At 42.9% G+C, this 224,366-nt stretch overlaps 4 protein-coding genes and 1 pseudogene across 10 annotated transcripts; 2 read left to right on the top strand and 3 right to left on the bottom strand.

Moving 5' to 3' along the window:
* Positions 1-22,057: 22,057 nt before the first annotated feature.
* Positions 22,058-94,297, bottom strand: Acad11 (acyl-CoA dehydrogenase family member 11). Its single transcript, XM_036191985.1, has 20 exons — positions 94,019-94,297; positions 84,787-84,886; positions 82,277-82,402; positions 81,561-81,722; positions 79,565-79,729; positions 72,174-72,315; positions 71,709-71,830; positions 70,141-70,247; positions 68,868-68,994; positions 62,307-62,384; positions 61,072-61,210; positions 57,218-57,325; positions 55,260-55,358; positions 37,953-38,019; positions 36,821-36,906; positions 33,595-33,666; positions 32,641-32,795; positions 26,659-26,775; positions 25,704-25,813; positions 22,058-22,262 (listed from the first exon to the last, which is right to left on the bottom strand). Exons 1-20 carry the CDS (start codon positions 94,153-94,155, stop codon positions 22,148-22,150), a joined length of 2,334 nt encoding a protein of 777 aa, XP_036047878.1. The 5' UTR covers positions 94,156-94,297; the 3' UTR covers positions 22,058-22,147.
* Positions 49,377-53,886, top strand: Ackr4 (atypical chemokine receptor 4). Of its 2 annotated transcripts, XM_036191990.1 has the most exons (3): positions 49,377-49,927; positions 50,955-51,020; positions 52,781-53,886. In XM_036191990.1, the coding sequence occupies exon 3, from the start codon at positions 52,790-52,792 to the stop codon at positions 53,840-53,842; it is 1,053 nt and encodes a 350-aa protein (XP_036047883.1). In that variant the 5' UTR covers positions 49,377-49,927; positions 50,955-51,020; positions 52,781-52,789; the 3' UTR covers positions 53,843-53,886. The 2 variants fall into 2 exon arrangements, with proteins under 2 accessions (XP_036047883.1, XP_036047882.1); XM_036191989.1 differs by lacking the exon at positions 50,955-51,020.
* Positions 94,298-94,301: 4 nt separating the features above from the next.
* Positions 94,302-110,911, top strand: Uba5 (ubiquitin like modifier activating enzyme 5). Of its 3 annotated transcripts, none has more exons than XM_036191986.1 (12): positions 94,302-95,047; positions 97,478-97,523; positions 97,639-97,728; positions 100,681-100,790; positions 101,420-101,506; positions 102,567-102,651; positions 103,675-103,779; positions 103,906-104,033; positions 108,033-108,168; positions 108,418-108,496; positions 108,683-108,789; positions 110,289-110,911. In XM_036191986.1, the coding sequence occupies exons 1-12, from the start codon at positions 94,905-94,907 to the stop codon at positions 110,370-110,372; spliced, it is 1,200 nt and encodes a 399-aa protein (XP_036047879.1). In that variant the 5' UTR covers positions 94,302-94,904; the 3' UTR covers positions 110,373-110,911. The 3 variants fall into 3 exon arrangements, with proteins under 3 accessions (XP_036047879.1, XP_036047880.1, XP_036047881.1); XM_036191987.1 differs by having other exon boundaries at positions 94,961-95,024; XM_036191988.1 differs by lacking the exons at positions 94,302-95,047; positions 97,478-97,523 and having other exon boundaries at positions 97,666-97,723.
* Nphp3 (nephrocystin 3) lies at positions 108,547-152,686 on the bottom strand. Of its 4 annotated transcripts, XM_036191980.1 has the most exons (28): positions 152,262-152,686; positions 150,609-150,734; positions 149,575-149,725; positions 146,891-147,043; positions 146,024-146,157; positions 143,307-143,467; positions 138,860-139,016; positions 138,157-138,231; positions 135,889-136,062; positions 133,769-133,872; positions 133,239-133,353; positions 131,908-132,051; positions 131,367-131,464; positions 130,210-130,312; positions 129,326-129,408; positions 128,263-128,401; positions 126,577-126,741; positions 124,255-124,349; positions 123,389-123,511; positions 122,033-122,219; positions 121,630-121,871; positions 120,486-120,561; positions 119,347-119,474; positions 118,305-118,545; positions 116,798-116,923; positions 116,154-116,269; positions 115,048-115,224; positions 108,547-109,190 (listed from the first exon to the last, which is right to left on the bottom strand). In XM_036191980.1, exons 1-28 carry the CDS (start codon positions 152,640-152,642, stop codon positions 109,124-109,126), a joined length of 4,041 nt encoding a protein of 1,346 aa, XP_036047873.1. In that variant the 5' UTR covers positions 152,643-152,686; the 3' UTR covers positions 108,547-109,123. The 4 variants fall into 4 exon arrangements, with proteins under 4 accessions (XP_036047873.1, XP_036047874.1, XP_036047875.1 ...); XM_036191981.1 differs by lacking the exon at positions 108,547-109,190 and having other exon boundaries at positions 113,544-115,224; XM_036191982.1 differs by lacking the exons at positions 108,547-109,190; positions 115,048-115,224; positions 116,154-116,269; ... (9 more) ...; positions 128,263-128,401; positions 129,326-129,408 and adding an exon at positions 129,420-129,570.
* Positions 152,687-214,033: 61,347 nt separating this feature from the next.
* Positions 214,034-217,408, bottom strand: LOC118587647 (annotated as a pseudogene).
* Between the last annotated feature and the right edge of the window lie 6,958 nt (positions 217,409-224,366).

Raw genomic sequence — 224,366 nt, 5'->3', positions numbered from 1 at the left:
AATGGCTAAAGGGACCCCATAAAAAACTCCAAACATGACAGGCTGTTGGTTGTTCTCCACAACCTGATAGGGCCCAACACTGAAGACAACACTTATGTCATCGAACATAGAGAAGGTGCGTTGGTGGCAAACTAGAAGCTTTACCCTCACTGACTAACGTTCATGGTGCTATAGGAGAACCTGCACACTACTGGAGGAGAAAGGTAATCATCAGTATTACCCAGCTACAAACCCTGGAACCTACAACTGAGACCTGCCTACAGGCTATATCCGTAGAGTAATGGCACAAATATTACAAGAGTAACCAACCAATTCAGCTTGGGTTAAAAGCCTACCCCATGATATGGAACCCATGTCTGACACCCCTAAAGTGGCCAGGAACCTGAGACTATATAGGTCATGGTCTCTAGGGAAAACCTAATATAATATTATTATTCTCCTAAAGGAACATAGCAATAAAATGACTCCTAATGGCATACTTCTGTACTATAAATCAGTACCTCTCTCAGCCCTCATCAGAGAAGCTGCCTCTTACAGTAGATGGGAATTAACACAGAGACCCATAACTAGCCAATTTGCAGAGAGTGGGAGACTTTGGAGAAATCAGTCCTAAATGTATGTCCTTATCAAACTCTTCCCATCAAGGCTCAGGGATCTATGTGGAAGAGGAAAGAAAAGATTCTAAGAGCTAGAGGGGATGGATGACTCCAAGGAAATGGTGTCTTTAGACAGCAGGACTGATGCACATATGAACTCACAATTTTTCACAGACCTGTAAAGAATAATTCTCAACTTCATTTGGAAAAACAACCTAGGATAGCTGAAAGAATCCTGAACAGCAAAGCCACCTCTGGAGGCATCACCATCCCTGACATCAAGCTCTACTATAGAGCTATAGTAATAAAAAAATAGCTTGGTGTTGGCACAAAAAACACACATGTAGACCAATTGAATCAAATTGAAGATCTTGACATTAACCCACATACCTATGAACACCTGATTTTTGACAAAGAAGCCAAACTATACAATGGAAAAAAGAAAGCATCTTCAACAAATGGTGCTGGAATAACGACATCAACATGTAGATGATTGCAAATAGATCCATATCTATTGCCATGCACAAAACTCAAGTCCAAGTGGATCAAAGACCTCAATATAAAACCAGTTACACTGAATCTGATAGAAGAGAAGGCACAGGAGACCACTTCCTAAATATAACACCAGTAGCACAGACACTGAGAGCAACAATTAATAAATGGGACCTCCTGAAACTGAGAAGCTTCTGAAAGGCAAAGGACACAGTAAATAAGACAAAATGACAGCCTATAGAATGGGAAAAGATTTTCACCGACTCCATCTAACAGAGGGCTGATCTCTAAAATATGTAAAGAACTCAAGAATCTAGACATCAAAATACCAAAGAATCCAATTAAAAGATGGGCTATAGAGCTAAACAGAATTCTCAAGGAAAGAATTTCAAATGGCTGAAAGACATTTAAGGAATTGCTCCGCATCCTTAGTCATCAAGGAGATGCAATTCAAAATGACTCTGAGATACCATCTTATACCTGTCAGAATGGCTAAGATCAAAAGCACTGCAGACAGCTTATGTTGGAGAGGATGTGGAGCAAGGGGAACACTCCTCCACTGTTGGTGGGAGTGCAAACTTGTAAGCCACTTTGGAAATCAGTATGGCAGTTTCTCAGAAAATAGGTAATCAATCTTCCTCAAGACCCAGCTATACCACTCCTGGGCATATACCCAAGGAATGCTCAATCATACCACAGGGACACTTGTTCAACTATGTTCATAGCTGCATTATTTGTAATAGCCAGAACCTGGAAACAACCTAGATGCCCCTCAACTGAGGAATGGATTAAGAAAATGTGGTACATATACACAATGGAGTACTACTCAGCAGAGAAAAACTATGACGACATAAAATTTGCAGGCAAATGGATAGAACTGGGAAATATCCTGAGTGAGGAAATCCAGACTCAGGAAAAACATGGTATGTACTCACTAATAAATGGATACTAGAAGTAAAGTAAAGGATAACCAGAAAACAACCCACAACTCCAGAGAAGCTAGCTAACAAGGAAGACCCAAAGAGGGGTGCATGGATCACCCTGGGAAGGGGAAATAGATGAGATCTCCACAAGTGAACTGGGGGTGAGGGGTGGGCAATGGAGAGTAGGGGATAGGGGATAAGAACATATGGGAATAGGATGATCAAGCTGGAACAGGGATGGAGTGGGAAAGCAATGAGAGAGATACCATGACTGAGAGAGACATCATGGAGATAGAGAGAAACCTGTTCCTAGGGAAGCTGTCAGGAATCCCCAAGGATGACCCCAGCTTGGACTACTAGAAAGAGTGGAGAGGGTGCCTGAAATGAACTGGCTTGCTCCAGTGATCAGATGGGTGAATACCCTAACTGTCATCACAGAACTTTTCTCCAATGACTGATGGAGGCAGATGCAGAGATCCACAGCCAGTCACCAGACAACTCCACAAGTCCAGTCAGAGAGAGGGGGGATTCTATGAGCAAGTGCATCTGGATTATGATGGGGAAACCTGCAGAGATGACCAAACCAAACTAGTGGAAACTAATGAAAGTTGGATGGATGGCTGTGGAGCCTGCATGAGACTGGACTAGGCCCTCTGCATGGTGAGACAATTGTGTAGCTTTATCTGCTTTGGGGCCCCCCTGGCGATAGAGTCAGAATCCATCCCTGGTGCATGAAGGGGCCTTTTGGAGCCCACTACCTATGATTGAACACCTCGTGCAGCCTTGAGGCAGGGGGAAGGGCTTGGACTTGCCTCTACTGGATGTGCCTCCCCATGGAGGCCTTGCCTTCTTTTGAGGATGATTGGGGGATGTGTTGGGGGGGCAGGAGGAGGGAAAAGGGGGATCTTCGGTGGGTAAAATGAATGAAAATTTTTTCTTAATTAAAAAAAAAGAAAGTAGTCAGTCCCACCATATCTGTGATTTCAATCACTTGGAATCAGCTGTGACTCAGAAATATTAAATGGAAGATTATAGAAATAAACACATCAGTTTTGAATTACATGCCTTACAGAGCTACATGATGTATTATAGTATTTGCTTTTCTTGTCTCTGTGACAAAATATTTCACCAAAGCATTTATGGCAGGGTTTGTCTTGGCTGAGCATTCCAGGGCACAAGTTACATTGTGTCCAAAACTGGGAAGCAGAGAGCAACACATGCAGATGCTCACTTTCATCTTTTTTGTCTGGTCTAGAATCCCAGTCTGTGGGCTGATGCCTCCCACAATTCCATCAGGCCTTTCCATTTCCATTAACCTAAACTTGAAACCTTCCTCATGCGGCAACCATTAAACTCTTCCATTGCTACTTCATGACTGTACTTGTGCTACTGCTATGAATCGTAATGTAAATATCTGATATGCAGGATATCTGATATGCGACCCCTGTGAAAGGATCTCTCAACCCAAAGGGTTGAGAACCACTTCTCTAAGTGAAAAGATACAATATTTTGTGAGTGACCACGTTCACAACATTTATCACAGCATATTATAACTATTAATCTTACTGTGCCTAATTTGTAAACTCCCCCAGGTGTGTTTATACAATTCAGGACCCCTCTGCCTAAAGGATGATGCTCCCACAGTGGGCTGGCTCTTCCCACATCGTTTGACTTAATAAAGACAATCTCCAGGCATATTCACAGGTCAACCTGATTTAGACAATCTCACACTGAAACTCCCAAGGTGATTCTAATGTGTCAAGTAGACAATTAAACCATTACACCAGGGAACACAGTCTCTCCCTCACTAGCAGAAACATCTGAGACTTCTCCAATTCCTTCCCCGCTCTGCTTCCTAGCTGTGTTGTTTAATAACTATTCAAGATAGAAAACAACTTCACATTTTCATTAGTAGATGCCCACTAACTTTTTTGATTTTTTTTTTTTCCGAGACAGTGTTTCTCTGTGTAACAGCCCTGGCTGTCCTGGAACTCACTCTGTAGACCAGGCTGGCCTTGAACTCACAGAGATCCACCTGCCTCTGCCTCCCCAGGGATGAGATTAAGGCATATACCACCACCATCCTACTGCCCACTGACTTTTTAATTCAGGTCTGGAGAGGAAGGTCAAGGCACTATGGAGGCAGTGGGGGTGAGCAGTTAAAAACATTATTTTTACTATTGAACTTACAAAAGAGGATACATACATTGCCATTGTTTGTGTAATAGAAAAGGAAGGCCCCAGAACTACTCATGGAAAGCCTGGTTACAAACACAACAATGTTGACATATTTTGAACATAGCAAAGGCACTCAGTTTCTACCACAGAGTTATGTGGTTATCAGTAATTCAGGGTAGTGTACATAAAGCATAGTCCTGGCAAAAAAACATTGCCTCACTCCATGGCTGCTGAACAAAGGAAAAAGGGAGTGGTGTACCCTCTGGGTTTTTTTATTTGTATGTATGTGTGGGATTTTTTTGTTGTTTCAGAGAACAGTTTATGAAGACATGGTTTGAGTCAGTTGGTGGGGGAGTAAGTCATTTGCCTTTAAAAGGAAAGGTCAGATAGAAGTAATTCTATAAATATTTAGTTTTTCCTTAATTCAGGAAAGTCTCTTCCATTAGAATTTTTGCTCAAACACCAATTATATGTTATCTTACATGACCCACAAGCCCCCTACATATGCATCTCTCAGGTTTCACAACATCCCAAGGCAGGAAGTGGAGTGAGCTCCAGGCAGTGTCAAAGTTACGACTGAGCTTGAACCTGTCTTGGGATCCCAGGGAGGATCAAGGCGAGGTCAGAGTTCCGAGCAGTGGAGCTGGGAGCAGAAGCCATTATCAGTAGAGAACTCAGTGATAACCACACCCTTCCTGCAGCAGGGACTTTCCTAGGCAGGATGGAACATCTTTGCAGCAAGCCCCTGGTGTAAGTGCTGACAGGTGTATTCTTCCAGCGTGAGAGCATGAACATGACTGGGGCCAAACAGGAAGGGACTGCTGGAGGAGCAGAGGGGCAGACAGTGGAGGAAGAGAGCACGTAGAACATGAAATCCATCATTCGGAGGAAAACATTTTTATCCTCCCAACAACAGGATGCCGCTTTGGGAAGCAGGATTCTTTTGTTCTGAAAGTTAAATCAGGGTTTATATTTTTTAATTTTTTTATTATTTATTTATTTATTTATGTGTTATTATGCACAAGTATGTGTGCCATGGCACTCAAGTGGAGATCTTAGGACAGCCTTCACTTGATTCTTTCCTTCTACCACGTGAGTCCCAGGGATCAAATGCAGACAATCAGGCTTTGTGGCAGTCACCTTTACCTGCTGAGCCATCTTGCTGGCCCAGGGCATATAAATTTTAAAGAGCAAGAAATATAGCAGCTGTGAAAATACACTCTATTGAAAGATAAGTTGAGGGAAGCTTGCCCAGAAGTGGAGCGAAGCTACCACATGAGCCAGGCGTGACAGCATACATACCCTGTAACCCAGGACTCGGGAGGCTGGGCCAGGAGGAGGGGGCTCATGAGTTTCAGGCTAGTGTGTGCTCTAGGGAGAAGCTATCTCAAAACAAAACAGGCTGGGGAGATGGCTCAGTAGGTAAAGTACCCTCTGCTCCAGCACAAGGATCTGAGTTCAGCTCTCTAGAACCTACAGAAAATGCCAGAGTACATGAGCAGTACAGATTGAACTCAGGTGAGTTTTTTTTACATTTTTTAAACTTGGGAGGGAACATAAGGGGCTCCAGAAGGAGGTGAGGGGTGAACATGCTTAAATATATTTAGGCATGAATGCATGAAATTCTCAAGGAACAAATAAAAATGCTACATTTAAACAAACAAACACAAGAGTGGCAGGTGGCTCCTGGAACCCTAGCATGGGGGAACAGAGATGGACAGATCCTTGAAGTTCATTGGCCAGTTAGTGTAACCAAACTGATGAGCTTCCAGGTTAGTAAGAGACTCTGTCTCAAGAACTAAAAGTGAAGAGCAATCGAAAGACAGCAGCCACTGGTCAGTGGTGGTAATGCCTTTAATCCCAGCAACTGGGAGGCACATACCTGTGAGTTCAAGGCCAGCCTGGTCTACAGAGCAAGTCCCAGGACAGGCTCTAATGCTACACAGAGAAACCCTATCTTGAAAAACCAAAAACCCGAAGACACATCTGCACACACAAAACCACATACACACACACACACACACACACACACACACACACACACACACCCCTGGTTATGGAGCAAAACCAAAAAGAGACAGATATCAAAATTAAAGACAAGTTAAACAGAAGCCCAGCCTAGGATGCCCTCAAACCAAAAAAAAGAAAAAAAAAATTCGATTGTGAAAAATACACTGGTTTTGACTAAAAGACTAAACATCAAACACTTTCCCATAAGGAAGGACCCAGCCTAGTGAAGCATCTTGCATCTTCAGAAATGCACATCACTGTGGAATTTTAGTTTGAAAACAAAAAAGTGCTAGAAGATATAGAGAGCTCTAGGCACATAGGAGACCTGGAGACCTTTTTTTTTTTTTTTTTTTTTTTTTAGAAAGGAGAGAACATCAGGTGAGCACTGTACGCTCAATGAAGGTGTAAGCTAGGAGACTAGGAGGGGTCATAGGAGATGAGGGGTCATAGGAAATGAAGGGGTCATAGTAGATGTGGGGGTCATAGGCGATAAGATCATAGAAGATAAAGGGATCAGAGATGTGGGGGTAATAGGAGATAAGGGGGTCATAGGAGATGAGGAGTCATAGAAGATGAGGGGTCATAGGAGATGAGGGGTCATAGGAGATGAGGGGTCATAGGATATGAGGGGTCATAGGAGATGATGAGGGGTCATAGGAGATGAGGGGTCATAAGAGATGAGGGGGATCATAAGAGTCGAGTTGGGGGGGGTCATAGGAGACAAGGGGAAAGATACCTTCAGAGTTCCATGGCCAGGACTCTGTTCAGACTGGGTAGTTCTGATTCCTCTCACTTGAGAACCCAGAAGGATATGGACTGCCTAAATGTGAGGTTCTGCGTGGATATATCTGCAACTTGAGAGATACTTGAGACAGGGGAAGACAGGGCTCATGTTGGTCACCCAAACTGCTTCACCCGAGTAGCTGTTGGAGATTTAGGCTTCAGTTTGACTATGGTCCCTCTATTGCCTCTTGGTGAACACTTTAGAGCTTCTAATTTTGTCAACATCTTGTGCTAGTTAAGTAAATTTGGTCCTAATACATAAATATTGCTCCAAAGATTCTAGATCAAGAGGAACACTGTCCACAAGGCTATTCCCATCCTCAATATCTCTGACCACCCAGATGGCCATTGAGTGGGCAATGGTTAAGTGTGTTTCATGACATTGATTTCTCTGATGGCCTTCTGGAGAGTGGCATACCCACCTGGGTGCTTCTCTCCGTAGACTTCAGATGATGTATTAGTGATATCTACAGAGCAGAGGATGGAAGTTACTGAGAAACCCCTGGGAAGGAAAGGAAATAAGTTAATGAGGGAAGGGTTGGTGCTCTGTCCTTTAGAATGACAACTAGTTGTGACTGAAGCTGAGGGAGCCATGAATGTGAACAATGGGACCCAATGAGCAACAGAAGACTTTAGTTCAACTGAAAGGAATCCTAGATGAGGCACATCCACCCTCTTCATGGCATTGAACCTTGGTCAGAATGTCCCTAAGAAGAAGGGAATGGGGACTGTTCAGGATCTTCAACCATGTCCTGTAATCCCAAGGGCTGATTAATGAGGACCGGCAGATCACAGATTTCAGGGGAAGTCACTCCTTCTATGGCTTACCCTGGGCACTTTGATCTGGATCTGACATTCTACACCTAACTGTGGCCCCAGCTTTCATGTTAGGGTCCTTGAGGTAGGTAAGAGCCAGATGGGCTATATGGCAGGGGTGTTTGTATCTGTTGTAGTATAGGCCCTCTTACATGATTGACTGTTTTCCCAGATCTGTGAGACCCAGAGAGTACCTTTCCCAGGTCCCAAGGGACAAATGCAAGTGACTCATGAGCATTGGCACCTTTCAAGTCTGGACTGGGTAGGCGTTTCTCTAGGCATGCACAACCACACCCAGCTGTTTCTTCGCTTTATGGGGGGCTCTGGGGGTTGGAACTCAAGTCCTCATGCTGGCAGGGCAAATGCTGTTACCCACTGCACTATCCCCCCAGCTCTGTCTGTGCATCTTTTATCTGTCCCCTTAGAACTGGAGAAGTGCTCCACTACACCCTACATCTCTAGAAGGCCAAGCATTACGTGTACTTGTATGACTCCTTACCTGGGCGGCCAACAATAATGAGCATAGTCAGGTGAATCCTGAGTGTGCCTTGTCCTGACAGCCCTTCTAAGATAGCTAGTTCAGGGGTCCATAAGAAACTCTGTCTCAAAGCAGCCAGGCCGAGACAACAGACACCAGGAGTTCTTGCCTCTGTGTGTGTTAGCATGCCCCGGCCAGTGGGGTCTTCAACAGGGACCTGAAGGGAGGGTGGGTGAATGAGAGGGACAAGAGACACAAAGAATGAGAGCAAGACAGGATGTCTGATCTAGCTCCCAAATTTTATTTTCCTCTTAAGGCATATATAGGTGGGGGAAAGGGGAGGTGCAAGCAGGGAGGGGACTTCAATCATGGGTTGTTCAGCCAGCAGGGAATATTCCTGTGTGGATTATCTATCTACTCTTGCCTAACTGCCTAACTGCAGCATGGTCACCTGATATCTGAGAAGAGGTCTGGTATTTGTGAGAAGAGGTTCTGGTGCTATGGAGACTTAAGCAAGGCCTAGATCTAGGAAAAGAGAAGAGAAGCCCAAATATGGCAGCATGTGTGCCAAGGGTCACTTAGGCTTATGGCTCCCATCACTAGCACCCACACATTCAACACTCAATGGAACACACACACACACACACACACACACACACACACACACACACACACACTTTTTTCTTAATTACAGGGAGAAAATAAAAATAAATCTATATGGGAGGAGCTTTGCTGCACAGGAAGGAGCTGCCTCTCTCTGCTGGGCTTTAATGCCCAGTGTAAACAAGCCCGGCCAACCCACCTTCCTACTGGTGGCCTAATCTTCTATCCTAGTGAGAGGCATTCAGAACACTTCCTCCTCTCTTTACCTACCACCATTTCCCACTTGCAAAACTGCTGTGATAACAGGAACACAGGAGGTCAGACCAAATGAAAATCTCAAGCCTGAAGGTAGAGAGTCACTCTTAGCTCTGCAAATCCTTCAAAGGACATGTCACTGAACAAAGAACCTTTCTGAGCCTGGGGATCAAGTTTACAAATGCAAGAATCTTCCAGCCACCACCCACAAAAGCCCCAGAGACTATTTCCAACTTAGAAATGGGGAATGACTTTTCGTGAGGTATGTTATCTGTGTCCCATTTCCCAACCCTACACCCTACCAGTCTCTGTCTCCCTTTGTTTCAGTAGAGGCAGTAAATAACAGGACCTCCAGGCCCCTGTGGCATGGGTCCCACAGTTTGAACAGGAGTGGCCTTGGAGCTTTTAGCTTTGTTATCTGAAGTCCTTGAGTCATGAATAGGAACATCCTTGGGACATGAAGGCAACCACTGGTTTATGGTGTTGGTAGCCTTGCTGGTCAGCTCTTGGGGCATGGATGAGACCTTTACATGGGTAATCCTGAGAATTCTGTGTGGTAAGGACAGGTGGTGTTAAGTTTTCTGGAAGCTGCTAGCTTGGAGCTCTTTGTGGGATGGGCGTTTTGGGTACCAGCAAGCATAATTCCCATGACTTCCATTCAATGAGAGACCTTTCCTACATCCTGCTGTAGGCATAGATCTGAGTTAGAATGTCACCTGTGAGGGAGCTTTGCGGGTTCTTCTATCCCAAAACAAAGAACTAGCTCAGAGACACGTGGTGAGAACTAGAGATGGTGTATTTTGAAAAGGAAGGCACTCCAGTGAAGAGCCAGAAGGCACTAGTCTGGGATCCACAAACCTTTAAAGGTGATTTACAAAGCAGCCACCTCTCCTTCGTTTGTGTACCACAGGCTTTTCTTCTGCAGGCTCTGAGCCTTGTCTGCAGACCTGGTGGGGAAGAGTTGTCAGTCTCAATGTTAACTGGCTTATTTTACGCTAACCTTTTCTGCATTTTATTTATTCATATGCATGTGTGCTCCTGTGCCACACTGTGCATGTGGAGGTCAGAGGATAATTAGTGGGAGTCAGTTCTCTCCTTCCACCATGTGGATCCTGGGAACTGAACTTAGGTTTTCAAGCATGGCAGCAAGGGCCTTCACCTGCTGAGCCATTTTGCGGGGGCCCCCTTATGTTCTTTTGTAAATATCTCCATTCTCAACTCTCTTGCCACACCATGGGATGAGTAGTAATGGTGCTGGGCACTGGTAGCCATGTCTGAAGAGACAGACATGGTTGAGACCTTTCTCAGCTCCCAGTGGATAGGTGTTAATGAAGCCAGGACGCTGTACAAGCAGTCATAGCCCCAAGGCCATCGACTAGGAGAGAGACCTCCCTAGTTCCCGAAGGGTCAAGCATGGGTGGCGCTCGAGCAGCTTCCTTCCCATTTTGTGGTGTCTTTGTTGCCTCGTGAATTGGTATTGAAAGTCTGGTCTAATGAATACATTTCTGATTCTAGCTGAAGTCACACAATACAGGCAGCCTGGCACAGACAGGGAGTGGTTTGCATGAGCATGCAATTTAACAGAAGGTAAAATAAGCAGTTAGCTGGAAGAGGGAGATTTTCACAATCAGGCCATTTAATAGATGCTAAGTTAGCTGGGGCATCTTGACCTCTGGTTCCTAGAATAGATTTGGGCAATTTTCCATGGGATTCTCTATCAAGGAGATCAAATTCTACTTAAACCTGAATGGTCTCATCAAGAATATAAAATGGAGAAATTGCTGCACTGTCTTCCCTTGTCACAAAGGAAAGCAAATAGATTGTAACTTCAATCCTGACTAGGGGTAGGGGGTGGGGAGCAGCATACACTCCACACCACTAGTGGTAAAGGAAACTGCCACCATGCCCAGATACCATCAGTTCTGACTACAGCATTCCACAGTGTTCACAGGCTTTATATCCAATTTGGTGACTGCCGTACTCCAAAGACTGCACTCACACTGGGTCCTCCCATATCCCCAGAACCCACAAATCTACAACAGCTACTGTTAACATGCCATCTTGTCCTAGGGGCTATCAGCCATCGCCTTGACTCTGCCAGAAGTCTAGGGCCTGCGTGCCTCACAAGTCAGATGACAGCCCCCTCTCTACCCTGTGTCCTAGCAGAATATTCATGCTAAGACCAACACATCTCCCTTCATCCAGCCTGGGACTCAGAAGCCAGGCCACAGTGAGGGCAGGCTGTGAAGGAAGCTTATTTGAATCTCACTCCTGAGAAATGGTTTGCTCTTCTGTGGGGGCTCACATGGCTAAAGAGCAACCTTGGGTTACAGTTTAGTCATACTAGAAAGTTCACTTGGTGTCTTGGAGGCAGAGATGAGAAGTAGTGTGGTTTACACTAACTGGAATGACACACAGAAAGTAAGCCTTCTGGAGGCCAATTCCCTCAAGCCAAAAATGTCATTTTAAGCCATTTCCACAGGGTGGACTCAGAATAATGATTACAGTTCTGACTTTTATAAAAATGTTTTCTCTATTCTCATGACAAGATCATCACTAACTCTCATGGAGCTGGGAGGACTCTGGCTCCTAAGTCAACCATGTCATCATAGACACAGACTCGACAGGCTTCCATTCTAGACATCAGAGCCAAGGTGCTTTTTCGTGTAGCTGGAGCTGCTGATCATCATGAACAAGTTTTACTGTGCCCTTAGATGACCTCCACGAGGCTTTTGGCCATAGATGGGTCTTTGATAAACTAGACCTGCTTAGCAACTTCCTGTCAAACTGAGTTTTTGCTTCCTTAAATGCAAGATATGGGCTCTAGTTAGAATGTATCCTTTTCCAAACAAAAGTGACAGGGCTACAACGCACTCTCCACTCTTAGTGACTAGCATGGGCTGTTGCTTTTGGCTGACCACTTTCCCATGCTAATAATACCACAAGTCCTTTGAGTGATTTCAGCACGAGCTGGCCATTACTGCGACCTCTCAGGCTGTGCAAACCAAAGGCAAAGGCATTTGCACATGGCTGGCCACATGTCACTCATGCACATTTGAACATGCCTGAGGAAATAAATTTCTAATTTAATTTTAACTAATGTGTATAAAATTTTAAACCAGCAGCTGAAGTTTTAGGAAACTTTTAAGAATATCCAGAACAACTTGGATATGCGGACCTATTTTTATTATAAATTTTATGAAATCTGCGGTTAATTTTTTGCCAAACAAGTATTTCCATTGAATAATTTAGATGAGAAGGAACTTAAGTGTATACTGAATTTGGAGAAAAATATAAAATATTTATATATTTTCAAATTAATTATATGTTGAATAATATGTGGACACACTGGTTCATAAGATTGAAATTAATTTTTACATTTTAATGTAGTATGAGTATCAATTATTAATTTATAAACTGCACGTTAATATAATATTTTCATAGATGTCTATGTTGTTAACTGATCAAATCCAACCATCCTTTCCCTACTTTGACTCCTGCCCTCTTTCCATTCCTTATTAACCACTGTTCTATATTCAGGTAGACTTTAGGCTTTCAAATATGAGAGTAGACACGTAGTACTTCCTGTCTTTTGTCTAGCTTATTTCACTAACCACCTGTCCTCTACTTCTATCCATTTTGCTGCAAATGATGTCATTTCCTTTTCCTTTGTGGCTGAATACTGTTTATACATGTTTCCTATACCCATGCATTTAGTGACGCATGTCTAGGCTGAATCCATGCCTTAGCTGTTATGAATAGTACCCCAGTAAACATGAGCATGCTCTCTGTGGTATGATGGTTTTTCATGCACATACACCCTGGAAGTGGTATTGCTGGCCCATGTGGTACATCATTTTTAGTTTTTGGAGGAACCCCCATGCTGTCTTCTATAATGCTGTACTCACCTGCATTTCTATCAATATTGCATAAAAATTCCTTTCTCTGCACATCATCACTAGTATTTCAGTTTTTTGTTTTGTTTCTGAAAGTATCTCAATATCTTGTCTCAATATCAGCTACCTTGCTAGCCTGATACTCACTACCTAGCTCAGGGTGACCTCAAATTTTCAGCAATCCTCCTGTCTCAGCCTCTGAAGGGCTGGAATTACAGGTCTGTTCCACCATGATCAATTGATCTTTTTATCTCTTGAAAATTGCCATTCTAATGAGAGTGAGTTGACAATCTTGCTGTATTTAAAATTTTTTTATTACATGTATGTATATGTGTGTGACTTTGTGTGTGCATATGTGCCCATGAGCGTAGGTGACGATGGAGTCCAGAAAAGGGTGCTGGATGCCCTGGGTCTGGAGTTCCAGGCTGTTGTAAGGTACTGGTGTGGATGATGGGAATTCAACTTCAGAAACTACAAAAGCAGAATGTGCTCTTTGCCAAGGCAACTCCCCAGCTGCTCTGTGTGATTTTGATTTGTATTTCCCTGACAGACAAAGATAGTGAGCTTGTTTATGTATTTGTCAGCTGTCTGTATTTCTCTTTTCTATAGGTCATTTCTCCATTGACTTTTTTGTTAATTGTTTCAAGTCCTTAAACCCTCTGTAGGAACCCTCTGCCTGTTGAACACTCTGCAGATATTTCCTCCACTTCGCAGGCTGTCTTCACTCCATTGACTGTTTTCTTGGTTGCCAAGTTTCTAGCTTGTCATTCAGTCTGGCAGTTGTGGGTCTTGCTTCTCGGCCTTGTGGTTCTAGCCAGATTCTTCATGTGTTTGCTGTGTCCTCCTCCCCTCCCCCCACAGTTCCAGGTCTACCTGATCCATTTTGAACTAAGTTTTTATTACTAATAAGAATAAAGAATCAGTCTTCTGCATGTATCTAGTTTTCTCAGCACTATGTGCTGAATTCCTTCAGATTGTGTGTGTGTGTGTGTGTGTGTGTGTGTGTGTGTGTGTGTGTGTGTTTGTGCATGTGCGTGCACGCACCCCATGAACCATTGTCAACAATCAGTGGGCTGTAGATGTGTGAGTTTATCCAGCCGGTTCCCACCTGCCCTTTGTTCCACCTGCCTGTTGTTCTATAGTCAGTCTGAAGATCAGAATTGTGACAACCCCAGCTTTGCTCTTTTTACACAGATTGCTTTAACGACTGGTATCTCTTGTGCTTCCATATGAATTGCAGAGTTATTTTCTGCAAGTTCTGTGAAGAACATATTTGGTATTTCAATGCAAATTTCATCACATCTGTAGATTGCTTGAGTAGTATCAGCATTTTGACAATATTAATTCTTTTAATCCATAAACACAGAGTCTTTCCATCTTTGTTGTCTTCAATATCTCTTATCAATGTTTGTAATTTTCATCATAGAAATCTTTCACTTTCTTTCTTAATTTTATCCATAGGTTATAATTATATCCATAGGGACTGCTTTCACAATTTCTTTCTCAGCAAATTATTTATTTATAAGGGTCTCAGTATGTAGCCATGGCTGGCCTGGAACTTGGTATATAGATCAAATGGGCCTAGACTCATGGAGATCCATCTACCTCTGCCTCTGCCTCCCAAGTGTTGGGTTTCAAGAAATGCTCCATCATGCCCCACCCTACTCATCGATTTTCTTATTATGTAAAAAGCACCTGTATTTTGTATACAGATTTTTAAAAGTCTTATAGTAGAAACTTTACACTGTGTGAAGATGTGTCACTGTAACTGGTTTAATAAAGAGGTGAATGGCCATTAGCTAGGCAGGAAGAGGTTAAGGTGGGACTTTGGGGACAGAGAGCTCTGGAAAGAAGAAAGAAGGTGTCACCAGCCAGATGTTGAGGAAGCAGGATGGGCGGTATAGAGTAAAGGTAACTGAGTCACATAAAAGAATGTAGATTAAAAGACATGGGTTAATTTAAATTATAAGAGCTAATGGGACAAGCCTAAGCTAAAGCTAAGGGTTTGTAATTAATAATACGTCTCCTTGTCGTTGTTTATTTGTTTGTTTGTTTTTGAGCTGGCAGCCCAAAGAGAACTCTGCCTACAACTTTAGATTTTTCTACATATTAGAAGTATATCATGTACAAACAGGTATTTCATTTCTCCCTTCCTGTTTGTATGCCATTTCTTTTTCTTGCTTAATTGTTTTAGCTAAAACTTGCAGTATGATACTGTATAAAAGGAAAATAAGTACTTTTCCTTGTTAATCTTTAAAAAAAAAATTATTTAGCTTTTCCCTGGTTAATTTGTGTAGAGATATGACCTGCTATACTTAACTTGAAGTGTATTGAAAATTTTTTTTTTTTTTTTTTTGAGACAGTGTATCATGTAGGCCAGTTTGGCCTCAAGTTCAAAGTCAAGAATGACCTTGAACTTCTAGTCTTCCTTCCTCTATCCCCAGTGCTAATACTGTCATGCACCAACACATCTGGGCTTCTTTCCACTATCCCCCAGTGCTAGGATGACTGTCATGCACCATCACATCTGGGCTTCCTTCCTCTATCCCCCACTGTTAATACTGTCAAGCACTGTCACATCTGGTTCAAGCAGTGCTGGGGATTGAACCAAGGGTTTTGTGCATGTTAGGCTGGACTCTACCAACTGAGCCACAGCCCAAGGGCACTGAATTTTATCAACTGCTTTTTTGTTTGTTTGTTTTTTGAGACAGGGTTTCTCTGTGTAGCTTTGTGCCTTTCCTGGAACTCACTGTGTAGCCCAGGAGGGCCTTGAACTCACAGAGATCTGCCTGCCCCTGCCTCCCGAGTGCTGGGATTAAAGCCATGCGCCGCCACCACCACCCGGCTGTTAACTCTTATCTTTTTTTTTCTTCTTCAATATTTTATGTCTTGAGTGCTCTATGTGTATACCTGCATGCCAGAAGAGGGCATCAGGTCCTGTTATAAATGGTTGTGAGCCACACTTGCTGCTCTTGCAGAGGATCCAAGTTTGAATTTCAGCACTCATATCTAATGACTCAGAACCATGTGGAACACCAGCTCTGGAAGGCCTGATACCACTGTCCTCCTAAGGCTCCCACACTTATGTACACACACCCACACACACTCATACACACTCACACACTAGGCACACAATGAGAAAAGAATCTAAACAAGTTTTAAAACAAACATTTCAAAAGTAACTGTATTTTGCAATTATCTACTTAAAAATAGTTCCCCAAGCTAGGGATGTCGCTCAGTGATAGATTGCCTAACATGTACCATGCCTTGGGTTCAGTCTGTCGCAGGGGAAAAAATAATAACCCAAATATCTTGGATTCCTTACACTCTCAAAGTTATAAGTTAAATTAATTTGTTACTGGCCATCTAATCACTGGACATCAGTTTAAACAGATCTACCCTTGTCTTTGGAAGACCTCAGAGCACTTACATTGACATATTTACTACCTTGAACTAGAGCCATTAGAAAAAAGCAAATAAAAGAAAAAACTAAACATGGCCTTTGCTTCTTGTTTTTGTTTTTTTTTTTCTAAAGAAGATAAAAATTCCACATGAAAGATTTCCTACCCCAGAGGAAAATAACACTTATCATCAAGGGTGGAAAGTTGAGACTAATGGAAAATTTTTTAATGTAATTTTGAGGCCTGGATGAAAGGTTTGTGAGGGAAGAATAAAATTCTGGGGCACCCCTTCCCATGACCATGTCACCTAAATTTTTAAATCAGATGTGCAGTGTGATTTATATTCCTATTGTAGTACCAGACAAGCTATTTTCTTAGACAGTCTGGTGGGGACTGTCACCCATGCGGCTGAGCACTGTGCTTGGATCTCAGCAAGGCACACAAGGACAGACAGTTCAGGAGGATTGGGCAGATAGAGGTTACCACCTCAGAGGTGGTTCCCACTGGTCTACTGTGGATGCTCTGGTCCCACCTGCAAGCACCTGGCTCCTGCCTGTCCCAGCCTTACCTTCCTGTCTGTCCCATAGCCACCCCACTAATTCCTTTAGCTCATATTATGCAGTCTCTGCCTAGTCAAATACCCTCCCAGATGCGATGGAGATTCAGGATTTAAGTCTCTGCCTCAACCCTGGCTTCAGCGGACTCCCATTGTAGTCATCAAGGCTGGAAGGGCTTTGTGTAGGTCAAATGCCTCATGCAACTCTGATGCTCAGCTCTGGGGGCTGGAAGAAGGCTTGGTGGGGTGAGTTCCTGCCACTAAACCCCCCAACCTAGTTGGATCCCTGGGACCCACATGATAGGAGAGAACCAACTCTGGTAAGGCGTTCTCTGACTTCTACATTTGTGCTATGGGGTGCAGAAGTATTCTCTCTCTCCTTTCCCTCTCTCTAAAAACATAATAAAAAAGAACATTCTAGTGTCTAGATGGCCAGTGAAAAACATGAGCTTGCTGACACCAGCCCTGTCCTGCAGAGGCTAATGACACACCCCAGGTTCTCTTCTTTTTGAAGCTGGTGTGCCCTTGTGTATTCATGACATACACACTGACTGGGGACCCACTACTCAGTGTCCCAGGCACTTTTTCAGATCCCAGGGAACAGACAGGCAAAGGACTTTATCCACTCGGGAGCAGAGGCAGGTGGATCTCTATGAGTTCGAGGCCAGCCTGGTCTACAAAACAAGTTCCAGGACAGCCTGTTACACAGAGAAACTCTGTCTCAAAAAGACAAAAAAAAAACAAAACAAAAGGAACATGCAAAGGCCATCATGAGGAAGATACACTGGAGAAGAATATGATAGGATCATAAATTGGCAATAGATCACAAGAGATGACTTTCCTCAGAATCCTGCTTATTTGGGAAACTGGAAAATTCTAGCAATTACTAGAACTGGTTTTGTTTCTCTTTGTTTTCTCCTCTGGCTGATTAGATATTAAGAGAAAAGCTAAATGCATATCCCCTTGGGTGTTAATTCTCACTGAACATCTGTTTCATCGGTTACTTGCCCAGACTCCTGGCCATCCCTTGTGCTGGCCACTGGTATTTTGCTGTTTCTTAGGATTAGTTTTTCTTCACCTCCTCAAGCCATCCATCAGCTGCCCGAGTTCACGCCTGGCCTGGGGCTTGGACTGTAGCAACTCTTCAGGGCCTCAGAATGTTCTGAGTGACCTTCCTGTCTTATCTTCACCCCAAAATCTGAACATAAATAAGTGGTAGTAATGCCAGATACACACAAGCATGCACACACACACACACACACACACACACACACACACACACACACGCTCACTCATGTGCATGCATACACACTTGTGGGGAAACAGACTGTAAGTAGATATGAAAGGCATGAGCCAACACCGTGAGGAGAAAAGAACTAATGAGCTGAGGGGTGATAAAGCCAGTTCAGGACAATGACCAAGAGAGGACATTTGGCTTTTGAACAGGTCTCTGGAAAATCTCAGTAAATCTTTCCCAACATAGAAAGCAGCAGGAGCCAGGGCTCTAGGGCCTGGGTATGCAAGTGTGCTGGAACGGAGGCCCGGAGAACATGCTAGAATGGTTCAGGCAGTGGAGATCAGGAGGTCTCAGGCTTGGACGAGCTCTGTTGAAACCCAGACAGCTGAAGTGAGGACTCTGGGTGAGTTCTCGGTCAGGGGGAAGCCGGCCACACATTCGAGAGGGTTGCAGCAGCCAGCTGTTGGGCTGTGACTGCATGTGTGGTTAGGAGGCAACGGTAGAAACCCAGGCCAAGAGAAGGTGAAAAGACTTGCCAAGGACAACAAGCCAGAGGCCCACAGCATTGCAGAGGACCGTCTCCTTCCACTTGAAAAATGGAGAAGCTATGCAAGGCGACTTGGCTCGATGCAATGGTATGGTATCCTTCATAGCAGACATTTTCATGGCTGTCTTTCATTTGATGACATCCTTTATTTAAGATTGTCACAAGTTCAAACCCCTTATGTAGCCTGGGTAATGTCTGTCTTTTTTAGCTTTCTCGAGAATACCATATGGGGTTTATGAAGAAAAGTGGTTGTTGGCATGTCTTGTACCCATTAGAATAGCAAAACTAGGGGGTTGGGGTGATGGATCAGTCAGTAAAGTGCCTGTTGTGTAAGCATGAGGACATGTAAGAAGCCAGGCATGGCGGTGTATTATTGCATTTATCTAATCATTCTTTATCAATAAAAGGTCGGGAGTCAGATACCAGGGTAAGAACCTGAATGATCAGGGAAGCGGCGGCGAAGCAACCAGTGACCTACCTCCTATCTCTTCCATTCTTCCATCCAAAAGGACTCAGATCCTCTCTAAGCCCTGCCCTAATTCTTCCTGTCTCTCTATCTGTCCTTAGACCTCCAAAACCTCTATGGTTAATTTTGGTCGGCTAGTAGCTAGCTCTGCCCTCGGATTCAAAGCAAACTTTATTGTCAGAATATGATTGAAATATACATAACAGTGTATGACTATAACCTCTGGTGATGGATCCCTAACGCTCTCTGATCAGTCATAGGTTCAGTGAGAGACCCTGTCTCAAATAAGGTAGAGGGTGATAAACAAAGACACATGTGAGAACAGTCTCACACTGGACTTGCCTGCTTGTCAGCCACTTCAGTTCTCACTGGTAAAACGTAGGCGTGCCTGTGGCAGGTGAAGTACGGCCCAACTGGGGACCAACTGGGCTGGTGTGGACTTACCTTGGGAGAGCCTTCTCAAACAGCTACAGCTTGGTGAGGAATCAGATTGTCCGTAGCTGTTACATGCAGTCATCGTGGCGGAGGAAGGTAACAGGCTACGTCCTGAGGAGCATACCGCAGTCCTCCGTGTCCTGTTGTGAGAATGGCTGTGTCTGCTTTCTGCATGGAGCTCATGGCTTCCCCTCAGAGGCACTTTCTCTTCTGCTACCAACCACATGGAAAAATCTTGGAGGGCCATGATGACTTTTGGTGACTGCCTTGGGCGTCTGTGTGTGGGTGCAATACCCTAGAAATGGCTTGAAGTGCACAAGCTTATCATTAGTCCGTTCTCCCACCATGTCTGGGGTCCCTCGCTCTTGTTTTATAATGGGGCTTTTTCACTTAAAAAAAAAATCTTTTGTTTCTGTTTGAAATTTTCTTTTTCATTTATTTGTGCCCCTCCTCTGTGTGTGCTATGTATGGAATTCCCTCCTTCCACCACATGGGTCCCAGTGCTGAATTCAGGTCACCAGGCTTGGCTGCCTTTACCCATCTTACTGGCCTTGCTCCTCTGTTCATTTCAGTGTGGTTTTCTCTGAGTAAATTAAGGAGCTGCGGGTCACACGGAGTGACCTGCCTGGGGACAGCAACAAGAAGACAATAGATGAACCGAAATGAACTGCAGTCTACGAAGCCAGGTTTCCTCAGAGACAGAGAATGTGCTCACAAGATTTTAGATATATGAACCTTAATTCAGACTGCTAAAAAACAAAACAAAACCAAGAGAAGACAACCCCAAGGTCAGACATGGTGGTATAAACTCAGTATCCCAGGAGGCAGAGGCAGGAGGATTAGGAGTTCAAGGCCGGGTGTCCAAACAAATGAGTAATCCTGGTATCTTCTAAACCAAAACTTTAAAGAATTAATAATAAGGTATATTGGGTTCTAAGATTCGATGTACTTCAAACAAGGAAACTGCACAAAGCACTTTACTGAGTTTCCCAAATTTGAAGTTGCTCCTACATGGCTCCCATGATTCTCACAGCAGCTCACAACAGGGAACTCCCCTGGATTAAAAAGGTGATCCCACTGTATCTGCAAGGAAAGGAGCTGGAGGGAGTTGAGGGCCCAGAGACATGAGCTGCAAAGGTCCACAGGACACATCTCCGAGCCCAGGCCCATGGCAGACCCCCTGCTTCCCGTACACAGCCCCCACCCAAGAAGAAACTCAATCACAACAGACAGCAGCTTTGGCCATCCACAATCGAATGCCATGAACATACTTTCTGATGAAAAAGGTGAAAGATTTTTAGGACTAAAAATACTTTGGTTTGAAAATTCAAAAAATATCCCAGCTATTTTTCCAATGGTATTCATACCATCAAATGGCAATGAGAAACAGGGAAGATTTGGGCATATTTTATTCAACTCAGTATTTCCAAAATATAATTCAATGTATGATCAATATAAAGGTATTATCTATGAGATTTTAAAAATTATTTTCAGTTAAGTTTTCAAAATCTAGTATGTATTTTACACTTACTGTGTTTATTTGGATGCCAAATTTTGATTTAAAATTTGTGTTGAGATTTCAAAACATTCATACTTGAAAAAGTAGATCCACCCACCCAAGCCTTTCAGCTATACTTAACAGTTTTCCCAGCAACTGAACAGAAAATACATATTTAAAATAAAAAATTGGTTTATCTGCTGCACCAGTGGCATTTCAATGTGGAGGACCATGGTGGCATGGAGAGCTCTGATGTAGCACCAACTGTTGACCATTCTCGTTGGCATTTTCTAAGTAACTTAAGTGGCCTTGCTGCTACGTTCTCCTAAATTTCACCAGAACTGATTCCTGCTGGGTCAGGAAGAGGCTTTTCATGGGAACACTGAAAACCTCCATTAAGTCTTTCTTGGAAGTGCTAAACTAAGCCCCAGAACACTATTAGGGCACAACTGCATATGTTTCAGGACAAGATGAAATGGGCCTGGGGTGTCTATTCGCATGGTCTAACTCCTGAAAGCCAAGGCAAAGAGCTCTTCATGCTGATGATCCAGAATTAGCACTACCATTCCCAATGTGACCTCGTCATGGGTCACATGTGCATAAAGCAAATGCTAAACCATTAGACACTAGACCCAACGATGAATGGAATTTCCTATTTACCCCACATCTGTGTGATCCTGAACATTTTAAAACCCAATAATCAAAATAGATGCTAAAATCTTTGCCACCAGTGAAATAATTAGCCTACTCAAATCACAGCAGAAATGGAAGACAGGTGTTAGAGCTGATTATGAGAATCCCAGCACTTGGGAGGCAGAGGCAGGAGGATCTCTGTGAGTTCAAGGCCAGCCTGGTCTACAGAGTGAGTTCCAGGACAGGCACCAAAACTACACAGAGAATCCTTGTCTCGGAAAAAAAAGAAAAGAAAAAAAGTATTCCAGCCTCTCCAGCCGTGGGATGGGGCAGGGCTGCTGCCCTCACATCCTGGCTGTCAAGCGTCTGGCTTGGTCCTGAAGCTCCATTTTGGCGATTGCAGAGAGGTGGACTTCATCAGGTCCATCTGCTAAGCGCAGGGTGCGGATTACGGCATACCTAAAAGGGTGAAAGAATGAGGGTCACTGAGCTACCGAAGAACACGATACTATCATGTCATGTTCATCCCAAACCAAGAAAGAGTACAAGGACGTGAAGAGAAGAAAGCCAAGGGCTTCTGAAATCACCATTTTAAGGTCCCCAGCTCAGGAAGATTCAAGACAGCTGCTAGAGGCGCAGATAACTGGTCTACGGTAACTGATGCTAACGAGGGAGCTTCTTTACTGTGACTAAGGACTTTGGTGGCAGAATCCGAGCAACCCACTGTCTCTACAGACCATGGAAGAGTGGGAACACTGTGGCAGTTCCAACAGAGGTGTGGACTGAAGTGGGTGTGGGTCCTTTCTGTGTGGCTAGCCCAACAGTGGGATCAGTAACCCTCAGAGATTACTGGGTGCAGTAATCCCAAATGGGTGATAGGAGCTTCTTCAGGAAGGCTGCTGCTAGTTCTGGTCCCTGTCCTCAGCAGTGAGGGGCCAGGTGTGTGTGTACCCTGACCAGTCAGTGGTCCCTGTCCTAAGCAGTGAGGGGCCAGGTGTGTGTATACCAGTCAGTGGTCCCTGTCCTCAGCAGTGAGGGGCCAGGTGTGTGTGTACCCTGACCAGTCAGTGGTCCCTGTCCTAAGCAGTGAGGGGCCAGGTGTGTGTATACCAGTCAGTGGTCCCTGTCCTCAGCAGTGAGGGGCCAGGTGTGTGTGTACCCTGACCAGTCAGTGGTCCCTGTCCTCAGCAGTGAGGGGCCAGGTGTGTGTACCCTGAGCAGTCAGTGGTCCCTGGCCAGATGCTGCATGTGGGCGGGCAGGAACACTGACACTCCTTTTCACTCTCGCATCTGTTACTGACAATAGTGTGGGGAGCATAAGGCACAGGGCTGGGGCTGAGCAGAAACCACAGAGGTGTGGTGATGGGATTGGACTAGACAGCAGAGCTGTGACTCTTGCATGCCTAGGGAGGAACGGAACCCAGGGAAAGCTCCTCCCAACTCTTTTGAATTGCTCCATCAAAGAGAGGACACACAATGGAAGGAGTGAGTTCAGGGCTCTGGGGACGCCACTGAATGCAGTTTTAGAATGCCTGAGGTAAGGGGGAAAAGTCCAGAGGGTATAAAATCTATTCAGTGAAACGGTAAAGAGACACAGGACCTCAAATAGACATGATCAGAAAGAAGCTTCAACATTGCAGATTGTACTTAACTGCTAATGGTATAAGACAAATCAGGAACTGTATCTGTGAGAGAAAAGTACCCAGCCACATGCAGGGTGTCCTTTTTAGACTAACTGCAGATTTCTCAGCAGGAAACCTATAGGCCAGGAAGGAACATATTCCAGACGTGAAAGGAGGTAACTGCCAAACAAGATTACAATGCCGGGGGCTGGAGAGATGGCTTAGAGGTTAAGAGCACCGACTAATCTACCAGAGGTCCTGAGTTCAATTCCCAGCACCCACATGGTGGCTCACAACCATTTGTAATGAGACTTGGCACCCTTTTCTGTGTACATAATAAATAAATCTTAAAAAAAAAAAAAAAAAAGACTACAATGCCCAGCAAAGCTAGCCTTCAGGAAGGAAAGAGAGATGCTTTCCAACACAGGCAAGATCTGGGGATCTTGACTGTCAGACAGCCTTACAAAAAGTGTGAGGGAGTCTTCATCCAGAAGTGAAAGAAAGCACTTCCGTAGGTTAGAGGCAGCTTTTCCGGCACAGTGCTAACCTAGCATACCAGGGCCCCGAGTTTAACCCACAGCACCACATAAAAGCCAGGCGTGACGTCACAGCACACGATCCTAGCACATGGGAGTTGGAGACAAGAGAATCATCAGAAGTTCAAGGTCTTTCTTTGCTACAGAGCAAGCTGAGATTGAGGCTGGCCTGGTCTACAGGAAAGTCTATCCCAAATAAATAAATAAATGTTTGAAAAAGAACTCCCATCCATCACTGTAGGCTGCACACATATGTGGAAATGCCACAGCAAACTCCATTATCTACTGTATATATAGTTAACACATGTGACCAGATAATATATTGCTAAATGAAAGCCCCAACTCAGAAAAGCGGAACGTTCTGTTTGGTTTTGAAGCAGGGTCTCTCTACGTGGCTAAGGCTAACCTGTCACTAGCCCAGGTGGAACTCACTCTTAGTCTTCCTGTCACTACCCCACCCCCAAGTGCTGTAATTACAGTCAGGCACTGCCACCGTGCACCGCCATGCTGGCAAAAAGGCCGGACTTTACAAGGCGCCAGCCGCGGCTCTCACTCTATGGGTTTGGTGCGTCTCTGAACTGACTGGAACCTAGAGCTCTGATGAAGGTCACGGCAGCCGACGGGATGGCGGTGCATATTTAGCTTCTTTTAAGGTTAAAAATGGATGTGTGTAAGAGGGCACCTCCAGTGAGACAGGAGCATGGCACAGTGCCTGTGTGGAGAAGGGCCACCGGGGAACAGAGAACTTTCCGTCATGTCCCCCGTAACCAGAGTCCAGCACTGGACAGTCGTTGCTACCAACGCTGCTCATTCAGCTGCTGCCTCCTCACCGTGAACACAGGGCCTGGCTCTGGGCCCCTCCACGTCTCTGGGCCCTCCCCTCCTCCCTGCTCTGGGTGGAACTCCATGCTGGAGCCCAGAAGCCCTCCGTGTACTCCTCAGGCAGAGGCTAACAAAGCCGAGTTAAGAGCGGCTGTTTCTTAGAGCTGACCGCCACACTAACTCCCCACGTCCCTTCACATTCAGTTACACACAGGAAGTGCCTTTTTTCTTTTCCTAAACAATTACCATCAAAGCATCTGTAGACTAAAAAACCGATTTTATCTTTTGATTGACGCTTATTTCAATCTTTGTATTTTTAATGCCAATCCTTTTAAATATATTATTTTGAAAATTTTTGTGTATGGTGTGTGTGTGTGTGTGTGTGTGTGTGTGTGTGTATAAGAGTGTGCTCACACACAACCATAGTGTTGGGGGATAATCGATCAGACTGTGAACTCCAAGTTAACATTTGTGTTAATTAAATAAAATTAACCTTGTGCTAGTAACTAGTTGACAGAAAGTAATCAAAGAGCATCAGAGGGCATCTGGAAGAGATGGAGAGGTGCACCAGAAGTAGCAGGGAAGGATTTTGAGTGGTGGACATGCTTTTTGGGAGATGCCATCAAGGAGAGAAAGTTAGCTAGTTGTTATTGAACCTCCCTGAGCTAACACGTTTTCACCTGTTTGCTGTTTTGTAAGCCAGGCTAACTGGCCTGCAGCCTTCTATGGCTCCCCTTACCTCTGCCTCCCAGCTTGAAGTAGAAGCACCGTAGAAACTACAGACAGGTGCTACTGCACCCACCTTTACCTGGGTTCTTGAAATTCAAACTCAGGCTACCACACCTGCGTGGAGAGCATTTTATCTACCAAATCATCTCCCCGGAGCTCAGTGTAAATATCCTTAAACGACGTGTACTCACATGTTAGCCAGAGGGTAATCCTGGCAAACACCTGCCCCTCCGTGCACCTGGATGGCCCGGTCAGCTATTTTGCAGACGGCTTTTGGGGCGGCCACTTTGATCATTGCAATCTACATAAGCAAGATAGGAAAAGAATGTGCTCCTCTCAGACCATGCAAAGTGTGCCAGGGTTTGATAGAATTGGGAATTCTCTGTGAAGAAAAAAACCAGGAAACTTTCCCACACCCAAGCCATCACTGAACAGGATCTGTGGTGGAGGCCAACAGAAGGGCGAAGCAATACAGTGAGCGGTTATATTTCAGTTAGCAGCCGCCTTCTGGAAAGAGATCTTGCTTCCAGATCACATTTGTTTCTAAGTTGCCTTGTTCCAAAAGGATTTCAGGCAGCTTGTAAATCATACTCAGAATGTTCCTGCTCACACAAAGTCCATGGTCTTTGTTCTGTTGATCAGGTTTTTCGACTTAGAAATTGTATGGGCTTTTAGAATAAAATGAGTATGTCTTATTTCAGAGAAGCTGGATACATGAGAAGGCCGGGGGCAATAGATGCCTTTAATGGAACATTTACAATGTGGGGGAATCGTCCCATACAGTCCATACCCATCATCTAGCCCAACGCCAAAGGCAGAGAGATAGTAGACACTTTGGACACAAGGCTAGAGTGAATGGCGGGCACCATCAATTCCAGGTATGTAGAAAGCCTAGAACTCCCCCACCCCTTGTCCCATTTTAACAGTCCTTAAGGCATTCTGCATCCTGAAAGTCTTCTCTTAGGCAGCCCGGTGAGAGGAAAGCCAGCAATGACAAATAATCACAGTCTGTAACCAAAAGCACACGGAAACTTCCTATAATCTGAGTGTTTGCAGGGGGCACAGACCCTGCAACAGCCAGTGGGTGAGAGAGGCCGAGAAGACTGCAGTTGGTGGTTCAGGGGTCGGAGAGGGCGGACAACTCACCTCCTTCCTGGCTGCCGCACTGCCCACAGTATCTATGCTGTGCGCTGCTTTCAAGGTCAGCAGGCGGATCTCCTCGATGGCTACTCGGCTTTTAGCAATCCAGTGAGCCACGACCTCCTGGAGGGGAGCGAGGGAAGGATCAGTGGAGCCTTGTATTTGATAAAACTTTCTAGGCCAGTGGTAGTCCACAAGCCTTGCTGTATATAGTTCTGAGTTAAAGGCTTGATTCTCTTGCTATACACCAGCCTAGCTACAAACCAGTGGAATACCATAGTTGAAATGAGGAGATTGTAGCAGTGTTACTTGCTCAGAAAAATAATTTATTTTGGGTTAAAATGTGTGTGTGTGTGTGTGTGTGTGTGTGTATCTTGTGTCGTGATCTTCAAATTCAGGCTGTCATGCATGGTGGCAGGTGCCTATTTTGGATATCTTAATGTCTGATGTCAAGATGGCTGAACTGAGAGACTGTCTTATTGCCATACTACTCTTTGTGGCCCTTGTGAATACTAATTACAGGTCCTCATTGACATCTCGAATAAGTACAATGGAGGAGCTGGTTCTAATCAGAATACATCATTTTCAGCACAATTTCAGGATGACCCAGGAGCCCTTTATTAGGATGTTATTTATGTAATAAAAAATGACCTTTCCCATGCTTGGAGAAGTGCCTTGTGCTTATAACCCCAGCACTTGGGAAGGAGAGGCAGAAGAATCTAGAATTCAAGGCCAGCCTGGGCTACATGAGACTCTGTCTCAACAAAACCAGGGCTTCAAAGAGGGCTTGGTGGTTAAGAGCACTGGCTGGCTGCTTTGCCAGAGGACCCAGGTTCAGTTCCCAGCATCCATATGGCAGCTTACAGCCATCTCTAGCTCCAGTTCCAGGGGATCAGATGCCCTCTTCCGGGACACATGCAGGCAAAACATCCATACACATAAGGAACAAACAGAACCCTCCCCCAAACAAGCAGGAAGGCCTTGTGGGGACAGCTCTGAGAGTTTCATCCCCCAAACGTCCCCAGTGCTGCAGCCTGCTGCTCTTACAACCCCACATCCCTAAACCCACCCACCATGACAGGTCATCCCTATAGTTTTGCTGTTTCCAGGGTGTGGAATGCTGTGTAATGAGATCATCTAGCACGGACTTGAATTGCTGCTTTCACCCGGTGTAATGCTTTGAATTTCACCCAATCCTTCTGTTTATTAACTGGCAGTGATGCTTGTTGCTGAGGATGACTCCATCTAGGGATGAGCACAGTCTGTTTACCCATTCATCTGCTGGGGGACATCGGGGCCGTACCTACTTCTGACTGATGGAGCTTCCGTAAACATTTCTAATTGATTTATTTTTATTTTCTGTGCATTGGTGTTTTGCCATGGGTGTCAGGTCCCCTGGAACTGGAATTACAGAACATTGTGACCTGCCATGTGAGTGCTGAGACTTGAACCCAGGTCCTCTGGAAGAGGAGTCAGTCCTCTTAACCACTGAGCCATTTGTCCAGCCCCTGTAGACATTTCTATACAAGCTTTGGGATGAGTATATGTTCTTCTTCTTCTTCTTCTTCTTCTTCTTCTTCTTCTTCTTCTTCTTCTTCTTCTTCTTCTTCTTCTTTTTTAAAGCAAACACCAGAAGTGGAATTGTTTGTCACTGGCTAACATTTACAAGAAATAGTTGGCTTAAGTGGTTGTACTAGGTAGTGGTTATCGCAGCTGACTATGACAATTCTGGATGTTTCTCAAGCACCAGGCAGGGTTAGCAATCTTTCAGTCAGAGACATTTCACTGTGGTTCCAGCCTGCATTCTCCTAATTCTTGTCACTTCTGATCTTCCTTTGATGTATTTATTTGCTATTGGTAAGTCTATTCCTGTCTTGAAGAAATGTTCTTGAAATATGACACAGCAAAAAAGGCAAAAACAAAAGGGAAAAAGATGTCGTGCAAACATAATCAGATGGCAGGTAAAGCGAACTTCAGAGAAAAACTATGTGGGAAAGCAGCAAAGTGATAGAGTTGCTGGAACATTTACAGAGGAGAGGAAAGTGAGGGGATTCAGTCTAGTGTATTTGAGATGAGTTGTATAAAAATGTGCAGTGTTGGTAGAGAAATACTCACAGAGAGCTCAGACCTAACGAAAACAGGAACTAAAACACCACCAACATGCCCGACTGACTTCTGCAGAGGCACAAGAACACTTAGATGGAGGAGAGACACTTCTCCAAGTGTGGGAACAAACGAACAGAGGAACAGGACTCTGAAGGCCCGTGCCTCACATCACAACTGAACTGCTCTGTGCTCCAGTACAAAGTGCCAGCCCTTGGGAAAACCATCGGATCAAACCTCCAGTACAGAGGGGAAAGCAAAGGCCCTCAGACTGACGCCCAGACATGGGCCACAAAGACAACAGGACAAGTGAGTCAGAAAACTCCTGCTCCGTGGAAGACCCTGTTAGAGGATGGAAAAAAACACCAAGAGGGGCGGGGAATACTTGAAAACCGCAGGGTGATTAAGTACAAGGCCCAGAATGTAAAACCAACTCCGGAGAAGACACCAAACTATCCAGGTAGACAATGGGCATCAGACACAAGCCCAAAGGAAGAATATGGCAAACGATGACAAGATGTCTCTCTCTGTAGGGGTGACATAAATGAAAGCGGTTTGACATATCATTACAAACCAGTCAGGATGCCTAAATAAAGAAAACTGTGACTCCATCACATGCTGGTGGGGATGCACAGAAACTGGACCACCTACATACATGGGCCGAACATACAATGGCCATATTGCCCAGGAACTGTTCTCTCGGCATGGGTCTCACCTAATACCAGCTTCATAGCAACCAAAAACAAAACCATGAAACCACAGGTATCCCTCAGCTCACCCGCAGTGGGCTATACAAAGCGATGCAGCTCAGCAGCACAACTGAGTCACAGTTTTGTGATTCTCCCAAGAACAATGACGGAGGAAAACAGCCAGTCCCCCAAAGGCTTACATGTTATATAATCCCATGTCTGGAATGAAAACATTACTTAAAATGGAGCAGATTACGGTTGCTAGGAGTCAATGAAGACATGGTGGTAAGAGTGAGATGATGCCAGGCAGTGGCGGCGCACGCCTGTAATCCCAGCACTCGGGAGGCAGAGGCAGGCGGATCTTTGTGAGTTCAAGGCCAGCCTGGTCTACAAAGTGAGTTCCAGGAGAGCCTCCAAAGCTACAGAGAAACCCTGTCTCGAAAAACCAAGAAAAAAAGAGTGAAATGAGTTTGCCTCATACAAGGACAGCCTAAATGAGCCTGTGGTGATGGAGACTTTGTAGCCTAATGGTATCCATGACAACATCAACATCCTCCTGATATGGTCCTATAGCATTGCAAGCTGTTAAAACTGAAAAGAACTGGGTAGAAGAAGGAGTCTTTTGGCATTATTTCTTAAATCTGAATGTGTGGCTCTAATTATCTCAGTAAAATTAAATTAAACAGTAAAATTAAAACAGTAAAAATGCGTACTTGGTTCTCACTTAGTGAAAATTCTGAGTTTTCTTCATTTGTTAGAACTTAGAACTGATGAGGTATATGAATATATATATGAGTATATGAATATGGGTTCATAAGTACCATATGGATGTACCACATGAATATACTATATGATATACCACATGAGTGTAGCATGTGGATGTACCACATGGATGTACTACATGAATATACTACATGAATATACTATATGATGTACCACATGGGTGTACCATGTGGATGCACCAGAAATCCCAGAAGCAATCAAACATTCATGATTCAGCATGGAAGCCCAGGGGACATAGTAAATGATCCCAGATGATCAAAACAGAATTTTTTGAGTTCCCCATTCTAAACACAGAACTATTGTTTATGATGATTGCTAAGCCTGATCAGCATGTTACAGAGCTTTAATTCAAGCCGTGTGAATCTCCCACAGTCATCTTAAGGTCAGTTATCTTTTTCAGCCACATGTGGCTTCTAAAATTTGAAGTATGTCTAATCTGAATGTAAATGTAATATAAAGTGTAAAATATGCATTCAATTTTAAAATGCAAACTACCTTATTAATCCCATTTTTATATTGCTTTCATATATCACATATATTGGGTAAAGTAAAAACAAAACAAAAAACTTTTTTTCTTTTCTGAGAGAAGGTTTCTCTCTAACAGCCCTGGCATCCTGGAACTCACTCTGTAGACCAGGCTGGCCTTGAGCTCACAGAGATCCACCTGCCTCCGTCTCCTGAGTGCTGGGATTAAAGGCATGTGCCACCAAACCTGACTAAAAATATGTTTTGAATGAACTTTCTCTGCTTCTTCTTACTTTTAAACATACAGCCACAGAATCAGCATGGTGGCGGCCTGTGGTCCCCGGACTCGGGTCAGGACTGGCCTAATAGGTAAAAACAGGCTAAGAATGAATTTCAAGCAAGCTGCCATAGTTGATGAATTTTGTGATGGATGAAGAACAGGGAAATCACAACTTCAGGAACAGATTTAAATGCACTCCCTTCTTAGTTAGAACGAAGTCAAGTTCCCAGCTGGGTCGCCTTAGACCCCAGATTTGCTGAAAAGCACTGAAGGGTAGAAATTGAAAGCTCCAGGAAACAGCCAAATGTACTGACTAAGGTGAAGTTCTGCTTTACAGCTGGAATAATTTAGAGGCAGCTGGAAGGAGTCTCCACATTCAGGGAAACAAAATGTCATTTTTACAAATCGAAAACAAGAACTGGAGCAGATTCTTGTTTGTGACAAGCCTACACGTTCTCTTTCTGCCTCTGCCAGCACATTAATTCAGGCCAGATGGGAGGGTTCCAGTAGAAGGAGACACATGTTTTTAAAGTCCTCTCTGGCATAGCAGGATATATTAAAAGACAGCGAGAAGCCCTCCCTGGTGCCACTTTAAAACACCACCCAGGTCACATGTGGTGGTGCATGTCTTTAATCCCAGCACCAGGAGGCGGAGGCAGAGGCAAGCATATCGCTGAGTTGAAGGCCAGCCTGGTCTACAAAGTGAGTTCCAGGACAGCCAGGGCTACAGAGAAACTCTGTCTTGAAAAAACAAACAAACAAAACAAAAACAACCAAGCAAAAGCTGCTGTGAAGCATTCTGAGAAGGCCACAACTGTACAAGGGACTCACACAATAAGATACACTTGTGCAGCAAACACAATACTTCTGTCAACACAAGCCAGACCTAATATAAACATGTGAGCAACAGGAAGGTGAAACACCTAATACTAAGTTTTCTTGCTTTCTTAAAAATGAGGAGGGCCTTGGGGGTAGTGACTTGGCTCTCTCTCTTGTAGAAGGTTCTCCAGAGTCTACAGCTATACCTCTTCCCTCTGTTGACACATATGACTTAATTTTACTGTCAATTTTAACTATATTTACAGCAGGTGGTAAATAACAGACTTGATAGCATATAGTTTATAGATGAAAATTAAAAAAAAAAAATGTACCTCCAATCAAATGCTGGCCCCATTTCTGTGTTTCTCCATAAGTAGTAAACTGGCTTCCTCCAGAATCAGCCCATTCCATTTTTTAAATCTATTATAGAATGTTCTGTCTTTCTCTGAGTTATGTGCTGTTTTCCTCTGCATTTACTTATCTGTTACACTTAAATGTTCTAATTCCTTCTAGAAACCCAAAGGACAAGGCAAGTTCTTTTTCTATGACAATCCCCCCAAGTCCTCAGTGAGCTGTGATGTCCACAGCTGTGATGTCCAGGCTCTCTAGAGTCGGAGGAGGCTGAAGCCATCCTCACACTCTGTGTGCCGGGTGTTGAAGCCTCAAGGACTTGTTCACCTTTCACAAGGGGAAATGCAGCTTCCCATGCAGGACGTGGCCACGCCCACAGCAGAGGATCCTGTGCTCACACAGAGGAAACCTCTCCAGCACAGATGCTCTCTCTTCTCACTAAGGACAGAGTAGCATAGCAGGGGACAGCAAGTCCAAGGACATTCCAGATCCTCTTACGTGTTCGTACAGCTTCTTCTTGAAGGCTACCCTCTGCACTGCCCGTTCACACATGATCTCCAGAATGCGCTCGGCCAAACCCACGGTTCTCATACAGTGGTGGATTCTTCCGGGTCCAAGGCGGCCTTGGGAAATTTCAAACCCCCTGCCTTCACCTGTGAGAAAGTAAACAGAACATGAAGATGGCCCAGCCAGTTTCTTTTAGCTACATGAATTCTAGGAGAGCTGAGCTGCCCTTAATATAAACAGCTTTCTGGTGAGGAAAGAGACAATTTTGAAATAACGTTCATTATGATGTAGGGGAGTTTGTCCCCTGAGTAAAGTGTCAGCTGCTTTATTAGTGCCACAATGGCTACAAAGTTGGCTGAAGCACCGTCCCCGCCTTAGGAATCTAGTCTAGAGAAGAAAGGAGCTGGCTAAGAGTGGTACAGCAAGACAGGGAAGGCCAAGGAGGGACAGACTGTCCTCCACTCTAATCCGGGGCCTGTCAGGGGAAACGAGAGGGAAACCCACTCTTTGACGGTTGGGGAGGTTTCCAGTGAATGGAAGGATGGAGTCATCTCAGGCATGAAGTGAAGATTTAAACTTGTATTCTATTTATTCTCTCTTGGCTCTGAATGCAAAGAAAGTATTGACATTTTCTTAAAACTAGTAGGGGGCCCCGACCATGCCTTTAGAAAAAGCATGTTGCTCTGAATTGGATACTGTTTGTATTCAGCTACGTTTCCTGCTGTTATAAATATAAAGTATAATTTTTACATAAAATATAAAATTATCATTTAACATTCAGACAAAACTGTATTATTCTAGATAGTAAAAATATACAAAAGGAACATTTTCCTCTATAATTGGAATAAGATGGGAAGTATCTAAATTAAAGTTGTGTATCTTTCCTAGCTCCAAACCTGGGATTAGGAATACATATTACTGGAGGGGGGTATGCTAAATACTCACCAAGTATTAAATTGGTAGCAGGAACTCGCACATGATTAAAATGGATCTCCCAGTGCCCACCATGTACATTATCTACAAAACAGAAATAATTTAAAATACAAGATGAGTTGAGCAAAGGAGTCATAGATAGTGATTCTGCTATAAAGTATAAGTATTCAGTGAAAGGAGCATTTCAAAGATGATTATATTGTGGGTATTCCAGGGTAGAACTCAACCCTCAGTCTACAGCACACTCAACTGTTGAGTTAGAAGAGGTCTCAGGAACTATTTGATAGATGTGTTTTAATCTGTCATCTGAAGTCACAAAGCTATGGAAATGGAGGACCAGGTTCCACAGCATACATGTACATACATGTGACCCAAAGATTTGGCAGAAAAGATTTTTAAAAAAATCTAAAAATTCAAAGCTGGGGAGACAGCTCAGCTGGTAAAGGGCCTGCCCAGTGCCATGAAGACCTGAGTTCAAATCCCCAGCACCCATATAAATCCCAGGGACACTTACAGACATCTGCAACCCTAGCAGAGGTACAGCAGAGACAGGCAGAGCCAGAGCTCTCAGGTTGTCATAAAGCAGTGAGTTTGGGTTCAGTGAGAGAGCCTGTCTTCAAAGACAAGGTTGACAGCAACAGTGGAAGACGTTAACGTTAACACTGTCCTCCACATGCATGACCACACATGGGCAGATACTTATGCACACCAGCACAGCGCACTCCACACACAAGAACTAAATAAAAAAATTAAACCCTTGCCGGGCAGTGGTGGCACACTCCTTTAATTCCAGCACTTGAGAGGCAGAGCCAGGTGGATCTATGTGAATTTGAGGCCAACCCTGGTCTACAGAGTGAGATCCAGGACAGGAACCAAAACTACACAGAGAAACCCTGTCTCAAACACCCTCCCTGCCCCCCCAAAAAAAATCTTCTTGGCTCTGCCTCAGGAGTGCTGGGACTAAATGTGCCACCACTGCCTGGCTGTTGTGTGGTTTTTAATGGTTAACTCTAATGAAGATTTATAATGAAATGGAACAAGCTGAGCAGGGTAAATTACAAAATGAAAAATTTGAGGAGAAAATTAGCACTTTGAATTGGAATAGAGCTAAATCCTAGCTATCTCCTAAAGGAGATAAATGGATTAAGAAATGGAGTAAAGGGCATGGTGACCTCAGGGCAAGATCTTAACCAGCTATAAGCTTCCAACTTGTGAAAAGGAACTAAAGAAAAGCTTAGGGTTGGGGATTTAGCTCAGTGGTAGAGCACCTGCCTAGCAAACTCAAGGCCCTGGGTTCAATCCTCAAAAAGAAAAGAAAAGAAAAGCTTAGAATCAGGTGTGGTGGGGCACACCTTTAATACCAGCACTGGGAAGGTAGAGGCTGGTGGATATCTGAGTTTGAGGCCAGCCTGGTCTATATAGAGCAAGGTTCAGGACAGCAAAGCTTAGGCAGTGAAAGACAGAAAGTTGGTGAAGATGTAATTGAATAAGGGGTCCTTGTTCCAGCCCCAGCAAGCAGCAGAACTTGGCAGCTTTGGCCATGTGGTTCTAGATAGAGTTCTGTGGTTCTGTAGATAAGGATTTATGGAATAAAGCCACTGAGGCCAAGCATGTGGGGGGGAGAAGGGGTCTCTGAATGGAGGCCTAATAGAGAGGCCATTATGTGAAGCTGTAAAGTTGAAGCCTGGATTGCCTTGGAGACCCCAAAATGTTAAAGATGGCAGAGTCATGGGATATCTGCCAAGGAGAGCTGCTAACTGGGAGTGGAACCAGCCCAAGAGAAAGAAACATGTTGCAGTTAACAAAGCTGAATGGAGTTGGAGATCTGAAGAGCATTTTGACATCAGACATGGAGATGCAGAGTTTGGAGTTTGCCCAGCTGATTTTTGGTCTTGCTTTGGTCCAGTATTTTCTTCCCATGCTCCCTTCCTTGCATTTTGGAATGGTAATGTATGTCCTGTGCCATTATATGTTGGAACTATGGGATCTGCTTTTTTATTTTGATTTTTACAGAGTGAATACAGTTAGTAGATTGCATGAATCTCAGAAGAGACTTTGAACTTTAAAACATTTGAGACTGTGACAGACTATGAGGACTTCTGAAGTTGGACTGAATGTATTTTTTACATTATGATATGGCTATAAGCCTTTGGGGACCAGGGAGGGGAATGTGGTGGTTTGAAAGAAAATGGTCCCCAAAGGCAGTGGCACTATTAGGAGGTTTTTTTGTTTGTTTGTTTGTTTGAGACAGGGTTTCTCTGTAGCTTTGGAGCCTGTCCTGGACTAACTCTGTAGACCAGGCTGGCCTCGGACTCACAGAGATCTGCCTGCCTCTGCCTCCCAAGTGCTGGGATTACAGGCGTGCACCACCACCGCCTGGCAGTATTAGTTTTATTAGAGTACCACAAAATATCACCACATTCACCAGTCAAACTCAACACAAAGCCTGAAGTCTGGTCTACATGTTCATAGCATGTACCACTAATAACATCCTAATTAACAAGCCAGGATGCTTCTCACATCCCCCCAGTATGTAAGCTCCCAAGTGGAAGGACCTTCATCTACTACATCACAAAACCTCTCAATGAGTGGATGACCTCAGTGGCTTGGACACAGCAGGCATGCGCCCAGGATGGGTGGCAGGGAACAAGAAGCCTTACTTCTTAGAAATTCTTCTACCCAAGAATAGGAGGAAATGTTTTGTATTCAAATAAACTAAAACTCATCTCATTGCTTACTAACAGCTCTTACTGGTTAAGAGAACTAAACACAGATAAAATAAAATAAAATAAAAATTTAGTGGATTATGTCCAATTGATTTATCCATCTGTTTCATTCTTTCCCTTGATCAGACGTGCTGTATCCTTAGGCATTAATTTCCAGAATAAGAAAATAAGAAACTCCCACTGCGTACTCACTTTCAATGTTTTAAATGTTGGCTCTTCTTTTCCCCACAATTGAAGCTTCCTTTCTAAGTACACAAACACACATAGAGAGAAGGCTGCCAGTCAGTACTGTTTCCCGAGGACAACTTGCTCTTTCCACAGCGTAAGCAACGAGGCAGGAAGCTGTGCTGCCCAGCCCACTTCTTATCTGCTCTGTCCGGACCTTCCCTAGCACACTGAAGAGCTGGTGGGGTCTGAGGGACTCTCCTAGCAGCACTGCTGATTCCCTTTAGTGTTTCCACAGGCGCCATCTTCCTGCACGTGTTGCACAGACTTGTTTACAGAGTACTTACCCATAAAGCCAAACACTGGCAGAGGCCTTATTAGTTCTACTCCAGGTGTGTCCATTGGAACGAGAATCATGCTGTGTTGTTTGTGTCTGCACAAAAGAAAAGCAGCATTAGGGACACAATGCTAGGCGATGATATGAGTCAGGAGCTCACTCACATAACTCACATATGCAAGGATGATTGGAACGCTAAGCTCATGACTGACATGCTTAGCCCTGGCTGTCACAGGCTGTGATCTGGAACAGAAACAATGACTCAGAAATGAAGGAGACCTGAGGCTCCTCACTACTCAACCATGGTAAATGACAACTGCCATCCAAAATTAAACATTTTAAGACAATTGCCTTTAACATGCACATTCAAAGGCTTCCACATTTCAGACAACTTGGAACAGTTAGTTTTATTTCCCTCTCTCTCTCTCCCCTCTCTCTCTCTCTCTTCTATAGGACCAATGATTGAACCAAGGCCTTGGACATGACAGGCAAAATCTCTACCACTGAACAAGGAAAATTTCAATTTCTCATCACTTTATCTAAATATCTTTCAAGATTCATGAACACTTTATCCTCATTCCACCCCCATTCCCCCAATTTGTTTGGGTCTCACTGTGTAACACTATGTAAGTTCTGGCCTGGAACGTGCTGTGTGGAGCATGCTGGACTTGACTGAGCCTCCTGCCTCCATTGCCTCCTGAGTGTTGAGGTCACTGGCCTGCACTACTAATGACCTCAGCCACTCTTGCTAAGGGCACAGCTTTACTCCCTAAACTGTGTCCCAGATAGATTTTGAAAGCAAAACGCTTGAGATGCAGATACATAACATTAATCACTAGCATATCTTACACTATGGTAGGACGCCCACGTGGCACATTTTAAGTGAATAAATGGACATAAAGGACACCTGGCTGCAAAGCTGGGCGGTGGTGGCGCACTCATTTAATCCCAGCACTCGGGAGGCAGAGGCAGGTGGATCTCTGTGAGTTCAAGGCCAGCCTGGGCTACAGAGTGAGTTCCAGGAAAGGTTCAAAGCTACACAGAGACACCCTGTTTTGAAAAACCAAAAAAAAAAAAAAAAAAAAAAAAAGAACACAGGCTCCACTCTTCCACGGCCCTCTCCACCAGAACCAAGTTATTACCTGGATACAGAAGCAGCTTCTGTTCTTCCCAAAACCACTGCAATTTTACACTTGGGATTCCCAGCTCCTAAGACCAGGAGAAAATGTACAGTGAACAAAGAGAAAGCAATCATTTTACATTTCACTCTGAAGGTTCAACTCTCTTCAAGTTTGTTTCTGGCCAAAAAAGGGAAAACAATTGTTTGATTCATTACAATGATAACACTTTGTACATGCCGTCCATCATTTAAGAAGAAGGATTAGGCAAGGACAAGATTGGACTCCATCAATGAGAACTTCTGTGCCAAAGTAAACAGATGTGGAAGCAACATGAAACAGCTGTGATGCTCGAGGCAAAAGTGGCCTTGCTCTCGTTCACACCACTTGAAGCACTAGCACACTGGAAAGGCCGTGAAATGTTCTTAGTCTGGTGTAATATCTTATAGGCTCCAACCCCATCTTCAGATGTGGGGTTATTTATTGATTTACTAAGGGTGAAAACCAGATAACATAAAGTTGTTTGAATTTGAATATAAAATCTTATTTTATCACACTTTAGGCTTTGTGAGAATTCCTCCTTAGGACTTTGCAAAAGCACGCTGAAGGGCCAATGAGATGAGGCAGAGGTGCAGCCGAGACTGGCAACCTGAGTTAACATAGTCCTGCAAGTTGTCTTCTGACCTCCATGCATGTACTACGATACCACGCACACACGCACACATGCACTCACACACATGCACATGCACACATTCACACACACTTATCTGCATGCATTTGCAAAATAAGTGTAATTCTTAAAAAAGTAGACTTTGTAATTCCATGTACCTGGTCTTTTGAGGAAGCTACCAATTGACTGGCCTTCCAGACACATAGCAAAAAAGAACTGTGTCAGAGGACTGACCACATCTATACCAAGTCTCAAATGATCAGATTCTCTTTTCTGATTTTTTTTTTGTACAAACAGAGTTCAATAGATTTGAAATAAAATAAATATTAGTGAGACATGTAAGAAATTACATGAAATAGTTGAAAAAATTCATAAAATTCCAGGAGATGGAGAGGTAGCTTGTATATTTAGAAGGGATTTAAAAGGCATATCAGCCAACAATGACTTTTGGACTTCACAGGGATCCCAGCTTGATGCATTAAAACAAAGAGTATTAGTGGCCATTGTTAAACAATTGGACATTTGTACTCACTGGATCTGTTACAGCCTTTAGTAGCTTAGGTGTGCTAATGGTATTGTGGTCATATTTATGAAGGGCCCTTGTTGAGACACATACTAAAACATCTGTGAAGGAAATGATGTGGCACCTGGGATTTATTTCAGAATGATATGGAGAAAGGGAGGGATGGGAGTGGAGACAAAGCAAGACTGGCTGTGAACCGGAAATTATTAAGTTTCAACACTTTCAAAACCAGTCCCTAGAGAACTGCCATGTGTGGCAGGGTCACAAAGGAGAAGCGTGATGCTGCCGTGGAGGGCCTCAGAACAGCAAGGGGAGACTGTCCCAGGAAACAGCTGCTCTATCTCTTCAGACGGGGGAAAGACTGGGAGAGGATGCAGAAAAGAAGCTAAATGGGAAAAAGATGAGCAGGCAAGAAACAGACCAAGGCAGGCAGAGGGAACAGAAGAAAAGGTTTGGAAGGTGAGGGTGCCTGGGTGGTGGGGTCTTGGGAAGGTGAGGGTGCCATTAGAGGGGGGAGGCTTGAGAAGTTGAGGATGTCATCAGAGACACACACACACACACACACACACACACACATGGGGGGGGGATTGGAGATAGTCTGCTTTCACACCAGCACTTTCGTCTGAAATGCCTCATACTCGTTCTGTGGCTCTGGAGAAGCAACAGGATGATGTGGGTACAGCCCTGTAGCTCTTGCAGGTTTTCAATCTAACTGAGGAGACACCAGGAAAATAGGACACTATACCCCAGAAACAACCCACAAATGAAAACTGAGCTGACAGCTTTCCTAAAAATAGTCAGGAAGGATTCAAAATGGCAGAACGGTGGGTGTCTGCCTCCCCGCACTGTTGAGCTTCCCACAGAAATAAAGATGTAAAAATACAATGAAGGCAAAACTGTACAGAAGAGGGAACAGAGGAAGTGAAGCAGCCTTGGGGTATTGGTGGTCACAGAGAGGAGAGATTCCAATGATACCTGGGAAACAGGAGACAGCAAGAACACCAGGGAACTAGAGACACCAGTGTCCTGCAGAGGGACAGGACAAGGAGGACGTGAAGATGGTCAAAGACTTAACTAGGGAAATGGAGCGATCTGTATTTTCATAAGAATGACAGGCTGGAGGAGGGAAGTACTGAACCCACTACTCAGAAATCAAATGAAGTCATTCTGACACTGGGCGGCTGGAGTCAAAAGCCAGCATCCTATGAGCCAACCCTAAAAGGGATCTCAGAGCTGATCCAAGAGCTTTGTTATGGAGTCCTACACAGAAAAGAAATGTGCCTGGGAAATAATAGAAGAAACACAACCAGTTGCCTCCTTTTCTCATATGAATAAATGTAACACTTCAAAATATCAGTAATAAAATGTGGAAATCCTAAATGGTTTCAGAGAGAATAAAACAAGGCACCCGAGAGAAAGGAGGGCGGATCCTTCAAGTCCTTTTTACAAACTGCAAGGGATGCTGGATGAAAAGAAGATGGTGACCAGAATTCTATACCTATCTAAACTATCAGTTTTTATGAGTGTACACATCAACAAGTAAGATTTGACAATTTGTCTAGCATATATAATATATATGTTATATATAATCCTTTTGTACACTGTGAAGGTGTATCTTTGCCAAGGCACCTTCTGATTGGTTTAATAAAAGAACTACTGGCCTATAGCTGAGCAGGAAGAGATTGGGCAGGAGAGCCACACTTGGAGGATGCTGGGAAGAAGAAGAAGGGCAGAGTCTGAGAAGTCTTGGGCCAGACGCAAAAGAAGCAACATAGGAAGTTCATAGATGAGGTAAATGTGCCTTGAGGCAGTACACAGATTAATAGAAACAGGTTAATTTAAGTTGTAAGAGCTAGTTAGCAATAAGCCTGAGCTATAGTTAAGCATTTATAATTAATAATAAGTCTCTGAGTGGTTATTTGGGGAACTGGCTGACAGGAAAGAAAACTTTGCCTACAAAAGTCAGTCTACAGAATTAAAGGAGTATGTGCACAAGTCGGTGCTTGATAACAACAAATGATTTGATTAGAAAACAGCAGTTAGAAACTCTGAAAAATATCTGGTGTACACATGAACCATGGCCCAATTACAGGAGAAACTATAATGCAGAATGAATTTGTGTTAGGAAAGTTTCACTAATGGACTGCAAATGGTAGGAAAGCTCCTTGGAACAGCCAGGTGGTTTACACTGCATCACCACAGAGGCGTGGAATAGCAGGGCACTCACACCAACACTGAATAGTCCTCACTGCAGTGAGTGCTCTGTACTGGATTTCAAAGTTCAGGGTCACCCTGGGTCAACTGTGAGTGTGGTCATGGAGGGGTAGGGGGTTAGTGACTTTGGCCATGCACAGGAAAAAGCTGTAGCTAACATGGGGGCAATGGAAGGAAGGGATAAAGGGTAGAAAAGAGGTAGAAGAACTCATAATCTTGCATTACAAAGTAGAACTCAAGGAGATGCTGTTACATGGGATTCAGAGCCCTAAAGCTCATGTATAGCTAGACACTTTAAAACTGGAATAATACTAAAATGCAATGTGTTACAACACAAGCAGCCAAATTGCCACTGTTCCAATTGGAGGGTCAATGATGCTGTCTGGTTGTGTAGATGGGTTTAGCAGGTCTTTCTTTGGACTGTCAGCTCCCAAATAATAACACAGAGACTTTTTGTTAAGTATGAAATCTTGGCCTTCTCTTAGGCTTGTTCCCAACTAACTCTTAAAACTTTATATTAATCTACATTCTTCCACATACTGTACATCATCTGACTTCCTCTGCATCTTGCTGGCCAATCCCCACCTCTCAGAATTTTCCCCAGGTTCCTCTCTCTCTCCCCAGAAGTCCTGCCTATCCTCTCCTGACTAGCTATTGGACATTCAGCTTTTTATTAAACCAATCAGAAGATGCCTTAGGCAGTGAGGAAGGATGCATCTTCACACAGTGTGATCAAGTACCTTGCAATAGATGGGGAATGAGGGAAAAGCTTGAATCAGAATGGGAATCAGAAAGCTTCCATTGCTGTCCCCAGGGTATGGTACTGCCATGTGCTGGGGTGGGGATGAGTGGGTTGGGAAATCTTCTCTTGTTTGTTACCATTTCAACTAGACAACAGGAACTTTAAAAAACAAAAAACTATTAACAAAACCAAGCTGGGTGTGGTGCCACATGCCTGCAATCCCAGTGCTTGGTGGGGGTGGGGTGGGAGCTGAGATGGGAGGATCCTGAGTTCCTAACTAGAGTGGGCTACGTGGTGAGATTCTCTTCAATATTCCCCCACAAAAAAAGATGAAAGCAAATACAAGCCTACCATCTTCTAAACAAATTATAGATTCCAACCAGGAGAGGGAGACTAGATGTGGTTTCCAGTTTTCTCTTTCAATTTTCCTTTAATCTGAACATAAAAGCCACAAACAGTGTGTGTGGGGGGATCATTTCCTGTTACAGAGGGGCACTTCCTCACTTACATGTAATTTTGTGTAAATCCTATGTGTACACTCTGCCCAGGGAAATATTTAAATGGATTTTAAAAACGCAAAATACCTATCCTCCTTGAACGGGAAGGCTTGGGGAAGAAGGCTGAGGCATACAGTGAGTGACTCCTCATTCTCAGGCTGGCATCAACTCAAGGGCACACCTCAACTGCACATGACTCATAGCTCCATGTTTCCAGAATCACAGTCACCAGAACTGTCTGAACGTGCAGTCACAGATGTGCACACGTGACTTCTATGGGTGACTAGAAAGGGAGGTGTCTTCTAACTGGAACAGGAAATTTAAAAAGCAAAACTGGCCAAACAGATGTCACACTATTATGTGGAAACAAATAGGTTAAGCAAAGATTTCTCTCCCATTTTTCTCCAAACATGTGACTTACTGTCTACATTTTGTGTGCAATAAAATGTAGAATTATTTTTCCACCCTTCTGGGCATTTGCAACATAATCTTACTACTAAATCCAATTGTTTCCAATAGAGTGAAATGGAAACTATTATGTTAAAACAGGATGCGTGTTTTTCATTAAAAGAAAAAGCCAAGCATTTACACAAGTATAAATAAGAAAAATGTGAGGTTCCTGAAATAAAACACGGTTGCTCTGCCTCAATAGCCTGCTGTATTAGTGCTGGCAGGACACAGCAGCACTGACCACACTTACTCTGTGTCAACCAATGTCATGGTCTAAACAGTAAGCGTCCTCTCATGGCCCCTGTTTTAATAAATGGACTGTTGTGGGGCAGCACTAACTGGAGGCAGTGGAGCCATGGGAGGTGGGCTTTAGACACCAAGTCATGTGGGATGTGCCTGGAAAGGGGACCACGGGGCTCCAGTCTTGTCTTCTTCCTTGTTCACCTCACGGTTATGGCTAAGTGTTTTGCTTTGCTATCTCCCTGCCCCACTCCTGCACCCCTGCACCCCTCCCCATTGCCATTCAGTATCTGCTTCAGGGGTCTAGAGCAACAGGGCCATTTGGTCATGGAGCAGAGTCTCTAAAGCCACGAGCAGAAACAAACCTTTCTTCATTGTTTATCAGCTCTGGCCTCAGCTTAGTGATAGACAGCTGACCAGCAGAACCAACAGGAAAGAGGAGTTTGAATATTTCTGGGCTTTGTTATAAATGGCAGTCTCAGCTGGGCGGTGGTGGCACATGCCTTTAATCCCAGCACTTGGGAGGCAGAGCCAGGCAGATCTCTGTGAGTTCGAGGCCAGCCTGGTCTACCAAGTGGGTTCCAGGAAAAGTGCAAAGCTACACAGAGAAACCCTGTCTCGAAATAAGTAAGTAAGTAAGTAAGTAAGTAAGTAAATAAATAAATAAATAAATAAATAAATAAATAAATAAATAAATGGCAGTCTCTCTCTTTCTTTGTGGATCTTAGCTAAAATTCCTTATCTGAAACTATTCAGCTGAGAGACTTTCCCCCTTTGTTTGCCCAGACTCTGGCATCACATGAAGTCATGCTTTTATTTTAAAAACTATGTTGAAGTGTGTGTGTGTGTGTGTGTGTGTGTGTGTGTGTGTGTGTGTTGCACATGACTGCAGTGCAGGTGCCCACAGAGTTCAGAGGAGTCGGATCCTCCTGAAACAGGTGGTTGTAAGCTGCCCAATGTGGATGATGGGAATTGAATGCCAGTTCTCTGGAAAAGCAGTTTGTGTTCTTAACCACTGAGCAATCTCTCCAGGCCCCATGTGGCCATGCTTTCACTCTTAGAAATTACAGAGTAAAACCTGTTAATATAATGGCTCACTCTTAAATTCTTTAATAATATTTTCTAGTTAGAGCCACTACCTTGAGGCCCACAAGCTGCAAGGCTGAGTCTCCATGCCCCACACAACACACTACCTCCTCGGTGAGCACGCTGCTGAAGATTGGATTGGGACATGCTAACATTATTTTCATTACAAATCTTTTTTTTTTTTAAGATTTATTTATTATGTACACAGTATTCTGTCTGCATATATCCCTGCAGACCAGAACCACCATGAGGTTGCTGGGAATTGAACTCAGGACCTTTGGAAGAGCAGTCAGTGCTCTTAACCTCTGAGCCATCTCTCCAGCCCTCATTACAAATCTTATCAGAAGCTGAAGCCTTCAAAAGTGCAACCTGTGTTGGAGATGTGGCTGGGGCGGGGGGAAGGGGGGCGGTGGCAAGGCGGGCGGTGGCAAGGGGGCAGGCAGAGTGCTAGGGTTCAACTCCCAACACTGCATTAAAATAAATACATAGAACAAAACTGGGAGTGGCAGTACAGGCCGGTAATCATAGCACTTAGGAAGTAGAGACAGAAGGATTGTAAATTCAAGGTCATCCTAAGCTTCATACTGAATTCAAGGCTAGCCTGGGCTACATGAGACCATGTATCAGAGAAATAACCAAGCACAATCTTCTCTAGCACCCCTGGAGCTCACAACCCTCTTTCCTTACTATTTAGAATCTCATTCCCCACTCCATGTTTCCTAAAACCACGCTTTTCAGAATGAAAAAGATGTAAGTACTTCCTCATCTAAACCCTCAATAGATCACAGATCAATTTTATATTTTTGGTTGTTAATCTAGCCTTTAATGGCTGAGCCATCTCTCCAGCCCCACAGATCAATTTTAAAGAAACTCGAAACATTAGTCAAACCATTCTTTAATCTTGTCTCATCCATTAACACATGGAAAATAATTCGGATTCTAAAATACAAAACATCTAACTTGGCTCTTTTGCTGATGTTAAAGTAGAGGAAGTCAGGGGGAACATACAATTGTCAAAACTTTAAATATTTTGCAATTAACCTGGATGATTCAGAAGAATGAGATGCAAATCCTCATAAATATATCATCTTCCCCAAGCTCCAGGCAGAACTTGGCAGGGGCAGCAGCTGGAACACCCTTCTAGAAAAGAGAATCCCTCTCTTTATGTGTTTTAGTTATTGAACAGGATACAGAAGGTCAGAAATGAGACAGGCAAGAGGAAATGCAGAGACCAGAGAACACCCCAGCATATCTGGGGTCACAGGCCTTGTGAATGAAAACAGATGCCCCAGATAAGGATGTTTGTTCTCAGCACACTGTATTGCAAGACTGTTGAAGTGCCAGCATCCAGTCAGACTACAGATTCTATCCCCTCCTTCATGTTTGCTCACAAGCTTAAGTTCATAGGCTCTCATTTCACACCGTTATCAATCAAAGCTCAGTTTCCTACAGAAGGAAAGATGACGGCTAGGATTTTCATGACAGTTGTGTATGTGACCTGAGCAATCCAGAGAGGGATGTAAATGCATGCTACCACACAGAGCATAGCCAGCCACCAGGGAGGTCTTGAGGCCATTTCTTCTACCAAGATGGACTTGCTAGAGTGAAAGCACTTACACTGACTTTGGCTTCAGCTCTAATATTAATGATTCAAATTAGGATAAAAACATTATGAGTGAAGAACATTCTTACAATAAAATTCCCACTCCGAAAAGCTTATCATCCAATACCATGATTAAGGGGGAAATTGTCCAATGTGTTTTCTCAGAACTCACACCATTTCTAATGGGAAAGCAGACCTCAACACATGCTAAACCATCCTTAGAAAGACTGATGCTTAATAAGTGTTAAATGCTGCTGTAAATGGATCAAAATGAACTCCAAATAGGTTAGGGTTGAGGTTTTTCAAAAACTTTAAAGAATCAACCTACAAACAGCAGTGAAAAATAATATTCATAGATCTTTGGATAAGAATTTTAAAATTTAAAACTATAAATGAGGCTGAGTGTGCTGGTGTGTACCGGTGATCCCAGCACTTGGTTGATGGACGCAGAGGATCATGAATTCAGTTCCATCCTTGGCTACATACTGAGTTCAAGGATAGCCTGGGCTACCTGAGAACCTGCCTCAAAATAAAAACAAAACCAACCAAACAAAAAGACCAACTCAACCCAAACCAAACAAAAAACAGGCATGATGGCACATGCCTTTAATTCCAGCACTTGGTAGGCAGAAGCAGAATTGAAGGCCAGCCCGGTCTACAGAATGAGTTCCAGGACAGCTAGGACTATACAGAGAAACCTTGTCTTAAAAAAAAAGAAAGAAAGAAAAAAGAAAACCAAGAAAGATAGAACAAACAAAAAAGCCAACAACAAAGAAAATCCCACAAAACTATAAATGAAAGTAAAAGATCAAATTATTAGCCAATATAAAGTTATTTTATATTAAGAAATAAAGGAAAATACCAAAAAAATTGAAAAAATATTTTAACATTTTGAACAAAATATTTAATATCTCTTAGAGTGTTAAAGATATCTGAGAATCAGTGTAAAGATGAGCAAAGGACAAGTTTGCAGAAAGAATAGATAAGAATTAAAGAGACTTTTCCAGCATTTATCTTTATCAGTCCCCCAAATCAAAGAAGAATAAAGCAACGATGGAATACCAGTTTGCAGTTAAACGGCAAAGCAGTATTTAGAGCAGCTTAGGGTTCAGAACGTCACATGGGGCTGGTGAGGCATGGGGGAAAGTAAAGTGTTACTACCCTAGTCTGTTGTCAGGCTGTAAGGAAACAGGCACTTCCACATATTGCTGGTGGAAGAACAAAGCAAAGCCATTGCTAAGGAACACAACTTGGCAATGCCCACCAAGACTACAGACTCATTCAGTCTCTGACCCTCCCACCCAGCTGCTGTAATTATGGCTGTCCCTCTACGCAATGGCAGGGGCATGAGACTATTCGCTGCAGAAGTATCAGTGTGAAGTGTTCAATGTGCAACAGACTATTGAAATGTGCTGTGCTATGGCCACAATCTAGGCCTCTAAGGGGCTATGGAAGCTTTCTCTGCACCAACATGGAAGGACTCAAGATTACGAGCTCAAGCAAATCATACCAACACTATCTTTGGCATAGAAGACAAAGAGATAATGTCTATACACGTCATTATAGTCTTCAAAGTTCTATCTATCTATCTATCTATCTATCTATCTATCTATCTATCTATCTATCTACCGTCTCTGTCTGTCTGTCTATCTCTCTATCTATCTCTCTATCTCTCTATCTCTCTATCTATCTATCTATCTATCTATCTATCTATCTATCTATCTATCTATCTACCATCTATCTATCTGTCTGTCTATCTACCATCTATCTGTCTATCTATCTACTATCTATCTATCTATCTATCTATCTATCTATCTATCTATCTATCTATTATTTGCTGTTCCGTTTGAGTCAGGCTGTCGCTGTGTAGTCTAGGTGGGTGTTGAACTTGTGATCCTCTGTTTCAGCATCCAGGGAGCTGGGATTACAAGCCTGAGCTACCACACCCAGCTACTTTTCATATCTTGTCAAATATCCTGTTACCACCAAGTCTGGTTGTGTCTGGACAAATGAAAGCACACATAGCCAAGGTTCTATTCACCATGACTCACACACGGTGGAACTCAGCGTACCAGGCCAGAAGCACCAGCTCAGTCCTGGTACCCTTTAAGGTATAAGGCTTGAAGAAAATGATTATTTTAATTCAAAAGCTATAAAGATTATTGTAAAATTACAACTGGCTCACAAGATAGGAATCCAATTCATAAGAAAATATGTAGTTTCTTAGGGTAGGGTAAACAAGAAAACAGAGAAGATATATTTAAGCACACATAAAGCAATATTAAGACTGCATAACAGGTAGCATTGTGGAATACCAGAAATGTATTTGTTCTTCATGGCAGAACTGAAGTCTACTGTGTATATATGTATACATATCATATATTTTTCTCCTATCCTCTTTCCCTCCCCAACTCCCCCTCTCTCTCTTTAGACAAGGGCTCATATAGCCCAGGCCAGTATGGGCTCAAGCTCATGTGATGGGATTACAGATGTGAGTCAGTATACCTTGTTTACATGGGACTGAGAATTGAACCCAGGACTTTCTGCCATGTTAGGCCTGTACTTACCAGCTGAGCTACATCTACATCCCTAAGCCTACATTTGCCTTTACCTATTCATGGATGTACTTGTGTCTCCCTAGTAAAACTGTACTAGCTTGGGGCTGGGAAGATGGCTCAGCAGTTGGGAACACTAGCTGCTCTTCTAGAGGTCCCGAGTTCAATTCCCCGAACCCAACACCCACATGGCAGTTCACAATTGTAACTCCAGTTCCAGCAGATCTGACTGCAGGTATAGCACACACACACACCAAATACCCACAAACATAAACAAAGACAACAAAGGGCACCAGCACCTGTGCAGAAGCACGGCTTACGTGCCTCTGATAGTAATTTCTCATTCAGTAACTTCAGTTCTTAAAACTGGCTATGGTTGAATACATAGGCCACAGAAAGTGGCAAATGGCACGAATCTTGTGGTAAGCTGGTTTAGCTGCATGCAAAATGATGCTTCCTCAAAGAGAGGTGGTAAGGTAGAAGGAGAGGCTTCCTCCTTTGACCTCCAGACATACACTGGGGGAAATAAAGATGAAGGCAGATATGACTGAATCTCTTTTTGCATGAATCAATATGGAGGCTGTAACAATCACTGAGAGCACAAAAGAGCTTTGTTCTAAAATAAATTCTGCAGGTGGGCACCTGGCTAGCTTTGCATGAGAAAATGAGGCGATACTACGCAAATGTGAGGTAAGTTCAACTAGATCAGGAAGACCAATTCTGCATCCATTGCTTCCTTCTCTAAGCTCATTTGTTGGGCAGCCTGGGAAAACAGCCTCTCCACACAGAGGATTTTTGGAGGTTTGTATTTGGCCCTTGATGAAAAGGTTCTAAGAAAAACAAGAGAAAGCCACAGAAAAAGCCACACTTTGAATCCCAGAGAGAGAAGACAACAGTGAGCCAGGACTCTGCTTAAGTCAAATATGAAATTGTGCTGTACCAAGTACGGAAACTGTTAAGTTGTGCCTGTCAGGACTTTGGAGCTTCAGCTTACATCCTTCGGTTTTCAAAAGGATAGCTTTCTGGTAAAATTGTTTTAGTTTTCTCTCTTAGTAACTTTCGCAAGTACTTCTGCAGCCCTGCCGCCGGTGCCCTCAGTGTCCCCTCTCCCTGCTTGGCTGAGCAGGTTGTCCAGGCTCTCTCTTCTCCCCCTCAGCTGAGTGGAAGCTGACAATCCTGCAGTTTGGGAGCCAAACTGGAACTCCTTCCATCTGTATCCAGACATTTAAGAACTTGGACGGACTCCACAGGAAGGCTTTACAGAGCACTTAATCAAGTGCTCCGGAGGTTACATTTCAGGAAAGCTCTCTTGGATCCAAGATAAAGGCGGGGTGTAAAAGGCGCAAACAAGGGCTGCCTGAGTCAGAGGGCCTTTGGAATCCTCCCCACTCAAGACTGCGCCTTCCCCAGCTGAAACAGGTTGGTTCCTTCTTTTTATTTTCTCCTTTTGACCTGAATATGTGCTTTTGATTTTTTTAAGCCCAAAGATTTTGCATTTTTATCTTAGTGGGGGATGAGGGACTTGATGCATGAGAACTTAGACATTTACATGTGCCAAAAAAGCTTTTTAAGAATATCTCTATATTTTTAACCTCAAGTGAAAATATGCATATACCAAGAAGAAAATATTATTTTCAGTACCATTGCTAATTTGTCAGGGAGCCAATAGGGTTTACTATATCATTTCTTTCTGATCTTTACAATAAATATTTTTTTTTTGTCTTGAAAACAACTTAAAAGTCTCTGCAGATACTCTCTATTCCTATTCTGATTTTCTTATACTGTTGGGAAGTCAACTTTCAAATACTTGTCCTTATATTTTATCTGGCTCTGTTGCTCTTTATCATCAAGTTCAAGATTTCTGTGATAACAGAGAAAAGAACAAAGTCACATTGTGTTAATAATTAATGCAGAAGCCATGGAGGCTACTGGAGGCTTCCACTGCAGATTTTACACCACCTTTAATGACAAAGAAGTCACTGCAGACTGCCACTGCTGCTTGCTTTCTGCATGATAGGAAAACCCCCTGGGGAGTACCTTCCCTAAGGGCACCTTCCCCAGGGGGCACCTTCCCTCAGGAGCATTTTCCCTGAGGGAGCACCTTCCCTGAGCTGCACCTTCACGTTATTCATTCAGACAAGAGCTAGCAAGTTAAAGACCTCTTTTGAAACTGAATGTTCTTTCCTGTACTGTTTTGAAAATACAGTTTTAATGATTCATTCTGTAAGACTAGAGATTCTTTGAAGGACAAAAATGGCCAACTAAGATAGAGAAGCTAGAAAGGAAAAGGTAATAAAACATTGAAAGCCATTATAATATTCACATTAATATTTGTGAATTTGGTGTGAGCTTGTCTTGGTACACTGCAGTGTTATTAGCCAGTGTGTGCTTCCTGAGTTGAGACAGGAGACCCCTAACATATCCTCCATCCATCCTGCAATAACAGCTTTCTATGTGTCGACAAAACCTCCAGAACCTGACAAATACTTCATGAACAGCTAGAGCGCACCTGGTATGCTAACAAAAACTTCAGACACAACCAGAAATCAAACTGCTTGGACTTCAGAGAACTTAGAGCTGGAAAATACATTTTCTCCACAGCATGGAGTCATATCCTTGATTGAGGGTGAATCTTCTGGGGAGGAAAATCCCAAACTAACTCTTAAGGGGAGGGCAGAAAATAGTGCTGGAAAAGGGGACAGGGGCAATAGTGGAACTGCACATCAGAGCACAGAGTGTGTTGACCAACAGCTGGCAACTCAGCATACTCCTGACTCCTGTGTGGGGATGGGAGGGCAGAGGTGGCAGGAGGGAGCCTTGGACACCACTCTGAGGACCCTGTGAGGACTTCTCGGGAAGTGAAGAGCTTCCGGTGCAGAGCTAAGTGAGGCAGCAGTACATTGGCAAGTCAGAGGTACACTACCGATGGCAATAAGGATGGTTTTCCCTACAAGTTGGTGAGCAGGATGAATAGCAGTCAGATTCCAGCCAGGAAGACAGTGCAGAGTGTGTATGTGTGTGTGTGTACACCAGCACACACACGCGCAAACAGGAGGATCACAGTTTGCATAAGACTACAGACTGAAAGAACAAGAAAATTCCAGACCCATTTTCTGAATATGCAAACCAGGTGTGGGGGCTCACAACTATAATCCCAATACTGGGGAGGCTGAGGCAGGAGGATTACTAACTTGAGCTACAGAATAAGATTCTGTCTCAGAAAACAAAAACAAATAAAAATAAAGCAAGCAAGCAGGAATGAACAAACTTATAGACTAACTGGAAACCAGGGATCTGGATAGGTGAGAGGTCAAAGACAGTGCCAGTTTTCAGCTTTGAGGGACCAGAGGACACAAGTAGTAACAGCTGGGGAGGCAAGCTGACTGAATGAGGCTTTCCCGTAGAAAAGTAAACCAGTAATTCTCTATGCAAATGCCAAGCTAATTTATTTAAATTAAAATTACAGTAGCACTCGAATAAAAAAATTAAAACATTTCTTGTTAAAGCAAAACAACTTATTTTAACTTATTGTAGATATATTCCATAAGACTTAAGTTATTTATAAAAGTTACAACATTTCTTCTTCTCTTTGATTAAATTGTATATTGTAAAAGCCAGGCTAGGTAGATGGCCTGTGGTTAAAGTGCTTGCTGTGAAAGTGTGAGGATCAGAGTTCGGGTCCCCAGCATGCATGTAAATGAGGGGTGGGCACTGCAGCCCACCTACAGCTCCAACACTCCAAAGTAAAAGAAAGGATGTGTGGACCACGCTGGCTAGTCAGAATAGCTCTACTGGTGAGCTCTAGGTTCAACTGAGACCTCACCTCAACAAATAAGGTAGAGAGTAATCTAATGACTCCTAATGCCAACTCCAACCTGTAGCTACATGCACACGCATGTGCCCTCACACCCACACACATGAAAACACACACACACACATGCATGCAGACTACACACACAAATACAAACAAACAAAAAACCCACAAAACAAAACAACTCATATTTACTTAAAAGTGTTCACCTTTATCTAGGATTTAGTAATTAAGGGGATCCCTCAGGATATTGTCTGTTGGCCATGGACAAATGCCAGTTCCTGTCTTCAGACTTGTAAGAACAAAGGATGGAGGAATTGACTCAGTGTGGCTCCCATTAAAGTTTCCAGAGTGAGCTCTATAAGCTGTTCTCTAGAGAAAACACAAGCCACATGCTGGGCAAAGCTGCTTCCTTTTAAGCAATGCTGAAGTGAGTGTCTTATGTTCTTCTTACCACCCAGCTTGGTGCCATGGCTCTGGAGCAGAACCAGTCAATGGAATACTACTATGAGGAAAACATAATGAATGGTACTTATGACTACAGCCTGTATGAATCGGTCTGCATCAAAGAAGAGGTCAGGCAGTTTGCAAAAGTCTTCCTCCCTGCCTTCTTCACGATAACCTTTATTATTGGACTGGCAGGGAACTCCATCATTGTGGCAATTTATGCCTATTACAAGAAACAGAGGACTAAGACAGATGTGTACATCCTGAATCTGGCTGTGGCAGACTTACTGCTTCTGATCACGTTGCCTTTCTGGGCAGTTAATGCAGTTCATGGGTGGATTCTAGGGAAAACAATGTGCAAAGTAACTTCGGCCCTGTACACAGTAAACTTTGTCTCTGGGATGCAGTTCCTGGCCTGTATCAGCATTGACAGATACTGGGCAATCACTAGGGCCCCCAGCCAATCAGGAGCGGGGAGACCCTGCTGGATCATCTGTTGCTGTGTGTGGATGGCTGCTATCTTGCTGAGCATACCCCAGCTGGTTTTTTATACTGTGAATCAGAACGCCAAGTGCACTCCCATTTTTCCCCACCACCTAGGAACATCCCTGAAAGCATCCATTCAGATGCTGGAAATCTGCATTGGCTTCGTGGTCCCCTTCCTTATTATGGGGGTGTGCTATGCCATCACTGCCAGGACGCTCATCAAGATGCCCAACATTAAAAAGTCTCGGCCCCTCAAGGTTCTGCTCACAGTGGTAGTGGTTTTCATTGTCACCCAGCTGCCTTACAACATCGTCAAGTTCTGCCAAGCCATAGATGCCATCTACTTGCTGATCACCGACTGCGACATGAGCAAGCGCATGGATGTTGCCATCCAGGTCACAGGGAGCATCGCGCTCTTCCACAGCTGCCTTAACCCCATCCTGTATGTCTTCATGGGGGCCTCTTTCAAAAGCTATATCACAAAAGTGGCCAAGAAATATGGACCGTGGAGAAGACAGAGACAGAACGTGGAGGAATTTCCTTTTGACTCTGAGGGTCCTACAGAGCCAACCAGTTCCTTTACCATTTAAATATAAAATTGCTCTCTGCTTTTTGCTTGGAGACACACACACACACACACACACACACACACACACACACACACACACACACACGGGATGCTTCTTCCTCAGATAAACTATTTGTGTTACACTGAGACTCAGATGTCAAACACTAGACTGTTGTGGCGATGTATAACAAAGAGGGAGCAAGGGGTGTGGGTATGAGGAACACAGATGCCAGAGAGTAAACAACAAATGGGCCAAATGCGGAAATTCAAGTTAATGACAGGAAAAGAGCATGGCAGAAAAGCATTGTGCTACACACAGGAAGCCTTTGTGGTGGTGGGCTGTTTCGCATCTTGACTGCAGTGGTGGCTACTCAAATCTAGATGTGCCACATGTGACTTTCATCTCCCTGATTTTGATAGCAACTGTAATTATGTAATATAAAACATTGGCTAATGAGCACCCGAGAATTCTATGTGATAAGTCACGGGGTAAGGAGCACCCAGGACCATCCTGTACTATCTTTGTAACTTTCTGTGAGTAGACAGCAACTTCAAAATAAAAAGTTAAAAAAAAACCTGTCATGCTGTGAGTCAAGCGATCTAGAAACAATTAATAAATGTATGCTAAGAAAAATTTATAATTATTTGTAATTATCTAAATTTTAATAAGAATATTTTTCCTGCAAAATTCCAATGCTTAAATAATCACAATAAAATTTACTCTATTTTTTTTCTATTTCTTAATGTATAAGTTGTTTTATAAGACATATATAGTGGTATTTGCTCCACCCATAACCTTGGGTTATAGGGCCTGAAGGGGGCGGTGCTTCTTGCCTCCCTACCTCTTAAAGATCACTACAGACATAGCAAGAATGGCAATTATTCCAACCCTTAAGAAAAGGCCAAACCCATAAACTTTCCTGAGATGTTTACACATTCCGGTAAGTGCCTACACATGCAATTTGCTTTGATGATACCACCAAAGAAAACCATCCAAATACATGCTGTGCTCATTATGCATATTCTGGAAGCATGCCTTAAAAATCATAGTTATCTAGAATTTAATTTTATAACTTTCTAAAGAACTTCCCAAGGTATGTTGGCCTGCTACTGAGAACTGATTAGTATAAAGCTTATTTTTCATTTAAACATGCATATTTTAGGCGATAAAATAAATACCACATTTACTGTCTTGCTGACACATGCTAAGCCTGTGTTCTACCACCACTGACCTACACCCCAGACTTATGAAATTATCTTTTCTCTGGGAACTGTTTCTAAGTCTGACAGTGTTCCAGAGGCCGAGTTTACAGCTGTGACTGTGAAGCCAAGACTGGGAACTGTGGCCCTGCCCCGGCCACGGGGTGACAGAAGCACAGAGACTGGACACTGTGGCCCTGCCCCGGCCACGGAGTGACAGAAGCACAGAGTACACTCACCGCTGCTCCACCACTTCTTGCCGTTAACTACATAGCCATCTCCATCTCGCTGGATGCTACATTCAATGTTTGTGGCATCACTTGATGAGACATCGGGCTCTGTAAAGGAACACGGCTTGATTAACTGACAGAAATCAGCTTTAAAAGGCCTAGACAAGAAAGGGCAAGCTTTGAGACAGACGCACGCTGGCTTTTTATTTTATTTTTTCAATCTTTCCCTTTCTCCTTGGTCCTTTCCTAACATACACACCATAAGCACTCAATAGATATGAATTGGAGGATAGAGGGATAAATTGTAGGATTAGTACTGACCAGTGTGTCCTTGGAGCCTTTGCTGATGTCTGAGTCAGGATACGACTCACGCATCATTTTCCCAATCACCAAAAATTGATAAAAACACTGCCTTTGACTTTCCACAGTGGGAAATGTGCTTTAACTGCGGGCAGGCTGGATTCCTCTACTATCACTAACAACTTCTACCTGCACCCTGTAAGTGCTACTGAGAGTGTGTCTGCCAGGCCACAGCTTGCAACACTCAGATCTTCTTAACACTTAGGTCTCCAGACCTTTCTGTGCAATACCCGTAAGTCTTAAACACAGTTTCCTGCATGGCATTTTGGGACCAATCAGTGTTTACCTTCTTCCTGAATTATTCTTACTTGTATTTTGTATGTTTATGTGTGTGCGCTCACATGCTGGGACATGTGTGTATGGAGACCAGACAACTTCAGTGGTCATTCTGCCTCCGACCTTTTTTTTTTTTTGAGACAGGGTCCTGCATTGGCCTGGTACTCGGTGACTGGCTAGCCTGGCCAGCCAGTGAGCCTCATGGATCTTTCTGTAATCACCCCCCGTGCTGTGATTACAATTATGTGTCACAGCATCGGGCTTTGGGGCTGGAACTCAGACTCACATACTTGTGTGGCAAACACTTTGGAGACTGAGTTGTGGCCCCGGCCCCTCTTCTGTTCTTCTAAGAGAGTCCTGGGTACTTTAGGGATTCCTTCTAAAGCTCCAGAAGCTGTTTTCAGAAAAGGGGACGGCAAGCTTATCTTGTGACCTCAGGTTGGTGCTGTGTAAACACTATGTCATTATACCATTCTGTAGGTGTTCCACAAACACCTCTTGATGATTTGAGTAGAAAGAACTTTTGTTATATATATATATTTATACATACAATTATATATGCATATATAATATAAGTATATTACATAAAAATAATAATAAAATCTAGCCGGGTGGTAGTGGCACACATTTTTAATCCCAGCACTCAGGAGGCAGAGGCAGGCAGATCTCTGAGTTTGAGCCAGCCTGGTCTACAGAGTGAGTTCCAGGACAGCCAGGGCTACACAGAGAAACCCTGTCTGGAAAACCCCAAACGAAAATATAAAATAAAATTTGGTCGTGAGTGAAAGGTCAATATGAACTTCACATTTTGACCAAATCAAACTGAATTGAATTCTAAACTCAAGTTGAGATGCAATTTTTGTCTTTAAAGTAATTTTTAAACGACTGTTTCCAATGTACAAATGGACCAACAGCATTCTCGTCACCGCACCCTGGCTTTCTTCTCTACAAGGTGGTTTCAGCAGTGTCTCCACTGGTTTAAGATCCAGTTTTCTAGGATTATGGGAGAGTTGAGTAGTTTATAGTCACATAAATACCACCAAGAAGAAAATCAACGAGCAGCAACTGCAGAAACAACACAGTTGAAAAGACGCCGCCCACTGCTGATGTTGAAGCAGACTGCCAGAATGCATCTGGAGCAAGCAAAGGACAGGAGTGTTTATCCTCAGCATTTAAGGATGACAGCAGTTCAAACCAGGCTCAAAACAAACACATTTCTGGCCGTGGCAAAGTTGGCTGCAGCCGACCTACACCCCATACTGCTGCAGTTCTTCCATCCACAATGGCCCCAGGATGAGGGTCCCAGGAGACAGGGCTGGGACTCCTCCTACCTGTCATACAGAATACAGAGGTGATATCTCCACGAAGGAGCGGTTCCAGCCACTGCTGCTTCTGTTGCTCACTGCCGTACAGGTGCAACACCTCCATGTTGCCTGTATCTACATGGGAGAAGAAAGTGTTGGACATTTAAAACTAGCAGTACTAAGTCCACATTTATGAAGATAATACAGACTATACATTTTTCTCTTCCTTTATTTTCTTTCTTCTTTTTCTTCTTCTTCTTCTTTTTTTTTTTTTTTCTGAGACAAGTTTTCTCTATGTAACCCTGGCTGTCCTAGAATTCACTCTGTAGACCAGGCTAGCCTCATATTCACAGACATCTGCCTCTGCCTCCCAAGTGCTGGGATTAAAGGCATGTGCTACTCCCACCGGGCTCAGACTATATATTTTTTTAAAGTAAAATGTTTGTTGATGCAAACATTCTGAAATGTACATTAAATTTAACGTGTAATGATGACATGCTGTATCATTATAAGTGCATGGCATTCAGCTCACTATTTAACTTTTTCTGAATCTTGGGTGCTCCCCCAGATCATGGCATAGCTTTAAGGAGGTCTAACTCCATTAGGACCAAGGAGGTCTAACTCCATTAGGACCGAAGCAGCCATTTCTGGTTTTTTGTTTTGTTTTTGTTTTTTTCGAGACAAAGTTTCTCTGTGTAGCTTTGCACCTTTCCTGGAACTCACTTGGTAGCCCAGGCTGGCCTGGAACTCACAGAGATCTGCCTGCCTCTGCCTCCCAAGTGCTGGGATTAAAGGCGTGTGCCACCACCACTGGGTGCCATTTCTGTTTTAAACCAGCCTGCTGTGCTTGTATGCTGGGTCAGGAGTGACTTCTGTGTTCCTGGAGAGGAACTGATACTCCAGATTGAGCCCCCAGCTCCCAAGTGTCTATGCTGTTCCTCAGGCTCACAAGTTGGTTTGGGCTGGGCTTCTTGAAAGTCTGCTGGTTGTGGGTAAGTAAACTGCTCATGAGCTACGCTCTCCACACGAACCTCTACCTGCCCACTCTGAAAGACCTCCTTGCTCTGAGCTACAGCAACTCCTGTTGACCTTTCGTAGCTTGTTTCTGCTGTTTATTCAGTTGGTTTCTGAGACAGGTTTTCGCTGCATAGCCCTGGCTGCCATCAAACTCCTGCTCTGCCTCCTTAGTGCTGGGCTTACAGGAATATGCTCCAAGATAGATCTTAATTTGTGTATGGGCATTCCTCTGTGAAAATCGGAATCCCTGCCCTGTAAGGGATCCACTCCAGTCTTGAGGGTGCTGCCTAGTACACCACACACTCTACCTTCTACAGCTGAAAAAGCACACTCTGTTTATTGTGAGCAAAATGTTCTAGATGCTTTTCTCTGATTTCTATTCCTGTAAATTTTTTTTAAAATTTGAATCCTTTCAAGATTTGAAGGAAGATTTTCAGTCACCTCCTATGACTTGGAGGATGCTTGCTCAAATGCTGCAGAACACTGACAATGTTGAACCAAGTAAGATACATTGTTAAGTGCTGGAGAGATGCCCAGGGTTAGGAGCACTTCCTGCTCTTGCAGAGGGCACAGTTCAGTGCCCACTACTCACAACAGCTTGTAAATCCAGGGGATTCTACATCCTCTTCAGGAGACTTGCACACGCAGAAATAAAAATGCTTTTAAATCACAAAATCATCCTTAAAAAATATACCTTTGCACTCTGTTCAGATACGAACACCGAATCAAGAGGTACAAACTTCCTAGCAGATCCACACAAACCTAACATTGTTGTTGAGCGACGGAGAAAGGAAGTCCTCGATTATAATTAACAGTGTGAATTATTCGCTTTCTTTGCTTGTTTGAAATTCAGTAATACTTGTTATAAACAAAATAAAGAATTAAAACATTTTAAAATTAAGCTGGGAACAATGGCATACACCTGTAATCTTAGCATTTGTTTGTGGGGGTAGGGTAGAGACGGAAGGATCAGGAGTTCAAGATCATCCTTAACTACATAAGTATGAGGACATCCTGGGCTACACAAGCTCTTTCTTAAAAGAGAAAGGAAGAATCTAAAATTATCAGTATTACTCTGAGAAACGGACCAATTTTTTATTTATAGTTTAGGGAAAAACCTATAAAAAATCAGCCCAAGCTCCTAAATTATTTTAGTGACAGGTTTGGAAATTAAAAATAGTTATTTTCAGCACTCTAATATACAACACTGTGTGACTTTTTGAAGGCAGAAGACAAAGACAAACTGGGAGGCTAGATATGTTTTCTGAGCTTTGGTAAGAGCAGTTACTTGGAAAGCCTAGGTAGAAATTAATCATTCAGACTTAAGAAGCCTCCCAAAGAATGTCATTAGCACCAGTTACAACTCCCTGTTTGTCTGCCTGGAAAATGCTCCAGCCCACAAGGTCCCAGGCCTTTGTAACAGATCTACCACAAAAGGGAGACGATGGGCTTCTTGAGTTTCCTTGTCTTTCTGCTTGAGAGAGTAGCTTAGTCATTCCTTAGTAAAAAACTAATTAAAAATTCAACCATCTTGTGGTATTATTTAAACAGAACAACTAACAGACTTGTGAAATTTCAATCTTAGGAAATCCTCTTTGAGTATGTGGTGACAGGGGACTCTGCAAATGAAATGGAACGTCCACAGCTCTGCTACAAGCAAGCTTCCCACAGCCTAACTTGGCACACTGTGAATGACCCATTACTGTGCCACAAATCCACTTAACAGAATATGGCTAACACGCTCTGAAAACATAATGTTGGGAACAGGCTTTTTAAAAAAGCACCTTGTCCTAAGTTCTGCCATCCTGACTTCAGACTCCATTTCTAGGGAGAAACAAAGTTCAGGTTCCCAAGCCCTAGGGGAGCTGTGAACCTTTCAATAGCTGACCAGCCTCCTCTTAAACCACAGCAATACAGGGGAATATTTGTCCATCTACCTACAAATCCATGTGTGCAACTATATATGCTACACATCAGGTTGCAATATAAATGATGTCTTATTAGGAAGAGTAGGGAGGAAAGCTTTGAACTTCAGGATTAGCCGTTCACTTCCTTTTCTATAGAACCACGCAGCATGTGCAGTGTTTCATAACAGCGTCGTAGGTTTGGGATAAACTCTTCAGAAACAAGGACATGTTTCTCTTACAATAGCCTCTTGACAGGATTACAATGAAGGACAGCAGTGACTTGATAAACTGGTGTAGACAGAGGGAAACTATGCCAGGGACCAGCATTATTATCAGAAGCCTGAAAACTAGATTGATTTTTACAGACAAGCGAGTCAAAGTCTAGCATGGAGCCACATTTCTGGACTCTTCTCTCACAAACCCACTACAATTGTGTAGCCTGCTGCTCAAGCTGGCATTAGCCCTTCTGGGAGAGCCTCAGCATGGGGGTCACACAATGAAAGGCAGCAACCAGGACCCTGGAGCAGGGGCACTATAAGATATCCTGCCAGGTAAGTGTACAGTGTGCTGGCAGTGATGGCTGCAAGGCCCTGGCAGAAACCAAGCCAGCCTTTCAGAGAAAGAGCTTTGCACAATGGAGAGCCTGGGGGTTAACAAAGAACTCTGGAATTTCTATCCCTTCCAGCTAGCCACAGAAATACCCAAGCCCAGTCGGGAAGTGGGGTGTTTATATAACCAGTCCTCTTGGTGGCTACTTTTGTCTGCTGGCGCTCTTAATGTAACCATGCTGATTAAAAGGGCAACCCACTAAGAACCTCAAATCCACTTTTACATTGCGTTCAGAGTAGCTGTAAAATTACGGCAAAATCTGTAAATGAATCACTTTGCATAGGAAAATTTCCTTATAATAAAGAGATTTTTAAACACCGTTCAAAAAGAGAAAATTGCTGTAGTAACCTGGTGCTTGGCAGTTAAAAACGTCTGGAGCAAAAAAACATTTTCCTGTCTCTTCAGCAATCAAGGCATAGTCCAGCTGGCTGAGGCCGCTCACAGCTGGCAAGAACAAGTTCCATAGGCCCTCGGCTTTGGCCATTTCCTGTCAAGGGATGGACAAGGGATCAAAAAGTGCCAAACAAAGTAGCTGATTTTAAACAAATATTGGCGTTAATTTTTCTGAAATTTAAAATCATTTATGGAATTATTTCATTGTATTCTACATAGTGTTAAGTCAAGGCTTACTGACTCGTTAGTCAGTAGTTTCTTAATAATTAAGGAAATGTCTTGCTTTCCAGGATTCCTTAGATTTGGCTCTAAACTAAATTTGCATACTTTGGTGCTTCTCATTCAATCAGAATGATTACAATCGCCCACACACATTTAAGTGTAATTCTGCCAAATGTGTTATACGCCGCAGTTCCTTACATGCATGGCTGGTAAGATCTGAAAACATGAAGTATGACTTGAAAGCACATGGGACACAGCCTGCTTTGTCCTTGTCTCTTGCTGGACAAACCCAGGGCCTTGCACACACATGAGGAGAGCTCTTCCATTCAGTTCCAGCCTCCAATCCCACTGCCCTGCTCGGGCTTTATTTCCCCTTCCCTTCTCTTCCTTCTTTCTTCCTCCCTCCCTCCCTCCCTTCCTCCCTCCCTCCCTCCCTTCCTTCTTCTTTCTATCCTTCCTCCCCATCCCCTCCTTTCTATCTAAAAAGGGACCCATACTGTAGCTCTGGCTCACTGCGTAGCCCAGGCTAGCCTCAAATTTGCAGCAATCCTCCACCTTCAGCCTCAACCTCTCTCTCTAGTGCTGGGATTACAGATGTGAGCCACCATACCCAACCAAGATTTTTTTAAACCCAGATTTGTAAAATCTTTATTTTAAGGAAGTTATCCCTATACCAGGACAGCTAGGACTACATAGAGAGACCCTGTCTCGAAACCACTCCCCTGAAAAAAAAGTTATCCTTGGAGCATGAGTTATCATGCTTCTCATTCAGGTACTGGTGAGGCAGAGGCAGGAGGATTGCCACAAGCTGAGGCCAGCCTGATCAACAACATATCAAGACCATAAAGAAAAGGACAAAAAGTTATTATCATTGTAGTTATTCTTTACTTACACTACAACAATAATTAAGATCCCCCAACACTTGCATATGTATTTCCTGATGCTCAGTGTGTTCTTGTCTCTCTTACCTTTAGTTTTTCAATCACTAAGGGGTGTCCCCACTTTTCCTCTGCATTTCCATTTCGAGCATAGTATTCTGCTACTTCCTTAAAACAATGAAAGGGAAATGATTAGGCCAAGTCAATACAAAATAAACAATGTCTTATGTGTGTGTGTGTGTGTGTGTGTGTGTGTGTGTGTGTGTGTGTGTCTAGTTTTCTGAGACAGGGTCATGCTATGTAGCCCAGGCTGGGCCGGAACTAGTATTCTGCACCAGTTGCCTAAGCACTAGGATTACAGGCATGTGTCACTATCCCGGTTAGTAATGTTTCTTTTTTAATAGTAAATGCAGAAGAATAAAAATTCTAAATGTTTGCTCCTCAAAACTTATGCTGCCTCAATATTAGACAGTAATAATCTTTTAAAAAATATTTATTTATTTGTTTGTTTGTTTGTTTGTTTGTTTGTTTATTTATTTATTATGTGTACAGTGTTCTGCCTGCATGTATCCCTACAGGTCAGAAGAGGGCACCAGAGCTCATCACAGATGGTTGTGAGCCACCATGTGGTTGCTGGGAATTGAACTCAGGACCTCAGGAAGAACAGCCAGTGCTCTTAACTGCTGAGCCATCTCTCTCTAGCCACATGACAGCAATAATCTTATATCCAAGATTTAAGTGTTCTACTTCCAGCAACATGGTACACCAGTGGGCACAGGAACCCTTCAAGTAAAAAGGCTGGGTGAGATGTTACCAATTAAAGATAGAGTAAGAAATGCACAGTTGTCCTGGAAAGAACTAACAAAACAGCTTCACCCTTCAGATGAGCGACGGGATAGGTGCTAAGCTTGCTGATGTAGGCCTTGGCTTTCAATGGGCCACATCAGCCGGACACAGGTGATAAGGTCAGGGGCTGCAAACAGCAAAAGGGAGCGTGGAGATCCTCCATTCCGCCAAAGCCAGGAGGGCTGAGAAGCAAAACCTCAGTAAGGAACCAATAGAACAGAGAAGCACACAGAAACCTGTACCCTTGGAGGTAGAGCATGAGGAGAAAGCCCCCACCCCCCAGCTCTCAGTTTGCAGTGAAATAGAAAAAAGAAATGTCGTGCCCCCAGACCTGCCTTCACCCAAGCATGGGATGCAGATGCCAGGCCTGTGCCACCCCCAAACCTCAAGCCCAAATTAAGTTTACAATGCTCGGGCACCAGCAGCTGCCAGCACCTGGCAGAAACAGAGCCAGCCCTCTAGAGAGACAAGCTTTGTACAAAAGCTCATGTAACTCCTTAGAAAAAAGTTTCAGCCCGCAGTCTACCCTGAAAAATCACTAATCACTCCGGGAAACCAGCCATCACAGGCAAGAATCCGCCAAAACAGCAGGTCAACAAAAACAATCATGCTTCCTTAAAACAACGATAATGCTCACGGAATTCACAGCACAAAATATCTGTGGTCAGTAGATTCCAAGAACAAAGGAAGGAATTACAAGTATGACCATAGGCTAGTAAAACTGACAAAGTAAACTTGAACTGCAACCCAGAGAAACAAAAACCTTAGCAACCAAGCTTGAAAATGTTACCATGGCTTCTCAAAGGTTGGTGGGAGCAGAAGCCCCTGGGGACCCGGGGCTGATGGAGCAGATGTGCAGTTTGTAGATGACTTTGGTGAGTCTTGGCTTCTATTCTTTAAGAGCTCCCCAGGTAGTTCTCACATTCTCCAAAGTTAGATAAAGTCAGTCTATGGAAAGCTGAAAAAACACTTAAAAAAAAGAAAAAACAAAACAAAACAAAACCACTGGAAGGAAGATCTAAAGAAATCACTCAGCATAGAAATTCAAGAGAAGAAAAAGGATATATCAGATTCACGGAGGTTGAGCGCTGACTTCCATGGTAACAGTGAAGTAAGAAGTCAATGGGAGAGGACAGTGAGAGGGCTCCGAGGGTAAGGGTGCTTATTGCCAAGTCTAATGACCAGAGTTCGATCCCTAGGACCTGACTTCTCTATGTGTATACCCCCAAGCAAGCAAACAAATGTAAGAATAACGTTAAAAAGAAAGTAAAGGCTGAATATCTTCAACTACCGAGAGAAAGTAATTAACAACCTAGAATTCATATCCCAAACTGTTTTTTGGTTGAGGGCGGTGGTGTTATATATATATATAATCCCAGCCCTCGAGAAGCTGAGGCAGGGGGATCATGAGTTTGAGGCCAGACTGAGATAATTAGGGAGGCCGTCTCAAAATATAATGCCAAATTTCAAAGAATTAGGATAGAATAAAAGTATCATAGGCAAGGTACTACTTATCCCCTCAAAACACAAACAGGCAAACAGACAAACAAACAGATAGACAAACAGACAGATAAACAGACAGATAAACAAACAGACAAACAGACAGATAAACAGACAAACAAACAGATAAACAGACAGACAGACAAACAGCTACACAGACAAACAGCTACACAGACAGACAAACAGACAGACAAACAGCAGCAGCAGCAGCAGAAGCCCCGGCAGAGTCTTAGTAAAGGCACACGGCTCCAGGAGAAACATCTGAGTTGCAAGATCGGGTGAAAAGGTGTAACAACATGGGTAATTCTAAATAACACTGTTCCGGCCGAACAGGCACCTCTCATTTGTACAACCAAACAGTACAATGCAAATACAATAATAACTATCTGATATTCCAGAGATGTGCTTGTAAGTACTTATAGCATCTTGGTATCACTACTTTCTTTACATTTTGGCTAAGAAATTACAGGGTTAAAGGCCATGGGCATTGCGAAACTTTTCACATGTATCACCAGGTCATTGTAGACTATTCTTCCAAAATGCACTGCTCCCGGCCATACCATGTTCCTCTTGGGGAGGCAGGGCTAGTCCGGAGTGCAGTGCTGTATGAGGCAGAGGCCTGTGCTTTCAAAGGCTCCAGGATGGAGAGTGCTTCCCACGTGTGTCATGAAGTCAGTTAAATCGGAAGGTTTCCTGTTTGGGGTTGCATATTATTTCTATTCCTAGAGTTGCCATAAAAGGTCAATGCTATTGTGTTTGGTAATAAATATATTATGAAAGATGTTTATGATGTTCTCATTCTGACTACCTCTTTGTGATACACAGTTCTGAGAAATCAAATTATGCCTGTGTTTACATGCCCCAGGAGGGTGGGTTCATCTTAAGCCATCCATGCTGAATAGATAGGAGGAATAATTAATTACTCCTTTAATGAGCTACTATATTTTTACTTCCCAGAATTAACTGCCCTTAGCCCAAATCCCCATGAGCTGCACCACCTTGAGGTTCAGTTGGGTCTGCTCATCTTTCCGAGTCAACTTTTCCCATTCCTTCTCTTCAGATGCTGGCCTGAAACTAAGCATGCTTTTTTCTGGTATGTTGTATTTCCTTACTCTGCTCTCTCATCTCCCTCTGTGCCATGGGGCTGTCTGATCACATGGCTGACTTCTATGCTGGCATAAATGTCATGGCATGATTTTTCTTCTCTCTGAGCAGCTGCTGAGATTTACAATGGGACTGCCCTGGGGTGTTTTCCTTTTTAAGTCTAATAAAACTGCCCCCAAGCTTCCATGAGTCCATCTTAGAAGTCTTTTAATAATGAGACTCTGAAGCCCACAGGGGCCTCCATTTACCCATAGCATCTGGTGACCATGAAAGGACTCCATCAAGCTCCGGGAACATTATCACTATGACCCATGTGCGCTCCTTAAACATCGTGTGCTCCTTACACCGTGTGCTCCTTACACCACACTGTTTCTTCCTGTCCTGCACGTGAGTTTCAGTATTCTCCATTTTCAAGAGGAAGAACTGATTTGGCATATTTTTTCCAGAGATCTGGGTTATGTGTTCACTTTAGACTATCCAAGGAGTTTCCCAAAGTTGCAGAAACAGCCCTGCCAAAGCCATTTTTTCTCAGTTTGGAAAATACATAGAAATATGGAGAAAAAGTCATCAAGAACTTTAATAGCCAAAGATACATGATAGTGAAATGCTGCTGCAGTTTATGAGACAATCTTATTTTCTAGACATGACCATTTTGGTTTGGCAACTCAGTTGAAATAACATTGAATAGAAATTAATGTTTTCTCCCTTTTGTTTTAAGAAAACCTATTTACTTTTCTACAAATCATTCCAGAATTGTATGCCCCACATCTGGGGGTTAGCACTGCTCAGTTCACCCTACAGGATAAGTATACACACGCTGGTACAAGTGTTTGAATGAAGAAATAGCACACATTATCAGATGCGGGAATGCAGATTTGAAAGCCTGCCAACACCAAATTTACCACAAGCTTGGGCAACCTTCTCTTTCTACAGTCGGTTGGGTTTTGTTTTTGCTCTTACTGTGAATTCTTTACACATAGTCTAGCAGCTGAATGACACTGACTTTAGAGGCACTATGACCTTCCTCTGACCCCTCTCTTCCCTGATGCAGTGTCCCTGGAACACCTGCTCACGTTTACGGGGGACAGTGAAAACCCCTTTGCCTCCCTCTGCCCATCTTGGTTTGTCTTTAGGATCATGGGCTGGTTGGGTTGCAGGCACAGGCACGTTGCAGACAGGCTTTGTTTTAGTGTGAGCATGTAGGATTAGTTCAACTGACAGGTGAGCTGGGATCTCCTTCCAAACCCCACAAAACAAACAAAAAGCCAAACCATAGAGGGTGTTGCTCTAGCCCATTCACCTGCTGGTTGAAGCTCTGGCTTCCATGGAACATAACATGTTTTGTTGTTGTTTTCAAGTAGTGCTCTAGCCTTCTGTTTGGGACAAAAATCACTGTTATGTGAGGTTGAGTGGATCAGCGCTAGAAACTGGGTAAGTCTTCAAGCACCTTGATTTCTCTCTTCCCTTTGCTCTCCTCACCAGCAGTCACCTGTTTCACCATTATGGAAAAAGCCCACTTTCATTTCAAATTCTTTCAAGATGCATCTTCCTGCTGTAGAATAACCCTTGTGTACACTGTGTGAATACGTCTCACGATGATTGGTTTAATAAACAAGCTGACTGGCCAATAACTGAACAGGATAAAGTTAGGCGGGAAAGCCAAACAGAGAATGATGGGATGAGGAAGGGTGTAGTCAGAAGAGTCACCAGCCAGATAGAGAATGAGTTGGACACACAGAATGGGATAGAGGTAAAAGCCACAAGCCTTGGGGTAGCACATAGATTAATAAAAATGAGTTAAGTTATAAGAGCTAGTTAGTAACAAGCCTGAGCTATCAACTGAGCATTTATAATTTATATTAAGTCTCCAAGTCAGTTCTTTGGGAAGAGGCTGCCAGTTATTTGGGAGCAGGTGGTTGGGACAGGGACACTCTGCTTACATCTTCCTCTATGATGATCTACTATTCAGCAGCATGATCTACTGTCTAATTTGCATTCGCTTTTCTGGTGTACCCCTTTTCTGCTTTCACTGATTTATTCCATTGTCCTAACATTTAATTGTCCTAAAAGTTTCTTTGGATTTTATTTGAGGAAGGGTAATGGTGAATTCAGACTACCATCTTGAATGAAAAGAGTTGTTTTCTCCTTTTGATACACAAAAGTTTAATTTTAAGTCTCAAAATTGGACAAACATTAGCTACAATACAAACTATTCAATGTCACCAGATGCGAGAGGTGACAATTTTAGAATTAATACTTCAGTATTTTTGAAGAAACGATATCCCACTCTATGCTAAATGTTCACCTCCATATATTTACCAATACAACTATTCACATAACTCATAACACTAACATCCCTATAAACACATCTTACTTCTGAACATTACTGAGAGAATCTTGTTCTTTCGAGTTCTCCATTTGACTCTGCTAGGGCAGCTGTAGACCCTCAGAAACACAGGCAGTTACAATGAGATTGGCTGTTATTTTTAGGCAGACCTACGCATGTTGAAAAAGAAAAAACTGAGGTCACACAAACTAAGCAGTGCAGTGCCACCAACCCACACCGGGCACGGACCAAGCCCTTACCCCCTCCTCACATACACACAGCCATGTCTCTCATATGCTGTCAAAAGTGCTTCTGCTTTCCCCCATTCTTCCATCATCTTTCCTCTCTTTATCACCTTCTCTCTCTGCAGGGGCACAAACCCCGTCTGTCTTCTTATTTTCAGCTGCTCCCCGGTGTCCAGCCTGTCATAGGTGCCCAGGACACACTTCTTTACTGAATGGATATTGCTTCACTATAACCCATGAACTTCTTCAATGTTACCCCTTATAGCAATAGGGGAAAAGAAAGGGTAGTATTTATGTGGCTTGAAATGACAGACCAAAGATCATAACCATGTCTATTTGGGAAGACTGCCATTCTCAAATTCTCAAAGCATCCACATTCAAAATAACAAAAGTTGAAGGTCTCCGCCTTAGCAAAAGGCACCAGATGTAATTTGGCAGATTACTCCATATCTCCAGGCCGTTACTGCCTGTGCCCTCTGGCCTCATTTTACTCCTGTAGATGTATGTGCATACCCTCGGGCATATTTTAGCTCTAGATGTCTATGAGGTTCGGCTCTAAGGGCAGTGAGAGGGTGGAGGAGAGTCCGACCACCAGGAGACAGGACTTGCTGATGTCCTTTCATACTCCACCTTTTCAGCAGGAAAGACGTGCTGTTTCATGAACTGCTTCACTTTGGTAAGAACTTCCTGGCCTCTCCTGGTCTGCGCAAACAACTGGTTTTTAGGGTCAGCCCGTGGCAGCACAGTACTGAAAGTTCTTGGCAAAAGAGAAAAAAAAAGGAGGTTAAAAAGATGTCCAAAGTCATTATTATATAATTCTTAAAACTAGGCAAAGTCTCCCCAGCTAACCAAAACTGTCCTTAGGAGGAGCTGTCATATCTGGGAGGTTTGGGCTTATTGTTGTTGAATTCTGCTTCTTTAGCTAGCTGCAGCTCGAGGGAGCAAACCCAGGGCCTTGTAAATGCCAGGCAATTGCTATACTGTTGGACTACAACCTTAGCCCCATGGGCTTTTTTTGTTTTGCTTGTAGTATGGAGTAAATGTAGAGTTGCTTTATTCTGAACTCTAAGCATGAATGCTACTCGGGAAAACACAAGCCTCGCATGGCCTCCATCAGTGCCAGCTTTAGTGACATCAGCTGTCACAACCACAAAGGAACAAGGAGGGTGTGCACAAATCTGACCATTATCCTCCACACTTGTTTCACAGATACCACTGCAGGGTATTTTAAAGATGACCTTAAAAGCAAATAAATAAATAAATACAATGGGCCCTTGTTCTGTTGGAAAAATTGCACAGAGCAGTCTAGAAATGAGTTGTGAAAAACAACTGTCCCAACCTTGTGTCAGAGGGAGGTAGGGCTTAGGAAATGGTCCTGGGGACAGCATTCTACACACATTATAGAGAGACAGCGGTGAGATTGGAAAATGTTAGACTCCTCAGAAATGCTGTCCAGATGGAGACAGAGTTTCAAAGACACTTGTCAAATGTTAAAGAAAAGGCAGTATTGCTAAGTTAATAAATAATCTAATATTTAAATAGGTACGTGTAAGTAACAAATATTATAAGGAAATATGTTCATCTATATACTTAGAAGGTTATAGATTCAAGTTGGCAAAGAATACATTTAATTATAAATATGAGAATTTTCTTTGTATTTTAGGTCAACTTATTTTTAGGGATACAGTGATTTATAGGAAGACTATCCTGAATGGCAATTAGCATCTCTAGTCTGGGCAGTAATATAATTTTCCATTTTCTTAGAGTTTTAACCTTACCATGTCCAATAATTATTTAAGTAAAAAGTGAAGACTCCAGGCTGTCTCCTGGGTTTCTGGGAACTTATGAGACCTAGCTAAGACAGGCTGTAAACTGAGTTACCCAAAGACTTTGCTCTCCTTACCTTTTTGAGAGTTGTAATCCAGTTTCTGCCAGGGGCTGCACAGTATTGGCGGTCAGAAAGCTATCCTCAGATGAATTATTTCCCAAGAGGTATCTTCTGTAGACCCCCTACAAGTAAATTAACATGGGACAATTAAAAATCTATTGTCTTTCCAGATTGTCATCCATGTGGGGAACTAAATTCACTGAGGCCAAAGATGTCAATCAGACCATTGAGGCTGGAAACTTATACGCAGAGGTAACCATGTGCCTCTGAGTTAGAGTCACACTCATATCACGTAGTTGTGACACTCTAATCTAGGCAGAGGCGTAACTGATAACTCAAACCAAACTTGAAAATGACCCCAGCCACTGCCAAAACAGCCAACCTGTAAGCCATGCTAACTGTAACGATCACTATTTTCTCTTCAGAGCAATCAAAAAGAATCAAACGCTAAAATCCAGGAGAAGGCAATGAGATGTTTAGTATCATTTTTGATCCCCAGTTTGGGTAAAACTGTCTCCTTTGAGCAGTGTTAGCTGAATGTCAATCAGCTTTTTCACAATTCTCCATTTCTGTACTTCTGACATAATACACCCCCTTCTCCCATGTGACAGCTCATCTTCATTGTCAGTTTGCCTGGGTTTAGAGTTGCCGTGAGAACACATTCTCTGGGCGTGTTTGTGAGTACATTTTTAGAAGAGGTGAGTACCATGGGTGCTTTCCAGACTACATAAGGGGAGAAGACTTTTCAGCCTTCAGCACAGAAGGACTTTAGCTTGCTTTTACACCAGGCACTCACAATGGTCCTTTCTCCCACATGCCTCTCCCTACTTTGCCATTATGTGTCTTCTCTCACTCTCCTTGTTTGTTATACAAAAAAAATCATAACACATGTGATCCTCCAATTTTCTTCCCATTGAAGTCTTTTTTTGCAAATTCTAAATTTACATGTTACTCATATCTGACTCTTGTCTTTTGGAAGACAAGAACCCAAAGAACCCAAACAAAAAGGTTTGAACCAGGAAACACTGTGTTGTGTTTGGTTTTGCTCTTTTGGCTCTTTGGGGGGCCCACCATCCAGCTCTCAAATAAATATACGGATACTTATTCTTACTTATAAATGCCTGGCCTTGGCTTGTTTCTTGTCAGTTTTCCTTAACTTACCTTATCCTAACTATCTTTTGCCTCTGGGCTTTTCCTTTTCTATTCCTGTATACCTTTCTTTGTTTCTTACTCCATGGCTTGCTGTGTAGCTGGGCCCTGAGTCCTCTCTCCCTCTCCTCTCTCTCCCTCCCTTTCCCCCCTCCCTCTCTCTCTTTCCCTCTCCCCCTCCCCTCTCAGATTTCTCCTACTTTTTTTAGTCTCTCTGCCTGCCAGTCCCGCTTATCCTTCCTCCTGCCTTGCCACTGACCATTCAGTTCTTTATTAGATCATCAGGTGTTTCACACAGGCACAGTAACACAGCTTCACAGAGTTAAACAAATGCAACATAAACAAAAGTAACACATCTTAAAATGATATTCTACAATAACATTGTTCATAGTACATCAGTAAGAAATGATGAAGCACTTGCTTAAAACAATTACCTGTGCTATTCCAGCCAATTTAAAAAAAGAAAGGGCCATAAAGAAATTCCAGTTAGGAAGATTAGGATCCATTTCCCTGCGACGGCAATATATTGAAATCAGTTCCTCCATCAATGGTATTCCTATAAAAACAGCACACAGCATAAACTTCAATAAAAATGCCACAGTGAACATTTCAGAATGGCATAATAGAGCACAGAAGATACAACATGGCATGCAATGCAAACACAGTCATCATTAAGCCTGTTCTAACTATTGATTCCCTAAATAATATATGCAAAAATTGTGTATTGCCAAAGATTATAAACAGTGAAATGCTAAGTTCAGGAAACCAGTGAGATGAATTATAAACATTTTTAAGGAACAAAATCCTCATAAAACTGCCAGAAACTTATGTTCTTCAGCTCCAACAGTAATAAAGAGGAGTTTATATGAAAGGCAGTTTAGGTAGCTGCTCCTCTGTACCTGTGTTCTCTTGAATGTGAGAGCCTCGGTTTAACATGGGCAGTGTCCTGGGCCAAAAGTAAAACAAGGACAGATGGGCTAAGTCCAACAAAGGGTGGCCGAAGGTTGAAAGCTCCCAGTCCAGCACTGCTATAACCCGACTCTGCAACAAGACACACACAAGCCTTTGACACACTGAAATGAAAACAAATGGAAAAAGGAAGCAGAGGACACAGTGCATCCAACAATCATATTTCCATCAAAATGCAACAGGAGGCCATAGTTGGTAGTCCTTTCCCACAGTGGCACATCTCATGAAAACCAACCAGCCTCAATTTGTCTAGAGTCAAGGTTTCTGGTTCTACTGAGGCTGCCAATCCTTCTGCACTCTGCTCTGACATCTCTGCTAACAGACAGACGCAAACACAACTCATAATTCTCAACCAGAGGAACTGTGGTAAAGAAGAAATTCTAATGATTAATTATATTTTAAGAATTAATGTATAAGCAAGCATTTGCTCTGGTGATGAATCTAACTATGTAATAAGTATACCATTACAGCAATAATATTTTAAAGTAAGTTATATAAACTTATCAAGAGAGAGCTGACTCCCTCAAATTGTCTACACACCACATGGCATGTGTGTGCCCTGAGTTCACCACACACAAGATAAGCAAATACATATATTGGTTTTTCGAGACAGGGTTTCTCTGTGTGCCTTTCCTGAATCTCACTCTGTAGACCAGGTTGGCCTCGAACTCACAAAGATCCACCTGCCTTTGCCTCCCAAGTGCTGGGATTAAAGGTGTGTGCCACCACCGCCTGGCGCAAATATATTTTTTAAAAAATTTTAAACAATCTTCAGAGTTGAAATGATATGCACCAAGATAACAGCAATGGTTTACTTAAAGGGACTAAGGTTGGCAGGACAGTGGTGGTGTGCACATTTAATCCCAGCACTTAAGAGGTAGAGGAAGGTGGGATCTCTGTGAGTTCAAGGCCAGCCTGGGCTACAGATCAAGTTCCAGGACAGTTAGAGCTGTTAGATAGAGAAATCCTGTCGATAGATAGATAGATAGATAGATAGATAGATAGATACATACATACATACATACATACATACATACATAAATGAGGAGGAACTGATGTTAGGGGTGAAGTGTGGGAGCCCACAAATATTCCAACTTGTGGTTTGACTCAAGGTCAGAGAGTCAGAGTTTATGTTGCTCTCTAAGGCTGCACAATAGGGTGCAAAGGCATGGTTACCAGGTGTTTTATATTTCAAGGCCTAGTCACAAGATGCTTTGTTATCAGGTGTTTTGAAAGGTCTACATTTGGTTGTATGTTGCATTGAAAGGGGGAGGTCTTTTGCCTCACCCTTTGCTAGTGTATAAAAAGCCCATTAGCAATAAACTCCAGGGTGCTGGGTACTGACCCAGGGCACTCCCAAAGCTATCCTTCATCTCTGTCTTTCTCTCTGTCTATATTTCTTCCTATTATTTCTCAATTCCTCACTGTCCCCTTCAAGGGGTCAGGGCTGAACCCCAGTACTGAACCCCGACAGTGAAGTGCAGAGAGTGACATCTCAATTAAGAGAATTCTATACAGTAGCATGACATCATGGAGCTTGTATTCTGAAAAGTCACTCCACACACTATGCTATGACTGACTGAGGGGATTGTAACAATGACTTAGGCAAATGATCCATTGCCTACAAGAGAAGAAGGAAGAGAGAATGAGGGACACCCCCGGGGGCAAGAAGCCAGCCATTCAGACATAGAGAAGCAATGAAAAGAAGATAGACAGGAGTCAGAAAGGTAATAAGCATGGAGGCAAAAGGCAGATAAAGAATAACAGTTAATTTAAGCTAAAAGAGCTCGCCAGAAATGTGCTTAAGCTAGGTCAGGCTTTCAAAATTAATAGTAAGTCTCTGTGTCATGATTTGGAGAGCTGGTTGGTGGTTCAAAAGAAAAAGCCTGGTATAGACATATGTTCAGGTAAAACACTTAGACATATAAAAAAAAGAAAGAGGGGAGACGGGTGGTAGTGGTGCACACCTTTAATCCCAGCGTTTGGGAGGAAGAAACAGGTGGATGTCTATGAGTTTGAGGCCAGCCTGGTCTACAGAGTGAGTTCCAGGGCAGCCATGGCTACCCAGTGAAATTTGTCTCAACAACAACAACAAAACAAACAAAAAGTAAATAAAATAAAAATAAAAGTCTGGTGGTTTGGAAGAAAATGGCCCCTAAAGGGAGGAGCACTGTGGCCTTGTTGGAGGAAGTGTGTCACTGTGGGGGTAGACTCTGAGGTCTCTTTTGCTCAAGCTTCCCTTAGTGTAACTTTGAGTCAACTTCCTATTGCCTGCAAGATGTAACAGTCTCAGCTCCAACACTACGTCTGTATGCACACCACCATGTTCCCTGTCATGATGAAATAAAAAAAGCTGTGTGGAATTATAATCCCAGTACTCAGGAGGATGGTGAGTTTTGTTATGGGATAATCTTTTTGTACACTATGAAGATGTCTCTGCCAAAGCACATTCTGATTGGTTTAATAAAGAGTGGAAGGTCAATAGCTGGGAGAGGATAGGCAAGACTTCCAGGTAGAGAGAGGAACTTGGGGGAAGACTCTGAGAGGCAGGAAATTCACCATGGAGACACAGAGGGAGTCAGATATACAGTATAAAGGAGAGGTAATGAGCCACATGGCAGAACATAGATTAATAGAAATGGGTTAAGTTAAGTTATAAGAGATAGTTGGGAACAAGCCTAAGCTAAGGCTAAGCTTTCATAATTAATAAAAAAATAACCATTATGGTGATATTTTATTTGTACTGAAATGTGATTTTATTTGTATGTTAATAAAGTTGCCTTGGGGTCAGAGCAAGCCATAGCGGAAGCTGGGCGGTGGTGGTGCACGCCTTTAACCCCAGCACTTGGGAGGCAGAGCTAGGCCGATCTCTGTGTGTTCAAGGATACAGCCAGCATGGCGACACACATCTTTAATCTCAATACCAACCATAGAAGACCTGGAGGTCTGTACAGACAGGCAGTGATGAGGAGGTCATGTGGTTGGGTTTACAACCAATGAGAAGGCAGAACAGAAAGTCTATAAAAAGGGAAAACACACAGAAGTAGGTCTCTTGCTGAGGGAAAGACAGAGCAGCAGTGAAGGGTAAGGTTTATAGCTCTTAACTATTGCTCCGACCTCTTGACTTCTAACTCTGCAATTGGCTCTGTGTTTCTTATTTAACAAGATGGTTACATCTACACTCCATGTCATTATTTGGGAGCTGGCAGTCCAAAGAAAGTCGGCTATAGAGTTTGAGGCTAGCCTGGGCTACATTTTAATGCCCTGTCTCTAACAAACAAGAAATAAAAGAGTAGAGTATGGTATGCATGATAACAGATAGGGTGTTTCGGTTGTGGAAGACCAACTGATTGGTTACATGAGAAGCTGCAGGGGGCAGTGTGTGTTGGGGGGGGTGATAGGGGGGCAATGCAGCATTGAAGTTTGACAGTCTAAAGTGGAAATTAAGTTTCTCCTCTGTCACAAACTGACAGCATGTCTGTGAGCCCTCAGAGCCACAGGTTTACCCCCAGTGCTGGCATGACTAGAGTCACAAGCCTTCCTGATGGGATCAGCCATCATAGAAGAAAAGGAAGTCCTCTTGATCATCCCCACCCACCCCTGTGCAATGTGAGGACTGGGAAGAAGGCCAAGTGCAAACCCAGGGGATGCGCGTTGTAATCTTGGGCTCCTCAGCCCAGAACTGTGAAAAATGCTTGTTTGCTGTGATATAATGGCCCAAATGGTTTCTCTTTCTCTCTGCTCTGGATTTTCTTAATTGCCTCTGGATGTTTCCTCTCTCATTCACACAGAAACCCTTCCCTATGAATGGAGAAGTCCAGGTGGCAGTTTCTTTACTGTGCCTCCTTGCACAAAGTAACTGGAGTGCATGGCCGAGGAATGTGCTTTTTCTGACCTACCCCACACATTCCTGAAAGGTTTGTCACCAAAAATGTTTCTGTTTTATGTCCTGACCATCATATTCTAATGACCAAAACAAAATATTATTATTTTTTTTAACCTCAACCTTATAGAACAATTACAGTGCAATTAAAGATCTTTTCCAATTCCCTCCCCAATTCCAAAATTTTTAGTGCATGTGCTGGGTTGTCTGGGAAGACAGAACCTCAACTGAGAAACTGTCTCCATCAGACTGGCTTGGAAGGGGGGGAGGCTCTTGATTAATGCTTGATGCTGCGGGCCCAGCCCTCTGTAAGCAGTGCCGTCCGGGGCAGGTGGTCCTGGGTTGTGTATGAAAGCAGGTCTAGCGAGCCAGTAAGCAGCTTCAGTCCTGACTTCCCTCAGTGATGGACACGGATCAGAAGGTGTGAGCCGAATAACCCTTTCCTCCCCGTGTTGCGTTTGGTCAGTATTTATCATCCTATTACAAAACAAACCAGGACATGCATATTATAAGATGCAAATGTTCCTTAGGTTTCGATGAAGAATAGGACTTGGCCGGCACTCACAGAAAGGTAAGATGGAATCGGAGAAGGAGAAAGTGGGAGGGGAAGGGAGGGGTGTGGGGGCTGAAGTAAGCAGGCATCAGCTGTGGATCAGGCCCAGTGAGTTGAGGCCTATTTTATGGAATGTGGAGGACAGGCGCTCTGGACCTCTCTCTATTACCCTTCTGTTTCCTTCCATTTTAAAACTCCCCCGACCCATCCCCAGACAGGGTTTCTCTGTCTAACAGCCCTGGCCGTCCTGGAACATGCTTTGTAGACCAGGCTGGCCTCGAACCCACGGAGATCCGCCTGCCTCTTCCTCCTGAGTGCTGGGATTAAAGGCGTGTGTCAACACACCTGGCTTTAAAATTCTTTTTAAAAAATATTTATTTTATTTTATTTATATGTGTGTGTTACCTGCGTTTAAATGCCATCACATACAGGAAGTACCTGAAGAAGCCAGACGGGAGCGCTGGAGAGCAGACAGTGCTGTTAACTGCGGAACTCTCTTTCCAATCCCCAGGTTTTCATTTTTACCTCTGTGCTAGTCCACGGAGGATCGCTCCTTCTGTGCCTAGTCGTATAGTTCGCTTGACTAATGTATCGGCATGTGGGTCTAGATTGTTCTCTTGCTTTCTCTCAATTATTTTTTCTGTCTATCTGTGTTTCATGCTCATTAGGGGATGTATCTCCTTCCTGATGAATGTTTCGGAGCACAGAGTGGGTAACAAGTGTATGCTTGTTGACTTGAATTCTGCTGCCACGTTACTTCCACGAATTAGTAATAATATTTAGTAGTGACAGAAGTTGATTAAATTCAACATAACCATTAATTATTAGATAGAAAATATTTTTACTACTATATAACCTGACAACATTAAAGATAATAATACATGTAACAAATTAGGATTGCAGCTGAATAGGTAAAAATCTGTATTTACTGCTTTCTTTTTTAAAAAACAAGATTTATTTTTTATTTTTATTTATTTAAGTGTGTGTGTGTGTGTGTGTGTGTGTGTGTGTGTGTCTGTGTGTGTCTCCTGGTGTAGGGCCCACAGACACCAGAAGGTGTTGGCTTCCTTGGAACTGGAATTATAGATGGTTGGTGGCTTCCCTAGGTGGGTGGCGGGAACTGAACTCAGGTCCACTTGGGGAGCAATGAACTCAGGAATCCCGGAACCATCCCTCCAGATCTCCCTTGTTTTCCTTTTAAAAACAATCGTTTCCCAGACACTTTGATACATTGCTTGGCTGAAGACAGATGATGCCAGTTTTAGTGATTTCATTGGGTTTAAAATCAGAGATTAACTACACAAGTATGAAAACAATGCAGTATTTCTATAGTTTACTATCAGATTTAGTATGTTAGGACTAACTCTAAAATTTAAATATCTTAGTCAACAACATATAGCCTATTAGGATCAAGGTTTAGACGTCTTCCTTTTTCTTACTTGACTTAAATGAAAACTAAAAGTACCCAGAGTTACAGAACACAGAAGACTCTGGAATACTGAAATACAGGCCCTAAAATATCAATAAATCAAATCATATTAAAGACAGACCAGATTCTGCTGTTTTAAGGTATAAGCTGTTATAGTTTTCCAGGGCATAAATTAGAATTGCTGTTTCCTAAGCTTAAAGTGGGAAGCTGGCAAAGCTAAATTCAGAAATTAGTGCCATTGACAAAAAGTTACGCACGCACGCACGCATGCATGCACGCACGCACTGTACTTCTGATGGTTAGACAATGGTTTTCTGACTTTAAAGTGGAACAGGAAGACCATTTATACTCAGTATGAACCACACTTTGAATTTTCCTGCTAGCAATCTGGGGCATGGCACTCTCTGGCCATGCTGGGCAGTCGGGCAGACACACCATCACCCAGGTAAGCAATTCACATTCATGAGTGGACTGTGCTGCTAAACTTAATGCCCAGTAGATTAGGTATCCTAAATGTATTTTCAAATTAGGCTACTTCAGCTTATACCAGCTATCAGGCTATAACCCTACTGTAAGATGAGGGCTATGCAACCACACCCAAGCTGGCTTTGCTAGGAAAACTTTACTGACCTGCAGGTAAATGTGCTTATGAGTGTTTATAAAATTCAGCTGATGTAGTTGTATTTTTAAGTATGCCCATTGTGCTATATATAGTATTTTCTATTTCTGTATTTCCATATATATAGCATTTTCTATTTCTATATACACTATTTATATAGTAGTTTCTCCCCACACTCTTTCTAAAGGGGAGAGATAGGAAGGAAGAAGCCCCAGCACATGAGCAATGTAAGTCCTACAAACACTTAACACCAAGAGAATTAGTCAGCTAAGAAAATCCTCCTCTAGGAAGTAAGACTCAGGGAACTGTAAATCTTCATTTGTTTGGGTTCTATCCAAGGAAGCACTCTGTATATTTACACAGGGAAAGGTTAGGTTAATCTCATGTAACTCTTGGATAGAAGCCTCAAGGGGGCTTCTGGGATTCCTCCCTGAGCTTATACTAAACAAATGACAGATTCTCATGACATGGGACAGAAGAACTCAGAGGGATGTAAGGGAACTAGAAGAGCGAGCTAGAATATGGGCAAGCTAAGCATTTTAGGTAGTAGACTGAAATCTTTGTCAAGAGGGACACATGGCAACTTCCAAGGCCTGTGTGAGTGATGACTGTGATACTGTTAAAGATTAGGACCAGCCCCCAAGGCACCCAGGCTCCTATGCTGTAACATCTGCAGGACTCATCTCCAGAGGCTTTGAGTCGGAGACAGTATGAGCTGTGGGGAGGAACAGACTGATCTAGGCTCCTTGATCACTCTGGGGGTGGGGGGCGGGGGATATCTGTTTCCTTCCAGAGTTTCAGGTCAGATCTATACAACACATCGCAAACACGGCTCACCTCTTTGGGGTGGAAAACTATGTTATCCAGCTTGAAGTCTCCATGAATCAGTCTCTCCTCATTGTCATCATGTGGCAAGTTCTTCATTAGCCACTTGGAGAGCTGGTCCATGGCAGGGATGTCCTGATGGGCTGCAGCCTGGTACTGCTTTGTCCAGGTGATTACCTGATGGTATAAATGAGAAAGCAGTAGACGGGAAAATAGAATGTGGGAGTCGGTGATTCTAAGACAAATCCATCTGTGCCAAAGTCCATTTGACTCCTAAATGCCTAACAGAACATTCCCCAAAGTGAAACTCCCGGGAGCCTGAAATACTCCCAGCCTAAAACCCTGAACATTGAAGTTCCTTTCCAGCTAGCTCCATTTTTCCTACCCAGGCTTCCATCAGACAAGAGAATACATCCTGGTGGAGATGTCAAGAATGGTCTTCACACAGTGACTACTTCCTGGAAGAAAGAAATGCACACACAGACACACAGACACACAGACACACACACACAGACACACACACACACAGACACACACACACACACACACACACACACACACACACACACACACACACACAATTTCTCCCCGAAAAGCAGATGATGAAGGCTAGACAGAGCTTTTCCCATTTAACATCCTTTCCTAAACCCACAGAGTATTTTCAATGTACCGGTAGAGGAGATCAGACTTTGTATTGCTCAGAGAATGAAAAGCAAACAAAACCCTTCTATTCTCAGAGTCCTCTAATGAATGAAACCACATTATTCAGCTGTTCATCTCTCTCCACTGTCCAACGCATGTCTGCTCAGTTTAGTACAACAGAGCAAAGGTCTTCAACTTTGGGGTCTCACTGACTGAGGCTTGTCTAAGTACCTGTGTATTATTGGTTCAGTAAAAATTTCAGATTCCTCATCTGCAAAATGAGGATAATCCCTATGTCTTGTGGGGTTTGCAGAAATGTAAAAAAGAGAATGTCTACCACTCACTTAGCACCCAACACAGCACACAGTGAATATTTTCTCCGATTCTTCCCACCCCCCTCAAAGGATATACATAATGGAATGCAACCGACACATGCCAGCTCTCACTTATATTTGATTGCAAGAGGCATCATCTTTCCATCTTTTCCTAACACTCTATATTATTTTTTTTCCAATAAGTTTTCCCATCCAGGCAGAGGCATGCCAATCCCCATCCCCTGGATATACGGCTCTTGTGACAAACAATGAACAATTTACTAATAGGTAATATACTCAGAGAAACAGACCATTTCTCAGCTTCATGTATATGAGACTCATAAGTGGGTTTCTCAAAAATGACCATAAGTTTCTTTAGGGCAAGAATCTATTTCTTCTTTCTTGATATTCAAAAAGAAGTATTCCACAAGTATTAAACGCATGAAAGCTCAATAGATATTTGCTTTGCACAACTCAGAGAGGCAAAACCGAGTAGAAAATCCATTGGCAAACCAGGTGAAGAGCTGAAACAGAAGGTTTTACTGAACAGAAGTTATCTAAAAAATAAAATCAGGGCTGGGGAGACAGCTCAGCCAGTAGAGGGCTTCCTGGGCAAGCAGAAGGACCTAAGCATGATCACCAGAATCTACATGAAGAGAAAATAAAGGAAGGTGGGGAGACAAAGCCAACCAGGTGTGGTGGACATGCCTGGAACTTGGCACTGAGGAGGAGACAGGAGGCCCCCTGAAGCTCACTGGCCAGCCAGACTAACCAGAAGCGGCAGGTCAGCCAATGAGAGGCCTTGTTTCAAAACATAAGTATGACACTCCCCATCCATGCGCACATACCTACATGTATATCTGCACACACGTGCACCCACTCACCACACACACACACACACACACACACACACACACACACACACACATCCAAGGATGATGTTAAAATGGCAAAGCTTCCCAGAGCCACACAAGAACAGGTGTGCTTCGACTTGTCACTGCTGGTGCATTGTTTCTGGGAGCCTAAAGCATGCTTTAATGTAGACCGCTTACCTGTCTTTTGCAGTAGCCCACTCCAGTACCAAAGCCGTCCAGCTGCAGCGACTTGACATTCAGTGAATGTAGCCACGCCAAGGTTTCTATCACAGACACATATATGGCTGCACGTTCTGCTGGGCTGACTCCGGGAAGTGAAAAATCACGGAAGATGCGACCCTACCAAAGCGATCCCAATGGTCGGTTTAAATAGCTGACACACAGAACGTACACTTTATAGAGTATGTTAGGCACAGCTTACTTGTGAAACGTGTGAGAGGCTACATACAAAGGCAAAATACGAGGACATGCCAGGATGAACCTGAAGGCTTTAAACTGCTTATAATCCACATCTCTAAATTACAAACAATCTGAATTTGCTCTCAATGGTTTGCTCTTTCTATGTGGACTAGCCTCCCCCGCCCCACATACCTACACGTCCCCACCTTCCTGTTTGGTTATTGACATTGTAGGTAGCTCTTTACTGACACCTAGCGGAGTGTTTAAGAACAAGTGTTTGAGACCTACTTAACTAAAATTGCTCCTTGTCCATTTTAGTCCTTCCTCATTGTGTGTACTTGAAACAAAAATTGTAAGCCCTTAGAAAGGAACCGTACTAAAACGTTGAATAAACAACATTGGCTAAGACTATAATAACATTCATCTACTATAAGTTGAATAAATAACTCCATAATTAAAAAAAAAAAAAGCAATAACTGAGTAAGACAACTTACCCGCACATGTTCCATCACGTAAAATTCCGTCCCGATGACAGAGGCATCGCTGCAGTACAGCAGGGGCTTGGGAACGGGGAATCCAATGGAGAACAAGGCTTTCTGGACTTTGAATTCTCTATCAATCTAGATAGGATTATTAAAAAAACAGAAACATAGAAATTTCATAACTGCATGTGAGCTAATCTCAACTAAGGCTATCGGTTACAAAACTGTGTCAATAAATAACCCAGAGCTGACAGTAACCATTCCCTTAGTAGGAGGCTTGTTCAATCATTACAATTACAAAGTAGGGCAGCTCTAAAGCATGCAAATTTATTTGGGTGAAAGGATAGGCATTTGCATGGGGCTTCGCTGGCTCTTGTAGCATGAGGGCAGCAGCCTGGCTATACTGCACAGGTTTTGTAAAAGAGCATCCCCTCTGTTCTCAGCATTCCTCTGCCTGCTGGTGTGACAGTTCCCTTCCACTTCTCAAGGGGCTCAGGAGGGATTTCCTCTAGTCAGATACAGGAGCTGGGTGAAGTGGGTGGTGGTTGTGGGAAGGAAAAGCCAACCATCTCTGTTGGATATCAAAGGAGAAGTATGCTTCTAAGGGGGGGCGGGCATGATGACCCTTACAGGTACAGTCTGTTGTGGAGATCCAGATAACTATGTGGGAACCAGGCAGCCAGAGCAAATTGGTATTAAAGCTGGAGCCCATGGAAGACAAGAGGAAAAATGATATCCTTGGCCAGAACACACATGCAGGCCCAGAAAGGACCCAAGAGTGTGGCTTATAGCAGAGTTGTGACACACGGGAGCAAAGAGGATTCATGTGCATGGACAGTGCCTTGCTCCAGAGGCGAGGGTGACTGACCAGTTCTGAGGAGGGAAAACCATGTAGCTCACCTTGATATCAAGAGTAATGCAGCTAGACAGCAGGAGATAACTAAACCCAAGGTGAGAACAGCCAACAGTACCAATGGCTATTGAAAGAGATGTGTGTAACCGCCCTGGTGCCAGGAAATGGGGGAGGGGTAAGGAGCTGGGGACAAAAGAGGTAGGGAATTACAACCTGGACAGCAAAGCAGGAGCATTGCTTTTGAAAACACAGACAGACATAGGGAATGCTGAGGAAGTTAAGATGAGGTACTCTACATCAGTGGAGCTGTGCTTAGGCTGAGAGAATGCTGTGTTCTGCTATGTTCAGGTAGCATAGAGTCAAGAAGAGAATCAGAGAGGACTGCTACCAAGGTATAAACTGCTAGTCAGGGGTGAGGTCTTCCTTCAGGCATGCCATGTTGACATTAACAAAAGTTACCCAACATTTTTTTTTTTTAAAGCATCCAAGTTACTTCATGTTTTCAGGAATATGGTGGAGCTAAGAAAGTCAGAATCTGTGTTCACTTATTACTATGATGTTAAATCCACCCCACAATGACCTTTCCCCAGTGAATGACTAGAAAGCACAGGATGGCCTGGCGGTGGTGGTGCATGCCTTTAATCCCAGCACTTGGGAGGCAAAGGCAGGGGAATCTCTGTGAGTTCAAGGCCAGCCTGGTCTACAGAGAGAGTTCCAGGACAGCCAGGGCTACATAGAGAAACCCTGTCTCAAAAAACAAACAAACAAACAAAAACCAAACTAACAAAAGCACATGACTACAGTAACATCCACACACGCAGAGTACTTAGTTACTACAGTAACGTCTACACACGCAGAGTACTTAGTTACTACGGTAACATCCACACACGCAGAGTACTTAGTTACTACGGTAACATCCACACATGCAGAGTACTTAGAACATTCTCTAGCACTTGGGTCTATGTCCATTTCTGTTCTCTATCTATCTCAAGATAATCCCTGTTTTTGCAAACAGGAAAATTTAGTTTAGAAACTGACAAATCATGTTTGTATGTATTTATAAGGCACAACTTGATAACTTGGTTTATGTATATATTAGGTAGTGAACAACTCAGAATAATTAGAAAACTTAATTTGTCAGAAACATTTTTTTTTAATAATTCTCCCTGATTAGTCCAAATCTTATATTTTTGGTTGTGAGCCTACCCTTTAACGGCTGAGCTATCTCTCCAGCCCATTTGTCTAAAACTTAAAGCCTACTATACAATGATTATTCATGTCTTTTTTTTTTAAACCACTGAATGATTAGAAGATGTCCAAAGCAAATAGATTAAAATAACTCAGCAGGTAGAGATCGTCATTGCAGATACCCTGAGTATGTAGGGAAAAGATCATTAGAAGTGAGTAGCGATGAACACACCCACAGGGAAGGATGAATCCCATCAGGAGACCTGGTGCTGTTCAGAATGACAGTTTAAACACAGCTCTAGATTTCACCCCTTTTCAAACAAAAGGGGTGCAGCTGAAGCCAATATTTAATTAAAAGAGAGGTGCATTTCCACTGGTCAGTAATGGTGAGAAGACTTCCAAATGCAGTTTGAATGGTCTTTGTGTTTTTCAGAGGCAGTTACTTGTGCAGGAAGAAGCGCTCGCTGTGTGCTGTGCATACCTTATGTGCTTTGGGAAGAAGGGAGCCCGGAGGTTTCTTCCTGAGAACATAGGCTTGAGATCCTTTCTGGAGGAAAAAGGTTGGGTTCGACTGTCCTGATCTAGAGAAAAAGGTTTTTAAAAGGTCAGTTATAAACATATCTCCTTCTTCCTGAAATCCCACTGAAATGTTAGAAGAGACGAGAAACAAAAATAAATGGATCTCAGAGCTGGGCTAGCCACAGGGGTGCCCCCAGCAGCTCATGGAGGACACCGTGGTGATTACTAAATAGAGGGCAGCCTGTTGCAGCTGAGACCCTACAAACACAACAGAAGAAATGCCTCTCCAGTTCTAACAGAGACGAAAGTCAGTAAACAAATGCAGAAGCCCCCTGCACGGGGGGACCAGATAACTCAACCCAGCACTGGCTAAATCTCCCCCACTCCACCCAGCGGTGGGAAAACACCAATGACCTCAGCATACAAACCACTGAGCTAATAGCAATGACCATTAAGAACTTGAACACGGGGCTGGAGAGATGGCTCGGAGGTTAAGAGCACTGACTGCTCTTCCAGAGGTCCTGAGTTCAATTCCCAGCAACCACATGATGGCTCACAACCATCTGTAATAAGATCTGGCTCCCTCTTCTGGCCTGCAGGCAAAGCATGCTGTATACATAATAAATAAATAAATCTTAAAAACAACAACAACAACAACAACAAAAAACACGAAAAAAAAAAAGAACTTGAACACAATATCTGGTTTTGGTGGGGCAGCTAGGGATGGGTTATTTTGATACGATCCTGGCTGTCCATTAATACCACAAGACCCTAATATGCTTCCCTTAGCCTCTTTGAAGCAATTAAAAATAAGTAGTACATATAGACAGGAGAGAATCGTGAACTTCTTCAGAGTCCTTGCAGTAACCCATCAGAAAATGAGGGTTTGTTCTGTCTCCTGTACCCTTGCAGGGACAGGTTAGATGCAAGGGGGGAATGTATGGGTCCCACCCTGGTTGAGAAGCCTGTCACACTCCACACATGCCAATAAAACAAAACACCACAGACTAGGTAGTTTAGAAACTGCCAACACTCACTTCTCATGGTTCTACAGTCTGAGAGGCCCAAGACCAAAGGGCCAGCCCTTGGTGTGGAGCGATGACTTGCTCCCTTATTAATGGTGCCTCCCATTATATCCCCACATAGAAAGGGGCAAGGCAGATCTTGGGGAGTGGAGGAAGCCAGGCAAGGGCATGGTGCTAGACCAAGTTACTTAGTGGGTGGCTTCACCCTGACCCATGGATGCAGTGTGGGGGCTGGACATGAACTCTGTAGAGTTCTCCACCCGAGAGTCATCTTCTCTCTCAAGCAAGTAAGGTGCAGATGTTATCCTCCTGAAACTGGCTAAGTGCCACCTTGGATGCAACACCATTCAGGCCAAAGGAGGGTCTGACAGTCCGGGGACAGTTCCTCAAAAGAGTGACAAGAGGCCGGTGATGATTCAGTGGGTAAGGGTGTAGGGTAAAAGGGCCAGGCAAAGAAACACCCCTGACCTTGAAACCAGAACCAGAGAAAGAAATATGACCTGGCCCTGAAACCAGAGCCCCAAGGTTAAAAAGGGCCAGTGAAATAAACACACTCCGCCCCTGAGCAACTGAGTATGAAACCAACCAATCTCTGAGCACAAAACTAATCCTTGAGCATGAAATCCAGCCAATCTCCGAGCTTGTCAAAGTTGGGGGTGGGGACTGAAATCCAACCAATTCCCACCCTGAAAATCTTCACCCTGGGAAAACGCCGCCCCTAAGAAGCCCTATATAAGCCCTGTGCCTGTTCAGTTGGCAGCTGCCCGTTTTCCACCCTGGCAGAGGCAGCCACTCTCCTGGATTCCTCCCTCCCAATACATCTGTCGAATAAGTTTTGGGTGAAGTCCTTCTTTAGCCGGAGGGGCAGAGAAGTAACGACTTTGATTGTAGGAGGGGAAAACTGCTATATTTCTGCAGGATTTCCCCCTTAGTAGAGTGAAGCAGAGAAGTAACAACTTTTGCCAGAGTAGAAAAGCAATGGCCATCTCTGCTGGGAAACTCCCTTAGTGGAGTGGAGCAGAGAAGCAATGGACATCTTTGAGGGGGAACTCTCCTAGCAGAGTGGAGCAGAGTTGAGCTGTAACAGCAGCTCTCTCAGAGAGAAGTAGGATTGATTGCTACATTCCTTAGGGGAAACCATCCCCCACTGGAACACAGCTATAGGTGTAGCTTGGTTTCTGACAGCCAGGACACCTTTCCCTTTACAGCTACAGGTTCTAGAGTTCCATTCCTGGGATCCACATAGTAAGAGAACAGAACCAACTCTGCAAGTTGGTTTTTGATTTCTGACCTCTATGTTTGCACAGTATCATATTGTATGCATGCACACACAATAAAAAGTAATAATTTTAAGAGTGGTAAGTGCTGGTCACTGGAGACCCGGCAAAGCTGGGTGTGTCTAGAAACAAGTACACCACTGAAATAAGTCCACTCCTCAAATTCATGATCACAGACCTGGACATGAACCCCACATGGCAGTCATATTTCCTTGTAGCAGACTGTTAGAAGTTCTTATTAATAAAATACACTCAAAGCCAAGTACTGGGGTGAATGCTGGAAGATCAGAGACACAGAACAAGCCACAACTTCCTCACCTCACCAGTTCCTCAGCTGGTCTTGTTTCCTCAGACTGCAAGCTTGAGTCCTCATCCAAATGAATCTCAGCTGAACTGTGCTGCTCAAAGCCTAAAAGCTTAACCAGCCAAATGCTTCTAGTTTCTGGTCTTCATGCCTTATATATCTTTCCGTTTGTGCCATCACTCCCTGGGATTAAAGGCGTGAGTCATGCTTGGATGTATCCTTGAACTCACAGAGATCCAGGTAAATCTCTGCCTCTGGAATGCTAGGATTAAAGGCGTCAGTGCCACCATTTTCTAGCCTCTGTATCTAGTGACTGTCTGTTCTCTGACCCCAGATAAACTTATTAGGGTGCACAATATTTTGGGGAACACAGTACCACCACATTTCCTCAGCTCACCAACTTCATTTCTCTTCTGTGAAACCCCTGAACACTCTCTTCCATGTTCTTTTGTCACAATCACCCCGTGTCACATTTAAACAAGAAAATTGCCAGGCGGTGGTGGCGCACACCTTTAATCCCAGCACTCGGGAGGCAGAGGCAGGTGGATCTCTGTGAGTTCGAGGCCAGCCTGGTCTACCAAGCGAGATCCAGGGAAGGTGCAAAGCTACACAGGGAAACCCTGTCTCGAAAAACCAAAAAAAAAAAAAAAAAAAAAAAAAAAAAAAAAAAAAAAAAAAACAAAAGAAAAAAAACCAAAAAAAAAAGAAAGAAAGAAAGAAAGAAAGAAAGAAAGAAAGAAAATTGAAGGTTATCCCTGAAGTCTTTTCCTGGCTCTCCTTTAATCCCCTCCACTGCAACTGTCTTCGTCAGTCTGTCTCGAACACACTCAATCAAGCTTTCGTCCCCATCTTTCCACTAATGCAGCCTTTCCAAGGTCACAAACCATGACACTCTTCTACCTTCTGGCCACTCCTTCTCAAACTCCTTCATAGCCTCCTTTTTACCTCGTCAGCTTCTTACTACTGGGGTGCTGTGGCTGGATCGGCAAACTTCCATTTTACTTAGACTCTGTCTAGGTAAGCCTTTCTACCTCGTGGCTTCCAGTGCCTTCTCTGTCAACTGCTATGTCTAGACCAGGTCTCTGCCCTGAAACCATATCCAGCTGGTTACTCTTAACACATTCACTCAAATGTCTAAGAACCATCCTGAAATTCACAGAACTTCCATAGTCCTTCTGTATTAGTACCATTTCTCATCACTACGCCAAAATGACTGCCAGAAGCAATTTAGGGGAGATAGGAAACCACTTTTTCTGGGTTCCTGGTTTCAGGGTATGATGTAGTGGGTAGCCATCCCAGCATTGGCCTGGAAATTCCAACCCCCATTGAGGCTTCGGTAATGGTCATGCCCACAAGGCAGGGCTGAGGGAGGAAGCGGAAGACCCAGGATCGAGAGGAGAGGTCTCTCTCTTGGTTCTGGGACCCTGGACACTGGAGGTAGACAGAGCAGAGTTCTCCAGAGAACACTGCCAGACTGCGCCATACCTTTGCCAGACCCTGCAACCTATCCCTTCATTTGGAAGTTACCCCACAAAATAAACCTCCCTTTTAACTACGTGGAGTGGCCTTAATAATTTCACCAATATCATATGGTCTGTCTCATGGGGAAGCATGTCACAGTGGCTCAGTCTATGGTGACAAGAGATTTCAGCAGTTGCTTCAGCGAATCAGGAAGCAGAGAGCTCCAGCTGGCATCAGAAGCACACATGACCTTCAAGGCCTGTCCGTTGCCCCCTCCCCCACCCCCCACCCCCTAACCCTGCAACCCATTTCTGTGAGCTAAGCCACATGTCCCAAAGGTTCTGTTGTCAGCAATCTGGGTGTTTCCAGGTTTGGGATGTCTTATCTAAAGAACTGAAAAAGCAACAACAGTGTCAAGGCACACGATTTTTATATAAAGAGATGGTGTAGGGTCTAATCCAAGGGAACATCAGGATACTTGAGCAAGGATGCCCTAAAGCAGTGGTTATTGTTTGGGACTTGCTTTTGTAGGGTCCAGGAGGAGAAAGAGTTGGTTGCTAAGGAGCATACTGTGGATGGCTCTCTGCTTTGATTGACAGGCTGTTGATTGTGAATGTCCTTTCCCAGGATGTACTTGATTTTGCTCAAATGCATGCCTAATCAGGCAGAGGCATAAGATGGTAAATACAAGTTTTCCCTAAAAGTTTACTCAGAGGACATGATTTGCCTTACTGTTTTTACTCACCCCCCAAACTAATCCAGACCAGGTTGGTCTTTTGCATCTAGTTCCAGAATATTTTCCATCTGTTCCAAGACACACATGAATAGACACCAAGCAAAAAATGCCAGTCACCCAAGGGTTACCAAGGCAGGAGTGACCGACTGCACTGTTTGGAGCAGAATGTACATGCAGCTTGATTCAGGTAGGGCAGCTGCTAAGTGTTTTATTGGAAAGGTGGCAGTCCCAGAGGAGTGCCAAGTGGTTAAGCTTTGCCTACATTTGCCTGCCTTCTGCCCCACCAACTACTGAAGAAGCTCTGGCAGGCAGGGGCCGAGAGCTCAAAGGCATAAGCCTGCAGGGACATCCCCATCAAACCACGACACCCTCTACGGTCCCCTCTATTTTAGTTCATGATAACCCCACGCTTAGGTGCCATGGCAAAATCAGAACAGCGCCATCTCTCCCTTTCCTCGCCCGCGTCTAATCAATCAATCGTTCTCTCAAGTCTACCCAGCCTGACATCTCCTCTTACCTATTTTGCCCCACCACACTGGTCTGTGCCACAATGTCTCTGCTGGAAGTCTGTGACATCCTGGTTTTGTTCTCACCTTGGCCCTCTTCAGCCGACTCTCAACACAGCAGAGTTTCTGTTAAGAACATCAGCGATGACAAACTATTTCCTCCTCTACTCGGAAATCTCCAATCTTTCCCACCTCAACTCAAAGCAAAGGGCAAAATCCTTATGACTGTCGGCAGGGCTCCTGTTGCCCCACTTAGGGTACTTAGCCCACACTGCTCAGTACTTCTCAACCTAGGACACACACTCCTCATCCCTGGCCTTTGCTTCAGTGGTCCACAGTGTCTGGAAAGCTTCCATGGTCTCATCCTCAACCCTTTCTAGTCTTTGTTGACTGCTACTTTCTCAATGCAGCCTGCCTGCCTTGTTCTCAACATTTTCTACCCGCCAGAACACACATACACCTGCAAATGATACTTAGAAATCATGTTTGTTATTGTCCATCTGCTTCATGTGGAGTGGAGAATGCAGAAGACCAACCCCAGTGCTGGGCACATGTTAGGCATGAGGCTACAAGGCAGAAGTTTTATTGTATCAAGCTACATTTACATTGTTGTTTAATTATATTCTATATTCCCAAAGTGACTTAATATCTGAAAGTTAAAATTTTTGCATAACTAAAAAGAATATTTACAAAGTCTAGAAGGCACAGAACAACTATAGCAAACAAAAGCCATATTATTTTGTTGTTGTTGTTTTGAGACAGGGTTTCTCTGTGTAGCTTTGGAGCCTGTCCTGGAACTCGTTCTGTAGACCAGGCTGGCTTTGAACTCACAGAGATCTGCCTGGCATTAAAGGCATGTGCCACCACTACCTGGAGACAAATGCCATATTCTATCTTGAAGAAATTGCCATATCTTTGAATAACTGTTTTGCATTTCATACTTATTGTTCTCTTGAGGTTTATCTCCTTAAGCAACATGCTCTATATCTGTCCATTGTTTTATATGTGTTATGTACAGTTGTGGTTGAATCTTTTTCACTGATGTATAGTAGTCCACTATGTAAATGAGTAATTTATTCTTTCATTTTACTACTAATAAATATTACTGTGCTTTAAAGTTTTTCTACTATAAGCAACACAATGAATGTTCTGAGATTTATTTCCTTATATTCTGGCATAAAGTTTTCTTGACATTACAGGATAATGTCAAAGGTTGTTCAACAGTAGTTATAGTGACTCATACTTTAATGAGTCTTTAATGTCTCATATCCTAACCAATGCTGGATATATACATATGTACACACACACACATATCATGCATATACATGATGTATGTGAACATGTATGCCACCATATGCATAAGGAGGTCAGAGGACAATTTTGTGAAGTTGTTTAAAGGTGACTTTGAACCTCTAATCTTATCATCTCTGTCTCCAAGTGCTAGGACTACAGGTGTGCACCACAGACTATTGCTGGTTTATGTGGCACTGGGGATTGACCTGTAGCTTCATGTATACTAGGGGGCACTCTATTTACTGAGGGAGACCCACAGCCTGAGTGGTCCTTTCCTTACACACAATAACATTTCATAGGGATAATAATTATTCCACCACAAGTTCGTGAAAGGTCTTTTTCCCATGCTCTTCCCACTTCTCCCAAGCTGATGCTAAATGTCAGCCTTGTTGTATAAGTTCTATAAACATGTGGGTCTTCTCCGAACTCTAGCTCACTGACATATTTAATTACCTGTGTGCTAATAATATGCCACCTTAATTCAAATTCCCCACTCTGTTTTTTCTCTAGGAATGTTTCTGTTAACCCTTTGGTCTTTCACAGAAAACTTAGAAGTGTTTTTCTCAAATTAGAGAAAAAAACTGGATTTTGATTGACACTGCTTTGAATCTATAGATCAGTTGGGACAAAAACCAAAAGTTTACAGTACTGACTTTTCCTGTTCATGTATGTTATTTCTAAATTTCTAACATTCTTTAAAAATTCCTAATAAGGTTTTGTTATGTCCTATACAAAGGTCTTGCACACCTATTATACTGGTGTTTAGGCAATTGGGTTTTAAAAAAATGTTAACAGAGCTTTTTGAATGTCTTATTTTGATGGTTGCTAAAGATATAGAAATTTATACTTACCTTTAAAAAAAATTTTTTTTCAAGATAGGGTTTCTCTGTGTAGCTTTGCACCTTTCCTGGAACTCATTCTGTAGCCCAGGCTGGCCTTGAACTCACAGAGATCCGCTTGCCTCTGCCTCCTGAGTGCTGGGATTAAAGGGGTGTGCCACCACCACCTGGTGTGTATACTTATCCTAACAAACTATTACCATGTAGCTCATTGGCTTGCCAACACACGAACCGGTTAGTTTGTACATGGTATTTGTTGGCTGTTTTTGTCCTGTTAAAAAAGTTTGCACTTATATTGTGAAAACATGTGTTTTTTCTTTTATATTTATTTATGGGGGGGGGCATGTGTGGAGGTCAGAGGACAACTTTCAGGAACCGGTTCTCTCCTTCTACAAGAAGTGGTTTCCAGGGACTGACCCCAGGGCGTTAGGCTTGGCAGCAGGTGCCTTTATCAGAAAGCCATCCCACTGGCCCAAAGTTTAAAAAGAGTTTTTGATATTTTTGTGGCCTAGTGTGTTTTAAATTTTTATAATGTTTTCATCTGTCTAGGAAATGAATGTGTCTTCTCTGTTGAGTCCATACTTCCATACATACACACTAAACCAAACTTATATAACATTTCTGGGAAAATAGTTTTTGAGACCAGAGATTGCTACATAGGCCATGCTGGCCTCAAACTCACAATCATCCTTCCTTGGCCTCCAAGTGTTGGGATTAAAGCTATGTAGCACCAGGCTTGGTTTCAGAAGTAATTTTTGTATCACAACTAATTTCATTAATTGAGCATGATTTTGGTGAACATCAACTTAATTCAGAATTATTTTTATATAACACAGGACCACAGTAGCCTGAAGATACATAACCTTTACCCGAAAGCAGGATAGGATGTTCAAATGAGAATCTGGCCAAATTCCACATGATGTGGACTAACCATTGAACTTTGACCTGTTTTAGTCTGTTTATAGCACAAAGCATTAATTTTAGAAGTGTCAACTGTTCTTTATTTCACCTCTACACAGATATTTCAATGTTTAAGCCCTTTCACCTACTTTACTTTATTTTCTTATCAAGACTAATGAGAACAGGCAAATGTTACAAGAAAGATACTTTGGCCTCAGGATTATGTCACAGTTAAATCCCTAGATTGAAAGACACAATTTAATGGAACCATATAAAATGGTTTGTACTGGGACCATATAAAAATGAAAAACTATTGCAAAACATCAGCTTAAAGTCAGATTCACCTGTCAGTGGGGACAGGAACTCCCAGGGTCATCTCACCCAGTCTAATTCCCTTGTTTCAAGAACTTAGGCCTGATGTGGTGCTGAATACGGCTAAGTGGAAAGCTGAGTCTAAACCTGTGGACTTCAGGTGGTGTCATTAATCTAGACTCAGGCGACTAAGGTCAGTTAAACAAAATAGCACCAGCCCTTCAGAAAATGATCTTTAGATTGTAGCAGAAAAGGTCACAGAAGGTATCTATTTCTCCCAAAGCGTCCAGCTTCATCCGTCTCAGTGAGTTAGGCATACGATTTTAATCCTTAACAAGACTGCATTGCATAATGGACACTGTGCCTCTACTACTGCCCTCTAATTCAGACTAGCCTGGAATTGTAGGACAAGCCACACAGGAAGCATTCTTGCAGGGAAAGAAATAGCGACTGGGCAAATGAGAAACCCACCCAGGGCCAAAGGCAGAAAAGCACCAAGCACAGACTTGCTCCAGGTGGAGGCGAAGGCTATGATAGATACCTGTATTGGCTAACAGTCAGCACAGCCCGGGGATCTGCCCCAAAGCCAGGCAAGTGCTGATTCAGGTAGGCCTCCAGGCACCTGATGTCCAACTTGTGCTGGGGTAGCACTTCCACGGTATCATCGGTGACATCCATCTCCAAGATTGCCACTGCTGTCACAGGACACAGAGAAGAAGAATCCAGACAGTGTAGCGGGAGGGGAAAAACTAGAGTTTGGAGGCGTGGCCAGGGCGGGGCTTAGCGGAGGCCAATCACGTGAATTCTGGGCGCCGTAGCTAAGCAGTGTGGGCAGCTGAGTCTAGTGACTTGGGGTCTGGCAGAGAAATGAGGGAAGCGCTTGCTGTGGGCCCCAACTTAGAATTTCTTATCAGCGTCAGAGCTGGAGGCCTCGATTTTATTAAAAAAAGAAATCACAAACATCACTCGCACGAGTGAAGACGCAGAGCGGAAGGCCCGTTTAGTCCGGTTAAGAAGAGGGTCCGCCAGGACCTTGGGTCCCGGAGTAAAAGACTTCGGTGTTCCTCATGGCCTTCTAGAGTAGAAAGACAGAATCGCTGTCGCCATGATCTGGACACATATGACGCTGGCCTTGCTGAGGCCTGGCTTAGCGAGTCTAGAGAAGAATCTCAACCGTTTGGAGGAGTGTTTTTGCCGAGGGGAGCCATGGCGGCTGCGCACCGGAAGCGGCGCGCCGGAAGAGCGGAGGGCGTGGCGGAGAGCCTGGCGGAGACGTGTCTAACTGGGATACCTGGAGGCTCTTCCCCGGGTGTCGGGAACCGGACGGCTGTGCCCAGTCCACCTGCACTTCGTGGGCCCAGCAAAGCAGCGTGGGGCGGCGGCGGCGGAGGCTCAGGCTGGGAGCGGAGGCCGCCGGGGGACCAGCCATGGCCGAGTCGGTGGAGCGGCTGCGGCAGCGGGTTGAGGAACTGGAACAAGAACTCGCCCGGGAGAGGAGCCGGCAGGTCTTGGGCGGCCGGACCCGCATCGAGAAGATGAGCTCCGAGGTGGTGGACTCCAATCCCTACAGGTGATCCCTAGCGGGGCGGGCAGGACCACGCTCCCCTTGCGGGGTTCAGCCGGCCTCCTGCGGCGCCTTTCTTGCTGTGGAGGTCATGTTCCTAGATGGGCAAGGCCACGTCTTAGTGCTAGTCAGAAGATAACCCTTGCCGAGCGTGGTGGCTCACGATTCATCCCCGCATTCCGGAGGGTGAGGTGGTAGTGGGTGTCGTGAGTTCCAGGCCAGCCTGGGCTACATAATGAGTTCTAGACCAGCGTACTCTGTATAGTGAATATTCTTTTTCCCTGCACAGAGGAAAAATAACATTTTATTTTAAAAAATATCTAAGCCAGGCATCCATATGGTGCAGCTCTTGTGCCCGCTGTCCTGTGCCCAGTTTCCGGTCACCCTTGACTCTTTATTAGTCTACCTCGCTCTGCGTAAGGCTGATTGCTAGTAAGGTCTGTCAGAACATAACATCTCATGTAAAGCTGCCATTGATAGGCCAGTTTCTGAAAGGCCTGTCAGTGTAACTTACAGGAGGCAGGGCGAGGGAGAGTTAGTTACTAGGCTCAGGAACATCTGATGATCAGCTTTACGAGGTCTGCTTACTCCTGTCCTTTGCTCGCCCTAAAGGACCTACTAATTTACGAGGGAGAATGCAGAGCAGTGGTTAAGGGGAAGGCCTCTGCGTCAAGTCTTTTCTCAGCTTAACGAATAGCCAGTAACTGCTAACAGCTGCTAAGCTGCTTCAGATTACTGCCTGTAAAGTGGGACGTTCGTTTCTGTCATAGTTATGAGGACTGAAACAGTCCGTTTATGTGAAGTTCTTAAAACAGAGGTGGCACATTGCAAGCCTCCTACAAGATTGCATTCAGTAGCCTGCGGTTAGACTTTTCAGTTGCATATGTTTTTCTTCTCACCACAGCCCTGGGATTGCTTTTATTTCCATCTCAGTCTGTAGGTGAGAAAAGTGAGTGTTGTAGAGCTACTTCAAATAGATTGTAGTAAACAAAGGAATCTGGGTGGCGTTAGGTTTCTCCCCAGTAAGTCAGTAAGCCTGTAATTAGTGTGGCTAAACACTGGGTGGTTTTGACATAGATGAAATTCCAAAGACAGCAGTGTGTGTGTGTGTGTGTGGGGGGGGGGTCCAGAGACACTCTGAGATGATGGAGTTGGAAACTCATGAGTGTGAATGTCTCTAGAGGAGTTTTAGAGAACTACTGGAGTTAGGTTGAGTAAGTGAAAGCATGCAGGAGATTAGGCGTAAGGAAGGCATGGTTGCTGCCTTGAGGAAAGGAGGTCATGGAGGAAATGGAAGTTCTAAAGCACACACCCAGCAGTGAACAGTTAGGATCTAACCAAAAAATGGCCGAGGCTCCTGAGGCAGGAATGTTTGTGCAGCAGTGATGGACAGTTCCGAGTAAAATCTTCAGAAGACTGAAAAGCAAGAGGTGAAAATACTATAATAGTATGCATTTATAGATGTGATCACATAGAGTTGGAAGTGGGAAGAAAGGAGTGAGCCCAGAGGGCTGCTGACTTCCCTAACAACCCAATATATATCCACATGTGCCATAAAGAACAAACAAATAAAAACTTAATATACCCACATTTTAAGTACATTATGTATATAATATATTATATATAATATATTATATATATAATAAATAATACACACACACACACACACGCACACACACGCACACACACATACACACTCAGGTAATAGAGCAGAGGAACAGTAGCTGAAGTACTTGGGATACAACAGATGCTTCCAAAACTAGACATTATCCATTATGGACAGAGAGCATGAGATTGTTTCATTTTCTTTATATACTAACACAGCATGGGAAAATAACATTTCACTTTGACCCTTAACATTTAAACCATTAGGTGTAGATCTTGGCTACACGTTAGGATAAAGAAGGTTCTCTGGAAGAAAATGCTGTTTCACAGGCTACATCCAGGAAAGTCCATGTTTTTAAACCTACCCAATGATTTATTCTTACCTAGTAAAAGTTAGCTTTTATGCTCAGTAGGTCATCATATTTGCTTCTTGCCCCAGGCTGGTCTTGAACCCCTAATCCCCCTGCCTCAGCCTCTAGAGTGCTAGGGTTACAGATGCCTGCCACCATGTCCAGCTAGATTCCTCCTCTTTTGAATTAGTAATAATTGAATTTTGGTGATTGTTTTCTTTGATGGTGCATGTCTATAAATATCACTGTTAACTAAAAGATTACAAGCTTGGAGCTGGAGAGATTAGTGGTAAAAACCACTAGCTGTTCTTTCATGGGACCCAGGTATGATCCCCAGCACCCATGTGGGACTAGAACTCTAGTCCCAGGGGATCTGACACCCTCTTCTGGCCTCTGCAGGCATTGCATGTACCTTCAGTTCTACACATTTACAAAATAAGACAAGACTGCAAAAGCTCTGACACTTTTTTTTTCCTTTAAGCCGTCTGATGGCCTTGAAACGGATGGGAATTGTCAGTGACTATGAGGTATGATGAACCCTCCCAAGCTTCTGAACTCGATTTCAGTAAACGAGAATAATTTCCGGTGACAAATCAAATGGAACGTAGTAACCAGCATGCGTATCCTTTCTTTGTTTTGCAGAAAATCCGTACTTACGCTGTAGCCATAGTAGGTGTTGGTGGAGTTGGTAGTGTGACTGCTGAAATGCTGACAAGATGTGGCATTGGTAAGGTAAAAAGATTTCTCTTTGCCTGTCCAGTAGGGAACTGTTCACTCCTGGAGCGAATCAGGTACAAATTAGCACTCTTCTGCTCAGCCAATCAGTCATTGGTTTATGATTTCTGTTATTTATGGAAATTGCTCTTCTCAAGGCTGAGTCATATCCCTCTCCAGACAGAGGCTCGCGTTATTGCTAATTAAACAAAGGGTATTTAATTGTGTTCGGGACTTTTTGTTTAGCGTAGTATAATGTGTAAGTAATTTGGAATTATTTTAGATACAGAACCTGTTAGAAATGGTTCTGGGGTGCCCTACCCCCAAGACCACATAGATCTATAGTATTTTCGCAAGGCAGAAATTTTACTTCTACAGGAGGGTGCATAGCGGCCAAGTCAAGTAGGCAAGCCCACAAAGTGGGGTTCTGCTGAGTTTGCATTCCTAATGTAAGGGCTCCTGGGCCCCACTCTGAGTGGTCAGTCAGCCCCACATTCTTACATTGTTGCCTGATTTCAGATAGCACAGCTGATAGCTGAGTACCACTTTTAGGAACAGGCTACAACCTTGAGCGTATGTATTGATCTCAAGAAGTGCTGGCTCTGGAGGAACTCAAGTTTCTGCCAAGTGGCTACTGTATTTTTTTAAGTTATTATAATTATTTATTTTTCTCTCATACAATACATCCTAACTGCAGCCTCCCCTCCCTCCACTCCTCCAAGTTCCCCACAATAGTTTTTTAAAAAACAGAGTTTTGTCTTTTTTTTTTTAAGCTGAGGATCGAACCTAGGGCCTTGTGCTTGCTAGGCAAGCACTCTACCACTGAGCCAAATCCCCAACCCTCAGAGTTTTGTCTTATTTAACCATTTGATACAACAACATTTAAATGGATAAAGTGTGCAAATGAAGCACTCAGATCTTGAAAATCTTATTAAGTGCTCAATTAAACACACACAGAGGATGGAAAGCATTGAATTTGATCTAGGGGATGTTTTAGATTTTTTTTTATTTAATCCATTTTTTTTAAATGGATTAGAATTGTAAAAAAGAAGTAACTTACCTTCTGCCAGAATTTAATATTTCAATCTTATAAAGCCAAGGACTATTGTTGTTACTTAATGGTTGAATAGATAAGTTTTCCACAATTATCTGCCCTGCTATTTTCATAAAACATCATTCTTCAATATTGTTTGTCAATAAGTTAATATTAAAAGATAACGGTTGCAAAATTGGCCCTCATTTATTAATATAAAAATGATGCCAACAAAATACTTAAAATGCTTATTATAATTTTAATATCTTTGAAGTGATTTACAGAAGCAGGCCAAAATGTTGCTTGCTGATGACTTGAGTACCCGGTTGATTGACAGGGTATTGGAGATGCTTGAGGTCAGTACTTAAAAGTTGAATATGTGGCCATATTAAAACAGACTGCCAGACCTCAGTTGTGTGGCTTTAATCCTGTAGTGTCAGGTAAACCTGAAAATTGTCATAACTGGTTTCTGGGTAATCCTGCCAGTGCAGAAACCAAACACTGAGAACCACTGAGCCTTGCCTGGGCATTTGCTAGGAGGGAAGACTTAAGGTGCAGCACAGACAACTGTGAGTCAGAATCTGTCTATTCATAGACTGCAGATTAATGTTGGGGAAGTGCTTTTTGCCCATTAACAATTTCCAGTGATGCAGATGCTGCTAGATGAGCAGTCATTCTTGAGGACCGCTGCAATTAGAACCTCTTATGTCTGGTTACACCCATAGTAGGTAATAGGAATTCTGGCAGTGAGATGTAATTTTCAGTAACTGCCAGGGATCCTACTGTATGCCCAGGTAAACTAAGACTAAACAGATAAGGTTCAGAAAGTCTTTCTTCTAGCTGTAAAACATAAGCAAGAAGCTAATGATTAGGTTTAGTGGGGAAGTGGTGCCTACAAGACCCAGAGCCCATTTCTTATTTCTGCAAGTATCTGCAGCTCCCTGGATCACCAAGTCTGCATCAGCTGCTTTGCTTTCCAGATGGGCAGCAGGCCAGAAGGTCATTGTCATTTCCTGTGACCTAAGCCAAGTAGTGGCAGTTACAATGTCCACTTCTTTTAAAAAAGCCAACTAGGAGTCACAAACTCAGATTTAATGTTCTGTCTCATGTAGTAAATATTATTGAATGAGCCTTGGTTCAGGGTCTTGGAGTTATAAAGGCCTTGCTGTCATCTTTGTCAGCAAGATATTAAAGGTTCTCTGGGTGTTGTCATAGGCTTTTTTTTTTTTTTTAAGTTTCTGTATTGAGAAGAATAAAATCAGGTCTGGGGATGTAGCTTTGTGGTAGAGCAGTGACCTAGCATGGATTAGGTCCCAGGTTCAGTCCCCAGCACTGCAAAAAAAGAAAGAGAGAATAAGATCTCACTGTTATAGATTCATAGACTCTAACCTATTCTTACTGATAAGAAATGTGATGTGCTCATTTTAAGTGAGGAGTGTACATTGGCAAACACTGAAGCAGACCTAAGGAGAAAGCAGGGAAGACAATTAACTGGTTGATAACTGTCTTTGGAGTAATGATGTTTAGCCTCAGCGTGGTTGTATATCTGTCATATGAAGGGAGTCAAGGAAAGAAAAAGGAATGCAGTCAGATCCTGGCACAATCTGACAACACTCAGTGAGGTGGAGCAGGCTTCCCTCTCTCACTGAGCCCGTCTGTAGAAGCGGCACAGCCCTGGGTTGGGGAGAGTTGCTGCACCTGAGTCCTGCACTAGCTGAGTGCCCTTCTGCAAGGCCCTCAATGCCTTGTCAGTGCTGAGGATAAGAGGAGCCGGGCCTTTACCTCCCAGGACATTTGGTGAATCATATAAGACACCAAGTGCCTTAGAATTAACTAATGTTACTACACCGCTACCGTTAAGCCTACCAAATGGGAAACCCACTAGTTTAATGTCAGTTTTCACTGAAATACCACTGTTACCACTGTTTTCATTTCAGTTACTGCTCTTTGACTATGACAAGGTGGAACTGGCCAACATGAATCGACTTTTCTTCCAGCCTCATCAAGCAGGACTGAGCAAAGTGCAAGCAGCCGAGAACACCCTGAGGTAACTGCAGCGTAGGAAAGGGGTCTTGTTTACTGCAGTGTGGCAGAGGGCCACACGCACTGGGGTCTTGTTTACTGCAGTGTGGCAGAGGGCCACACGCACTGGGGTCTTGTTTTGTGAGCTAAGTGTAAATGGACTTGGATTTTTCTCTATGAAACACATATTTCACTTATGCAAAGAATTCTCTTACTTTTTCGTCCTGGGTTGTGTGTAGGGCTAGAGCGTGCTTATTTCGTCTTTGCTGCCCTGCTTAACTGTGAAGCACAGTGTGAGACTAGCCATAGACAACACCAAAATGATGGCACATACATGCCTTGTTCCAACAAAACTTGAGTTTTAGACTCTGAAATCTGAATTTTATTTTCATATCGTGAAATATTCTGAGAAAGATTTTTCCCCAACCATTTAAGAATTGTTCTTAGTGGTGTGTGCTGGCACATGCTGCAAATCCCAGCACACAGGAAGTTGAGGCACGTGTGAGGAGTGGCCCAAGTTTAAGGTCAGCCTGTACTGCATAGCAAGTAATGGGCAAAGCAGGACTGCATGGCAAGTCATAGACTCCAAACCAGGCAGTTCTTACCTTAAAGGCCTTATCAAAACGGTGTGCAACATTTGCTTTCCCCTCTCAGGAGCATTAACCCTGATGTTCTGTTTGAAGTTCACAACTACAACATCACCACAGTGGAACACTTCGAACATTTCATGAGTAGAATCAGGTAAAGTTTATGAATATTTTGTGCAGTGTCCTGGTGTCCAGCTCAGTTCAGCAAGTGTTAGAAAATCTACTGATAGATTTTTCATCTTTTAGGAAAAGTAATTTTTGTGTAATGCTTATGTATTAGGATGTAGTCTATCTACAAACATGTGTATGTTTCAAAAAATTGGAAAAATAAATCCCTCTGGAAATTACAATGATTCAGCAAGAGGCCCTCAGTTTTACGTCCAGTCTCTAGACTGTATTTTATCCCAGAAAATCGTTTTCTGCAGATAGCCAGGACCCCTGAAGTAATTTTATTCAGTTAGCTTTGTTACATGTAGCTTTGTAGAGAAGCGTAAACAAGGCAGTGAAATTTGCTGAGTTCAGTGGTACAAGCCTGTAATTCCATCATAAGTTCAAGGCTAACCCGGGCAACTTAGACCCTTTTTCAAAACAATGAAAAAAAAAATAGGGCTGTGTGTATCTCACAGTTAGAACACTTACTTGGCATGCCTGAGTCCCTGGCTTCTGTCCCCCCAGGACTAATGAACCAAACCAAAATAAATATCTATGAGATATCAGAGCCCATAGGGAGATGACCACTCTGTGAACAGACTCCATTCCTTTATTAGTATGGAATCATTAATTCTCTATTCAGAAAGTGGCTTAACACTATGTATGAGGTCATCAACATCAAACACTGTGTTATAATTGTGTTCAAACATTTAATGAGAGAAAACTGACTGCACATATACAATTCAGTTACAGTGTGTTTTGGGTCCCACTGGTGTGGTGGTGAACACCTGTGAATCTAACACTTGGGAGGTTGAAGCAGGAGGATCACAAGTTTGAGGTCTTGTTCAAGAAACAGTGGGGGATTTGCATGGGCGTGGGATTTGGGTTTGCTTCTGGTTGTTTTTTGAGGTGGGATCTCATACTGTTTGGATGGTGGAAGTGGTGGCAGTCCTGCCTCAGCCTCAGGTGCTTGGGCTACAGGTGCCAGCCACCAAGCCACAGTATGAAAGAAATTTATTTTGTGCCCTCCTTGTTTTCAAACACGGGTTACTTTCCGTCTCTAGCAATGGTGGACTAGAAGAAGGGAAGCCCGTTGACCTGGTTCTTAGCTGTGTGGACAACTTCGAAGCTCGAATGGCAATAAACACAGTGAGTTTTGGGTAAGGGTTGCAGCCCTGGGCTTAACTGAGTGTTCCAGCTAAAAACAGTTCCGAGTTTAAACTGTCTTCACAGCCTGCTTTTCAAATGTGTGATGAGAGCTTCTGGCCTTGCCTCTGACATGTTACAGTGTCTCACTCCCTTATGTGTAAAGTAGTAGGTGTTTCTGTGTGGTTTTAAAGTAAATGAGTATTTTTATGATACTTATTCTGGTTACCATTGGGTTTTCATTACATTCATTTAGAGTGTGTGTGTGTGTGTGTGTGTGTGTGTGTGTGTGTGTGTGTATGTGTGTGTGTGTGTGTGTGTCTGTGTGTGTGTGTATGCCACCATATCCCTGTGGGCAACTTGAGGAGTTGGTTCTCTCAGTGGGATGAGATCATGTGGGACCTACGGATTGAATTCAGGTCATCAGGCTTGGTGGCAAGCACCTTTACCCACTGAGCCATCTTGCCAGCTCACCATTGGTTTTAACTTTTTGTCTTACTAGGATTAAATGTATAAATTGTAAACATTTCCTAAAGATAAAATATTTTTCTTTTGAATCACTTGTAAATGATTCTCATGATTTTTGTAATCCTGAAGTTTTAGAAAAATAAGTTTTGGGGCTGGAGAGATGGCTCAGAGGTTAAGAGCACTGACTGCTCTTACAGAGGTCCTGAGTTCAATTCCCAGCAACCACATGGTGGCTCATAACCATCTGTAATGAGATCTGGTGCCCTCTTCTGGCCTGCAGGCAGAACACTGTATACATAATAAATAAATAAATCTTAAAAAAAAAAAAAAAGAAAAAGAAAAAGAAGTTTTTACATTAGTCTGAAGAAATAGAGGAAGCAGTGGTTCGATGTAAGGAATGGGTGCATACTGCTTCTGGAAAACCAACACTTGGACTCAACTGTTGCAGAAATTCTCTCTGACCCCGAAACCCTCAGGATCCGTTTACTAACACCTGCTTTCCTCAGAGGAGGTTGCCAGTGATTGTGATGTTTTGTGTTTTTGCCTTTTCCTGTTAAGGCTTGTAATGAACTTGGTCAGACGTGGATGGAGTCTGGGGTCAGTGAAAATGCAGTTTCTGGGCACATCCAGCTCATGATCCCTGGCGAGTCGGCTTGTTTTGCGGTAGGCATTGTCTTGGCTCACTTTGACTGTCAGCATCAGTGATCTCGTAATCGAGGTCTACAGCTGAAAGGAGCAGGCATGGCTGGGATACCACTGTTTGAAATTGGTGCGTTCTTTGTCACGTAGTGTGCGCCACCGCTCGTAGTCGCTTCAAACATCGATGAGAAGACCCTGAAACGAGAAGGTGTCTGCGCAGCCAGTCTTCCCACCACCATGGGAGTCGTTGCAGGGATCTTAGTACAAAACGTATTAAAGTAAGTGAGGGCTGGTATTTCTCAATAGTTTTGTATGCTTTTGATGAAATGTGTTTCATGAAGTACTCCAAGAATTGATATTGTCAACTAAGTAGCTATCTTAAACTTAAATTTTCTTTTATGTTTATTATACATACATGGACTTTTATTAGCGTTATGTGTGTGCGTGTGTGCTCATGTATGTATGTGAGTGCGTGCACACATACATATATATTTAAATGTCAGTTACACCCTGCATTTGGAATAACTTGTTAAATGATACAGCATTGTTTTGTATACCCAGTCCTACATCACCAGACAAGAGGGCTATATTATGAGAATGCATCACTAGGCATTTTCAACATAGTGCAAATCTGATGCACTTCAGAGATAGCAGACCACATAACCCTGAGGGACCACTGTAGCGTGGGTGGTCTTTGGCTGATTGAAATGTGTGACACGTGACTCTCGGAAGCATGGCGCTAATGAGGTAAAGCTGTACTGACGTAGACAGTGGGTGGAGACCAAGGTACAAACATACTTGCTTCTACTCATCCGCTCTCCCTAAAAGTCATTCAGATGTGGTCAAACCAGAAAACACTCTGTTATCCAGAACGAGACTCTGCCAATACGTGTTTTAACTATAGCTACAGATGAGGGAAACAGGTTTTGTCTAGCTAATGTTTTTTGTCAGCTTATGAACCAATTCTCTCTAAAAGCAGAGTCCTTTAGAATTCCCTAACTTTGGCTAATTTTTGTCCCACTTGAGGCTTAGTACCCTAGTTATGTCTCCTCTGTCTCTAGTATGATCACAGACTTCAGTGTGGTAAATGAGGCACCCTAGTATCAGAAGTGTAGCTCCAGCAGAGGTCATAAAAAAATGTACAAGAACTCGGAAATATGAACTAGAGCTGTGGTATAAGAGAAGTGGCCTGTCTAAACACCAGCAGCTACTAAGAACACTTTATAATATTGTACAAAAAGGGAAAGCAGTCCTGGCCACAGAAACATTCCCCTCCGGGTTCCTCTATTAATGTACAGTTAGGCCGTGCACTTTTATTATGGCTATTACCAGTGCTGCGAACAGCATCTTACATACGCACTTGAATACTGAATGTATGTATGGTGTGGGTTTCTGCAGTTTTTTCAACAAATGTCACTTGGTTTTCTTGGAAAGGGATTCTACTGTCCATCAAAGACTCGGGGTACTTGGCTTACACATGCTGTCAGAAACATTAGTATCATCAAACTCGTAAAGCTTTGCCAGTCAGGATAGCTCCAGTCTGAAGAATAGCTATTCCAATTTCCACTTACTTGTAAAAAAGGATTAGGGACTTAGGGTTTTTTTCTATGAATGATCATTGTGCTTTCATCTGCTGGTTTTTTTCATTCCTTGTTATATATTTAGAACATGTATTTTCAAAAAGTTTTTTCCTTGTCATTTGTTATGTTAATGTATGTATATGTTATATGGTTGTGTGTGCATACATTCGTGTTTGTGTGTGTGTACAGGCATGCACCTCTACTGCTCGTGAGGAAGTCGGTGGATAGCCTGTTAGTCCTCACCTTGTACATTGTTTGCGATAGGATCTCTTATTGCTCACCTCTGCACGCACCAGGAGAGCTGGTCTCGGAGTTTGCAGGGACTCTCCTGTTCTGCCTCCCATCTTGCTGTAGGAGCACTGGAGTTACAGTCATGCACAGCTGTCAAGTTTCTACATGGAGTCTGGGGATTTGAACTCGGGTCCTCATGTTTGCATGGCAAGCACTTGGCCCACTGAGCCATCTCCCCTACTGTCACTGAGTTTTCTGTACAGAAGCTGTCAGAGTTAGGGTTTCCATTGCTGTGATAAAACACCATTGCCCAAAGCAACTCATGAAGGAAAGAATTTATTAGACTTACACTTCCAAATCTTAGTCCATTATTACGGAAGTTAGGGCAGGAATTCAAGGAACCTGGAACAGGAACTGAAGCAGAGGCCGTGGAGAAATGCTGCTGACTGGCTTGCTCCCCATGGCTTACTTAGTCTATTTTTAATACATTCCAGGACCACCTGTCCAGGGTTGTCACCACCCATAGTGAGCCGGACACACCCACATTAATCATTAATCACAAAACTGTCCCCATGGACTTGTCCACAGACTCATGTGATGGGGGCGTTTCTCTTCACAGATGATTCAGCTTGTGCTGAGTTGTCAAAAGCCGACAGACAGCAACTTTTCAATAGAGTGGCCTTTGCCAGGGAGGGTCACGATGAAGCTTTATGGGTGTTGGAAGTGTTCTTTGACTGTACCTGACACTGCTCACATCATGACTTAGTATAGTTTTAGTTTCCTTAGTTTACATAGTTTGTAGTAGGTTCTATCAGTTTTTAAAATAAGGTTTAATATCACATCTCAGATTTTTGTCTGTGTGTGGGGGTATGCATGTTTGCACATGTGTATGAAGTATGCTTTTCTGTGCATCCATGTATGAAGGGCAGAGGGCAATGCTATGTCTCTTCCTGTATTTTTTTTACATTTAAGATGACTTCTCCTGAATTCATTATTGACAGTTTCATGCATTTATGATGTACATTCTGATTAATGTAACCTCTTCCCCACTTTCTCTACTCTCTTTCTCCCCCATTACCCCTATAAATCTCCTCCTCACATTCATGACTTTGTTGTTGTTTCAAGACCGTCTAAGTTTAGCCTTGATCATCTGTATGACTATGGGTTTGGAATGTCCACTGGTGCCTGGTGGGCACTCAGTGGGTACACAGCTGAAGATAATGACTTCCCTTCCCTCAGAATCCACCAGTAGACAGAGGTTCAGCAGGGACGAGGGGTAGGGCCCCATAAGCCCCTCCTGACCTCTGATTGACTGTTGATAGGTCCAGAGTTGTGTAGGCCCATTGCAAACAGCCATAGCTGCTGTGGGGTCGTAACTGCAGTGGTGGTGCCCTGCCCAGTAGACAGTAGTTTTAGCCCTTTTCCTGTCCTCTGCAGTGTTCCCTGAGCAGTGTGGAGTGGTGTAAATGTCCTGCTTAGGGCTGAGCACTCAGCCATCGCTTATCCTCAGCACCTGGAGCAACTATATGTCTGTGTGTTCATTGCTGTTCATTGCAGAGAGACTTCTCTCAGTAAGGCTGGGGAGCATCTGTCTATGGGTATAAGTTAAATACTCAGAAGATAGTCTGCTGCTGTAGACTACCGAAACAGCAGTACTAATTGGCCCCTCGGCCTAAGACTTTAACCACGGGTTTCTGACTGCATTTACGGCACTAGTTTGCATTCCCTCTTTTGGAGCAGGCCTCAACTCCAGTCAGAGTGGCAGGTTCTCACCCTACACCTCTGCCAACAGTAGTGTTGTCACTCCACCCCTAGGCACATCTTGCCTGGCAGGCCGGTATTATTGAATGTAGGGTTTTCAACCAGATAAGGCTATTGGTGCCTTTCCTCTCAGTTCTGGGATTATAAGCTTATGATGCCAAGGCTGCCTTTTTATGTGGGTGCTGGGGATCCAGACTCAGGCTCACACCCTTCCACAGCAAGTACTTTAACCACTGAACCAAGCCCCTAGCTCAGGTTTTAAAAACACATCTCTCATACTGCTGGTTCTCTAATGTCAGTATGCTTCTTTGAAGTTTAGCATGCCATACTTTACTTGCCAGCAGCTTATCTTTATTAGAGGATCAAAAATAATAGCTCATTACACAGTGATGAAAGGTAGTGTACTTTCCTTCCTTCCTTCATTCAACAAATATTTAAGCAGCTACTGTGAGCCAAGTTTTATAAATAAGGTAGAGAAAGTTGCTGTTTTCTAGGTTATTCATTATAAAATTCATTACCCACTGCAAAATCTTTTTTAGAAATTCACTTCTAATCCTTTTTTTCTTTTTCTTTATTAAGAATAACTTGACTTTCTTTTTTCTTTTGAGATGGGGGTGTCACAGAGATCCACCTGCTCCTGCCTCCCAAATGCTGGGATTAAAGGTGTGTGTCACTATGCCTGGCTAATTTAATTTTCGTTTTCAGGTTTCTGTTACGTTTTGGCACCGTCAGTTTCTACCTTGGGTACAATGCAATGCAGGACTTTTTCCCTACCATGTCCATGAAGCCAAACCCTCAGTGTGATGACAGAAACTGCAGGAAACAACAAGAAGAACACAAGGTACAAGCAATCGGTGCATCGATCGGTCGGTTGGTCAGGAAGTTGAGGGTCATGTTGCCTAGAACAGTATATTTGAAAAGAAACAGATTTGGAATCGAATATAATGGGTTCTGGGTTTTCATAGTGTTAGTTCATTTAGCATACTTCAAAACAAAAACCCATTCTTGCTTTTGGTAATGTGCATTTTGTGGAGTGCTGCAGAGAACGGAGAAGCAGTAACGATGTTTTGGTACTGTTTGCTTTATACAGAAGAAGGCCGCGACACTGCCCACACCGGAGGCTGCGCCAACAGAGGAGGAAGAGATCGTACATGAGGACAACGAGTGGGGTAAGGGCCTTCCTGCGCCGGACTCACATCGGAAGCACTCTGTTCTGGGAGGGAATGTAAGATGACACAGCACTTGAGAGAATTCTCACAGTGTTTTCTGGGAGGAGAATGTAAGAGTGCACACAGATATAAGTGATGCTTACAGTCTTCTTGAGAATGAACACAGGGTCACATTTACTCCTGCAGGTATTGAGCTGGTGTCTGAAGTTTCAGAAGAGGAACTGAAGAACTCTTCAGGTCCCATTCCCGTCTTACCCGAAGGAATTACAGTGGCATACACAGTCCCAAAGAAGGTATTTGTGAAATCTGATTCCCCATATATAAATATCAGATAAGAGAAAATATGTATTTCTCTTCTTTCAGCTTCATCTTACGTCGGAAGGCTAGTGAGGTGTTTCCTGCCTAGATATCTGTGCTGTCGGCCTTGAGGTGCTGAGAAGTATTCAGTGTCAGCATGGAGACAGGCACAGCTCATTGGAAACTGAGAAAGTAGAGACTTCTAAAAATCCATGGATGTATCAAGTATAATAGATAGTGGTTAAAGTATTACTTCCATATATTGATAATTCTAGCCACAAACCCATTTACAAATACTTCTGGAAAGGGTGATGGTATTTGCCTGTGATCCTAGCACATAGGAATCTGAAGCAGGAGATACGCGAATTTGACATGAACCTGGATACATAATAAGAACCTGGAAGCAGAGGTCATAGGTGGGAGGTTAGGGTTGGTGAGAGAGAAAGAGAGAGCATGCACATGAATAAACCTACAGAAATACAGACTTTCTCAAGTGAAGACATACAGAGCAGGGTTGGGACCACCAGACAAAAAGATACACAGATAAGACAGTAGGTATTGAAAAGTTGCTGAACATTATTAATCACCAGGGGCATGCAGATCTACACCAGTGAGGAACATCGCACTCCATGTGAAAAGGTAAAAGAATGTGCAGAAAGGGAGCCTGGAGTGTAATAATGCACTGCTACCAGGAATGTAAAGTAGCACATCTATTCTGAAAAGAGAATGGAGGCTCCTCAGAAACTACAAGGTCACATATGTGACATGTGATCCAGCAGTCTCATGGGGAGGGGTATATGTCTAAAGTATTACACACACACACACACACACACACACACACACACACACAGAACACTATTGAGCCATATGAGGATAACCTGTCATTTGTGGCAAGACAGGGGGTTGGGAGGAATTAAGTAAAATAAGATGGCACAGATGGACAAGCACCACATGATCTCACTCATGTGGACTCTGAAAGGTTTGATGTGATAGAAGTTGAGAGTCGAGCTGTGCTCCCAAGGGGTGGGGGGGGGGGGAGGCTGGCCAGTAGCTTGTAAGTTACAGCTAGCTAGGAACACTGAGCTCTGGTGACTGTCATAGAAGGGTGGCTGTAGGTAGTCACATGTTCAGAAAGATAGAAGGAGTGATTTTTGAATGTTCTAATTATAAAGAAATGGTTTGAGGAGATAGGCTTATCCTGGCATGAATATCACACAATATATACATATATCATAACTTCATGATCTGCTATAAATAAGTGTAGTTTTACATTAAAAATACACTCAGTAGAAATGTCAAGAATATTGAAGTTGCTGCCTCCTGAACAAAATTTTGGTGGGGAATATAAAGAACTTTATTTTCTCTAATTACTTCAAAGTGTACTTAGCAGAGAAAATCAGCTTTTTAAGCATGCTGAGCATGGGTAAAGCAAACTGTTAAGGACAAGTGGTTTTGTACGGCTCTGCTTTCATTGCTTTCCCCCTTTGGTTGACAGCAGGAGGATTCTGTTTCTGAAGTAACAGTGGAAGATTCTGGTGAAAGCTTGGAAGATCTCATGGCCAAGATGAAGAACATGTAGACAGTGGGCTGGCATTTGCTTTATTTTCTGTGCTCATTCTATTCCCTTGCAGTTAAAACAAAAAACAAAAAACAAAAAAACTAATAAACCTAGGGCCGCCTTAACTGGCATGTGAGTCTTCACCGAGTGTCATGCTATATGGAACACTAGTGGTTGCTTCTGGCTTCCCTGTACAACGGAATCAGTAGTGCTCCTACAGAAAGGAGAGGGAGGCCAATCCCATTCCATAGTTTCCTTGACAGTAATCCCCTGTCTATGGACTGAGGTCCTGGACTGTACAGATGGAGGATGAGATCTTTAGCCTGGCAGCTGTGGCTAGCAAGTGTCTGAGCATCCGAATGGCTTCCTACCAGTTACCCACTAGTACTAATCTGACCAGGAGTGACTGTTGACAGTCAGCCTATAGAATAAACATCCCTTCAGATGTTTCTCGTGAGATACAAGTAGAATATCTTCATTGGCATGTCTAAGTGAGTTAAAGATTTAAGACGGGCTGGAGAGATGGCTTAGTGGTTAAGAGCACTGACTGCTCTTCCAGAGGACCTGGGTTCAATTCCCAGCACCCACATGGCAGCTCACAACTGTCTGTAACTCCAGTTTCAGGAGACCTGACACCCATGGCAAAACACCAATGCACATTAAATAAATAAAAAAGTAAAAAATAAAAAAATAAAAGATTTAAGACAAAGCACAGATAATTGCAAGCTGTCTTCATGGGCAGACAAGTACGTTCAAGAAAAGCCATCATTGTATTCTAATTGTCATCGACCAAGGAAAAGGCATTGCCTTCTGTTACAGAAGTGCCTGGAGTCACCATGTGACTCCAAAACAGGCATGAGTACAGTGCATCATATAGACTGTACATTATATAGACCGTGTACACCGTGTAGACTGTACATCGTGTAGACCGTGTACACCGTGTAGACTGTACATCGTGTAGACCGTGTACATCGTGTAGACCGTGTACATCATATAGACTGCTCCTGAATACTTCATTTCACCTTGATTCCCCAAACAGAGAGATGTTAGCAAGGTTTGTCCTGAGTAGTGGGCAAAATGAAGAACTGGAAATTACCTCTGCAATGACTGATGAGTATTTATTCCCTACAAAGGCTTCCATGTCCCAACTATGACCACTTAAATTGTAAACTGATAAATGACGTAAATTATTGATGATTTTTATCTTGAGGATATGAAATGAATCTTTATGAATGTCTAAATTGTGTGTATTGGGAAATGCTACCTAAAGTTCAAAGTGTCATTCCTTACTTGTAAAATAAAGTTGTAAAGACCAACTCCAGGCATAAGTTTAATGTACTAGCTTTGAGATTCTAGGATTATATGTGACTTTTTCATGTTTATAGAAGTCAAGAAGGGTGTGTGCCTAACTTTCAAACTTACATTTAGTTTCCTCGGTAAATTTTTATAACTATGTTTACAGAACTTAGCATATTAGATTAGAGAATAACTTTTCAAATCACTAGACATGTTTTGAATTTTTAAAATGAATTTTTTTAAGAATAATTCGTTAGAAATACTGGTCCATGAATTTTCTAAGATTTACTTGAAATTGTTGAACTTTCAGTTTGATTAAGGTGTAATACATAGAATCCACTGACTTTTAAAGATCTGTTCTTTCTGGTATCTTAGGCTTTCCTGGATTCTAATGTATCTCACTCTTACCCAATATCTTTCATTAGAAACTACTGGATTATCATCTCAGAAATAACTAACTAAATACAGTCTGGTGGCAGGCACCTGCAGTGGGTAGCCGTAGCTCTCCCCATAGCCTGTAGCCACAGAGATTAAGGAGCAGTAGCAGTGGCTGAGAATTAACACACTGCGTCATGAATTACCACACAGAGGTTTGGCAGGATGTGTTAGATACTGTGACTCCTAGTGAGAAAGGCCAGCAGCCCCAGTACCGTTCTAGCGGTGATTCTAGAATCCAGAGTCTAGATGGCAGTAAAACCATTCATCACTTTGCTTCTTTTGTTAACAGAAAGGCAGTCTGTGCTTCTGGTCAGGATTTTGTATTTTTCTTCTCATGAAAATACTCCTTGACACCCACAAATGTGAGCCAATAGGAAAAGGCAATAACTTTAAGAATATGTCACAGAAGCTTTGACTGCCTCAGATCACATTTTTGTTTTTCCAAGTTTCCTTTCTGTAAAGTGCTGAGGACAAGTTATAGCAAAATTTGGTTCTTACCATTTGTTTATGAGGGACTTGTCTGAAAATTACCATTTTGCTGTGGAGGTGTATGTTAATGTGAACATAATTAACTAAGAATCACATCTATGTTAGCATGAATGTAACTTGAAAACCTTATAACTATGTTAACATGAACATAATCTGAGAATCACATCTATGTTAACATGACCATAATTTGACTGTTTGAATTACAGATCTACACACAAATGTTTGTTAGAGTTGCTTTGATCTTAGGCATTCTCATGAAGGCAAAGAATATATTGTTAGTACAGTAAATAATGAGATAAAAATAATAGATAAAATAATTGTACTATATACTTAATTTGAAATATATAATTTAGAGTGACCATCTCATTTGCTTACTTCAGTTTTAAAAATATTTTTGTATAGTTCTCAAATCTAAATTTTAGAAGAAAGAATAAATATGCTTTTTTGAAGATTCTTTTAGAGTACTGATCACAAAGTTTTTTAAGGTGTTAAACTTAATACTATAATTTCAGTGTATTAAATAATGAAATAGTCAGATTTTGAGCTCTGATAAATGAGTTGTAAAATCAATATTTAATATATTCATGAATTCAGTTATTTGTACCTTTCACGGGGCAAACCCCAAAAGATAGGTTACAGTCATACTTTAGCTTTTTCCTCCTGAACCTTGACCCTCCCCAAAGGGCGGAAGGGGCTGCTGCTTTTGCGCTTTCCTGTCTAATTTAAGCCACTGCCACAGTGCCCGGTTGTAGTAGTGCTTCTCAAGCTCACAAGCTCGGGTTGCCTGGCCACCCAGCTCGGCTGCTGCCGAGCGCCTCAGGTGAGGCCTTGCACACTGGCTGTAAGGAAGTTCTGGATGGCAATGACCCTGGCTGCTGCATCCCCTGGGAAGTTGCATGACACTGGGCACAGCCTGCGGTCACCAGGGTTCTTCAGCTTCATCAAACTACTGAGTAAACCTGGCCAATATTCAAGTCTGCTAAAACACGGTCATGTTTATTTTAAAATAATTATGCAAAGTGTAGCCCCCAATACAGAGTGCAAAAGAGAACTCGGCAATTGCACTTTTAAGACAGTGGAATACAATTTCTATATCATCTTTATAATAATACATATTGAGATCTTACAAGATTTAAAATTGATGAGAAATTTACTATAAATATACAAATAAAAACTAATGTGGCAATATTATAAAATCTATAAAAATATTTAATTCTCAGTATAAAAATGGCAACTAGTTGAGGTAAAGCAAGATTGATTTAGACCATTTAGGAGAGAAATGGGATTGTCACTGCTTTTTTTGTGTGCTGAGGACTAAACCCAGGGTCTGATGCATACTACCACTGTGTCCCCAGCTCTACTTTTTAATTTTGTGACAAGGTCTCACTAAGTTGCCCAGGCTGGCCTTGACCTTGAGAACCTCCTGCCTCAGCTTGTGAGTAGCTAGGAGCCAGACCTGTACCACAATAAGATCAGAATGGTACAGAGCCTGACACCTGTGGCTGCCATCCGACACTGCAATACAGCACAGTGATAAACTTTGTGGAGACAGCACAAAAAGCAGGCTGACTAAATCAGCTAGGGAGGGAAAAGGAAGACTCAAAAGCAAAGCCGGATGTGGTGGCACGCACCTGTGATCCCAGCCCCCAGGAGGCCAAGGAGGGATGATCATGAGTTCGTGGTCAGCCTGAGCTCTCACACAGTAAGGGGCTGGGAGATAGCTCAGCTGGTCAAGCGTTAGCCATGAAAGCATACGGACCCAAGGTCCATCTCCAAAACCCCCTTTAGAAAGCTGGGCATAGGATTGGAGGCTTGTAATCCTGTCTTGAGAGGTGGAGACAGGTGGATAGGGTACCAGGATGCTGAAAGACCAGTCAGCCTAGCTAAATGAGCACCAGGTCACTGAGACCCTGTCTCAAAAGAAAAATCAAGGTGGACAGCAACTGAGGAGTGATACCCAAGGCTGACCTCTGACCTCCACAAGTACATGCCTATGTGTATGCATGTCCTCACACACAAACCCAGAAAAAAACAAGAATTCCTGTCTGGTTTGTTCCACTGAAGACTGTTCAGACCATTCGTAAACATTTCTTTGAGGTAGAGAACTGGGTCAAACCTCTGCTGAAAACAAGACCAGTGAATGGCAGGTCTAAGGCTGCTTTCAAGGGAGCAAAAGAATCATGGAATTTTTAAACCACGGGCTCCTGCCAGCTCTGTTGCAGAGACCAACCCACTCCTCATGTATTAGAGTGCTGATGTCTACACCCTGGATCTCATCCCATAGGAAATGGGTTATTTAATCAATTTAAACTGGACACAACAATTAAGTGTGATCCAATACAACTTCATGCAAATACCAGTTAAATAACACTAAGTAGGAAAATGATTTTCTTTAAAAACATTGTTTTGAATTCAAATGTTCCAGATATTTGTTTTATCCTGAGGTATTCTTGCAAAAAAATGGCACTGTTACCTTTGTCCTTGGGGAAGGAAAATATTAGGAGAATGAGTTGTTTTAAAGATAAACGTGTCTCCACTTGATGATTGCCTTGAAGGAGCTTTTCCACCCAAAAGTGATGTCTCTGCTTCTTTTATTTCCATTGCCCTTTTGTACAGTTCAGCAGCCTTTTCAAAATTCCCTTCTTCGTAGCTTTGAGAGGAAAGGGTAGGAGATACACTGTTATTATCAAGAAGCAGCTCTCCCTTCTAAATATCTGTCCAATGTAGGCTAAGTTTTCCCATACTGGCAGCTGCTTACAAATTACCATACAGAGACTTTTATTAATGGTAAATGCTGGGCTGATAGCTCAGGCATGTTACTAGCTAACTCTTACATTTAAATTAACCCATATTTCTTATCTGTGCTCTGTCACATGGTTTGGTACCTTTTCTCATTATGGCATGTCCATCTTGCTTCTCCCTGTGTCTCCTGGCAACTTCTCTGACTCTGCCCTTCCCCATCTCAACATTCTCAGGATGACTTTCCCACCTCATTCTGTTCAGCTCCTGGCCAGTCAGCTTGTTTATTAAACCAGTCATAGTGACATATGTTCACACAGTGTACAGAAGGATTCTTCCCCAGCAATTCGAGATACAGAAAAACAAGTTGCAAATAATTCCCATTCCCATTGCACTTTGTTTCTCCTCAGGTAGACCAGTTAGCCAGGGCTCCCAAACTCGTCTATCTACACTCTGGAATTGTATGTCTCTTGCACCATTGAGACCATGTTGTAATAGGTTCAGTAAAAAATGCTAACAAGTGTTGTTATCATCTGTATCCCAAGATGAACACACAGGAGTGAGCAAAACTCAACACACACTTAATTCATCAGCTCTGAGGTCAATGAGTGGCCCTATCACCCCAAAGGCAGTTAGCAGTTTAAGCCACAAAACACACCTCCGAAAAGTAAGCCGTCCTCATCCTGCTTCTGAGTAGCACTTGAGTATCTAAAGCTACATGAGACCAAAGCAACTACTCCCCCTCCAAGAAAGACTACTTTCAGCAATAAATATTTCATGCTGTTCTGTGATGAGTCAAAACTATTACAGAATGGGATAGAAAACAGGGAAAGTTCTCACCTGAGCACAGCTAAATTTTTTAATGTTTCTCCAACTCGAGGATGCATCCGCCCCAAGCTATCTTCATAAATCTTTAATGCTCTTTCATAAAGTGGCAGGGCTTCACTGTGCTTTTTCTTATTAAAAAAAGTAATAGTGCTCACTTAAATACACTGTTTATGAAATTTCTATTAATGTACTCTATACTGAGCTGACCTACTTTGGTCAGCTCTTTAAAAAATCTTAATATCCTCCTAAGAAATGCAAGTAAACATTATTTTATGGACAATTATAACAGAAAAGAAGTAAAAACTCCCGTAACTTTTAGACTTATCCTCGAACTAATATGACCCAAATCCATAATATAAACCCAATTCTGCTCACGGCCTGGTGGGTACTTAGGCAGATGCCCCAAGACTGTCCTGCGGGTGACAGGGGTCTCCAGAAGGTGAAAAGTAAACCTGAACTCAGCAGTCAGCTGGTGCTCTAACTCAGACAGGAACTAGCTTACAAATCTAATGGCAGCAGTGTTTGAGGTATTTCAAAAGGAATCATTAACTGATAAATAGCCTTATATTTCCTTTGCTGTGCCATTAACCCATATTTATCCATGTTTTTTACCTTCAGATCATTCATTTGTAAACAGTTGAAATGTAGATGCTTACCATTTGGCTATGAAGGACTGCCAAGTTCACCAAGGCAGTAGCTACGCTGGGGTGCTTTGGGCCAAAGGATTTCTGCCGAATTTCAACAGCCAATTCATACAAAGGTACAGCTTTGTCAACTCTTCCCTAAAAAAGCAAAAGTGGAATCTAACAAAAATGTGAAGGCAATAGAGACTGTCTGGTCAGAGTTTCCCCAAAAATAAAATGTATTAAATAAAGTTGCAGAAGCATTTTTCTACAGCTGCTCACACCTGTTTGTTTGTTTTTTTTTTTTTTTCTTCAGGACAGGGTTTCTCTGTGTAGCTTTGGAGCCTTTCCTGGAACTCATTCTGTAGCCCAGGTTGGCCTCGAACTCACAGAGATCCACCTGCCTCTGCCTCCCGAGTGCTGGGATCAAAGGCATGTGCCACCACTGCCCAGCGGTCATGCCTATTTTCAAGCAACTGAAAATCCAATAGACTATCCAAATGAAGCTGTTGGGACACAACCATTGTCTGAAAGTTTGGAAAGTGCTTTATTTACTCTCCAGTGTTACCGGTGAAAGAAAAGCCCACTGGTGTAGATCTGCAGCTGTACTTAACTCACGGAGGCATCAAAATAAAATACTTCCCACCAACTGCCAAGTCCCCTCTGGAGCTTCCTGGTGATTTAACCCAGAAGCTGGCCTGAAAGAAGAGTGCATCCCCTTCTTACTCAGGAGCTTCTTTCCGTGCTGGGACCACCAGCATGGAAGCCACACAATTTCCTGGGCCAGCCGACAGCTCTGCCACTGCATTGCTCAAAACAGACTGTGGCCTGCTTTGCTACAAAAACCCAAACTTGACTCCCACGGCAAAGAGCTGATACATATTTTTTTAAGATTTATTTATTTATTATGTATACAGTGTTCTACCTGCATGTATGCCTGCAGGCCAGAAGAGGGCACCAGATCTCATTATAGATGGTTGTGAGCCACCATGTGGTTGCTGGGAATTGAACTCAGGACCTCCGGAAGGGCAGTCAGTGCTCTTAACCTCTGAGCCATCTCTCCAGCCCCCAAGAGCTGATATGTAAGTGTAGATAAAGTCAGAGAAGAGGGAAACAAAATGGCAATTTTGTAAAAAAAATAAGGGGCACTGTCTGCAGCCCTACCACTGAGTGATTTGGTGTGTTTTGGTTAATATCCAGTACAGTAAGGGGATTTGAAACTATGTAACATAAAAAAGATCTCATTCATAATTGTTGATAAAACGGTTTGTATTTGAAAGGAACTTATTCACAATGTTGTTGGATTTGCAATGCAATATATTTTCAGTAAACCAAGTCAGTATCTTAACTGAATTAAATCTGAAACTATATATATATATATATATATATATCTTCATGTTCTCATTTCTTTAGAAATCAAATGATGTTGTTTAAAAAGCTCACCCGAAATAACCTCCTCTCAGACGATAACCTCACTAGCTGGCAGTCATGGCACCTCCGGTAAGCTATCAAGCACGCAGGTCTGATGGGGCAGACTTACTGTTTTCTTGTACAGGATTGCGAGGTGCTTTGCTGTGTAGGCCAGGGAAGGGTGGTCAGGCGCCAAGGCTCGTCTCCGGATGTCCAGGGCTCGCTCGTACAGCTCTTCCGCTTTGTCATACTGCTTCTTTTCATTGCAAAGAGCTGCCAAGTTATTCAGGGACTGGGCACAGTCTGGGTGATCTGGCCCCAGAACCCGCTCCCTCATTTCCAAGGAACGCTTCAGAAACTGCTCTGCCGTTCTAGGAACAAGACCCCCCCAATGCCTTAAACAGCGTGTTCTCTAGAGGCCAGAGTCCCAAGCCCTAGTGATGATGTGGAGAATAAAACATTTTTATTCCTAGACACACTGAAGTGAAGGATTCACTCTCCACCTTCCTCCACTCTTTGCTTCTTCCCACGAGGCCTCAGTTCCCTACTCCGTTTCTCCTAAAAGAAAACCCCGCAGAGATTTTTGGAAAGAGCCTCCTACGACCTTTACAGTGCTCAAACCTGTGCCAAATGAAAGATGTTGGCATGTGTTCCTTTTTTCTTAGGAGTTACTACCAAAAAACTGTGAGTAAATGGAACTTAAGTGAAGTGGATGAAAAAAAAAATACGTTGTATTTTTCTGAAGTCTCAAATTTACAAGCTGTTTCTGACATCTAAGGAAACCTAGACACACTTGCTTTTCAGACAGTGGAGTGAAGGTGTGTGAAATCTTTCCTGTCCAAGTAAACTACAGGGTAGAGCAGCGGCTGGCCACTGTTTCTACTGGCCCCTTGCTGGTTTGAAATTGTCTCTGAGGTCTCATGTACAATGTCCACACACACTCACTTTTCATAAGCACAAAGGCCACACTAGGAAAGCTGCAAGAAACCCATAGGTTCGGAAGCTATGTGCGGAGGAAAAGGAAACAGCACATAACATCAAACAGGAAACTGGCAAAGTTCTTTTTTCAGTCGTTTCCCCCCTAACTTTGGGCTTGACAGACATGTAAAACAACGTCGTACCGCAGAGGCATGGTGGACACTTAATCTTAGTATGAATGCCACGGTACTCACTCCAGGTTGTTTTGAAGGTAGTAGAGGACACCCAGTTCATTGAGGGTGCGGGCGTTCTCAGGCTTGTCCTTGCCTAAGGTGAGTTCTTCTAACTGCAGAGCCCGTCTGCGTAGCAGGGCAAACCCGTACTGCAGGAACACAAAAACACAACCACTGAGCACCAGTCTCGATTCTGGAAGCATCTACTGGTGTCCTATCAAAAGCCCTTCTCCTTAGCCTAGATGGCAGTTATTTTAAGTAGCACACTGAATATAATATTTATGAGGAGCATGTGTATTTATTTCTACATGGAATCATGCTTACAAATTCATTAAATACTGTGTCTGTGAAAATGATTATGAGGTATTTTAGTACAGTATATGTCAAAGCGCTTCAAAAAAGACTAGAAACAATTTACTGATCTTTACCAACTCCATGGCTGCACATGTAAGCATCAGGTCCTTTTCAGTTGTTTATAATCGTGCATGTGTGCACTCATGTGCAGGTGAAAGCCAGGTGTCAACGACAGGTGTTGATCCTCAGTCAATGCTCACCTTACTTTTAGAAATGGGGTCATTCACTGGCACCTGGGGATCACCAACTAGGCTGGGAAAGCGACAGTGATCCCCCTGTGTCTGCCTCCCCAGTGCTGGGATTACAAGTGTGTCAGTCTTGTTTTTTATTAATGTGGGGCTGGGGATCAAGCTCAGGTCCTCACGTCTATGCAGCAAGCCCTCCACTCGCTGACCATCTCCTCCATCCCACATACAGAAAATTTTAAGCTAAACATGCTAATTTGGGTTTTTATCCAAAACCTAGAAACATTTAAAGCCTTCTGTTTGCTGAAGGGAAATAATTCGTTTCCATCTGAATTTCACAAATGTTAACTAAACTTCCTTTCCTTCCCTAAGTCTTCACAGAAAAGAATCAAAGTAACCTCAAGTAGCATCCTCCAGATGTTGGAACTTGAAAGCCCTCTGGGTTGGGCTGTCCAACACTACCACTCTCAAACCATGGTTATAAATAAAAGCAAAATGCCAGTCAGTGCTTTTCTAGAAGTCACTTAAAATCTGACCCTCTCCAATGCGAGGTTTATGCACTCATGATATTCAGATCTTGTCTTCCCCTCAAGTTCAAAGGACAATAGGGAGTTTCATTACCAGGCTGCCTTTCCTCCTTGTGGCTTGCTGACGGATTATAATGGATTTTTTCCTAAAATGTTCAGCTTGTTCATATCTTTAAAAAAAGGAGAGAAGGGTAGGGGAGTGGGGAGGGAAAATGGTGAGTCAGAGCAAAGAGCATATTCCACGAGTCGTCACGATTTGGGGAGGTGCAAACACTCTTGGCACAGCGCAGAGCGGTTCCAAGAGTTAAGTACAGCAGGAGTCTCGGGCAGGTCAAGGCAGTTCCAAGTCGCTAAGGAGTTCCACACAGTCCTCTATGAAGCTCACGTTTCACTGTTTTAAACTCACTTAATGCAGTCTCAATGAAAATCCCAAAGTTCAGTTTGCAGTAAGCACCTTTTACCTGGACAGGCTAAGTTTTGATTAGCTATCAATGCAAGAATCCAGGCAAAGTTAATGTAAAACAATACTTACAGAAGTTAAAAAGAAAAATTTCCAGGAAGCCTCTCTAATGGTGGAGGAAGAGAAAGCATTTCTGAGAGAGGAAGAGAAGCCACTCAGTGGATGCCCAGTAGGCAGAAAAGCCTTTAAAAAAGTGTGTTGTCTTACTCAAATGGCATCAGGGATCACACTGAGGGTCATACACAAGCTCAGCAAGTGTTCTCTATTGCCGAGATAAACCCTTCCTTTGAAAGCCTTTCTATTACAGTACAGCCAATGTTTCCCATTAAGGGTGTGTAGTTGATATTTTAGGCTTTGTGAACATGTGGCCTCTGTCAAAACTAAGAAAACCTTCCAGAGAAGCACAGAGGCAACCACAGATAATATGTAAATAAAAACCATGGCTGGGAGCCAACAAAACCTTCTTGCCAAACTAGACTTGGCCATGAGGCAATGGAGTAGTGATGTGCTCAGCATTGTAATGATGGCCGTGGAAGAGCCAGAGCCCAGACCTCAAACTACATTGTGTCCAAGTGCATCCTCTACCCTTCATGCATCTTTGATGAAAACCAAATACCTGGGAATTCTAATTTCCTTTGTGTACTCCCTGAAGACCAGGAAATACCACCTAACACGATGCATAGGATAAGGAAAAGAAAGAGCCCCAAAGCAAGCCTACCACCTACATACATTAGAAACACTCTCTTCACGAAGCCAGACTGTGTCCTTGAGGACTTACTTATTCTGTTTATGGTACAAAGTTGCGAGGGCCTCAAGTTCACGAGCAGCATGTGGATGGTCCGCACCATAAGCGTTTTCCGAGATCTCCAAGGCCTGTTTATACAGCTGCTCTGCATCCCCAAACTTCTTCCACAACACGTACACACTGGCCAGTTGGTGCAGGGACTGGGCTACTCTCGGGTGGTCTGGATCTAAGGCTGTCTCCCGAATTTCTAGGGACCTCTGTAAAGGCACCACGGCCTGGGAACAAAGATGAGAGGCTAATCAATGTGGCAATTAAACTGCTGATAAACACCACAGATCTCAGCACCACAGAGAAAACAGATCCCCTCCTGGGAAGGAGAGACATGTAAACATGTAAACATGGAGAGCCACCCTGCCTTTGAATCCATTGGAGTTACCTGACTGAGAAGGCCGAGGTCCTTCAGAAAGCGGCCGAGGGTTTCATACAGGTCGGCTAGGCATAGCATGTTCTCCTCACCTTCGCAGTTCCCATACTGCTTCAGCGACTCAAAGTACTCGGTGGCCATGGCACCTTTGTCTTTGCCAAGAAACTGCCAGTAACTCAGCAACTCGGCGAAGTGTCCTCTGTTCCAACAGACAGGGTTAACACAGTGGAAACCACACTTAGAAATCCACTGCAAATGAAAACACCTGAATTCCTTCCTATGGAGCTACTGAAGTTTATGCAGAGATCGTCAGCAGAGTGACAGTGAGGCCAGTCTTGCAGGATCACCTATCCCACTGCTCCCAGATCCCCACCCCTCACCATAGTCTGTACAGAAAGGGATGTCAGCATCCTGCTGTGTGAGTGCACAGGAAGGCCTTTGCAATGCGGCCAGCTGTCCTTAAGATCTTGTTAGTCTCTGGGTAGATTCACTGGGATCCCTGGTAGCCACTTCATGCTAAGGTTAACCCAGCTCATTCCCAAATCATTTCAAATGATGGCAGTTAGAATAGCAGAATCTAGCAAAACAGGTCGGCCCCCATAGCATATCCACTTTGTGACTGCCTGTGTGTGTGTGTGTGTGTGTGTGTGTGTGTGTGTGTGTGTGTGTGAGGTAACTGTGTTCCTCTGCAGGTAATACTGAAGAAAATGAGAGAGATGCTAAGCCAAAGGCAAATCTGACTTCACAGGAATCACAAATAGCTGGCATGGAGCTCAACAGGTCAAAGAATGATTTGTGAACATTTGCTCAGAAGCAAATCAAATTATACATCTATTTCTAAATTTCTAAGTGAGGCAGAAAACAAACCAAAAATCCTTCCTGAAGCTTAGTAGGTCAGAAGTAGGGCTAATAAAAGGGACAGTTACACCACCAGAAAATTCAGACATATCAAAAGAGGCAACAGGATGTGCTGAGGAGCCAGAGCAATATTTACATTAACACCATTCAGATTTACTGGCAGCCCAGAATCAGGTTTGAAGTATTACTTGTGAAGGACCTGCCCCCCCCCCCCCCCCCCAAGCTCACTTTAGGAATGATTTCTCTGCATGGCTTAAAAGCTGCTTAAATGCAAGAATAAGACATAAAATTGTCCTGGGATCATTGCAGCTGATTGTTGAGCAGAACATACTTTCCCTAGACGAACAAGATCTCATGACAATTTATATACTGTCATGGAGTCCCCGCCCCCACCCCACTGTATTTCAGGTGCTACTGAAACGACTCTGATTTGAAATTTAAAAGCAATTCCATTTTGTCAGAACAGAGAACTGTTTGTATCTGTCCCTCTGCAGAGAGGATCTAGTGGACCTTTTGTAAAGGTTTTGAGACACGAAGAGATTGAGGAGGCAGTCATGCAGCTTCTGCTTGCTTCCCTGCTGCTGGAAAAGCCACGGGAGCTCATCTGCACTTCTCCAGGTCACTCGGGCCTGACTGTGGGAGAGAGGAGACCACACTGTGAGACCTTCAGCAACAGAGGCTTCGGGAGACCCCTGGAGAGAACACGGTTAACCACTACTTCTGACTCTAGTATAATCCAAAGCCAAGAAAGCTAGGCCAGTACCAGAAACTGTTACCATTCCCACTTCGAGATAAATCCCTGATATTCTGGACCAGACTCTTCCCCAGGAAGAAGATAAAACATTAAATGAAGGCAAAAACAACCTTCAAAGAACATGAATATACAAACACAGAGGTACATGTACGTGTGAGTGTGTGTGTATGTCTGTATGTGCGTGAGTTTGCGAGAGCATGCACATGTGTGACGCATATTTTTAATTATTTAAACAGAATAAAAATAAAGACAATAGATCGATCTTGTATCAATGTCATCCAAGGTCTTATCTTTATCATAACATGATTTCCATAAAATGGTATTTTTTTTTCCTTGATATTAGGTAGACCCTGGGCTACCTTCCCAGCCTTTATTTATTTATTTTTTTTCTAATTTTGAGATAGGGAAGGTCTCACTAAATTTTTAGGCTAGTCTTGAACTCACTGAGTAGCCCAGACCGACTTTAAACTTGCAATCCTCCTGCCTCAGTTTCCCTAGTAACTAGCACTAAGGCCTGTGCCACCTGACCTGGCTGAACTTTACACCTGAACTTATAAGCTAAGAGAGGGAAACAAGATACAAAGATGGGTGTTTCAGAAGAACAGGGAGTGCATTCTGATACCTGAGCTGTGAGGTAAAATAGTTGATTAGCTTTTGCCTGTATGAAGAAACAAGGGTGGGGTCCTCCATGTACTCCAGTCTCACCGTTTCCCAGGCCTGGAGAGAGGAAGAAAAGATGCTGGTCTGTTTTAAGTCATTATATATCTGACAGTGGATTTGCAAAATGCAATTTATAATTCTTTCATTATAGTTACATAGTAGAAATAGCTCTACAGTGTTTTTAAGTCGAGGATATGCTAATGTGATAAACTCAGTTTAGTATTAAAATTCAGAATTCAAACACAATTTAATTTAAATAATTACTATATGTATGTTTGTGTATGTGTGTGTGTGTGTGTGTGTGTGTGTGTGTGTGTGTGTGTGCTTGTGTGTTTGTGTGTTTTAAATCCCAGGAAATTAGACGTGGTACTGTATCCATCACACAAATGTAAAAAAGCAGGAAGAGCATTTGCTTAGCCTAACCTGGGCTATACAATTAAGTCTGAGGTCTCCTGACTGAATAGTGAGTTCTAGGCCAGCCTGGTCTACACAAAGAGATATGGTGTAAAAAGTATGAAATTAAATTAAAAAATTTTTAAGTGGATTGAAAAAGTAACTCAAAAGAGTAAATTATTCCCAAGTCATATGGCACTGTGGTGGTCTGAATGAAAATGGCCCCCACAGACTTGTAGGGAGTGGTATTATTGCAGGTGTGGCCTTGTTGGAGTCGGTGTGGCCTTGTTGGAGTCGGTGTGGCCTTGTTGGAGGAGGTATGTCACTGGGGGATGGGCTTTGAGGTTGCAGAAAGTCAAGCCAGGCCTAGTGGCTCACTGTCTCTTCCTGCTGCCTGTGGATCCAGATATAGAACTCTTAGCCACCTCTCAATCACCATGTCTGTCTGCATACCGCCATGCTTCCTGCCATGATGACAATGGACTAAACCTCTGAACTGTAAGCCAGCCCCATTTAAATGCTTTTCTCTGTAAGAGTTGCTGTGGTCATGGTGTCTCTTCACAGCAATAGAAACTCTAAGATAAAAGTTGGTATCAGGAATCGGGTATTGTTGTGATAGGCCTGACCATGCTTTTGTTTGGAGGAATGTAGACTCTGGGACTTTGGACTAGAAAGCAGTTGAATGCTTTAAGTAAGGTTTAATGGGCCATACTTGTAGAGCATGGAATATAGTGGTACTGAGGGTGATTTGATCTCTGGGGGGCTGGCTCAAGAGGTCTCAGAGGAGAATAATATTAATATGTGGCCTAGAGATCGTTCTTGTGATATTTTGGTGAAGAATGTGGCTGCTTTCTGCCCTTGTCTAAAAAAATATGCCCGAGGCTAAATTGTGTGTGTGTGTGGTGTGTGGTGTGGTGTGGTGTGGTATGTGTGTGTGTGTGTGTGTGTGTGTGTGTGTGTGTGTGATAGTCATGGTGTCTCTTCACAGTAATAAAACCCTCACTAAGGCAGTGACCAAAGAGTAAAGCCGTGAAATGACATTCACAGCCATGAGCCACACAGCAAGTCTGACGCCATCAGGGACCATCTCCAGCCTCTCCACAGCCCTGTGAGAACCTGGAAAGTCTGCCCAGCTTAATGCTCGCCCAGGCTGGATAGCTCCTGAGCCAGGGAGAAGAGGGCTGTAAAAGGCCGACTTGCCTCATGTTTGTATTCCTAGAAAGAAACTCCCTTTTTGTTTCTGCTTCATGTGTTTATGACTGGAATCTTGCTCCTTTTTATTTTCTTCCATTTTATGTTTAACTTGTAACATGAGAGATACCTTTTTTTTGAGACCTGCATCTTGCTATATAGCCTGGACTGGCCTCAGATTTACAAAGCTCCAGCTCCAGGATTATAGGCTTGTGACACCATTCCTAGCTCCTCTTAAAAATGTGGGTTTTGAGACATGATCTCATATAGCTGAGGCTAGATTGCATAGCAGAGGCTAGTCTTGAACTCCTGATCCTCCTGTGTCTACCTCACAGGTACTGGGATAATGGCAGGCATGTGCCACTGAGCCTGGCTCCTTTTAATAAAACTGGAAGTGTACAATACACTATTGTTAACTACAGAGACAATATTTTAGAGCAGATCTTTAGAACTAAAGCACCTTGGGTACCACCTTTGAAGTAAGAGCTGACTCCTGAAGGCACTAGACATGCTTAGTGTTGGACAAGTTCACATGCAATCTAAAGTCACTGCAGAAAACAAAATGCAATGCTGAATTTTAGCTTTCGGTGTTCACATCTGAAACATTTAACAACACAGTATAATATAGCACAGAATGCTACAGTGATACAAGTAAAAAAAAAACCCTTTGTATTAAAAAGATGTTTGAAATAATAGTTACCTGCAGATGTTGAAACCTGAGCAAGCCACAGCTGTAAGTCAGCAGACACATTTTGTGTAAACTGTGAACAATGGAGATCAAGGAGGCCCAGGACATCTCTGGATATAGCTCCATCAGCTCCGACTCACTCACACCATTGTGACTAACGTTGATGAGGCAGAGAATCTAGACAGAGCACAGAGCACACGGGGACCACAGGGGGGCCACAGGGGGGCCTCAGAAATCACAGCCAAGAATTTTGAAAACTCATTAATACTTATTAACTTTTTATCTAAACTTTGCCTCAAAGAAACAAAGTAGAGAGGCAACTGAGGAAGACATCTTGATGCCAAGTTCTGACCTCCACATATGTACAAACTGGCAAGTGCATTTCCCCACACATACAACTGTATGTACATGCAAATATCACACACACCCCTTTGACAAGACAAACACAGAAAATAACAGAAAAAGACAACCTTGCTCAACACACTGTCAAAGCTTGTCTTTTTTTTGTTTGTTTGTTTGTTTGAGACAGGGTTTCTCTGTGTAGTTTTGCACCTTTCCTAAAACTCACTTGATAGACCAGGCTGGCCTCGAACTCCCAGAGATCCGCCTGGCTCTGCCTCCTGAGTGCTGGGGTTAAAGGCGTGCGCCAACACTGCCAGGCCAAAGCTTGTCTTAAAGTGCTAAGACTATATCATTGGGGGGAAAAAAGCTAAACTGAATAGAAAAGCCTAGAAACAGACCCACAATTACACATGAGCTTGACATCTGTCAGGTAGTATTCCAAGTCAGAAGAGACTAGATATTACTTAATAAAAATAACAACCAGACAGCCACATAACAAAAGGCTAAAAGTAGATATTTTTCTTTCACATTAGCTAAAATAAACCCACATGAATTAAAGAAGTACACATGGAGACTATAAAATGTTTTTGAAGGAAACTACATGTACACACACCACACAGGGGACATTTAAAGAGTTTTAAAACACAGCAGACTAGAACTGTTGGTAAATTTGATTCTACCAAAATAAAATTTTAAATAAATACCACCATAGGTGACAAGACAGAAGGGAAATAGACATATAATTTGTATTCAATATGAAAATCTAAGAATTTTACACCAATAAGAAATAGAAAACCAGGAGTGGGCTCAGTGGTTAAAAACACTTGCTGATCTTCCAGAGGACCCACGCTCAGTTCCCAGCACCCACACCAGGAGGCTTAGAACCACATATAACTCCAGCTCCAAGGCATCCAGAGCCCTCTTCTAACCTCCTGGGGAACTGCACTCACATGTGCACCCCAACAGGCACACAGCTACTTTAAAAAAAAAAGAAACAGACAAATCAATTTTAAAAAGGAGTAAAAGTCAAGCATGGCCATGTACACCAATAACCCCAGCTCTTGAAAGGCTGGCCCAGGAGGATGGCTGCGAGTTTGAGACCAGCCTGGGCTCCAGGGCAGCCAGAGCTATAGAGCAACCCTGTCTTATAAAACACAAGAAACAGGATAATGAGTAACCAGGAGAACAGAAATCTCAGTGATCATGGGAGGAGTGCAGCGCAGCAAGCCCTGGCTCCAGCCTTCCTCTTATGCTTACAGCATACTTAAACAACAACAAAAAAAGACTGACGGAATTCCACCCAGAAGATACACACAAGGCCCCCAGGTGTCCCCTGGTGGGCGCACTGCCCTTCACCTGTGTCATCAGCTCTTTATCCACATCATTTGGCACGGACTCCCGGATGGAGCGGAGCGCGAGTCTGTATAATGAAACCGTATCTTGGCACTGCAGGCACTCAGGAAGGGTTTCATCTAAGTCGCCTGCTCTCTGAGCGCTGTGGGAATTGAGAACAGACCGAAGTTCACACAGACTGCCAATATCTGTGAAGAATCTGGGGCACATAAAAACATATTGTCGCACTACAACCCATAATGAGAACTCAATAAAAATGCAGAGAAACGATAGTTTTCTGGGGCTGCTGGAGTCATTTTGGTTTATTTTATTATACCATTTAGTCCATTTCAATGAACATGGGTTGAGAGTTAAGTTATGTCAAGTAATTAGTCTTCCCTGTGGAACATAAAAATGAGTAAGGGTTGGCTCTTGGCCTCCAGCACGCCACCTAGCTGCACAACATGGGATGACAATAAGCACTGAGAGTCATGCACGCTGAAATTGTATGGAGCCAGGATCTTGAGAACACCAGGGTAAGCTAAAGACATTCAGCAAAAAAGCCAGGGCTTGTGGTACAAGTGTGTAACCCCCGGTATGGGCAATGGTAGAGGGGGCAGGAACACCCCAAGTTTAAGATTTGTTTAGGGTATAGAATAAGTTTAAGGTCAGCCTCACAATTTAGTGAGACACCGTCTCAGAAGCAAGACATTTACCTAGCATGCATAAGGCTCTAGGTTCAGGCTTAAGTACTGCAAAATAAATAAACTGAGTAAATATAGGTGACACACACACACACACACACACACACACACACACGAGGAAACCAGAGCCCAACAATCCAGAACTCATGAAAAGTGGATTCCTGACTGATATGGAAAATAAGTATTTATGGGTAGACTTTAGAACAGCGACAGTGATTACTCCACCTTCAACAGTGAGTCATGTGAGTGTCCCATTAGAATAGGGAGAAATCCGAGGCAATGAGACCAGTTTGAGCAGCCCTCCCTTTGCAGAGAGAGCGGACCGCAGCAAGACAAACAAGGTGAACCCAAGCAGAACACCAAAGCAGGCGACGGCCGCTTACCACGCCATCATTTTGCTGAAAAGGGTGACGTAGAGGGCGTTGCAGGTCGTGGTGGAGCGGCAGTGCTGTTCCAGCCTCTTCTCCTACACCAGTTTCCAAACAAAACAAATGAAAGTAAGAAAAGTAGCCCGGGGTCCTCACTCCTAGGAAAGGCACAGATGTCCCATCAGACGGACACTGTCTCTGCTGCTATCACTGGTGTCACAGGTGTAATGGAGGGAGCCCGGCTGCAGCCAGACTTGCATCTGCAGAAGGGAGACGCAGCCAGTATAAAGATACTTTCCATTTTGTAGGAAACCTACTTAATACCATATACTCTTCCTAAATTCCAAAATATCTGTATTGCTGCTTCTGTCATTAAACACAGAATGGGGTGGTTGGGGAGGTAGCTCAGTGGATAAAGAGCTTGCCGCATGAGCATGAGGACCTGAGTTCAGATCCCCAGGGGCCCACATTTAAAAAGCTGGGTGTGGTGGTGTGTGCCTATAACCCCAGCTGTGGGAGGTGGGATAGGGGTAGGGTGGTATGGCAGAGATAGGCGGGTGCCTGGAGCTTGCTGGCTGTCTAGTTTAGCCAAATGCTAAGCACCAGGTCAATAAAATAAAATAAAATAAAATGGGGAGCAATAGGGGATGGCACCCGACTCCAATCTCTGGCATCCACATGGATGCATGCACCTGCATACACACATGGATACACGTGCGCGCGGGTACACACACACACACACACACACACACACACACACACACACGCACACATTTTTTTAAAGGGAAGAATTATTTCCAAAATAATGACTGAACTCCAGATGTCCTCACGAGGACAGAGCTCCTGCATTGAATTCTAAGTCTTCTCCAGAGAGAAAGCACCAGAGTGGGAAAGCTCACCTGCTCTCTGCTCAACGTCATGTCTACAGAGCGACATTCTGCCATTATTATGGATTTCGCATCTTTGGGGCTTAAAGGATCGAGATGTAGTGTAGGCCACAACCTTTTGGTTAAAGAGGAAAAAATAAAACACATTTCTAACAATACAACAAAGACCATAATCTACCGTAACACCCATTAAAACCCACTAGATGAGTCATTTTTATGCCGTCTTTATAAAATAAACCTATGGAACATGTTAATTACATTAAATTGTTATTTAATTCATTCTCAGGTTTATCATTACATCTGCCGATAATCAAAGCAGAGTGCCATCAGCTACATACATGTTAGCTAAGTGAGGGATCACCTCTACTTCTCCACTCAGGAATTGCACTAAACTGATGCTCAGGAGGAGCAGTTCAAGATGATCTCTGTGCCCAGCATCTTCAGGGCAACTGACTGGGGATAGGAAAAACCTTAGGGTTATGTACAAAGTACAAACATACACACATAAATGCTTATAGACACACACTGACATACAGTGTGTGCACACAGCATTCAAATTTCTTAAGGAGGCATGACTCAGGGGAAAAAGGCTTTCTTGTAGGAAAGAACTTTTACAAGGTCCCCCCCCCCCCAGTCAAAAATAAATAGATTAATTCTGCCTTACAGAATTCAACCCTAATATCACTTTTCTGAGGGCTGTCAATAAAAGTGAGCCTGTATTCTAGAATAACAGGTCTCTAGACTGTAATTCTCAGGCTGCCCCTCCTCTCCATTTTTTTCTCACCCACAAATTCACCTGCCTACTAGATGTCATTACTTGGATTAACAGTTTAGGATTCAAACTAAACTCTCCCAAGAAACAAACCTAATAGCTCTCCTTGCCTCCAAACATGGCCATTCTGTCTCCCTTTTCAGCCTATGAAGTCACAATTGGCTTTCAGTCTTGGTTCAGATAACCCTCATTTCCATCTCCTTTTCCTTTCCCTTCCCAGCTCTAACCCCGCCCCCAGCTCTAACCCCGCCCACAATCATACAAATGGCGCCTTCTCCTTGAGGTCACCCACCTCTCCTCAGCCTCACTGACATTTACATGAAAACCACAGATGCACATCAAGAGCCTTCCCTTGTCTGCCTGGGAAAAGCTCTCATTCTGAGGTACTTGGCCATACCTCCATGCTGTGGGACAGGTCTCCACATTCACAGAAACAATGACTCTGACGTTCACCGGCAGGGGGTCTATCAGCCATTTCATGTGCTTCTCCACTTGCTTAAGAACATACAGCAGAAGTCAACGTGTAATAACAGCATTCCAGAACAATCCCCGTAGTTCTCCAATAGGATAAAATCCTCATTACACTTTCCTTATTATTATTAAGGATTCAACTCTTATTTGGGAACGGTTGACCCCAGGTTGGCAAAACACTGATATCACCAAATTTGAATGCTGAACATTTAAGGAAATGTTCACGCCTTAAAAATATTTCAAAATAATACTTTATGCTAAGCATGTAGATTTACTTGTTGCTCCTGGCTGTGAGCACACAGTATATATTTTAAATTCAGACACTTCTTCCCCAGAAATTAAGTAGAATTAAATGGAAGAGCATCATTCCCTCTACCCAGCATGGAACTGGGATGACTGCTGTAGCCCTTGTTGGTACTCTGGTCTACTAGGGCATCGACTAACAGAAGGCACAGTGAGAGCAGAACCTGAACTTGATCTATAGAATCGATGACGATGATGATGCTGCCCTGATGCCGAGCGGAGAGCTTCTCTAGCCAGTGTGGGAATTCTTCCAGCAGCTTAGCAGGATCCAGGGTCAGTGCAGAGACAGCCCAAAAGTGCTGCATCAGCTGTGGAGTGAGGGGGTGATACCAAGTGCAAAGTAAATCAGCCATACTCCATGATGGCACAGAGACCTTCCCATCCTCACTGTGTGCATCAACACTGACTCCCTACGGTGGTGGGATCAAGTACTAGTGTGTGCATGCTTGTGTGTTTGTACCTGTGTGTGCCTGCATGTGAGGGCCAGAGGGTGATGCTGGGTGTTTTCCTCAATTGCTTCTCTACCTTATCTTTTCAGATAGGGTCTCTCACTGAGCCAGGAGTTCACTGACTGGCTAGGCTAGTGGCCAGAAAGTCCCATGGATCCTCCTGTATCTGTCTAACCCCTAGTGCTGTGGTTACAGACATGCCCGCTGCCATGCCTGAGTGTCTGGATGGATGCTGGGGGTACAAACTCAGGTTTTATGCCTGCACAGTAAGCACTTTCCAGCTGGTTCATTTTTGCAGCCTCTAAGTCATATCTATGTTTTAAAGACTAGTTTTATGTGTATATATGTGTATCATGTGTGTGCAGTGCCCACAAAGGCCAGAAGAGAGCATCAAATCCCCTGGAACTGGAGTTACAGATAGTTATGAGCTTTGAGGTGGGTGCTGGGAACCAAACCTGGGTCCTCTATAAGAGCAAAAAGTGCTCTTAACCACTGAGCCATCTTCCCAACCCCAAATATATTTTTCTAAACCTTCACAAAACCAAAATAACCTGTCATAGATTGAGTACTCCTCGTGTAAGATGTGTGGTACCACAGGTGTTTCAGATTTGGGGGACCTGAGGGATATTTGCATATGATGATCTTGGGAAACAGAAGTCTAAATATGAAATTCACTTATGTTTCATACACACCCTTTATAAGTAGCCTGAAGGCAATTCTAAACTTTCCAAAGTGAGCCAGTGTTTTAACTGTGATGCGTCACAGATCATACATGGATTTTCCACAGGAGCTGTCAGGGTGACCCTCAGAAAGTTTCAGATTTTAGCTGAGCCCGAAGCTTAGTGGCAGAATGCTGGCCTTGTCTGTACAAGGCCCAGTGTTCAATCTCCACAACTATTAAAAAGTTTCAGGTTTTAGTAGTTTAAATTTCAAATTAGTGATGTTCTACCTACAATCCTGAAAGTCTGCTTACTATGATTGTCTCGGTCTGAAGACTTTCAGAATCTGCAGAACATCCAGATATCTCCAGGACATGTGTGTCATACCTTCAGGGTCAGCCGCTTGATAATCAAGGAGGGCTCTGAGCTGGTTGACATGGGCCGCCCCACAAAATGAGACAGGATCAGCGTGTTAGGGAAATGCTTCTGCTGCAGCCGAATCCTGAGGAGAAAACATGGGACTTTCATAAACTGTCCACAACATCAAATACACAAAGAGTTAGACATCAAACGTTGCCCCAGTGTCCTTAATTACATGGTTAGTCACATCAGTCATATCAAAACAAAAAAAGATTATTGATTTCACTCTATTTTTAGAACCTTTTAAACTAAGAGCCTCATTTTAAATCTAAGAGGATGTTAATCAACATAAAATGTTAATAAAATAGGCATTCACTTTTAACTAAAAGTATGCTGTTAGAGGAGGTGGATACAGCAAGGTCAGGAGTCCAAGGTCATCCTTAGTTACACAGAGAGGTTGAAACCAGGCCAATTGGTGCTTCCTGAGACCCTAGCTCTAAGAAACAAAACAAACAAGACAGTGGAAAAAAAAATGGTTTACTTGTATTGCGTCATACCACTTTGATAAAAGGAGGGACTTTCCAGAACCTGGTCCTCCAGAAACCAGGAGCGGTGGGATTGGGGCTGGTGCCACCACCAGATCATCCAGGCGCTGGTAATACTAGAAACACACACACAAAAGGATTCCTATTGTAAGACTGCACACGCCTCTGAGAACACAAAGTTGAACTGGGACACTCGGCTTCTGTACACTCTCTGAAAACACTAGAGCAAAGTGTGTGAGCAAAACAAACGTGCTGCTGGTCAACAGTACGCGCATGGGTGCTGATCTGTGCTGACACTGATGCTTGGAGCAGCAAATGGGGCCTGTGGCTTCCCTGTACCCGAGAGTGTGAGAGACAGCATGGATCGTGGTGGGCTTCTACAGGGTTCAGATGTTGGGTGAAATGCCAGAGAGAGGACATCAAGTCACACCGGAGCCCCTCAACCACGGGAAGTCTCCCAGAAGGCTGTGCAGGCCCAGACAGCGACCCTAGATTTCCTCATCAGAAGAATGAACATGGAGTTCTGGAACAGAAGCAGGCTTCGGGCTTCTTATGTCCCCCCTACCCAGTCTGCCAGGCTGCCCCAGGCTTGAACAGGCTGTCTGAGATCTTCATGAAATTGAGTTCCATGCAAATCCAAGAACCCATCTTTCCAGAGCTTTCCAAGCCATGCAAAACCAGCTCAGACTGGAAGGCTATGCTCAGAAAAGCAAAATGCCACAGTACTTCTTAGGAGTGTCCAGAGCCAGCTTACTGTTGCTGTGTCTACCAACATCTGATTGCTGCTGATGTTTTAAAATTCATAATAGAGTATGGTGGGCTTTAGATTGGCTTTACAGACTAAAGTCTCCAACTGCAAGAAACCATCCTTGGTGTAGTCACTCAGTTTGTTCTGCTTATATCTAGACATGAATCAACGGCCAAGGAACCCCAGTGTCTCAGAGCAGTGTTGCATCTGAAGGAACAGAGGGAGGCCTTGTTAATTTATTACCCTATCTATCTCAATAATTCGGTCCATGGTTTGACAGAAAACACACTTAAAGATCTACAGTCCCCATGTTGAGACTTGTTGAGGCAAAAGAAAAAGCCTCAGATGTGGACCATGGTTCAAATTTGTTCCATGTGTGCTCATGGGAAAACGGTGTCAGACCTCAGTTTCTTTTATACAGAAGCTCACTGAAAACGACCACTAGTTAATACTAACCTCAGGCCAGCTACTCTCCTCTTCTTTAGAGGCATCATCAGACTTAACATTTGCAACATTGCCCCATGAGGGAAGGGACACTAGCTGCTGTCCTTCTGCAGACCAGAAGGTCAAGACGAGAGTGAGTGAAGACTTGACAGAACAGTCTAAATTCTAAGAGCTATAAAAATGCATCCGCTCATGTCAACTTCTGTGACAAGCTTTAGAAATTCATCTGTAGACTCAAGTTGAGATGGCTCAGCCCATTAAAGGTGCTTGCCACAATACATAATGTCATACAAATTTAAAAATGGATTTGTATGTTAGTTTGTAAAATTATTAAGTACTTTTTGACTCAGACATGTTCCTTGGTAGATTTTAGGTTGTTAATCTGTTTAGATATTTATAAATACTGATTAGACCAAAAGTGAATGGCTGATCTGCTTACCAAATGAACTACCAGAGTTTGTTTTCTGAACGTCTGGCACTTTAATTCTTGCAACAGGAAGAACTGACAGCTTGGCCTTGCTAACATCACTTATCCTGATCTGGCGAGTTGCAAATGCAACACAATTATTTTAATTGTATGTGCATGTGTATATGTGTGTGCACACAGATGTGTGTGTGCAGTTGTATGTGGAGGTCAGAAGCTGACATTAGGTGTCTTCTGCTATCACGCCCCACCTTATTTTTTGAGACAGGGTCTGTCCTTGAGCCCAGCTTTGCTGATCAGCTAGACTGATGGTCCAATGAGCTCCATAACTCTGCCTGTGCCTCTGTCTTCCCCCAGCACTGGGGTTCCAGAAGTGAGTCACCACTCTGGACTTTCAACATGAGTGCTTGGGATCTGAACTTGGGTCATCATGCTTATGTGAGAAGAGCTTTCCCAACTGTACCATGCCCCAGCCTAGCAACTGATCTTTACTGGACTGCGGTCTCAGAAGCTTACCTTCTCGAGTCCTAGTTCATGGGCTGAGTTAGAAGCCTGCTGAAAGGCTTCCATCTGCTCCTGCTCATCGTGTATGTCCCACAGAACATCCCCGAAATCATCTTCTTCTGGCGTGGAATCCTCACTGCCCACATCCTTCACCTCCGCGTCTGTGTTCTCAAGGCCAAGAATGTCCTGAGTACAAGGAACAAGGACAGGAAAGCAAATGAAATCCAGAGACCTTGAAGCTGGGGTCAGCATGCTGGGCCTTGGCTACTGAGGGGGCAAGTCCACACTTAGGCTTATAAGAATAAGAGTTATTATAAATACCTCTAAGAATAAATTTATAACCATAAGAAATCTAGTTTAAAATAAAAGCATGAAAACATAAAGAAAAATTCTTCTTGACTAAAAATCAGAGTGCTATTTGTCCTATGGGATTTGTTTTCTGAAAAATGTCATGTAATCGTTGTAATTATATCTGTCTAGTGAATCACTTAAAGAAAAGTGTGTGGTGTGTGTGTGTGTGTGTGTGTGTGTGTGTGTATACACGCATAAGTGTGGAGTCAATAGACAAAGACAGAAGACAGACAGCTTCGAGTGTCATCCTTAGGAACACTTTCCTCCTTTGTGACAGGGTCTCTCACTGGCAAGAGCTCACCAACTGTGTTGACCTGGCTAGCTAGTGAGCCAAAGGGAACCCTCTTGTCTCCATTTCCCCAGTGCTGGGATACAAGCACATACCATCATTTTAAGTGTGTGCTTGGACTCACTCAGGTCCTCATGCTTGTGAGGCAAGTGTTCTACAGATGAGCTATCTCCTCAGCCCCACCAGTGAATAATTTCAAAGCCTACACTAATGCCTAAGAAATATGGAATAAGATTGAATTACAAAGATGGAGTTTCTTTCTTTTCTTTTGTTCTTTCTTTCTTCCTTTCTTCTTCTTTTTTTTTTCTTTTTTTCTTTTTGGTGGTTTTTTTTTTTTTCGAGAAAGGGTTTCTGTGTAACCTTGGCTGTCCTGGAACTCACTATGTAGATCAGGCTGGCCTCAAACTCAGAGATCTACCTGCCTCTGCCTCCCAAATGCTGGGATTAAAGGTGTGTGCCACCACTACCTGTTATAAGATGGAGTTTCTTGATATCAAGTCTCTCTACTATCACATTTAGTCTCTGTATTAGATCACTGAAAATAAATTGATGATAAATATGACTTATTTCATTTTGCTTATCTTGGTCCTAAATTTTGGAAGCTTGAAAAACTCAGAACCATCCTGGCGATCTTTGTACTGGAGAATACCATGCAAATGTGTGCTGCCAAATGTCTCAACATTACGTTTTGGGGTCATCCTTCTCTGATGACAAATCTCCATTATCTGCAATCCAATTTAAACTGAAAAGGTGAAGTGGGATAGGGTGACTCACACCTTTAATCCCAGCACTTAGGAGGCAGAGGCAGGCAGATCTCTGAGTTCGAGGCCAGCCTGGTCTACAGAATAAGTTCCATGATAGTCAGAGCTGTTACACAGAGAAACTCTTTCTTGAAGAACCAAACCAAAACAAACAGAAGATGCTGTAACCCCTCCTTCTTAAATAAGGTCTCTGGGTCCTGGGAAGAGATGGGCATCCTTAGGCCCATCTTCCTACCATGTTTATTTTACTTGGAGATAAAGGTGTTTGCAGTCTTTAGATATCAGTTATTGGTATTTTTGCTGACACAATTCTGAAATATTTTTTTTGTGTGTAAAGAATAAGCTCAGGCACAATATCAAGCAGCAATGAAAAGCATATGCAATAAAACAAAAAACACGTGATTTCAAAGAAACTTCCAGCTCCAGATCCTCCATGGCATCTGTTCCTGTTCCCCCGAAGGGTGTCCTCTCTGCTGTTAGAAACAGCAAGGTGTGTGTGTGTGTGGGGGGGACATCTCAAATACGTAAAAAACCCAAGCACACAAAGGACGCAAGAAGCCTCTCTGAGGGGTAAGATGCACACTTGTCCTCAAATGCCTCCTCTGGATTTTCGTGTTTCTGATACATTTTACACCTAACAAATGTTGAAGGCAGCTTGCTCTGTGAGGCACATCCTGACAATACCAGGGTCTCACCCCAGGACTAACTCCCAACAGAACAATGGCCTCTCCTGGGGTACTGATCTCAAAAAATGACACACAAGTTTGTCTGAAAAACTTTTTTTTTAAAACTATTTTTTAAAACTATCATTTACTATGTTTTACAAAAAATGCTATTGAGCTATTTTAGATGAAAGCTTACAGAAAAAGGCATATTTACCTGTTTAATAATCTTTTCCACACCGATGTAAGTTTTATACACGCCCTCAGCCGGATCCCCTGAGTGATCGATGATCTGGGGGAAAAGGCTCCATAGTAACATGGAAACAAAGTAACAGCAGCAATGGGCAGGGGTGGCAGAGGGGGAAGGGGAGGAAGGAAGGAGGAGGAGCTCTAGCCAACCTTTGAACATTTTAACTCTTTTATCCCAGCAAGCTCCTTACAAGAAAGATGCTATATTGTAACCTTGCTGTTCAGAAGAGGAAACCCAGGCAAGTTAAAAGGCTTGTTCAGCATGAACAATGTATACTTTGGGGGCCTGCCTTATTTCAACCCTGTCCCTAGAGTTAGGAGCCCCTCATCTTGATGGCTGCACCAGATCTCAAACAGCCACTTCCCTCCAAACTACTCTACTCTTCTAAAAAATAAAATAAAATAAATAAAGAAAGAAAGAATCATTGACAGAGCTCCACACCAGGCCCTGACACCCACAGCCCCACTCCAAGGGAAAAGGCCAGGTCCTTAAAACAGTTTCTGAGATTTATCAGGACTGACCTCATTGGGCCACCCTCCTGTATGTCCCCTCTCCAGACACCCTGGCTTCCTTTCCTCCTGGCTCTGGCTTTACCACTGCCACGCACGCACGCACGCACGCACGCACGCACGCACGCCCTGTGACATGTCTCCATATCTCAGTGTTTCACCTTGGCTTTGTTGGTCTTGCTTAGGTCAGAAACTTGATCCAGGAACTGCTGGACAGAGTCGGAAGTGACTTCCCCATCCTCCAAACGATGGTAGATTAATCGCGGCTTTCCTTCTGGGTTTTGCAGAAAGGCTTCTTCACAGTCTTCCAGTAAAAAACTAGATTGGAAATTGTCATCTCTTGGGTCACACTGCATTGTGGCAGCAGATACTTAGTGACCAGTCTTAAGTGCCCAAATGGGCTTTACCACAGTGAACAAGGGCCAGCTACAGAGGAAGAAAAGCTTTCAGTGTGTGTGTGTGTGTGTGTGTGTGTGTGTGTGTGTGTGTGTGAAATGTCTCCCCAGTCACTCTCTGCTGAACCTGCAGCTGAGTCAGCTAGCCTGGCTGGCCACTGCCCCAGGGATCTACGAGCCTGTCTCCCTCTGCCCTGTGCTGAAATTACAGATCTTCATAGCATCCATCTTCTATGTAGTTTCAGGGATTCAAACTCAGGTCCTTATGTGTGTGTGTATGGCAAACACTTCACCTGTTAAGCCATTTTTCCAGTTCCCAAACTGCGTCATCTGACAGTACTATTCTGACACGGTGCCAGAAATACAATGTGTTCATTAACCACAGAGAATAAGACCTATGAATTATGCCTTAAGGTATAAAGCTTTCATACTTGATTTATTTTGAATATACAAGTTCTCAAAAGATACTCTTTGTGCATGGCTCAAGATAATGAACCAGACCCATGAAACTTTGCAAGTAAATGGGAAAGAGATTCCATTTCAAATGTGTATTTTCTAAATTAAAATACAAATATGATTAGCTCTAAAAGTTCAGGCGCTTTCTCTTGCCCTTTCTTATCTCATGTTCTGAATCTGCATATTCAGTATCTACTACAGAAAACAACTGCGGATAAATGGAGACTACCAAATGGCTGGCAAGAACCTTGACTGGGAAAAAGTTTAGGAGAAAAAAACTTTGCTGCAGGGAACCACAGTTACAATTTTTAGAAAAAACATTAAATATTGGGGGGGGGTTCTATATCACAAGAACATTGCAAGCAATTTCCCTTTTCAAGAAAACATTAAATGGAAGATCCCATAAGAGGCAAAATGATGTGTGTGTGTGTGTGTGTGTGTGTGTGTGTGTGTGTGTGGTTATAGAATAAGAACTTTAAAATTAAGTTAAAATAATAATTCCAAAGACAAAAGAGAAAATACAACGTCTTATTAGGTTTTCTGTACCAATCATCTCTATTGATTCATACATGTTTTCCATGTTAGTGTGTTGACTGAGTCCCATGAAAGTCCAGAATTTTAACTGTTCTTTTGTTACTGTTTTGGGAGAAAAGTCTGAAGTCTGCCTGAGTATAGTGTGAACCTACTACTTCAGAAGCACACACTGTAAAACTGACACACAGGAAAGCTGGAATGTGGGCTCTGGCATCTGGCTCAAATGCTCCGGTGGAAGCGAAACACACATGTCAGTAGTGATAGCCGCTGAAGTCAGAGAGGAAGGAGGCCCACTGGTGGGGTGATCTGCTCTGTAGGAGGCAGCTAGAGGAGTGGGCCTCGAGAGGTAAACCAGAGAGTAAACGTGAGAGGTAAACGTAGCCAGAGAGGTAAACGTGCACATTTTTTTGGAGGAGAAACAACTTTGTGAGGTGGAAGAGTTGGAAACGGAGAAGCCCAGAACGGAAACAAGTTAACCGTGGACTGAGAACTCCCACATAAGTAGTTCTTGAGGTGATCTATAGCTGACCTGGCCAAAAAAGACCTGGACAAAGTCAAGAATAGGACCCCAGAAGTATTGGAAGGAGATGCAGAACTCTGGGGCAATGGGGGCTTCCATGGAGGAGCTGTTGTTTCTTGAGAAGGCTGGATGGCATACTGAGGCAAACCAATGCCATGTGACAGCTTCCTCTCTGTGCTGTCAGCAGGCTGCAATCCAAGGGACAGCCGGCCTTCTTCCTCCTCAGGACCAAGCATTCTTGGTAGCCCCAGCTGTATAAGCAGTGTCCCTGGCAGATGGAGGCCAGCCAAGCACGTTATCTGGGGGATTCCTAGTCAGCCACAAGCATTCCCATCCCTACCCTTCACTGTAAAAGGTGTCTGCCATAAAGGACTGGGTCAAATCTGTGTATCACAGAACACCCACACAAGCAGTGTCGGAAGTCAGCCCCCCTCTGCACCTGTTGTGGGGAGCCCAGCATCTGTGCTCCCCACGAAGCAAGAGTCCTCCACTCACTTTCCTTACCTACTGCTAAATGTGTTGTTAGTGCAGCTTGCTCTGAATTCACGTCTCAGACCTAAAGACTATGGAGTTTTAACGCCAGTGTTTCTTATGTGAGCACAGAATGATGTGAGGAACCAATGAACAGCATCTTTAAGTAACTCTGTGGATCCCACATGCACATAAGGAGTAATTACTGATCAGGAAAGTACTCTCTCCCCTGAAGCTCCCACGCTGTTCAGGAATACTTTGCCTAGGCTGGTCTTTTGGGAAGTTGAGAGAGCCAGCCAATCAGAAGTGGAGTAATTTGAGAAAAAGAAAGCCCCAACAGCTGTGTCTGTGGTCCGATGGCCATGGCTCCTATCACACTTCTGCATTTTTGTTCATGGAGAGAGAGGCTCCCTGGGGACGGAACCCAGGCCTTGTGCATGTACGGTAAGTGGTGTACCACTGAGCGACACTGCCAGCCCCAACTCCCATGCTTCTTGATAGTCCTAAGAGCAACAAACGATGGAAAGAACACAAGGAAATGAGGGAAATTCAAGCGAAATAAAGCGGAAGCAGAAATGTAAGGAGTTAAAACTCTGTTTAAAAAGAATTATTTTTTAAGAAAACCAAAATTTTAGTTAAACAAGTTTTAAATTTCTATTAGGCAAGTAATAGAAAATAAATGGGAGGGGGAAATCGTTTAAAATTAGGAAGATGGAAACAAATGTTAGTATCTTATTAACAAATGACTGTCTTGAAGATCAAGAAAAAAGCAAGATGACTTCAAAGATTAAAAACAAGAATTAAAGAAGAAAAATTTAACAACGAAGGGCATATATTATCAAGTAACATAAGATACAACCCAAACATTAGGTATTAAAAATGATACATCCTTACTGAATACCAAAGCAAGGAGAGAAAAGTAGAGAAACGAGACTCAGCTGGAGGCAGCCAGTTGAAGGGCATTGCAGACACACTCTCAGAAAGGCTCTGCTGGCTCTGCCCACCTAACCACTAGGCAGTCTGTAGGCCCATTCTGTTTTCTTTCTTCTTTGTGAGTGTGGTGTGTGTTAATAAGTGTGTGTTTTGTATGTGTGTGTGAGTGTGATGTGTGTCTGTGTGAATAAGTGTGTGTATGTGTATGTATGTTCTGGTGTGAGTGTGTGTGTGTGTGTGTGTGTGTGTGTGTGTGTGTGTGTAACTGGGAATTGAATCTAAGGCTTCATGCACACTAGGCGATTACTCTACCATTGAGTGTTATCCTCTTCGTTTTTCCAGCCTCCACCTTCTGAGTGCGGGGACTCTGGGCGTGCAGCACTATCCCTGATTTTGTGTGGTGCTGGGGACTGATCCCAGAATTTTGTGCATGCTAGGAAAGTCCTCTACCAATTAAGCTACATACTCAGCCCTTGATTTTTTGTTTTGAGACAGGATCTTGCTGAGTTGCCAGGGCTAGTCTGCAACTTTGAATCCTCCTTGCTGAGGAGTTGAGACTCTGAGGCCCAGCTAGGAGGCAGTCTTGAGGACAAGGTTAGGGTTTACTGTAGGGAAAGTGGTAGAACTGGAGATCTCACACAGTTAAAGTCAAGACAATGAATACCCTGTGAAGCTTAAGTCCCGCCAGACAAGGCTAGACAGAATAGCTAACATTCAGGAAGCCCATTTTGTCTTTTACTATATCTACACCATCTATATTTGACTGATTAAAAAAAAAAAAAACCCAACAGGTAAGTTTCATTAACATAATTATATTCACATTGATACTTTATGTCTCTCAAATTGTATCCAAAGAAAGAAAACAGTAAGGTTTACTGTGGACTGAAATGAGAAGCTACCAGCTTTGTACTGTAAAGTCAGAACATAAACATTTTAGGCTGTGTAGGACATAGAGTTTCTGTTGTAAAAACTCCATTTTGCCATTATAGTATGAAAGCAGCTACTAAAACAATTTACACAAATCAATGAATGTGACTATGTTCCAATAAAATTTTATTTATAAAAGCTGATACTGGGCCACTGTGCTGACTACTGCCCCAAACAAATTTTATATTAGTGATGCTGATACATCTAGTGATACAAAACTTTACATTTTCATTTGAGTGTGTAGTTATAAAATGTAGTAGTTTTCACACAGTTTTGACTATGAGAATAGAATTAGGACTTATCTTTGAAGTTCATTTGGCAGTGATCTCTTTAGCTAATATGAATGGCAAATTAGAGGTTTTTTCAGCTTACCTTGGTAACGTTGAGTGAAGGAATAAAATAACTAAGGAACTCTTCTTGAGTTCCCATTTTCTTATAGTGAGGTACTGATTTTCAACATCTATTGGAAAATAAACAGCATGGAAAAAATATCCCATTGCCTCGCACATTCTTTTAAGTTTAGGTGAATGGTCCTAAAAATGAATTAAAATATATAAAAATATGATACATTTGACTATGAGAGGGATAGAAAGAATCTTATTACTTAAAAGACATGTTTTAGAATAGACTCTATAAGAAGTATTCTAGTACAAAAAAATCACATTTTAAAGAATATCTTATAGAATAGAAGTAAAATTCTCTCTAGAATAAAAAAAATTAGCTTAACAACATGGCTATTTTCTAGCTCAGGAAATGATTTATTTCATAATTAAACAACAGAGAAAGTATTAGGTTAGTTTGATTTGGTATTTCTTGCTATTATTTTTATCATGAATTATTTGTTTTCTTGTTTTAAAGGATCCAAATAGATCTCTCTCTGTCTCTCTGTCTCTCTGTCTCTCTGTCTCTCTCTCTTTCTCTGTGTGTGTGTGTGTGTGTGTGTGTGTGTGTGTGTGTGTGTGTGAGTGTGCATAGGAAATATAGTGCTTTGAGCTAGGGAATGTAGCTTCAATGATAGTAGGCTTGCCTAGCATAAAAATCCAGAAATTCATTTCCAGAAGCATAAAAAAATTTAAAAATCTTAATGAGAAAATATTGGTCTATGATAAAGTATATTACTAAATAATGATGATTTTTATGTAAGCAATTAGGTAGAAGCCTCCATTTGTCCTTGGGAGTAACTTATATCCAACTACTAGATGGAAGCTATGAGCTTTAAGACATTCTACAATTTTACCAAGACTGAGTGATATCACAAAGGAACACTAAATAAATCTATTAACAATCTGCAGACCATGAATTTATAGCCGGTTTATCCTAGGGCATGCAGATGTGTTTAAAATGCACTTGAGACAGTGGAGATAGAGTTCTCCCACACAAGGTCAGGTGTCAAATATTTTTCAAAATTAATAATGTTTAATAATTCATCTGTTTTAGCAGGAACCTTTTAAATCTATTTGGTTTCTGTCCCAATTAACTGCTTTGGTAGTACAGTCATAGCTCTCTGTCTCTGTCTCTCTTTCTGTCTCTCTTTCTGTCTCTCTCTCTCTCTCTCTCACACACACACACACACACACACACACACACACACACACACACACACGCGTGCGCGTCTGGGGATATTCCAATAACACTTTTTTTATAGATACTAAACTGTGGATTTCATATAATTTTCACGTAACAAAATAGTCTCCTTATATTTCCTTTTTCCAATAATTCAAAACACTGGTTCTCAACCTGTGGGTCAAGACCCCTTTACCAAACCTCTATCTCCAGAAATATTTACATCATGATTCATAAAAGTAGCAAAATTACAGTTATAAAGTAGCAACAAAATTATTTTATGGTAGGGGGTCCCCACAACATGAAGAACTGTATTAAAGGATCATGGCATTAGAAAAGTTGAGAACCACTGATTTAAGATGTAAAATCAAATCTTAGCTCTAGGCCATATGAAATCAGGTAGCAAACCAGATGTGGTCACAGGCGGTAGCTCATTAAGCCCTAATTTTACTTTAGAATAACTCCATGGGTTGCCTTGAGAAGTTCAAAGTCATGATAAGGATTAAACTTTGGTATTATCTGAAACAGTTTTAAGGACAGCAACTGCATCAGACAAGGCCAATGAAGGGCCCAAACATTGAAGAGAATAGCTAATGAAATATGAAAAGGTCATTTTAATACGCAAATTCTTAACTATATTCATATATAAAACATATATATATATATATATAAATTCGTAACCATAAGTACTTTTACATTAAGACATTGGCATATTTTCTTTTTTCTTTCTTTTTTCTTTTGAGACAGGGTTTCTCTCTATAGCCCTGGCTGTCCTAGAACTCACTCTGTAGACCAGGCTGGCCTCAAACTCACAGAGATCTGCTTGCCTCTGCCTCTGGAGTTCTGGGATTAAAGGACTGGAATCCTAATGATATATTTTAGGTATAAAATTAAATGTAAATGGGAAAGAAGCCAGAAAGTTCCAACTTCTCAATTTCATCTTCATCTTTTGCCCCTGTCTGTCTCACTAGTAAAGACTAGAAGCCTTCACACAATGTCTGCCTTACACCGTGAATACTGAACCAAAGGGCATCATAAGCAAATAATAATCTCATAGTTAGCGAGCTACGTAGTTTAAATGCAATTATATTCTGAACATAATATTAACTTGTATTTTGTTTTGAGATAGGATCTCACTATGTAGCCTAGGCTAGCCTCCAACTCACTGTAGTCCTCTTGCCTCTGTCTCCTGAATGCTGAGGTTACAAATGTATACCACTACCTCAGCTATTAACTTGTATTTTCTTTTCAAAAAAAGATTTATTTATTTTTATTTTATACATATGGGTGTTTGCCTGCATGTGTGTATGTGCACTATGTGCATGCCTGGTGCCCACAGAGGCCAGAAGAGGGCATCCAATGCCCTGGAACCAGAATTATATAGCCACTTGTGAGTCTCTGTGTGAATGCTGGAAACAACCCCCAGCCCTCTGCAAGAGCAGCCAGAGCTCTTAACTGCTGAGCCATCTCTCCAGCTCCCGACTTTGTATTCTCAAATTGTATACACAATGTATGAATATTCTCACCTTAAGGAAAAGTTCCATTTCGGGCTGGGTCTCATCTGTGTAGATGAGGTAACATCTGACAGAGTGACTCCACAGAGAGTGTGAGAACAAGGGGGTGACCTGCAGTAAGCCAGCCACAGCAGTGTCCCAGTCATCTGGAAGTAAAATGTCCACAAATAGATGAAAAATTTATCAGAATACAACTGGCAAAATAATTCCAAGTAAGTCTGAAAACAAACAAACAAACAAACAACAGACATAGACTAGAATCTGCTGTCATGTGTTATACTAACAAAGCTAGAATATAACCTATTAGAAGGTCATTAATTTCTAGCCTCATATTCTCCTCTGGGATTGAAGAAATGAATGCCAGTGGTCTCCCCTGGAGAACAATGGATCCCCAGGGTAGCGGCTCCAGTTCTATTTTTCGTGAGCCATTCAGTTGCTCTGCTATTGGAAGGGAGCCTGCATTCCCAAGGTGATGCCATTTTGCCTTCTCATTCTTGAACTCCAGTGAAGCTAAAATAGAGAATTTAAGGATGGGGTAAGATGGAAACTAGTTTTATGCTATCAGTGGAAAGGAAAAAAGTATGAAATATCTGACAAGAACATAATATACAAATATTGCTTCTTAGTTAAGCTACATCCTAGCCCCGTGGCTCACCAAAAGCACCTGTGAATTCTGAGGCTAGCACAGCTGCTAGAACCGGGGTGGCCAGGATGGTAGGAGGACCATCTCATCCTGATGAGAAGTATGGAACCTCCACTGGGTCAGATGCAGACTCTGTGCATGCCGGCTTGACAATGGAAAGGGCCAGAACACCAATGTTATGTGCACAGGATTCTAGAATACTGACAGTCACAACCCCCAGGCAAGGGGCCGGTTACCTCGGTTGATGTTTGCGAAGGGTCCTTCCACATCTATAGAACTGTGGGCAAACTCGGGGCCTCGGAAGGATTGCTGAAGCTGGATCATGCTGCCGATGGACGGCTCGCTTCCCAAGGCTCTGCTGGGCCAGTATTCACATTGGGTTCCAGTCGCTGTTGCAACAAAGAATTGGAATTTCCTAAGAACCAAGTTACTAAGTATTTAAAAACCCACCACCTATGTCAAATAGAGCTTCTCATGTCAAGATATTCTATTTGTAAATAAAATAAGCATTCAAATAATGGTTTTCAACATATTTTGGCAAAGCACTGCTGTTCTGGTTAACACAATTTGGGTTATCATTTCAAATTCAAAGAAAAGATTAAAATAGGAAAAAAGAAAAGAAAAAGAAACAAAAGAATTTTAGTAAGAGGCAGCTTAGGGCCAGTGAGATGGCTCAGGACGCAAAGGCACTTGCCACCAAACCTGAGGACTTGAGTCCAATACCTGGAGTGCAATCGGCCGAAGGAGAGAACTGGTTCTCACAGGCTGTCCTCGGACCTCCACACATGCACCCCCACCCACATGCACACACATGCATACACATGCATATACACAAAAGAAATAAATTAATAAATGTAATAAAAAATTAATGAGGCAGTTTAAAAATTCCAGAAACAATTCTAAATATCAACTTGCAATTGGACATTTACACATCAGTTAAAATGTAAAGGGTTTTTTTCTCCCCCTGAGATGTAGTCCTGGAACTCACTATGTAGACCAGGCTGACTTCAAACACACATAGATCTACCTGCCTCTGCCTCCTGAGCACTAAGATTAATGGTGTATGCCACCATGCTGAGCTTGTGAAGGGATTCTGAAGGTAGACCGTCAACGGGCATTGACAGCTTGTGTCCCTGAGGTTTAAATCAATGTACCAGTGAGAAAGACCAAGAAGGGAGCATTGACCTGGTTCTGTTAACTTGCCAAGGCAATTACAGTAGCTTTGATACACTGCACATTTGAACAAGCCAATATGGAAGCAATCAGTAAGCCTAATGTGACAGCAGGAGGCACTTTCTCCGCTCTTCTGGGCCAGTTGGCATCATTGCATCCTTTTCTCAGAATGCTCATCACAACCATAGGGCATAAAATGAAAATCAAGCAGAAACTGCCAGTTGCTGTATCTTACTCCCAAATGCATCCCTTTGTAAGACTATACTACCACCCTTATAAACAAGAGGACCACAACATTTTCTCCTTACATCTACAGAAGACTTTTTTTTTTTACCTCATACTAATCACAGTTGATTAACATTTTTTTGAAACATGGAAAATGCCTTCAATTCTGTGATTTCAGGCTTTTCTTTCTTGCTAGAAAAAATGTTTTTTATGCTTACTATAAAACTGAAACTTTTTGAGTGACTCGCAAAACTACATTGGAAACAGTGAAATACACATTGCACAATGTTGCAAAGAATCCATCACTGTATGGAAAATAATCTGCAGAGAACATAATTCCAGTATGCACACCCCCCGCCCCTTCACATTAAAGTTGGACACACATCTGCCTGGCTATTGATTATACTTTCCAATCTTCCTAGAGCTGGCTTTGGCAAGGGACATTTGAGCAGAGGAGACTCTACCTCAGGAAAAGCAAGGTGTCTACCTGTGATGCTATTTTTTAAAAATAGTTTTTCAAATTTCTCTCTCTTTCTGTGTGTGTGTGTGTGCGCGCCTATACACAGGAGTGCACATGTCATGGCACATGTGTGGAGGTCAGAGGGCAACTTCAGGAGTCAGTTCTCTCCTACAACCTTGTGGGACCCCAGCAAAGAACTCAGGTCATCAGGCCCCGGTGATAGGGCCTCTACACCCTGGAGCCACCTTACAGGCCTGCATGGTTAATCTTGATTGCTTAATTGATAGGATTTAGAATCACTAAAGAGACAAGCCTATAGGCATATCTGAGAGAGATCATCTAGACTAGGTTAAATGAGGTGGCAAGACCTACCCTAAATGTGGACTGCACCATGCCTACTGGCTGGGGGTCCCAAACTTTGTAGAAAGGAAAAAGCAAGCTGAGTGCAGGATTCATCACTCTGGGTTCCCTATCTGTGAATGCAACAGGATCAGCTGCCTCATGCTCTTGGTGCTGGGACATTCTTGCAGCGATGGACTGTGGCCCTCGAACTGTGAGTGGGAACAAGACCTTCCTCTTTAACAGTCTGTTGCATGGCATTTTGTCATAGCAACAAGAAAAGAAACTCACATGCTCTCCTTTCTTCTTTCCTTTGGAGAAAATGTAGATGCGACCTGCAGTGGGGACCTTGGGTGGGGGTAGGAGTGTGGAGAGAGAGCATGCACATGCACACCATGAACAAAGATGGTTGGCAGAGAATGATGACCAGAGAAAGCCTAGCCCACAAGAGCATACACTTCAAGGACAGGAGATCCTAACAGCTAAGAGAGACACTGGAAGGTCTCTTCTATTTGTCTTTTTTTTTTTTTTCCTGGAGCTGAGGACCGAACCCAGGGCCTTGCGCTTGCTAGGCAAGTGCTCTACCACTGAGCTAAATCCCCAACCCCGGTCTCTTCTATTTGTAAGAGCAGCACAGGAACTAATCCTGCACACAGAGAATGAAAGTTTCTGAGCATCACTACGGCTCTGCAGAGAGGGTAAGGTGACATGAAGTGCATTTACCTGTGACATCTGTACAGTTGTCATCCGAATCAGACTCCCCAGGGTCAAAAACTTGGATGCCCTGAGCCTGTAGCCTCTGAAGTTTGCTTTCCAGCTCTCGCTTGGCCCTCAGTAAGTCTTGAATTTCATTTTCTTTGGTCTCCCTAAAAATCTTAAAACATAGAATTTAGTTTCGAGGCTTTTTTCATAATCACAAAGTTGTGCCACCAACTTTCCCGGGGGGAAACCACTGATTCATAAAGTCAGTGTTCATGGTTCTGAGTCTCCTCTGAGATGATGTCTCCAGACCTTTTTCTTACTGTTTCACAGCTGAACACACTGGAAGTCTAGCAGCACGGACGTGTGTCTGGTGTGACATCTAACAAATTTGTTTCCCTCATACCAAATGCAGGACAGAACATCCCCAAACATTTCCAAATGCTTGATCTCACATCTTAGAGGTAGGAGAGATGGTACCGAGGTTAAGAGCACATACTGTTTTTGCAGGAAACCTGAGTTTTGATCCCTAGCATTCATGTTGAGGGGCTCACAATGACCTGTGACTCCAGCTCCAAGGGATCACAACTCTAGCCTCCACAGGCACCTCATTCATGTGTGCCCACACACACACACACACACACACACACACACACACACACACACACACACAGAATTAAAAATAAAAATGAAAAGACCCATCCTTTCATCTTTCAATATCTCACTGAAAACGTTCACTTTCACATCTCTCTATCAAATAACATCTAACTGAAAACACAAAACTTTTTCTTCTCTACCTCTTATGACCTTCATGTGTGTTACTTAATTGATCTCTATTTATCATGATATCAGATGAACTTTTTTCCTGTTGTGTTTTTCAAGACAAGCTCTCACTATGTAGACCAGGCTGGCCTTGAACTCATAGAGATCTGTCTGTCTCTGTCTCCTGAGTGCTGGGATTAAAGGCATGGGCCACTACACCTGGCTCAAATGCACTTTTTTAAAAATAGTTTTTATTCTATGACACTTGGAGGGGGGTAGAAATATAAGGAACTTACCTTGAATTGCCTTTTAACTCTGTCTCTGTCATGTTCAAATGTAACTGCTCTCTCCATGGCTTGGTATTTTGCTTCCAGTGCACCCTCTTTTTCCCGAAGTATCTTCTGGTAAGTTTTCTGAAGTGCCTGGAATAATTCACCTGTTATCTCTTAACCAAAACAGACTGTCATCCACATTTTAAATTCTGATATATGTTACACATGTTAGGTAGGATTTTAATACTCTACTCACTATTTTACCAATTATCAAGAAGGTCTATGTTGTCATTTTATTCATGTAAAATAGAAAAAATGCAAACATGTTTGAATCCTAGCAAACAGGTTCTTCAGCAAATGAGCTTTTAACGGAAATTAATACTTTTTCTTTGAAATACTGCACCAGTTCCCAAATATTTCTATGCCTCAGGCTTTCTAAGAGAATAAGAAATGCAATTTGGAAGGTTCAGCTTGAAGAATAATTAACTAAGCAAGTTTCTGTGCTCCTTGGCATTATGTATTACTCATTTTACTGACCCCTGAGCCATTCAGTGTGGATCCAGGGGGAGCCTCCAGCAAATGTCAACTTGGCTAAGTGAAATAAACGTGGAAGTTTTCTCAAGACTATGCAGGTGAGAAAGGAACAACAGGTTATGCAAGGAACTCGGATTGCTGACCAGTGGCCTGTGACAATGTGTCTGTCAGCCCTCTCTGCACTGGCTCCTTCATCTTGCCCCTCTCTACCTGCTGTCTCACATGGCTCTCAGTGGGCAGTGGTGCACACATGAAATCAGACATGGGAAATGCATGGCTCCACTCTACACGGGCAAGTGCATTGGACAAGCCGTAGAAAGTGAGGGTGGCAGGGAGCTGTAAGAACATATTATCTTCCCGATAATATGCTGATAGAACAGCAGATAAAGAAGGGCTGCGTAAAACCTGATGGAAGGAAGGAGCCTTCTTTTACATAAATAAGTCTGTGCTGTTTATCTAATTCCTACTTCGATGGGCCCTGGAGCTCTTGGGTAGTCAGAGAGCTCTCCCACGGAAAAGAATGGAATAAACAAATGACCATCAGAGAGGCTCCGAGCCCCTGGCATAAAGTTCCAGACTTTTAGCTCTGAGAAATTTGGTACTATCTGAATGAGTTAAAGCCGATATGTCAGAAGGCCTACAAAAGCAATAGAATAAAGTTGAGTCGATTAAGCAAATGGACTAAGGGAACTTGAGTAATCTCAAGGAAGGTTTTCAACCACCGCAGTTAAAAAACGGTGAAATCAGGAGGTTTCCAGAAAAATTCCTATCATTTCATTAAAACCCAGATCTGCAGGACGTCACAAAACAAAAACAAAAAAACCCTGAGCCATCTTGGAAATGTTAAACTGGGAGGAGTTGTGTGAAGTTTCACCACAGTGTGGCATTTACGGCTTCAGGAGGTGGGTTTATTGATTCAAGGTGTCTAAATGAATGAACCGGAAATTGAAAGGGGGGGGAGATGCTGATAAGATGCTGACTCAAATAATGATTCCTCGTAAATGAGGAGCAGCTTCTGTCCAACTTGGAAAACAACTTGGTTTGTAGCTGGGGCAGGATGGTGGTGCCACCAAGCGGTTGAGGGGCAACCCGGGTCTCAGTTTCCCCAGCGCTTCCTGCTCAGGATGTGCTGTCCCGCATTACCTGCAGCTCCGCCCGCAGCCGCTTGTTCTCGGTGTCCAGCTTGGCCTCTCGGCGACCCATGGACAGCAACTCCTGGTTCTTGCTGACCCGGAAGATCTCATACTCCTTCTTGAGCCGCTCGAACTCGGCTGCCGCGTACTCCAGCTCTGGCACAGACGAGCCGGTGGACTTGAAGCTGGCTCCCAGCAGCCCGCCGCCGCCCGCCGCGCGAGGCAGCGACCCGGGCCCGGCTCCCACTCCTTTGCGGAACGAGCTACGCAGCAGGCGTGCCTTGGGCTTCACCTCCACCGGGATCTCGCAGGCCTCGCCGCCGCCTGCCCCGTACGTGTCCTCGATCACCTCCCCGCCGGCGGGACTCACCAGCGACGAGGCTGTCCCCATGATGCCCACGGCCCGCCGCGGCGGCTGGCTTGCTGGATCCCGGGAGGAGGTGGAGCAAGGAGGGCGGGGCCTGCCCAGCAGGGCGGAGCGCGGCGAGAGGGGTGTGACCAGGAGTCAAGGGCGGGGCCAGGAGGGGCGGGGTCTAGCCTCTGGGGCGTGGCCGAACTGGTGGGGCGGGGTGCTGCAGCGGGAGGGCGGGGGGCTGGGGAGGGGAGCCGAGCATTGGGGAGGGGAACCGAGCATTTGTGAGTGGGTCCTGGCGAGAAGAGGAGAGGGGCGGAGCGTGGCAAGGAGAGGGGGCGTGGTATCGAAGAGCGGGCGTCCAGGAAGGGGCGGAGCCAGATCTTAGGGGTGTGAACAAACAAGTAGGGCGTGATGCGACTACAGGAGGCGACTTAGTCTGGAGAGAGGGGTGGGACGTGGCAGTGAGAGGAGGCGTGGTCAGGTTTGAAGAACGGGGCCCAGAGAAGGGGTGGGGCCAGGTTTGGGGGGCACGACCGAGCAAGTGGGGAGTAATGTGGCAGGGGTGCAGAGTCAGTGTTGGAGAGAGGGTCTTTGCGCGACAGCTAGAGGGGGCGTGGCCGGGGGGGGGAAGAGCTGTACCCAGAGGGCGGAGCCGGCTTTCATGGGCACCGCTGGTCAAGCCCGGCTAGCACTTCCAAGGGAGAGAGGGGCGGGTCGAGGGAGAGTTGCAAGGAAGGAGAATGGGGAAGAGCGGAGTGGGTACCACGGACGGGAGCTGGCAGGCCTGAGAGCTGGGGGCGGAACCAGGAGAGGAGCTATACTCCGGGTCATCCAGAGGGAGGATTCCGGACTAAGCCCTTGCCTAAAAGCGAGAAGAAAGTTACTTTGCTTCCTCTGTGAGAACTAGCTCGCTCAACGCACCTGCCCCTGCTCCACCGTGGCTGTCTCTGCTGTGCCTGACTAGGGGACTCCTCTCTAGGGGCAGTTCAGTGCCTAGAGTGCCTCTCAGTATGCGTGTAATAAATAATGCCAGCCAGGAAAGAACTATAAAGCGTCACCACCTGAGACCACCGGGGACTATCCTTTGATAAGCTCAGGTTTTGTAACGCCTGGCAACTGAAACGCTGGGAACCATATACCAGACGAAAGGAAATTATAATTATAGCATTTGCAGGAAGGGAACATTTGCTATCTTTTTAGATTCTGTTCCAGGTCTAACTTGTCTTGGTCTAACTTGGTCTAACTTGTCTTCCTACCCACCCTAGATTGGTGCCCAAGGTTAGAGAGGACAAAAAGGGCAGAAATGGCTTTTAGTGACACTGTTGTGAACTGGGTGCTGGTGCTCTTTATACATGCCCTTTCCTTCTTAGGAAGTATTGAAATTCTTCCAAATGACAGCCACTCTCTCCAATCTGCCGTCAATTTCTTATTACTGGAAGTCCCCTTGCCCAAAGGTGATACAATTTTATTGCAGCTCTTGCTTACTCCTACCCCCATCCACCTAGCCCCGCTGCAAGGAATCTACTGGCATTTTAAGCATCTGTCCATGCAGAGCCCTTGGGCTGACCTACCCATGTTTTTGGTGGCTCGCTTGACCATAGGGTTCTATTTAATGATCCACAGGCACTGCCAGGTTTCTTGGAAAGCTGAGATAACCATACAAGATGTCTACAACGGAGTGCTAGGGTTGGCATTTAGGGAAAGGGAAGGGAAGCGGTGAGACTGGACGGGAGGAGAGGTTGCATTGTGCTGCATTCCTGACAAGGACCTCAGTGATTGCTGCACAGAGTTGAAAAGCTGGGATGGCCCTGTAGAGTTGTCCTAAGTTGGTTTAGGGGACAGGACTTCATATTCACTTAAGCTAGTCAGCTGCTCTCTTAGCTGGTGGAGACTGATGGCTGACAATGGTTGGCTAACAGCATTTTCAGCAGCTGAAGTGTGAGATTCTTCATTCATCCCATCCACCACAAAGCAAATAGCCTTTCCTCCAAAGAACTCTGGGAATGCTGGTCCATTCTAACCTATGAACAACTGCTCCTGAACTCCTTCCACCAAGTAGCTGGTCATCTTGGCTCTGACTCCTGAGATATTCTGCTGGCCTTTGTATTCTTCTGAGTTGAAGGATTACATATTAATTTCTCCAGGTAACACCATGAGATTTCTAAGGGGAAACATTTCCTCTACCATAGTACCCAAAGTATTCCCTACATTCTCAAATCCTTTTTAGTTGCTAATTTCTGATGCCAGTTCCATCAAGATAGACCAGAGATTTAAAGACCATTCTCTAGATTTCTTCTCTTTTTCCTTCCTGTTCTTTACTTTGTAAGACAGGGTCTCCTGTAGCTCAGTCTGCTCTAAGTCTTTCTTTGTAGCTAAGGATGACCTTAACCTTCTGATCCTCCTGCCTCCACCTCCCAGGTGCTGCGATTTCAGCTAGGTACCGCCCTGGCTGCTCTGTGCAGGGCTGGGGATCAAACCCAGTGCTTTAGACATGTTAGGCAAACACAACTGATTTGTTCCAGGCCTCTGTCCCATCTTCTAGATATCTGGCAATCTGTTTGAAAATGTTCATGTTTGGAATGTGGCTCAGCTGAAGACATCTACATAATCTACGAGTGTGCCTGCATACATCTATGAGTGTGCCTGCATACTAGCCCTCACCCACTTCCTCCAACAAGTGACACAAAAGAACTACACTAATGGATGACCCTGTGGGAGTTCAGATCTTGCTAAAAGCCCCAAGTCAACCAATCCCTACTTTCCCTTCATCACCCTGTTGACATGTACTTCACCTTTGTTAGACCATTTTCCTTCTGCCACCGACACGGCTGCTGTTTCCTTGTGGTACTGTCTGCTAAGCCCCATTTCTTCAAAATGTACTTCCTTCTCTGACAGTTATCCAGAATGCTGGATAAGCATACCTGTTCACCCCCATGCCGACAGTTTCGACAATCACTGTCTACTCTGCAAGTACCATTTCCCTAACTTCATTCTGCATAAGTTGCATCTACATATGTGATGATTCATCTCCACTGCCAGAGGAGACATACCTCTGGCACGTATTAGGGCATTTTCCAGAGAGGCTGAACTGACAGCAGGTGAATGTGGGCACTACCATTCCACCCTCTGGGGCCCCAGAGTGAGTGCACAGGAGAAAGCAACTGAATCATCGGGGTTCAGCTCTCTCTGTTTCCTGGCCATAGATGCAATGGGGGCAGCATTCTTGTCTTCCTGCCATAAGGGACTATTCTCTCAAGCTGTGAGCTGAAGCATTAATCTAATTAATCTTTATCAATAAAAAATCGGGAGTCAGATATCAGGGTAAGAACCTGAACAATCAGAGAATTGGGAAGCAGCCATCAGTCAGTCACCTTCTACCTCTTCCGTTGCTCTGTCCAAAAGCCCCACCTTACTACTTCCTATCTTGTCTACAGTCCTCCAAACCTCTATGGTTAATTTTGGTCAGCTAGTGGGTAGCTCTGCCCTCTGACTTCAAGCAAGCTTTATTTGTCAGAACACAATAAAAATATCGCACAACAGTGAGCCAAAATAAACCTACCCTTCTTTCTTTTGTCCCTCCTTCCCTCCCTCCCTCCCTCCCTCCCTCCCTCCCTCCCTCCCTCCCTCCCTCCCTCTTTCTCCTTCCCTGCCTTCCTTCCTTAAGTTACTCTTTGTCAGGTATTTTGTCAGAGCAATGAGAAAAGTGATACAACATTTTGCTAATTAGGAGGGATTGTTTTGATTTTTGGTTGTTATTGTTGCTATACCATCTGTTATTATCTGTTATTGGATCTCTCCTGAGCATATAAAGTCGTGCACATAACTGCTGATCTGAAAAGACCTATTAGGACCTCAGTTCTCACGGACTAGACTAGTTGTCACTACCATCTTTAAATACTGTCAAATGGCTTTGTAGATTCTCCAAACAGAAATCTAGGTTTGCCAAGACCCTGAAGCTGTCTGCATCTGTGGAGACAACGACAAAGACATCATCTTTCTCATCAAGTAACTATACATACATTCATGTTGACCTTGGATAAGCACTGGTCAATGTCAAAATGAGCAAACCAAGTGAGCAAGCCCAAAGGTGACCATGTGCAGGGGGCTAGCAGGGACCCAGTATGATAGCATAGTAGATTTCCACCATGTTTATTAATCCTAAGGCATGGCAAAAATCTAGTCCAATCTCAATTTTGTAATCTGTTCTTGATGCTTAATAGAACCTACCTACCTTACTCTGCATTTTGAAAGTGTAACGTTGAACATAAAGACACAGTGAGGAGTAAAATCTCTGGCAGGTGACCTGTGACTAATTGCAGCTAGATGCTTTGAGGACAGAGACATGGCACAGGCTCTTGCTGCTGAGAGAGATGGCCTGAGTTCGGTTCCTGAGACTCACACCATCGAGGTAGGGAACTGACTCCTGAAGTTGTTCCTTGACTCACAAATGCGTGCCACAGTGTAATTCCAAAGACAGCTTATGAGGCGGCACTCTGAGATCGGGTTTCACTTCGTAGCCCAGCCTGGTCTACAACTCACTTCCTCCACTCCACACTTCCATTGTGCTTAGATTACAGATGTGCTTCACCATACCTGCCTTGGCTACAGACGTTTTTAATTCTTCACCCATTGAAAGATACCGTTTAAGACAGGGGAGGGGGGGCGCTATGTGTGTGGGGTCAAGTTCCAAAGAGGGAATGTCATGCCTTTGTTCAAAAATCATGAAGAATTGCAAGCAACAACATCAGAGTGTTAGCCCCAAAGTGCAGCACATGGTGGGCAGCATATGGGAATCCTCATGGGGCCACATGAAACTGCCACTGCTTTGACCAGTAAACCGTAGTAGAGGTGACATTGCTCTCGTTTCTAAGATGAGTCTCCAGGAGAATGGCCACTCCGTTTATGGTATGCTGGAGCTCTCTGGGAGTCTATAAGAAGACCGCCATGCTGGCGGCAATCTCTGTTGGGCCCAGACTTCCAGCCACCCTTCCCAAGCCGTGTGTGATAAGCCATCTTTCCAGTTTGGAGCAGCCCACTTACTCTCTGGGTGCCAAGTGACTTCAGTACACACCACAGTGAGCAGAGCCACTTGCAATCCAGGAAGTCAGGAATATAAGAAAACTGATTTTCCTTCCAGACTTGAACTTGGGGAATACTTTGTTCTCACACCTGAAGAAGAAAAAAAAAATCATTTGATTTGCATAGCGTGCCAAATTAACAGACAGTGATGCCACTCTTCGAAACTCAGAAAAAATGACACTGTGTATCTGGTTCTCAGATTCTGAATTTTGAAATTACTTGGGACAGCTGCATGTGTGGCTTAGGACTGAATTCCGAGCAATAAGGAGGCTGAGGCAGGAAGATTGCCATGAGTTCCAGGCCAGCCTGAATACAGTGTAAGACTATCACACACACAAGAAGGAGGAGAATAGGAGGGAGAAAAAATAGAAAAAGAAAAAAAAGAGAAAGAAATGATGAATGAATTACTTGCGGGTACTTATTAGAAATGGAAAGAGATTGAGTTTCCAAGACTGGACCCTTCAAATCTTCATGTTCAGTTAAATCCCAGGTGATATACACCTACTTTACAAGCTCAGTACCACTGAGTTTGCATAAAAACGTGGCTAAGAATGACTTAAGTCCTTACTGATTTTAGTAGGATAGTCCCCAGACATTACCTACACCATTGCTTTGAAGCTTAGTAGGGGTCTGCCACCCAGCTGCCACCACAGAGCTTATGAACTGCACTTTGCAGGATAAGAAAAGGCAAACATGATGGCTGGAATATAGCCTATCATTTGAGACACACTGCAGAGGAATAAGGACTCAGCCTTGCTACCCTTTAAAATCACTTGGAGAACTTGAAAAAAAGAAAACTCATGTCCAAGCCTCAACCCAGATCCACTAGATCAGGACCTCCAAGGAATGGGGTCTGTACATCATTGCTTCTTAAAAGCTCCATAGAGCATTTTAGTCGGTGGTCCAGGTTGAAAACCAAAGGTTTCATCTTTGCTGTCTGCCTTTTTATTGCTAAGGTGTGCACCATCCCCTCTAGTTAGCATCTCTCTCTAGATATTATTTCCTTTCATCAGCTTGAGATGGGGAATCTGAAATTTTTATGTCTTCAACAGCATTTCACTTGAACCTTAAAGAGAAGCACCTATCTTAATCACCAATGTTCACAGCACCTTAGAATAAGTGCCTCATGGTCTGGAAATGCTACAGTGGAGTCTTTATAGAGAAACAGCTTAGAAAAACTTATCACTTAATCACTTTAGTCTTTTTTCATTTACGGAAGTGATGCCCCTTATTATTACAAAGTCCATAAGCAAGACTCTAAATTTGGGGCATTAATAGAGGATTTGTTTGTCTATCGCTGATTTCACACTTCTACCAGTAGGTGGCAGTATAACTTAGGAAAAAGCAACTTGGCTGGTAAACTGTGTGCTTCAGAAAGATCATCTTTCTGATGTGAAGGCGACTGTAAAGGATCCAGCGAGGGTGGTGTTTTAGTCACTAATGACTACATTGCTGCACTTAGTTTCCATTAGAAATAATAACATGACTCTGCAAGTAGGTACGAAACAGACAAGAGCAGGGCTCTTCGTTTCTTTTTAAACAGATATGAAATATTTAAGTCCTCTAGGGTCATATGGTCTCTGCCATAATTATTAAGTTTCATCATTATATCACAAAATGGGCCTACCCGATACACAAAAGGAAAGCATGGTTATATTCCAATAAAGCTTTATGTGCAATCACAAGTGGCTGGCTGGGTTAAGCTTGGAGCTGAGCTTGAGTCCTGGCCTGCAGAGAGGAACATTCCTCAAGCCTGGGTGGCTTTCAGAACTGTTTGTAGCACCGATTAGAGCTTTGAGTTTTCAACATACATCAGATCTACTAAACCGAAATATTCCTAAGTAGAGCTCATGCAACTGAATAAAAACAAAAGAAAACAAAACAAACCCTCCTTTTGACTGAAGGAACCATAAGCCCCAAATAAAGTTAACTATCTCTTTTGGGGAGCTGTAGATGAGGTCTGCCTTGGCATAATATTGTATTTCCAGTATCTGAATAACTGCCCACAAAATATAAAAGATACAAGTGGAAAGCTTAGGTTCTGGTTATAGGTACTCTCAAGAACGGGCTCATTTGGGGCTGGGATAGCTTAGTGGGTAAAGTGCTGACTTAGCATGTGTGAACCCTGAACTTGATCCTCAGCACCTCAAAAACTGGGTGTGGTGTCGGCCACCTGTAATTTCACACCCTAAGGGTGAATATAGGGCTTCATGAGACCTTGTCTCAAGGAGGATAGGGAAAGGAAGAGATGTCTGTACAAAGCATCCTGGTGTTGGGGATGTCTTCTACATTGGCACAACCTAGCCTGTTTTCCATCTTCTTCAGAGGGAGATGATTGAAGAAAACAGTAAAGGAGAAGGAGAAGCCATGAGGTAGCACTGTACAATACTAAGAGTCCTGTCTGCAATAGACAAACAAAAACGGAATCTCTTCACAAGTAATGTATGTGTTAAAATGGTCGAGTTTAACAAAAAGAGGATTTATCATGAGGTAGTCTCCATATGTGGCTACAAATTTTTTTATTAATAAACTTTCTATTCATTTTACATACCAACCACAGATCCCCCTCTCCTCCTTCCTCCTGCTCACCAGCCTTCCCCCTAACCCATCCCCTATTCTCACCTCCTCCAAGGCAAGATCTCCCATGGGGATTCAGTAGAGCCTGGTACATTCAGCTGAGGCAGGTCCAAGCCCCTCCTCCCTGCACCAAGGCTGCACAAAGCTGGCTCATGTACCAGGGACTGATCCCGATTCCACTGCCTGGGGGAGGGACCCTAAACAGTTCAAGCTAAACAATTGTCTTGCCTATCCAGAGGGCCTAGTCCAGTGCCATGGGGGATCATCAGCTATTGCTCCACAGTTCATGGGTTTCCACTAGTTTGGCTGGCCATCTCTGTATGTTTTTCTATCATCATCTCAATTTCTCTTGCTTACAGAATCCTTCCTCTCTCTCTCATTGATTGGACTTTTGGAGCTCTGCCTGGCATCTGGCCAGATCTCTGCATCTGCTTCCATCAGTCACTGGATGAAGGCTCTATGATGACAGTTAGGGTATTCACCCATCTGATCACTGGAGTAGCTCAGCTCAGGCACCCTTTCGACTATTGCCAGTAGTCTAAGGTGGAGTAATCCTTGTGGGTTCCTGGGAACCTCCCTAACACTCTGTTTCTCTCTATTCCCATGATGTCTACATTTATCATGGTATCTTTTTACTTGCTCTCCCATTCTGTCTCTGTTCCAGGTCAAACCTCCCATTCCCCTATATTCTTATCCCCCATCCCTTGCCCTCCATTACCCTCTCTCACCCCCAGCTTGCTCATGTTGATCTCATCTATTTCTCCCATGCTGGGTGATTCATGAGTCCCTCCTAGGGTCCTCCCTTGTTAGCTAGCCTCCCTGGAGCTGTGGATTGCAGTCTGGTTATCCTTTGCTTTACATCTAGTATCCACTTATGAGTGAGTACATACCATGTTTGTCCTTCTGAGTCTGGATTTCCTCACTCAGGTTGGTATTTTCTAGTTCCATCCAGTTGCCTGCAAATTTCATGATATTATTGTTTTTTACTGCTGAGTAGTACTCCATTGTGTACATGTGCCATATTTCTTTATCCATTCTTCAGTTGAGGGGCATGTAGATTGTTTCCAAGTTCTGGTTATTATGAATAATTTTGCTATTAACATAGTTGAACAAGTGTCCTAGTGGTATGCTTGAGCATTCCTTGGGTATATGCCCAAGAGTGGTATAGCTGGGTCTTGAGGTAGATTGATTCCCAATTTTCTGAGAAACTGCCATACTGATTTCCAAAGTGGCTGTACAAGTTTGCACTTCCACCAACAGTGGAGGAGTGTTCCCTTGCTCCATATCCTCTCCAACATAAACTGTCATCAGTGGTTTTGATCATAGCCATTCTGACAAGTGTAAGAAGGTATCTGAAAGTCATTTTGATTTGCATTTCCCTGATGACTAAGGATGTTTAACAATTCCTTAAATGTCTTTCAGCCATTTGAGATTCTTCTGTTGAGAATTCTCTGTTTAGCTCTGTAGCCCATTTTTAAATTGGATTGTTCAGTATTTTGATGTCTAGTTTCTTGAATTCTTTATGCATTTTAGAGATCAACCTTCTGTCTGATGTGGGGTTGGTGAAGATCTTTTCCCATTCTGTAGGCTGTCTTTTTGTCTTATTGACTGTGACCTTTGCCTTACAGAAGCTTCTCAGTTTCAGGAGGTCTCATTTATTAATTGTTGCTCTCAGTGTCTGTGCTACTGGTGTTATATTTAGGAAGTGATCTCCTGTGCCAATATATTCAAGACTACTTCCTACTTTCTCTTCTATCAGGTTCAGTGTAACTGGATTTATTTTGAGGTCTTTGATCCATTTGGACTTGAGTTTTATGCATGGCAACAGATATGGATCTATTTGCAGCCTTCTATATGTTGACATCTAGTTATGCCAGCACCATTTGTTGAAGATGCTTTTGGCTTCTTTGGCAAATATCAGGTGTTCGTAGGTGTGTGGATTAATGTCAGTGTCTTCAATTAAATTCTATTGGTCCACATGTCAAATGGCTATAAAATTTTAATAATTATTATCATGAGTTGATAGGATTTTTTTTTCAAGACAGGGTTTCTCTGTGTAGCTTTGGAGCCTGTCCTGGAACTCGCTCTGTAGCTCAGGCTGGCCTCAAACTCACAGAGATCTGCCTGCTTCTGCCTCCCAAGTGCTGGGATTAAAGGCATGCACCATCACTGCCTGGCTAGATTTTGTTTTTATGTGTGTTGTATGTTGGCTAGTCAATTTAAGAACCTTTTCTCTTTGTATGTGTAAGCATATGAATGTGTGGGTACATGCAGAAGCCAGGGGGTGATGGCAGGCATCTTCCTTGAATCACGCACCACCTTAGTTTAATTTAAAAAATCAGCATGCAAGGTATTAGATGTCGTTACAGTGTTTTTGGATGGTATACCCCAAAGACATCCCAAGCAGTGCAAGCCCATGGTTTACTTTAGCTCTATTTACAACAGCAAGGAAAAGGAACCACCCAAGATATCCTCCAACAGAAGAACGAATAATGAAGATGTGCTCCAGGTCTACCTTCTTTTTTTGAGATAAGGTTTTCCACTAAATCTAAAGCTTGCTAATTTGGTTAGATGAGCTGGCTAGCAAGTCCCGGGGATCCTCTTGCCTCTGGGCTGGGATCATAGGTGCACTGCCATATCCAGCTTTACCATGGGTGTTGGGGATGGGAGTTAGGCCCTTGTGTTCACACAGTAAGTACTTGACTCACTGAGCCATCATCCCAACCCAACAGAACTACTTAGTACTTTCAGCATATTTCCAGGGAAACCGAGTTAAGCAAGTAGCCTGTGGCTGACTCAGCACAGAGCTGAATAAATACTCTGGACAGAAAGTGCAGAATGAAAATCGCTGGAGCTCCATCCCTGTACATATTGCACAGATGCATGCTGTTCACAGATTGACTCTGAGAACCCAGCACTGTGTCTGCCCTTGGGTGACATCTCAGTCAGCATCTTGCCCAGGTTTGCTTCCTGCCTGGCTCTTGAAGGGGATCTTCACAGAGCTGGACGTGGTGGTACACACCTGTGATCCCAGTATCTGAGAGGTGGATCAGGAGGTAAGGGTCCCCTTTGGCTCCTGCTGACGCACAAAACAGAGCTGAGCCTAAGAGGCAATAAGAGGTGGTTCATGCCAGAGTCAGACATGAGTGACTGTGGCCCAGGACATACATTTAGGTCTCCCCAAATGCAGTGTGTAGATGTAACTGTCTTGTTAAATAAGAAACACAGAGCCAGTTGCAGAGTTAAAAACCACCAGGTCAGAGCAAGAGCGGAAAACCTTGCCCTTCACTGCTTCTGCTGTTCTTCCTCTCTGCAAGAGACCTACTTCTGTGCGTCTTTTTTATAGACTTTCTGTTCTGTTTTCTCATTGGTTGTAAACCCAGCCACATGACCTCATCACTGCCTGTTTGTACAGACCTCCAGGTCTTCCATGGTTGGTATTGAGATTAAAGGTGTGTGTCGCCATGCTGGCTGTGTCCTTGAACACACAGAGATCTACCTAGCTCTGCCTCCCAAGTGCTGGGATTAAAGGTGTGCACCACCACTGCCCAGCTTCTGCTCTGGCTTGCTCTGACCTCAAGGCAACTTTATTAACATACAAATAAAATCACATTTCAATACAAATAAAGTATCACTATAGCAGTGTTCCAAAGTGGAAGTAGTTTCATGGAGTTTTAACAGTGACAGAACAAAGAAGCTGTAAATTGAGGCATTTTAAAAAATACCTTGGCAGAAGCATGAAGTGGGCAGTTACTCCAGGCAGAGAAATCTCAACTGTAGGCTCAGATGGTATTGGATAGCATTCTTAGCCTTTCCATGGGTGGGGAATGGAGTTTTGTTAATAGATTCCAAAAGTTTCTACCTGTTTCTTAGAATGTTAGGTCTGATACAAAGGTGGGCAAGGAAAGGATATTTGGGGGGCTATCAAAAGGAGTGGCAATTCGGCTATAGGGACATCCCAAACCTCTCCATAGCTGTGAAGTTTACCACTCATCAGCCTGTGCAAACATCTTCTTCCCAGGAGTTTGTATGGCTGGCTGGTATCCCATGTGACCCTGCTTCATTAAAATAGAACAGAATAAAATTTTAAAAAATGAAGACACCTACAGCCATAGGTCAGAGTGGGCACACCCCACAGGTGTGCTCCAGGGAGGAGACAGAGGACAGGACAGGGAACAAGTTGCCCTACAGTTTCTGGGGCACAGATTCTAGCAAGTTCTTTATGTGTGCCATTTGGCTTCTCATCTTTCCGTTTCCTCCTCTGAAAACAGGAACAATAACACTTCATGGAAGTTGTAAAACCAGGAACTGGGGATTGATTCTAGTTTGTTCCCTGAAAATGCATAGAGCAAAACCCAAAACAAGCATCCACCCCCAAACCCAGTTTCATTTAGCTCTATGCTTTTCTCTGTGTAATATACCCAGGGAGCCCAATGAAAAAGAGACAACACTGACATGTATTGCATTTTCAGAAGACTGAGAGATGCCTTGATTGGCAGTCCACTAGGATTTAGTCCCTTTGACAGAACCCTGGAGTGTCTGCATCCTCACTTAGACATCAGCATCCTAAAATAGCATCTCTTCGCTTGTTCTGGCTATTCTATTTTGAACACAAGAACAACCATTCTGCAGAGATGTGTCTGTTGAATTCTGAGGTTGAAAGGCAGCAAACATCATCCCTTCCTTCCTTCCTTCCTTCCTTCCTTCCTTCCTTCCTTCCTTCTCTCTCTCTCTCTCTCTCTCTCTCTCTCTCTCCCTCCCTCCCTCCCTTTCTTTTTTAGTTTTTTTCTGAGAAAGAATTTCTCTGCATAGCCCTGACTGTCCTGGAAATCCAGCCAGGCTGTAGTCCAGACTGGTGTCAAACTCATAGAGATCTGCCTGCCTCTGCCTCCTAAGTGCTGGGATTAGAGTTGTGGACCAACCCCACCCAGCTTGCCTTCTTTTTCTTAATCTTTATCTGACAAATAAAAACTGTGTATATTAATTTTGTTCAGCATGCTATCTTGATATATGTATGTATATGTTATGGAATGGCTATATATATTTAATTAACATATATATTCATATATTTTCTGCTTTGAGAATACTTGCAATCTATTAGCAATTTTCAAGCATATAACACATTGCTAATTATAGTTATCATGTCATAATAGGTCTCTTGAATTTATTACTCCAGCTTAACGGAAAATTGGTATCCATTGACCAGTGGCTCTCTAATCCCTGCCCTTGACCCTACTTCATGAGGCCATTCTTCTCTCCGCTTTGTGACTTCTCCTTCAGTTCTTTTTCAGATCCCACATGTGAGACCATGTGGTACTTGTCCTTCTGTCTAGACACCCAGGTTAATTCTATTTCATGGCTGTTATTAATAATGTCATAAGATGGACATACAGCTGTCTCTCTGACATACTGATTTTATTTCCTTTGGGTATACACACAATAGTTGGATGGCTGGATCATATGGTCATTCTAATTTTTAATGTTTTGAGCAACCTCAGCACCGGGTTCCATGATGAAGCACTAATTTGCATCCCACTAGCAGTGTGCGAGCACTTCATTTTCTCCACAACCTTGCCAACACTTGTCTGTCATCTTTTCAGTAGCAGTTAGCCCAGCAGATGTGAGAGGCTCCTGTACTGCTCTTCTGCTGGCTTTCCCCGTTGATTAGTGGCGTGGAGCAGTTGTTACATACCCCTTGACGGTTGGTCTTCTGAGAACTATCTGCTTAGGTTTACCGCCCGTTGAAAAAGCAGGTGATTTGTGACCTTTGTTGAGTTGGCTTCTTCCGCGTACATTCAGGACACTAACCTCTTGCAGATGTGCAGTTTGCACACGCATTCTCTCCCTAGCTGCTGGATTCACTCTCCTCACAGTCTCCTTTGCTCTTCAGAAACCTTCCCCTCCAGGAACCTCCTTTGTCTCCGTTTGTTTTTGTTGCCTGTGCCTTGCCTGAAAAGGTAGTGCCCAGAGCAACATCGAGGAGCTTTCCTCCCTTTTCCTCACTGATGTACGGCTTCGGTTCTTGTATTTGAGTCTTTACCCTTTCCAGTTGATTTCTGTATGTGTGGTGTGGCAGGATCCAATCTCATTACTTCTGCATGCTGACATCCAGTTTCCCCAGCTCCATTCTGGAAGAGATTGCCTTCTCCCTACTGTGTGTCCCTGGCACCTTTGTCAGCAGCCAGTACTGCAAACTCATGGGTTTATTTCTGGGCTCCCCATTCTGTTCCATTTGTCTACATCCCCATTTTTATGCCAGCATCTTCCTGCCTTGATTACTCTAGCCTCATGGCGGATTTTGAACTTCATTTGCATGATGCCTCCAGCTTTGGACTTTCCCTTTAAGATAGCTTTGGCTTTGGGATCTTCTGTGGTATGACATGGCTCTTAGGATTTTCTCCCCTTCTACTTGTGTGAGGAGTCAGTGGAGTGTTAATGGGATCATGTAATGTTTGCAAGTTGCTTTTTGTCATTGTGGACATTGTAACTATTAAGTCCTGTGGACATAGGATAGCTGTCCACTTTTTTTGTGCTTTCTCCAGTTTCTTTTTGGTAGCATCCGAGTTGCCTCCAAACATCACTTTATTAGACATAACCGTTTCTGAAGGTTGTCAAACCTTTAGGAGGTGGAGATTTGTAGGAGGAAATGGGTCACTGGCTGACCCTGAGATTTTCACAGCATGGGTCCACTTCCTAACTGCTTTCTGCTTCTTGGACCTGCTGCTTTTCCCATGATTCCATGTATCCCTTCTTAAATCCTGGGACAAAATAAGCCTTCCTCCTGCTTCTCTTTAGTAACTTGGTCACCACAGCAACAACAAAAAGGGAACTAATACACAGAATTAGTCACCAAATCAAATCGAATGGAAACCAAACCAGGCAAACAACAAGGAGGTACTCCAAACCAGGTTATGGTGAGGGTGTGTGCCTGTGTGGAACCCAGCACTCTGGGAGCTGAGGCAGGAGGATCCTGAGTAGAAGACCAGCCTGGGCTACAAAGTGAACCCTCAAAACCCCATATACAGAATGAGAAAGCAACACTCCCTACCCACACACAAATACCACCCTGAAAGTGGAAGGCAAGGTTATGTTCTACGGTGGAGGAAACACGATCAGAATAGGATCCGGTTTTTGCCTTGAAGAAGCATTAATTGATAGCACAAAATGACAGGTTGTAAAAACACATAGGGAATAGTTTGCTTAATCTCTTTTTATTACCTATAATTAAAGTTTCATCTACTCAGTGGGACTCTGAACTCTCCCCCAAACTGTTCCCCCTGCATTTCCCAGCTCCTCTGGGCTTTGTGTGATTCTATCTTTAGCTGTGAGGTCAGCTGCCATGTGTGGATAGGTGATATTTGAATCCAGCCACCTACTGAACTCCATCCCTCTCTCGTTCTTATCTTGCTCCTTGTCAAATGCCTTCCTTCTTCCACAAAACATCCGCTTACACTCACATTATACCTGGCAAAAGCCTATCTTCTAATATGCCCCCCCCCCAAATAGCAGCCATAGTCTTTCCCCTCAAATCTAGTAACCTACCTCCATTTGTGACCTGTCAGTAGGATCTAGTAACACCCACTCAAGCCAGTTTATGCACATTCCTGAGATTTCTGGTCTCTAGAATGAGTTTTGTTGATTCAAGTCCACTGCCCTGGCTTTACCTCACACAGGTTACTTCCCATCCTTCGTGATCGCTCACAATTCTCTTTAGGGGAGTGGAAGATGGGGGCAGAAAGATCTTTAGAGCCAGCAGTCAAGGAGGATGGAGGCAAAACTGCCCTCTGGACTCATGAACTCATGGAGCTGGGATTGACGGCAAGAATCAAGGCAATCACCATTCAGCAGTGATGGGGAGGGCCTTATCAGCCCCCACTTGACTGGGAAGCCATTGACGACTGATGGCTTCTGAGGCTTCTAGAGCAGGAGAGTCAGTGTTCTTTAAGGGTAGTCAACCAGACTCCAGTGGATTGGGGGGAATTAAAAAATGAAACAAAACAAACCAAAAACCGACAAGAGAAGAGCAGACTCACCCCAGGAGAAACTTCGATTCACTTAAACTCTTTCCTTGTTTTTCCTTCTGTGGTAGGCCATTATCACATAGGATTGTTCATTTTCTGCTTTAAAGGATTTTTGAGACAGGCTCTCACTCTAGCCCAGACGTGGAACTCACTATCTTATCCAGCCTGCTTTCAGCCTTGCAGTAATGCCCTTGCCTCAGCCTTCTTGATGCTGGAGTTATAGGTGAGAACCACCTTTACTGGGTATGTTTTCTCTAAAAATATACTAGTGGCCCTTCATCAGAACACTTTCAATTACCTTGAAATTTCAGTGTGTAAAATATCTGTGATGCCAGCTACTTCCAGTCACATCAAGGGAGGGAGGAATATAACTCTCTCTAAGAGTTTTGATGTATTGAAGAAAAACCTTACTTTTGAACTCTATACTACGAGATTCAATTACTAATAGATAAACAATTTTAATTCCAATACAGTGTCATAGAACACTGCTACAGTGAAGCCTCAGAGGACAGAACCACATTATCAAGTCCTCTTTCCTTGGGTTAGAAACAAACATCCTTTGAGTAAATTAGATCCGTCTTTTCCTTAAGAAATAAAACTTCAGGCTTCCCATCATTGCCTGAAAAGTAATTTTGTGCTCCTGACAACATTAAATTATTCTGAAGGTTTTGGCTTTTAGGAGAAAATTGGCTTTCCCAGAACCAGCTATGTTTCTGAAATTCCTTTTCTTTTCTTAGAAATATTTCCCACATTTTATGAGGTCCATCAGAAAGTTGTAACTTGGGTAATTCCTCTTCTGTGGCTTCCTGGATTTAAATACAATGTTTATATAAATCAATATATTAATATATTTGAATATTTGTTATCAACACTAACTGCTCTCTTTCTCTTCCTTTCCTTTCTCATGCATACATCTAACAAATTCTAGAGTTCTGCTTCTGTTTAAAAGAAAAAGAAAAAAGTTAATAATAAATAAGTCTTAGTTTAATTTCTTGGTGTTGTGGTAAAGTATTTTTGACAAGAAGCAACTTAAAGGAGAAATGTTTTATTTTAACTCACAGTTCAAGGTACAGTCCATTGTGTCAGGAAGGAAGTTGAGGCATAGGGTAAAGTAGCTGGACACATTGTATCCACAGCTGAGTGTCAGGGAGAAATTGCTCAGCTCTCTTCTCTACCTGTCCAATCCAGAATCCCACAAAGGGAATGGGGCTGCCTAGAGTGGGCATGTCTTCACACTTCAAATAAAGCAATCAGGATAATCCCCCACAGGTATTCTGAGAGGCTTACCTCCCAGGTAATCTTAAATTCTGTCACATTGACAAGCTAGCCATCACAGCACTTTGGTTTCCTCTAGATCAACCATTGGTGTTAAACTATCACTTTACCTTTGCACGCTAGATCGCTGCACACTCCTGTTTTCCTCCGTTGTTCCCCAGTCATCTCATCCTGTGCCCAGGGCTTGTTTGAGTGTACCATGAGCTACCAACATTTGAGCTCTTCTCAGCAGTGTTAGAACTTGAAAGTGTAACCTTCCTTTACCCCACTTTCATAGGTTTGTGTGTGTGTGTGTGTGTGTGTGTGTGTGTGTGTGTGTTTGCTTTTGCTGTAATATACCTTAGCTCTATAATAATCTTAAGTCCTATGCTATAATCATCTTTGTGTGTCAAGACTCATTCATATTTATGGCCAACTCCTCCTTCTGTGGTTGTTTCTTTTCTTTTCTTCAACATTTCCCTGCTTCATTTGGGGCCATTTTGTTGTACCTGAAAATCTGTGTACCTGTAGCATTTCAGTGAAAGTCTACACATCCACTTTTGTTGGCCATAAATTCTCTTTATTTCATTTTTTCCCCCCTGGAGCACATTTTTGCTGACGGCAGGAGTCTAGGTTGGCAGTTCTCTTTTTCTTCCCTTCCTTATTATTTTAAGCAGGCTAAGTCTCAATCCCATAACTTCCATCACTTCTGTTTGATAGGCATCCCCAAGTCTTGCTGCTGAGTCCCTGAAGCTAATGCTTCTTTTTTTTTCCTCTTGGGTGCTTTTTTTATTTTCTTCTTAGCTCTCACTTTCAGACTGTGGGCATCTTGCTTGGAATTTGGTTTGATATTTTAGCTTGACAATTTTCGCAAATTCTCAGCCAACCCCTCTTCACATACTGTTTTTCACTACACTCCCTACCTTTTCTTCTAGTTCTTTGGTTAAATATATGTGTGACCTTTTTACTCTATTTTATTTGTCTCATTTTTTTTTCTCTGCAAGAATTTTGAGATTGTTCTACAGTCTGAATATTTAATAATGAACTCTCTTTGCTCTGGCAATATTTATTTTACTTGTCTTTAGAATAATCTATTGAATTCATATATTGAATTTACTCATTTAGTTATATTTGCTCACTGTACTAGAATTTTAATTTAATTCATTGAAATAGTCTTTTCATTTCATAACATTCTCCACATTGTCATCTATCTTCTCAAGCATATTAATCTTTCAGAAACCCCACTAAATCAAAAGATTTCCATTAAAAATTCTGCTGGAAGATGATTGCTACCTTGACCCATAGAATCTTACCTCCACAAATAAAAGTTAAATTATAAGGGTAAAAAGTAATGACAAGTAGCTTATCCAAAGAAGGGTAACCTGAATGTATAACTTATAAATGGTTATAATACCTCTGTATGATGAATCCAATCCCTGAGAAGTAAGCTGTGGTTTAAATGTGATGTCCTGCATTGTCTTAGGCATTTGAATACTTGGTTCCTAGGTGTTGTTGTTGTTGGGGAGGCTTAAGAGGTGTGGCCTTGTTGGAGGAAGTGTGTCACTGGAGGTGGGCTTTGGGAGTTTAAAGACTCATGTTGTTTTGAGTTCATTCATTTTTGTGCTTGCGGTTCAAGGTGTGAGCCCTCAGCTTCCTGTTCCTGATGCCCTGTCTTCACTCAACCATTATGGATCTGGCCCTCTGAAACTGTGACCCCAGATAGACTCTTAAGTTGCCTTGGTCATGGGTCTCACACTAGCAATAGAAAATCAATACATAAGCCTATCTCAAAAGGTGCCCTGCCTGAGGCTCTCGAGGCACGCAGAGCTGAGGTTGATCTTAGTTCAGGAGAATGCCACACACAATTGTCTCTACCAAGAAAACATTGTTTACCATGCATGACATTTTCTTTTATTATTATTAAACCTTTTATTTTAAAAGAATCTCAAACACATGTAAAGTAAATAGGATGACTTATATAGACAGAGTAGGTATTATAATGAATCCCCCCACATTACCCAAGCTAAAACTCATTCACTATTTGAATTTTATTTCAATTAATAATTATTTTATATAGTCTTAAATCCAATCTCTAGTCCTCAATTGCTATTTTTACAAAAATTTTAAGATATAATTTATAAACATTGAAAAACAAACCTTAACTATACAATATTGACAAATGGATCTATTTGGATAGCCATGTTGTTAAAGACTAAATTATGTCAACTCCAGATTTGCTACTGAAGCCTTAATTCCCAGGCTGACTGTACTTGTGCCAGAGACTACAAGGAGCTGATGAAGGGTATATGAGACTGTAAGGATTGAGCTTTTGCCCTCAGGGATACAGTAAGAGAGCTGGAGAACAAGGCTTTGGGCACACAAAGAAGGACCTCAGCATAAAACAATGCCTTGAGCCTGAACTTCTCAACCTCTAAAACTCAAGAAATAAACTGATGTTCTTTAAGCTACCTGTCTGTGGTATTTTGGTATAGTAGTCCTGGAAGACAAATACATGCTCAGCAAGATGCTACTGGACATCTTAATCCACCCAGACAATACCCTACTCCTTTCTTTACTGCTCTCCAGGCGACACCAGTTCATTTCTTGAGTTTTAGAGGTTGAGAAGTTCAGGCTCAAGGTGCTGACAAGAGTAACTTAAAGGAGGAAGTTTTACTTAGCTCACAGTCCCAGAAGACAGTCCATCATGGGGGATGTCACACCATCAGAAGCTGGAGCAAGCTGGACACATTTTATCCCCTTTCAAGCTACCACATCTTATAATAGTGTTGTCTTTTAAAAATTTATGGAAATGGTATAATTTAGTGTGTTCCTTTCATTGTTTCTTTTACTCAGTATCATGTCTCCAAGACTATGTTGTTGTGTAGTAAACAGTTCCTCACCTTTTAGTGACCTGTAGAATTCCATTACAGGAATATCAGAATTTGGTTGTTCTCCTGTGAGTTGTTGGCACATGTGGGTTCAGCTTTTGGTTATTGTGAGTAAAACTGTTTTGAGTATTATTCTAGTTCTTTTAGTAGACAGAAGTTTGGATTTCTCTTGGGTAAATGTCTAGCAGCAAAATTGTTGGGTCAAAGAGGCCATGTATGTTTTAGCTATGGACTGTGTATGATACCTCACAGGGACTTTAGCGTATAGTTCCTTAATATCTAATGAAGTAGATAATTTCTTAATTTAACTTTTTAAAATTTGCATATTAGTCATTTGTATATTTTTCTTTGTAAAATGTCTATGGTATCTTTGCCTATTTTTAATTGATCGCCATTATTATTATTATTTTTAAAGATTTATTTATTTATTATGTACACAGAAGAGGGCACCAGATCTCATTACAGATGGTTGTAAGCCACCATGTGGGTGCTGGGAATTGAACTCAGGACCTCTGGAAGAGCAGTCGGTGCTCTTAACCTCTGAGCCATCTCTCCAGCCCTTGATCGCCATTATTAACTTGTCGCAATTCATTACATGTTCTGGATATAAATCCTTTGTCAGACTCATGGCCTAGGATATTTTCTGTATTTCTGTGGTATATCTATTCTTTTTCTTTTTTAAATTTGTTCTTGGAAAATCTCATATATGTATATAATGCTGTTATTCCTATCTCATGCTATCTCCTTCCCAGTCCTGTATAGTCACCGCCCCCCCAATTGTCTTCCCAAAATTCAAGTCTTTTTGTTTGGCTTTGTGTTTCCCCGGGTTTGATCAAGACTGTATGAACATAGGATTGGAACTATCCATTGAAGCCTGGAAGGTTCACCAGTGGGTACACAACTGAAGACAGTGGCTGCCTCTCACCTAAAGTCTATCACAATAGGGGGTATGGTCTCATGAGCCTCTCTCTTGTCCATGATTGACTGTTAAAAGGGTCTGTCTCATGCAAGTAACCTTAGCTGCCATGAGTCCATGATTACATTGATTGTGTCTTGTCAAGATGGTGGTATTTCACTGTCCTTCTCCTTGTCTTCTGACTCTTCTATTCTTTTTATCCCTCTTCTGGAATGTTCCCAGGGTCTTAAAGAGGATGGAGTAAATGACTAGTTTAGGGCTGAGCTCTCTCCTGTCACTTATTCTCAGCATTGGGCAGCTGTGAACTCTGCATTCACCACTGTTCACTGCAAAGAGAAGCTTCTCTGATTAGACTTGAGAGTAGTCTTTGTCTAAGGGTATAAATACAGATATTTAGAAGGCAGATTGATATTACAGCTACTTAGATACATATCAATAGGATTTTCCCCCAAGGCCTATGACCTGAGGCATGGGTTTTTGACCAGGCTTACACTATTAGGGATAACTTTCCTCTGTGGAACAGGCCTCAAATCCAATCATAAAATGGTTGGCTACCTCCATAACAGAGATGCCACTATTGTACATGTGAGCACATCCTGGCAGGCTGATATCATAGTTTATAGAGTTAGTTTCTCTGTAAGATCATTAATGTCTCCACCAGAAGCCTGCATAACACCTTTCACACTTTGGGAGGTAGCCAGCAGCGAGGAGGTGTGTCCATCTTCTTGATTTATCCATGTCTCACAAACAAGGTATGTAGCATCATCAGCAAAAGAGTTTTTATAATTTAGTTCTTGTGTGTAACCAAGTGAAAAGGCAAAGAGCCTGTATTGTTTTGGGGGCCTGTGGTGATTTGAGTGAGAACTATTTTTTCCATGAACTCAGGTATTAAACACTTGGTCCCCACTTTGTGGTACTGATTGAGGAAGTTATGGAGCCTTTAGAAGTTGGAACCTTGCTGGAGGAAGTATGTGACTGGGGTTGGGCTTTGAGTGTTGCTGGTAGTTTTTGCTTTTGAGGGGTTTGCCACCCAGCTCCCAAATAAATCACACACAGAGGCTTATTCTTAATTATAAATGCCTGGCCTTAGCTTGGCTTGTTTCTAGCAAGCTTTTCTTAACTTTAAATTATCTCATCTATTTTTTGCCTCTGGGCTTTTCCTTTTCTATTCCTGTATACCTTTCTTTGTTTCTCCATTGCTGGTTGTGTAGGCAGATGGCTAGCCCCTGATATCTTCCTTCTTCTCTGGCTACTTCTTTGCTTTTGTTTTTCCTCCCAGATTTCTCCTTCTGTATATTCTCCCTGCCTGCCAGCCCTGCCTGTCCTTTCTCCTGCCTTGCTATTGGCTATTTAGTTCTTTATTAGACCATCAGGTGTTTTAGATAGGTAAAGTAACACAGCTTCATGGAGTTAAACAAATGCAATGTAGACAAAAGTAACACACCTTAAAATAATAATCTACAACATTTGAGAGTTTGTGTCCTAACCAGATAGCCTCATCCATGTCCAGTTTGATCTCTCTGCTTTGTATTTGTGGTTGAAGATGTGATCAGCCAGCTTATGGCTCCAGTTGCCTGCTACTATGCCTTCTTCAACTTTTCAGACTGCACTTACTGTTTTAGTAACTGTTGCATTGCTATAAGGAGGCACCATGACCAAGGCAACTTATAAGAGAAAGCATTTAATGTAGAGGCTTGCTTATAGTTTCAGAGGGTTAGTCCATTATCATCATGGCAGGGAGCATGGCAACAGGCATGCATGCTGGCAGGCATAGTGCTGGAGCAGTAGTTGATTTGTTTGTTTGTTTGTTTGTTTTTTTCTGGAGCTGAGGACCAAACTCAGGGCCTTGCGCTTGCTAGGCAAGTGTTCTGCCAGTGAGCTAAATCTCCAACCAGGAGCGGTAGTTGAAAGCTCTCATCTGATCTATTCAAGTTACAAAGAAAGGGGAAGAGAGAGACTTATAGAAAGACTGAGAGACTGGGCCTGGCATGGGCTTTTTAAGCCTCCAAGCTCACTCCTAGTGATACACCAAGGCCACGCCTACTTCAGCAAGGCCACATTTCTTAATCCTTCCCAAACAGTTCTCCTAACTGGGGACTAAGCATTCAAATATAAGAGCCTATGGCGGCCGTTCTCATTCAACCACCACACTTCTGGTATTGTGAGCCCAGATGAACTCGTCATTCTATAAGTTGCTCTTGGTTATGATATTTTTTCATAGCAACATAAAAGTAACTAAGATTAGGTCCTTGGGGGTCAGTTGGCCAACAACTGCTAAGAAAGTAGCCCACACCACACCAGGGCCTGGGGTCCTTGTTTAGTATCTCACTGCTTCCAGGGACAACATTATCTTGCTACAGAAGTTATTTCTTTCTGGACTATTTTTTTAAACAATATTTTCTTTTTAAAATAGTTTTTGTTTCTTTTTAAAAATATTTGTTTATTTTTATGTGCATTGGTTTTTCGCCTGCATGTACATCTGTGAGGGTGCCAGATCCCCTGCAGACAGTTGTGAGCTGCCATGTGGGTGCTGGGAATTGAACCCAGGACCTCTGGAAGAGCAGCCAGCACTCTTAACCACTGAATCAACTCTCCAGCCCTTTAATATTTTTAAATTGGGTTGGATGATGGTAGATTTCCTTATGGCTTTTTCACATGCTCTTTGTTTTAGTTAGCCCCGCTGCTTATTTTTTTTCTTAAGCTGACTCTTGATGAGTATGAGCTTTACATTTTGATGAAGTCCAATTTTCAAAATTTTCTTCTTGGTTATCTCTGTGTACATTCTGTTTACAAGGCCCATGTAACATTATGAAAACACTTTCTCTGTTTTCTTTGAAAAGATTTATGGTTCTTTTTCATTTGTTTGTTTAGGCCTATGGTATATCTTAATATTAACAAACTTGAGGTCACGCTGTTTATAGAGCTTTGACACCTGCTTCTCCCTCAGAGGCTGTTTCATCTCCCTCTTCACACATATTGAAAATACTTCCGAAGTAGCAGGAGAGGCTGTTTTGAGTTTCTATGCCACAGATAAGACATCATGTGCTTAAGCCTTCCTTTATTTTATAATATTTAAGTTGTTCTCTCTCAATAATATTTTTGACAAAAATATTTTTTTGGCATATGGATGTGCTTTTTGGATTGATTTCTCAAAGATGAATTACTAGGCCAAATGGTAGGAGATATGTTGTGACTCTTGGTAATCACCATGTTCTCAAATGCATTCCAGAGAAGAATTTAATCATTTAAATGCCCTCCAGCTTGGATGAAGGATGCAGTGAGGTAGTAAAGTGTGTGCTTAGCATGTGCAAGGCACTGTGCTTAATCCCCAGCACCAATTAGTTAATTAATTAATAAAATAAATTTCCTGGAGCAATATGATAATGCTTAGCTCATCGTGCCCTGCCATCAAGTGTTACCTTTATTAATGTGGTTAAGAAGTTTTTTTTTTTTTAATGTCACTTAATATTTCTTCTATTATCAAACTTTTTTTTTTTTTTTTTTTTTTACGTGCATTGGTGTTTTGCCCTGGGTGTTAGATCCCCTGGAACTGGAGTTATAGATAATTGTGAGCTGCCATGTGGGTGCTTACAATTGAACCTGGGTTCCCTGGAAGAACAGTTAGTGTTCTTAACTGCTGAGCCATCTCTCCAGCCCCAAATCAAACTTTTAAAATAGATTTATCCACCTCACTTTCCTAATTCAGAATGGCTCATTTAAATGCATTGTTCACTTAGGCATTACTTATTTTTAGGGGTCTACTTTACTCTATTTGAGTCTATTCCAGAAACATATGAAGGATATTAGCCACTTATTTCACACCAATGTTATTCAGTTTTGGTGAGAATGTTTACATGTGGCATTTAATGTGGTTAGTGGACCTGGTAAAATTTTTTTGCTAATGACATGAAGATGTTTATGAGTGTATAGTTGTAAAAACTCAGGGATGAAGAAGGCCACACAGACAGGGGAAGCGTAAATTCATCCATGAGGATGGCAGAGAGAGGGTTTTTGTGTTTGATCTGCTCAGCAATTGTTGTATATTGATGAGTCCAATGTTTATCCTCAGCTTGTTTCTCATGTCTGAAATACAGACCAGTATTAAAAATTTACGATATTCCTGAGTGAGAGTATAATTAAATGCGAAGTGTTCTGCCTGTAAGTTATTCTAGGGTACATAGTATATGCTAGGCAAGCCCCATTTCTTTCCTTTTACATATTTGTAGGAGATAAACATGTAGTAGATATGCACATATCGTTTCTCTTTTATAGCAAAGTAAAGTTATTATAGTCAAGGAAAACAATTCCCAATGACACAAGTTGTATTGCCAAAAGCAGATTTAGTTGCCGTTCTATGTAATAGCCTGGGAGGATTAAAGAAGGAAGGTAGGTCTTAAAAAAGAAGACGCATTCTGAATTACCCTGGTTACTTCTTGCTGCTCTGTGATGAACACCACGGCCAAAAACAACTTGGTGAGGAAAGGGTCTGTTTAGGCTGATAGCTGACAGGCCATCATCAAGGGAAGCCAACACAGGAATTCAAGGAAGGGACCTGGAGACAGGAACTGAAGCAGAGGTCACAGGGGAAGGATGCTTACAAGCTTGCTCTTGCTGTCTCTTGCTTGCGCTGCTATCTTTCTTATACAGCTTAGGCGCGCTTGCCCAGGGTGGGCACTGCTTAAAGAGGGCTGGACCCTTCTATGTGAATCAAGAAAATGCCCCACAGACATGATCACAGACCAATCTGATGGAGGCGATTCCTCCATTGAGGTTCCCTCTTCCCAGGGGTGTCAAATTGACAGCCAAGATCCACCACGACTTATGCTCTTTGAGGCCTTACCACGAATGCTCTCTCTGTTGGTAGTTACACTACGATCCACAAATATTCATCACATATAGAAAACGTTGTACGCATGTAAAGTTCATTCCTTTGAATTATGACATCATAGATTCATTGTGTACTTGAAAGATTTGAAGATTATTTTGCTTAGCATTTGGGGTGTCAGTATCAAGGCCTGAAAAGTTTCAGTAATTTCCCCACAAACAAGTTGTTTCTTAAAAACTATTATTTGGGTTTAGATCAGAGCCTTGACCCTCTTGTTGTCTCCTCTGGCTGTGTCCTTAGCTCCCTGCCAAATAAGGGCAGTTTGTATACAAATTCAAAACACATTTCACCAGCTGAAGGAAATTTAGGTCATTTCTATTTCCTAACTATTGTGAATAGAGCAGCAATGAACGTTGCTGAGCAAGGATCAGTGGAGTAGGATGTTGAGTCTTTTGGGCATATGCTAAGGAGTGGTATTGCTAAGTCATATGCTAGCTCTACTTTTAACTTAGAATATTCACCCATAAGCACTCAACCCATTACTCCAAGTGCTAACACGTTTTCTCATCCTAAAACAATGATTTTACCAAGTGTAGTGATTCACACTGTATCCTAGTAATTAGGAGGCTGATACAGGAGGATTCCTCTGATCTGAGGTCAGCCTGGGCAACATAGTGAATTCCAGGATAGTTTAGACTACAGAGTGAGATCCTTTCTCAATAACTATAACAAAAACACCACTACCACAGTAACAACAAAATAACTAATACAGCAGGCTACCACAACGGAGCATAGAAGAACTGTGTTTATAAAGAGGGACAAACAAGGATTTTGGGAAGTTTGCCATTTGCCCGTGGACTGGACCTCACTTTGCAGGTCTTCCTACCAGAAGTCCACATGCAAAGCTTTGGGAGTGATTTTCCACTTCCTGTATAAAAAGAAAATAGAAATGCATCCCGAGCCTCTTTTAAATTTACTTCAAAGGAAAAGGAAAGTATTTGCTGCAAAGAGTCTTCAGCTTATTTGTGAAAATGAATTGTCATTTCATTTAAGAACAAGGTAAACAAAGCCATAAAAAGCACTACTCAGAGCTGTCAGAAGCGTGCAGCTTTTAAATCAGCAGTGAGCCCGGGGGTGCGTTCGGAGTCTCTGCTCTGTTCTGCCCACCCAAGTGTCTAGCTGAAAAGATGAAACAACAGCAGTGAACACATGCTTCCTACACTCTTAATTACCACAGGGCCCGAGTGATGGCCCAGTCTGGCTGACCTTTGTGGAGCAAGTCACTTTCTGTGAATCGTGGGCAAGCTTGTCACTATCTGGATGTATCTTATGATAAGCGGGCTGCTGTTGGGTAATGTGGGAGATGTAAATGAAATGAAATGTGTTTCCTATCAAAGGGTTAAATGAAACAAATTCCATATTGAAGAACAGAAAAAGTAAAGAAGCCACTTGGCAGAAATTCAAATTCCTCCAGGGTCAGCATTTCTTGAAATCAAAATATACACTCAGTATTGCCCTCTGCTTATCAACTGTGCTGCTTTAAGTTGGCCAACCTTGGAAGAATTTGAGGCGAAGCTCTGACCACTCAGAGAGAGGCGGAGGGCCCATTTGCACTGGGAATAGAAATCCAGTCGGACACACACTGGGTGCGCTTGCCTGTCTGATTTGACACAGGTACGCATCCTTTTGTAGAGTAAAACTTTTTGCCTTGTTGAAATACATTTGGATTGTATGGCCATTTTCATGAGACCACAGACCCATTTCTTCCAGGAAACTCACAGTTCTAGCAGCTGTCAATTAGCGACAAGGTATCCCACCTGGACAGAAGCTAGGGGAATAACAGAAGATGGAGAGTATAAAATTCTTTCAGATCTTTCTGAAAATTGATCAGGAAGTAAGACTCTGAGCAGACGATGTTCAAAGTACACCCATTGTATTTAAGCCAACAAACTCAGCTTAGTGAAGCTGCCCATGTTTTGATCCCATCACACCCTCCTACAGAACATTAAAGCCTTCCAATTAGATTCTCATAGAATAAATTGCAGTGCCGTACTGGAAACTGCTTTGGCCATTTGATTACATAGTGTCTACTTTTTTTTTCTTCCCCTGTCCTCCCCCCTCCCACCCCCATCCCCGCCTTCCCCCCAGCCTCTCCCCTTCATTCCCATGTCCTCCAGGATCAAGGCACCCCTGGGGATTCATTTAAACCTGGTAGATTCAGTACAGGCAGGTCCTGTCACCTCCTTCCAGGCTGAGCATGTGTCCCTGTGTAAGCCCCAGGTTTCAAACAGCCAGCTCATGCACTAAGGACAGGTCCTGGTCCTACAGACTGGATGCTTCCCAAACAGATCAAGCTATTCAATGGTCTCACTTATCCAGAGGGCCTGATCCAGCTGGGGGCTCCACAGCCTTTGGTTCATAATTCATGTGCTTCCATTCATTTGGCTATTTGTCCCTGTGCTTTTGGCAATCTTGGATTCAACAATTCACACTCTTGCAGAGTCTCCTTTTTCTCGACAGTTGGACACCTGGAGCTCTACCTGGGGCCTGGCTGAGGATCTCTGCGTCCACTTCCATCAGTTATTGGATGAGAGTTCCAAGACGACTGTTAGGGTGTTTGGCCATCTGATCACCAGACTAGGTCAGATCAGGCTTTCTCTCGGCCATTGCCAGCAGACTATTGAAGATATATCATTGTGGATTTCTGGGGACCTCTTGAGCACTATGCCTATTCCTGAGTGGCCTATTCTCATGTGGTCTTCATTTATCATGGTCTATTATTCATCATTCTCCCTTTCTGTTCTTGATCCAGCTGGGATCTCCTGATCCCCTAAGCTTTCTTTCCCTCAAATCTTGCCCTTCATTACTCCCACTGTCATCCAGGTTGTTCATGTAGATCTCATCCATTTCTCTGTCATTGGGTGATCCTTGGGTCTTTCCTAGGGTCCCGTTTTCTAGGTAGCCTCCCTGGAGTTATGTAGCAGTCTAGTCATCTTTGTTTTACATCTAGTATCCTCCTATGAGTGAGTACATACCGTGTTTGTCCTTCTGAGTCTGGGTTACCTCACTCAGGATGATTTTTTCTAGATCCATCCATTTGCCTGTAAACCTCATGATGTCATTGTTTATCTCTGCTGAGTAGTACTCCATTGTGTATATGTACCATATTTTCTTTATCCATTCTTCAGTTGAAGGGCATCTAGGTTGTTTCCAGGTTCTGGCTATTACAAACAAAGCTGATACAAACATAGCTGAGCAAATGTCCTTGTGGTATGACTGAGCATTCCTTGGGTATATGCCCAAGAGTGCTATAGCTGGGTCTTGGGGGAGATGGATTCCCAATTTTTTAAGGAAGCGCCATATTGATTTCCAAAGTGTCTGTACAAGCTTGCATTCCCACCAGCAGTGGAGGAGAGTTCCCCTTGCTCCACATCCTCTCCAGCACAAGCTGTCTTCTGTGCTTTTGATCTTAGCCATTCTGACAGGTGTAAGGTGGTATCTCAGAGTCATTTTGATTTGCATTTCCTGGATAATTAGGGATGTTGAGCAATTCCTTAAATGTCTTTCAGCTATTTGAACTTCCTCTGTGGAGAATTCTCTGTTTAGTTCTATAGCCCATTTCTTAATTGGACTGTTGGGCATTTTGATGTCTAATTTCTTAAGTTCTTTATATATTCTGGATATCAGCCCTCTGTCAGATGTGGGGTTGGTGAAGAACTTTTCCCATTCTGTAGGCTGTCTCTTTGTCTTGTTGACCATGTCTTTTGCTCTACAAAAGCTTCTCAGTTTCAACAGGTCCCATTGATTGATTGTTTCTCTCAGTGTCTGTGCTACTGATGTTATATTTAGAAAGTGATCTCTGGTGCCAATGTGTTCAAGAGTCAAGAGTACTTCCTACTTTCTCTACTATCAGGTTCAGAGTAGCTGGATTTATGTTGAGGTCTTTGATCCACTTGGATTTAAGTTTTGTGCACGGTGACAGATATGGATCTATTTGCAGCCTTCTACACATTGACATCCAGTTATGCCAGCACCATTTGTTGAAGATGCTTTCTTTTTTCCATTGTACATTTTTGGCTTCTTTGTCAAAAATTATATGTTCATAGGTGTGCAGGTTAATATCAGGGTCTTCAATTTGATTCCATTGTTCCACATGTCAGTTTTTATGCCAATACCAAGCTGTTTTTATTACAGTAGCTCTTTAGTAGAGTTTGAGGTCGGGGATTGTGATGCCTCCAGAGGTTGTTTTATTGTACAGGATTCTTTTGGCTATCCTGGGTTTTTTGTTTTTCCATATGAAGTTGAGTATTATTCTTTCCAGATCTGTGAAGAATTGTGTTGGTAATTTGATGAGGATTGCGTTGAATCTGTAGATTGCTTTTGGTAAGATCGCCATTTTTACTATGTTAATCCTGCCTATCCATGAGCATGGGAGATCTTTCCATTTTCTGACATCTTCTTCAATTTCTTTTTTCAGGGACTTAAAGTTCTTGTCATATAGGTCATATGTTGGATTTTGTCAAATGCCTTTTCTGCATCTAGTGAGATGATCATGTGGGTTTTTTTTTTTTTTTTTTTTTTTTTTTTTTAGTTTGTTTATATGGTGTATTACATTGACGGACTTTCGTATGTTGAACCACCCTTGCATCCCTGGGATGAAGCCTACTTGATCATGGTGGATAATTGTTTTGATGTGTTCTTGGAGTCTGTTTGCCAGAATTTTATTGAGTATTTTTGCATCAATGTTCATGAGGGAGATCGGTCTGTAGTTCTCTTTCTTTGTTGCATCTTTGTTTGGTTTAGGAATCAGGGTAATTATAGCCTCATAGAAGGAGTTTGGTGATATGCCTTCTTCTTCTATTGTGTGGAACAATTTAAAGAGTATTGGTATTAAGTCTTCTTTGAAGATCTGGTAGAATTCTGCAGTGAAACCATCAGGTCCAGGGCTTTTTTTGGTTGGGAGACTTTTAATGACTGATTCTATTTCCTTAGGGGTTATTGGACTATTTAAATGGTTTATCTGGTCTTGATTTAACTCAGGTATGTGGTACCTATCCAGAAAATTATCCATTTCTTTTAGATTTTCCAGTTTTGTGGAGTAGAGGTTTTTGAAGTATGACCTCATGATTCTCTGGATTTCCTCATTGTCTGTTGTTATGTCCCCCTTTTCATTTCTGATTTTGTTAATTTGGATGCTCTCCCTCTGTCTTTTGGTTAGTTTGGATAAGGGCTTGTCTATCTTGTTGATCTTCTCAAAGAACCAACTCTTTGTTTCATTAACCTTTGTATTGTTCTCTTTATTTCTATTTTATTGATTTCAGCTCTCAATTTGATAATTTCCTGGTGTCTGTTCCTCCTGGGAGACTTTGCTTCTTCCTGTTTGAGGGCTTTCAGGTGTGCTGTCAAGTCACTAGCATGAGATTTCTCCAGCTTCTTTATGTGGGCATTCAGTGCTATGAATTTCCCTCTTAGCACTACTTTCATAGTATCCCATAAGTTTGGGTATGTGGTGTAATCATTTTCATTGATCTCTAGGAAGTCTTTAATTTCTTTCTTTATTTCTTCCTTAACCCATTGGTGATTCAGTTGGGCATTGTTCAGTTTCCATGAAATTGTAGGGTTTCTGTAGTTTTTTTTTTGTTGTTGAAATCTAACTTTAAACCATGGTGGTCTGATAGAACATAGTGGGTTATTCTAATTGTTTTATATCTATTGAGATTTGCTTTGTGGCCAAGTATGTGGTCGATTTTAGAGAAGGTTCCATGGGGTGCTGAGAAGAAGGTATATTCTTTTTTGTTTGGGTGGAATGTTCTGTAGATATCGATTAAGTCCATTTGTGCCATAATATCAGTTAAGTCCATTATGTCTCTGTTAAGTTTCAATTTGGCCGATCTGTCCAGAGGTGAAAGTGGGGTGTTGAAGTCTCCCACTATTAATATGTGGGGTTTTATATGTGATTTAAGCTTTAGTAATGTTTCTTTTACATATGTGGGTGCCCTTGTGTTTGGGGTATAAATGTTCAGAATTGAGACTTCATCTTGGTGGATCTTTCCTGAGATGAGTATGTAATGTCCTTCATCATCTCTTTTGATTGATTTTAGTTTGAAGTCTATTTCCTGGATATTAGGATGGCTACACGAGCATGCTTCTTAAGACCATTTGATTGGAAAGTCTTTTCCCAGCCTTTTATTCTTAGGAGGTGTCTGTCTTTGAATTTGAGGTGTGTTTCTTGTATGCAGCAGAAAGATGGGTCCTGTTTTTGTATCCATTCTGTTAGTCTGTGTCTTTTTATAGGTGAATTAAGTCCATTGATATTAAGGGATATTAATGACCAGTGATTGTTCATTCCCGTTGTTATTTTTATTTTTTGGTGGTAGTGTGTGTGTACTTCTCTTCTTTGGGGTTTACTGCTGTGGTGTTATCTATTGCCTGTGTTTTCATGGGTGTATCTGCTTTCCTTAGGTTGGAATTTTCCTTCTAGTGCTTTCTGTAGGGCTGGGTTTGTGGATAAGTATTGTTTAAATCTGGTTTTGTCTTGGAAGGTCTTGTTCACTCCATCTATGATGATTGAAAGTTTTGCTGGGTAGATTAGTCTAGGCTGGCATCCATGGTCTCTTAGTGTCTGCATTATATCTGTCCAGGTCCTTCTGGCTTTCAAAGTCTCCATCAAGAAATCGGGTATTATTCTGATGGGTTTGCCTTAATAAGTCACTTGGCCTTTTTCCTTTGCTGCCCTTAATATTCTTTCTTTATTCTGTACATTTAGTTGTTTAATTATTATGTGCGAGGGGACTTTTTTTGGGGGTCTAGTCTGTTTGGTGTTCTATAGGCTTCTTGTATCTTCATAGGCATTTCCTTCTTTAAGTTGGGAAAGCTTTCTTCTATAATCTTGTTAAATATATTTTCTGTGCCTTTGAGTTGGTATTCTTCTCTTTCCTCTATCCCTATTATTTGTAGGTTTTGTCTTTTCATGGTGTCCCAAATTTCTTGAACATTTTGGGTCATGACTTTGTTGATTTTAGTGTTTTCTTTGACTGATGAATCTATTTCTTCTACCGTATCTTCAACACCAGGGATCCTCTCTTCCATCTCTTGCATTCTGTTGGTTATACTTGCCTCTGAAGTTCCTGTTTGTTTACTCAGATTTTCTATTTCCAGCATTCCTTCTGCTTGTGTCTTCTTCATTTTTTCTATTTCCCTCTTCAGGTCTTGGATTGTCTCCCTTGCTTTTTCATGATTTTCTTTCAAGGGCTTATTGTTTTCTTCTGCTTTAATTGTCCTTTCCTCTAGTTTTTTATAGTGTTCTTCCCAGTTTTTTTGACTGTTCCTCTACTTTATTTTTGATTTCTTCTATATAAGGCTCAAGGCTCTAGCCTCTTCTTGATGTTACTTATAAGGTTGTTTTCTTCTTCTTCCATTCTGTGATGTCCAGGTCTAGCTGTTGGAGAAGGGCTAGGTTCTGGTGATGCTGTATTGCTCTTTATTTTGTTGTATGTACTTCTGCCTTGATGTCTGCTCATCTCCTCTTGTGTTCGTTCTTGGTCTTATCAGTGTACTTGGTCCAGAGAGAGTTGACAGATTTAGGAAGCCTCTCTCTGGTCCAGATGGGAGCTCTGGTCCAGATGAGAGTGCTGGCTGGATAGGAGCTGGGGGGGGGGTGGAAACTCTGAGTCTTGGGAAGTCCCTGATGTCTCCTTATTTTGTCAAGATGGGAGCTCCTCTTGTCCAGATGGGAGTTTCAGGGCAGGATGGAAGCTGGGGGCTGGTCTCTGAGTCTCAGGAAGTGGCTGGGGTCTCAGGCAAATGGTTGTGGGGGCAGGGTGTGGAGACTGCAGTGTCTGCCTGCAGTCTTGGAAAAGGGGAGCCTTCCCCAGGGCCCGCTGATTGGCAGGCAACTGGGGCCAGGTTGGTCAGGTCCTCCCAGAGTGGCCTGTGTCCAGCAGTGGGACCCAGGCGCAGTTGCCTCTCTGACTATAATTCAGGCACTCACCTCTGGTCCAGATGGGAGTTCCAGGGCCGTGTCTACTTTTAAAAACATCTGTGCCAATGTCTCTGTGTGCACACAATCTGCAGGAGTTGCTGTGGGACTTCCATTCTGAGCCCATTTGAAAGGTGAATAAACTCAGCCCTGACAGACAGTCCATATGAAGTCCTTGGTGGGAAGAGTGAATGGCCATGTCAGTGTCTAGAGGCCATCCAGAGTTGCCCCTATGACCCAAGGCTAATGGGGGGTTTCAATTACTCCAGTTCTGGGCAAGGTCAAACTGAGGTGGGTTTTGTTTGTTTGTTTGTTTTTCGTTTTGCCACAGTTTTTCTTAATGAAAATGGAAATAGAGATGTTGTTAAACAGCTAAATTTACCAAACAGCTCTTATTTTAGGGAGTTAACTCAGCAGGAAACCTATTATAGTTTCCTTTTTCTAGGTCAAAAGAAAAATATTGCACTTGTCCTCAGGGGATTTAGAAGTGCTCCCAAGAGAGAATTCTAAAACCAGGACTGTGGAGGCTTAACTGACAATGAAAGAAAGGCAGACCACATTAGAACATTCTAGAACCTTACCAGTTTTGCTTTGATATCAGCAAGAGGTGGATAACAGGCCAGCAGAGCGGCTGCCTCAGAACTGTTTGGAATACACTTTATGATGCTTCTATGAAACAGTGATCTTGGCTGTGTCAAGAACAATATCAAAGGTCTTCCTGGCATGGGAAGGTTGAGTGGGGGTGCAGATACATAATGTACAGATGTAAAGATGGTCTCTGGCAAATGTTGGAAGAATGTGACGACTCTGGTGATTACCTCACAATTCTAACCCCAAATGCAGAACCTTGCAAAGTTATCTAAGACAGAAATATTTAACAAGAAACTGTCTCAGAGTTTAAATTCCAGGAGGAAGTTAAGCAAACAGAATGGTGACCATCACCCAATGTCCCAGTGACTGGATTTATCTCTATTGAATTTTGTTTGCTTTTGTGTTTATTTGTGGGCATATCCACACAAGAGTTCACATTCATGTGTGTACCTGTATGTGGAGGTCAGAGGTGGACACTGGATATCCTTCTCAGTCACTTTACTCATTATTTTTTGAGACAGGGTCTCTCACTGAACTCAGAGCTCACCAATTTGACTAGACTGGCTAGTCAGCAAAGATCCACTTGTCTCCATCTCTGCTAGCACTGGGTGTTACGGTACATGTGATGATAAAGCAGAAGTCAGGGTTCATCTTGGATTTCTTTGTCTCTTTAAAAGAATTTAGGAATAGACTCAGACAGAAGCTTAAGGATAATTTTATTGGAGTTTAAAAGAAAAATCCTGGGGCTGAAGAGATGGCTCAGCTGTTAAGAGCATTGGTTGCTCTTACAGAGGACCTGGGTTCAATTTCCAGCACCCATATGGTAGCTCATAACTATCTGTAACTCAGGTTCTAGGGAACTTGACATCCTCTTCTGACCTCTATGGGCACTACATAACCATGCACACCGTGCACAGATATACATGCAAGCAAACATCTGTACACAAAATAATAAAAATTTTAAAATGATAATTAAAAAAAAGAAAAATCCCAGGGGCAGGCTATCTAAACTTCAGCTGCTAGTTGGAGGAGGGGAATAGAGGAGAGAAGGAAGAGACTATGCCATTTAAGCTGGCATGGAGGTCATACATGGCAGACAGGCAGCCACATAAGGGGAGGGACCTTTAGAGAGAGAGGAAGGAAGTCCATAACATTGGGGGAAAGTCCAACATGTTAAGGGCAGCATGCTTAGAGAAGAGATAGAAGAAAAGGAGAAGCTGTGTTCTTCTGAACTATTCTGAAGAGCAGCAGGCTTACAAGCTGCATGATGCTGGCATTGCTATATAGTCCTGAGGCCCAGCAGGCTACTGCTCTGGGGTGAGGATTCCAGGGAGCGAAAGTACAGTATCTCATTAAGGGACTAATTATTCTGCCTATCTCCTTAGAACGGATTACGGGGAGCCTGCTTTCCTAGGGGGTGTTCTCTAGGCCAGGCCAACTGAAATATTAGGTCTCCACTCCAGCCGGAGGGCTTTTGCTCTCTTGACTAGAACTTGTTTTTCACTCTGCACACTTGGCTCTTCTGTGGGTTCTGAGGAGCTGAATAGGTCCCAGTGCTTACACCAAAGGCACCTTGCTGGGTTATGTCCTTACCTCCTCTAATGTATTTTAGGTTTGTAATCCCTGAAATTTAGCAACCAGGAGAAAAACCATTTTGCTGGAACCAATCCACGTGTCTCCAGAACATTATTAACCAGAACACCAAGTTAAAATGTATCCATAGAAAACTATTAATTGGTATTTTCTACAGGATTCTTTTTTGAGCTTTTGAATTATAATTATATGAGTGAGAAAAAAAATGGAAAGCCGTATTTGGGATGGAAAGGATGATGTGTTAATCAACATCTTGTTTGTTCTGTAGTTATTTCCTTCTCTCAGTCCTATTTTAGGTCACCGTGCATATTTGGATGGTAAAGCCAAGCCCTCAGCAACTCAGCTAAAATCAATCAACAATCAACAATTTAGTTTATTCACATGATAATTGTTCCATTTCAGACTAACCTTGTACTCAAGCAAGGTTATTACCCTTAATGGATACAAACTTGAGCAATTTCTTTGACACTCTGAAGTCTTAGTATTTTGTCAGAATTATTTTTTTTTTAAATGATAGAGCAGGAACAGAAATGGAGTAGAAATAGCTGCTTCACAAAGTTGTGGTTGGTAGTAGGTCTCAGATACAATAGACACACGGATCATCCCTTGGGGCCACAAATAATTCTTTAATGCCAGAGGGAGTATAGGAAATAAAGAAGCCTACATGAAGGCCTTAGGAAGGAAGTAAGGAAGTGTCTTGCACTGTGGGGAAGAGAGGAAGGAATCTAGAGGATGTGGCAGAGGTTTGGAGGAACAGTACCTCAGGGGTTCACTGTGTGGGCTTTTGAAATCCAAAGTCTTGAAGTTTCATATCAACTGTCATTTTCTTGGAATTTGGGCACATATAAATTTACAGTCTCAGACCATTTATCTATCACTATTGCCTCAGGGATCCCAAAATTAATTATGAGGACCAGGTGCTGAAGATAGAAACTGTGGTAGTTTGAAAGTAATTGGACCCCATGAGCTCATAGGGAGTGGCACTATTAGGAGGTGTGGCTTTTTTGGAGTAGGTGTGGCCTTGTTGGAGGGAGTGTGTCATTGTGAGGATGGACTTTGAGATCTCATTTTCTCAAGCTTCACTCAGTGACACTCAGGCTACTTCCTGTTGCTTTCCGAGTCAAGATGTAGGACTCTCAGCTACTTCTCCAGCACCATGTCTGTCTGCATGCTATTGTATTGCACCATGATGATAATGGACTAAACCTCTGAAAATGTAAGCCACCCCAAATAAATGTTTTTTCTATGTAAGAGTTGCTGTGGTCATGGTGTCTCTTCACAGCAATAGCAACTTTAACTAAGACAGACACAGAGAGCCACAGTGCCTTGGGTAGTTAGTGTTTCCTTCATGAAGTCTGGGGTCATAAGGAGCTTGTCAAAACTTATAGGCATATTCTAGGTGGGGTGCCTGCTAGTACCTATAAGTCTACAGGGAAATGTGGTCTGATTAGCCCCTAACACAAGCCTAATATTACTAGAGGAAATAGGAGTTCCCTTTTGGGGGTTATTAGTCTTGTTGACAAAGGAGTTTAAAACCAGAGCTAACAAGATGGCTCAGAGGGTAAAGTATTTGCTTCACAAGCCTAATAACCCAATTTCAACCCACAGAGTCTACATAAAGGTGGACAGACAGAACTGACTCTGTAGGGTTGTCCTCTGTCTTCTATATGTGCTATAGCATGTGTGGTGTACTGACATCCACACATAACAACACACTCACACATTAAAAAATAAAATTTAATAAAAGCATTTAGAAATTATCTCAGAGAGTACTTGAGAACCATTTCATTGCATTTTGAGAGAAAAACAACATGGCAAGCCAGATTTAGGTCTCAGCAGTTACTGGGAGGAAGAAGATGGAGAAAGGAAGGGAGGTGGCCATGCCTCTTTGGGTCAAAGAAAGCTGGCACGTTCAGCCATGGAAGTCAGTAGGCAGCTGCCCAGAGATCCCAGAATCAACTCTGAGGACCAGAGTCAGGGAAAGTGTGTTTAGACAGTAAGGGGTTTGAGAGAAAGAGAGGAGAGGAGAGGAGAGGAGAGGGGAGAAGAGGAGAGGAGAGGAGAGGAGAGGAGAGGAGAGGAGAGAGAGAGAGTTGTTCTGTAGGAACTGCCTCAGAAGGACAGGTACTTCTCATTAAGGGAATAATTATTCCTCCCATGGCCTTAGTATGTCTTATGGTGAATCAGATTTCCTGAGGAATGGTCTCTTAGTCAGGTGATTGACAGGCCCAGTTAGATTAAAACTTAAGGAAGGAGACAATAGTGTGTAACATTTTAATCTTTGGAACAGATCAGAATGTCCTGTTTCTACGAAGGACCAGAAGCAGATTCTACTCTTTTAACCGAGAGGAAGTATCTTTCCCTTGTGTCTCTACCTTTTCTTATGTTCCTAGGAAAACAGGAAGTGAAGTCCACAGCAGACTATGGGGAAGGGGCCCATCCTTAATGGATTCAAGCCTTAAATCCCTCTGTAGCTACCTAACAGTAGGAAATAGAAAACATAAGTAAAGCTTCAACACAGAGACTCAAGCATAGCAAGTATTCATGAAATGACTTTTCTTGTATTATAAGTGATCTATTAAGCTGTGAGGATGACTATACATGGGTGTATGCATGGGTGTTTTCTATAAATCATGCCTCTATTTTAATAGTTTTAATATTTTAGTATAAGATCTTTTGGAATTTCTAAAAACATGTAACAAGAGCAGACTTAATTAAAACAAATAAATGGACATTGACTTCAAAAGCAAAGTAGAGAGCTGGGTAAGAGAGATTTTTGTGAAAGCATGAGGACCTGCATTCAAATCTCAGCATCCTCCTAAAAAGACATGACTACACACTTACTTCAGTGCTCTTGTGGGTGGAGGCAGGAGGATTGATGGTACTTTCAGGTTCAGTGAGAGACTAGCTTCAGGTTGAGTGGCAGATCCCCAACTCAAGGGAATGCAGTAGAGTGTGACAGAGCAGGATGCCTGATATCCTCTTCTGGTCTCCAGGCACACAGGCACAGGGAACCAGACACACATGACACACATTATATATATATACACTTATGTACACACACATACAAGCAAAGTAGACTAGATAGATATTATGAAATATTTAGTGTGGATTATGTGAAATTTGCATATTTAATTTGGGAACTTTGGTAGAAGTAGAAGGTTTTGGTCTAAAACATGAATACAGGTGAACTAAAGCAACCAGAGTGCATAATTCTTACCTGTTCTGTCTTTTTGAGTTGTTAATATAGAATTTTTTTCAAAGAGAGTTTCTGGTCTAGCATAATATATACATATATAGATATACATGTGTGTGTATTATATTTACTTAAAATATTTTTCTAGAAATGATTCTTCTAAATCATATTATTAATAAGGTCTTTGTTGGTTTCTTTCCCTTTAATTTTTGGTGTATAAAATATTGGGATTCAAATGAATTCTTTACACTTATACTATTGTAATTTGCTGCACTCACCCTTAACACCCTTCTCCCCATCCTGTGAGGTCTTTAAAATATCTTTAGTTTTTTTTTTTTTTTTGATCTCTCACCTATAATGACAAAAATAAGAATTTTTCTCCATTATCCTAGGTTTCAAAGTGCTTACATCCTAAGCATCTCTAAATGTTCTGCCACTAAAATTGTCCTTGTATCTCAGAGAGGGGGAAAATCCCCCTCACAATGGTCAGAGCCTTCTCTCCTTACTGGTTATCCTGGACCTCATCCTGTTGCAGCCAAGTTTAGGCTGCTCACCAAGCAGTTCCCAAGCTATGACAGTGCTGCATGGCCAAATAAGCCAAGTGTTTGCTTTAGCCCAGTCCTGCAAAAGAGAGACCAGACGCAGGAAGATGGCGCCGACTCTTTTTCTGCCCCCCCCCCCCTAGATGTGAAATTCATCTACTTTCCAGCAGAGCTTGGCTATTTCTTATCTCCTGAGACCTGTGTTTCCGGTGATAATGAAGAGAGAGTAACCTAGTTCTGCTGGGCATCTAAGAAGAAATAGCAGAAGTAATAAATAGGCTGTGGTTTTATAACCCACCTGTCTGGCAGGGATGATATATCCTAAAGGCATATTTCCCTATCAGACTATTGAAAGAATGAACTCCAAGAAATTAGAATTTCTCCAGTCTTCCATTGGAAGAAGAAATGGCTGGAGTCCTGGTGGCATCTAGAGGGGGGACTTGTCTCCTGAAGAAAAAGGCACAGCTCGTTTGATGACCTTGCAGTGTAGACTTGGAGCTGAGGCAGTGATGGCCAGGGTCCACACCTTGGCTGAGTTGATTAGCTATGAAAACCTCTTGCTTTCTATTTAAATCTTATCCTCATGTCAGGGCCCCTGAAGATGGTCTTGGGGGAAGTCCCTGAGTCTCCTTTTCTTCTCTATGTGTCCACATTGACCAAATCTCCTTTTTCTACTTTTCACCATTAATTTGGCTCTTTTAATCCACTTACTGGGTGTGGGAGTCAGTTTTTGGGTTCCTTGTGGCTTTACCCAGAAGGTCCGCATAGAGGATGCTTAGGACCACGGGCCTGAGTGCAGGTGTCTGAAATGGTCTGCACTTGGCTGTGCTGGGGGAGGAGGTCTTTTGCTCCACCCCTTGGCGTCTCTATAAATACCCTGAGAGACAGTGGGGAGGGGGGGAGTGTTAGAATAGGTTCTGAGCCCTCTCCAGGTTATCCTTTATTTTCTATTTGTTTATCTCTGCACTATAAATCCTTCTAATATTTTCTGCTGCTCACACTCAAGAAAACTCTGGGGGAGCTGTGGAGTTTGTGGGTAAATGCCCCACAACTGAGGACTGGTGGCTGAACCTGGCTCGTTGGGTCACACACAGGCTGTGACCCCTGAATCAGGTAACAGTTTGGATGTGAAATGTTCCCCCATAGGCTCATGTGTTTGAACATTAGATTCTTAATTGGTGGTGCTGTTTTAAGGGGCCATGGAACTGTTGAGAGGTGAAACTTCATTGGAAGAGAAAGGCTGAGACAGAGTTCCTGAATGGAAAGGCACTCTTGGCTGGCCAGATGGAATTTAGCTGAGTACAAAGGACTTTAAGAACACAATAGCACAGATTGCTGAAGGATGGATAGAGTGGATCATGGAGGCTGGAGTGGGGGTGGGGGTCTGGAGCAATCCAGGCTTTATAAACTGCTAAGGTATCTCCTCCGATCCTGATACCAAGGGAGGCCTTTAAAGGGTTTTGACCATGGCATGATTTGACTTCATTTGCATTTTTGAAAGGTGCTCACTCTGGCCATAAAGTAGAAAACAAAAACTGACTGTAGGAGGCAAGCATGGTTTTGTGGAGAGCTCATACTTCTGAATCCACACCAAGTAGGACTGGCATGATGTGGCATCATTGTAGACATGGGGAGAACTGATTAGAACGAAGGAAAAAGTGTAGGCTGGGGATAAAGCTCCATGGTGAAGTGCTTTCCTAATGTGCACTAGGTCCTGGGTGCTACCCCCAACACTGCAGAAAAGAAAAATGCAGTGGGAGTGTTGGGTAATAGCCTCAGGTCATGAGCAATTGAGTTAGGCTATACTGGGCAATAGCCTTTAGCCATAAGGAGTGGCTTAACCCCATCCTGACTGTTCGCTCCATCTGCAGAAACAATATGCCCGAGTATGAAAAACAATCCACGTGTTCCCAAACCACACCCCTCCTCACACACGCATACACACACAGCTGTAACTTCCTGACAGTTATCTATGCACATGTACATGTCCCTAGCTCATCTAAATCTGTTCAGCCTTCATTCTGCAGAAAGGTTGGGAGCCCTCACTCTTCCAATAAAGCCAACTTGACTGTTAAGATTGAGTCTCTCTGCCTCTCGGCCTCATTTTTCTCTTATGGAGGGTGGAGGGAAGGAGAATTGGGTGGATGTTCTGGTTATGATACTGGAGGTAGGGGACTGGTTGACTTAGGAAACATAGAAAGGTAGGGGCCTGGTTTTCATGAAACAGTTATGCATTTTGATTCAGACACACTGAGTTTAAAGACTCTGGGTTTCTATCTAGAACTAGCCTCCTCTTGGGGCTACTGCCATATCTATCTATCCAGAGACATTTTAATTCCCATAAACCCAGGCAGAAACCCACCTTGAGTTTCGATCCTGGAGTTCAGTTTGTCGGCATCAGTCGAAGGCTGACTTTCTTCCTTGAAGTTCCCTGACCCAGTTAGCACTGTGCTTGTCAGATACTGTCACTGAGCCAATCAATGGTGGAAGGAAAGGCTGGGCTGGGGAGGTGGCTCAGCTGGTGAAGTGTGTGCTGTGCCAGCATGAGGACCTGAGTTCTAGCCCCAGGACTTATGTATGAAAACCTGGTATATGGTGTACTCAGTGCCAAGTGTATGTGTGTGTAGTGATATATTATAGTCCCTACTAAACTTGCCTGAGGGTCAGAGGACAGAGCCAGCCCCTAGATTAGACATAGAAGTCAGGCAGTGGTGGCACACATGCCTTTAATTCCAGGAAGTGATGGCAGGAAGCAGAAAGATATATAAGGTATGAGGAAACAAGAACTTTCTCTCTTTAGGCTGAGGATTTCATAGAGGTAAGAAGTAGTGGCTGGCTGTTCTGCTTCTCTGATCTTTCAGCTTTCACCCTGATATCTGGCTCTGGATTTTTTTTTTAATTAAAAGACCATCTAAGATTCAAACAACAGGGGGAACAGACAGGGAAATAGGTCCCTGGGGCTTGTCAGTCAGACAGCCTAGCCTAATGACTAACTCCAGGCCAATGAGAGACCCTAGCTAAAAAATAAGGTAGATGACACTCCAATGCTACCTGAAGCTGTCCTATGGCCTCTATGCCTGCATGCACACCTGCATACACACACACACACACACACACACACACACACACACACAAACAAACAACAAAAGAAAGATGATAGTTTTGGATAAGGGCGTCAGGGATTTCAGTTCATTGATACTTGGTCTCATTGCTTTGGACTGGGTGAGGCTGAACATCATAGTGGACAGTGAGGGTTGGAGTAATGGACCTCACAGAACTGGGAAGCAGGGGAAGGGCTCAGAGTCTCAACAAACTCTCCAATAGTATGCCCATAATGACTTGATTCCTATTATGCCCCACTTCCTAACGGTGACCCTACCTCTCAGTAACACCACAGGCCAAGCCCTTAACACATGGCCTTTGGGGAAGGAGATATCTCAGATGGAATCTATAACAGTGGACACAATCTTCATTCCTCTCCACACAAGCTGCCTTGGGCTGGTGGCATGACTTGGCCATGGGGAATCACAGAGTGATAAATGTGAGTATGCTGGTATCTGTGATAGGCTTAACTTAGCACACCCAGGATGATACCGCTAGATAGCGGTGATTCTATCTCCATTCTGAGGAGCCTCTGTACTTGTTCCCACAGTGCATGCACAGTTTCTATCCTCCTGGCAGTGTGTAAGGCTTCCTCTGCTGGCTGTCAGTTCTCACGACTGTTTAGTGTTCTCTTGTTTTCTGGATGACAGACATTCTGACTGGGATGAGATGGAATCTCAATGTTGTATTGATTTGTGTTCCCCCATGGCTAAGGATGTCGGACACGTTTTCACGTATTTATTGGTCGTTTGTACTTCATTTGAGAACTGTCTGTTCAGTTCATTTGTCCATTTATTGATTAGACCATTTGTTCTTCTGGTGAATTTATTTGACGTTTCCTCAGCCTTGTCTAGTGGGCTGAGTTAGATGAAAGGGTTTCTTCCACAATTTTCACAGAGGACTTAACCAAAAAATCTTTACTACTGAAGTCATCCTGGGACAAAGAAACAGTTCATACACTCCTAGAACCAAGAGGTTTAATTAATTTTGATCCATTTTATAAAAAGTTAAACCCCAGAAGGAAAAACAAAGCAAAAATAAAACCAGGAAGTCCTTATTTGTTTGCTAGAGGTATTCTGCTGATTCATTTCTCAGCACCCCACTCCGGGCACATTCACACGGCCCTTGAAATATTTAATATCCTGACAGTCTCATCACAATCCCATGTGGATTGTCCCTGTTTTAAGATTTTAATTTTTGTCTGCCTTAACTTTAGACAGCAGAGGTAAGTTGGCTCATTGTGCCTTGTCTTCAGATATAACTATAAATGATTGCTAATTTAATAGTTAAAAAACAAAACAAAACAAGCCAAAAAAAAAAAAACCCTTACAAACAACCGCCAGGAACTCCTCCCTAGCAATTCCGAATTCTGAAATAATACAGTATTTTGTTATTTATTTTTGTCCAAAAATTGCTCATCATTGTTTGAAATTATCTTGATCTGTGTGTTGTTTGGGACATAGATATACTTCATAGAGAGCAAAGAGTACTACCTCTATTTACTCGTATCCCCTTGCACTTTAGGGTGGAGATAAGCAGATAATTTGGGACACCAGGTGCTTAGCTGTTTGTAGATCTATGTTTTCTATCTTGTTTTGTATTGAGTGAAAAGCTTCGGATGAAACTTCCAGATTGGGGAGGGATGAAATAACTTAAGGTCTGAGAGGTCTTCCTTCTGCCTGAGTCCCACACTCTGCCCCAGCACAGGCAGATACTATGAAATGAAAAAAACAAAACAAAATAAAACACATTTAGATTACATATGTGTGTCCGAGCTTGACTTGGTCTTCTGATGTCAAAATTGTACTTGGTCTATTTCTTTCTTTCTTTCTTTCTTTCTTTCTTTCTTTCTTTCTTTCTTTCTTTCTTTCTTTCTTTCTTTCTTCCTTCCTTCCTTCCTTCCTTCCTTCCTTCCTTCTTTCTTTCTTTCTTTTCTACTTTCCTTCTTTCCTCCTCCTCCTCCTGCTCCTCCTCCTGCCCCTGCTCCTCCTCCTCCTTCTCCTCTTCCTCCTCCTGCTTCTCCTCCTTCTCTCTCTCTCTCTCTCTCTCTCTCTCTCTCTCTCTCTCTCTCTCTTTCTTTTTCTTTTTTTCTTTTTGATTTTATGAGACAGGGTTTCTCTGTGTAGCAGTCCTGGCTGTCCTAGAACTCATTCTATAAACCAGTTTGTTTCTTAAGAATAATATCATCCCAGCATGGTGGCAGAGGCTTGCAAATATTAGCTGCAAGAGAGGCTTAGGCAGGAAGATCTTAGGGTTAAGAACAGTCTTGTGACAGAGCAAAACCCAATTTCAAAACAAACAAACAAACAAACAACAAAAGCAAAAACAAGACGAAGCACCAAGTCATATATTCACGTGAACTAGGGGCACACATCATGTATCTTTTCTAACAGTAACCTAACATGGGGCCTGGACAGACATGTATGTGGTTCTTTAGAAACACCACTCAACTGGGCTGGAGAGATGGCTCCACCCTTAAGGGCTGGACTTACAACCCCAAACACTACTCATCTTTACTTCCAGGTGTTTGTCCCTCAAAGTTTTCCATATCCACCTGGTTTGGGAAGGTGATTTGATAAACAGCTTGCCATGCAAGTGTTAGGACTGAAGCTGGGTCCCCAGCATAGGTGTGGCAGTACACGCTGTGATCCCACCATTGAGGAGGCAAAGACAGATGGATCCCTGGGGCTCGCTGGGATCCATAGGGGCCCCTCCTAGGAAATCTCATTAGTCTATTTACTGCAAGGTCAGTCATTGACATGTTATAAGGAAATTACATCAAGTTGTTTGTTTCTTTTTCCTCTCAAGAGTGTTGTCCTAGCAACAGGAGTGAGCTGGACCACAGGTCAGCTGCTTGTCATCTGTCCATGACCAGGATTGACGTGAAGTGACACACTGTGGCCCACAGTCCACCCTTGCTGAATGTGAGTTCTTTCTATCTCTTGCCATGGGGACTTTGCATGAGGGGACTGGGTGGTACTTGTAAGCACAGCCAACCCAAGAGCTTAGCTGTATCAGTGAGCTACAGGTTCAGTGAGAGACCACAGGCTACACACATCAAAACCAAATACAGAATAAATAAAAGCTATCCATCTTATTATATACATGACTATTCACAGCAGCTTTAGTTATAATAAACCCACACTGTAAATCATCCAAATATAAACGACTGTGTGAACTGCTAACAAGCTATGGTATACCCATGCAACGGATCATTCCTTAAACTGAATGATAACTCAGTTTATAATCCAACAACATGAATATATCTTAAAATCATGCTGAATGAAATAAGTTAGATAAAAGAGATGGTACCCTGCATGGTTTATATGAAACACTAAAAAGTGACCTTGAACAAGTTATTGAACTCTGAGCCTCAGATATATCACAGAGAAATAAAGGTTACACTCCAGGATAAGCTTGTGTTAGTGAATACATTTCTCACAGAGATTCTAATAGTCACTTCTTTGTTTATGTGGCACTGGGACCCTTGCTCTTGTCCCTAAATCACCACTAGCATGATGACCCTTACTCCCCAACCTTGGGATGGCTGTGCTTAGAGGTGCCTTCCAGACCTCTCATAGAAAGCCACCAGTGGCTAGAGATTTCGAGAACTTTTACCTGGCAGGATGGGTGGTACTCTCTAGTACACTACTTCACGTCAATCCCAGGGGGTGGACAGAAGTCAAGCAGCTGAACTGTGGTCCAGTTCTCTCTGTTGCTAGGACAACACTCTTGAGAGGAAAAAGAAGGAAGCGATCTGATGTAATTTTTATAAACATGTAGACAATTGACCTTGTGGTAATTTTTATAAACATGTAGACAATTGACCCTGTGGTAAACAGACTAATGAGATTCCTAGGAGAGGCCCATCTCTGGAAAGCTTTTAGTAATAATGAACCTGGATTTGGTTTTGGAAAACTTACCCAGAATTTTCAGATTTTTGAGATAGGGGTCCACAGAGAATGAAAATCATAAAATGGTTGGGGTATAAAATGGAGATGAATCAGAATCTAAAATCCAATTACTATATAAACTAAACTCATAAACCTCAAGTGACTCCATCATTCCTCTGGACCAGGAAGTCCATGTCCAACCCAGGAAGGGTTAGCGAAGTGCCCCCTTTTCTATCCTAGGTTCACCCGGCTTTACCAGCAACTCTGTAGTGGTCAGAGTTCCCCATAGAACCAGTAGCAAATGCAGAGGCATATATAGATTTATTGAAATGAATCAGCTTTGGCTGTGGCTACGGCATAGTGGGTAAAGTGCTTGCTGTGAAAGTCTGTGATGGCCTGAGTTCAGACCTACAGTGCCCATATAAAAGCCAGATGCAGGATTTCACACATCTGTAATCCCAGAGTTTCCTGTGGGGGACAGGAGGCAGAAACAGGAGAATTGTTGGGAAAGCTCAAGGGCCAGCCTGGTGTATGCAGAAACAAAAACAAGATAGCCCCTGAAGCAAGGTGGAAGGCAAAGTTTAACCTTTGACCTCCATCCATGTGCCTGCACTCATACCAATGCACGAGCACACACACACACACACACACACACACACACACACACACGCACACACACACACAAACTGGGCTTATGGAGGCTGATGATGATCAGTTCAGAGAACTACAGTAGGTAACCCAGAAACTCAAGAGAATCAATGTTATGGTTCCGGGTTCGAAGCAGGCTGGAGACCCAGAGAGATACCTCCTCACTGAAGCTCCAGATCAAGACAGCCAGGCAGCTGGAGCTCTTTTTTTCCCCATAGAAAGATCAATCTTTTGTGGGACTCTGGCCTTCTATTGACTAATGTTCCCTTTGAAAACCAGTATTTTGTTTTTAGCTTAGATGAGTCTCAACTCCCTAAGGGGGAGCAAGCTGCTGTAGTGAGTCAAATGTTAATCTAGAAGAGGCTCCATCATGGAGCTACACATGCAGCCCTCCATCATCCATGTCCTTCCAGAACACCTTTGTAGACATAGCAAGAATGATGTGTGAGCCAATGCTTGGGCACTCTGTGGTTTCTTAGCTTTTGCGTTGGTAAAAACTGTGGGTCTGCTAGAACTAATATATTCAAAAAGTTTCCCTGATAGCCACACTGATATTAGATCAGACAGTGAGGTGGGTGAGAAATGATTATTAAGGGGCTAAAGATAGCTCGAGAGGAATTATAATTAGGCTTGGGACTTGTAACATTCCAATTTCTTCACAATAATTGAAGTTCTAATCAGTCAGCTTTGCAGAAGGTTCAGTGTAAAGGCGCTGTTTCTGGAAATGTTCATTCGTAGACTGCTAACTCCTGATGCATAGGGACCAGGATGTGGATGTTGGGGATGTGATTATTTTATGAAGGCAGACCCCTCAAGGTTTCTGTCTTTGCAGAAGACCACTACCACTATGTAAATATCCCAGTTTTATATAAGTCTTTGTACAAATATATGTCTTCAATCTTTTGGATAGATATCTATGAGTGAGATTACTGGGCTACAGTATAGATGATGTATATTTAGCTTTATAGAAAATTATCAGTGTCCTAGAATGTATGGGAAATTTAGTTTCTCTTTATTCTTTCTTGGACTCTTCTGGTATCTCTGGAACTCCTCCCTTGGGAATATGTTCTTGAAGTAACACTAACATTTTCTTTGCCTGCTTATGGTTTTATAAGGTTAGAGTCTACATTTTTTAGTTTTTTTTTTGTCTGTGCTTGTGTGTACATATGGACATGCATTTGCATGTGTGTGTGGAGGCTAGAGGTCAACATTGCATATCATCTTAGGTCACTTTCCAGTTTATTTTGTGAGATAGAATCTTTTCCTGAACTTGGAGCTCACTGTCTCTGATAGACTAGCTGCCCAGCATGTCCCCAGAATCCTGCCTCTGCCTCCCCACAAATAGAATTACAGACTGGAGTCCCCGACCTGTTTTTTTCCCCTGAGTGCTGGGGATCAAACTCAGGTCCTTGTGTGGCAAGCATCATACAGACTGCACTATCTACCTCTCCCACCCCAAATACTATCTTCTTTATATAGTCCTTCATCTCCTCAAATATTCAAATTATGCAAAGAATATCTCTAAAGATGTAACTTCTGGGCAGCCTGGTAGGAAGGATATAATAAACTAACAGGAATCAACTATTTATGCTCTCACTTCTTAGGAATTTTATTTTACTGTAATGTGCAGTTAAATATAATATAAATTCTTACTTGCTCTTGATGTCTTAAAATATTATTTGGCCCAGATTTATAGAATGTTCTCATGCATGCATCCATAGTCTTCTATAATGCAGATCATATCCTCTGGCTCTGTGTTGTCAGGGAAGGGAATTTACATTTCTGATTTGATTAAGGAAAAAGTAGTCATGGACCCTTTCACAATGAATGTCTTTGGCCTACCTGAAGCCTGAGCAAATAGAGCAGGTAGGGACAGTGCTGCAGATTCTCTGTGTGCTCCACAAATCCTGACTTAGGATGGCAATTAAACCTCATCATTGTAGTCTTGCAGAAATTTACTTTCTTAGATTATTGTTTCTTTTCACATGAGTAATTTAGTAGAGGATTTCAAAGTGTGTGTGTGTGTGTGTGTGATTTAAAAAAATGACCTTCAGAAGGGATAGTTTCTTTTCTTCTCCCTTCTTTCTAAAAAAACATTAACAATAACTTTTATAATTCATGCTTAATGAATTAGAGAATTAAAAGAAAAATAGAAAAAGACATTTGCTCATTTTATAGATGTTATGAATTATGCTCAATTTGTAATGCACCATTAACTGGCAATGGTCATTTTCACTATAAGTGTAAAAAGTAAGCCTTCCATTATTTGTTAGGAGGTTGGATTTGAATAAAAACAAAATACAATTATCCGATGGCCAATCTACACTGTGTCCAAATTGCTTGAGTACTGAAATGATGACTGAGGTAGGATTGTGTATCATTCCCCACACAACAGTCATAACTCCTCCAGTCTTAATGATGGTCACTGGACATGACCGGGGGAAGTGGAACAGCAGGGGGAGTTCTGCTGGTGTGTGTGAATAGTTTGTTGAGTGTGATAGTTAGTCTTGATTGGTGGCTTGACAGGATTTACAGCTGCCTAGGAGACAAACTGCTAGGCCTGTCTGTGAGAGTATTTCCAGAGAAGCTTATTCAGGGAACACCCAACCTGGATATGGATGTGACCTTCCCATGGACTGGGAGGAGAAAGTAGGTGGAGTACCATCATCCATCTCTCTCTGCTTCCTGATTGTGGATGCCATGTGATTAGCCACCTCATGCTCCTGCTGCAATGCTTTCTCTGCCATGATGGACTGTGTCCACTAAGACTGTAAGCCAACCACCACATGTATTGTCAGAGCAATAAAAAAAGTAACTAAAGCATGGAGATATAACTAATAGATTGTAAAACTCATCCATTTAAACTGTGCAATTCACTGGGCTCCAGTGTATATACAGATGGTCAACTTCAGAAAATTTACATCATCTCCAAAAGAAACCTCATACCCTTAGATAGCCACATCATATCCCAGTCTTCTCATCCATGAATCTACTTTCTGTCTCCACAGATTTTTATGAATGATAAAAATCTATTTTAGATACCCATAGATATGGAATCATACAATATTTAGTATCTTTTGTAGGTTCATCTATTTTATGTATACTTGATTCTTTTCTGTCTCTGAAGAGCATTCCACTTTCCATGTGGATTATCTCACCTAACAATTTTGTTAACATTTATCACTGATGTAGTATTAGCTACTCTTCTGTTTTAAACAAATATTTCATGTATATGGATGTCTTGCCTGCATCTTTGTTGGCACCATGTGTGTTCTTGGTACATCAAGCCAGAGGAGGGCATTAAACTCCCTGCTACAGGAGTTACAGATGGTTGCGAACCACCATGTAGGTGCTGGGAATTGAACCAGGTTCCTCTAAAAGAGGCATCCAGTACTCTTAACCACTGAGCCATTTCTCCAGTCCCTTAGCTACCTTTCTACTGCTATGATAATGACCATGACTAAAATCAACTTAGTGATGAAAGAGTTTGTTTCACCTCACATTGATGGGAAGTCAGGGTTTGGCAGGAGCTCAAGGCAGGAACCTGGAGGCAGGAACTAGAACAGAACCATGGAGGAGTGCTATTTACTGGCTTTCTCCCCAGACTGCTTTCTTATTCAACCCAGAACTACCTTCCCTAGATGGCACTGCCGCCATGGGTGGGGCCCTCTCCTATCAACCATTAATTAATAAAACACCTACAGATGTGCCTATAGGTCAATTTGATGGAAGCTTTTCCTTAGCTTTTGTCAAGTTAACAAAAAGCTAGCCAGCACAGTGGATGTTGGTATTGTTCCTACTTTGGGCTGTTGTGAATTGTGCTGCCATGTGCATTGTGAAGGACTTTCTGTGACCTGTGTTGCCAGGATATATGCCTAGGAGTAGAACTATGGGTCAAATGGAAGGTCTGTGCCTGTCAATGAAGAACAGTCACTCTAGGAGCAAAGACAAATATAAACTGGTTGAGTTAGGTCATTCATTTATGAGAGACTCTGATTAGAGAAACTTTGCAGGTGTTTAGGCCTATCCTTTATTTATAACTTTAAGTTTTAAAGAACTGTGCCTTCTCCAGAGTCCCTCGAGGCTCCTCTTTGCCAGAAACCTCACATGGACCGGCTGGCACCACATAGCGCTCAGGAAATTCTCATGCTAGTGCTGACGCGGCACACTACTGTGGCAGCGAAGGTGCCACCAGCCTCAGCAAAGAAGAGATAGACCATATGCTAAGAAGTGACCTCTGTAACTGTCCTTAAACCCACAGTGATGAGCAAGCAGGTGTTTAATAACTTCACTTTTCAATTTGTCACAGTTTGGGCTCTGGAAGAGAATCCCAGACCCACAGCTAGAAGATGGCAGATAGACTTGGACCCTTGGAGCCAAAGAGTGACACAGTTAATTCTTGGTCTTTGAGACAGGCCATCATCTCCACAGGTGGTCTGGAGTCAGCTTCCTTCCCCTGCCCTCTCCTCCCCTTCCCTGCCCTCCGCTCCCCTTCTATACTGTGTTTTGGTATGAATTACAGTACTTTCTCCCGAACCAGGCCTATCCTCCCTCCCTTCCTTTCCCTGCTTTTTCTATTTATGCTGGAGGAAGAAATACTTTGTTAAACCAATGATCTCCAAAATGCATATCAGAACCACAAGTATATGATGGTGGCCAGGTCTGCCAATGGTGTCTGACTTAGGAGGGGTTTGGTGGGGGCTGAGAATTTTCACTTCTAACAGATTTATACCCACACACCACATGCACACGCACATACACACATTCTTTTCACACTGATTTCTTTTTGCTCAATGCAAGACTTGCAGTCTCTTCTCCGAGCAGATTACCAGTTCCCTTAGGTCTCAAACTTCTTTATATCCTCGGAATTTGGCAATATGCCTGACTGAGTAGACAACTCATGAACATTTGTTGATTCCTTATTGTTACTGCCTAAATGTTTACTTGCCCCAAAGTTCATGTGTTGAAATCTAATCTGATGAAATTTGGAAGTGGGGCTTTGAGGGTGGAGGCATTGTGAATGGGGACTAACTAAAGAAGGATGCAGAGGTAGCTCCTCTATCATTTACTATGTGATACTACAAGGAGAAGGCAGCAGCTTGTATCCCAGAAAAGGTCTTACCAGGCATGAAATTTGTTAGCACCCTGAGGCCAGACCTTCAACCTCCAGAATTCTAGGAAGAAAGTGTCAGCTGTATGAACTGTTCCGTTTATGATTGGTTGCACATAGCTTTCTTTAAGATGAGGAATTGCTCAGGGCTGGGGAGATACCTCAGTAGGTATCTGCGAGCGTGAGTTAGGAGCCCTGCCACCCATGCAAAATCTGGGTGTATCAGCATATGCCTATAATCCCAATTCTGGGTAGATGGAGAAAGGAGGAACTCTGGGGTTTGCTGAAAGCTTGCTAGTTGAGTCAGTGAGAGACCTTGTCTAAAAAAACAAGGGGGAGAGCAATTGAGGAAGACACCAACATCAACTTCTGGCCTCCACATGTACATGCATACACATGCCTGAGCACCTGCACATGCATGAGCACATACACAGGCACACACACACAGCCTCAGCAAATTTCATGGAGGTTGGAGCAGTTGGTCAGTATTTCTAATGAATGATGCATAGTCTACTCTCTTTTCACATACCTGGAAGGCTGAGCTAATTATCTTTTGGCTCCTGGAAACTTGCCAATAAGAGATCCATCAAGTGCAATATCACAAGGCATTTAGTGGCCTAGGAAGAGCAAATTATGTAAAGAGAAAAGCACAGTCCCCCACTAAAGAGGGAGAGTGCACAAAGGGGACTGCCACCATCATAGTTGAAAGCATTCTGCTCTGAGGAGAACATTCGGGAACCACAATGCTGGTTCAAACCAGTTAGCCTTTGGTTCCTACAGATGACACACTTGTGTTTCCGTGTGTCTCTTTTTCTGACAGCTCAAAGTATGGCTTATCCTGGGATCCATTTTCCAGCCCTGTGTGACTCCTTCATTGAATCCTGAAGGGCAGAGTTTCCCAATGAAGGATTTTAATCATACATAATGTTGTTAGAAGTTTTTTTTATTAAGGTGTCTAGAGGCCCCCTCATGTCATATTCCTTAAATACCATTCTTTCTGGTTAATTGCCCTGAAAAATAGAGCTAGTCATTCGATATCTCAGTCTGTCTGGAAAACTGTAACAAAACACTGCAAATTGAGTGCCTTCAAGACAGCAAAGAGTTATTGCACACAGTTCTGGAGGCTGGGAGTGACATCTAATTACTTCCCCAAAGCCCCATCTCCCAACCATTGTTTTGTTGGCAGTATTTCAACTTATGAATTTGGGGGGAGGCAAACATTCAGTCCATAAGGACATCCTGTACAGACTGTAAGAGACAATTGCAATGTTCATTTTTCCTCTAAGTTGGATGCCAACCCTCTAGATGCATCTTCTACCATAAACAGATTGATCACGAAGCACTCACCAGGACTGAGCTAGTTGAGGAGGCTCACTCCCAGCATCTGAGTTTTAGAAGCACTTAGCCGTGGTCTGCAGGTGGTCAATCTATGACTTGGTGGACATTGCCCACCTCACTTTGCCTGCATAAGCCGAATGAATGTAGCTTCTGAATCCTCAATGCAACATCACAGTTTGTAGCTGGGAACCAAGACATGCATCAATCAGGCAAATCTTGCCCTGTTATAATATCCAATTGCTGGGTCCTCCCTGGAGACTCAGGGACATTTTCCTGACCCTTGGCAGAGGAACACCTTGTACTCATGGTCTACTCATGGCTTGTTCCTCACTGATTTTTTTTGTATTGTATTGTTTTGTTTTGTTTTATTTTATTTTATTTTATTTTGTGAGGATCCCATCTTTCTCTTTCAGCTCAGGGAATCTTATTTCCTCCAGTAGGATCTGGATGAGGCTAAAGCCCTTTGCCTGCTAACATTTTGTCTATGACTGGTACCACTCCTCCTCTGTGGGTAGGACCAGGATGGAAGCCAGGGCCTTGTGTTTGCTAAGCTTGTGTCCTACCACTGAGCTACACTCCAGCCCTATCTGATGCCGTGTGTGTTCCCATAAAATATCCCTCCATTTTGTTTACTACAGTTCTCTCCTAAGGTCACGATTACAGCTTAGCCACATAAGTGGGAAGTAAGGAAAGAAAAACGTGAGTATAGCAAGAAAGTTACATCTGTTAGTATTTTGAGAGCCTTGTCCCATGGCAAATATAAGCTCAACGCAGGCAGGTCCTATGTCTGCATGTTTCTTACAACACCCACAGAATGTGGCAAGCAGATTTAATCAATATTCATTAGATAAAGGAATACATAATTAAGCATGTGGTTGTTAATTAGGCAGCACTCTTCACAGAACACCCCTGCAATGTGCCTCCTTCTTAACAGGGTATGAGTAGTGCTTTTCATGGCCTGGCAAGGAGGCTGGAAGGTGCTGGAGTAATGTTGCCCTTGTCTATGAAGATTTGATGAATTCTTTCACATGTTTCCACACATGCATATCCATATGGACACTCAGAGAAAATAATACAAGACCACAAGACAGAAAACAGTAACAATAAAGAAAAGAGAAATGTCCTCCTCCCTCAGTGTCCCACACAGGAATATGATGAGTGAGAGATAAGACACACCCAGTTCTCCAAATTCAGGGACTGAAATGGGTGATCCATAAACATGCACTGAACTCCAGCATTCTTCAAAAAGTTATTAAAGAGAGCTATACTCTCTCCTGAACACAATGCCACTCTTGGCCATTAGCAATAGGCAAGGCCCATATGCATACCACCCTGCATGCACCCAATCCCTGCCAGCAATCGTCTTAGTCAATCTTCTATTGTTGTGAAGAGACATCATAACTATGGCAACTCTTATAGAAGGATGCATTTAATTAGGGCTGGCTTACAGTTTCAGAGGTCTAGTCCATTAACCGCATGGTGGGAAGCCTGGCAGAGCACTGGCAGACATGGTGATGGAAAATTAGCTGAGAGTTCTACCTCTGGATCAGCAGGCAGCAGGAATAAACAGAGACACTGGGCCTGGCTTGAGCTTTTCAAACCCCAAAGCCCACCTCCACAGTGACACACTTCCTCCAATAATGCCACACCTACTCCAGCAAGGTTACATCTCCTAATCCCTCTCAAGTAGCGTCATTCCCTAGTGACCAAGCATTCAAACCTATGAGCCCAATGGGGCTGTTCTTATTCAAACCACTGCAGTGGTAGACTAGGCTTATTTTCCTAGTTGATCCCTCTGACTCTCAAAGGCTGTTGGAGAATGAGGTCTATCAGGAAGAGGCTGAAATTGGGAGGCCCTGAGAGGGATCCCACAGAGCATCAAGAAGAAAAAGGATGTAGCTTAAGATGGTCTCTTTTCATGTTCTCTCTTGCTGATTTTTTTTAAAAAGGAAGACTTCAATAGAAATGTGTTTCCTTTGGGGGTTGGGGATTTAGCTCAGTGGTAGAGCACTTGCCTAGCAAGCGCAAGGCCCTGGGTTTGATCCTCAGCTCAAAAAAAAAAAAAAAAAAGAAATGTGTTTCCTAGACCCTCTTTCCAATCTTTGTGACAGTTGCAACAGATTGGCACCCCCATCTCCCATACCAACCCCTGCTCTTCCTAAGTGTGTGAAGCAGCTGAGAAGCAGAAATGACTACAAGCCTTACAGCCCAAGGAGACCCTGGCACAGTTCTGGATAAGGCAGCACAGACCCCGAATCTCCTCCCCGCTTTCTCTTTGTGTGTGCCTTGGTAGGGGAAGATGGCTGTAGCTGTTATTTTTGTGGCCCTGAGGCCAAGGCCAAGAACCACCCTGCACACTGCTCCCCACCCTCAAGAACTTTGTCCTGACATTGGTGGACCAGTAAATGGATGCTAGCCTAGCCCTGTTTTCAGACTTCTGGTCCCCTGGCCAAACGTAAGTCCCTCTTGGTTTAAGGCTCTGAAATGAAGGGCTCTGTCACTTGCCAAAACATTTCTTACCAACCGCTCATCTTTGAAAAATTTTCTCTTATTTTAAAGGTAGGTGAACCAGCTATATTTAATAAATAGAAAAAAAATCCCATCAAGTACTAAAATAAGGTTTTAAGACAGGAAATTGCAGGATAGAGAGGAAAAGGGTTTGAAAAAGCACAAAATTACAGGACTCTAAGAGTTGGTGCATCTCTAAGTGTTTATTATCCATTACAAATCAATACACCGTTGATGAAGAAAGGATGGCTACTTGGCTGAGAGGAACATGCTGCAGAGCCCAGCCCAGACAGAACTGTAAAACAGTTAAGACCCCAGGGCATCTCTGCAGACAGACAGAGTGGGTACCCCAAGAGACCATGTTATCTCTTCTATCTACAGCAGTGGTTCTCAACCTTCCTAATGCTGTGACCCTTTAATACAGTTCCTCATGTTGTGGTGACCCCCAAACATAAAATCACTTTGTTGCTACTTTATAACTGTAATTTTGCCACTGTTGTGAATTGTAATGTAAGTATCTGGTATACAGTATATCTACTATGTGAGCCTTGTGGGGTTGCGAGCCACAGATTGAGAACCACCATTCTACAGGCTCATGTTAGCTCCCTTTCAATGAGCTTTATTCAGCCTGAGAACAGTTTGATTCAGCAGATTGTGGAGATAGCTCAGTCAGTAACAGAGCTTGCTTTGTAAGCCCCAGGACCTGAGTTTGATCATCTAAATCCGTGTTAAAAAATTGAGCAGGCGTGGTCACATGCACCTACCATCTCAGGGCTAGGGAGGTGGAGACAGGAGGATTCCTGGGACTCACTGGCCAGTGAACTTGATGCCAGTAAGAAACCCTGTCTCAAAAGACATGGTGGATTGCATCCAAGGAATGACACCCGAGGCAAGCTGTTGGCCTCCACATGCAAGAACATAACGTGCATAAATAAAACCAAAAATTTTCTAAAAATTAATCTTAAAGAATTAAAAGCAAATTTCATCCAATTCTTTCTGTACCAGGTGACATTTCTTGAATTCCATGTCGCCTTGCTGACTCTTTGCAGTCCTGCAGTTGTAGGGAGATTTGTTTGCTAACAGATAAGCCTGTGTGTCAGGCCCTCCAGTTCCACCCATCTACTCCAGAGTGTCATTCCCACAGTCTCCACTCCTTCTGTTCTAGGATGCATCTTCCACCTTCTCCCTCACTCATCTTCTCCCATAGTCTCCTTCCCCTGACTGTGATCCATGCCAGATTATCCCTGCTCAGAATCTCCAGCCAATTCCCCAGTTCACAGGGTCTCATCCATCTACCACAGCTCAGGCACTGTGGGCTCTGCCCAGACCAATCATCTGGGAGGACCACTCTGTCTCCAGGTCTTGGCACAGCTGAGTACACTCAGCCAAATGATCTCTCCTCAAGCAGGTTTTCCACTCTTGCCAGACACTATATCAATTGATTCAGTTTTAAAGTTTCCTTCAGAGCCTTGTCAGTTATAATTTCTCATTCATCATTGAGTTTTTTTTTTTTTTTTTTTTTTTGAGGAAGTCTGGCCCAGGCTAGCCTAAAACTTGCTATATAGTCCCAAGTTAGCCTTAAACTTGCAATTCTCTTGCCTCCACATTCTGGGTGTTGGAATTACAGGTATGCCTCCACATTTATCCAGTTTGCCTACTCTCTTGTTGTTCATCTTCCTTTGAAGTCTAGGTCTCCATGAAAGGATGGGTCTTATATAAAGGATGTCATTTTCCCTTGGTCTGTAAGAAAATCAATTTAGCTAAGTGGAAAGACCTGTTACCAGGGTATCTCTGATTCTCCAGAATAATTCAGGACTTTCTATGTGATTAACAGCATCCTCTTAATTTTTAAAGGAATAGTATGTCAAGATAGGTTAGATGGATATGCTGATGATTAGTTTTAAATGCCAACTTGCTAAAGCCTAGGATCACCTGGGTAGAGAGTCTAGATAGGTTGGCCTGTGGACATATCTATGGGGGATGGTGTTGACTGTTAATTGATGTAGGAAGACCCAGTACATTGTAGTGTCATCATCCCCTAGTCAGGGTTCTTGTATTATTTAAGATAGGAGAGAGCTAGATGAAAGTAAGCAAATAGTGTGGGTACCTTTATCTTTCTCTGGTCTTGACTGTGGACATGATGCTTTAAGTTCCTGCCTTGACTTCTCTACAATAATGGACTGTGACCTAGAATGGTAAGCCAAAGAAAGCCCTTCCTCTACCAAGCTGCTCTTGGTCATGGTATTTCATCACAGCAACGGAAGTGGGACTAGGTTAGTCACCTTACCTGGGAGTCAGGGAAGCCTATGCACATGTGAAGACCTGCTCTCAAGGATGGTTTGGAGTCCATTGTGGAGGAATAGAAGTGGGAAACATGATGGAGTTAGAGAGGCTGCACTCTGTTAGTTATGGCGTGCCTTGTGAGTCCTGCTAAGGCAGGAGTTAGCTCCCCACAGTAAGGACAAGAGCCCATGGTAACAAGTCAATCACATCACTAGGGAACAAAGAGAATATAGTTTTATTAAGCCAGCAAAACAAGTCAAGGTTGGCAGCCAGCAACATGTGCCAAGGCCAGCAGCAAACAAAACAGGTGAAAAAATGGACAGGGTGGGGCTTTAATGCACAGCACTGCCCATTTTTGGGCAAACAGTGCAGAATCATCTCCCCTGTTGGGCCAGAGGGCCATGCACAGTGTCAACCCCCCATTGGCTTGGCCTGACATGCACCCAGAAAGTTAACAGATCTCAACAGAAATTACTTCTGCATCAGACTGTCCAGTGGTAGCTCTCCCTTAGGACTTGTCCCACCCTTTGGGGACCTTCTCACTTTTTCTTAATTCTCCTTAATAAACGTGCCTTTGCTTTGACATGCCCATGTTCATGCTCCATATTCCTTACAGAGCCAGACAACTGACTGGGGAGACACTAGCTCAGAGCATGTTTCAGGTGACCACTGATTGTTCAGCCCCTGGGGCCCCTGGACTGAGCCCATCTGGGCTAAGAGGGGCCCCTTACATCATTCTAAAAAGTCTATGTTGATGCACAGCAGAATTGTGAGCAGGATTAGTTTCTCCCTTGCATGTTAGGGTAAAACTTCTTCATGAGGGTTGGGAACTAGGATTTCCTGGTTGGGAATATTTGTGTCTTAAAAATAATAACTGTGTAAGTTTAAATTTGTACCAACAAACACTAACATTTAAAATGTCAATGTCTCTGTTTTGATGACTGTTGTATGACTTTCCCTGGGGAGACATGAACAACTGTCTAATGGCCTCAGGTAGGGTACCATGACAGATAAAAACAATGGTCCCACTCACGTGCCGCTTAGTGGACCCCTGAGTCTAGCCAAGGATCTCAAAGCCATTTCCTGACTGGGGCTCTGCTCAGGTTCACCTCTGACCTAGTTTTGAGGTGAAAGTTTATCTCCTGGCCTTGTTATCTCCCCCAGACTATCTTGGTCTCTGCAGATTTGAGCAGGCTCAGTGTACCATGTTTTCTTTCCTTTCTTCTCTTAGAAAGACATCAAATTCCACTTTACCCCATTCTGCATAGATAACTTAAACCTATTCCCTTATTAAAAACTTGAGGCGACTGGGATGCAGAAAACTTATCTTCACGGGGTGACACATTTGGTCTTGAAAGAGGCAAGAGTCCTCGCTTTCTAAACCATAATTCAGGGCTCTTATTTCCACTAAATCATTTCTGTCTTATTGATTTTTTTCTGCTGTTTTCAAATCCTAAGTCACTTTCTCTCTAATATCTTTGGCCCCTTTCCACACTGCCTGGATGAAATAGGCTCAGATTTCTCTATTATTCCTCTAGCAGTGATTTTCAGGGGCAGAACGCAAACCACTCATTAGATCAGGAGCTGTTTTGGAAAGCTGCATCACTCTTCCCCGTCATAAGTGAGAATCAAGAGCCCGCGCTATTCACGTTGGTTGCTCTAGAATGTGCTTGATTGCCTTTCTATGGTCCAATAACTCTCGAGGATGCTTAAGGTAACCTTAGAGTTTGATGCATGCTTCTCCATCAATGGTTCCCTCTGGACTCTTTCCTGGCTCCCAGCTTGTGTTTCTGGATCTATTTCATCGTAAGTATCTGTCATGTGATCAGTCACCAGCTTCTCTGGTGAGGGCATCTGTGGGTGGTATGAGATGATCTCCTTCTGCCCCAAACAAGGAGTAAGCAGCCCTTCTTCCTTCAGAGTTGGGTGCCCTTGGCTTGGGAGCAGCTCTCCCAGCTGTCTCCCCTCAATCCCAGGGTCAGCTGTGGAAAGCGGGGGGACTCCTGGGTAGCCTGTGTTCTTTCTCTCCTCACTGGGCATCAAGTAACAGTGTGCACTGTCACTTTCCAGACGTACTGTGTGATTTGTTAAAGATGAGTGAGAAGAAGTTAGAACATACTCCTCTGTCTCAAATGTGCTTGAGTTCAATCCCGTTCCTGTGTCTCCGTGTTCTATACTGGCTGCCTGAAACGAAATATGGGCTGTATGTCTTTACATTCCCACAGTAAGTCTCCAATTGCCTCACCTCCCTTTGATCAAAGACCCATTTTTTCCTCATTTTTATGTGTGTGTGTGTATTTAAACCCTATTTGTTATCTTATTATTTTTTTTAACATTTTTTTTTTTATATCACTGTTCCAGGCATCCCATTCTCATACACTTACCTGTTTTTTTTAGGGAGCTAGACTAAATATGTTTTTTCTCCCTTATATAAACATAATGTAGGATATATTTGTATCTCCTACATTCAGAGTGGGTCTTCCTTCCTTCCGTCCTTAGGTAAATCTTTAAAGGAAACACACTCTCAGACATGGCCAAAGGTGTATCCCTGAGAGAGATTCGAAACCCAGGCAAGTTACCAGTGAAGTTTAACTATAACTTTGCTGAAAAAATTTGCTTCACTATTAAATGAATTCCAGGGCTCACCTTAGAGATAAAGCATGCCAGTGAGGGGGTTTTCTATATTAGTTTAATTGAGATGGGAAGATTACCCTCAACTGGGGCACCCCATTTCATGGACCAGGGTCCTTTACTGCATAAAAAGGTAACTGTCAGACGTATCCAGCTCTGCCTCTTGACTGTCATGATGCCACCAGCTGCTTTTAGTCCTGATACCGTGTCCTCCCTACTCTGATGAAATGAGCCCCTGGATTATGAGCCATAAAACAAACATTTCTTCCCTTCTTGCTTCTTGTTGGGGGCTTGGTCACAGCTGTGAGGTAAGTAAGCATTAGATCCTTTTTCTGGCTGGCATGTAGCCTCTCTGTCTGCCCTGCAGCTTCTTGCTGAGTCTCTTTATTTTATTTTATTATTATTTCCTTTTTTTTCATTTCTGAGAAAATTTTATTAGCCTTTTGTATAAAACTTATTTGCCAGGAAGGATGATCCCATCACCCTTCTGCTGGAACCAGCGCATGACTTCCTCTTTGCTGACTCTGGGTTTGGCCCCAATGCAGCTGGTCCTGCGCTTTTTGTCTGTGGTGCTGAAACCTGGCCTACCCAGTTCACACAGAAGTCCAGGGCATAGATCCCAATGCTTGGGTGATGCCCAGATCAATGTGTTCTTGAATCCCAAAGCCAAAGCTTCCAGTATCTGAGAAGTTGTTTTTCTGTAACTCATACTCCCACTCCTTCAGGCCTTCCTCCAGAATCTCTCCTGCCTTGGCTCCCCAGACAGTGCAGAGAACAGCAATCTTCTCATTTCTCTGGGTGCCAAAGGACCTGACGTTGTATCAAGCTTTGGAAAATACGGGTGTCTGGCCTGTGAGCTGCGCCAACACCTTGGCTGCCCAGGTCAGTCTGTCTCCGCTCTCCCCAACACAGGTATTGAGGCAGAGTATGGGATGGGAAATTCCCACATGGTGTTTTCCTTTTCACCTTGATCTTGCTGAACCCCTTCCTAGAATGGGAGGCGACATGGCAGAGTCTTTTTATTTTAATTGTAAAGACTACTTTTATTGACCTATTTGTGTGTGTGTGCGTGTGTCTGTCTGTCAGGTTGGAGTTAGTTCTCTCTTCCCATCTCGTGGATCTTAGGGATAGAACTCAGGTCCTCAGACTTGGCGGCCAGAGCCATCTCTCAGGGTCCCATTGCTGTGTCATTTATCTTGGTCACGCCTTCACTCTCCTCTTTTACTTTCCCCTCATGGTTCCTGTGCTTCCATCCACAGTATTTCTGGCTACAACTGATCTCCGTTCTCTTTCCATTGCCACTACCCCACAGTGCTTCCTTAGGCTGTTTAGTCGCCAATGTGTTTGTGGTGTTCCACTCCTTTGTGAGTCTTTGCTTGCATCACAGCCTGTAGGGAAGGCGCAGATGCTGCCCAGAAGCTGCTCACACAGATCCTTATCTAGGAACTTATGAAGACATTACTAAATGCCTACAGCCTAATTTACTACCAAGGTGCCTCAGGATATTACTCATTTGTTATTAGTAACTGCTCCAGGCAGGATGACTAGTCAATTCAACGGAATCTGATTCCTTCTCTGCTAATTCTGTGACCTTGTTCATAATCAAAGCTTAATGCTCTGCTCACTTGCAGGGGATTTTGCACATGGGCTGCAAAGGTGGATCCCACCCAGGACTCCTTCCATTCAGCAGAGGCTGGGAAGGCACAGCCTAGGAGGGCTGTGGTGCTCTTGGAGAGATGGACCACACAAGAGGGAGCTGCTAGGGGGATCAATGCACTCTTGCCAAAGTGAGGCAGGCTGTCACACCTGTTTTATTTTCTTCTCAAGAATCCCACTGGGAGACCTTGTTATTTCTGTGGTTTAGAACTGAAGACAGGCAAAAGGCTGTATCAATTATGTTGAAGGGCATGCTCTGGAATCTCTTGGGTCAAGAGGAGGAAAGAGACTGTTTCCACATGTCACAACCCATTTCATGACTGTGGGGAAATGCTCATCAGACATGGCTGAAGTCTCTCCCCTGGGAACAGCAGGTGTCTCTAACAAATAGCCATGTCAAGCCACATAGATGTTCCAAAGTTCATGAGGGGAATGATAGAGACCCTAAGGCTCCTCTGAACATAAGGTTAGTGTCAACTGTTAATTTCCCTGCTAATGTGAAGCTAGTCCACTTGAAACTGAATGAAATGAAATGAAATAAAATGAAATGAACTTCAAAATTTAGTTCTTCAGTCATGTTAGCCACATTTCAAGTGCTCTGCTAGCTTGCATGGCTAGTGTTAGTTATTTAGGCGGTGTTCTTACCCTGTGAGGAACACGTCCCAAACACGACAAGACCACAGAAGAGTTTTTATTAAAGAGGATAGAGGTGACAGGCCTGTGTGAAGCACACACATGGGTGATGAGACAAGAGAGAGAGAGAGGAGAGAGAGAAGAGAAGAGGGACCTGTGCAAAATGGCGCTGGCTTTTTAAAGAGTGGGCCACACATGTGTACAGGACCGCATGTGGCTACTCCACACATGCGTGTAGATTACATGGCCGCGTGCGCTTTATGCAACCATGTAAAGCCACAGAGTCCTAGCCATGGGAGATGTTCTGACCTGGAAATGGCTATTTTGAACCGGAAATAATTAGGCGGTCCATCGGGCAAGCCCAACCGTGTGGATATGTGATTTCTTATCAGCTAGGGGCTGTCCTATTGTATGTATAGTGAGACTCTACAGCAGAGTTGTGTCTGAGCCAAGGAGTTTCAGGCATTGCTGTCGGTATTGCATGTCTGTTGGGTGTTCAGAACCAAGGCTGCAGAGACATCTAGGTGTAACAAGGTTGAGTGGTACAGAAACACCTTGGATTGGTTGCCTATTAGATTTTGAATCAATTCTTTGGTCATTGTGTACCAACTATGTGGCAACTCCCAAGTTCAGCTACATGACCTCCAATTTGGTCATTGCAGCCCACAGATTAAGAGGTTGTCATTCACATCATACAACTTAGATATTTCTCTCAGCCAAATGCATGCTTTTTTCCTTAAGGCATTTTGTTTAATGTGTCATCTGAAGAAAACACCAAGGGACTATTTATCTGTTATAGTTGAAGGCTGGCGTGGTAAGCAAGAGTTAGTTATTTATTTTCTATTGTTTCTTTATGGTGGCTAGTATCGTTCCCTGATCCATATGAGTTATTTTTGTATGTGTGGTTGTGTGAATTTAGATTGCCTCGATATGGAAGAGGTAGAGAACTCAATCATTCAAGAAAGGGACGACTGGGGAATGACGCACTGTAAGTCTCCTAACTGTTCTGTGACATTTTTTTGTTCCTACCTCTTCTCCTACCTTAAATCAGAGCTTGTGTGTGCCAAAAATAGACCACACAGTTCAGTGCAGCTAAAGCTTCCACAAGGCTTTGAGGGAGGTTCCTTTGAAATGACTTAAGATAGATTATGGTGGCTATCCAACGTAAAGTTTATTATTCATTTCAACTGGAAGCTATGTGTTTGCCTCATAGGAATATGTAAAGATGAGATTAATTTTAAAAAGTGCTAAATAGCAGGAAACAGGAATAAACAGAAATAAAATATATTGTGGCATGTGAAAAAAGCTGTCATCTTTATTTTTTATCCCTGGGCTTCACAGATTAGTATCAGCCCTTGTGATTTTTTTACTAAATCCCCTTTTGGAACACAGTCTGCCATGACTGACTATCATTTACGCCGTCTCCTCCCCTTACCATCCAGAGGTTAAAATCATGAGAATAATGAGTCCAAATACTGTCCCCCAGCTTCACCTCATCATGATAGTCTTTTTCAGTGATGGCTGAGGTGGGATGGCTCATCATATAACTGTGTTGACCAAAAGTCACCTAAGATGGCATCTTTCAGCTTCCTCCCAGCAAAGAAGAGTTTGGCCCTTGGCTTTCTCTAAGGTTTAATAAAAGCTCCCCAAACAGTGCTATTATTTTTCACTGAGATTCAAGACTAATTCATTTTTCTCTTCTATGGCTTTAAACTTTAAAAATGGAAATGTAATTTATGTACAGTGAAATGCACATATTTTTAGTATATGCTTTGATGAGTTTTGACAAACACATATATCGTATAACCCACTATCAAGCAATAGGAGATTTGTGTCTCCTTAGGAAGTTCACGCCACCCTTCCTCACCCCACCCTTGCTCCTCCACACATGAGGACGGATCACTACAGCTTGTCTTGGATTTTATAGCAGTGCAATCATACAGCATATATCCTTTTGAATCAGGCATTCCTCATTTTCTATGAATTTTAATTAAACATTAAAACATTGGAAAGATCATTGGTATAGAGGCTAATTTAAAAAATCTAAAGAGAATGATATGGTCTTTTGGAAATAGCTTTATAATTTCTGACTGCATGACCACATGGGTTTTGACAGGTTAGTTACACTCTCTGAGCTTCAATTGCTACTTTAAAAAGATCACCTTGCAACATTTTTCCTAGGATAAAATAAAATTACCATCATTTGTGGAGTGCTAAAATATTGTCCATTCCTCCTTCTTTTAGATGAGTGTGTTTTATAGCAGGAACTAACCAGTCATTTTGGCCAGTTGTGTGGCCATATGTTAACACATCTATTCATTACAATCAGTATATATGAATGCCAGTTGCTAAGTAGGCTGAGTCAAAATTATTTTTTTATATAGTTGTGTTTGTGTGTGTGTGTGTGAGAGAGAGAGAGAGAGAGAGAGAGAGAGAGAGAGAGAGAGAGAGAGCACCCATTGAATTTTATACTGCATCTCCTATGAAAAATAGCATCCATTATCTTTTATAGTCAGGAAACAGAAACACAATGTGGACTTTTAAAGATCAGACCCATAGCATTAAAGAGTTCACTTCTAGTGTGGTAATACTATGTCCCCAGACAAGGGGGAGTCTAGGACCCTCTAGTCTTGTGACATTGTACCCAGGAGAGTTTTCAGAGCAACTTGAGACCCAAGTTGAACAGATGTGTGCCTTCACTGAAGCGGTCCATATGCCTTCTGTCTCCTGTCCAGGTGGTGCTTGGCTGCAGCCTGAGTCCATCCTTTATTGATTCATTTGTGAACAGGCTGTGCTGTTCTAGCCACTTCTGTGACTCCCATAAGGCAGAAAGTATTCTGGGCACTGGAAAGTCAGCAGTATGTAAAATGGGAGGGAGGGAGGAAGGGAGGGAGGGAGGGAGGGAGGCAGAGAGAGAGAGAGAGAGAGAGAGAGAGAGAGAGAGAGAGAGAGAGAGAGAACACATCTCTACCCTGATGGAACGCACATTCTGACTCAGGAAGATGGACAGCAAGTTCATTTACTTATTTAATATTCTGGTCAGCAAGTACTTTGGAGAAAAATAAAACAGAGAAGAGAAACATAGGTTTCTAGAACATGGTATTTGTCTTTCTCAATTTATAGAACTCATAAATGAAGGAGGAGAGGAATGAACTACACAGACCTGGGACAAGCTGGAAGAGAGAGGCTCTAGCCAGAGAGAGAGCAGGAGTTCAGAAGCAGTGGGGCAGTAGGGTGCTTGGGTATTTTCTAGGAACAGTTGGGAAGCTAGTGTGAGCTTGGAGCAGGCTGAGCCAGAAGAGAGGGATAGATAGGAGCCATAGTGAACCAATCATGAGTTCTGTACCAATCTAAGGGGTTTGGATTTTATTGTGAGTGACATCCAGAGCTGCTGGAGGATTCTGAGTGGAGAAAGTACATGATTGGACTTGTTATTCTAAGTGCTCATTCTGGCTTCTGAAAAGGTCTCATGGAAGCATGGAGACCAGTTAGTAGGCTGACACAATAGTCTAGGCAAGAGGCTCAGTTTAGATGAGCACAGTCATGGTGGGGGTCATGAGAAGTGGGTTTTGCATATGACCCACAGGACTCGCTGACAGATGGGCTGTTGTTTGTGTCAGTGGTTTCCTCTTGAACCAGTGGAACAGGATCTTCATTGACTAAGATAGAGGTGGCAGAGAGGACAGGCTTGGGAAAAAACACTGGGATATTTTAGATATTTTGGATGAAGTGGGTTGAGATGAATAGAGATGCTGGATAGATGGACAGATATGTGAACTGGAATTTAGGGACAAGTTTTCAGAGATGAGGGGATGTTAAAAGCAGAGCCTAAAGGAGCATGCTTCAAGGATGGCAGAGACGTGTTAGCAGAGAAGAAGAGCAATGAGCCCTTCATAGCTGATGAAATGTACAAATCGCTATTGATTACTGGAAAGTTGTTGGAAAGCCTTTGTTCTGTTCTTACGGGTGAATATTTTGTGCCCTTTCCAGCTTGTTCTTCACCTACACACATCTTGCTAAGGAGTTTCTTGTCTTATCTCTAGGATGAAAACCAGCAGTGCACACCACTTGCGCTGGAGGCCTCATAGACCATCAGGCACCAAAGTTACAGCAGGTCTCTATTCCTTTCAACTCTTTAGGAGGTGAGGGAAGGCATGGAGGGGAATATAAAAACAAAGACCTCACTTGTGGGCTCTTGGATCTTATCAGTGAGAGGAACCTTCAAAAGAATTCTGTCCTCATGTGAAAAGGAAAAGATAAGAAGCATGCCAACTGCTTTGCTTTAATCCATGACCTTGGGAACCACCTTCATCTTCCAGCCAGAGAAATAACATTTGTTGTTGAATTGTGTGTAGACAGAAACCACCCCCCCCCTCCGACCTAGATCCGATCATATGATCTCTGGGTTGTTTGAAAAAGTCACTCTGTGAATAACAGAAAGATGAAACTAAAGATAATGTACCTGCAAATGTTTGTTTTTTTCCCCCCAGTCATTGTGGGTGTATAAACATCTTGAAACTTGAGTGAAATAAAAGACAAATCCTGTTGATAATGAATTTATATTAGACACAGCAGGGGTGGCTTATCTTACTCCATAATGTCATGGACATCAGGAGAGGAGACAGGAAGTCTGACAGCTGGAATCTTCTGGAGGCTCACTTGCTAGCTAGCTCACCTACCACACCCAGCAGACACTAGTACAGTTTCTCTCCATAGGGCTTTTGCATGTGTCTGTATTGTTGGCTTTGCCTGTGTACCCTCCCCTCAGAGAAAGTACTGGGCTCCCTGTCAGGCCTCCCAAGTAAGGTGACACAAAATAGAAAGAAGGATTCTTTTTTTTTTCCAAAAAGTTCCTGACTCATAAAGTATTAATATTGACCCCAAAATTAAATGGGGTTTTCAAAGACCAGAGCTTTGCAATTCTAAAAATATCATGCTGAGGTTGAATTTCATTGATTGGCTTTATTTTAATCAGCCTTGGAATATTGGAACTGTAGACTATTAGACAATTGAGTTTCTATATGCCAAATAACCTCTTGTGCTGGATGTTATGTATTATGTCGACTTGACATGGGCTAGGGACTTCTGTGGCTTCTGCTTCAGGTCCTACCTCTACTTTCCTGTTCTTATTTCCCTCAGTGATGGAGAGTGACTTGAGAGTTATAAGATAAAAGAAACTCTTCCTTCCCCAAGTTGCCTTGAAACACTAATACCAAAATTGGTACCAGGAGTGGGGTCTGACTTATAATAGGTAGCTGATGTTCAAGAGTGACTGTATTTAAACAGACAGTCTGGTAAATGCTGTATCCTCTATTGTGACCTAAATCAGAAGTCACACAGTATCACTTCTGACATACTATAATGATAGAGGCATTCTTAAGCTTGTCTAAGATCAGTGATAGGGATATTGGTGCCACATTTCAGGGGCAGAAGTACCAACCACGTTGTAAGGTGAAACAGGTATGAGGACATTCATTCAAAAATATAGTCTGTTAGCTTTTAAAGCAGTAGGGTTCTATATGCCTATTTTATATATCCTTAGCTTTGGCTAACAGTCCCCTCAACACAACCTTTCTTTTCTTCTCTGACCTTGTCCTCTGTCAGCCTTCCTAGTATTCTTCCCTACTTTCCCATTTCATGTGCTTTACTGTCTGTACACACCCTTCCTCAGATCTCTTCCCTGCCTCCCAACTCTCATGACGCCTCTCTTGATATGTGGCTTCTTCTGATACTCACTTCAACTTAAACACAGCTGTCTGAAGATGTGAGTCTAAGATTTGCACATGTGTAAGAATCTAAGGCACTTTTCTCTAGGCCCAGGTTGCTTTATTCAGTATATTTTCTAGTTGCATTATTATTATTATTATTATTATTATTATTATTATTATTGCCAATTTACTTTTAAGTGCTGAATAGAATACTATTGTGTAAGTGTACCATATTTTCATTATCCTCTCATCTGGGACATGTAAGTTCATTCTACTTCCTAGCTCTTATGAATAGAGCAGAAATAAATACAAATATGTAAATATCTCTATTATAGCCCTTTTCCAAGGAATGGTTGCATCATAGGGCAGATGCAGTTTTTAACTTTTTGAGAAACCACACTGATTTAAATAGTGACTGTAACAGTTTATACTCCCAACAACAATGTAGAAGGGTTTTCCTTTCCTTACATACTTACCAGCATTTGTTGTGACTTTTTGACATGAGACAGGATAGCAAAAACATTTTAGTTTGTGTTTTCATGATGGCTAAAGATCTTAAACACTTTTATTTTATTTTATTGAGACAGGAGCTTACTGTGTAGACCCGGCTAGCCTAGAGATAGCTATGTAGACTAGGCTGGTATTGAACTCACAGACATCTATCTGCCTTTGCTTTCCAAATGCTGGGATTAAAGGCATGTGCCATCATACTTGGTATGCTGTTGAACAATTTAAATATTTATTTATTAGTTACTAGCATGGCTTATTTTTTAATTTGAATGTTTATTTTTTTGATGTTTAGTTTTTTGGGTTCTTTCTTTCTTTTAGTTATTAATCCTCTATCAGACATATAATGGCAAAGATTTCTTGTTGATATCAACTTTCCATGGAGTTTACATGAACCAGATGCTTTTAGTTTTCAAAGTATCACACAGATTCATCTACTGACTTTATTTTAAGCAGTTTTGAAATATTGGGTTCTTAGAATACTGGAGCATCAAGTTCTACAAATGTTGAGATTTGGCTGTACTAATGCAGGCATCCAAGGGAATGGAGGACTCTATGAGAAGACTGTGGGGTCCAGGCTGACTTAGTAAAGAGTGGGAAGTATTTTGTAGTCAAGGGAAAGTTGGTGTTTTAGTCAGAGTTCTCTAGAGGACCAGAGCTGATAGAATAAACACACACACACACACATACACACACACACACACACACACACACACACACACACACACAGTGACTATACATATTTATACTCCCACCAACAATATATAAGAGTTTCTGGAGTTGGGGATTTAGCTCAGTGGTAGAGTGCTTGCATTTGTCATGATTTTTTTCAACACTGCTGTGGTAGTTTGAATGTAATTGGCCCCCATAAGCTAATAGGGATTGGCATTATTAGGAGGTATGGCTTTATTGGAGTAGGTGTGGCCTTGTAGGAGGAAGTGTGCCACTGTGGGGATGGTCTTTGAGGTCTTCTATGCTCAAACTACAGCCAATGAGACAGTTCACTTTCTGTTGCCTGTGGATCAAGATGTAGGACTCTTAGCTCCTTCTCCAGCACCATGTCTGCCTGCATACCACCATAATAATAATAGATTAAACATGTGAAATTAAAAGCTACCCCATTTACTGTTTTCCAAGAGTTTCAGTGGTCATGGTGTCTCTTCACAATAATAGAAACCCTAACTGAGACCAACTACTATAGAGCATCCTTTCAAATGAACAAATACTGAATATTTTCTTAGCCAAAAATAGGATTTATTTATTTTTTATTTTATGTGTATGGGTGTGTTTGCCTGCTAACCATGTGCATGCAGTACCCACAGAGATTAGAGAGGGTGTTTGATCCCCTGGAACTGGAATTACAGATTACTGTGAGTGGCCCTGTGGGTTCTGGGAACCAAGCATGGGTCCTCTGAAAGAGCAGTCAGTGCTCTTAACCCTTGGGCCATCTCTCCAGGCAATATGATATCCGCAGATCATTTAAAGCCAGTCTTCAGGGAGTTTTGTTGCTTTTAAGTCTGGAAGACAGGTTGGCCTGGAGGCTCTTAGTTGCCCTTTATAAAAATAATCATTACTTAAGAGCATCTTAATTCTTTTTTTTTTTTTTTTGTTGATGTTGTTGTTGTTTGATGTTGAGTATTTTTAGCCATTTGTGATCTCATATTTCTTGAACTCAAGGTATTCTGTCTTTGAACTCCCCACCAAACAATCAAATATAGTTTAGGGAAATGCTGTCTGCCTTCCTTACTTTCAGATACTAGAAGAGCCTGCTAGGTGAGAGCTGATGCAGGGCAGCCCAAGGAAATGCTGCACCCCTCTCTAGCTAGCACAAGGACATTGGGAACATGCTTGTGAGCAGACATATGACTTTTAATAAAAGCTACATTCCCAGAAACTGCACTGAAAGAAATCTCTTTATTCAGATCAGCCAGCTTTTGTGCATTCCCACAAAGGTTATTCAGGATTACTTCTTCCTCAAGCTACCTTTGTGATTGCTTGTTCCTGTAGACTTTAATTTGCCTCAAGCAGGTTGAGTTAGAGCAAGTCTTGCTGTGGGCTCTTGCTATAGCCATGCATCCCAAGCTTCTTGCCGTATGATTTTTCTGATATCATATCCTGGGGTTCAGCTCCAGATTTAAAATACACAATTTCTGGAACTTCCTTCCTGATGTGAGCCGCCCTTGACCAATGGGAGAGAGAAGGGTGTGGGTACCACTTCCCTAGTTTATCTCTAGGGCAGACACTTGTAAGATGCAGCTCCTGAGGCTCCTTGGAGTATCCTGG

The sequence above is a fragment of the Onychomys torridus genome, chromosome 7 (genome assembly GCF_903995425.1).
Source record: "Onychomys torridus chromosome 7, mOncTor1.1, whole genome shotgun sequence".
Classification (NCBI taxonomy): domain Eukaryota; kingdom Metazoa; phylum Chordata; class Mammalia; order Rodentia; family Cricetidae; genus Onychomys; species Onychomys torridus.
The sequence above is the reverse complement of the archived record's forward strand: the minus strand, read 5'-3'. Positions and strand labels throughout refer to the sequence as shown.

Excerpts from the sequence above, each read along its gene's own strand:
- Ackr4 (XM_036191989.1), top strand. The coding sequence starts at position 52,790 with ATGGCTCTGGAGCAGAACCAGTCAATGGAATACTACTATGAGGAAAAC.
- Acad11 (XM_036191985.1), bottom strand. The coding sequence starts at position 94,155 with ATGGATGTCACCGATGATACCGTGGAAGTGCTACCCCAGCACAAGTTG. Across the intron at positions 32,796-33,594 it reads TGCTACCAATTTAATACTTG|GTGAAGGCAGGGGGTTTGAA; the intron begins GTGAGTATTTAG and ends ACTTTCTCACAG. Across the intron at positions 25,814-26,658 it reads GTGCGGCAGCCAGGAAGGAG|ATTGCAATGATCAAAGTGGC; the intron begins GTGAGTTGTCCG and ends TTGCTTATGTAG.
- Uba5 (XM_036191986.1), top strand. The coding sequence starts at position 94,905 with ATGGCCGAGTCGGTGGAGCGGCTGCGGCAGCGGGTTGAGGAACTGGAA. Across the intron at positions 103,780-103,905 it reads GCGAGTCGGCTTGTTTTGCG|TGTGCGCCACCGCTCGTAGT; the intron begins GTAGGCATTGTC and ends TTTGTCACGTAG. Across the intron at positions 104,034-108,032 it reads TTAGTACAAAACGTATTAAA|GTTTCTGTTACGTTTTGGCA; the intron begins GTAAGTGAGGGC and ends TTTCGTTTTCAG.
- Nphp3 (XM_036191980.1), bottom strand. The coding sequence starts at position 152,642 with ATGGGGACAGCCTCGTCGCTGGTGAGTCCCGCCGGCGGGGAGGTGATC. Across the intron at positions 133,354-133,768 it reads TCCCTCCTTTTATCAAAGTG|GATTCGGCTGCAGCAGAAGC; the intron begins GTATGACGCAAT and ends TTTTCTCCTCAG. Across the intron at positions 131,465-131,907 it reads ATTCTATAGATCAAGTTCAG|CAAGTGGAGAAGCACATGAA; the intron begins GTTCTGCTCTCA and ends TATGTTCTTAAG.